Below are 276,557 nucleotides of genomic sequence, written 5' to 3'. Positions count from 1 at the left end.
AAACATGCTATTGATACAAATGTTGAATAAGATGCATTTTGACTGAAAAAAAAACACACATTTTGTTTGATGGATGGAGGCCATTGCTTGATTCAAAATCAGTATTTTCGAAGCTGTCTTACAAAATGATCACAAATTTGGTGCTTGTACCATCAAGAAAGATTCTTAGGGAATATTGACCGAAGTGTGCAAAATATAAACGGAAAGCCCTGACAACTGGGAGTGGCAGAAAGTTGGTGAGATCTGGCAAGTCTATTGTACAACCCTTCCAGAGTTATCAGCAGTTGACAAAATGTAGCTGCAAAACCGCATGCCGAGGGTGGTGCAATGCTATCGCTTCGGCCTCAAGCATACATACCAGATGTGTGCATGCAAATATGAGGACTAAATGACTGATAAATCCACCACACGAATCAAAAGAAAAATAATTTGCTATATTCTTCACATTTTTTATAAAAATGCAGACAGGAAATTGACATCATCCTACATACCAGGAAAAGGGCGATCATATGTCTTTTGCACCAGCCTCTCATATTGGTAATACCGCATCTTCTTTTACTGATGAAATGCAACATACACAGTGCTACAGTAACTGTACAGGTATCTATACTGGATAACAACATTAAAATTAAAAGCATAGCTAAGAGAGTGTTTCGTCATGTAATTCCTACCATATCATCCTAGTTTTCAATAATTACTGTTTGGTAAATGCAGAATTGAAATTTTTGTTCAAACATATATTTTGACGTACAGAGGATCGGAATCGCATTATTCCATTAAAATCTAGCCCAGACACTGTTTAAAACCATTTCAAATGGTGGCCATCTTGAAAAATGGCAGCAATTTTGTTTTTTGACATATGCAATGTACTTTTCTGTGAGAATGGGTCCTGGAGCACATGTGTACCAAATTATGCGCTTGTACCACCAAGTGCAAGTTCGCTTCAGCAATCTGCTGCGCTAAAGAGAAGGTTTCAAATTTCCAGTGACCAAAACCAGTGATCAACAAGCAATTTATTTGGCCATTTAAAATAAAAGTTACAGAGACTCTATAAAATAAGATTCTAATCATTTCATAGATTATATACTCCACATTACCAATCACATCACTCTCGTTCTCTACACCCTGCATTGGCTCCCAGTGTGTCTTAGAATAGATTTTAAAATTTTATTGTTTGTTTTTAAAAGCTTTAAATGGTCTATTTGTTTGAAATTTTAACTTCACTGTGGTCTTCAAATCAGTCGGTTTTAGAAGTCCCAAGGTCAAGGTGTAAACCGTGGGGTGATCAGGCTTTTGCAGTTGCTGCCCTAAGACTCTGGAACAAGTTACCCCCCGATATTCGCACTGTTACAGATATTGCTCTTTTTAGGTCCAAACTCAAGACATATCTGTTCAGGCTGGCTTTTAATACGTAGCAGTGTTGTGACAAATTCAATATTTTGTTTCTTTGTAACCTTTTTGATTTTATTGTGTTCTCTCTTTCCATTGTATGATGTGATTTTACTCATTTTGACGTATAAGTACTTATAAGATGCTTGCTGTTTGTTGTAAAGTGCTATATAAATACATTTTGATTGATTGATTGATTGATTGATTGATTGATTGATTGATTGATTGATTGATTGATTGATTGATTGATTGATTGATTGATTGATTGATTAAAAGTAAACCTGTCTTGAGGTAAGTATTGTGGTGGCCTTTCAAAATGAAGCCACAATATTTTATAATTGACTATTTCCAAATTTCACAAATTAAACTGAACCACGGATGAAAGACACTGAAGATAGAAATATATCAATGAATAGATTCCATGGTTTCCAGTTTGGTCTTCTTAGCTTCTCATTTACCTGAAGTGAGATTTAAAAGGGAATTAGGTCCTACATACAAAATAAAGCTCATAGATGGCCCTCAGACAGACCGTCTGGCTCTTTTATGGGTAAGATTAGTGAGAATGTTGATCTAAATGGATCCTTATCTCCTGTTAATGATGCATATATCTTTAATGCATCATTATTTAAAGTGCAATGGCAACAAAAGCTATGAAAACAGTGCTCTAGGGGAGGCAGTCACCATCAAAGTCATGACTTTTTCTTGTTGTTAACTAGAACATGAACAGCCCTTAAAGCAACAACATTTTCTTAAAGGTCTTTCTGCCAGGTGTGGGTGTGGGTGTAAATCACCAGCTTTATCATGATATGATGTTAGAAAATTTTACACTAAAATCTTGGAATCACTTTCAGTGAATTTGTGGCAAAACGCCCAGGTAATGGCGGAAAGTCCCTGCAGTTAAAAAAGGGGAAATCATTTTTAGTCTATGGGTCTGTCTCACTAAATTACTAAATTGTCACTTGTCTGGTACTGGTGCTCGTCTTCAGTCCACATGCCTTTCAAGAGTTTGATGATTATGGTTTACAGCTAATGAAAATCCAAGATTCAGTTTATGAGAGTATTACGAAACACCAATAAGTCTATTATAAACACAACCATCGGGAAAGACTACAACGTTTGCAGCCTTCCCAGCAGACAGTCAGTGGCGCCATCCACAGGGAGGGCAGGCCACAAGACATCTTTGGTAAAGAAACTGGTTTTCCGCAGAGTGGTATATCTACCAAAAGCTATATCTGAGCACATTAATGGAAAGTTGAGTGGAAAAAAAACAGTGTTAGAAATTGTGCCCGTTCAAGAAAAAAAAAAAACAAGACATGGATTGGAGTTGGAATCAGTGCTTCAAGAACCAGACTATATAGACATATGTAGGACAGAGGGGTGCAAGACATTCCTGATGCTGAGCCACTTCAGCCTGCAACGAGATCAGAAGCATCTTATCCAACCGAACCATATTGTTTGAGGTCCAAGTTTCCACAGTCAGTGAAGATTTGGGATGTTTTCAGGTGGTGATGGTCTACTGTGTTTTATCAAGTCCAAAGTCAGTCCAGCCATGTACCAGGAGACTTTAAAAAGAATACATTGTAATAAGCTGATGCTTTCATGATAAATTATATAAAATACTAGTTTCACTTTTTGAGCAGCAAACAGTTGAAGGACGGATAAATTCTGCATCTGTCATTTCTGTCCACCCAAAACAAAGTGAACCCTTTCTTTCAGGAGAGAGATTATGGATCCGTCTGGAGGGTTTTGATCGTGTGTCCGTCTTGCTGAAACCGGAGGAGCGTGATGTGAAATGCTGACAAAGAGAAGCCAAGTGCCGCGCTGCCTGGATGCACCGTCAGTAGAGCGGCGCTCGGCTCTGGCTGTGGAGACTGGAGGGAGTCTGTTCTGTTCTGCTGCCCTAAAAAGCTGCAATGATCGATTTTCCGCGGTTTTCTCCTGAGCACGTGGTCCAGTAATCAGGGCTCCCTTCCCCACCCGATCGATCCGCATCGATCTGCCAGAGCGAGGTGCATGAAAGTGCGTGCGTGTGTGTGTGTGTGTGTGTGTGTGTGTGTGTGTGTGTGTGTGTGTGTGTGTGTGTGTGTGTGTGTGTGTGAAGGTGAGGGGGGGGGGGGGGTTGCGCGTACGTGGGCGCGCCTTTGTGACAGACAGATGAGAAGAAATTGTTTATCTGTGGAGAAACAAAGGAGGTGAGGCGGGAAAAGAGTGGCAGCCATCCAGCCTGGGAGCTCTCAAACGAGCCACTGGTTATTAAAATGAAGAGGAAAAAAAATATATATATAGGCTATATATATGAAATGTTAACAGGAGATGGAGTTAAGCCTGAGAGGACGAGGATGGATCCCAGGTTTGGGTGCTTGTGAGCTCATGGGGAGCAGAGGAAATGAGGAGAGGGTTAAAGGGGAAAAGAAGTGAGCCTGGCCGCAGTGTGGAGGTGGTGTATGCAAATGATTGATGGCTTTACAGCGGGTTAAGACAACGGCAGAAAACAGATTTGACTGCGAGACAGAGATCAATGTGAATGTGCACATGCATACCGGTGTGTGTGTGTGTGTTTGCTTTTGTTCAAGCGAAGCATAATAAAGAAATATTCCTCCTCAGCAGGAAGCAGCTGTGTGTTTCCCTGTATGTTGGAGCCTCCTGCTTGACTGTTTTCCTCGGGTTGTTTTTTCCTCAATTGTTTTAATTTGCCCCCAGATTGATAGCCCCCCATATTGATTGATCCTCACTTCAGAACCGTTTCATGGAACGTTTATTCAATTGGTTCGGGCCCGGCCGCGCCAGAATTTCCTGCAGGCTCTCCCTAAGTGCTGTCTGAAACCAAACTCAATACTCCCCTAATGTAATGACTGAATTCAAGTGCTAATATAGTGATAATTTAATATGTAATGCCTGTTTGTGAACAAATTGGGCTACGGGCCATTCTACAATGCCAACACCACCCGGGTTCTCCTCTGCGAGCCAATGAGAGCAGCTCAGAGGCCGGTGGCGGGAGCTAACACCGCAGCTATGTTCATAACTAAGCCAAACTCCAGACTTAGCACAACATTGGGGGCTAGTCAGAGCATATTTCAGATAATCAATAGGTTCCATTTCAAATGAGACTCTTTCAGCCTCTGAGCGAGCAGTGGATAGGACCAAAGGGTTGACGGCGGCAGCTCATTAGAGGGACCTCTCTTGAGACAGGAACCAAACAGTTATAGGCTATCTTTAGCTGCCTTGTTACCAAATCAGCTGTGTTGAAGAGACAAGAGGCAGTCTCAAGTGGCTCTTGCTCATGTTGTAATGGTCAAGTGTCAACAATGCCAAAGATTATCAGGCCATAGCCTCTTCAGTCTAGTCACAAGCTCCTACTGATCTACTCATCACTCAGCTTGTGCCTATTAAGCAAACAATACCCCCCCCCCCCCCCCCCCCCCAAAAAAAAGGATAATAAAAACATTGTCCAAACAATGAGGAATTGTGGTAGGAAGTGGAAGGTGATAAGAAATCAACCAGAGACTTTTACTGGTGTCTAAATATGGTTGAAAAGTTGTTGGGGTCAATAAAGTAATATTTTCCACTTGTTTTTTTTGAGGCAGAATAAAGATAAGGTAACCTTGCCTGCAAGATTCACAAACACACGACAATTTCTTGTGCTGCTCCCGCTTCAACCGTTTGTGTCCGAACCAAAAACGGTTTGGGCCAATCACGTTGCAGTATTATGGTTTAAGGCGGGACATACTGGTGCGACGAAAGCAAGATCGGCTGACCCACAGCCGAACCAAAACAAACATAAGCAGCGCAAGAGGACGCACGCGTAGCTGCTACTGTCACGTCTGTTTTGTAAGAATCTACTATTTCTTCTTTGATAGCAGAACAGCAAGAAGCGCCTTTACTAGCCTACCTACTTGTGGTTTCTCATAATGCCTGCTACTTACGCTTTAATTCAATACCGTGATTGGCTAAAACAAACCTTTGGTAGGCGGGCACTAAGTGTCATTTCACCCAATCATCTTGGAGTGTTTTGCTGTTTGTCCCTCCTTTCCCCAAACTGATTTAAGTGGAGCAGTCCCAGATTGATAATGGGCAGAATGGAGAGCTCTAAGGTGTTCCCGACCTTAAACAGCCATAAGACGTTTATTTGCATCCAGTGAGAGGGATGATGATTAAAATTGTCAGGTGTATACTGGGTGACCTTTCATCTTTTAAGTCTGCAACTAACTGGTTACATAAAACCACAATAATGAGTGAGCGGACCCGCTATTCTGGGGACAGTGACAAATAATTTTGCTGGGCCGACCACTGAAACCCCCACCCCAACCAGCCAAGACAGAGTCTTGTGTCTTGGTAAACTTTTGTGTTGCATTATAGAAATGTGTATAAATTATTACATTTAATGTATGAAATTAACAATCTAATAAAGAAGACAAGTGAGTTTCAACATTCTATTTATTTAGTTATATCATAGGCATATTCCATTTTTGTTCTTCATAGTGTGGGTTGTGGTTTTGGCATGCCAGATTGTAAATTGTTCCCATCTAGCCAGCTGATTTGGATGCACCTCTAAGTTAAATCTATCTATCTAATCTATGTATCTATGTACATATCTCTATATCTATCTATCTATCTATCTATCTATCTATCTATCTATCTATCTATCTATCTATCTATCTATCTATCTATCTATGCAGACAGACAGACAGACAGACAGACAGATCAAACACAATGTAATGCTAATAAGAAATTTACAGAAAACATGTTGATATGTAAATATGTTTTTTTTATATTGGCATATGAGAAATTTGTGAAGCTTAGGCCTTGAGGTGAGCTTTTGTGGTCTAAATATTATATGTTAAATTGTTAGGAGATAGGATTGTCTCCAAAACTTGTTTGTTACTATGAGTCAGACTCTTAAAATTTCTTAACACTTCTTGAAATTTGATTCAGTTTTCTTCCAGTTATAGGGAAGTTTTCCTCTCTACTGTCGCTACATGCATGCTCTGTATGAGGGATTGCTGCAAAGCCATGGACAATGCAGACAACTGGCCCTATGTGGCTATATGCTCTTTCAGGAGGAGCGAATGCTGCTTGTCAAAACTTGATGCAATCTGCTGGATTTCCTTATATGAAACCTTTTGACCAATCCATATGATTTGATTGAATTTGACTTTGTAAAGGGCGTTGAGATGACATGTTGTGAATTGGTGCTGTATGAATAAAATTGAATTGAAATTAACTGAACTGATATAGGAAAATTAGCATTTTCTTTTGAAAACAACTTTAGTTGAAAGTTTGCACAGCAAACCTTATGTAACACTAATAACAAGAAGAAGAGAATGAAGAGGAAATGAACAAGAATAAAAAAAAATATTCAAGAAGTATTATCTATCCTATCCTACATTGTTTTGGGCTTTAGGTTGCTGGAAATTATGTTAAAGAAAATTATTCATTCGCTTCACTAATGTGCGGAGCTGTTATTTACATCAGAGTCACTTCTTCAAAATGGTGAATCATGAGTGAGAAACCTTTGGTCAAACAACTGATTTCCTTAAAGTGAATTTTACATTAAAAAAAAAAACTAATTACAAACAGGAAAGAAAAGTAAAAGGATTCTTATTATTTCCCTCTGATCACAAGTCACTGTTAGCAGTTTGTCAAGATCATGAATCACACCACAGACAGAAGATGTATGTATGTATGTGAAGACACTCCTCCCCTTTGGCATGTTTTAAAATGTTGCATGATCAGAAACACACGTGATATGGGCTGCTTCTCCTGAAGATGTCAGTGACAACTGAACAGAAATGAAAGCCAATATGGTGTAATTTACTTGTGTGTAATTTGCATCAGTAAGGTGTGTGTTAGTGTGTGTGTGTGAGTGTGTATGTGTGTGTAGATGGGCCGTGTGTGGCAGACGGTGAACTAACCGCACCGTGCTGCTGCTAGTCGACGCCTGGACGGACGGATGAGATCGGGCTTTGTGTGCGGTGAGACGGGCCCTCTCCCGCCCTGGACGGACTACTGCGGGCGAGAAACAGTTTGGTGTCAATCACTCTCTGTCACACCCCCTCAGATACTGTATTGATCATGTGCATATGGGCCTATTCATTGCCTGGAGTTCAAACGCATCAGTGTGTCTCCTCTCCCCCACCACTATATGAGCCGCGTAAAGAGCGCACAGCAAAGCCGCGGTGGAAGCCACGCCGTCCTTTCATCCCTTAAGCCCCGATAATTGATTGGAATTGGTTTATCTGGAAGCTGTCATTTGTTTCTCTGTGAAAATCTCGTGTTTCCGTGTTTAAACGAGTGATCGGCAGCTTTATGGCACATCTGTTATTGACTTGTAGGCTGTAAACCTTCTGTGGAGATTTGCGCGGCTCTGTTAACGACCCATATCGCCATTTTTAAATGTCACAGCTTAAAAAAAACATGATAATAATAATAATAATAATTTATATATATATATATATATATATATATATATATATATATATATATATATATATATCCATCCATCCATCCATTTTCCAAACCGCTTAATCCCTCATGGGGTTGCGGGGGCTGCTGGTGCCTATCTCCAGCGTTCACTGGGCGAGAGGCGGGGTTCACCCTGGACAGGTCATATATATATATATATATAGATATATATATATATATATATATATATATATATATATATATATATATATATATATATATATATATATATATATATATATATATATATATATATATAAATTTGAGAAAAGGCAAAATAAATAAAAACTATGAAAACAAACTTATTTAAATTTGCTTGAAAATGACCGCAAAACAAGCGATTTCATGTATTGTGAACCATTCAGAAACATTAGGGAGGTAATCTGCAGGAAATAGAGATCGAACTGGTTGAAGATAGGTTAAGAATAAATTTTATTTTTGGTTTCAGAATAATATTTTTCTATTATTCCCTAAAGCAGGTCGAGTTAGTTTTACATTTATTATAATTTTAAACTCTATTTTTTTTTCTTGCAAACGGTCGCCCGCGGTGGACATGTCTTTTTTATGGCGATTATAGATTGGGAAGTATTTGGGATTATTATTAACCCCGGACAAATATGTTCAAAAATCCACTTTTCCATCCAATATGACTAAGCCCTATAAATTTAGCCCAGACATAAACCTTAAAAGCCGGACTTTGGGTCGACTTCGACAACTTTATCAAGCACATATGGATATCAGTCGTTGTCCTTATGTAGACTTTTTTTTTAAGTTATTTACTTTTCAAAACACAATTTGACGTTGTTAAGACAAAAGGAAAATGTCTAATGAAACTTGGCATTCTGGGTAATATTAGGCAGCACTTCCCAAGACGTTCAGATATTTGTAAATGCGGCCTGTTTGAGACCTGATGTACCATAGCAAAGAAACACGTACAATATAAAAGAAAAAAAAATACAATATGATCCCTTTCATAGCTTTGCTATTTTTACTGTCAATTTATTTTTGACTAGACAAAAATGTTATTCACCCTGACAGCATAAGGTCATTAAAACTGTTTGACTTATTTCACACCGGCAATGGGTCTTTTACGCACGAAAATCGTGCGCACAGTGTGCAATATGCAAGCAGCTTTATGTTTCTTCAGCTGTATCTCGTCATATAAATATGTTACATTTTAAAAGTTGCAATTCGAAAGTATATAAAAGGGTTCCCTGTGACGGTTTTTAACACCAAATTGCGGAGGTGGGACAGAGGGAGCTGTCCTCTCTGTCATGTGGACCAAATTAAAAACAACAAAGACTTCCATTGTTTGTCTGAAGTTTAGGAATGATTATCAATTTATCAAAAATTAATTATTTAGATAGATCACATTAAATACACCAGAAAGTCCCTAGCTAAGTACAGTTTTTTGACAGGATAATTAAAAATACAATTAATTATTGCCTTGTAAAGCACATAACCTGATTTTAATAATACGTAAGCCAACATACTGGCACCCTTGAAATTCCTTTATACATATCTGGTTTCTAAATGATCTGATGTTTGTTTTTGTGAGAAAAGTTATCCTAAATGGTTTTTTGTCTTATATTTATTGTTTTTCCAATCCTATACATCTTTTGTTTTTCAAAGCAGTTGACCAGAATTACACCTATGTGTTTCATTTTGAAAATACCTGAATACACATTACAAATATATATATTTTTTACCGCCAGCCAAACGTAACAATTCTGTTAGACCCACTCTCTTTCAAACTGAGGATCAACATATTTCACTCCACTTTGTCAGTAGTGGATATGCAAAATGTCTGTTATAGAGACGGATGTGAGCAGAAGTGAATTAAGGCTGGGAGGCTTGTTTAGTGCCAGAGGAAGAAGAAGAAAGGTAGGGAGGGAGGGAAGGAAGGAAGGAAGGAAGGAAAGAGGGAAAGAATATGAGAGAGCTGAGGAGAGCAGAAGAGAGAAAATCAATACCGATTCAGAGCGAGTCAGATAAGCCTGAACAATGTATAGTGCAGACACACTCTATAACCCAGTCACACACACGCGTGTGCATGTGGAGGAACTCACGCAAACACACAGAGAATGGCGCGCTCAGGAAAATGCGCTCCAGGCCTCCATAAAGATGCATTACAAAGCCCATAAAGCATACCCACCTTTAAAATTAAATGACATCACAACCTTGGATTGCTCAGAGGATTCGCTGACATGAGCAGAAAGCGCTCATTACTAGGTGTCGATAGGTAGCTAGATGTTCTGATGCCCTTTGTCTACTGTAAGATTCTCTTTCGATCTGATCTTCTAGTATTTGGGTAAAAAAAAAAAAAAATCCCCCTTCCTGCACTGAGCTACTTGGAATCCTGCAGCCTGTCTGCAGCTTCATTCAGCAGTGGAAGTCTACACCCTGCTGGCTGCTGTCAAGCTTGTACTATTGATATTTCTCAGTATGTTTGGGTTGTAAACAGCATTTTTTTTTGAAAACCACTTACACAGCCCATGCTGTGATGTTTGGGAAGTGGGACTGGTGTGTGTGGTCCTCGGCTGTTAACCACAGATTTTACTTTGCTTACCAAGAAGATGCTGTTACAGGCGCTCTCTCTCCACCACTCTCATGCCTCTCTCTTTCTTCCTCCACTCTCTCCTGCCTCCGTCTCCCTTATACTTATCAATTATTAAGGCTGGTATTGATCCTTTCACTAGCCTGCCTCTATCTGACTGTTCACACAAAGCCCAAACCTGCCGGCCTTCTCTCAATCAATGGCATCTCCTGGCTCCTGCATGGAGCTTCTTCTTCGTTTTTTACCGCGTCGGTTTTGCTGTTCTCACTTTTGGACTTAAGACGGGTTGAAAGAAGTTTTGTACATTTCAATTTTGGTCCATTCGGATTCCTCTGACAAACACTTGCATCAATATTTCATAGCACAAGTACATTTGATGGGCGATAAAAAGAGAGGGCAAAGATGCCTCTGTACATCGCTTGACTTGAAGAATTCCTCCTGATTGTATGGCCTTAAGGTCAGTTCCCCAAGCTGAACGGCCTGCCTGCCTGTTGCCGGGCTGAACAGAGAAAGATTACTGATATTTTTGTCATGAGCTGTAGAAAGGGTGGGCACTGGGGAGTGGGAGAGAAAGGGGGGTTGGGGTGGGGAAAGGGCCTTATTGATCTCCTATGTGCAAAGCCAGGCAAACACTGAAAGGACAGAGCAACACTATTAATGACACTCAAACCCTCAGCTACAAATATCTATCTATCTATCTATCTATCTATCTATCTATCTATCTATCTATCTATCTATCTATCTATCTATCTATCTATCTATCTATCTATCTATCTATCTATCTATCTATCTATCTATCTATCTATCTATCTATCTATCTATCTATTGTTATTTCAGGGAGTGCTAGTGGATTTTACAGGAAAATAGGGCACGTTGAACCATAAATTTTACACGCCTTGAGGGTTTCCATTTCAAAAAAGCGTCTATATTGTCTGGTTCTACTTGTTTAGGAGTAGTCCATGTTACAGATTCCAACCCCGGTTTCAATCAATATTTCATCAGAACAGTGCGCACAAACAGCTTAAGGTTGCCTAGAAGTATAAATCTGGGGATAGCGTCACGATTGGGCTTGGATTCAGACCGTAGACCTCTTTTTTTGGGTCATTGTAAAACCATTCTAAATGAAAAATTAAATCTTTCCAGTGACCCTGGAAGGCGGTGCAGAGGGACAGCCATTCTTATATTTTTCATTCGAGCATAATGCGTCTATGGATAATTCATATATATATATATATATATATATATATATATATATATATATATATATATATATATATATATATATATATATGTATATGTATTTTATCAGCCTGCTATTTTGAAATACCCCACAGAATCCTTGCCCCTCCCCCAAGCCTCTATATATGTACATTTAGCAGCATAAAATAATCAATAAAACTAAAATCTTGTTATAGCTTTTAGATTTTTATGTGCCAGCTCAAGCTCATCACTGACCCCATCCCACCTGTTTCACAACTTCCTGAATGCGCCCCCTGCTCATACTTTTAGATTCACTCTGTCCACAAAACAGGCTCAGCGATGCACCTTTCCCGGTATGATAAAAAAAAAAATCCTCCATAACGACCTGGAGGGTAATCTACCTGCTCTTTTGATAAACCTAGAGTGTTTACTTCCCCGCTGTTTGAGAAGCAGGAGCGGACCGTGCGGTTATTACGTCTTTCCGCTGTGATACGGGTATCGATCAGTGTGCCACATTTAAAAAGGAGAGTGGGAACTGGCGTATTGATCAGGCAGCCCGAGGTCACCCCGCTTCTGCCGGCGCAACTAGTTGGCCCCTGTAGCCCCACCACCGCCTGGCGGTGAGAAACAGGCGTCATGGGAGTATATTCATTTGGATGTTGCCGTGATTCTCCTGGGATGAGATGTTTCGATTAAAATATATATAAATATATAGATTGAATTTTACTTTACGGCGGCACGTCTAAATGTCAGTGTCCTCAAATCGGTAAGTGAGACGTTAGGTTTAAGTGGAGTCAAAATGCTTGTGTCTGTTTCTACATTGTGTGAATTTCTAGACAGTATTTATTTTCCTGACAGTTCCAGTTTCGTCCCTTCCATTTCATACCAACAAACAAACCACCCATATAGCTACATAAAGCACGGAATATCACTGCACTTTTCGTTATTGGACCTATAACTTTAATGAATCACAGATGAAAGTAGTCATGAAACGTTTTAAATCTCCATATATAGTTGAATTTTACTTCGAAGGATTGTCTGAACACCCCATTTCTTTTAGGTGCTGATCCACCTCTTTAGAAAAATTACAGAATTAATGAGCTCAGACCCAACAACAAGAACAATAGGCTACGCTCTGCTGCTGGAATCATTTAATTTGAGTCATACCCCCTGATTATTATAATAATAATAATTTCCTTACAAACAGTGGTTCGGTATTCGAAGTTACTTTAAATCCCCGGTTGTCAAAAACAAACAACATGGCGAAACACGTGACAACAGCATACTCAGGTGTATTTTGGGAACGCCGTCCCATTGCGTACCTGAAAAGTTACGCACGAAACGACTAAATCACACAAGTACGAAACGGCGAAACCGATACGTTTCACACAGGTTTGGCACGAATCGGACGAATCTACAAAGGCACGAAATAGCAAAAGGCACGTTTCTGTCAGGACCTGTGGCAACAACCTACGCGTGTCTGCTTACAACAACGCTGCGGTGTGGTGCGTCCCTTGATGGAGCTGCTCGGTGTGAAACGTGGATGTTTGTGAAACGATTGTCTCACCGGCCAGCCGCAGAGCAGACATCCGCTGAAACTCGGGCTCCTGCAGCCACTTCCACATCCTCCTGAACGTCTCCCGGCCCGACTTGAGCTTACTCCACGGCTTGGGGTTGCGCAGCAGGTCCGACAGGGTGCCCTGTGAGCGGCTCAAGATCCGCTGGGCAAAAATCGCCTGCGGGATAGAGTAGCGCTTCAGCTCGGCCGTTATCCTTTGAGCCACCTCCTTGGTGTTGATCTCTTCCGCCTGGATGCCCGACGCCGACGCTCCCTGGCCGGTGACGTGGCCGTGCCTCTCCCGATCGGCCATCATCACCGCGCCGTTCGCCTGGGAATGGAGGTGGCTGTGCGGGTGGTGGTGCATGCCGTTGAGGTTGGAGATCAAGCCGTGGCCGTGGCCCCCTAAACTCCTGGCCAGGTGCTCCTGGTCGCTGCGGGACAGCATGGAGGCGTGAGACTCGAACCCGGACACCGGCGAGAGCATCTTGGTTTCGGCGGAGAGGTGCGTGCCGGGGCCGTAGGCGGAGAGCGGCTGCTGGGAGTTGTGCAGAGAACCGAGCCCGCCGGACAGCGGCGACAGCGATCCGTGACCCATGCCGGCCACGGACATCTCTTTGGGGTAGTGACTGTACAGGTTGCCCATGGACGCCAGTCCCCGGTGGTCCTCCCGCATCAGCGTGAAGCTCCCGCTGACGTTCCCGGCGGACAGTCGCTGGTGGGCGGCGGGGTGGTGGTGCGAGTGCGGGTGGTGAAACTTATCCGCCACGGTGGATATCGGAGGTAGATGCTGCAGAGGGGTCAGCGTGGTGTACGTGTTACTAAGGCTCATCCCGGTCTCGCACATGCTGATGGACGAATGGAGGTGTCCCGACAAGGCGGATGGGTCAGTCCGGTAGTCCCCGCCAGAGCCCTCGAGGAGCGAGGCCATGCCGGACACCATGGCCGGTCGCCCACCGGGAGCGTGCGACACCAGGTTGCGGGGAGTCGAGCTTGGGGATGGAGACGGCCGCGCGTGCGAGGAGCTCATGAGGTCTCCCGGTTGGGAATGCGACGAGACGCTGTGCAAGTTGTCCATGGTGAGCTCCATGGCTGAAGAAGCGTATGTTCCCTTCTCCCACCCTCCCACCCTCACCCCTCTGTCTCTCACTCCGGCTGGACTCTCACTGGCGTTCACTCTCTGCCTCCCTTTTCTTAGCCCTCCCGGAGAAATAAAACGATCAATCCGCTTGAACACAAATCCATCGATTAAAATTCGCCGATCGATCCGGAGCTGCGAGGATAGGGCTTCCGTTGTGCACAGGGACGACGGGCTCTGCGCGCATTCGTGTGCTTGGCGGCTCTCCTAGGGCTGGATCGCATCTCCGGTCCGACAGCGCTCGCACCGAGAGCGCATCAGAGGGAAGGGAGCGCGCCTCCGCGGGTTTATAACCTGGCACGGGCACGAGCAGGGATCCCTAACAAACTGCCCCCACAGAGCCGCGAAAAGCTGCGAAACAATCAAATATGCATCTAGGAGTGTTGGAGTAGACAGTACACCTATTTTATGTATCGGTATAATTTTGAAATGACTTTTGCCAATGAGACTTTTTGCACCCGCGCATCACCTACAGACTATATTTTCTGACACTTTGTTGTTGTTGTTGTTGTTGATACATTTTGTTTTCGTTGTGTTTTTTGTTAATGCAGTCTGTTCGAGTTCCTTACAGAAACGCTTTGTTTTCCCACGGACTGTATGGTTTTGCATTTATGCGCTCAGTGATAAACCTGATCGAAGTATTGACTGACAGAGATTAATGACGGGGGCGCAGGCCGCTTAGCGGGGAGGGGAGGAGAGGGAAGAGGAGAGGAGAGGGTGAAGGAGGTCACAAAGTTAGGATCCCCGACGCTACTCTATGGACCAATGGGAGCGCATGCCCGCTGGGTCGGCTTGCGCCAAGGTCACTAATTTTACAGGATTGTATCTCGAGGAAGCATTTAATGTATCTGTAAATTATAGTTTCATATTGTGAAGCAATGAGAGGGAAGAAAATGTCACATGAAACTAAAACACCTCACGGCAACGTGTGGAGTTTGGCTCGAATTCTGAATTTCGGTGCATGCTAATATTACAATAATAAAAACATAAATATATTTCCCTATCAATTCAAAGCCCGACTCATTTAGCTGCGGCCGGCATGCAGATAGAGCCCGTTTAATCTCAATGCTTGGTGTGTGTGTGTGTGTGGGGGGGGGGGGGGGGGGGGGGGGGGGTGATCTCAAACGTGGATGTAAAAAATAAACAAATAAATACTTCAGAGCCATTAAATCTCGTTTATTGCGATTTTTTCCTAATTATTTTTAAAATTGCTTTCACCTGCAATATGACCAGGTAAAGGACGTTGGCATCAAAAACGAACATCTATGTGAGTAAGAAAGAAAGAGACACAAAAATCTGCGTTTTTTTACAGAGGTAAAAATTAATTGAGTTAGTTAAACCGACGGGGGCGCAAAAATAAACTAAACCACCATCAAAAAAACAGGAATGCTAATTCAAAGTCATCGTAATTTATATATTGAAAATAGATTTACTGTAAACACTGCATGCGATATTATTGGCTATAGCCTATGCCGCAAACTCTGTATTTTTACTGTTGTTTTGTTTTTGTTTTTCCAGGCTGTGAAAACACATCGGGTTTAATTTATTCCCGCACACACATTCAGGCTATAACTCCGCTCTTTTCGGGAATGAACTAACTCACAAAAAATTATATATTTAATAATGATTTTTTTTTTATAACTCGCCCTTAACATTACTAATTTATCCAAACCAAAGCTTTCCTATTTAACTTTCATCGAATCACTTTGTTCACTCCAACAGAGAGCAGCTTATTTTCAGCCTAGAAATGACAAGGCTGTCCGAATAAAACATTTGTCTCCGCTTCTCATAAAGCTGGAAGCTGTTTCCCCTCAAAGTTCAGGTATTGATCGGCAGCCTTCGATATATTGATCCTCGATCAGCCCGCCAGTTTCCCAAACACCGAGGCATTTTGTGAGGGATCGTTTCAGCGGCTAGGCTCCGACCTGTATGGATGTTGGACATCAGGAATACGCTGGAAAAATAAATGTCAGCTGCGATGTTATTATGTGCAGAGCGGGAGGCCGGTAAAGGCTCCGCTCCCTCCTGCTCTTAGTAAAGCTGATAATAATGTCTGTAGGCCTTAAATTCTTAGTTCCAAGGTTTTTTTTTAATCTACAAACTCAAGCGCACATAAAAGAAAAGAGAGGGGGTAAAACGACTCATATTTTCACCAGTACACATGTTATCGTTAATGTTTTTGATTATTATTAATTATAATTATTATTATTATCGCCTTTTTTCTGTAATAGAGTTGTGCTGCGCGGTGTTGGTTTAGTTTTAGAGGTTTGTTGCGTCAGACAGCTTCGGCCCTGTATTCTGATCTATGCTGATCTACCGTGAATGTTGAGCCCTACATAAATATACAATAATCCCTTCTTTGTGGAAGTATCTTGCATTTCCATGTGCGTTTTCACGTCTGAAAATCTCACCTTAAAATTGTTGCATTGTAAGCGAGGTTTGCTGTAAATTATATTAACATTATGACGTGCAAGTATTTGCATTTCTTGTTTTTTTCCCCCTTCAGTGTGATGCTTTTAATCATGGGGCTGTAACAGACAAAATATTTGGGCCTCCTTGCTAAAGAAAAAAAAAAAAAAAAAAAAAAAAAAAAAAAAAAAAGGACAAGTGGAATGAAGAGTATGATCATCTTTGACAAAGTGCAAAAGCCTCCAGAGCAGTAAGGAGAAGAGAATGAGCTCTGGAAGTTAAGAACTGCTCAACACAATACAAGACATTCACTCCTTAGATTTCTAAGCTAATAAAAAAGTTAAAATAAGACTGGTTGAAACAAGTTCTTGATTATGTTAACTACTGTAGAAGTAAATGGTTGCCCTTTTGGAAACATTCATTTGGAGCGAAGTAGCAAGCAGCATTACATTATCTCAAATAAAAAGTTAACATCTGCTTCATGTTGTGACAAAAAACTGAAAACTTAGAGCCTATTTTATATATATATATATATATATATATATATATATATATATATATATATATATATATATATATATATATATACATACATATAAATCTTCCTTCTGGAGTTATTGTATCTTCCATAACTATCAATTTAATTCAATTGACTATGACTTATTTGATTGCATTTGATCTTAGCATTTGATCTTAGCTGCATTAATCGTATTTGTAATGCCCTTTGTAGCCTTTAAAACGATAAATAAGTGCAGATTTACACCTACAAATTCTGCATTCAGAATATCAGCCTAAAAAAATATTTTGTCATAAATGTCATTTTTATTTTTTCAAAAGGTTTCAGGTAATCAGCAGATATCTCTGAAAATCTACTAATTTATAATGTTGTTTATATTTAGTTTTTATGTTTATGTATTGTCAAATTATAATGTGGGCAATTACATTTTCACAGTTACATGGGTTTTTGCTGTTAGTGCAGCTCATAAAAATATTTTTTTATTGTATGAGGCCCTCCATATTTTAACATGGTTATTTAGATGTTGTGTGAAACTTCTGGAGAGATTCCTTTTCACTGGAAAAACGTCTAATCAGTTTTCTATAACTAATGATCTTATTTTAATTTATGGTCTGCTTACTTTTGGAAGCCTGCTGCATTTGCATTAGTGGAAGTTCTAGCTACTACTGCCTTTTGATGTGAAGGAGGCTACAACTAAAATGTCTTTGCTGCAAAATGAAACACTAAAAATAATAATATGTCTGACTTATATATCTCTAGGAGGTATATATGAATATAGTATATGAAATGTATGGCTGTTCTGGGTCATGAGTTATTCATTTCTGCTTCTAAATTTTTTCTTTTATGCACCGATATGTTTAAGGAAATTCCTTGTTTGTGTAACAGCTGACTTGACAACATATCTAACTCTTGATTTTTTTTTTTTTAATTAAATTTTAGGGCAATTTAAATCACAGTAGGCAAGTCATTCCCATTACTCATATGTCTTCATCAATGCAAAATGCAGAGAAGTCTAACTTCTCCAGCATCCATATCCTCCCAGGCTCTGGTTGCTAAGTAACAGAAGGGGAGATGTATTGAGACTGAATAGTCAATCAATTTTCCTTTGAGGTGTGTGTGTGTGTGTCCAAGTATTGCACAGGCAACCATGTTGTTTGTGCAGTTTGGTGTTGAGGAGAACACTTGGAGCCTATATACAAAACAAAAATATGGCTAAACGTCATAGATTGCTTCTAGCGTCCTACAGGACTTTTTTTTCTGTTTCATCTTTCACAGTTAAATCTCTTAAAAGGAGGTAAACTTTACATTTTATTTTTAGCATTGCTGTTTGGCAACATGGGCCGCTGACAAAACATCAGTCTAACAGAAGTGAAAATGGAAGATCGTACTATAACTGTCTATCTCTGAAAGCTTCAAAAGAAAATCAATTATTACGAGTAGATGTGGCCTTTAGTAGAACTTTAGTGCTGAAGTTCAGATTGGGACGTTCATAATGCCGTTTAAAAGACTAATTTAAAAGAGTCTAACTTTATGTGTAGTCCTGTCAATAAATTAGGATAACCCACAAAAGCTTGTCACTTTTTCTAATATATTTGGACATTTGAATATTAAATTTAAAAACATTAAAGCACTATAAAAAGCACTATAAAAAAAACAACTGTAAAAAACTTTTATGCATAGTAAAACAATTGTTTTTGGTAAGAATTTCATTATGATACCTCCACAATGGTTCTCACTTGAAATTGTTCAATTGCACACCGGTGTGTCACCTCAGGTGCATATTATTATAAATCACTATTTTGCATTTTAAAGGAGGTTTGCCCTCTCTGACTTGGAGCGAGAGGGAACACCATGATAAGATCGAAAGGTCTGTCTAAGGCTTTCAGAAAGAAGAGTGTGGCTGATGAGTCTGGTAGGAGATTTAAATGGCTCTTAAAAGAATACAAAATAAATCAATGCACTGTTTGAGAAAATACTCAACAAGGGGAAAAACAACTGCCAGAATGCCCAGGTTTGGCCTGTCCAAGCAAGTTCAACTTTAGAGCAGATTGCAAAATAGCTAAAGAAGTCTCCAAAAACCCAAAATGTCAGGCGTAGCCTTTTTAAGGCTGTTGTTGTGAAAGTATGTGCCTTTATAATAAGCAAGAGACTGCACAAGTCTAACTTTCATGGGATCTGTGCAAGAAAAAAAACCTTCGGTCTTGGAGAAAAACACGAAGGCCAGACTGAAGTATGTCAGTGAGGATGTAGATGTGGAATAAAGGCTGGAATAATGTTCTTTGGATAGATGGATAGAGTCTAAATTGAGCTTAGACCTCAGAACAGGGGATATATGGAGTAGACCAAGAATCAAAGAAGACTTTATTGTCGTCATGTGTTACCATGGTGAAAAAGGAAAACAAAAATTAGCAAGTAACATGGCACTCATGCACAGCAGTATTAGTATTTGCAGTTTTTGTTCATCATTTTTGTTTCTATTTTTTTTACATTAGCGCCTGCAAAAGATAAAAAGGTTTGCATCAGAGTTCAAGAGTTCTGATATTAGACTTATAGCGAGTGATATGAGTCCTGTTACATAGATTAGTCCGTCCTTGATGAATCACAAGGACGGAAGTGATGTGAAGTGATTTTGAGGCTTCATTTACAGAAATGTGCAGTTTGATATTCCTGAGAGTAAGAGTGTGCAAATAGGCACAATATGATGGACTTATTAATATATTTAACATATTGGATTGTAACATATGATTGTAACATCTGATGGATATCTATCGCTCTTTGCTGAGAAACCGTGGCAATCACAGTAGATTGATTGTAACATATGATGGACCATCTCAGGAGGGGGCGATTGCCCTAACAGCTCTTAAAAAGAAGCTGTTCTTAAGTTTATTAGTTCTGGATTTAATGCTTCTGAAGCATTTACCTGATGAGTGAGGTGCAAACAGTGCATTGCCTGGGTGGGTGGGATCAGTGTAGATGTGTCTGATCCTTCTTTGGACTTGTTCTGCATAAATTGAGCCCAAATCCTGTACTGTGAACACCTCCCACCTGATGAAGAAGGCCGAACAACAGCTCTTCTTTCTCAGGAAACTGAAACGGATTGGACTTTCTACTTAGCTGCTCATAAACCTTTACAGAGTCACAATTGAAAGCTTCTTGTATTTCAGCGTGGCAGTGTGGTATGGGAGCTGCATGGCACAGGAGAGGAAGGATTTAACACAGGTGGTGAGGTCAGCACAGGGGATCGTGGGATACCATCTACAAGACCTAGACACAGTTTATGCTACAAGAGTCCAGAAAACTGGCAGACAGATTGCCTCAAACCCTACCCACCCAGGCAATGCACTATTTGTCCCACTTCCATTAGGTAAACGATTCAGGAACATTAAATCAAAAAGTAATAGACTTAAAAACAGCTTCTTTCCAAAAGCTGTGAAGGCAATTGTCCCTTGCTGAGAATCACTAAACCACCAGCCCAATTCATAGTCTGTTACAGAGTCTCTGTTAAGTCTACAAACACACTGGTTCCACAGTTTCTTGATTTGATCGAGAATTAGTTACCACTCTTGATTATTGATGTGTTATTTGGGTTGTGGAAATGAATGGTATACTGGCTGTGCAATACAGTTGGCTTTGAATGAACAAATGAAAACAGAAACGTTCCTTTCACTGCCTTATCCATGTCTGTCATGCACAACTCTCCCTAACCAGGGGGAAGAGAGATAGGTGGGATTCATACATTCCATCGATTTCACCCTCAAACAGGAGAAATGGAACATGGAAGCGTGAGGATGGGGGGAGAGAAATGAGAAATAGATAAAGAACTTGCCACCCTGCTAATTTTTCTTCTTTTATCTGCTGCACAGATATAAATCTGGCAATTATAGGCCGCCACAGCACAAGACAAGGATGTGCATTTAATGCTGGGAGGCATTTAAAACGGCTTTGTGTGTTTACCTCCCAGAGTGGCACACTCATCAAAATGGCAATAAGATCCCCAAATGAGGGGCAGAAAGCATCGTTTTCAGTGTAAATGAGTGTGACCACAAAGCAACAGAGGCAAGAGAGACAAACATAGAGCAACAGGAAAGAAAGACCAGGACAGAGGGGAAGGTATGGGGTAAAAGCGGTTCCATAATAAACTTGTACATAAAAGGATAGTTGTGTCCATATTAGTCAGAAGTTGTGCATAAAAAACATTTGTAAACTCATAATATTTTAAATCGCATTCAAAAGATACAACATACAGTTTAAATAGTTACAACTTCAATAACTAATAAATACAAATTTCAAGTTTAAATTTGTGCTTTACTCTTTATGAACACAAACAGCAGCGGCTGCTTGAGAATACGGATTTTTTCTTTGAGAATACGAATTCACAACAGTGGTCTGACGTCACGGTTTCCAAGGCTGGTTAATAGAGCACAGAGAGCGACGATAGGAGCCGCGCATGCGCTCTTCAGACTGACCGTCTCTGAATGCACCGCGGCTGCAGCTTCATTCCAGACAGCGCAGAACTCACAGTGGTAAGTTAAACACTCCCTTTTCTGCTGCTGGTTTTCAAAAGTACGTTTTCAGATCGTTTGAGGCGAGAACATTATACTTTTAAGCTTCCCTACGTGGCCTGTTTACAGAGTTAGTGCGTAATTTTAAAAAATAGAGTGATTTATTTGTTTTGTGTTTATCAGGCTGACGCGTGTTGCTTTATTAACTCAATAATTGCTGGAATAAATTGTAAATGTCTCCAAAGAATGACAGAAGCATATAAAATGGAGCTGGACCATAATTTAATAACAATATATATCAGTCGAAAGACGTGTGGCACAATAAGGGGAAAAAAGGGTCGATAAAAGTTGGTTATAGAGACAGTTTTCCTTCCTTCCTCTTAGCCTATATTAGTTGATGCTACAGTCACTGCTTCCTCTCGACCAATCGTAATCGCGGACCCAGGCACGCCGTCACAAAGCCCCGCCCTCTCAAACCACAACACAGAGCACGGGAATATGTCGCAGCAAGGAGCGGCGGAGGAAATTGTCCCAAAACGGGGTTTTACTTGTTCGCCAGCCTGACTGAAATAAACCACAGTGAACTGTAAAATTTGCAAGGAACCGGTAAAAACAAAGTCTGGTAACGCAACCAACTTGTTTCATCACGTAAGCCGCTCACTACCGCAGCAGCGCGAGCTGTGTCAGCCCCGCGCTGCTGCGCGTCATCTTCTTAGGAATCTTATGGAAGTTCTTCCAAAACAAAGCAGGTATAGCAGCTTCTGGGCTCCGTTCTTTGTGATAAAATGACAAAGCGTCCTGGCGGCGTAAGGACATCACGCATGCAGTAACGTGCTTCATAGTGATGGACATGCTGCTGTTTTCTGCAGCTGAAAAACCTGGCTTCAGACAATTACTCGCCACTCATGATCCGTGATATAAAGTTTTTCTCTAACAGCGCCGGTCACTTTAGTTTATTCTTTGTCAGTATTTAATAACATCACCCAGGTCTCTTAAGTTAAGTCATTTTTCATAAAAAAAAAAAAAAATCAGTTATAATTAAAAATGTTGGTTAAATAAGAATTAAATTTGGATTGAGTGTTTGTGTGTGATATATTAAAAGTAAGTCATTTAGCAATATTATAAGAGCCAGGTTTTAAATCTTTTTGATAATTATCTATCGATCAATATGCATTTTTTTTATCAATATGCTTTTTTTATATATTGTCCAGCCCTAATATAAAATCTATAAATAAATCTATAAATAAATTCTATAAATGTTTTTCCTATCTAAGTGAGTTTCCTCTGAGTGAGGACACGAAGAATCGAGAGAAGAAAGAGGGAAAGAAAACAATAGTAACAATATATGAAAAAATACAGATATTTATTTTAGACAAATGTTTTAACTTTGGAACAGAATGAAGGTGTAACATATTCAACAAATTAACAGTTACTAACGTGGTTTAAAACAAAGAAATAACTTCTATTCACATCTTATACAAATAGACAACACCTACAAACATACAATTAAAAATAGTTGGAATGGAAATTAATTTACTGATTATTTTATGTATTTTTACAGGTAGTGAAAAAAATGAAATGAAGCAGCATGTGTACATGACTAGAACTGATCTACATTAGGTCAGGTGTAGTCATGTTCACTTAAACACGCAGCGAGCTGGAGCAGCTCCCTGTCTTCAGCCGCGGATGGTCATCCTCCTCTGGGTCCACCTCCTCATCCTCCTCTGGATCAACCTCCTCATCTAGCTGGTCACCTGCTGCTATACAAATACTGTGGAGGATGCAGCAGGCGGTGATTACTTTTGGGGCAAACGTCAGGCGGACCTCCAGCGCCCTTAAGAAGATGGAACGCCACCGTGTCTTCAGATCACCAAAGGCGCGCTCAACAATGTTTATCAGCCTTGTCGTGGTGCCTGTTGTAGCGTGCCTCCACTTGACCTGTACCAAATATAAAATTAACTTGTAATTTAGGTAATATGCTGATCTGTCTTAATCTTCTATCCAATTAATATAATCTATGTATCAATTGTGTGTCATTGTTGGCTCTATTTAAGGACAAGAAGGTAAGAGATCTTACTGGCAAGCTGTTTCCCTATAGAATGCACCGCAGGCCAGCCAGCAGAGGGTCACCAGCACCTCTATCTCCTGTGGCCATCCATGGACCTTCTGGATGGGCAGCAGCTGAACGAGCAGGACGATGGTGGCCCTTCTTAGCCTGAGGGCTGGTTTCAGGTCCCCTTCATTAAAAAATATTTGGAGGATCGGCACAGAAGTGTTTATCCTCGCATTTTTTGTTTCTGTTTCTTACTGTAAATAAAAAAAATGCCAAATGTTACCATAATTGTTTTTTCAATTCTCACCTTTTTACACCATAAAACTATATGTGGTTAACATGCAGATTAATATATGTATAGTAGTAAATGTAACAAATGGCTTCCCTTCTCTGGTATTTCTACCATTTCACTGAAAGAATGAACTGAACTAACTGCACATAATTTATAGATTAATCGCTGTAAAGGTGGACAGACAGAAATAACTTTTCCTTAATGAACAATGCTGTGAAGGTTAGACAAAGTAGCTTAACTCTACTCCCTTTACTGTTACTAATATATAAAAATTATGTTTTCATTTTAATGCTTTACAGATAAATAGTCACAATTTCAACGTGATCACATGTTTAATACCTTCCTCAATGTTGTTTTTTTAAAGATAAAAGTAGGCGTCTGTGCCAACCTACCAGTTGGCACAGACGCTCAACGTCGGACTTTTTATTAAAATTACGCACTAACTCTGTAAACAGGCCACATAGGGAAGCTTAAAAGTATAATGTTCTCGCTTCAAACTACCTGAAAACGTACTTTTGAACAACAGCAGCAGAAAAGGGAATGTTTAACTTAACACTGTGAGCTCTGCGCTGTCTGTAATGAATCTGCAGCCGCGGTGCATTCAGAGACGGTCAGTCTGAAGAGCGCATGCGCGGCTCCTATCTTCGCACTCTGTGCTCCGTTAACCAGCCTTGGAAACCGTGACGTCAGACCACTGTTGTGAATTCGTATTCTCAAAGAAAAAATCCGTATTCTCAAGCAGCCGCTGCTGTTTGTGTTCATAAAGAGTAAAGCACAAATTTAAACTTGAAATTTGTATTTATTAGTTATTGAAGTTGTAACTATTTAAACCGTATGTTGTATCTTTTGAATGTGATTTAAATTATTATGAGTTTACAAATGTTTGTTATGCACAACTTCTGACTGATATGGACACAACTATCCTTTTATGTACAAATCTATTTAGAAAGCTCTCTTACCCCATAGGAAGGAGAGAGAACGAGCGCTGGGTTGGTGTTAAGGTGATTAGTCTGGTGGGTTGGCGATAGAGAGAGTTGATCAATAACCTATCGATTGCCCATTGCAAGTGTCAGGGGGGTAGTGAGAAAGAGAGGGAGGGTGAGAGAGAGGATTGGGAGGGAGTCGGTCCTGGCTTGACTTTTAAAAATCCTTTACACCGCAGATGACAAATAACCCATTAGACTGCAGGAGAGCTGAAAAATGTGGAAACCCTGCATGAACACTCACACACCAACACACTGGTATGTATGTATGTACTATATGATAATGATATAGAGATATACATATATATATATAGATAGAGATAGAGAGATAGATAGAGAGACTGGCGATAGAGATAGATAATAGAGACAGAGATACGAGATATATAGAGATATACATAGATACAGTATAGTATATATATATATATACATATATACATATATATATATATATATATATATATATATATATATATAATATATATATATATATATATATATATAATACTCTCCTGAGCTAATTCTTTCTCTGTTTCAACTAATCGCAGCGCCGGCCATTTTTCAGCCGCGGCTATGCAGGAAAGAAAAATCATTCCTGCAAGTAGTGTGGAAGAACTATTGAGCTCAGTGCAGAGAAGTTACTTAGCAGACCATTACTTCAAAGAATTCCTGTAGGCTGAAATATTCACTGGAGCGGGCCTCACTCGATACTTGCCCCAAAAGCTTTCAAAATGTTCTGCGATAAGTATGTTAGAAATAGATGACAAATCTGAGTGCAAAACAGAGTAGAATAACCCTGCTGAGTTGCATTTTTACAATTTCTTTAAATTCAATTTAGAATCTCAGGGCTCAAATCAGCAGCAGTGTCACCAGAGCAGAGTGTAATCATTGTTTGCAAATCCAGTTAAAAGATTAAGAAAAGCTGAAAGACCTTTTCGCAACAACTTTTAAAAAAAAAATTTAACTGGAGCCTGAAAAATTAATAGTTAAGGTAGTCAAATAAAACAGACGTGTGACATTGTCTATTGACATTTTTGTCCATGGGCCCTCAGGAACAACGCAAGGGGTCAAAATATTTAGAGATTTGCACAAGATCAGTGTCAGAAGGTTAATGGTGAAGGGTCACTCATGTCAAAAATAGAACAGACTCCAACAGGATGCCTATGGAGGAATGAATGCTTACTTTCACTGTCACTTCTTAAATACGGAAAGTTGTTCTCTACATCAGGTGGGCTAAAAGTACCCACAATACATACAAAGTTGGATGCAGCTGTGTCTGACAACAGCGATAGCTTCATATCCTTTGAATCTCTTTCTGTCAGGGTTTTAGGACTCAGACCGGAGCACAAGAGCTCTGGAGGTCCATGATGAGTAGAAGACAAATTTTAATAAATAAACAAAGCTTACAGGGAAACAGGATCCAAGACCACGGTGAACATGACCAGTACAGGGTACACAGATGAATGAGGACGGAGGACCTGACAATGAGGGAAACAACAGGGTGATGATTAGGCACAGGTGAAATTATGGGTACAACCAGGCTGAAGGAACGGTGGGGTAATGAAGCTGTAATCAGCTCCTTGTCCATCTCCGATGCATCCAACAATTGTAGAATCATCAGAGTATAAGTCGGACTTGGACTGGACTTCTGAGGTGTACAGAGTGAAAACGAATGCTGAGAGTACAGTCCCCTGTGGTGCTCCTGTGTTGCTGACATTCAGTCTTACAAGCTGTGGTCTGTTTGTCAGATAGTCTCTGATCCAGGTGATTGGTGAGGCCTCCACCTGAGTCTTCTGGAGTTTCTGACAAAGCAAATCGGGCTGAATTTTGTTAAATGCACTAGAGAAATCAAAGAACATGATCCCCACAGTGCTGCCTGCTTTGTCCAGATGACAGTGGGTTTGTAGAAGCAGGTGTTTAATGGTGTCTTCAACCCCAACTCCACAGTAATAAGCAAACTAAAGAGGGTCCTAATAGCTGCTTGTTTGCTTACTCAGGTGGGTCAACAGGAGTCTCTCCAGGACTTTCATGATGTGGGTGTTAAGCTCAGAACCGGAGGACCCAGTATTCGAATAAGACAAACAGTTAAGTTTACAAAACAGTGTATTGAAAACTGAAACGGAGCGGGCGGCGTAAGCACCTATGGCAGGAATCTCTGCGGATAGAGACAACAGGTTAGTGACCACGTTTCTCCGAGGGTGATTGGGTGATCCAGGATGAGGTTGGGTCACAGTTCCAGGTTCGGTTCACGGTCACGCTGACAGGCTGGACTAGGGCAGGCAGGCTCAGAGGTCAGATAACAGATCCGGTCGGTACACAAGCAGGCAGAGATCAGGCAGGCAGTCAGGTCAGGCAGAAGTCAGGTAGACAGGTCAGGCAAACAGGACAGACGGGGACAGGCAGGCTCAGAGGTCGAGAGGCAGGACAGGTCAGGATCAGGTAGTCAGAACAAAAGAACGCTGGAATAAGTCTTACACAATGGCTCGAAATAATCTGGCACTGATGACTGATTTGAAGGCTGGTAATATAGTGACGGATTCAGGTGGATCATGTGAGTGGTAATGAGAACTGGGCGGAGCTAAGCAGGTGTGTGAAATGAGTAATTAGACCAGCATCAGTGCCGAGATCATGACAGGGGGATGTCAGGGCAGCAGGTTTATAGTCATCAGTGATTGAAGGGTGAGTTTTCTTTGGTACCGGAACAAGGCAGGATTTCTCCTATAGCAGTGGAACTTTCTCCTGGGTCAGGCTAAGGTTGAAGAGATGTTGCAGAATCCCACAGAGCTGCTCTGAAGAGACCTTCAAGACTCTGGGGCTGACACCATCTGGACCTGCAGCCTTGGTTTGGTTCAGTCTCTCCAGCTGCCTCTTCACCTGACTTCTACAGACAGGGAAGTGGGAGGAGGAGTCAAATGGAGCAACACCATCTACTGATTTGGTTGAAGGCAAACTTGTGGAAGCAGAAGCAGAATAATTCACGACTGATGTGGAAGATGTAACATCTGAGGTTTGACAGGAAAGCTGTGAGTCAGAGAAGGTTGGTATGTCTGTTTGGCTATAGGCAAAAGAGAAGGAAGCCAACCTTTTTCCTGAACTGAACCTATTTAAGAATGTGTTCAGCTTATTGGCTCTGTCCAGACTTCCATCTATACAATCCTCCTTTTGCTCGAAGTCCATGATCTTCTTCATCCCTGACCACACATCTCTGATAATGTTCATCTACAGTTTATTCTCCACCTTTATCCTCTACCTCTCCCTGCTGTCTCTAATCTTGATCTTGAGCTGCTTCCATATACTCCTCACTAACTCCCTGTCTTGCTCCCTAAAGGCTCTTTTTTTGTTAGACAGTTCCTTTAGTTTACTGGTGATCCTGGGTTTAGTGTTAGGGAAGTATCTCACTATTTTGGTGGGAATGGTGTTGTCCACACAGACGTTTATGTTGTCAGTCATACACTCATCATCGCAAAATAGCTAAAACTCTGACAAATTGGATGGGGATTATGTGAACATTAGTTTTAAACTCTTGCCACAGATTCTGAATTGGGTTTAGGTTTTGACTTTGACTAGGCCATACCAACACATGAAACTGCTTTGATCTAAACCATTCCATTATAGCTTTTGCTGTGTGTATACAGACAACGATAAACCTTACCCAAACCGCTAGTGTTTTGCAGCCTCTAAGTGGTTTTCTTTCATTTAGTTACATCCATTCTTCCCATAATTTTTCACCAGTAGCTACGTTTGCATGGACAAAAGTAATCGGAATAAAGGGCGTAATGTAAATAGGCTAATCAGAATATAGTGATTAGATTAAGCTCAATCAGAACGAAATTGTAATCTGAATGAGAGGGGTGGTTTATGCCGATTGAAAATCCGATCTGCATGCATGTAAATGCTTGTCAGGATCAAGTTATTCTGAATGTGTCAAGCTGACCTGAGTGTGCATGTGCACCCTACGTTAACGTGACGTATTTCTGCTTTGAGTGGCAGAAATATGTCGGAAAGCAAAACTGTCTGTGCTCCCGATATAACCTTACAATTAGAAACATTAACAGAGCTCAAAATTATTATTTATTCAGTAACGTTTCAACTGTGATTGGAACCTGGTGCAGGTCCAGCCTTGGCGCCTGGAAGACAAACTCGTACTCTAGTTGCTGTGTTTGCAATTTTTTTGTTGCTTAGCAAAGATGGAAATACCAAAAGGTAATGTGATTACTGCACATTAAAGTGGTTCTATTCTGAATAAAGTGCATATAAATGCACATCATGATCTGATTAATTGATAGTGTGCCCATATAAAAGGTACAATCTGATTATTTTTTGTTTTTTAATCCGAATATATTTAAATCTTGAAATTTTGTAAACATAACTATTGTCTTTGTTCTTGCTGAATAAAAGCATCCCCGTAGCATGATGCTGCCACCCCCAAATTGCACAGAGGAAAACCTCTCTCTCTCAACATAACTTAACAAATCATACATCTATATCTAATATTCCTTGGTAATCAAGTTTGTGAGCATTTATGAAGTAATGACATGTTTCAAGAGTTTCAGTCAGGTTTCAGAGCAGATCACAGCACTGAAAACAACACTGGTGGGAGTTGCTAATGATAGATTATAGATTTATGTCTGTGCGGGTCCTTTTGAATACAGTTGATCACAATATTCTCTTAGCAAGGCTTGAACATGCTGTAGGAATCAAGGGAACAGCACTAGGCTGATTTAAATCTTATTTGTTCCAGTTGGTTTATGGAAATAAATCTTCAAACTCCAGGGCTACTTGTGGAGTACCGCAGGATTCAATACTTGGGCCAATTCTTTTTTTATATATATATATATATATATATATATATATATATATATATATATATATATATATATATATATATACATGCGTCCAATTAATGATTATCAGACAGCATGGGATTCATTGATAAGCTGATGATGCTGTATTTATCATAAATTCTGATTAATCCAATAGGAGACATCAGCTACAGGCATGTCTTGATGATGGCATCAAAACCTTGTTTAATTAAAGTTTTCTGGTTTGAAATTCAAACAAGACGGAAGCTGTCATCTTTGGACCAGTCTTTGAACAAAAAGACTGTTCTGATTACACCATATGGTCCTAACTGAGCACTGCTCAGTTCCTAAACTTTCTATAAGTAGAATAGGAGGTTAGATCTTTTCGTTATCAGGCTCCTCTCCTGTGGAACCAGGTACCAGTTTTAGTTTGTGAGGCCAACACCCTGTCTATTTTTGATTCTACGTGTCATGCTTTCTGACAGGATCTTCTGTTTTTGGGTTGGCTGACTGTTTGCCACTTTCTGCTCTGCTCTCGTTCCCTCTGCTAATTAGTGTGAGCCACTACACCTGTCTTTCTTTGTTAACTGAATTTTCCCCACCTGTAATCATGCCTATATGTACCTGCCTCACACAGCCGGTTTCTGCCAGATTGTCTTTGCTGTTGTCCAGCATTCATCTGCATCAACTGTTTCGTGACCCTGTGCCTGTTTTTGGATTTTCCTGTCAGGCTTTGCCCTCGCTTGAACATCAGCTTTCTAACTCTGGACGCGACCCTGGACTGTTTTCTCGACCACAATTTCTGCCCTGCCCTCTAGATCTGTCTGTTGGTTTGCTGCCTGCCTTTCCGTGCATGACCCTAGTATTTTTCTTGGACCTGCTCTCTGTCTCCTGCCTGTTCCGCCGTCATCTCCTCCAGAAAAGATCCTGCTGCCAGCCAAGTCTGTTTCCTGCTTTCACTGGACATTGTTCTGCCTGCATCTAGTTCCGTTTATTGTTTTATTTTTTTATAAATACACCTTTTAAGCACAACATCATAGTCTGGCAGAATTATCAGGTTCTCTGAGTTACTGAGGATTACACTAGGCCTAGAGTTCTCCCTTTTTATAAAGCTTATAGCTAGGGTGGCTTAGGTTATCCTTAGCTATCAATGCAGTTATGCTGCTACGGGCTTAGGCTGGTAGTGTAATGCTCAGAAATTCAGAGAACTCGATTTTCTAGCCCGACATGGTATTAGAAGGTATTTAAAAGGGTTATGAACGTATTAACAAAATCTTTCAGATTTTGCAGGCAGGCAAATGTAGCAGTACTGACAACATGAGATGGTAGGTAGAAAGGACCGCGGCTGGAGACAGGTCCGTGAGTCGGGATTTGGGTCATGTACGGTGAAGCAGGTAGAAGACACCTGACAGGTTCGATGGGCGTAGCAAATATTGTGGTCAAGAACCAGTCCAGGTCGTGTCCAAAAAGCCGATGAGACGTCCGACGGTGGCAAGGCAACACAGAAATCCAGGAAGTCCAGAACTTGGCCAAGAACAAGGCAGACAAAAAAAAAAAAAAAAAAAAGTTAGACATCAGAACAAGCAATGGCTTTCAAATAATCTGCCGACAAGATGCAGTGAAGCTGCTGAATATAAAGGCGCAGGAACAGGTGACAAAGGTCTGGCTAATTGTGTTGCTGCAGAGGAGACGGATGACGGGTGCAGCACATAACACTAATTAGGAGAGGCAGTGAGTGAGAAACAGTCAGCTGGCCTGGCAGACTTGTCTACACGGAGATGAATGGTACATTTTCAAAACCGCATTTTTTAAATGTGCGTACATAGGTACGCCAGGCCCATTATTGGTGCTCTGACACTGCCAAAGAAACATGCCATAAGCACCAGGCATGCGCGGAGTACTCATGTGAAGACAACACAGCACCATGGTGGAGGATCAGACACAGGGGACAGGCCGTGTAAAGCAAGTTCATTAAAAGGGAAGAGTCACAGGACGCTGCTAAGAGCCACATAAAAGCCACAACACCGGACAGCGTCAGCTCTTTTATTATTTGTAAGATTGGGGCATGTAAGCTACGACGTCATTGTTTAAGAAAAGGTGTGGCTCACATGTACGCATGGAAAATGAAGCCAGGGAACTGTATCCAGTCTGGGACCTGGTTCGAAAAATTATAATTTTTCACGTCGCATCCACGTGGACGCACAGCCTAAACATTAAAATATCTTTGTGGATACACCTAAACTGATCTCCGTGGGGACGGAGCCTGAGTCATAACAGCAAGAGGACATAATGACCACTTTCCCCTTACTCTGCTACGTTCTCCTACTACTCCCCAATTTTGCATTATTTACTCTCATTTCAGCTTTTTGTCATGGTTCCAGAAATATTTATGTAATGAAGGCTTTGAGGAAAACTGCCTCAGCTGAGCCTGGATGGAGAAGCTGAAGCTTCTGTTAGTAAAATGAACAGAATGATGAAAGCTCTTTTGAAACCGTGCCAGAGAAGATATCTTAGTGGCAATGGTGGAAGTTGAACCAGGAAGAAAAGGGTTATCCAGAGGTGTGCGGAGTCCTGATGTAGGTAGATTTCTGAGAGGTGATCGACAGAGCCATGGGAACTGACCATGAGTGATTTTCCAGGAGGTTATTGTTACAGAGGTCCTCTTGAAAGTAGATCCAAAAAGCTGTGGAGTCCCAACATGGAAACAGCAACGTGAGAGGCACAGAGACACAATGATAAGCCCACAGGTAAGACTTTGAATTATAAAATTACTAATTGAGAAATCGAGAACACTAGCAATTACTTGCAACTTGAAAAAAACCAGGTAGATCATTCATTGGGCAAAGGAAGGGTCACAGCTCCTTTTATCTCCAGCAGACTCATTGTCAGCAGGCGTTCTCTCCAGGGGCCACGCCTTCCAGCACAGATCCTCTACTCATAAAATAACTCACACTTGTACACAACAAACTCATAACGCCAGATCATGACTCTGTCAACTTTATGTGCTCTCTTTTTTTTTTTCTCTCCTCGTAGTCACTGCATCTAGCCTGGTGTTCTGTTTAGCTGTGACACCCTGCTGGAGGTGGGCATCGGCTGAGCTATTTCATGTTCGCCTTCTACAGTCGTTTTCAACAAATTAGAATATGTATTTCTAAGAGCCTTGTTTGTCGGATAAAAGGTAAGTTTTGAAAAAGATAAACTTTAAGATGGTATTGAACACCTTTTATGAAGCCCCGGTTTCTGCATTTTTATTGGTCGGCTGCAATATTCTAATCACAAATGTTGTGTTTTTGTTGTGGAAAATATCAGGAAAAAGAAAGAAAAAAAGCTTTAAAACATCACAATGTGTTTCCCTTTGTGGCTTGGGTTGCTTTCAATAATATTCGATATGATACACTTTTGCCCTGTATTTCATTGTTAAATCCTGTCAACTCGTGCACAAAGCAATTGGCTTATCCTTTACTGCAACTAACTATATGTGCTCTCTTTCATCCTCTCATTCATTCATTCTTACAACCTGGCACAGAGCCTGCCTGCCTGCTTACTTGTGTTTCCCTCTTAGAGAAAGCCACTAAAGAAGCTACCATTGCCATTGCATTTTTACTTTTCTCCCACATAGAAAGTACTCCTGGATCAATGCTTCTGTGATATTTTTTTTTTTGGTGTCTGCTCTGTCTTCTCAAAGCCCCAGTCAGACATAGCAGATGGCTGTTCACTGGATGGCCTGGTTCAGCTGGAGGTTTCATCCTGTTAAAGGGGAGTCTTCCTCTCCACTGTCGCTACATGCATGCTCATCCAGGAGGAGTGAATGCTGCAAGTCAACGACTCAATGCGATCTGCTGGATTTCCTTAGATAGAAAACCTTTTTGGGATAATAAACTGAACTTGACTTCATTGTTTAATAACTACGATCAATAGGAATGTAAGTACTTGACTAGGAATCTCTCTCCCAATGATAAGCGTGGGCAATGAATGGGTGGCTGGATGGATCCTTTTCCTTCAGCCTCACCATTAAGCTCCTGTTGCTGGTCTGTCACATAAAAGTCCAATGAAATATTTTCAAAGTACATTTATGTTTGCAATAGTAACGTGACAATCAGTAGAAAACGTTTGCAGATCTGAATATTTCTGAGAACTATCGTGTTCTGTAAATGTCTCACTAATTCCATTTTTTACACCGTTTCTCTTTGCTGAGGCTCCTGCGTTAGATGGCAGAGCAAGATGGATACCCCCTCCTGTTGCGGCTCAGTTTTCTAAAAGCCATTACCGTTACGGATCGTGCTGACTGCAGGGCTCATTTGGACAAATGGACCGAGTGTTTGATATTTAAGGAAAGGTGTGTAAAAGAATGATGAGTTAAAACTAAACCTTTTTTTATCCCTTCGGTGTGCTTCCATTTCCTCAATTTATTTTTTTCCCATCCTCTTCGACTTCCTGTCTCCTTCTTGTGTCCTTGTGCCACTTTGCTCCATCAGGCAGCCCTTCCCCCACATAGTTTCTCTCAAATTAATGTTGAGATATTGACAAGTGATTGGCTGGGGAGGAATACATCATCAGGAAGATGAGGAGTGGAAGAGGAGTGAGGCTGTGCCAAACTGTTCCAGCTTAAAAGCCAGTTTTTTTTTTACTATATAGCCCCTCAGCTTTCCACTTTATGTTAAATCACTCTCACTGAGTGATCTAAAATATATGTCATTCCTCATTAAAACACAGTATTTGTTTCAGAAAGAATAAGCTAAAGACCAGATCAGTGAGTATATAGACTTGAAGACACAAATGCACCTTTAGAATAAGAAACAGGCACATTAATACCCCAAGCCCCAGTGTTTGCACCACACAATACGCTGTGTAAACTGAATAAAGTGCTGCAAACAATGTGCAAAGGGCCAGTTGGTCAATATGCCAATTAAACAGATGAGGGTACGGAAAGGGCAAATAATAGCCAATCACTGAAGTGCTTTTACTGTCCTCTGGCGAGAGCTGACCCACTGACCCTATCTGAGGGCCCCCAGGCCAAAGGTCACCTCTCGAGAGGTCAGAGGACATATCCACACACTGACCAGGGAGGCGTTGCCATGACAACAGCGCTGACCAAAGAAGGAGGTGGTCAGGTGGAGCCGGGTCACCGCTGCGGCTCTTGCAGCAATGTGACGATACTGAGCTTTCTCCAGGTTGCTCCTCAGTTCGTAGAAGTCTTTTCACACATTCACTCGCCTTTGTAGCAACATTTGTTGCTCTTCCTCTGTTTTTCTGTCTTTAAAGGTAATTTGTCTTCAACTTCTTCCACATCGAAGAGCATACTGGCTCCTTCACCAAGTCACTGTGTCCGATTTAAACCCCATGAGTTCTGCAGTTTCTTTTTACACTCCCGATCTTCTTACCGGAGAATCCTCTTACGTTTTGTTATGTTTCTCGCATCACTATGTTTGAAGACATTCTTTAAAGAGACATTCATCCTCTAGTCGTTTAGTTGTTTAAGGAGATGAGTGATACATTTTCCAAACAAAGAAGACATTCTTGCCAAATGTAAAATCTATGCAGCACATATTTTCCTCCAATTTGTTTTGCTTTTTATTTGTTTATTTATTATTTTATTATATTATTTAGATGTACGTCTAGACAATAAAAATGTAGGTGTAGATATAATATTATAGAATCATTTGTTGTCTTACAATGACTGAGCTTCATCTTGCTTTAGAATAAGAACCAGCCGATTGCAAAGTGGACAGTATCTACGGTCATAAAATGTAATGAAATTTCCCCAGTGCAGTAATGCAAACATGATAAAACTGCATGTTCAAAAAGATCCATGTAATCACATTGCATACAGATTTGAAGGAAACAGTATTTTCAGCTAAATAAAATCCCTTTGTAATGTTGCAGTTAAAGTATTTTACACGTCAAAGTATTCCTCATGCACATTTATACTAACCTTTGAAAAAAAAAAAACTATTTAGTGATATTGAATCATTATTTCAGATTTTCACACAGTTCTCGGTCACTGCTTAGTGTTAATGGTGACATCCTGAATTTGTTAATTTCATTTTCATCTTATGTTATGTTTTTTGTTGTTGTTTTTCCTCAGCTATATGTCTTTCAGCTTGCAGCAACTCTTCCTCAAAATTGCCTTAGCTTTCCTACTTTGGCTGTGAATGTTGCAGGGCTTGTCTTAAACTTGAGGTTAACACACTCTTGCTGGGGCTGTATTTCATTTATTTAATGTGTTACTTGCCTCACTTTATCATACAGAATCTGTCACCTTCTACCATAGAGTTCAGATCATTTTCTGGTCAGCTTTAGCGTAATTATTCCCAAGGTCCTCCAGCTTCCTCCATCTATAACCATGCATGTCAGATTGAACAGTATTTCTATACTCCCCTTAGTTAGGGTCTCATTTGTCCCTGCGTTAGCCCGGTGATGGACTGGCGACCTGTCCAGGGTACACCATGCCTGCTTCCAACACTGAACAGGATAAAGCATGAAGAGTAGATGGATGGATGCTGCAAAATTACACACATCAGTTGAGAGAATCATTTTTACTGCTGGTTAAGCTTTTTTAATGTATTTGGAAGGTGTGTGGACTTAACAGCACAAAATAATATGCCTTTCAGTAAAAAAAAGATTTCTGTTTCAGTTTACATTGCCACTTTTATTATTATTATTTTTTTTAAGTAAAGGAATCAATTCATTTTTCAATCAATTTTTGATCATCATCTGCAGCTTTGCCGTGATTTGTCAATGTTAAATCATTGTTACCCATGCTACCTTGAATATTTTTATTGTATGATTATTAAATTGAATATTTATATTTAATCTATGTTTAGTGATAAAAATGGCAAAAATAATTATGATAGGAAAAACAACAAAATATATATATTTTTCAGCCACAATAAAGAATATCACCTCACACTTTAGTTTTGGACAATCAGTTGTATGGGGTTTTTATTATGCTACAAAAGCAGTTATAATTAATCATAAAGTCACTTTTATTTTCTCCATACGCATTACTCCCCTGGACATGTTATGACATGTCTCTTTTAACCCAGGGGACACTTTTAAACCAAACACGCTGAAGGACTGTGTAGACACCAAAAGCTGGAATATGCTGCACTTCCTACAGCTACAATTGAAAAAGTGTTTCCCCACTGAAAGATTTGCTTCTGTTTTTGCTTTAATGTCATGCTTAATTGCTTCAGATCTTCAAACTAATCTTATTATCAGACAACAATTAACTGGGCAAAAACAAAAATCATTCTCCAAATGATAGTTTCATTTAATAAGGGCACCATTTTTAATGATGAACTATAAAAAATTGTTCGGGGATCTGAAGCATCTCGGAATGACAAACAGAAAGCAAGAGCAAAATATATCTGTAAAGGGGCAAATACTTTTCCATAGTGCTGTAAATATGGACCGAATGGAGGTGATCGTTGCTGCCTCCACAGTATGTGATACGTCTGACCCTCATTGTGTGTAAAGTTGGGCCATCACTGTAAAACCTTTAGCATCATTTCTAACAATCGCATGACTAAATAAGCACAGCAGTTTGGTTGTGCAAACATGCTTTCATGCAACTTAGGAGAATCAGCAAGGTCAGTTGAGTTTTATGTGAAAAAGATTTGGAAAAGGCCGTACTTTATCTCCAGCCGATCAGACTACTGCAGCTCATTAGTTGTTCGTATGAGCCATCAAATCTTACAGTAAGTAAAAATCACATCAAACTCCTTGCTGAGATGAAACATGAGAACGGCTTGCTCTAATTTAGTCTCCTTTCACTGGCTAACAATTAATTTAAGCATTGATTTTAAGATTTTATTGAGGACTTTTTAGGTCCGCTCTGGGTTTACACCAAAGCATGTTGCTGATATCCAAACACAGCATGCCTCAGGCCAAAATCTGTGGTCCTCGTCCTTTTGGCCATACTACAATTTTTGCTGAGAACTGAAGATGATTGAGGGTTTTTTTTTTTGGTAAATGCCCGATTCTCTGGAATGATCTCCATAATTTTATAAGCAGTGTGAGCCTCCAAATTATTGTACAGCAAAAATTTGTTTTAATAATTTAATTAAAACTGTTAAATTTAATTACATTTCATTACCTGTTCTTCTTCTTATTATTATTATTATTATTATTATTATTATTATTATTATTATTATTATTATTATTATTATTATTGCCAGTATCAACAAAGAAGCCCCTAAACCTAAAACCATTTGTGCATTCAGCTAATTAATGATTGTAATCTTTATACTCTGCGGGCTGAACCATCCCATCACAGCCGATAGCGCTAACTGATGTTTATGAACTCTAATGATACTGTTTAAAAATCAAAAGAAATGGTCACAATTTTTGGTCTGTGACTGATATGTGCAAACAAATTATAGTATGAAGTATTCAAGTTAAAAAAATACTACCAAGGAGGTTAACAATAAATAACAATATTTGTATTAATTGTTTTAAATTTAATCCGTGGCCCTTGTCCCTGCGTCTCTGCTCTGCTGCATTGTAAAGGTGACATATCTTCAGACCAGTCTGACACAGCCACACACACACTGTAAACTCGCATGTAGTGAGCAAGAGTGCCACCTGCTGGAAGGAAATCACAGTGCACCTGCTTTAAAACGTAATCAAGTTTAGGATCTGCGCTACTGATTTAATACAAGTGAATTCGTGGTTTTGGAGTTTAAATATACTTTTAATTAATATTCTGTGCGTAGTTTGTGTTGTTTGTTTTAACTATGATGATGATGCTTTTACCATTTATTGTTTTTACCTGTACAGTGTCCTTGAGTGTTTTGAAAGGCACTTGAAATAAAATGTATTTATTATCAATATTGAGGAAAAGAAGAATGATGAAACAGCAATGGTCTCGAGAAGTGGGGTTTAAAAGGTACATGCATGAAGTATAAATAAATTGACACATTTACATATACTTATGTTCTTTTATTATTATTACTTGTTGATTTTGAGTGATTCAGCTATATTTTATTCTGCAGGTTGAGGAGGTGGCTGTACTTGACATCCAAGTTCTACAGCTTCCAAAAGCTGAACATCCAGTTTTAAGCTTCTGTTTTCTTCATTTGAAGTCTGTTATACTGAGAGTTTGGTGAATACGCCAGCCTTTCCCTTGGCTCATCAAGCAAACATCAGCTCTTTACCCAGAACAAATTCTTTATCACGTTGTGTTAACATTCAGAATTAGTGGGCTGGGGGAAGCCAAACGCATTTAGCCGGTCCCATTTTCAATTGTTTTGAAATTTTTCAGCCCAGCATACCCCACAAGAGATGCTTCCATAGAGCTACGTTCCCGCCAGCCAGCTGGAAACATACAGAATCATATCAAGCGTGTCTAAACTCATTTTTGATCCAACTAAAATAACCAGCTAACCAGCCACCTGTTTGTGCATAAAGGTGGTTTTTCATACTTCTTTTTGTTTTGTTTTTGTGTCTTGTTCCTGGTTCTTCTTGTGTTCTCAAACTCTGCTTACAACCTGGTGGCGATCAGCATAACACAACATTTAGAGCTCAGAAACATTGTTTTTACTGTATATTTGAAAATATCAAAACATTTTCCATGCAAACTAAATTCATTGACGCAAAACATTTATGATCGCAGAATTTCACATCTCGTGCAAACAGCTTTACCTGTTTCCATAAGTGTTTACAGGGATAGGCATTGTGTGTCTGTGGTTTTTAAAAGCAGGGATGTGTTTTTATTTATTTATTTATTTTTCAATATTCCTATATGGACCTTTTTGAGCTGAATTTTGTTCTTTTATATATATATGCAATCAATACAAAAAAGTCAATGAATAAAAATAACATTTAAAAGAATAATAACAGAAATGGCTATTCAAATGGTCCTTTTGCAAAAATAAAGGAAATAAATTGTGCATCTAAGGTTTCGTATGCTGGCAGATGGCAAACTAAATTTGAATTGCTTCAATATGTGTTAGATTTTAAGCCATTCACACTAATCCACATACAGCAGCAGAATATGAAGTCCTAATCGGGTGTAACATAGGCAGGGCTAGCCCAAGGTTATATTGGGGCTTCGGCAAAATTTGCTTTGGGGCCCCTCTTTATGCTAAGAACATCACCACTGCTAACAGCATTTTAATACAGATTTGGTGGAGGTTAATTTTTGTGAAGCATTTGTACCAACACTTATTGACTCTCAAAAATTTGCACATCCCTTTCAAAATGGCATGTTTTTGTGACACATAAATGTATAGGACGCATTGATTTTATCCTTATACATCATTTTAAAAGTTGTAACACCATGGTGCATAAGTGAGAAAACCATTAACTTAAATTTAAAAAAGTTTAAAGCCCTTAGGAAAAAAACCAAACCTAAACTAGATTTTTTTCACACAGGTGATATATTCTTAAACCACAGATTGAGACCTTACTAAGAAACCTTAATTATATAATTGTGAAAACAGAAATGGGAGCTTTTTCCTTTCTCATTTTACCATTATAACCAATATTCTGATTAGACAAGGATGAAAAATGTCACACACGCTGCTAAAATCAACAGATTATTTAAAATTAAATTTGGTGATTTGTGAAATAGTTAGTCTAAATCCTAGTTTTCCATTTTTTTACATCCAAGCATTTAGTTTCAAATTCTATATTGTGGTATTTTATCTTTTTTTTAATCGGCACTTGGATTTAAAGTAATATTAACTTATTTTCTGTAACGCACATTTTCATGGTTTTGGCTGTGAAAGGTGCTTCACAAATAAACATTAGTAATTTATTTATTTACCAGAGCATGAAATCATTGCCTTTCACTCCACTGGGTGGAGATGTTCTGTGAACATCAAGCACAAAGTCTTTCCACATTCTCAATTAGATTTAGCTCTGGACTTTGACTGGATCAATCTAAGACATGCTTATCATTTGATCCAAATCACCTCATTATGACTCTGGCTGCAGGTTTAGGGTCACTGCTCTCTGTGAGAATAAAAATGTGCTCCATCTTGAATTTTGATCTCATCTAAACAGAACACCTTCTTCCCCGTGATTTCTGTATCCACTACATGATTAGCCTCTGCTAGCCGTGTGGGGAATTGCTTTTGACATGGGCTTTGCTCTTGTCAGTCTTCCATAAAGACCAGATTTGCAAAATGTGCAACTAATGGTTGCCCTGGGAATTATCCCACCTGAGCTGCGGATAGCTGCGACTCTCCCAGTTGCCGTACACACCAGCATCATGTCTCGCCATTGGATGGGGAATTCAAGGTGATGATGCACACTATGTGTTTTCTGCCCCCTGTGGGTTTTTGTAAGCAGACCGAAAAGCTTCACTTGTGGCCTCGTCTTACGAGAGCACTTTCTTTTACGTGTTGGCAGTTTCTACATGGCTTACTGCAAGCTGCAAACTCAACCTCTCATGGTTTTCTTTCAAATATGGCTTTCTCCTTTCCGCTGCTCCATAGAGCCGAAGTTCCTGGAACTCTGCACCTGCTCCAGAGCTACCATGGCTCTCTTGGCCGCTTCGCTGTTGGCTACTCTCCTTAAGTTAAGGTTAGGTAAACAGCAACGTTTTGGTAGGTTTTCAGGAGTGCTATACTCTACATTTTCAGAAAAAAAACCTATCTGCTCTGCTCCTAGCTTTATGATGCTGTTTGTTCACTAATGTTCTCTAACAAACCTCCGAGGCCTTCACAGACTACCTGCATTTATACTGAGATCAAATTATATACATGTGTAATTTCATTTCAAAAACATTTACATTTTTTCTTTCTTCCAGTCCTTCTTCTCCTTTTTATTCCAGTTCGCAACTATATGGCACTGTGTGTTGCTCCATCACGTAGAATCACAATAGAAGAATTTGAAGTTTGTGGCTGCAATGTGATAAAAACATCTTGATCATATGAGCGAACTGCATCATGAATATATAAACCAACTCAGCTGCAAAAAAATAAAAATAAAAAAAAATGCTCATTGTTTCATACACATTGCTCAGTAAACAAGACATGGCTTCCTATGTTTTGGGCCGTTTGGCTCCCTTTGTTATTGTTTTTGCTGCTTTGTGCACTTTCTCCCAATGTCTTGGGTTTTAATGTCAAAGTTGTCCAAATTGTTTTTCTTTTACTTTGGGAAGAGAAGCTACCATTTTCAAATAAATCATCTGTACTTTTGCTTTATGGGTCTGATGGCTTCATGTATGTTTTGGTTGCGCACTTATTATACCAGGAGGGGGCAGCACATGGGGTGGATTGCTGAAGACTTCAGATTGAACACCTAAAGTGAGCAGACCCATGTTACAGAATGTGATATCAGAATATGTTTTATGTGTCGTGTTCAGCTAAGTAAATTAATGTTGGATATTCAATGCACTCAACAAAAAAAAAAAAAAAAAGATCTGGCTCTGCAGCAGCATCCTACTAACCTGACAACAGCCAGCTGTATGTATCGCTCCGCCTAGCTCCACTCACATACATCTGGGACACTGCCATAGGCATTGCCTTTACTGAAGGCTGGGCCTTATCAAAACTCCTTGCATATGATTGGATAAGCCACTTGTCTGTCATCTTTATCAACGTGCTATTTCAACCACTCACACCGAAGCTAACCCGTGACGCTGATGAGACCGACGGCGGAAAAAAAAAACCTTTTTTTTTATTTTATGTGTTTGCGGCTCTAGTGCAGGGTTTCCCGCAGCGCTATCTTGGCGAGGCGGCCGCGGAAAACGTGTCGTACACCCCCCCCCCGCTCCGCGGAGAAAAAGTCACCCCCCCCCCCCCCCCGCTCGGCGAGTCGGTCTGCCTCGCATAAGCAAATCCATGCGGGAAACACTGCAGTGGCACACCTTTTATTGAAAGTGAGCTGACAGGAAGAGGGGGGAAGACAGGCGGCAAAGCGCCGCGGGTCGGAGTCGATCCCGGGCTGACCGCGTTGAGGACTAATAGGCCTCCCAATATGGTTAGCGCTAACCGCTAACCGCTCCAAAAAAACTTGCCAAATCCGGTCGGGAGAAGGGCGAAAACATGGTTTCCACCAACAAAAGCCTTCAGAGCCGTTCTCTGATGTTCTTTTAATGAAACAATATCAGATAGATTGGACAACACAGAAGAAATAGCAGCATCAATGCTAACGCTTGCTTCCTCGATGCGAGCCGCCATTGTTGTTGGAATCTCACGGTGGCTTCTCCACTACGTCACATCCATGAAACACCCGCCCTGCGTCCTGATTGGCCAGACCAAAAATTTGGTTGGGGAAATCATTTTCAATCAGCCGTGTCCCAGATGTATGTGAGTGGAGCTAGGCGGAGCGATACATACAGCTGGCTGTTGTCAGGTTAGCATCCTACACTGGCTCACCTATAAACGTATAATACAGTCAGAATTTACAAGCTTCATACTGGGAGAGATAATAAAACATCTTTCTTTGGCGTGTCTGTCAACTCCGGACAAAACCTTGAAGCCTTGAGAAATTCAGCGTACACAATGCAGTATATGTTGTGTTGATGGGAGGAGGAGAACTGCAGCAGAAAAATAGCAAAGTCTGCAGTCATTAATATGCAAATATGCAAATGAGAGGGTAATTAAGATTGGGCGTTTGTCAGTGGCTCTTTGATTGCTAATGAATTCCAATCTGCAAGAAAGGGGGGGGGAGGGGAGCAGAAAATGAGGGGAACGAACAGAACGGCATTGTGCTTTCCTCCTTTTTGTGCAAAGATTTAAAAACAGGAGTCAGCGACCAACACAATGGCCTGAACATTATTTTTGGCATCATATTATTATATAAACACCTGCAATGGTTAAACGACGTGGACCACCGAGTGAGTCCGCTGAAAGTCTGCATCAACGCCGGCAAACATTTCAACACGTAAGGGTGGGTGTGCGCTCTCGACAATTAACCACGCATGATATCACCAGGCTTTCAGCGTGGCAGGCTAGAGCCACTGCAGGAAGCCGGTGAGATGTCTGCTCATCAGCAGAGATGTGGCTGACCCCTGTTGTGAGAGATGCTCAGGTACCAAGGCGGCGGGGGGAAGTGTAGTGGTGGCATGTCGAGCGTGATGGTGAAGTGTTTTGTGGGTTGTTGCTTGTTTTGTTTTTCACATTTCTTGGTAGACAGGGACATTGGTCTTGTGGGGTTTTTTTCTTAGGAAAGGGTCCGTCGACACCTGTTCATCTTCGACTTTGTCATATGAGATGTGGGTACAGCTGCTCCTTTCACACCGGTGCTATATGACTTCTTTACAATGCTTCAGCCTGACCTGCAACCATTCTTACCCATTACAACCAAAAACTTTGTTGAGATATAAACATTTTATGTCATTCATACCTGTGAAGGCAAAATGAGACGTTATCTTAATGACCAAAAATCTGAAAAGTTCTGCGTCCCCTTCTACTCAGCAACCTGCACCGTCAAAGCCTCATGGAATTGCTGCGATCACAGCTACATGTCTTATGAGTTGTGTCTCCACAGGGTTTGCACACCTAAACACTGTCCATTCTGTTTTGCAAAAATAATTGGATTCACAGGGAGAATCAGCAGGTCTTGCCAAAGATTCTCAGTTGCATTTAGGTCTGGACTTTGACTTGGCCATTCTGACGAAGTGGCTTGACCTAAATCCTTCCATAACTGGTGTTCTACAGGAGCTCTCCGTGTTTAGCTCCACCCATTCTCTCATCAGCCCTCACCAACTTCCTTGTCCCTACTGAGGAAAGGCATTCTTGCAGTACGATGCTAGCACCACCTTGCTTCTAACCCGGCGAACCAGATTGATAGCGTGCAGCACTCTACGTTCTGCACATTCTCGTGTGTTTGTGAACGCACAAATACTGCGAGAGTTTGCCTTGCAGGCAAGGTTCACGTTGGGAGAGGTCACATTCAAGTACAATGTTTAGTTTTCTGCCGAACATAGCGTTTCGATTGGTGGCCTGTAAAAAAAAAAAAAAAAAATCCAGGTTTGGTTTCATCTGGCCAGAGCACCTTCTTCCACAGGTTTTCTGTTTCGCCTGCCTTCTTTTTGCCACTCTTCCACAAAAGGCCAGATTTGTGGAGTGGATCTCTGCTGCTGAACCAGAGTTACCACGAGGCACTTGCTCATGCAAACTATTTCCTTGCCGGTCCTTTCAGTTCAGGCGGACGGTCATCTCTTGCATGGTTTGCAGTTGCGTCATTCTCTTTGCATTTTCAGATTCCAGCGTCAACGGTGCTCTGTGAGATATTTAACGTATAGGATTTTGTTTCAAGGCAAGGCACGTTTCTCTACATAGCACTTTTCAGTAACAAGGCGATTCAAAATTTCAGAGCCCACCACTGTTTTAAAGATGTAAACCTCTTTACCTCTGACTTGTCTGTTGTGCTTCTTGGTCTTCATGATGCTGTTTGTTCACTGTTGTTCTCCAGCAAACCGCTGAGGCCTTTCACAGAAGAGCTGGATTTATCCTGAGATTAAATCACACTTGGGTAGCATCTGTTAATAAAATGGCTTCTGAAAGCACCTAGTTAGTCGCACCTGATTTGGAAGTATCAGAAGAAATAGATCTGATAAAAAATCCCAGCTTTGAGCTGAACACTGTCAAGCCCAATACAACGAATAGAGGTTTGTGGCCACAATGTAAATAAGTTCAAGGGGTGTAAATCCATCCATCCATTTTCCAACACGCTTATCCCTACTGGGGTAGCGATGGGTGTTGGTGCCGCATCTCCAGAGGCGGGGTACCCCCTGGACAGGTCGCCAGTCCATCGCAGGGCAACACAGAGACAGACAGGACAAACAACCATTCACGCACACACTCACACCTAAGGAGAATTTAGAGAGGCCAATTAACCTAATAGTGTGGGAGGAAACCGGAGTACCCGGAGAGAACCCACGCATGCACAGGGAGAACATGCAACCTCCATGCAGAAAGACCCAGGGTCAGACTCAGGACCTTCTTGCTGCAAGGCAACAGCGCTACCCACTGCGAAGCCTAGGGGTGTAAATGTTTTTGCAAAATGCCGTGTGTTTTTCTTAAATCCTAATGCTGGCTGCCAACATGTCAGTCTTAGGCAGGCAACAAATGCAAGATCAAGCCTTCTTCGGAGGGAAAACGAAGACAAACGACAACACGGTTAAAACCCGGCACATACTTGGGCCTGAACTGAAAGTGGAAACCCTCCACACTAATTGAATCTGTTTGTGGTGGTTTGCTTGAAGCTGATTCCCGTCTCTGCTCTGTTTGCTTTTTGACAGGTCGTGGAGTGTGAAGTGTGTTTGTGCGCTAGAACGAAAACTAGAAGGGGGGGTGGGGGGGGCTGTATATCTTACAGGAAACAGGAAACCAGTAGTCATAACAGGATGCCCCAGGTTTTGATACTGTACCTGATGCGTGGGTGGCTGCATGGGGGTAACCCATTTACAAAGCTTTACAGAGCTGATGAACTGAAGAGGAGAGAGCCCAGGAAAGAGTGGGTGGAGAGGAGGGTGCACGCTTTTTGGGGTTAGGAAAATGGAGTTCCACTCTATATATAGACTTCATCTCTATCTTGCGCTCCGCCGTCGAACCTTGACGTTGCTTCGCCCCAGCCTTGTTGTCCTACTTTCAAAAAGGCAACAAAGCAAGGGATCTTTGATGTTCCGTGGAGCACAGAGATATGATCTCCTCCATGCGAACGTGTGCGCCACCTTTCCCCAGGTGTGCTGTTGGAAGTGTCACGCTGAATCCGTGCCATGAAACTCGTTTTGTCATAATGGGGTTGATGTGCTCGCGCCGACAGAACGCTCCTCACCCTGTTGCTCCACACCCAAGCTGTGCAGTACTCTTGCATCTTTTTTTTGTTCAAGTTGCTCTATGAATCTAAGGGTAGCATTTCACAAAAATTAAGAATGTAAACGATTTAACACAATATATTTGCAGGGCAAATACAGAAAATATATAATTCAGAGGATTAAAAACGAAGGGGGGGATCAGTATGATTGAAGTTTCATCAAAGCCTGATGACGTTGAATGAGATTATAACCAGACCTACACCGTTAATCACATACAGGTGTGGGTGCATTTTTGCAGGGCATATGTGTGCGCGTGCGTGTTTACCGACCACAAAGTGGATGGCTGGCTTTTCTCGTAAAGGGCAGCACAGATGTCACTTAGAACCCCCCCCCCCCCCCCCCCCCCCATTAAAAAAAAAAAAAAAACTGTTGAGGTTTTCTTCAGAACATGTGTTGACATCCTGCAGCCTTTTTTTTTCTCTTCACAAAGGCAAAAATAGATTTCTTGATACACAACAACACCAGCATGGCCGTTTGTGTATAGGTTATGAAGGCTGCGGTGCAATTTTCCACCTTGGCAGGATCTCTTTGGATCCCTTGCAAAAGTTATTGTGGGGCGTTCAGAAAACATGTGAGAACATACAAGACATGGCATGAGATCAGGTACCACAAACACATGCAGTATTGTATAACTGCATTGATTTCCTTTGATTTAATTGTTTCATCTGTCATAAGGCTGCAACAAAAGTCTTGCTTCCACCGGATTTTATTTATGGCTATGAGAGTAAAAGGGGCTGAAATATAAACGTCTCCAAAATGTTAATATTTCACCCGGATAAAAAACCATGTATACTTTTCCTTCGACTTCAAACCAATCCATGTGAGCCGACATTTCACAGGTTATGTTGAAGACTTGCAGGCAGAATAGAAACAGCACTGCATTTTGTTTAGTGAAAATGGCAAAGGTATCCAAAGGTATTTTATTTGGGGCTACCAGAGTATGAGGCACTGTGTACAAATGCAAGCCATTCCTCGCTGGTCTGACACATCAAAACAATGATATTCCAAGTGTGGGGTTGCAAGGTGACAAAATGCGAAAAAAGTTCAAAGGTGTGAATACTTTTGCAAGTCAGTGCATGGCAATTCACATCGAGAATTAGGAACTTTGAAACTAATTTAATTTAACCAGGTGAATGATAAAGAAAACTTTCTGTGGATGTTTTTTTGTGTGTCTTTGCAGCTCAGGCAGTGCAAAAAAACGCTAGAAATCCCTTTTGGCAAATAGATACTGCCCCTGAAGGTGACGCTGGAATATATTTGGACGTCCTGTGCGTCAATCAAAATATCGCGGCATCTAATTGGTCCTTCCCCCGATATTATCGTTCCATCCTGCGGTCGCGTAGTCTGTTGTCCTCATCCGCGAGTTGACGTAGTTCCCCTAAATTCGTGGCTAGACCATTTTGTGCCTCGCTCGCGGCTTTGGAGCCTTGACATTTTACGGTGCGTACGTGAAACGCTACGTATAAACGTAAACTGTCAAAAACGGCCTGATTTAGATGTGTTTTCCTCGCCTCCTTCTTCATTTGAAATCCGACACCCTTGATGTTTCAGCGCCGCGGTCCTCCTGTAGGCTGTGCGGATTGATATTCCATTGGAACCCGACAATGTGGAGGCTGTGAAAAATGTCTACTTGGGAAAAGAAATGATTGCAGTTTCGGCTAAGTGGAAGGAAACTGAGTAACGCAAGCGTTATGGTCCGCGTTGCAGACCCGAGCTCGGCTTCGTAGCGAAGACAAGCAACAGAGGAGCGGTTTATATCGTCTTTCCTGCGCTTCTTTCGAGCCCACAGTCCGGGGGGACCACGGGAGACGGCTTCTATCCCTAACTTTGTTTCTCCTCTCGTCCGATACGTATCACTCCCCGCGGCTGGATGCCACACTGCTGACTCCAGGTAAGACGTGGACGCACTCGCAACAAGCTCATTTATGCGAAGCGGGGGTTGTTTTGCTCCGTTGTTGTCGGCGTAGTAACTTCAGTGTTCAGGGCAGCGCTTTAAGTTGGTGGAGTGCCACACCGCCGGGGGGGAACAGAAGCGGGGTGCTGGGATCTTCCTCCCTGCTTTCGGGCTCCCCCGAGTGATTATTACACAGCATTCTCACCCCAGGATGTGATGGAAAACACTCATTTGTTCACTTCATGTGCTACCAGGTTGTTGTTATTTTTTAAGCGTATTACCAGAGTGAGTTAGCCCAACCCTCCACCCACCCACCCCCGCCTCCCACCCCATCCGGGGGTCTCGGCACTTCTCTGCGGGTTCGATGCTCGGAAGGCTAGCCGCTGGCCTCTTTTATTACACCCGTGTTGTGTTTGCGGCCAGTAATATTCTCCCTTGCGCTCAAATCCAGTTAGTGTACCCGATGCTCAAATTCCCCGTGAAATGAGCGTGAAGCGCGACAACTGGGACACAATATAACTCGGGTTATTTCCCCCCCTCCGACCCCGGAGCCTTCAGCCGTTATAACCGTCGCCCGCAGCTTTTAACGGTTTTTTATTTTTTTTTAAACTTTTAACACTTGGAAACTAACTACAGAAAAGCACATGTTTAACAATAATAACAAGTTTCGTCGTTTCGTCATTTTAAAACGAACTTTCGTGGACTGAGTCTTTGTTGTTCGTCTCGACGTGAGGGGGCAGGCAACAGGTCCGACCTCCCCTCCCCGGTTCCTTTTAAAAAACGTCCCCGACCCAGAGAGGCGAAGAAGACCCAGGAAGGGCTCCTCCGAAGCCGGGGCTTCTGGAGCTATTTCAGCCAGGCAACTTTCCTCCAAATGCGGCTGGACCGAAGCTGGGGGGAGGGAGGGAGGGAGGGAGGGGGGCGCTAACGCAACTTCCATCGCTTAGGAGGGGCTAATCCCCCATTTTGACCTCGGCTCGCTGAGAGATGGTGGAAATTGCTAGATTATGTGATGTCAGCCGACTGTTGTTTGGCTGCTTTAGGCGCGTGCAGCCTCTTTTCAGCCTGGGTTTCATGCCAGTGTTCATTTTGAACATGTCGATGCATATAAAGTAAATCGACTGTCATAATATTTAAGTGACATACTTTAAAAAGGAGGGATATATATATATATATATATATATATATATATATATATATATAATCTGCTTATTAACAATCACAGCGTTGCTTCTTGGTTATCTGCCTCTCTTTAATTTGTTACATACCTTTGGTTCATAACTCCTATGACATGACAAGAGACACGAGTATACACATAAGAACAAGCAATACGGACTGCAAATTTTATCACAATGTTATTATTTCTTTCCTGATGATCAACTTGTCTATAAGATAGAGTGTTAGCCCCACTAAAACATACTCCTTATAAAATAAAACTCATCTATTATCAATAGGCTACTCATAGCGACAGTTTAAATTCAGTATTGCAGCTGTTTGTCTAACCAATACACAATTACTGCGTTAAATATATTTCTTGATCCCCAAAAGCGGCACCTATTGATGTTCTCATCCAACCAGGAGTTAAAAAAAAAAAAAAAGAAGAAGAAAAAAAACCTAACCAACCCAAATCCAAAAGTAACATGTAATAACATGTAATAACAGTGTTATTGGGTGACAGCGGCATCCCTTAGAGTTTAGTTATGATTGTATCATCATATTTCCAATTAGATTTTTAATTGCCTGAACTCTGGTTGATTGTGATTGATTGGTGCGTGTCAGATGTGCGCACACGCAGCACGTAGTCTGCATATTAGAAACGTTTAGAAATACACCTAGTTTTGCACATGAAAAGAAATAGATGCTTTTCTTCCTCCCGTATCATTCCAAAACTGCTTTTTGTACTTAATGTAAACATTAGGTTACATTAACATTGCGCTGATCTGATCAGATCCCAACATGTTTCCCCTTTAGTCAGTAGCTTTTACTGCAAAGATGCATTTAAAAATCAACTTTATTATGAAAAACTGTGACGTACTTTGCCCTTCAAAGCTAGAACTGTCAAAGGATTCCTGGAAACTGATGAAAAGTGTGGCTATGCGTTGATTTAGAGTTGGCAATTTAATCGAGTTTAAATGAATAAGCAAATAAGAAATACAACTGCAGATGTTTTAGATGACATTTTTTATCCCCGATTTACTATTAAAAAATGCTTAGATCCTCTTGGATCAAGGGCTTATTAACTGAACCAGTGGTTCTCATACTGGGGTCGGTTTAGATGTCAAACAAGCACTTCAAAGCCTTGAACTCTGATATTTATTTCTTTTTCTGGGAGGAGAGGAGCTTAATAACCAAGTACACGAATCACAGATCGTTTGATGTGATTTTAAAGACCCAGCATTTGGTGGGGGATAATCCTCTCCCCATTTTAAAAGTCATAATTTTTGTGAAATAAAATGGAAAGGGAGCCAAGAAAACCATAAAATGGACCTTTCTAATACACAGCTGACAAGGACGCAAACTTCAGGACCGTGCAGCTTCATGATTTCCAGAACATACAGCTGATGAAATCTAACCAGCGAAGGATTTGTTCTTAGCTGTTCAGGATATTATTAAAAAAATCCAAAGTTGTGTCGTACAGTAATGTGTGGGAAAGCTATATTTGCTATTCTCTTGTGATTTGACTTAAAAAAGCAAAACGTCCGTGGGCAGGCGACGATCGACTCCGAGCTCTTTCACATCACCACCGTGTTTTCAACTTTGATTTGTCTCCTGCGACACCGCTGCCTGGTTTCATTTATGTTTAATAATCGGTAATCAGCCAGCGTAAAATCAGTCCAGCATTCAGAAGCGAGTGCAGCAGGACTGCCGGCGTTGTTTTGTTGCCTTTTGCCAGCTCTTTAACTATAGATGTTTTTTTTTTTCTTCTCTGCTCACAGGGAACATTTGTGCTGATGCTGGCCGGCCGTAAATCGGCCGTTTGAGAGCCCAGCTTGTTGCGTTAAGGCTCTGTGAATATCGGTGCAAAGAGAGGCTTAGCACAGTTGGGTTTCGCTGTGGAGGAAGCACCCTAAGTCCAGGGGCTGACTAAAACCAAATGCCGTGTGGCCTGTGGCTGAACCAAGGTTTGATGTGGGCTACTTTTAGAACTGGTTTTTCTTTTTTTTTTTTTTCTTGGTCAGAACTCTAACTAAATGGTTAGATGTGAAGGTATGCCACTTTAAAGATGCTTCAGTTTATGGTAAGGGGTGCAGCTGCTGGTTGTTTGATCAATCTAGTATTGTTTGTCATGAAATGAGCAGATAAGCTGGATGATGGTTGTTGGTACAGATTCAGAAATAAGAAAACAAAACCTTTTACTGCTCTTTGAACGTTTGCTATGTTAGGGCTATGGTTTATCATTCAATACACACAGAGTAAGCTTAAAGTACCAGTCAAGCTTTTAACTGATGGTCAGTAAATTCATGCACATTTTTTTTTATATCTTGCCTCAATTAACTTTGCGCAGACGTCAGATCAGTGGGCTCATGCATTGTGCAGACATAGCTTTAGTAATTGAAGCTAAATGTTACTCTAATTGTAACGGTTCTGTTGAATGAAAGGGTCTGCAGGGCAATAGGATCTTTATCTTCTAATTTAGTACATTCATTATTCAATTCTGTTTATTTATATTACACTGATTAACAACACGGCTCGCCTTCAGGAACAAAAAAGCCAATTCAGTCAAATCACAGACAGATTCCAATTGATCCCAGTTATAAAACAATGCAGTCAAGTTGTTAATTGTTGTTATATTAATATTATTATTATTATTAGTTAAAAAGTTTTCCGTCTAAGAAAACCACGCAGATGGCATCTATTAGTTAATTGATGTTATCATCTTCCAAAGTGTGCAGTTTCTTTATTGACGGTTTATTTTTTGCATCTTTTTTTACGGCTTCCTCTTTTGTTGTAGTAGTTGTGATTTTTTTTTGTGTGTCTTCCTCAGTACGGTGTTTGTGTGAGGGTCAGTGAGCATTGCAAAAGTCGCACATAAAAATAGCTGGATGTGCGTCAGCACCATTAATTGGCCTTTACTGACAGTGTAGTTATTTGAGGCTAGGCTCACACGTTTGTTTTTAGCTGAGTTCGAAAGACGCTGCTTTAAATGAACTCAGTGATTTTTGGCAATCCACCCTCAGCGTTTCCAGCCGTGCAGCACAGGGGGGGTTCGCTGCTTTATAGGAAAGAATAATGACGGATAATTGGATTTTATTTGCATGGCTGTTAATTGTATTGTTTTTCTTTGTTGTCCTAATGAAGCATGATTTAATATTCCGTTTGACGACCAAACAACATTTGGTGTTGGATTTTTAAAGAGTTATCAGCATAGCTGATGTTTCGAGGCTGGAGTAGAACATTAATATGCTCTGGAGGAAACGGTGATCCTAACCAAAACCTTTAACGTGATCATAATTGTGTTACTGAAGCAAAATGATGCCCTGTTGTCCGTGCTTGTCCTTGTAGCCTGTTGCTGAGACCGAAAAGGCCCAGTGGACAGCACCAGAGGATGGCCGCAGTGGAAAACGACAAGGAGCTGAGCGACCTGCTGGATTTTAGCGCGGTAAGGCCTTAAGTCTCAATCTTACCTTGATAGTTCATTTTAATTTAATAATAAGCCCTGAGCTGGTGATAAGTGTGAATGAGTGGGATTTATTATCAATTAGGAATTAGAGGATTTAGTAAAGCTGAATTATTTGCTGTTTTGTTTATCAAACTCACGCTTAAACGCTTGGGTTGCCTCATGTTTGCCGCTGTCTGTCGTTAGTGAAAGCGCGTTTGGATTGCCCTCTGATCCACGTTTGCATAAACATCCAGAGAACATTCAAATGCCTCACTGCCTCGCAGTGGTTTTACAAATTTGTCGCCCTCTTTTCAGATGTTTGAACCTCCAGTTTCGAATGGAAAGAACGGGCCGACCACGCTCGCCAGCAGTCAGTTTGGAGGTCCTGGTAAGAGACGATGCACAAAAGAATCTGTCTGTCTGTCTGTCTGTCTGTCTGTCTGTCTGTCTGTCTGTCTGTCTGTCTGTCTGTCTGTCTGTCTGTCTGTCTGTCTGTCTGTCTGTCTGTCTGTCTGTCTGTCTGTCTGTCTGTCTTTCCCTCACCTGCGGCCGGTAGCCCCGTAATGCTTCTGTGACTTTCTATAAATACGTCCATTAGAGCCCGTCTCCAGTCTCACTACCTCATTCTTGTTCTCTAGCTTTCTTTCCAGTTGTAACAGAGTTCCTGTTTCCCTCGTTTATTTTTGTTCTCATAAATTGAGATTTATATAACATTATATATAACGTTAAATAGGTTCACCACATTCATTGAACTCCCTGATACTCGCTGGTCTCACCTTCTCAGCTGTTGCCATTCAATCACAAATAGATAGAGAGTTTTTGCCCCCCTGGAACTCACTTATACCCAGAGCTCTTATCGCTCCATCACATGTATAAATCCAGCCTTTATAATAAGTGTCACAGCACGGATGCCTACAATCAGACGGCTAAAGTCTGATGCTGCCTTGTGCAGACCCCATCCGCTGTTGCCCTACTCTGCCCGACCAACTGGTTGCAGACAAAGAAAAAAAAATCCTCTGCTGGCTTTGTATCGTTGGAGGTGCATTAAATGGTTCAGCTAGCAACAGAGAGAAACACGGCATTCACGGGGAGGATCAAAGACGGCGTGCGCGGTTGCTGGGTGGGGTTATTGGGGGCTCTATTTCGCCTATTCACAAGGAAGCCACTTTGCTTGTTCTTCTGTAAGGATGGGGCACGCGCCTACAAAGGAGGCATGTAGATGTTATCAATCTAACGGCTTCTCGTAAGGCACCTCTGGGCCACAGGAACCTTATCAGAGTTCTTAGAACTATTTGAACAAGTCGCTCCTCATGTCTGCGCCTCATTGTTATTCCTAGAAATTCTTTTCAAGTTTTTTTGTTTGTTTTGGTTTCCACCTTTAGAGTAGGGCCTTTTAAGTGAATGCACCCAGAGTAACAAATTATAATAGCTATAACCCCCCCCAGGAATGGATTCCCCAAGTTCAAAAGTAGATTTAACGATGTGTCGGACTCCAAATTTTACTGCTTGGGCTCATTTTTATTATTAAAGCAAAACTGCATTGTTTCACAGGCTGTGTATCAGTGGTTTATTCACAAGATGTAAAGCGAGTATTACTACTTAGCAGGTTTACTGGAACAGGGTAACGGGTGAGACTCAGTGGAGCTTTGCTGTTTAATAGCACCTAAATGCATCACAGACTTGTTATCAGTGCATCAACCCTCCAGACCACTCAGGTCCTCTGACTCCAGCCTGCTCTGCAGAACCAGAACCAGAACTAAACACGGAGAAGCAGTATTTAGTTCCTATGCTCCACTTATCTGGAATAAACTATAAAAGTACTGATAGCCTGAGTCCTTTAAATCAAGGTTAAAACCCCATTTGTTTAGGATTGCCTTTGACTGTTCTAGTTGAACTGTTTTACTGAAACATCATTAGTTTAGGTTGTTAGTCCAACTGTTTTTAAAATCATTAACATTTGATTTTAGTTTTATTTTTCCTACGTTTTATTCTGTTTTTATATTCCTGTTTTTTAATGTAAAGCACTTTGCGTAGTCCTTGTACTGAAACGTGCTGCACAAATAAATTCGCCTTGCCTAATATCAAGACTAAAAACTGTTATTCCTTATGAGTAATTATGTAGTGAGGCGAGTTTCTTTTATAAAGCACTTCTCAGTAACCAGACGATTCAAAGTGCTGAACAAGAACAGAAAAACATTACAGAGGGAAATGTTCCATAGGAAAAGAAAAACATTACAGCAACAAATGAATAAGCTAAATAAACATACATAAAGCATAAAACCACAGTACCCAACTGTTTCTATTCATAATAACAAATAGGCTAAGTATATCCTTGGGTGTTTCTAATCTACAGTAATTTTGTCCAACGATTCTGAAGCTACAACTAGAACAACTTCTTTTGTTTCACTGGAACAACTTTAATTTACCCTTTTATGTAGCCTGAATGATGCACCACGGCTCCTAATCCATCTGTTGCTGCTCACTGCCTGTCAGCTGGCTGAAAGAACCCCATTACACGTCTCCCTTGCTTATAAGAACCACACAGTACGTTTGGCTGAATGGGAATTTCATGGAATATTTTCGGTCATGGTGTGAAACCTGGAGGGCTGCTCTCCCCCCCCCCCCCCCCCCCCCCCCCCACCACCACCACCACACACACACACACCGCTGTAGTTAGTGTGACTCCATCTGTAGTTTAGAAGCTATAGGCAGCTTGTCTGACTGTAGGGTGGCCACTTAGATGCCTGACTGATTAATCAGCAATAATAATAGGCAACTTGTTTTACTCCAAGTGTGCATTTACAAGGAGCAGGACAGCCAAAAAAAAAAAAAATCCTACCGATGTCCCCTTCTTTTTTTCTTTGTTTGCTTATTCACAGGGTGAAATAATTTCATTGGAAAACCTTTGTCTGTAACCAGAGTGAGAAAGTCATAGTCATAGTTCATGACTAGACCCTTTAAGTAGTAATAATGATTTGTAACATGCCGACAATCTTGTTCTTTTTTTTTTTCCCCCGTGTTTTTTTTTTTTTTTTTTTGAATTAGTTACTAACATATCCCGTTGAAGAGTTTTCTTTTTCTTCATCTTGTTTAAATGTGAAGTATGTAAACGTTTACCGCGTGTCTCCGGTTCAGAGCTTTCCGTCAGGCTGTCAGATCTGTTCAATCCAGCTCTTCTTTCTTCTTTTTCCGCCCTTTCCTGTTTCTAGTCCGCGAGAAACCGAGACTTGTACCGTGTATTTTTAGGGCGGTTGGGGTAAAAACATTACGAAGGGGAGGCCACTATAAATTTGCATGAATAGGTTCCTTGTTTCTAATAGTGTGAAACCGAATCTCAAAAGCTCAGGTGTGAAAGTTGCATGAAGGTCTGAATACCTGCCATGTATCGTTGGTAAAATACTGAGAGTCCTGACTAGTGGTGGAGGACGCGCTAATAGAAGCCTAGCTGCGTGTGTGAAGAGGTCAGTGTGGCACATTGTTTGGGGCTCAGGAAGTCTCCTGTGACTAACAGGTTTAAAAAGCCAGCCCTGTGTCATTGTACATTGTTCAGTATTTCATTAACAGTGTTGACTTTCCTCAAGATTGTATCTGAGATCATGCTTTGTGTCTGGATGAGTCACTTCTCCACGGGAAGGAAGACGTTGTGTAGCCAAACGGCACGCTGGGCTGTAGCTGGCCCCGGGGCAGTGTTCCTGTAAGAACCGAGACCTGTCTGCATGTTTGGTCAATATATCTGCCTGCGTTTCGCTCGTGAAGCTGGTGACTCAGGCTGTCTGTCTGTCTGTTTCCGATAGCTCTGTCTGCGCTGCGTAATTATAGCCCGGCTAACCTTAAAGGGGTGTTGCATGCTGGGAGGCAAAGTGGGGATCTCGGGAGAATGTGTCTGTTAGTCATTCTCTCTTTTTCTACTTCTAGACACCGTAGTCGGTCTGAGTTCATGACTGCTGATAGTTGTTTTATGATTTTTGTCATGTCCTAAAGGCATTGTGAAAACTTGGTATGTTTGAAATCAATTTTGTTGTCGTGCATCATCAGCAGTCAGCAGTAAAATCTACTGGAGCTACTCTAGGAGTCAGTATGTGTTCCTAGAACTGAATGAATGAAGAACTTTAAAAGTGGGAAACATTGGGCTGTAAGGGTATTTATCATCACACATGGGTGGTACCATGCACAGATATGTTGGTTTTATTCTGATATATTCTGAGTTATAAAAAGTAAAACCTAAAAAAGAATTTGAGCTTAAAACAGAAAAAGACACATTCCTGCTACTGCAGGAACAGCCTAATTTTTTCACTACATGCATAGTTAGAATATTATGTTATCTATATTAATATATTTGTGTCTTTTTTTTGCATTTTAGACTCTCATACACAGACAAAACTATAATGAACACTCTATACATTTAGAAGCAGTTTGCATGTGCAGACTATTATGAATCTTAACTTTTCTGCTCTTTATAGAGCAGCATGATTATTAAATGATGATATTAGCTGGTTAATTAGTCGGGCTATCTGCTCTGGTGCCTCTCATAGCTTGCCAGCTGTAGTTTTGATGCCACTCCATTATTTTTCATGCTTTTTTTGGGACTGGAAACATTTCCAAACTGATTCTTGCTCTGTTTTGTGAGCAAGTGAAAAGCGTAGTGTATTTTTTTTTTTTAGGCCAGCTGACAGGCAGTTGGCAGCAGCATGAAACCTGATTTGTTCAAATTAAAGTTTCCATCTCTGAATGGATTCCTGCAAGACTCTCTATCTCTGCTGCCATTCCCGCTGTGGGGCTGTATTATTTTCTCAGCAGCAAAAATAAGGTTTTCATCATCAGCTAATGTTCCTGAAGAAATGTCTTATTGTCTTAGTGTGGGTTAGGGCTGGGCGATAAATCGATTTAATCGATTAATTTGAATTTACAATTCTTTAAGATTTCATTTTTGGAAAATCTGGATTTTATTTTGCCAATACACTCATTGGTTTTCCATGAAGAGAACAGCATGTGATGCTGAATATATGTTTAGGCAAATATATTGTCAAAATATTGTTAAGTGGAAACTTTTTTTTACCATAATACGAGGTACTTTGTTTACTTATTTACTTTTTTTTTTTTTACTTAGTTTGAAGTTCACAAGTGCAGTGAAGCCTGTTCTTAGCTCAGTGTGTAATACCACTAGCAGCAAATGTTTTGTTATATTTTCTTTGTTTATAATGGCACGGCTACCATCTTGTTTTACAAGCATGTTTCACAGCTTGTTTTTAGTTGCACTTTGAATTCAGGTCAACTCCCTGATGAAATGCTTGACATAAAAAGCAAGGTTTTAAAATAATTTTTTAAATTTCTTTTTATGAAACAAAAAGGAGGAAAAAAATCGATTTAATCGGATTTGGTATGATAAAATCAGAGATTTATTTTTTAATCCATATCGCCCAGCCCTAGTGTGGGTTGAAGACGCTGCTATTTTATGTCCACTATTCTGATCTGCAAATACATAATCGACATTGACATCGGTATTGGTATTTTTTTATATATATACTGGTTTATTCAGTAGAACTGGGCCAATATTAATAACAGATTTCCATCTTGTTACCATCTGTATGTGTTTCGCAGGTGGGGGGTAGTTGGCCATGTGGTATTTGTTTGGGCATGTCACAGTGATTGGGATGCAGCACAGGATTGTGGGATGTTTGACTGAAGCAGGGAAGCCATGTATCATGCTACTTTTTTTTTTGGAAATAATTCAAAACCTTGATGCTCATGCATTTAACGACGTGGGGGATTAAAAGCTTGAAGGACAGAAAGCAGGACCAGCTCGGGTTTAACGAGTCTATTGATGCTGCAGCGTGTCGTTTGTCTCAGCTCTGGTTGTGAGGCAATTTATCAGGTGCTTTCAACTTTTTTTCCATTCAGTCAGTCACTCACACAGTTTAATAGTCCTAAATCTAAAATCTTATTTCTATTCTGTTGATTAAAGGTAGGTGCTGATGACAACACGAGAAATGCTCAATGTGTTAAGTGTTCCTTTGCTTGACAGACTGAGCGGTATTTAGACGTAGAGATTGCCTCCTTCATCTCCTATTCTGCTGGTGTCGTGTAGATCACACTCGTCACTGCAATCTAGCTGCTTTTGGCACTACGGAGCCATTATTCTATTCTACCGCTGATCCTGTCAGGATTCAACCAACCCCCCCACACCCACCCTTAGCTTTTTAATTAGACAACAAAACACAAATATGAATATTCATAGGGCTCATCCTCATTAATATGCACAATTATGCAAATCGGAGTGCAATTAAGCTTCTGATTTCCCCCAGAGATGCTGTGTTGCAGTATGAGAGGAGGTTTGAGAGCAGAGAGAGGGGATGGGCAGACATTTCTGCTTCACAGATCTTTAGCGTCCCTTTCTGAAAGCCGCTCCGACCGGCGAGGACACATGCTGGCCGTGTGAGTTTGAGGCGGCGAGCCTGCGTTAAGGCGCAGGTGAGGGCCTGAGTGAGAATAAATGGCTTAGGGATGACTGTTGCCATGGAAAGCTGCAGAGGAGAAGAGGACTGAGGAGGATTGTGGGAGCCTGGAACTGGGTGTTAATTTTTCAAACTTCCTGCAGCTCATATCCAGACTATGTGACAGCACTGTCACCGTCGCTGTGCCGTCTCGCTGCGAGCTTTCAAGTGAAGCTCTTCAGTGGAGGCTACTTTAAAGGGGCCTAGTCACGTATTATGATCACAAAAAAAACAACACAAAATATCTTCAAATAAAACGATATATGCCAAGCGTTCGTCCTGGTGGTGTTTACTTATGTACTTGTTGTTTATTTTGAGCCTGAAAAGAACTTTGCACTGTGGAAAAATACTTATTTTGCTAACAAAGGGAGCCAAAACAAGATGTAAAGCACAGAAATAAAACATAATAAGCCAAGAGTGCGACGATTTAATGATAAAACCAGAGTGAAATTCATAGCCATGGTACGTGGTTAGGCCCCTTTTTAAGGAGCATGGGATACCTTTTATTAAAGCAAGTCAGCACCCTTTCAAGGGACACATTTGTTGCAAAACAAAGACATAAATCCGTGGTTAATATGTTTTTACTCTTTGTCCTCCAGGTATAGATGAGAGGAGAGGGTCCAGTCCATGGGGACCAGGGGAACAGACCAGTCCATCTCTCAACCAGGGAAGGGTACGATTTATTTGAGCCTCACACAGCGAACTCTGCCATAGACTACAGATGTTGTATTATTGCTTATAGTTTGGATGATTTACCGCTTTGTATCTCTTTCACACACAGACTGCAACACGAGAAAGTGCTCTAGATTTAACCTGTTATACATTACCACTGTGGCCACTGATAAATACTGGGTTGGTACCTGGTTTCCTGGGCCTATACCAGTATAATTGATGCGCTTCAGATGTACCGATTGAAAAGATAAGAACCTGTTAGGATATTAGCAAAGTCCATATAGACTTTAAGTTCAATTCAAGTTTATTTGTAAAGCACCAATTCATGAAACATGTCATCTCAAGGCACTTTTCAAAGTCAAATTCAATCAGATTATACAGATTAGGTCAAAATGTTTCCTCTCTAAGGAAACCCAGTAGATTGTATCATGCTTGACAAGTAGCATTCACTCCTCCTGAAAGAGCGTAGAGCCACAGCAGACAGTCGTCTGCATTGTCCATGACTTTGCAGCAATCCCTCATACTGAGCATGCATGAAGCGACAGTGGAGAGGAAAACTCCCCATTAACGGGAAGGAAAACCCTCCAGCAGAACCAGCTCAGTATGAACGGTCATCTGCCTCGACCAACCGGGGGTGAAGTGCAGCAATTATACATTTATGCTCAAAATTAAACTGTATCATTAGAGGATAAGATAATAAAAGATTACTTAAATCAAGTGTCAGTGTTTGCATTTTCATACCCATGAGATAAAATTCAAAAGATGTTATCTGGTTATTTTAATGCCTGTGTGGAAAACCGGGTTGAATCTAGATAATGAGTTAATGAGCTTACCATCCAGTGACTGCAGAGGGACACAAGAGCAATTGTTTAAAGCCAGCCTTGCAATTCTTTGTCCGTTCAGCCTCACCTATATTCTCTAAAAAAATACAGACCGATCAGTCAGCCAGAGATGTGGATCTTATATGTCTGATTGGGTTCAATCCTGAAATATGTTCTTTACATTAATGCAACAAAATTAAGAACTTTCTTAATTTCCAGTCTATAGATGTATCAACTAAGAGCGTTTACTTTGATCTTAGTTTAATAGAAGTCAGATAAACATTAGGGAGGTTTGCTTTAATCCTGAAATGGGGATGCTTTATTTTTTTTCTTCAGTTTCTTTAAACAGTTTTTTTTTTACCTCTCTTATGTGGTCATAGTAAAAAAATATGTCAGTATCAATGATTCAGACCTCAGTGAGAAACTGACTGCCATGTTGGCCAAGAAAAGCCTGACCCATGCAGTAATTAATACTATTCTCATATAAAAATAAAATGTAAAGTGATATAATATGCGTGCTAGGGATGCATTTTATATAAAAAGGGGTTTGAAGCTATTTTAACCCTGGAGTTCTAATTGTTATTTCATTTATGCCCTTTAGGTTTATGAAGAGGGCCTTTACAGTGAGAGAGAAAGCCTGGCCTCTACCCCGGTATTTGGACCAGGGATTGCTGGTAAGAAGGTTTATATTAAAGCGACCTCTTGAAAAAAACAACACATCACCGCTTTTTTTATTTATTTTTTGCAAACAAAAGCAAATCGGGGGCGTTTTTGTCTGTGTCGGACTAAGGGACGGAGGAATGCGTTAGCCGGAGCGCAGACTTTTACATCAATGGCCGGCGTGAGCGAACAGAACAACGAGCGGTTTGTTTTAGAGCGCAGCCATTCACAAGTCCAACACTCGCGCAGCGGTTCAGGGCAGCGCATATTTCAGGATGAAGGGAGTAGGGTAAACGGGGAGGATGCGGAGGAGGGGTTTGTTTGTGTGCTGCAGTTTGTGTGTGTTCGCCGTGGGAGGGGTGGGGGGTGTAAAGGGCACCCATGCACAAACAGGGCTCTCCCTGGGGGATAACAGTGGACCATAGCTCTTCTGCTTTGAACTGTCACTGGAGGGGCAAAGGTTGAGCACAATTACGCCTGACGCATTTTATAATGAGTCTATTTGTTCAATTTTAGCATTAATAAATAGCGTTTGCATACATCCATGTAACAAACAGGATGAAAAAAAGAGAAGTGTGATTTAGTAGATGTATAGAAGCTGCATTTTGACGTATTTCACTTATTTGTCTTCCTTTTCTTCACAGGGAAGGCTGAACGAGGCTCATACTCATCATTTGGGACGCAGGTAAATCATTTTGGAAGGCCAGTAACCTTCTTTTTTAGGAATCGTGTCCCTTCATCGATTAAATCATTGAAAACGAACCGTAATTGACTCCCAGTCATAGCGAAGCGGAAATAAATGTTTGTCCCATCACAGAAATAGTAAGGTATGAACACGCAGCCAAAAAACTACAGGAGAACATATATTACTAGCCTCCTTGTTTAGAAAATAGGAAGTGGTCTGCTCCGTGAGAGGGTGTGTCTCCTGAGAACTATTTTGATGAATTTCAGATCTGTTTGTGAAGAACTTATTAACTTGGGACTTTCCAGCTACGGTTAAATAGAGTGGGGTGGAAATATCCCTTATTGTCCCTCTTTGGGGGGAATTCAGGTGTAGCAGCAGCAATGTCTTTCAATCATGTGAGCGTACCATCGATGCAAATAAAAATGGTGGAGTGGGTCCACTTTAGCTCTGCACACCATCAGTGCAGTGGGGTTGTTTTATTCTAAGGAGCTTTTGCATTACTGCTGCCTCACCGACATGCCTAATTTGCTCCGGCATGAACCCTTATGTACTCTACCAATTAAATCCATGAAAACATCTGAATGTTCGCTACGTGGACGTGTTCTTACTGCTGTTTCCCGCCCTCTGTAAACCGTCTGTAGGCTGGTTTCATGCCAAGTGAGATACCCCTGCCCAGTCCTGATAGCCTCTCCCCTCCCACCGCCAAGTCCACTTCCCAGTTTTATTCATCCTATGAGAGGAGGAGACCCTCACAGGACCTCGCTGGTAAGATTACTTATTTTTTTTTTTTTTCTGCTCTCACGGTGCTAAACAATCATCAGACATCGTTTATCTCCACGGATTTTGTTTTACAAACAATGTCTCCATTCTGATTTATATTTACGTTTTGTGGCGGCCACCACTTCTCTTGTAAGCGTTTTTTTTTAGCGGTTTTTGGCTTCTTATTCCTTCTTAGGAAGAAAAAGTAACATTTCTTCTCAGTACATGAAACTGCTGAACTTTTTTTTTTTCTGATTACTTTTCTGATCGGGTCGTTATGAGGCTGCTCAGAGGCTGGTAGGTTTGAAAGGAAGGAAAGACGTCTAAGTGAAAACCATAACTACATATTGTGTAGTTTGTCTGTAGATCTTTTATTTTTTTTTTTGTTTGTAAGCAGACTGGCAAGGTTTCCCTTTTTGTCTTTTTCCCAGCAGAACCGCAGGCAAAAAAGATCCGTAAGGTGCCTCCTGGCCTTCCCTCTTCAGTAAGTAAAACCTCCTGATCCCCCCACCATCCCTATGCTACGTCTCAGCCTTTAACCTTCATTCCAAGGGACCCAAAGTTTTCTCTATTTTTTTTTTTTTTAAATGCCCATTTCACATTCAGTTCAGCGTCTGAAGGCATCCTCGGGTGCTGGGCGAAATCGTAGGAGCAGTGCAGGTCTTCCAGGCTGTACAGCTGTGCATCTGCAGCAGCAAAGTCAAAAGGCAACAATGGGACAAACCACCTATTTAGCCAGTCGCTCATTTGCAGGATTTATTTATAGGACGTTGTATTTGTGGGCTCTTGGCTGTGTGGCCACATTTCTTCCTCTTTGCCAAGTATACTCATCAAATCACTGAGGAGAATTCAAACTGGAGGGGGTTGATGGTTCCTGCTCCCCCTCTTTTATTTCCCCCTCCCTCCCTGTTTCTCTCTATGGAGACCCTATTTCCTCATGTTTTCCTTTTCTGCTCCCCACCCCACCTCACACAGCCTCGCTCTCTCTCCTCTTGCACAGCCATAAACAACAGCCCTCCCCTTTCTCTCTCCCCCCGCTCCATCCCCCATTCCTCCATCCCAGCTGCCAGCGGAGTTGGCCGCCGTCCAGGATTCGGCAGATGGTTCAGTAATTAGGAGTGCATCTCTCTGTTCCCTCGTCTCCTTTTCCTTCTCTTGTCCTCTTTTCTTTTTTTTCTCTGTTTAATCAAATTACAGAAGAAAACTTTAGTCCACTGATCACAATTTTACAGACATACTTGGCTTCTTGATTTGACAGAGTCTCAGTTGAGAAAGAGGTAGTTACAGAACAGCGGCTCTCTTCCCCCCCCCCCCTCCTTTTCAATATGCAGATTACATTTAATTGGTCAAAACTATGTTAAGAGTGAGTTATAGATCTGCTTAACATGTTAAAATATGAACAAATGTAGCTGTTTGCTTAAAAGGGGCCCTGCTCCTGTACATTTAATACCCTCTGCAATCAAGTCTAAAGAAATGTTTATTTAGATAAGTTTTAAACCAGACAGTAAAGTGTGTATTAGCCAGAGAAGGAACCAGAGAATATTTGCTTCTTTAATATTTTGAATAAAGCGAGACACTAGCTTCAAAAGAAGATGGATTTCTGTCACACAGAGAACTAAACATGTTTTGGAGGCAAACTATTTTATACAAACTCCTTTGAAAAATAGTGAAAACTAACTAGGTTCAATTGAAATCAGAAGTTTATTAAATCATTGTCTTATTGTCTGTTGATTAATCAGATTGAAGTTTTCCTGCTTTGGCCCTGTTAGGATTACCAAAATGATTTATACTTACCTAAATAACGAGACTGAGAATATTATTTTATTACTTTTTTAAAGGCAGAACTCTGATCCATTTGCCTTTTAACAACTGGACAAAGCCCAGATAATGATATATTGGCTTTGTAGGCTTCTGATAGGTTCATTCCCAACATTTGGGTGAAAGCTAGGAGCACCCGTGGCTGTATTTTAATCTAAAGGCCTTGAAAACATGGCTTCCTTCTGTGGCATCAAGGATAAATCTAAAGAAATCAGGAAGAGAGCATTGATCTATTAAAACAATCACAGTCAAGTCTAAACGCCACAGGAATGTCCACCATCATAGCGCTATGTCCCAGAGCTGAGTGGGTTTTGCTCTGACGTTCATGAACCAACCCCAGAAGAACATCTAAAGACCTTGTGAAGATGTTGGCTGAAGCTGGTTAGAGTGTCACTACCCACAGTGAAACACATCCTGCGCCGACTAGTGCTGAAAGGCCATTTTATAACAGAGAAGCCATTACTCCAAAAGCAACATAGAAAAAACTGATTGCAGTTTAAAATACAGCTATGTCCCGTGGTCTGATGAATTTAAAACCTGAAGCGTTTGCCCACAATGGCCATTGGTTCAGGTGGAGGAAAAAGAGGGAAGCTTGCAACCCTGAGAACACCATCACAGCTATGGAGTACATGGGTGGCATCATGGTGTTATGTGGGTGTGCTGCTGCTCGAGGGACTGGTGCACTTTACAAAATAAATGCCGTCATGACAAAAAGAACATTCTGTGGAAATATTGAAGCAAAATCTCAGGACATCAGACGGAGAGTAGAAGCTTGGCCAGTATCAGGTCTTCCAAATAGACATTAACCCAAAGCAGAACGTCATATTAGTTACAAACTGGCTTACTTCCAAGTCAGTGTCGGTGAATTGGCCGTCTCAAGCTCTTGACCTTAGTCCGATAGAATGTATAGGCGGAGCTGAAAATGTGTGCGCGAGCAAGGCTACTTTCAGTTCAGTTTATTTATATAGCAGCAATTCATAGTACTTATACTTTTGTAACCCCCAGTCAGTCGAGGCAGATGACCGTTCACACTGAGCCTGGTTCTGATGGAGGTTTTTCCTTCCTGCTAATGGGTGGTTTTTCTTTCCACTGTCGCTTCATGCTTGCTCAGTATGAGGGATTGCTGCAAAGCCATGGACAATGCAGATGACTCTCCCTGTGGCTCTACGGTTCTCCAGGAGTGAATGCTGCTTGTCGGGACTTTGATGCAATCAACTGGTTTCCTTATATAGGACATTTTTGACCAATCTGTATAATATGACTGATTCTGACTTTGTAAAGTGCCTCGAGATGACATGTTTCATGAATTGGCGCTATATAAATAAAATTGAATTGAATTGAATTATCATCTCAAGGCCTTTTGCAAAGTTCTATCAGATCGCTAAGGTTTAAAGGAAAGCCAGCAGCTTGGATGGAGTCGTTGATTTGCAGCATTCACTCTTCCTGGATGAGCATGTATTGACAGTGGACGGTCGCCTGCATTGATTCGAGTTTTGACGTTCTTGTCAGACCGTCATGATTCCTTCTGAGTTTCGCATTTTTTTCTTTTTTTTTTCTTTCTGTCTGCAGGTTTATCCAACAGCCTCGGGTGAGGATTTTACTAGGGACGCCGCTTGCTTCCCAGCCTCCAAAGCAGGAAATGTCTACTCATCATCGTCCTACGTGCAAGGTCAGTTGAAACAATATTTTCCTCTGGAGTCTCTCCTTGTTCTTTGTGTTTAGATGAACAGTTTAGTCTGGCAAACACAACAATTTCCTGGAATTTTCCTTTTGAAGCGAGTGCAGCTGGGAAGGTCGGTTCTTTGACTGGGTTGTGTCCAGCTGAACTCTGGGTGGTGTAGTTGTGGGCTACTTAAGCCCCTCTGGGGTTCAATAGTGACTCACGGTTGAATAAAGTCATCACGCTAATGTGACATGCCTCAGATGTGGCCTTCAGTGTCTCCTCCTGTGTGTGGTTATCCATTTGCCTTATTTTGTCCCCTGACAGAAGGCCTCCAGCCGCCCTCTGATCCTTGGGGCTCTGCTGTGTCGATTATTCAGCCTGGTTATTCTGCGGTGTTGGGGAACTCCCCCCATCTGGGCCAGCACTCTCCATTCACCGGCATCAACCCTCAAGACAGAATGGTGAGTTCTGCATGTTCTCTTGAGATTTGTTCAAATCTACTTTTGATACTCGGAACTTTTTGTATTATTTTAAATTGTGTGGGATCTGCTCTTTTTAAGAAACGCCACCCCCTTCCCCTCTCCCCCCAAAACTACCCCCTGCACGGCAGTGAGGTGAACGGCGCTCATCCCACCAGCTTCCACGCAGGCTCCAGCAGCTTTGGCGTCCCCAGCCACACCCCCCCTATCGCTGGCACTGAAACTATTATGGGTAAAACATTTGTGAATTGCCAAAATCATTTTGTTTTTGAATAATTTTATATTGGTCCAGTGTCTTGGATTAAGTATTATACACCTTAGACCTTTTTACATTTTATAATATTTCAACCTCAAACTTCCATGTACTTTGTTATGTTTTTATGGAATCAACCAACACAAAGTAGTACGAGACGAGTAAAGACAAGACGTCTGGTGTGCATTTATATGAAGCGCTGCTAGGACTCTACTGGAGAACCTCCTTTCATTACTGTCACAGCTGAGAATGTGGCAGCCTGCTTTTAGCCAGTTCAGCAGAAATCTCTCAGCAACAAGTGGGGGTGGGGCAGCACTGCCTTATCCCTACACTCCAGTCTTTCCGGCTTTTCTCTGGCCTCTCCTCAAAAGGACAGAAAAATGTTGTGCTTTTAAACTCCTGGCATAGAGAAATACTGGTAACTGACCCATGTGTACCACACCGTTCTCATGGTGAAACGTGGTGAAGGCAGAATCATGCTGTGATATGGGGGGGGGGGGGTCCTCTAACAGGGACAGGGGAGCTTAGGGGCTGCAAAGACTGGGGACTTGGACAGAGATGCACCTTCAAGCCGCAACTACCCTAAAACTACCGCCTGAGCCACAAGGAAATAGTTTAAATCAAAGCATGTTCATGCCTTACGATGGCCTAGTCAAAGTCCAGACCCAAATCCAATTATAAACCTGTGGCAGGGCTGGAAGATTTATTTTCACAGATGGTCTCCCTCCTATCTAAGGGAGCGTTGGGCCGTTATGTAGAGAAGACTGGAGAAAAATGTCTGGACGTTCATAACCGAGAAGCCTATCCCAAAGGTTGTTGTACAAAGTATTTTTTTTTTTTAATTTATTTCAGTTTCTTTGAGCAAAAATACAAGTAAGATTTACATTGAAATGTTAAGACATTTTAGTAGTGCTCAAAAGGAGTAGGTAGAAGTTCAGAGAACTTATAAGAACCTACCCCCAATTACAATATTCATGTCATGTAACATATGCAGTCTTTTAATAAATGGCATTACAAATCAAAGCACACTTACATGAATACGGTGTCTTATTTTAAAGCAATTGTACAGAAGAAGATATCTAGCAGTACTTATTGAAAATGTTACAAATTATGACATTTAAATGTTTGGGTTACATGCATATTTTTTAAAGATGACATATTTATACCTGCTTTTAAATTGTCTTAGCGTGGTACTCCTTTTTATTTCTATATCTAAGCCATTCCACAACACAACTCCTTTAATAAATAACTATTTAATAAATAAGTATAAAAAAAAAACAGAACAGAAAGACGTATTCCTTTTCTTCCACTTCCCAATCATGCTCTGCTTTCACACTAGCACATGAAATTCCCAGAGAAAACACTGAGGTCTGTGGTTGTAATAGAACAAAATGTGAAAAGTTCCAGAGGTGTGAATACTTTTAAACTGGAACTGCCCATTAAAAGCTCCTGTTTTTTTTTCTTATCAAGCAAATCGGGGTGCTGTACCAGGAAGCTCGGGTGATGAGATCGGGAAGGCCTTGGCATCTGTAAGTAGTTGTAGACTTTCACATTTATCAGCAACGATCCTATTATTAACACGGTGTGTACCGGTTATGTTTTTTTTTTTTTTCTCTGAGGCAATAGAAACGGAAGTAAAAGCAAAGATATTTATTTTGATTGAAAATGAGAACTTCTGTGTTCAGATTTATCCTTCAGACCCCAACAGTAACGCTTTCCCTCCATCACCGTCTACTCCCTCTGGTTCACCACAGGCTGTATCAGGTGAGTGAGAAACGCGCCTTCCTCCCACTCTGCGGTCTTCTGTCTGCTGGGTATAAAACGGACTGAGAACACCATGAGCCCTAATATTCCTTGTGTGAACGAATTACAGCATATGAGAGATTAAAGCAATCCCAAATGGATCTAATACCACCACCAAATGGAAAATTAGGCTAGAAGCACATAAATAAAGTCTAGATTTAGAAGACTGGTGACGAAAAGCTTTTCTTTAACCGGAGCAATGTTACCTGTGCCGATGAGCTCAGTCACACACTTTTTTTGTTCTGCTAATGGTGAAACACAGAATAAAGATGAGCTTGGTGCACATTAATAAAAACAAAGAATGAGGCTAAAAGCAATTAATAAAAATAAAGACGTATTGAAAGATTCCTTAATGTTACAAATCTCAGTTTTTAAATCAATCAAACCATGATGTTTAAGGCACTACAGGAGTATCTTTCTTTTGATTCCTTGTTTATTTAAAACGACCCCGTTCTCGGCCATAACTTTCACTTTTATAAAGATTTCGTACACACACACACGTACGTACACTCAGCAGCCTGATATAGCTTACGAGAGAGGAAGGGAAAATACAGTGAAAATAAAAACAAGGTGGGGTCACTTCCCTTTTTGTCTCTGCAATCAATCCAAGCATTAACTCCTGACAGACTTTGTGTCTAAAGTCGCGTCTCAAGAGTGGAGGGACGACAGCCTGGTGAGATGATGTGGAGATCATTAAGAAAAAAAGGGTTGTTCCATTTTCTAAAGATTAAAATCCAATCACTGGGTGATAATAGTAATAATCGACACCCTGTTTGAAATAGTTGTAGTTTCCTTGCACAGCTGTTAAAAAGTGTTTGGAGGCCGTTTTTTGGCATCTCGGGGAGTTTGCTGCAGTTCCTGCGTAGATTCAGACACTTTCTGCACGTAATCCTGCAATAAGAGCTTTATGTTTTTTTTCACACCATCTGTACTAAGACCTTTTGTTCCTCCGGTGGCTGCAATCCCCGCTTGGATTGTTTTCAATCTGCACATTTACAAATTTTTGGAAACGGTTTCACCAGATCTGCCTTTTTCGCAAACGCGTTCCTTCGGCGGCGCATTGTTGTTTCAGACAGCCGCCGCCGCAGTCAGTCAAACGGCCTTCTGTTCGCGGCAAAGCGTTTCAGTTTTTGACTTGTTAGACCAAAGCACCCACTGTCAGCTTGGCTTTGTTTCCACGTCAGAAGAATGTTTTCTGGCTTCTGAGAGCAGACGTCTCCAGACTGTAGGTGGGTGTACCGGGGTCCTAGTGCTGTCTGTACGTTCTGAGCTCATGGCCGCCCGCCACCGTGTGGGACTTTAGAGGCCGATTAAGCGCCGCGTCTCATTAGCATCTTTTAGTTTTCATTGCTGCTGCCCTGAACTTCACCTCATTTCTTTGCACCTCCGAGGAGGAGCGCGCACAGCACATCTGGAGACCTCCGTCACTAGGTTTCTGTCCATTTCATCTAATGTAGTTCTCTTTTCTATGCTCACTTTTGGTGTGGTTTGAGATAATAATTACATAAGACCAACAGACGCACTAAAACAAAAAAACTAGACAGCTCTCCTCAAATTGATCAACATAAGCCCGTCTCAGGGTTCCTACGCAGCCGGGAAAAACGTGGAATTGGACTAAAACTGTGCGTTTTTTTTAAAGTGTGGAAACAATACAGAGTGGAAAGATCCTTTTATTTCCACACTTTATTCCTGATCCTGTTTTCTAAACGTAGTCTCCATCCATCCGTTTGTCTACTATCCAGCCTTCTTCTATCCTTCCTTCACTTGTTCCTTCCTCCTTTGTTTCCTTCATTACATTATTTAATTTTTCTTTGGTCCTTCTTCTTTTCTGCCCTTCCTTACTTCTTCCATTACTGCTTCATTTCTTCATTTCCTCCTTCTGTCCTTTGTCCTGCTCTCCCTTCTCTCTTTCTTTCCTTTGCCTTTGGTCCTTCCTTCCCTCTTGTGTCTCCTTTTCATTTCCTTCCTCCTGTTTGTCCTGCATTTCTTCCGTCACTCTTTTCTTCTTTCCTTTCTTTCATCCCTTTATTCCGCCTTTCCTTTCCTTTTTTTTTTTTTTCCTCTTGCATGTTCCATAGCCTGACCACTATAGAAATATCTGCCAAAGATTCATCATGACCTTTGGTATTTGCAGAAAATGGGATAAAAGGACTGAGAACTGTGGAAATGTGAGTCTGGAAAAGTCTGAAATTGTGAATGTGTAGGGACCCTGCATCCTGGTGGGAAAGTAACAGTCTTTCAGGTTCTTAACACAATGTTTCTTCAGCAAATCGCTGCAATGTAGTAGAATTTATAATGGGGGCATTTTTCATCTAGTCAACCCAATCCAAAAATCGGAACATTGCACAAGTTCTCTGATGTGGAGGTGAACTGTAACATCTGATCATTTCCAATAAAGAATCTCTGACTTGTCTTGTAAATGCTTGTAAAGGAGTAAACCTTCGTACCCTCCCTGTTTTTTTGTTTTTCAAGGCTCTGCATCACAGTGGACTCGGTCCTCAGGCCAGGCCACCCCATCTCCGAGCTTTGAGGGTGGAGTTCAGTCCATGGTGAGTCACTTTGTTCAAGGTCAGAAATCAGGGCGATAACATGAAACACGTGTCAGCTTAAGTGTGAGTTGTTTCTTTCTGCTCCCTAGCCGAGTAAATTTGAGGACCGTCTGGATGAAGCCATCAACGTTCTTCAGCGACACGCCAGCGGACAGGGAGGCCCGGGGCTCGCTGAAATGCACAGCCTGTTGTCGGCTGGCTTAGGGATAGCGCCGGGCTTCAACGGTGCAGCCCTGGGACTGGCCAATCGTCTGCAAGAACTGGTGAGATTCAGGAAGAGGCTTGAAAGTGCTTTTACAAAAAGGGTTTCCAAATTCAATAAAATTAATGTCATTCTGCCTTTGAGCCCGCACTAAAAGAAACGACTGTGTTAAAGGTTTCCAGCCACCTGGAGGACTCTGTTGGTCTGCCCTCTAGTGGAGGACTTTTGCATCACGGCCCTGGATCTGTTCATTCAGGCTCTCAGCTGGACGGTTTTACAGGTGGGGTTTTCTGCTCGCGTTACAGTCTTTAGTTATGGCCTGAAATGTCCAGACAGCTTATTTCATGATATATGACAGATATTTGTGTGATATTAAAAAAAAAGACAGCTGCTCAGTCCCTCATTTGTTCCTGTGTGTAGGACTGCATGGAAGCGGGAATCGTTCCGGCGGCGCGGCTATCAAGCGAGAAGAGAGGGAGGACGACGAGAATTGCTCCGTTACAGACAAGTCAGAGGATGACAGAAAAGACCTGAAGGCTCGTCTTCGAGCAAGGTGTCCAAATCCCACCTGCAGCACAATGTTCAAGATTATTTCATGAAGAGTTAGAATATTTGTAGCGGCAGGGTTAGAAGACTCTTCGGGCGTAATGTTAATGCTAACAGAAACTGGAATGTTTTACTTAGTTTCTGTGTTATCTGAAGCGATTTAATTGTTTCTGGTGCTCTTTGCTCAAAAATTAGCAGCAATTTTTTAGGTGGTTTTTATTGCTAGAATGCCTTAAATGTGTAGCACACCTGGATGGTTCATATCTGATCTGGTCACAAGTTTACATGCAGCCATCAGAGGCAAGAATATCATAAAGATTTTGGGCCTTTAATCATTATTGAAACTATTATTTATTTTCTTGGCAGCGCTGGTTGAATGCATCTAATTTGGGACATTTGATGGCGTTTAGGCAAAGTCTAGACATTTTCAATAGGGTTGAGGGTCTTAGAAAAGCCATTCCAGAAGCTTAATGCTACGTAGATTGTATTTTACAATCATTCTCATCTTGGATCACCCAGTTGTGTCCAGTTCTCAACAATCTGACCCAATCTTTCCTCCTTAAATGAAGGACGTTCTACAGTGATTGCAACCAGAAAAACAAACAGTCAAAAACCATTAAAAGCCCAAAATGATGACGTCTGTCTGTATGAGCGGTGGATATAAACGTGTGACCGCAGCCGTAGGTGTTAATTGCCAACTGGAACACTTGTCCAGATGAGCTATACCCATGTTGTTTCCTTTCCTCCTTGTCTGCCACGGACTCATCAGTAGTCTGGATGATGAGGATGACGACGAAGATCTACCAGTGGAGATAAAGGCTGAGCGGGAGAAAGCACGGAGGTTGGCAAACAACGCCCGCGAGCGGCTGCGCGTGCGGGACATCAATGAGGCTTTTAAGGAGCTGGGCCGCATGTGTCAGCTCCACCTCAGCTATGAGAAACCCCAAACCAAATTGATCATACTGCAACAGGCGGTTACAGTTATACTCAACCTGGAGCAGCAAGTTCGAGGTCAGTGGGTGTCCAGAGAGAAAGGAAGCGGAGGGGGAGGGCCTCTTCCCAGATTAAAACTCCCACACAGCTTCACTGCCATAGCCGGCTCCTCTGAGATTGATCCGTCTGGATTGGACGTATCCTAATAATTCCTGTTTAAGCCTTCTGATCATTTTGAAATGACTTCCAGCGTTATAGTCTGGAGTCTGTTCTAAAACGCTCTAAAAGCATGAATGGATTATTAAAAAATAAAGCTGTGTCGGAGTTTTGAGACATGGCCGTTCTCCAGTTCACCCATAAAGGTTTCCATTTTCTCATAACACCAGCGGCTCTGTCTTTCCTGTTGATGCACGCTGCTGCTGCCTCGCTCACAGCTCGCTGTCCGTCTGCCCCACTACTGGGCTTTATTAATCACTGGTTATGCATTCATTAAGTTTCTTTTCTCATACCGTAATTGCTTTTGTTATGGTTGCACGAAAAAACTGGGTGACTTTTTTTTTAATTGTCTATTTTTTGTTGACCAAACCAGACTTTATTTGCCTCAAAGCAGAGCTGTGTGCTGTGAATTAACATTCCTTCATGTTTGTAGTCTTTGTTTTTGCATGCTCCAAACATTAAACGTCGGACTCTTGTTGCTGCCCTTCTTTCTAGTCCGTCTCGTCTCTGCTCTCCCTCCTCTGGTTCTCCTGAGGATCGCCTCTTTTGTGCTTTTAGATAAATACATCGCCTGCTGATGTATTTAACGTTGATGCCCGTCGGCCTGCCTCTCCTCTTAGCTTTGCCTCTGCGCCTCTTTCTGTGTATGGCATTTGGCAGAAGGTGTTGCTTCCTGTCTTTCTCATAACTCCCGTCATGCTTGGAGACAAAATCCACCCCCTGAACTTCCAGTCTGGACCCTAATGACCAAACTTAAAGCTCTGTACCTGTGCGTGGGTACCACTTCATCTTGACTCTGTCTGCGCCTCCAGCCGCTCAAAATTTAATTTGACAAAGCAGAAAGTCAATGTCCCTAGTTGGTTTATGTTTTTTTTAACGAAGGTATTGTATATTTTAGATTAATTAACATACCTTCGCTCATTCTCCTGGAACACAGCATCTCTCCACTGAGATCTTCTTCTTTTTTTTCTCAAGTTTAGAGCATAAAAGTATTTTGACCTCTGCAGAAGATAAATTCATTTCCAGTTTAAAAGCAATAATGTGAACAGGGTGAAACGCTTCATTAAAGATATGAATACAGATTAGTAAGGCATAGTCCAGGAGGGTTGTGATTTTTGGGATTGTTAACCAGCCCCTCCAACCTCCCCCCCCCCCCACTTCTCCTCCTGGCTGTAGCCTTGTCTCTTTGACCGACGAGAACCTGACTGCGGAGGAGAAGGAGCAGAGGGAGCGCGAGCGCCGCCTGGCTAACAATGCTAGGGAGAGGGTGCGCGTTCGCGACATAAACGAAGCCTTCAGAGAGCTGGGCAGGATGTGTCAGGTGCACCTGCAGAGCGACAAGGCCCAGACCAAGCTGGTCATCCTGCAGCAGGCTGTGCAGGTCATCCTGAGCCTGGAGAAGCAGGTGCGAGGTAGGTCAGCCAGCGCAAGCAGCTGCGATCCACTCTGACACCTGGATTCTCTCTCAGTAAAGCTGGACTCTGGGTTCTGTTTGGTGCTACTCTGTTCCCGCTGACTGCTTAGTGCTCGTTTGGCTCTCTCTGTGGCTCTCTGGCAATACGTAAAGACAGGAGAACGGAAGAAAGTCAAAGGAAGTAATCCCCCGCTTTCTGCCAAATGCTTGCATTGCCCACCGCACCTTTCAGCCCCCCGTCTCACTTCCCCTCTCGCAAATAAATCCACTGTTGGTTTAACTGTCTGCTCTGTTCTTTTAATATCTGAGACTTGATGTTTGTTTGTCTGGCTGACCTTCGTTTCTGGTTATCTCTTTAAGAGCGTAATTTAAACCCCAAAGCCGCCTGCCTCAAGAGGAGAGAGGAGGAGAAAGTCTCTGGGCGGGACCACCCCATGCAGCTGGGTGGGGGTCACCCCGCTCTAGGAGGCGATGGGCACAACCCTGTGAGCCATATGTAATTCTCAGGTACGTCTGCTGAAGCTTTACACACTATACCCCCAGTCTTTAAAAGTCTAGAAAATCTGCTTTTATTTTTTTCTTGGTCTGGATAAGTGTGGAAAAAAATTGAGTTTGAACATTTTATTCCCTGTTGTGTTTTCTAGAAGATAATCATTTCATTTACTTTTAAATGACACCCATGATCTTTGATTTTGCCTAAATTCAGCTTGACGATTTAGCCGTTAGTGTTTTCGTTCAGAAACAAAAAGCCAGGGTCCTTTCCCAGTTCTTTTCTGGCCTCCACACCGCTTAAAATCAGGGTTTTAAACTCGACTTGTGCTTTAGTTTCACTATAGAGTATAGTAGGAGTGTTGATCTCATTTAGTTTCTGTTTAAGTCTCTTTCATTAATACTTAATACTAGAAGAAGATTGTATATAGATGCAGGCTCTCCACTGTAAGATCAAACTATATCTAAAGGGTCTAACCTGATTTGAGAAGCCTAGGCTTAATAGAGACTGAATCGCATAAGTTCATATGCCAAGAAGCAACGCAGCCCTTCCCACGGTGTCAGATTAAAAGCTAACTTCAGCACTTGTCCTGATTTGTGGTATATGTCGGTAGTAAAACGTGGGTCAAACGTCCAGACTTATGAAAAGAGCTTAAATTTGAGCCCATCAAATATAGAAATCTGGTATGAGGGAAAAATAAGTCTCAACCCTGTCTGCAGTGGGATTCATGATTCTCTAATAAAATATTAAAAGAATAATCATTTGTTTGATGGTGATGAAGCTGGCTAAACTCATTAGCAGGGCCAGCTCTGTCCTGGGATGCCCTCTGGACCCAGAGCAGGTGGTGAGAGACAGGACTGTAAGAAAAATAACATGATGGACAATGTCTCTCATCACATGCATGGAGCTGTGGCAGAGCTGGAGAGCTCTTCCAGTGACAGACTGCTGCATCCAAGATGCTCTAAGGAACGTTTCCGCAGGTCCTTCCTCCCAGCTGCTGTTAGACTTTCTAATCTCTGCTGCCCACAACAGAATCAACAACTATGTTGATGAATAATGCTGCTGCACTATTCTGCACATTGCCTATCGTAGGATGGCGTCTTATGTAAATAAGCTGAAGTCTTTTCCACTGTTAAAAATTGTTTCCACTGTGCAGTATTTATTCACTTTGGTGTTTACTTTTTTATTTTCTACTCTTAGTGTTTCTATAGTGCTAATTTTAGATATGACTGGTTTGATCTTTTTTCTTCTTTCTCATAGCCAATAATTGAGTTTGCCACTGTCACGCCCCAATTTGCCCATTGCGGGACAATACAGGAATTATTGTCTTATTTGCTCTTGAATATTTAGTGTTTTTCTCCTTTCTCTTCCAGTTCATGTTGATTGTCCAGCCCTACGAACACGTGGCCTTATCGATCATCGTCGTGCATCTCAGTGTGTGAAAATCACGCAAACACGTCATCAGTGACGAAATGGGCGGCCACATTCCTGACGACGAGAACAATTACAAGAAGCACACAGGATGCAGTAAAAAAAAAACTGACTTAATTGACCTTTACATGACAGTACTTGGAACTGAACGCACTGCTTTTGGAGACAGTGGATAATGGACAAAAAATGCTCTTATAATGGTGTTCTTGTTGGACATTGTAAAAAAACAAAAATGCTTCACACGTTGGGAACAAAACCTGTTTGGATCAAATTTCACGTTTGGATCAGTTGCTCTTCTGGGTGAAGTTGAGATTTTTGTTGTTGTAGTTGCAGTGCTTTGCAAAAGTATTCATCCCCATTTTTTCACGTTTAGTTGCCTCCCAACATGAGTTTAACATGGATCGTTTGCCACCATTTCATTTACAGAACATGCTTATTGGGAAGCAATCATAGGACAAAATAATAGAATGTATTATTAAAAAAGACACTGAAATTACAGGTTGGAATAAAACTAAATGGGTAAAAAAGCCAAATGGGAGTGAATACTTTTGCAAGGCCTCTCTGTATTGCCATTCCCATCAGAAAAAAAGAGGTCTTACATTCTTTGCAGGCTGAGAATGATGATTTTATAATTGAACAAAAACCTGTTTAATCCTGCCTTGATCACGCCTCACGTGTAGAGTTCGGTTTGATAAGCCACTATCCTCATGATGGCTGGACTACAGGAAAAAAATAGAGATATTGTGCCATGCAAAAGTATTCACACCCCTTGATCTTTGTCACATTTTGTCACATTGCAGCCACGTTGTGTATTCTGTGGAGATCTTATGTGACGCACTGAAACCAAGAGGTGTTTAATTGTGAGGCTGAAGGATGATATTAATTATTAATTTTTGCAATTTTTTTCTTTGCAAATCAGCTCAATTATGCACTAATTTCCATCGCTGTAGCATAAAATCCAAATACAGTACATTGAAGTCTGTGGTTGTGAAGTGACAAAATTGATAGGGAAACAAGTTCAAGGGATGTAAATCTATTTGTAAGGCACTGTGGGGGGGGGGGGGAGTACTTAATTTTATGTTGCTATTTTGGGCTTTTTCTTAACTTTATTTAAGTGACTGAGAAGGTCACTGGCTGCCCACTCGGGGCCTGAGTTAATGTCATTTACTTGCATCAGAACCGTGAACCCCGGGGGCCAGAATCTCTCCCAAGTCGTGTATCCGTCGTCACTGCCATGCAAGTGGAAAGGAAACGCTTCTAGAGAGAGGCCCTCCATGGAAGCAAACACCCGACTCTGAGCGAAAGTAAAACACAAATGGTGGTGGATTTAGGTTTGATAAGCCTAACAACAGCTCCACCGGACCCGCGTCGGGCAGCTTTCAGGACCCGAGCTTCCTTCGCCACGGCAAAGCCCCGTCCCGCACACGCCCTAAGCTACATGAGCTCTCTGTTACAACATTGAAGTCTTGGAGCCGCTGTGATGTGTTTTGTTGAAAGGGATCATGCGTGTTACCGCTACCTTGAAGACGATCGCCTCTTTTTTTTGGCGATCGCCTGACTTGTTTTGGTTGCTTCGGGTTGAGCGTTAGGTGTTCCCAACCCCATTATTGAACAATTGTGAGGCCTGTTCTAAGGATCTTCCTGTTGTAGAATACATATTATATCTCCGTTTTTGCTTTGTTTTTGTTTGTTTTGTTTTTTTTACGTTGTAACATAGTTGTTTTGTCTGTGTCGTTCGGAATGCTTTTGTCCTCCTTTTGTTTACCTTGTTTTAAGGTAAGACGACTAAGTTTAGATTCCACAAAGTGAGGCGTTTGCTTTGGTGCCAGGTGTTTGGAAATGTTAGCAATGACAGATTATTCCGCTGTAACATCACATGTTGTGATATTGGTCTATTTTTTTTTTTTTTTTTTTTTAAGATACACCTGTTTGAACACACCAAATCTCATTGGCCTGGTGTAATTTGGAGGGAAAAAAATCATTTTTGTATTGATTACGAAACAAATAATTTCTTTCTTTTGCACACATCCCTCCCCTGAACATCCAGCTTTACGATGAGCTTGTTGATTAATTCAATGAAGGGGCAGGGCGGCCTGCAACAAACTGTTTCACGATAATAAACCATTAAATAGATTTTAAGAAGGTGGCCTTAGTCGTTTTGCTGACTTTGGGAGCTTCGACGGTGGTTACTCACCAGTGCCTCGATGTGTTCCTGTGGAGGATGTTACTTTCAAGGTTTTCTAACACGTATCTTACTGCATTAGAGATATATTAAACGTAAACTTCAGTAACATTTGTCACATGAAGAATTCCACTCGACTCCGGTGAGACGTTACCTGGCTAGTTACGTGATCTGCATCTTTTGATGCTGAAAATATTCTGAAATCTCGCCTCTTTCCCGTTCTTCTGTTGGGATTTTTTTTTTGCCTTAGAACTGGCATGTGCGTTGACACGTTTGTACAGCTGTAAGATACGCCCGTGTCAGCTTTACCACTGGGAGCTGACTCTGATAGGGAACAGTATTTGCCATACCGCCAGACATCCTGCCCTGAGGACAAGCCTCGTTTGTTCAAACATTTCCGTGGGGGACAGACTTTGTATAATTTGGAAAAAAAAACTTTTTTTAAAGATTTCCTTTTGTCAGTGAACACTTTCTGCAGTAACCTTCTCTCAAAATGTACAATTGGTATGTTTAACAGACCCTGTCTGTGCTCAGTGAATGATATCCTGCTACAGATTTCTGTCTTCTCATGTTTTGGGGACATTATCTACGTAGGCTATGTCCTCAAAGTGCCTCCAGTTTCATATTTTTTTATATATAAAGTAGATACTGAGAACTGTTGTGTACATAACAGTGATGTAGCAATAAATGTGCCATTTTTAATAACCTGTTCTTTCCGTCATTATTTAAACCTTTGAATTGTATAAACATTGCTCCACTTTTACCCAGAATAACAGAATTTATTTGATTTACATACCCCCCACCCCCCAAATCAGTCTTTCTCTCTGGTTTCTGTTCAGAAGGTTTTTTTTTTTTTTTTTAGTCCTGAAATCCACTCTGACTGTGTTGAGTCTGTAGATGTACTTTTTTTCCCAGTCACACAGGGGCCCTAAAAACTGCTCAGCCCCATAAAAATGGCATTTATTATGTAAATGGTAACACCATTGGTAACGCCAAGTCTTCAAGACATATTTGATATTTATTCAGCAATATTGCAATGGGAAAAACAACACAACTGAATTTTGATTGACCTAAAATTAAGCTGTCCTTGTTTTTGTTTTTTCTCCCTACATGTGCAGGATGATACGAGGAATCGAAAGGATATCATTGTACAGATGTCAGTCACAAGAAGGGAGCACAAGGTTTCACTAGATTATTTATGGACCACAGCACAATGAAGGCATCCAGCAATAATTGGTGGGAAAGGATCATAGCAATGAAATGGCAAAAACTGTGCATTTCGCCTACATTTTCTGAAATACAAGGTGAAACTGGTGAGTGAGGGTAAGCGATATAGCAAGGAGTTGCAGAAATTCCCACTGAGGACTGGTTCTGCATGTGACAACTAGCAATTATTTTCTCTGCATGCCTGGGCTAAGAAACGGTAGGGAGAGCTATATTTTCTTCGTGAACGTGTTACAAAGGACAGGCACGTTTAGTACAAAAACAATGAGCACCATGCATTACCAAAAGAACATAGTGAAACTGTGGTGGCAGTATCATGACCTGGGGTTATTTTTCCACCATGGAACAGGGTTTCCAAGGGCGACAGAAATATTCAACTGTCTACTCCAAATACCAGGCCGTTATGATCAAAACCTTTCAGGTGTTCGTACACCTGAAAGGTGTTCGAACAAGAACGTCATTATTAGTGGCACTGGCTTGTCAATTCGAGAGGAAGGAAGGAATGATTTAAACGCTTACCTGTGTTCATTTATGAGGCAAACTTGCCACTCACAACATGGCGGAAGCACGGAAAGTCCTCTACGGATCAGCAAAAGCGTCTACTTTCCATATTATTATTATTATTAGTAGTAGTAATAATTTTATTATTATTATTATTATTATTATTATTATTATTATTATTATTATTATTATTATTATTATTATTATTATTATTATTATTATTATAAGTACGTACCAGCCAACAACTTTTATTTACTAAATACCCGGAAGTAGTTGCCGTGGGTCGTGACTCGTGTTGGAAGTTCCTCTGAGCATTCGAAGCAGCGCGTCCTGTAGGTGGAAGGGCATCTGTCAGCTAAAAATGATTAGCAAAATAATCGGTCAGAAGTACGTGGCCATCGCCAAGTCGTGGTATGTGTTTTTCTATTCCCTTTGTTGGTAAATTATCAAATATATGTGACCTTGAGAGAGACGAGTCGCGGCTTAGTCGTGTCTGAAATTAGCTGTTAGCCTAGCCGAGGTCAAAGCAGTGTGAGTTCAGCCTCTTGGCTAAAGTCGGGATTTAAACCCTCTGGAACTGCGAAGATGTTTCGTTAAACGGTGTCCGGTATTATTTAACGATTTATTTTTCCTCAAACGGGGGACGACTGTGTGGATCTGTTGCCGTGTAACTCGGTGTAATTTGGAGGTGAACAGCTAGCTAAACTGGCTTTGTTTTCTACATGCTACAGCATCTAGACTGGAAAGGGAAACAGGAGAACCAGTATCTTTAGTATCATATAATGTGCCTGATTTTGACCTATAATTAATTAGACATTAATTAAAATGTTTATTTTATTTTTTTGCCTGTATTTTAACAAGTTGGGTTACTAAAGTCACAATATTCCCGGATTACAGTAAGTGGAGTTTCCTACACAGTCTGGAAAAATGACTGGATTTAAGTATTTTATTTTAGACATATTACTGTGATCCTTGGCACGTTGTCTTCAGGATAAACATTTGAATCTAAAAATAAGTAACCCAGACACAGCTTTTGATTTGAGTGGGTTTTTTCTTTCTGTAAAAAGCAATTCATCCATGTATTCATCTTTACAGTCGGTAGGTTTTATAGGTTCTACCATTAAAACCTGGTCCTGGTAGAACTGTCTGCCATAAATTAATTGTCGGCTCTTGTATTTGCTTCTTTTGTTGAACAGTCTGAAAGCCCCAGAGAGATTGGCTCGTCTCCCCATTAGTGAGAGCGGCAGACTTTTAGGAGAACCTCTGCAGTGGTTACAATGTTTCTAGACTGAGAACTAGGGTTTAGAAACCTCTTAGGTTGTAATCCAAATCTATTTTAGTTTAGTCCAAGAACAACATAGAAATTAACCTACAATAAACAGTTCAATATTCAATGTATTGTTTTCCTTTTCTCTTCTGCTTTACAGCTTATTTTTAAAGGTATATAGCCACGTTATATGCTTTTTTTTTAAAAAAAAAAAAGACCAAAAACCGTTTCATCATGATAAAATAAAGTTATATACGCCATGCCTCCATCCTGGTATTGTTTTGATGGTCCTTTTTTGTGGACAAATATATCCCCAGCACCAGGCCTAATTAGCAGATCTAAACAGACATGGCGCCATCTAGTGACGGTATCGCAGAACTATCATAATACAAGTTTGCTTAATTTATAAATAAATTGTAAATGATGCCGGACCGAGCCCGACCCTCTGCAATGCCTCGCAATAAAGCGGCAGCTCAGCGTGATCGAAGACCAACCGTTATTAACTAAATCCACCAATCAACAGCAACTTTAAGAGACTCATATCAGAACATTTACTCACGTCAATCAACTCCGCGGTCACATCTGAACAATCGACAGGTTTCACGTCTGCTTCAGTGAACACCAACGGTCAGGCTGTATTCCCAGCGACATTCTAGTCTTTTACCTACTTGGAATCCAATTTTTATTTTTATTTTTATTTTTTTGCCTTTTCTCCCCCTGACTGGATCTTGGATGTTTCTTCATTGTTTCGCTGGGAGATGCTAATAGCCGTTAGCCTTTTCCTTGTCTTAACCCCTGCTGCACGTGCGCGGTATGTACTTCCTTTAAAATTTAAATTAACACAAAATCTGAAATGATGTTATTTCATTTTCTAACAAAGTGAGCAAAAACAAAGCATAAAACACCAAAATAACTACTGCGCCAGCAGGACGTGATAATCTTTCATAAAACCTTTGTATGCAATCAGAGTGGGCTACTGACATATAAATATAAAAAAGGTTAAATAATGTGGCTAAGCACCTTTTTTAAAATGAGCTTTTTATTCACATTATTGAATCCAGTGTGTAAGTCTTGTGTATTTTTGCCACTGACACGCCCATGTTTTCACTTTGTGGGACAATTAATGTATTTCTATTCTATGTTGCAACAAAAAGTGTTCCCAAACTTTGCACCAGCTCAGTTTGGCTTTGCTGTTAAAACATTTACCCACAGTGAATCCCAGCAGCTCATAGAATTATCTTTCTAGAAGTCGCGAGGATCTAGAAAAAGCAACAGTTTTGTAGTGACGTAATATTGTCCACGATATTAAATTGTTTACGCTTGTTTTCATTTATTTAGGAACATTTTATTGCCTGTATATTTAAAATTTCATTTTCTAGCTAACAAAGCTTTTTTTTTTTTTTTTTTTTTAATAGAGCTTTTTCTGTATGTAGCGCCCTAAAATACAGACAGGCTCTCGGCCTGCATATGTGTCTCAGACGGGTTTGTCTTTGCTTTGCAGGGTCCCTACCATGGCCATATGGGGAACAACCGGAGGCGTGGCCTTGGTCTACTTCACAGACTGGCGTTTGATTTTGGATTATGTTCCCTACATCAGCGGCAAATTCAAGAAGGATGAGTAGGGGAGCCGTCAGGTCAGTGAACGGTACTGCTCAGAAAGAAAACTCTTGTTTTTCTGCTTGTTGCCAAAGGGATCAAAATAAGTGCCTAGAGCTTTTTAAAAAAAATTATTTTTCATATTTTTTTCAGAAGTGTGTAATGTGATGCAATATTTACTAGGTTGTAATATATCTGGTGCCCATGCACTCAAACTCTGCTTGTCAATAACTTAATTGCTCAGCTGGATACTGTTTTTTGACCGTTTTTGATCACACTTGGTGTAGATCTTAGGCTACGTTAACAGAGAAGGGCTTAATGCTCGACTCCATTCTTCTTTGTTTGTTATTTAGACATTTTTAATATACGTCGCATGCTGTGTTTATGAAGTACATTTTATTTTCCCACACCTCGGTTACGTAAAAGTCTAATGAAACGCGACCTGAGCGTTCAGCCCGAGGTCAATCTGAGAAGACAGCCGTTGCTGATCCGATTCAGGACCACATGTGAAAGAGGCCTGGATTTGAAAAGAAAATGGATTTGTGCACTTTTAGACTGTCACCAGCAGGAAAGTAGGCTCCTGTACAACATTTTCTCCAGCACTGTGAGCCTTACAAGATGCTGAAGCTCAAGGAGAGGGGTGGGGTTATGACGGTGGGAAAGAAAGGGATCGTGGAAAATGTGGAAACCCTATTCCAACGTCATGTTTTCCTGATATTCAGCAGCTCCAGTGAAAATGCATGTGTTTTAGTTTTCCACCCACAATTAAACTACTTGTGAAATATTTTAGAATATCACATCTCTTGCCGGACTTTTTCTGTCCTGCATCCAAATGTGTAAAATTAAAGCACCGTCTGCCTGCTCAGTTGGGATCCAGAAGTAAATCACTTTAAACATTTTAAGTTTAAGCTTCAATCTTGTTAAGCATCTAGAAATATATGCACTAAAAATGTTGTTTTCGGCATCTACAGAATATACAAATATTACGAAAAGCAAAACAAGAAGTTAAACGTTTATGTTTTTTTTTTATACATTCAACTGAATGCATGAAGCATGAATATTTAGTTGTGGTTTGGTGATTAAAGGACTCCTCCATCTACTTCTAATGTTATTGCAAGATGTTTGAATCTTCATTGTCTCTTCTCAGGTCGGTGCCGTTTCTTGTTTGTTCTCCACACCAAGCCATAGACGACAAGCATGAACCACCGCGGCCTGCGATCCCACCGGAGAGCCCATCGCCAGCCCCCCAGTCCACACTGAACTGTTCTCATCTACCTTAAGCGAAATTGTCTAGCGTTTGACGTTTTCACCGTCTCCTGCCAGTGTAAACAAAGAATGGCTGACAGAGAAAGCAAATGATGACAACTCTGCTTCTTCCTCCCTTCCCGCTCAGTCCGAGGATTTTTTTTCTTTTTTTTTTTTTTAATTGTTATTTGGATCAAATTTGATTCTTCATTCTGCTTCAAAGAGAAGAAGTAAAGTATGTGTTTTATCCTGTGTTTGTGTGTGTGTTTTTTTATGAATAATTGTTTAACTACTGAAAACAGGAGCAGCACAGGTTCTTTTTTTTCTCTTTTACATCTTAAATTTGATTCCTGGAGGAATTTGCTTGCAGTATAGACTGCTCACTGCGTCAGATCTTTGATTTGGTGGAATGTGCCTTTCTGAAAAAAGGGTCTGTTTTTATTCTCGATTTAGCCACGAGATGAGAATCAGCTGAGTCGGATGTGAAAGATGATTGCCCGTTATCCTGAGTAAGGTTTTAAAGCTGCTTAAGCGGCTTCTTTTTAAGTTGTATTTTATGACACAATTGTCACAAACCTCACATTTAGGTTACAAATAACTCTCTTTACTTAGTAATTATCCTTATTGTCATTAAAGCAGAACCCAATGAAGTCCTTAGAGAGCCTTGGGCTGAACTATGCTGCATTCTGGGGCTAAGGGTCTGTGGGATTTGAACCCAGAACCGTGCAGGCTCTCCAGGACACTTCTATAAAACAGCTACAACATTGTAAATGAACAACTGTAACACCTACAATTAAATATGAAGTGAGCTGACAGGTATATAAATTAATTTTAAAAATCTGCTTTCAGAGTGATTGAATTCCCCCATAAACAGTTTATTAGTTTATTCAATGTGTGCCATAATTGTTCAGTGATGGGAGTTTGTGGCAAACTAAAACTTCAAATAAAGTTAAAACGGTCTAAAGGTTGCGAATGAAAATAAAACAAAAGCCGCCGCTAGAGGAACAGCGAAGAGAGAAAGTTTTAAAGGCGGGCCGTGTAGCGTCATAATCGGGACTAGTTTACACCTACAAGCGCCGTGGCGCATGAATAACGGATAGCTGTCGCGCGTCCGGCGGAGTGATCTGAAGGCGTCCCGAGAGCAGGACTCGACAGCTAAACCGACTGTAATTTCAGAACAGGTAGATAGCAGACTTTTCCCCCCTCTCTTCTCGGCGCAGAACCAGCGGCCGACACGGCGACACACACCGGGACCATGGAGAGGAAGAGGTGAGGCGTTCAACTGCATGCGAGCTGGCTTGTTCTGACAACGACGAGCGCACAGACACGCGTTCGCGGCGTTAGTTAAACGCTCATTAGCATGTGGACATGTCGGGAGTTTGATTTGTTTCCTCCGCCGCCGTCCTGAACAGACCCAACGTGTTTTGAGCCGGTTGGATTGGCGATGTGTCGAGACTGGAAGCGGCGAGACTCGGCGCGGGTCTCTGGGTCGTCGCTGTTCCACAGGGTGCTAGCTTGATTAGCAAGCTAAGTTTCATTGTTTACACACGCTCGAGTTGCGAGTGCGCAGGGCCCCGTGTTGCGCTTTATTTGGTAACACCCCCCCACCTCCACCACCTCAACCTCCACCACGTTGGGGTGCCTTATGATGACGTGCTCCTTAAAGGGCTACCACACTATTTTTTCCCCCCTTAAAGAAACAAAAATAAATGCTACACAAGGTTATATTAATTACAGTGTGTTTTATATGGGACTTAAAACGTTGTTTTTTTTTCGTATTTAACTAATGGGAATTTTCTTTTAAAGTTGTGTGATTTGTAATTATAGATATGTAAAATTACTTTATTATTATTATTATTATTATTATTATTAGGGACATTAAGAATTAACAAATACAAGATGTGGGTTATAATTCAGATGAACGATATAGACAAAAATATCAATAAAATAGAAATATTGATCGATATCAATAATTATCAACAAATTCAAAACATATATTTTAAGTGCAGCCCTGGCCATTTTATGCTGTTGCTTAGCGACCTATTTTTAAATACAGACCACACAAACATTTAGTTCAAAACTCCAACTTTTTACCAAAACTGCAAGTTTAAAAAAAAAAAAAAAAAAAAGTAAGAAGAACGCGTGCTCACTGAACTCTAGGGGGCGGGGCTTCGTGACGGGGTCTTTCTGGGTCTGCGTTTGTGATTGGTTGGGAGGATGTAATGACTGTAATATTAATCTACATGGCTAGAATGCAAAAGGAAGGAAAACTGTTATTCTATTGAACTTTTTATTGACCCTTTTTTCTGTCATCAATATACGTCTGTCGATCGATATGTTTTTTTATTTTATTATTATCCTTCCTGGTTTAACCAGTTACATCTGGATTGGGCCATGCAAGAAAGAGGAAGGATGTAGCGGGGCCTCATACATCCAACTGCCTAGTTTACTGGTTTACAGTAGGTTTTAATTCTGTCGTCAAACCGTCATTTACTGCCCTCTTTCAGCTTTTCCCCCTCAGGGGGGGGGGTCGCCACATCAAGTCATCTGTCTCCATCTAACCTTAACTTCTGCATCTTCTCATCTCACACGGACTACCTTCAAATCCTTTACCATAAATCTGCTCTTTAGTCTTCCTCTAGGCCTCCTGCCTGACAGCTCCCGCCTCAGCATCCTCCTACTGATGCCCTCGTCTGTACATGTCCAAACCACCTCAGTTTGGCCCCTCTGGCTTTATCCCCTGATGCGTTCAACTCGCTAGGATTAGAGATGCGTTTATTTTTAAACTTGTAATATCACGCCATCTTTTTTCTTTATTGTAATCCACTGCTGTGACAGCTATTAAAGTTGCATAAAAACAACTCTTTCCCACATTAGGAATATGCTTCATTGTTAATGTCTTGTTTTCTTTGATCTGCTTTGATCTGCTTTGATCGTTGATCATCATAATAACTTCGTAGAAAAAGTCAGATTTCTCTCCAGCTCTTTGACTGCATCGAAATGGAAAATTGCCTATTTTTCCCCCCCACTCTGTTTACCTATTAGGCTGCGTGTTTGTTTATGTGGATAAGGTTTGTTTTGAGTTGAGTGAAATCAGATAGATGCTGAGTGAGCACATTTGATGCATTTTTAGGGATAATCTTATACTTCCTTCCATTGTACCCCTCTCCCAAGAGGCCTGCGTCATATTTTTCTTTTATGGCCAGTGTTGATTTTATTTAATTCTTGACTTAAATTAGAAATGGCACAAATTACTTTTAGTCCTCAGAAATAAAACCGGATTCAGGTATAATAAGAATCAGAAGGTCAGATTTCTAAGGAGCCTTGGTAGTGAATCTCTAATCTGCGCAGGCCTTTAGCTCACTGGAGCTAACCTCCATAAATCAGTAAAGGTGGGATACAGATGTGATCGGTTCCATGTCGATCCACATATCGGCGCTAGGGCTGAATGATTTTGGAAAATAATCTAATCGCGATCTTTTTTTCTTAATATTGCGATTTAATGCGATTTAATTTTATTTTTTATTTTTATTTTTTAAATTTTTTCAGTTTAATTTATCATGTGTTTTAAAATATATACAAACAACAAATCAATTTGTTTCCTCACCATGTGAGATTAGTTGCTAAAGACCCAAAGCATGCTAAAACTCAGAGCAGAAATTATAGCTTTCTGCCTAGCTATCATCTATCTATCTATCTATCTATCTATCATCTATCTATCTATCTATCTATCTATCTATCTATCATCGATCCGACGAGCGAGCGATCAGGAGCGAGCGAGCGATCTAGACTAGCTAGCGAGCAGCATCTATCAGCTAGCGATAGATCTATCTCTCTCTCTCTCCTCTCTCCGCTCGGTCTCCTCTCTCCTGGCGGTCTCTCTCTCTCGCTCTCTCTCTCTCTGCTCTCTCTCTCTCCTCTCCGCTCTCTCTATTAGATATATATATAGATATATATATATATATATATATATATATATATATATATATATATATATATATATATATATATATATATATATCAACCAACATTGCAATTTTGACTTTTCTCCGCGTTAACCACAGGTAACAAAAATGGCCTCTAAATAACAATGTTTGTAAACAAGGACTATTTTAAACATGAACTTTTAATGTTTCTATTGATCAGAATATAATTCAAGAGAACAGCTTTTAATTTAATTGGACATCAATCCTTATTGAACATAAAGTGCAAAGTCCAACCAACAAGCAAGTCTATATATTAAACTGATTGACCAGTACTCCATGTTTTGTATGATTGCACAAACTCTAAAACAAGTAATAAAATTAGATTATCTCACTGCTGCAACTGTCTTCCCTTCCATGTGGAGGTAAACCCACTTCAAACATTTTACTGACACCTAATGGATGGGTCAAATTCCCTAATTGTGACATAGCCAAAATTGCTCGGCGCTGGATGTCCACCGAGTACTGCAGCCTCGCGGTGCAAGAAAGACGCAAACGAACAACCGTGAGCAACGACAAAGTTTTGCAACCACGCTTTGCACTTCAGGGGTTCTCTAAGGTGACTTTTGGAAAAATGCCACATCAGCAAAACTAATCCGGCCTACCGAAAACGTTTCGGACGAGCCTCGTGCACGACTTGGAAGATAATGACGACACTTCCTGGTTGTTTGTTTTTGCTTTCCAGTCTACCCGTCAAGCGCATTCTCAACAAGCCCCAGATCTTCCGCAATGACCTTCGCACCGACGCCAACGCCGGCCAGTCACGGGCGGGCCGATCGCTGCAGGCCAAAGTGCAGAGAAGCAGACACAAGCACCTCTACGACGTAAACCATCAGATCAAGGTGAGCTCTCCGAATACATTGCTGTTACTGGCGGGCACCTTTAGGTTTCACGCTTATTTTCTAGCTTCGGGTGTTGTGCAAAAGTTTTAGGCAGGTCTGAAAAAACAAAATCCAGAAAACGAAGCAAAGAGAAATGCAAAGCGGATCAATGCGTGGTGTGGCCACCTCTGGTTTCAGAACGCCGTCGGTTCTGCTAGTTGCACGGGTTTTGAAGGAACTCTTCAGGATAGTTGATCTTCTGTGGATGTAAACATCCTCCAATCTTTCTGTCTCTCCATGTAGTCCTGCAGAGACATCGGATGGTGTTGAGATCCAGGCTCTGTTCGGTCCACTCCATGTTCTTCTTTAAGCTGAAGATAGTTGATTAGTCGTCTTAATGACACGACTATGGTTGGGGTCTCTGTTAAATTGAAGGCGGGGAATCTCAGGCCCCCCTGACTGAGTTGCATGACGTTTTTCAGTCTGTACTCCTCGGCTTTGATGACGCCACTGACCCTGATCAGGTCTCTAACTCCATCTGCAGAAATGCAGGCCCAGACTTGGTAACGTTTGCCACTCGCGTGGCCTGCAGAAACGCATCATTGAGCCGCTTTCTAGCCTTTTCAGTCACAATATACTTTGTGGTAGAGGTCTGCAAGCTGCCATATTCGTGCATAGTTTTACTCCCTTGGCCTTTGGGATGCAAGACTTCCACGACGACTAAGTATCTGGCCAGTAGATACTTGGGCCAGCTTCCCACTGTTTTCCACCACTGGCACTGCTGTACATCTTCCGATTCCTCAAGGAACTGAGCGTAATGGGTTTGGAGCTGCTGCATTAAGTTTCCCTGGCCTACCGCTGCGTCTGCGGTCCTCCGTGTTTCCAGCTTCTCTGTGCTTCAGGAGCTCTAACCACACATCTCCAAATCCCAGGCGTTAAAACTTTTGTCTGGGGTAGACCTTGCTGACGCAGCATTACTACCTTGTCTCGCTGCTTGTTGCCATGGTATTTGACCTGCTTGGCAGCAGAGGTTTGCTCTTCCTTACTCAGGTTTAGAGCTTTATGCAGCTATTTCTGTTTCAGAGTGAAACTGATGGCCATTAGCACCTGTGTGGTGTACCTTTGTTTACACTGGCAAAATCCATAGAGTTGTGCAAATTGGAACTAATAATGATTTAAACTGGTAGTGACACCAAATATCCATTTAATCTGGATCTTTTGTTTTCTTGCTTTTGCATTTTGTAAAATGTATTTTTGTGAACTATTTTTGCCATGCTTAAAATATTGGGTTTGTTGTAATGTTTATAAAACAGCCTGTTTAGATTTGAGTACACTGCACCATAATTATCCCCAGGTTGGTCCTGACAGCACTAACTATAGAGGAGTCATTCTACCAAATATATAGGTGCTTTTTGTCTGTGTTTGTTTTTTTTATCTGTGTTATGAAACGGATGAAAGCTGCTTCCCGTTTTGCCCAATTTCTCTTGTCCTCTCTCCTGCAGGTCAAACCTGACTTGAACACGACACTCCCTGTTCGACAGACTGCCTCCATCTTCAAGCAGCCTGTCACTAAGATAACTAACCATCCCAGCAACAAGGTGAAAACAGACCCTCAGAAAGCGGTGGACCAACCAAAACAAGTAAGTTGGAGGATGGAGGGAAGAAACGTGCCTTTTGATGTTGCTGTGAATAAGGAACATTCTAACAAGCTAACGTCTGCCTCTCCGATCAGCTGTTCTGGGAGAGGAAGTTGAGCGGGCTAAATGCATTCGACATAGCAGAAGAGCTGGTGAAAACTATGGACCTTCCCAAAGGTTTACAGAGTGAGGACCGACATGCCCAGGTGTTCTTCAAAATGTGGATTTAATGTAGCGTGGCCCGAGTCAGCTTCTTTTTTTTTTTTTTTTTTTTTTTTTGTTGTTTTCCCTCCTCAGGTGTCGGCCCTGTGTGTTCCGATAAAACGCTGCTCTCTGCCATCGCCAGCGCCCTGCACACCAGCCCGGCGCCCATCACTGGCCAGCTCACGGCTGCGGTGGAGAAAAACCCCGGCGTCTGGCTGAACACGGCGCAGCCGCTCTGCAAAGCATTTGTAGTGACCGACGATGACATCAGGTACGGCCGGTTAGAGATGAAAACCCTGGCTCCTCAGAAACAACGCGCTTCCTTCATGTGAGCGACTGACTCCTTCAAGGAGGTTGTTGGGAGGATCAGAGGTGGTTCTTGGTACTCTTATTAGTGAAGCTCAAGGTTGTCCAATCACTCTGGAGTCAGATTATGTGGATTTGCATAATTTTACTCATTTAACAAAGGGGTAGCAGCAAAAAGATGTATTCTAACCACTAATACCAGAAAGTACTCTTGAAACTGTTGTCGACAGTGGCAGCTATTTTAAATGCATAGAATAGATTGAAGAGAAATATAGTTTACTGTCCCTCAGAGGGGAGATTCAGGCGTATCAAACAGCTGCTGGGAGGAAGGATCTGTGATAACGCTCCTCTGTGCTCTGAGGGTGCAGCAGTCTGTCCCTGAAGGAGCTCTCTCATGCGTGGAGTGGGAGACGCTGGCACTCCAGGCCGGTTTATGGTCCAGGTGAACAGCCAGGTACAAGAGTCCCCCATCGCAGTGTCAGTGGAATGGGTCTATGCTTTTGGAAGTAGGATTCTTTCTAACAAAGATTAGAAAAACACTGTTTTTTAATTGTTTTAACCTGGGTGAAACCATTTGCTAGTAGATACTTCAGCCTCCAGTTAGGGGAAATAAACTTTAAATAAAGTGTTTCCTTTATTTATAGCCAAACAGTTGACTGGACAACACTTTGAGGAAGTGTTAATATCTTTTAATAGAAGCTTTAACCTTGGGTTCAAATGTGCAGTTAATTGTAAAATACACATTTTTGCAGTTTAAACAAGAACCTGGCCCATCCAAACGTCTTGCAGCAGCAGATCTGTTCACTTTCTGTTTCCAGTCTTTCTGCAGCTTTTTCCCTGTTGGAGCGATCATTTAGATCCAAGAGGGTCGGTTGCTACAGGTTGTGATTAGTTTCTGCTCAGGTTATCAGCTTCAGCCTGGATCCAACTTTTTATTTGTGTTTTCTCATTTTATCCTTAGCTGCAATAACCCCCTGATTACCGGACAGAGCAGTGTTGGGGAACCATTCAGTATCCTGCAGGGAAACAGACCAACGTAGCAGAGTAATGGGGCTTTTATTAAGTAGTTAATAGTTTAACTGATGCCTTCCAGCATGTTTACCACTTCATTGTTATAGGGTCGTTACTAACTGTTTTACATTACTTTAGGGCGTCTGTCTTTAACATGCTTCACCAGTGTTGTGTTTATTCTAAGCCCATGCTCTTTAGCATAGCATCAGGGTTAATTGGGATCCTGTTATCTAAGCAAAATTACCTCTAAAACTGCGCGTTTACCTTGTTAACCAGCGCTGGGGACACACCTAAGGATTTTTTTTTTACCCCCCTCATTCCCAGCTGGTAAAAGTCTCTCTGCAGTAACTGGGGTCAGTGAGCAGAGCGACGTTGGCCTAAAAATGTGTTTTTAGTGAGAAGAGGTGAAGACTGGAATCCAGCAATGAGAGAGAGGAACCGACCCAACCTCAGGAGCAGTCAAACAAACACGTTTGAACTTTTTCAAACCTAATCTGGACGCCGTCTGCCGGTGTGAACTGATCACCGACCCACCTGCAGACGCGTCGCCAACAGGCAGTGAAGAAGATCAGGCGGGACATAAGAGCTACGAGCCGAGTTTTTCTGTTTCTTGGCAGCTTTATTTATAACTATGAATCATTGTCAACAACGGCAAACACCAATTATTAAGATCACATAGTGAATAAACAACAATGTCAGGTGTTTCAGACCAACATGCAGTAAATAATGAAGGCAAAGCATCTTAAGTTTAAATCCCTGCTGTAGGTTACAGTCATTACACCACAACACGTGGAAAGCTGCAGCCAGTCCTGGACCAGCTAACCTTATTTTTATTTTTAAATCTCCGATGCGGCTGGCAGCGACCCGCACAGATGTGGGTTTTTGTAAATAAAGCCGGCTTTGCGGAACCAAAGGAGGTGCGAAGTGGTACTCAGCCGGCTCAGTATTGATCGCTGTGCGTCAAGTTTCAGACATCTGCCATCTTTAAGGGGGAAACATGGCCGCCGCTAACTACAGGGCCTGAAGTCTCTTAATTGGTTCTGTTGGCGCACTTCAGCCCGACCCAAGCAAACCGAGGCGCTTTAAGCGACGCACCGAGCCGTGTCCTGGTTGTCGCCTCAAGTCCGAGGCAGCCCGGTCCTTTCAGAGATCACAGAGAGGTTTAGAAGATGCCTGAGCTTAAAGGGTTTTGTGAAACGGACTATTGATTTCCTCAGAGTAAATGTAGAACACCGTTCCTTAGAAGTCATTCTGATGATGTCTTATTTTGGCCTTCCAAATATTAATATAACAAATAGAGAGTTTGCTCGTTCATACAGCCTCTACAGACACATCAGACCGTGAATCATATTGTCCCTTCGCTCTGTTAGCTCCTGTTTTAGAGAATAGGGTGTGCTTCATTTTCATACCCTGCTTTACAGGTTTTGGACTCTGGGCATATCTGGAGTTTTCCTTTCAAACTGACTTTGTGAGAAGTACAAAACATAATGTGTCACAGCATGTTTATGTAAGTGGTAATGAAGTGCATCTCGGACATTACTTTTTTTTCGTAGTAATTACTTTGAGTTTGGTTCTATTACCTTTGTTCATTTAGAAGTTTTTTTTTTTGTTGTTTTGTTTTTTACTCAGTCTAATTAGCAAAATAGCTCAAGCTCAGGTTGGATACTGAGCTTCTGTGGCCAGGGGCTTCAAGTCTTGTGTTCTGGATTAGATTTAGGTCTGGACTTTGACTGGTCCCTTCCAGCCCACAAACGAGCCCACTCATCCCTTTGTTAGATATTAGATGAGGCCATGTCACATCCTGACGTGCACACATATGGGAAATGGGATGGATGAGCAGAACGGTCGGTAATCCCAGGGGCAGCACGCTCACTTAAGTCTTTGCCACCATACTATTACACAATCTATCAGATGACACCCAAGTGGTGACACATTTTCCACCGATGACATGTGAGGGAGTGGACAGCCCCATGCATGGGTGTGTACCTAGATTCTATAAAATGCTAATGTAATGATCATTTGAGGCTCTGCATTCTTTTGTTTTTCCTGCATCATGACCCACCAAGAGCCTCTGCGCTGATCCATGTGTACCATTTCTCTGGCTAATTTAGATTTAAAAGTGTTAAAAGCAACACCTTTTATAGCTCTGGCTGTAGGGTTAAGCTTGCTGTGCCACCGCCATGTTTCTCTGAGGGGAGGGATGTTTAGAGGCTGTTTCTGCCGTTCATAGCATTTTGAACACATGCCTAAAGGTTAGTCGTCTCGTCTGCCCTGAGCAAGCTTTGAAATGCGTTTGCTGGGTTCTCTACATGATGATAATAATAATAATAATGCATACATGGCTTGTTGCAAACTCCTTGTTGCGACTGTGGCTTGATGGGTTGAGTAGTCGTCTGGCAACCAGAAGGTTGTGGGTTCGATTCCAGCTTCCCCTTGCCACATGTCGATGTGCCCTTGGGCAAGGCACTTAACCCCAAGTTGCCTACCGAGCTGCGTCTCGGTGTATAAATGTGTGAGCGTTAGTGAGAGCGACTGGGTGAATGTGGCTATAGTGTACAGCGCTTTGGGTGGTCAGCATGACCGGAAAAGCGCTATATAAGTTCAGTCCATTTACCATTTTACCATTTATGATTTTTTTTTAACCGTTCTTTAGGCCACACCTCTTTAAGGGCTGTGGTTACCATGAGGTTGTATGCAGTTTCTCTGCTTGAGGTTTCTCAGTTGAATTAATGAGCATAAAGCGGACGGAGCACAATCACTAATTTTATCTCTGTAGACTTTTTCATATTTTTCAAGTCTCCGTGACAGCGCTGAGAGAAAACGACGTGCGTTACTTCGGCGCCACGGTGTGGCACACGCTTAACGCCGTCGTTTGTGTTTGTGCGCGCGTCTCAGGAGGCAGGAGGACCTGGTGCAGAACGTGAGGAGGCGACTGGAAGAGGCCCTGATGGCCGACTCTCTTGCTCATATAGAGGATGTAGCGGCGGACGAAGCGGTGGACAAAGCGGAGCAGAGCAGCGAGCCGCCGGAGAAGGAGGAGGTATAGCCACGGCAGGTAGAAGCACCGCCCCGATTCCCTCCTTTCATCACTGTTTGGTTTACAAACGTATGAGCTGCAGCAGATTCCTGAATGAGTAACGCGTTTCTTTCTCCTCTCTCCTCAGGTTTGCTGATACTACTCCGTATATACATATATATATTAAAAAAACCTCCATCTTTAATTTGTATGCAGGAAAGCAATTGAAATCTGAAAGTTTTCCTAACCTAAACAAAGACTGTCATCTTTATTGTTTTTATATTTTTACACTTGGTAGTTTATTCCTAAAAGGGTGCTTTTTGTTTTGTTTTGTTTTTTACCTCTACTAATGTAAGGCAGCTGTGGATGGTGCTCCTCAATACAATGCAGTGTTACATTTAGTTTCCAGATGTTTAACCTCAGCGTTGAAGTTACAAACCTCACACATGTGAATTTCTGTTGCAATGTTTATGTCGGTTCTGCAGAGGCTGTGTATATTTTTAAACCGTTCTCCCTGATTGTGTTGCTTTATATTTCACCGATGCTGTGGGCAGTTTGTTATACGACGCGTGTCTCCGGAAGAGCTGCAGTATTTTTCTACGAACACAGCACTAAGTGTGGCTGTGGATAAACGGCTGTCTTCAAGTTTCACCATTTTAGTTTTGTCCACAATACTTTGAGTTTACTAAACCCGAGTCCTTGTATTTGCGTCGGCAGATTTCTTCTGTTCTTTAGCCAACGGAGTCGGAGCTTGGAGAGTAACATTAAAGATCTGAAAGTGTCCAACACCAACGCACTGCACTGTACGTCATGATGATATATTTGGTTGTGAAATAAATGCAGCTTCTTTATAACTGATGTGTCTGCTTTACCTGCTGTGGCCTCTGAAAGTATTTATATGCCTTAAACCTTTTTTTTACGTTTTGTCAAGTGTACATCATATTCAATCCACTCCTAAAGGCCAGATTTGTCTAATAGTTATCCTGGTGTAGAAATGATCCCACCTGAGCTGTGGATCTCTGCAGCTCTTCCAAAGTCATCCTGGGCTTCTAGGCTATTTCTCTATTAAATTTCAATACAAAGAGTAATTATTGATCTCCGATTAATTCTTTGCTCAATCAGTTTGGGTAGACGGCCAATGTAGTGTCATGTTTTTCCACTTCAGAAGATAGATTTATTTATTTTGTCTTCAAGAAATTTTTATGTCGTTTTCCCCCCCTAAAATAAAACCCCAAACAGTTTAAGGCATTTTTTTAATTTATTTTTTACTTTAACCATCAGAATGAAAAGTTAAAAATGTGCAGAGATAATTGGTAACTTCAGAACAGTTTCATCTAAAATTGTTCTTTGTCCATACACTAGAGGCGATAACAGGATGCACAGCTTTATCTATCCTCTGGAAGAGAAATAATAATGTGTTGAAATGTTCCCTGACATTAAATGTGGTGTATTTTCCACCACATTATATTGTGCGCTTGACTGATTATAAAACAAGCATCATCAAGACAACAGAAGAGACGCGTTCTCATCTTAAATCCTCTCATGTCTCTTCCTGGACCATCAAACCTGAGGTGACCTACAAAAAAAAAGAAAAGAAGAAACAATTGCAGACACCACAAGCATCAGTGAGACTGTCGGTTCCTTTATGTCAGGTGGTAGAGGAACGCCATCTGCTGCTGGTGCATCCTTTATCGCGATTTCGCTCAGGAGTGATGTAGAAATGGGCCTGGCGTGCTCGGTAACAGCTAAGGTCCCAAAACAAAACACGCATGGTTCGGCAAACCACTTTTGATTCGGTTAAAGGACATTAATGTCAGACCCCTTCTAAATAAATCTAAATATTGGAGACGGGCTGAACGACAAAGCAAATAATCGTGTAATTGATGTAATTTTCTTCATAGAAGCACTTTGAATCGTCTCGTTGCCGAAAAAGAGTTATAGAAATAAACATATTGCCTTATAGAAGGAAATCGTAATGTAATTTCAAAGCGCACATAAGCTTGAAAATAGGTAAGCTGCACATGTGAACATGTAACTCATTGAATTGGTCCCTAAAACGTATTCTTTAAATTAAGATGGTCCCTTCGACATTTATTTATTTTTTATTTTTTTACGAATTAACTGATTTCACCAACCAGCTATATTAAAGCTGTGAAGCAAACAATACCACAGCATCCGAGAGGTTTTATTGGACCACCCCAAACGCCTCATTGGTAGCCATGATGAACACACCCAACCATGACCGTATACTTTTTTTATTTCACTCTATGACATTATTATTATTATTTTTCTTCTGATCCCTCCGCGCCGCAGCCGGACAAAAACAAGCGCAAGCTTCCCCAGCGAGTTAAACCCAAAGCGTCGCAGGTCGGGGAAGAAGAAGCGGCGGCGCGTCGATGCTGCATGTGGCCTCTGAACCCATTGTTGTGTCGCGGCTGACGTCAGTGCCGTGTGTGCGGCAGACGGAGCGGCGTGCGCCTGGCGAGACAAAGGCGGCGGAGCGAGCGGGGTCAGGCGGCAGCAGCAGCAGCAGCAGCGAGCGGAGCAGCAGCAGAGAATCACTGGCTTAGAACTCAAAGGGAACTCCCAGCCTCGGCTTTCAGCCACGCTTCTCTCTCCCCCCGACGAGACGGAGGATGAAGACCCAGCGCCGCTCCTAGGAGTGTGCTTTGGCCTTCCGAGAAGAAGAAGAAGAAGAAAAACATCGGCGCCCCTTTTTTTTTAAAGCTATTTAACGGTTTTTCTCCCCCCCCCCTCCCCCCTCCTCCCTTCTCCAACGCCCCCCTCCATTTAGCCTCGCTAGTTAGCCGCCGCGCTAAGCTCACTGCGCTGCACTGATCGCCTCCTTTCTTGTTGCTCCTCGGCTTTCCCCCTCAACGCGGCGCGGCGAGCGGCCAGAGGACCCCCGGCGGCCAGACGAAGTAAGTTTGCGGTGTTTGCGGGGCTGTTTAATTTAAAGAAACCCCGCCGCGGCTCGTTTCGGTGCCGAACACAAGTTGTTGGCGGCGGCGGAGCGGCGCGGCTAACGCTGCTAGCCGCGGTGCTCCCAAACAAAGGGGTCGACAACGTGACTGCGAGCCGACTGTTTGCAGCTAGCCTGCTAGCTAGCTCCGCCGCTCGGAGCTAAAAACAGCCCCCGCTCCGGCTTTTGGCTCCGGCGTCGTCGCTCCCCGGGCTCACGCCTCGGTGGCCGGGTGGGGGCTCAGGCTCCACGTCCTCCGTTTCAGCCAGGCGGATAAAACACTTTATTATTATTGTTTTTTATTCGCCCGTGTGTCGGGACAAGACAAAACAAGCAGGCTCGCCGGATCATGGGCTCAGTTGTCAGACAAGCTGCCACAACAGACAAAGCCAGGCGCCCAGATCGCTGCTGTTTACACCTGCTCTGCACATCTATTTAAACTCATCATTTTTTTTTAAATCTGTCTCTTTTTGTTGTTGTTGTTGTTTATTTCAGCTGAGGGTGAGATCACTCCTGGGGGGAAAAAAACAACCAAAACAAAAACAAGAAGGCATCCGTGATCTGATGTGAGATCCACGGAGAGACTATGCCTAGCCCTTTATTCCACCCCGAGATTATGGACCACGACGTGGTGATCAGCAGCCAGCACGGCGGCGTGGCTCTGCCCCGGGAGACGGACCAGGAGTCCCGGGACGAGGACCACCAGGAGGTTCTGCGCTTCGCGCTGGACCAGCTGTCACTCATGGCCATGGACAAAGTGGACTGCGGGGGCGGAGGCGGCAACGGGCTGGTGGTGGACACCCTGGACGGGACCCCGGGCCCGGAGAGCTGCAACGGCGTGGGCGGAGGGGGCTACGTGGATCTGCAGATGATGGAGCACCCCGGCGGGTCCCGGGACTCGCCGACGTCCTGCTCCCCGTCGCCGGAGTACTACGGGCCGGGCGGGTACCACATGGCCGCGTCGCACCCCATGCTCCACGGGGAGCAGAGCTCCGTGCTGTGCAGCAGGAAAAGGAGCGTGAACATGACGGAGTGTGTGCCCGTGCCCAGCTCCGAGCACGTCGCCGAGATCGTGGGCAGACAAGGTAAGGAGGGGGGGGGGGGGATCAGCGGCTGCTCTTTGTTTGGGTGGCTGCGTCTGGTGAACTTTAAACTTCCCGAGCATCAGCGCGCCGCTCTCATCGCCCTGTGTGTGTCTGGTGTGTTTTTATTTTATTTTTAATGGCAACATATGTGTGGGGGGAAAACGGCACATCTGGCGGTTTTCCGCCTCCGTTTTCTCCACATTTTAGACAATGCCCTGGCGGAGAGTGGGAGAGCGAGGGTGGCTGCCGAGGAGGACGGAGGGGGAGGGGTGGAAGAGGGTCAGACAAAGCGGCAGATTGTCGGGAGTCTGGACGCGTCTCGCAGCCTGCGCCAAACAAAGAAACCGGAGCGAAGCGTCGCTGCGGCGGAGCGCGGCGCACACGCGGCGGCCGCTCCGACCCCCACGGACGGCGGCGGCGGCGGGACGCGTCCGGGGCTGTCGCGCTTTCGGGGCGCATAGGAGCTAAAAGGAAAACGGGGGCAAAGCAGGCGCACAAACACGGGGCTGGGCGGTGTAATACCGCCCTGCACCCAGCGCTGTCTGCCGACGCCTGCCCATCGCATGCGGACCGACTCCCGCTCCTTTGTTCACAGAAAGCGGCTCTTCGCGGCTTTCACTCCCTCCACCGCGCACCCCCGAAGCAGGGATGGAGGTGCGCTCCGGGCTCGGTGTTTTTCGCCGCAGCCGCGCTAGCGTTACGGCATTGTTCTCTTTGTTTGAAAAAGCCATGCTTTCTGCTTCCCAGGATGACATCACGCTCCTTGCCTCCCATTGGTCGGCGGCGCCTCGCATTTAAAGACACAGAGCGGCGCCTGGGCTGCTGCTGCTGCTGCTGCTGCTGGGCCAGCGTCACACAACATGGCCCAGGCGGGACTGCAGCTACGCAGCCTGGCCCCCTTTACTCGGTTCTAGCCCGGTTTAGTTTGGTCTTCATCAGGCCGGCCAGCTTTAGGATGCAGACGGGCGGCTGAAGTCGCGTTGATGCTGGGGAGGGCTTGTTTGTGTGTAGGAACCGGCCGCAGTGATTTAAGCACCGCCGGGTAGCTACTGGCGTCATAATGGACGGCCGCGCTCCGCTTTTACTCTGGTCGTTTTTATTATGCGTCATTTTAAGCACAGGTTGAGTGGAAATGCATATATTGTTCTGCAAGTTATCGCTAGTAAGCAATCATCTCATTTTTAAGCTGTGTGCTTTTAATACCCTGTATGGAACTCATGATGGGGTCCATAGACCTAATGGCTTGTATTTAAAGCAAAAAAACGCGATAATTGGTCCAATTGCTGCTGAACATGGTACATATTTGTTACTATGTGCTAAACACTTTGTTAAAGTTGGATTATCTGCTACTTGTTTTCATTTTGATATGCAAAACTAACACGTAAAAGCTGAATTTCTACTGAGAAGATATAAAACAGGTGCTTTTCAGTCTGACAGCCCCTCCCCCCCAGCAGCAACACATTTTAAAGGACAACAAAGACAAAAGAAAAATAACAAAAGTAATAAAAACACATTAACTGCTATGAAGAATGCCTAAATTTAAACTATATATATGTATATATCACCCCATTGCTATACTGGGACAAGACAAAGTTCACCGGAGGACGCTCGTTTGGCCGACGGTGTGACAGCCGTGATTTGTGTGCTTTACAGGCAGTGTACAACAACATGTGGGGGAGGGGCGGCGCTGCTTTAAGCTCCCCTCCATACAGACGGGAGTCGTTAATTATTGGCTGTGAGCAAATTTGCCATTTAAGATGCTGAATGCTGCTGCTGTATTAATTTCTTTGTACTGATCATTTTAACCGCCTTCCTTTATTTGGCAAATCAGGAAAAATCCTGTTTTCAACACATCTAGGCCTGTCTTCCTATTGTGTTTATTATTATTATTATTATTATTATTATTATTATTATTATTGTTTTTATTTATTTTGGCTTTAAATGTCACCCTTTTATTGTTTGGATTTGCATCCACATCCCTGCAGATCCAACATCTGAATGTAAACATCTGCAGAATTTGAATAAAGTGGCTGCAAATGTCAGAATGTGACTGAATCACATTTATTGCAGTGACTCTGTTTCAGCTTCTTTTATACAAGAGCACTTCAGTGTGTCTCATCGTTTTAAAAAACATTATCCTTGATTGAGCTCAAAGAGCCTGAAAGCCCCCGTTTCAGCGAGCGCCTCAAGCTTGATTCGTGTGATTCTTTGCATCAGGCTGCTGTGTTTAAGAATCCGTTTGGAGGGGAAAAGTTTGTGCGGCTCTGATCGTTTCTCCTCTCTCCAGGTTGTAAGATCAAGGCCCTGCGTGCTAAGACCAACACCTACATAAAGACCCCCGTCAGAGGGGAGGACCCGGTCTTCATCGTGACGGGCCGCCGGGAGGACGTGGAGATGGCCAAGCGTGAGATCGTGTCTGCGGCCGAGCATTTCTCCATGATCCGGGCGTCTCGCTGCAAAGCTGGAGGGCCGGGGGGAGGAGGCTCTCTGCCCGGCCCTCCTCACCTGCCGGGGCAGACCACCATACAGGTACAGAAACTGTCTGGAGAGCGGGTGGGGGGTGGGGGGGTGTGAGGACGAGGGCTCCCGGGTTGAAGTAACGTCTTTGTGTGTTGCTCCAGGTGAGGGTCCCTTACAGAGTGGTCGGCCTGGTCGTGGGGCCGAAAGGCGCCACCATCAAGCGCATCCAGCAGCAGACTCACACCTACATCGTGACCCCCAGCCGGGAGAAGGACCCCGTCTTCGAGGTGACGGGGATGCCGGAGAACGTGGACCGGGCGAGGGAGGAGATAGAGACCCACATCACCCTCCGGACCGGCACCTTCGTGGACCTGCAGGGAGACAACGACTTCCACACCAACGGCACCGACGTCAGCCTGGAAGGCCTCGGCTCGCTCAGCGGGGGGCTCGGGGCGTCCCTCTGGTCCAGAGCCACGGGCCACCACTCCGCCCCTCCTCCCCCGCCGCCTCCTCCGCCCTCCCCGCCGCCGCCGCCCCTGCCCATGTCCATGCACCACTCCTCCAGCAGGAAGATGTCCTCCTCGGTGGCCTATCACACGCACAACGGCGCCATGAGCTCGGAAGCCTTCAGCGCCAGCAGGAGGCCCAACGAGGGGGGCAGCCCCACCAGCCCCTTCAGCACGGGCTCCAGCAGCGCCGGAGGCGGGTTCACCTTCGGGGGCGACTCCACCCCGGGACTCGCTTCCTCCGACGAACTGGGCTTCGAGTTCAGCGCTTCCAACATCTGGGCGCCTTTTGTGAACGGCGCGGCGGGGAACAAGACGCCCTCCGCCTCCTCCCAGCAGCAGCCTCTGCGCCGCAACAGCAGCGGCCTGAGCGGCGGCGCCATCACCCCGCGCTTGTCTCCCACCCTGCCTCAGGACTTGGTGGTGGGCCCCTTGGATCACCCGCTGGCCCGCCGCGCCCAGAGCGACCCGCTCAGCACGCTCTCCTGGCTGCAGTCGGGCAGCACGGGCGGCGGCTCCTTCTCGGGCGCCTCCAGCTCCAGCTCCGGCGGCTCGTCCACCGGCTACTCCTCCTGCTCGGCCTCCTCCCTGCCCGGCGGCTCGCCCACCGACTCGGAGGGCGGCGGCAGCGGCGTGGGGATCACCTCCGGGATGCTGAGCCGCCTCAAGGCCGGCTCCGGGGTGGCGGCTCTGGTGGCCGTGGGCCCCGGGGTCAACAGGGACTGCTTCGTGTGTTTCGAGAGCGAGGTGACGGCGGCCCTCGTGCCTTGCGGCCACAACCTGTTCTGCATGGAGTGCGCGGGACAAATCTGCCAGTCGGCCGAACCCGAATGCCCCGTCTGCCACACTCCAGCCACACAGTGCATCCGCATCTTCTCCTAATGCCAGGGCCGGCTGGGCGGGGGGGTCTTAGGGGCGGGGCGGGGCGGGGGGGGGCAGACAGGTACCAGCTGTGGTGGAGGACATGGAAGGAGACACACTAACAACCTTCACACAGATGATGGACCATTATTAAATGCATTAATAGAGATGATGATACTTTACGGATGTTGATATATTGCTGATAACTGTCAGATGAATAATACCAGTAATAATAATAATAATAATGACTTATTTTCCAAGGGAAGTTGAATGCAGCTTGTCTGCAGCCGCTCGGGGCTCAGACGGTCTCTCGGTGGTGAACTTATGGAAGGAAACTAGTGTCTTATATCTCTTCAGGCCTTCATTTTGACGTGGAGCGGCCCACCCTGCGGGCCGTCGCCCGTCCGTCTCCACGCGTCTTCATTCTGGCTTCTTGAGATCTCTGCCTGCTTTTCTCTCTCTCTCTCTCTGTCTCACAGCCTTTTTTCCTTTTGACACTTTTGTACTTAACAGATATTTTTCGATAAAACTGTCAACGAGGCCTGCACTTTTCTACTCCTCATTTTAACGCCCTCAAACAACCTTCCTCCTCCTCCTCCTCCCCCGAGGTCTTCTCCGCGCTCTTTCGCTCGCTCATGCTAATTTTCTTTTTCTTTTGTGACACAAAGAGGAAAAGGTTCTTGGAATGTCTTTATTCCTGTTTTTATATAAAGCAAAAAGAGACATTTTCTTTTTTTTTTTTTTTTAGGTGGGCATCTTAGTCAGGCACCTATGGGAAAACACTACACTTCTGGAGGAACCTCTTCAGGGCGGGTCCTCCGCGCCACACAAAATTTAGCCATGCGATAAATAAGCCAAACGAATACCGAGACATGCTCTGTGATTCACTTTGGTGACACGTTTGGGGGGAACCTGGATGAGTCTCGGCCACGTTAGCGGCGTGGCTGCTGATTATTCAGTAATAAGTGAGAAATGTACCCTTTTTTTTTCTTCTGGCGATGCTGACGGCCTGTGATTGTGGTCGGTTTGTACGTTTTGGACTGCCTGACAATCCCTCCGCCACCTCTCTTTTTCTTCTTCTCGTGCGTTTGTGGTAGTGTGAGGCCCAGCGGCGCCAGTGGGCCGCCGCCGCCTCCAGAGGGCGCCATTTTGTCCGTCTGATCATCTCGTGCCTGTTACGCTTAGATCTGCTCGTTTTTTTTAAGTGTTTTTGTTTCTTACTAGTTAATGACTCGTCTGTGTAGTGTGTGGGTAGGACATGTTTTTTGAACTCTAGGATGAGACAGGGCTTCGACGTCACATGAGAATGTTTGGTCCAATACGGTTAAGGAGAGAAGACTAACAAGGGGCTTGAAAATTAAGTTTTCACGCACTGTAATTCCCCTTCTTTTTTCTTTCTTTTTTTTTATTAACAGCTTTTGCTGTTTTCGTTTCGGTCTTCCACTCCTCCCTCGCAGCAAAGCTGTACGGCACTCTCTCAGATGACACTGTTGTACCTATAGATGGATTCAACGTCACTCCACTTCCTTCTCCCTGGAACGGCTGGCCTCCCTTTAGGCGGGGAGACGAGACGTGGCGATTTTTAAAATGGGAGCAAATGGATCTTCTGGGGTGTGTGGTGCGATAAAAGCAAAATGGACAATATGATGGGCATTGATTGGCAAGGCTGAATAGAAAAGTAATAGGACTAGAGGCTGTGACCATAGCTGGTGGATAAAAAGCCTAAGGGCCACGGATTGAAGCGTCCTATCTGGACTGATGGACAGAATGACGCCTTGGGCGAGTTTGTCTTTCTGCCATCCAATAACCAATAATGCAGGAAATTCTCTAAATTTCTAACGCAGAATAAAACGCAGCGCAAGTGAAATGGTCTCCCTACTCTCAGCACCATGCATGGGGAGCAACTGGGACCCCACACGGCCTTTCCTTATGCCGCCCTGGGCATCTGCCCTATTGGCCGAACTTACACCCCAGCCGATGTTTGTTTTCATATATATATATATATATATATATATATATATATATATATATATATATATATATATATATATAAAATGAAAACAAATATAGAGCCCTTCACTTCTTTAGATCAAGCGTCTCATGAATGTAAAACGTCCTCTAGGACCAACAGCGGCTAAAAGAGACCCAAAACCAGGGAAATTGAATGGTGGCGTTGTGGATCCTCCGAAGACAAGCTTGCTGACCCCCCCTCAGCGGGGGCCACCAATTGGTCCTTGCTGTCTGGTTTTTATTGCACCCAACACCCCCAGCAGACGGATTGACCCGCCCATTGGCATCGAAGCGCTCAGTTTCTCCCCCCAGAAAGGGCCAAGCCCCCCCGGATGTGTTAAATCCATCTATCCAGCGCTGTACTCTCGGCAAAATGTAGTGCACTATATAGTTAGTAGTGTGAGATGTGTCCTGTGTTTCATAGTATTACTCCAATAAGGTAGGCGTGTCCGGTTTTGTGTTTGTGTTGTTTTTTTCCCCCCCCTCTCGAGGGGAGGAGAAAAAAAAAAGTTCAACGAGTTTGCAGTAACTGCCTCTTAAAGTGTTAAAAACGCTGCATTTCGGGCGGCTGACTGAATCTGCCCCCCCCCCCCCCCCCCCACCCTTTCTCTTTTTAGATTATTTTTTTTTCCTCTCATAGAATGAGACAAGCCATGACAACTGAACTAAAACAAACATTCTCAAGGGCTTCCTCTGACTGCACAGACACATAATCACACATGTTCAGGCTCTCACCGTATAGGAAGAATCGACGTATCCTTTATGGCAGCTAGTAGCTAGGTCATCCAGGGCTTCCAGACACTTCTTGTGTTCCAATCCCAGCAGCTGCAGAATGTTGTTTTTTTTTCTGTTTCGCTGTTTCGTGTTGAATTGTTTAGTTTAGTTTAGTTTTTTTTTTTTCGGTCGTCCTCTGCACGTTCATCTCATCCGGGTCCTGTTGGTGAGCAAAAGACCGATCAGGACAGGTCGCAGGGGTTTTTACTGACATACAACCAACGGTGATGTGTTGCTTTTTTTTTTTTTTTTTTTTTTTAAACTCAAGTTATACTTTTGGTGCTCTGGTTAGTCTCAACGTGATTGCGGTTGCGACCGTTGAGTTTGGGGCCGCTTTCTGGAAAAGGTTCGCGTTCGCATATATCTATATACACATATATATATATATTTTTTGTTCTTGTAGGAGAAAATGCAACCCGGGAGCTGGAACTTGCTAAGTCTTTGCAAAGGACTCGTCCACGGTGCTTTTGGTGCAACTCCCTACTGAGTCTCAGAGGGGGACAGGGCAGCGAGGGGCCGCCATTAACTTCTCAGAACAACACCCACCCCCACCCCTCAATACCCCGGCTGCACCATAGACCTGACCCCCACCCCCCTCCTTGAAAGAAAGGAAAAAAAAAAACAACCACCTTGTGTTTAAGCGGGCAACGAGCCCCCGTTCCCTCCCCTTCCTGTCGGATCTGTTGCTGCGTTCTGCGTCCTCAAACTGGGAGCAGATGCGGGGGCCGTCTGAACGAGCACATCTGTGACGGTCTGTCGAGGCCCTTTTTCTTTAAGCTGTCCAGGCGGACGTGTTAAAAGAATAAATTTGTTGTATTCTGCCGGACGGGTTTTCATAGTAAATCGTAGAGGTTCTCCTGGCCAACGAGCAAATGTTTTAGGGTTGATGTACAGTGATTTTTTTTATTTTATTTTAAACGTTAAGAAGGTACAATTTTCCCCCCTCCCCAGATTGACTTTTTTTTAATGTTGAACTAATTGTATCCCCCTCCCCTATTTCCTTCCTTAAGGTTTGAAAACAGGGTTTCCTGAGGCATGCTAGTCAGTGACCTCGGACCTCTTTTGTGATTAGAGGGGGGGGGGCGCTAAGGGAGCAGCGCCAGCGGAGGGGGTAACAGGCTCCCCCTCAAGCCTCCCCGCTCTCTCTCCTATTTTTATTTTTTTTTTGCTTTAATTCTCTTTGTATGCAGAACCAAAATGTTAAAAGCCGTCGGCGAACTAGGTTTTATGTGTAAATACCCTGGATACAATCAACAGGATCTTGTTTTTCAAAAGCAAAAAGGACTTAATTGAAGATAAGTGTAGTTTCTAAAGAACATGTATCATTATTTGTAAGTTAACCATCTGCATGTCTTCAAAGCCACCCGGCATTAGCTAATAATTTTTAAGATGAAAAACAAAAAAAAGTTTTTACATGTTTTATTTTTTACGACTTTATTTGCTTACCTAAATATCCCAGACAATAATGTGACCCTTTTTTTTTTTTTTTTTACTTCAAAATTTTATTTTTTATTTTCCACTTTTTCTTGTGTTCCTTATTTTCCTGTGTACTACATATAGGCAATTTATAACAAAATGAGAAAAATTATTGAAGAAATTTTAAAATTGAAATATATTTTATTTGAAAGTTTATGGACCTTTTAACCGTGAGCCGGAGAAATTGTATAATCGTATAATTTGAGCTGACTTGACGGTTATGAGAAATGTATCAAGAGTTTTATTTTTTATGCTTCTTTAATAAAGTCTTGTTTTTTGGTTTCATTTTTTTACTGTAAAAATACCAGCTTGTGTCTCTTGTTTTTATTCTGGGGTGGGGTGGGGGGGTTATTAGGGATGAGCGCAGCTGCAGCCACATGGTGGCAGCAAGCGGCCAGCTGCAGCCGGATCAGAGCCTGCATGATGGAGGGGAGTCTGCAGAAGCAATAGATACGGTGCACCTTCATTATGGCTTATCAGTGGAAAGGTAATTTAACTCAGTGTTTCAATTTCATGTGGAACTGCTGTTAAATGGATAATTCATAGTGACGTTTCAAGCGTTTTACTACCTGTTAATTTGGAAGATTGAGGCTTACAGCTAACGAGAAGCCAAAATTCAGTCAAAAATCAAATTACACGGGATCAAAAATGTCATCCTGAAACGTTTTAAGGGCTTTGACAATGCCTTGGTTTCCAGAACCCCAGCGGGTTTGTGCAACCGCAGCGTTTTTTAAAGTATGTCTGACAGCTTTGGACATCTAATAGTTGAAAGGGGGGAAAAGTGAAATGGCTCAAGCTTACTCAGACTGAATAGATAGTGTCTGCTCTAATCGAGAAGTAACGTTTTGGTCTAAAACTATTTTATTTTCGTCTTAATTTCTCCTGCTGGAAGGTGAACCTCCGCCCTCGTCTCAAGTCTTTTGCGGCCTCCAACAGATTTTCATGGATGGCTCTAGAATTAGCTTAATCCTTATTTCAATTAACTCTGATCTCCTGCACTGTGCTGAAGAAAGGCCTCCCCGCGACATGATACTGCCACCACCATGTTTCACCATGAGCGTGTGCTTTATGCGGTGTTAGTCTTTTATTAACAACGTCTGGTATGAAGGACACATTTAATTTTGATCTCATCTTTTGTGTATTTGGGTCTCTCACCTGGGCTTTCAACTTGGACTTGCTGTGATAGCCGTTCCGTTTTAAGAACATGAATTGTTCTCTGTTCACCTCTGTGGGGGTGGATTTTATTTAGAGGCATCAAGTCAAAGGGGGCAGAATACAAATGTGCACCCCGCCCACTTTTCAGACTTGTTGAGTCTCCTTCCAGACAGACGCTCAGCAGGTCCTTTTTTCTGACCACAGGGAAGTATTTCTTCATTCCATTTCATCCTACCTTCTTTTTCCCCGTTAAAAGCTGCGACTTGTGATCCAGAAAGAAGTCACAGATACCAGGCAAGAGGTACTCCTGACTTTCTCCCAGTCTGCTTAAACAGATGTTTACCTGGTAAACAGAACATTTAATATACATTCCTCTAATTATTTGCATTATAGTCATTACATCATTTTGGAAAACTAAAGTTGGTAAATAATAAAATGAAAGCTGTTCTCAAAGAGACATGTCGGTTGTGACACAAAAACATCCTTTTAATAGGAAGCAGATCACAATCAGGCTGCATTCCAGCTCCGCTTCGTCCTCATTTCGACAACAATAACGATAAGAAACAAATTACAAACATCCTCAGTAGAAAATAATTCTCTCATGCGATTTTCGGAGTTCACACTACATTCAAATTGAAAACATGATTTTTGATAAAAAGAAAAAAAAAACACACGGATGGCTTGTTACACGGCTCTGGAAAGTAAGAACAAGACAAAAATAAATAAATAAAGCAAAACCAAGAAAGGTCAAATAACATCAAAGAGACGCGTGCTGGCACAATTAAAGTTTCCCATCATGCAAGTTTAGTTGGATTTATTCACAGGGTGGGCTTCGTTGGTCTCCACACAGTTGTGTCGCCGTGCATGCATGCGTGTGTGTCATCTCACATGTGCCCATTTTTGTGCTTGAGCAGAGATCGGTGTGCAGGTGTGTGTTGTCAGCGCTTGTGTGTGGTGGTGGTGGTCTGCATGTCAGCCCAGGAGCCCAGCTGTCGGTATTTTCTTCAGCTCCAGGCTGAAAAATGACATTTTTCGCTTGTGCCCCTGGGATCACAATCGACGCATGACAACGGTGCAACCTGCTGAAGGTACGCTCCAGCCATTTATCGCTGCGCTTAGGTTACATTTTCTGATGCGTAAACTGGGAAAAACAATGAAAATGATTCAAGCTGATGCAGCAGAGCGGAGATACCTTTTTTTTTTTTTTTTTTTATTTACTGGAAATGCAACGAGATTAGCAATTTAGTTTGGTTAATGTTAGAAATTGTGGAGAACAAGGTAAAAAAAAAAAGGCATCAATTCACATTTTTTAGGTGAGGTTCTGATAAAATGTAAGGAGTTACAGGAGTAAATATCCCTCCTAGCTCTTTCACTTATTATCACGTAGAACTGGAGGCTGAAGGTAACAGTTAGTCCAAGCGGAAGACTGTGGGGACTTCTACCTTATTAAAACGACTACAATCTGAAAACCTGACGGCAATATGAATCCTGATTAAAAACCTTCCCAACTATCATCATAGTTGGAGTGGCAGGTTGTTTACTCAGAAAGCGGTGAATAATGAAGGCGGTGCGTCACCAATGATCTACCTGAGTGAAACATATACTTAGAGAAAAACACATAAAATGTAAAGCCATGTAAAAATCAACAAAACTGCATTTAACATGAACATCATGTTTTAGCTTTTTAAACTTTTATCCACCTTGTTCAGTTGGTATTGCTGTAGGATTGTGTTTGCAACGTCCAGTAGGATAGCAGAAGCTGCAGTGAAGCAGTTTAAGTAGCAATTTGAATGTATTGAGATTGATATTTTTGTTTTGTTACCAGTTTTTATTTTAGCTGAACTTCTAATCATTTATCTAATCAAACAAGGACTGTTGCAATCAGACAAAGCCTAACCAAAGGCTCAATCCGAACACCCAGGGGTGTGATTACTTAGCTCCCCGGCGATGCTGCAGTCTGTTTATGGCTCCATCTGAATACCCTTATAGAGAAAGGACTCTTTAGCCAAAGCGGGAGTGCATCAGCGGTCGCCGTAATAAGTGCTCTCCGAATAGTGCAGTCAGTAAGGAAGGAGGTAGGATAAGTAGCCTGTATGCTTCCTCACGCGGCTAGTTTTGCCTAGGAACCCCGTGACGTCCCTTACCGACACTAACAACCTTTTAGGTATCCCACAATTCTTTGTGTGACATGACGCATCAGCAGAGCCCCCTCCCGGAAAATGTCCAGATATTGCGCACTCTGTAGCTCATTTTCAGAAGGCTGTAGGCCCGGGTTTGCTCACATCGTCTGCGTGCGTTTCCGTCACGTAATGACGTCGGAGTGGAAGGCTGTCCGAATTCAGGACAGCAGTCCACACTGCAAAAATGGAACTTAAAATAAGTAAAATATTCTTAAAAATTAGTGTATTTGTCCTTGATTTGAGCAGGTAAATAGGATGATTTGCCAGTGAAATAAGATTTTTGCACTAAAAAGAACAGCTCATCTCCATCGTCTTATTTCAAGTGCAGGATGTCTAATTATCGTATTTTAGGGGTCAAAATACCGATTCCGTTGGCAGATAATCTTATTCACCTGCTCAAATCAAGGACAAATACACTCACTTTAAATACATTTTACTTATTTTTAGATCCGTTTTTGCAGTCCAAAGCTCCTTTCCTCCCCACGATAGAGTTCTTACTGTTGACCTCACAAAAGGTCAAGGAAAAGGAGCTAGTAGCTATTATTGAGGGTATTCGGATGGAGCCTATCTTTAAAAGGTGCACCTGTAGCTAGGATTAAGCTATCCAATCTGAAGTGAACACGTTGATGTTGTGAAAGACTGTCTTTAAGGACACTGGTCTGACAGACAAAATTCACCCAAAGCATCATGGGTAAATAAGGCTGATATCAGACCGTTTCTTTGACTGGCAACGCGTCACACATTCAGCTCTCAGTACATGGTTCACACGGGAAGATCACTGCCGCCGCACTTTCCCTCACCTGCATTCCCCGTGTAAATAACCACCCAATCACAACGTAAAGTCGGCTTAGAGGCTCATTGAATATTGTTTGTTAAAGCCAACATTGTGTTATTTCAAGACCGTAGAAGTATGCTTTGGTCTGGGCCTCTCTTGGATTAGCCGTTAGCTTTAGCCTCTGTAACCAAATAATCTGGATTTCTACAATCTTCTAACCGAACCTCACTCCAACAGTTCCCGAAGACACATCCCTTAGGGACGTTTAAGTCACTTCACACGACAATACGAAGCTTTTTCCTCGTATCAGGAAGTTTTCTGGCGTGTACAAATCAGAGTTCTCCTCTAAGTGTGGGCAAAGATTCCCAGCTGAAAACCGAGCCGAGTGTTCAGATTTTTAGGACTCAAGTAAAATCGGTTGGCTTAAATGAAAGGCATGATTCGGTGTCTTTAAGTGAGTCGTGGTTTCAGATTTCCCAATCCTTTTGATCGGAAAGTGAGAGAGAGAGAGAGAGAGAGAAGGCTCTGCTGAGGGTAAGTGACATTCAGAGGATTTATTTTTGGTAGATTTTAGCGAGATGAAGTGAAGACAGCGTGTAATAGGCCAACGTGTGGGTGGCTGTAGTCACTGTCACTGACATTTACAGATACAAAGAGACCACAAGGCGAGCTGGATTATGGCTGTGTCTGCTTTTTTTTGTTGTTGTTGCAAGAAACGGTAACTGGTTTATCCACCGTTATGACTTAAAATAATACTTGAACTTTATAAATGCTTGGCGGTGACTTTAATGGCTTCATTCTTTAAAAAAACAAAAAAACAAATAAGAGCTCTATTTCTACGAGATTCACTACTACCGAAGAAAAATAAGCAGAACGCTAATTCTAGACCGTAGGCGACCCTGTCAACAAAAACACAGCTCCACACTTCCAACGGGAATGGGAATTTATGAGTCCATAAAGAAAATATCTCAGTGATTTACAAAAAAAAAGACGTGATCATAAGTTTCCCATTCCTCGGATCTGGACGGTGCCGTTCGGTGCTCCTGCGTTTTTTTTCTAATATTGACTGACAGCGCGTACAGATTGGGTCGTGGAGGTATTGCTCACAATCTAAGAGCCCGTTGGGTCAGGAGCGACAATCTGCCCGGCGGGGCAGACACAGCGACGCTATCGCACACATGCATGTACGCGTGGGACAGAAGACGCAGCAGTGCTGACACAGGGGGTTTTTCTCTGGGGGTTCCATGGATGCATAAACTACTATTGCCTTTGTGGACGGAGGTTCATACGCAGCGCCGCTTAGGAAACTGGTGCGCTGAATGTCTGCAGTGTAGCTGCGCCTTTCTGCAGCGGGGTACAGCGCCTTGCAAAAATGATTTATACCTCTTGAGAATGTTTTTTCGTTCCGACACTGCGTCCTCAAACTATTTTACCGGGATTTTAGCCGACAGACCGACACAGCTGTGGGCAAAATTGTGAAAGCGGGTGGAAAAATATAATTCTCAGTTACTAAAAATGAGTGCACAAATGTACGCGTACACATAGCCCCCCTTTACTCTAGTTCCTCCACATCGAAGCCAGTGCAGCCAAATGTTTGCAGAAGCCGCCCGACTCGTAGGTAGAATCCACCTGTCTGTCTTTCACTCTCTGTCTGATTCCAGCTGTTCTGTGAAGGCCTCAGAGGTTTGCTAGAGAACAGCGGTGCGCAGGAGCACCGTTCAACCCATCATCTAAAAATGAAAAGATTAATAAGGCACAACTGCAGACCTACACAGCCATGGTCGACCACCTGAACTAAAGCTAGAGGAGCTCCGCAGCTCAGGTGGCAGAATCTGATACCTTGACCGCTCCGAGAAGGAACGCCCGTGTGCGGTTTATCTCCAGTAATTTAGGGGACGTAGCAAACATGTGGAGGAAGGCGCTGTGGTCAGGTGGAACCAAAGCTGAACCCTTGGGTCTGTGTGCAAAACGTCACCCTGAACACTTCCCTCGTGAAATACAGTAGTGGCAGCATGGTGCTGAGGGGGAGGTTTTCCTAAGCATGGAGAGGAAAACTGGTCAGAGATGAATGGACGATGGATGAAGCTAAATATAGGGCAGCTCTTTGCAAAAGGCAAAGGTTCGCCTTCCAGCAGGACGACACAAGGGAACGTGTTTGACGTGGACCAGATAAAGCCCAAGGCCTAAATCTAATTCAGAAGCTGTTAAAAGACTCGAGAGCCAATGTTCAAAGTAGCTCTCTGTAATCAATATGTTGTATGTTGTGTTGTTATAGCACAGTACGCTATATGCAGAACGGGAAGCACTGCAGATGTCAGCTAATTACTAAGTTCAGGCTCTCCGTACCTGTGATACAGCGGGTGACGCTTGTTTAGTACGGCATGAGGCATTAAGATCATTAAGAAACTACAACTAACATCCGTTTTTCAGCACATCCTTGTCATCCAGATGGAAATAATGAGTCCGATTTTTTTTCCGGTGGCTGGATAGACGACTTATTATCTGTGGTCTACCATTTCTATGACCCCAAAGCAGAAAGACGTGAAAACCTCTTCGCAACGTTTATTTATTGCAAGTCGTCTTGTTATTGCGACAATCCTCAGTAGTATCCCGAGTTTCCTAACGCGTGCTGCCCTGTTCTAGACAGGCGACGCTGGTAGACTCGTGCTATGAAGACTTGCCGTTAGCCACTGATGAACACAAACGCAGGCCGCCCTTTCTAGAAGTGTGTTGGTAAAAAACCTTTGAAAACTCGTGTCCATTTCCTTCCACTTCACAACTATGCACTGCGTTGTGTTGGTCTATCTATGAAGTCAAACTCTTTTAAAACACATCGAACACTGCGGACGTAAGTTAAAAACATCTTGAAAAGTTCAAGAACTATAAATAGTTTTTGCAAGGCACTGCAGCTGAGAGGAAGCTTGTCTTCAGTTTGCCGAAAGAAGCACTGGCAGTATGTTTTAGTGAAAGTGACAACCCAGTCCACAGATCTTATAGCCCTTTTTTTTTGGTGGTGGTGGGGGGGTAATGTGCAGCCAGGGGGTGTGTTGGGGTATTGCTCCGTTTAATGTGATGCACATTCAGGTCACAACCTCCGCTTCACCCTAATGCATCACAACTGTGGCTTTCTCTGTCGGCGTGTCGTCTCTGCGATGATGAGCAGTGGATGACACCTTGGTGTCTCAGGATTATACGCACCATGCTCCAAACAGATATCCTGTCAGGGGACGGGAGGTGGGGGGGGGGGGGATCACAGTGTTTCTGGGGTCAACATGCAGGACGTTAATACATTACAGCAAAGACTAGGAACATGTCGCCCCTCGACACCGATTTACGTTCTCTTTTTTTTTGTGTGGAGTTTTTTGGGCAGAAAAAGTGCCTCATACACCGCATCACGCGATAGGAAGACTGCGTAGAGCAAATGGGGGGATGGGGGGGGGGGGGGGGCGAAGAACGAGATCAGACACACAAGCAAACAGACGGGCAGAGAGATGATGACGAGGACTGCTCTCCTGAAGATGCAGAGAAGCAAAAGTGCAAAGTGGTCAAACTATTCGAATAGTTTTTGTTGTCGGTTTGCGGTGCTTTTCATCACAACTAAATTGTACAGCGTATAAAAGGTGTGATGTCGCAGAAAGAGTGTTGGGGGATTAATTAACGGTGAACTTTGAGTAGTGCAGATGCAGAAATATTCAAAATTAAATAAAATCTTATATATATATATATATATATATATATATATATATATATATATATATATATATATATATATATATATATATATATATATATATATATATATATATATATAAATAAACTCACTCCCCCGTGTTTGCATTGATAACATTACCATGTAGATGTTGCATAATGTATGCAGATATATGTACAATACAGCAGGTTCCCATGTGTGCTTGTATATCGCACGTGGTTTTCTATGTGGCCGCGGGTGTTATGTGTGCGTAACACGATGCCTCGTCGGGTACGATTCATTTTTTTTTTTTTTGTGCACACGTGTTCTCCGTTCGCCCTCCTCCCCATCAGCTGCGGCCCTCCTCTGCCGAGCGCTGGTCGGACTTGAGCTTGACGAACTCTTTGGCCACGTCGTCGTTGTTGCGCTGGGAGAGGATGCGCAGCACCGTCAGGCCCGTCTCGTCCATGTGGACCCGCCGTCCCAGCGGCAGCCAGCAGGTGACGCTGCCCTTGTTCGCCATGTCCTTCACCTGCAGCACGGCCATCCCCACGGTGCGGTCCTCCCTGGCGAAGCAGTAGTCCTTCACGCACACCTGCAGCTCGTAGCTCTCCGGACCCACTTCGGTACCAAGCGAGCTGAAACGCAGGAAACGCGTTGACGTTTTTCAGTCGCCGATCATCTCGTTTATAGCCAAAGCGAGAGGATGGTAAACCCGGTGGGTACTCACTACTGAAAGCTCTCGTTGAACTTTGGCGACCAGCTGTTGTTCTTGGACTTGGTGGCAAATTTCCTCTTTTTGTCACTGAGGTGAGGCCCAATGATGTAGACTTCCACAAAAGGCCTGAAGCCTTGTGCTTTCCATTTCAGGTCATTAGCAGCCACCACTGGAGGGGAGAGAGAGGTGAGCAAAAGGAAGGAGAAGCAGCAGGACTCACACGACTCCACAGTGCAGCCTCTAACCTTTAATACTGATCTTGTGCTCTCCGTTCGGCTGGGGCAGGATGTCCACGTTCATGACCACCTCACCAACCGCGTCCACTCCCGATGCTGCAAAGGAACACTCAGTTATGAGTGAGATGCTCTTTTTAAACAGAAGGGTAAAATGGTTCACATTTTCACATTTTACGACCACAAACTGCAGTGCATTTTACTAGGATTTTTTTTGACAGACCAAAAAGGGAATTTTACAACAGAGAATCTAAAAAGTGTGGCAAGTTATGATATTCAGCCCTAGTCTCCATAGCCACCCTTCACTGCAATCACAGCTGAAGTCTTTTGAGTAAGTCTCTACCATCTTTGGACACCTACAGACTGAAATCTTTGCCTATCCCCCTTTTCAAAGCAGCTCAAGCGCCGTCAGATTTGACGGAGAGCGTCTGTGAGGAACATTTTACAAGCCTTGCTGCAGATTCTCAGTTGGATCTGTTCATTCTAACACACAGACAAGCTGTGATTTAAATCATTCTTTTGCAGCTCTAGCTGTATGTTGAAGGTTGTTGTCCAGCTAGAAGCTGAGCTACCACTCCATCCCAAGCCATTTGAAGCCAATAAAAGGCTTTCTTCGAAGATTGCCCTGCATTTAAGTCATTTAACTCTTCCCATCACTTCTGATCAGCTTCTCTGTCCCTTCTGAAGAAACTCATTCCCACAGCACGATGCTGCCACCACCATGTCTCATCATGTGGATGGTGTGGTCAGGCTGATGTGCAGTGTGTGTTTACCGCCACATATGTTTTTTTTTTTTTTTTGCATGTATGCTAAAAGGCTCAATTTTGTTCTCATCTGACCACAAGTCTGCTGCGTCCCTGACTTGGCTTGTCTCAAATGGGGAATTTAATGGTGTCCTCTTGCCGTTATTCTAGGCCAGATTTCTGTAGTGCTCAACTAACGAATGTTCTGTCAACAGATTCTCCCACCTGAGCTGTGAGTCTCCGCAGATCCTCCAGAGCTACCATGTGCCTTTTCCCATCGGCTGCTCCTCTATTATTGTTCTCCCTTGAGATGTCAGTTTGAGGGGATGATCATACATTGACAATAAGCGAGATGCAGATTTCAGTTTGCCCGGTGCATTATGGGTAAGTTCAACACCCATGGCGGAAAGTCATAAAAATGGCGGAAAGTAATGAAGCGAATTATGATTCTCTGTCAAATGACACGTCTGTCCTCTGCAGAGACACTGTCTCTGTTTTAAACTGGGACACTAAAGTTAAGCTTAGCTAGGCGCTTAAAGCACTAGTCTAGCTCGAGGTGCACTGGGAGCGAAAATCAGAGAGTGACTATGAGGTGAGGGAGAGACAAGTATTTTCTTCAGTGAGGGGTGAGGGGGCTGGAAGGTTCACCGCGGCGGTCCCGTGACCCAAAGCACCTCTGAAGCTCCGCACAGGTAGACGGTGTCAAGATGCTCCAGGGCAAGGAATATATGTGCTGACAGCACGCACCATCAGACCATGATAAAATGCTTTTGTACAGCACATCTTACTGAGATGATAAAGAGGAATATGTCATTGTAGCTTTTTAAGCAGTATGATGTCTGACTGTAAACCTCATATTTCTGTAATTTGCTAAAACCCAACTGCCCTGAATAAAGTGTTGTTTTGGCCACATTAACGTGGGTGAAGTGATATGACGACGTATGGTGCCTCTAATTTAGACATGCAGCGTCTATATTCATTCAAGCATCTATATTCATCAACATTTCTGTTATTCCTGGACGCATTTGAATTATTTAAAAAGTGACCAGGGGCAAAACAATATTTCTGTTTCCATGTTCTCTCTCACTCCTCTCTTCTCTGTCGGCTAGTGCCGACAGGGCAGCCGCCCTGAGCCTCACAGCTCCCTCGGTTTCAAGATTAGACGGCCTATAAAGATGAAAACTAGACTAAATAAATGTGTACAAAAAAAAACAATTTTATGTCCGTCTGGATCTTTCTTTTCTCTCGGGAAACTGTGAAGACTGAAGGAAGGTTTACAACCGCATTTCTTCTTTCCGTCTTTGGGTGAACTTGGTGGAGACAAAACTACAGTGATGGCGGGGCTTGTCTGGTAGAAAAATGTTCAAACTTGTACAACTTACGCAAACGCAAATACTTATTATCATCATGTGATCAGTTGTCTGTGAGACGTCCAATGCTTTTGGAAGCATCTTATATCCTAACTCAGCTTAACACATCTCCCTGACTTGTACCTTGGTCGCCAGGACGCTATTTTTTCACTAATGTTCTCTGACGTTACAACCAGGTGGAGGTATAAATACATTTGCACAAGGAAGTGAAAACATATAACTATTAATATGCCAAATACATGCATTTAGCTCCATAACTGCTTTAACAGGGGGCACCATGTTTGCTTCTTCACAGTTTGATCAGGGAGAGGAGCGTGAAAACTAGTTTGGCTCAAACTTTACCTTTCTCTGGTGGGGTGTCTTCATTTGCAGTATACCTGATTCCTTTCCCCCCATGGACTGAGGGTCGAGAGAAAAAAAGATAAGATTATAAGGTGGCACAGTAGGGAAAGGATCAGCAAACACTGAAAAAGTTGCTAATAAAGTAGAAAACAGGAGTAGAATTGGCTCATTGATTCATTATTCAAACAGGTTTTGATTTCAGAGAAGACATTACTAAGTATTTATCAGTTGTGGGAACGACGATCGGTAAACATTTAGTCAGACACAGCAATTAAAAAAGTAGCCGGCAGGATTGTGCAGAATAAATCGTTGTTGTTTTTTTCACAATACTGTAAACACAATCCATTTTACTGCCATAAAGGCATTAACAAAGCAACAGAGCTCTTTGAAAGCAGCTCAAAGTATTGTTGTGTGCAGCCGATCGTCTCTTCTCTGCCAAAATGTGTGTGTGTGTGTGTGTGTGTGTGTGTGTTGCTGCTCTCTGAAGTCGTACCCTGGGCATGCTGGGAGAGGATGAACTTCCTGATGAGCTTGTCAGTGGCCTGCGTGTACAAGGACAGGGCGTAGCGCAGAGACTGCAAATCGGGACTCTTCTCTAAGAACGTCTTCTTCAGGCCGACGCCGCCCGCATGGAAATATTGCTGTTTAACAGATATGACACACAGATTACTGTACGGCACGCCGTGAGCTGCTAGCATATATGAACTATAGCACTAAGGAATGCGCTTTGTAGTGTGCAGCATGCGTCCAGCACGCCTGATGCAGGAACTAAAGACCCATAAAAAGAACAATACGACCTGGGAAAGGCTGTTCCAGCAGTGTGAAAAAACAAATTTACCTGAAATATTAGAACTGTGAAACCACTTTTAATAGCTTTAAATACCTGAATCTTGTACTAATATAGGGCCAATTTTAGAATCCTAAAGTTAGTCTGCTTTATCCGGCCCAAAACCAGTTCTGATGTGTGTTTGGGATGATTGTCCTGTTTGATTAGCCAACTGTCTGTAAGTTGCAGCCATCTAGCTGCTGATTTGAGGTGAAATTCTCAATCACCACGCTAAACACCACGCTAAACAATGTCAAGGTAAAAAAAATCCTTGCCTTTACTCCTCCTTGTCATACGAATGGCCGTTGTGGCAAAAGATTTCAGTCTTCGCTTCACCTGACAATAAAATAAGTCTTCCAAAAGCATTTTGTCTGTGTAGACATCGGCAAATTTCAGTCGAGCTTAAAGGCGTCAAATTTGGGCATCGTTTCTTGCTCAGGTACTTGAGACGCCTCCAGATCAATTCCTTTCTTCTTGACAATTTACGGCCCCATTTTCACCGTCCTTCTTCCGCCATTTGTTCCCTGCCAGCTTCCACTTCATCGGCAGGTGGTTAAAGCGTCATTTTGGCCCCCGCCATCTTCTAATCCTGTCGTTTTCTGTCATTTCACATCTTACTTTTTTTTGGGACGTTTCCTTACCTGCCTTGACAACCAGTAGTTTAAAAAAAAAAAAAAATGTTTTTTTTTTTTTTTTTTTTTTACAGTTGTTATAAGATTGTTGTTTAAATCTAGACTTGGGACTAAAATCAAACTAAAATCTCAATTAATAATCTGATGGCCTAGTGGTAAGAGAGCAGGGTGCTTGCATCCTGGAGAGGCTGCAAGGTTCTGGGTTCAAATCCCACAGACTGCCACTCTGGGTCACTGAGAAAGACCCCAAGTCCCAGAATGCTCCCTGGGTACCACACAGTGGCAGTCCCCTGCTCCCTGAAGGATGGGTTAAATGCAGAGGATGATTTTCTTTGGATTTTATGTTGCAAAAACAAATAAAGATAAATATATATGTCATTGCACCCTTCTGCAAAAGGCTGCATTCTCTTTTACAAGTAAAGATGGGGCTTCCCAGCTAGGTGACTGCCATGGTTGTGGTGTTTTTTTTGCCCGGCTGGAGGCAGCATGATGAGACACAGAAGGAAGCCTTTCGCAGCTGCTAGTTCTTGACATCAGTTTGCCGTCTATGAGCTGTCAGATGTAATTATTTTTCTGCACTCAGTAATTTTGGACGTATTAATATGCAAATCAACTCTGCTTCCCCCGTTGCTGAGAAGATAGCTGTGTTGCTGAGATGAGACAGACATAATGCCTGTAGAAAGAGGCAAAAGGCAGCAGAGGAAAACCCAGAGCGTACTTTGCAAATCAGAGAGCTTTGACACACAGAAAAGGGGGTTTGTGTTAAGGGGATTTGCTGTGCAGAGGGGAAAATATACTCAGTTCTAAAAATCAATGCTCAGCAAGTGTCACAGAGAAAATGAGACTCTGTGGGACCCTTGTGTTTTGTGGAGAGGAGGATCCATCAAAGGAGTCACAGATCTGACATGCAGTGAGAGCTGAGCCCGCAGTTCCTGAGCACAGAGACAAACGCGCAGGCGACACACGTTAAAGACCTCAGAATGAAATACCGTAATTATCCCTTTCCACTTACAATACTTGTATCTAAAGGAAGCCAGATAAGGGAAGTTTTGTAGATCACCATGGCTGATGTTTATTAAAATATATATATCAGGTCCTGTAGACCACAAGTGTTTGGTTTGTGTAAATTAGAGAAGATATACGTTGTTAACACACAAGCCTTTTTGAGACAATATGGTGGGACTGTTATGTTAAAAAGGTTTTAACACTCGAAATTAACCTTCTACTCATTAGCCATGAAGATTTCGGCCCACCCAACAAGAGAAACGTAGTGGTTTCATTAATTATTTTAAGAAAACAAGGGAAACTTAAATGCAAATTTGTTGATTCTCCAAGAGGAAAATACTAAGGCTGAGGATTGACAGCTTGTATCAGTCATTTTATACTTTCTAGAATACAAAATCCAACAAGTGATGTTAAATGTTAAAATCTTTTCACTGGTGAAAGCTTTGGAATCCAATAAAAAAAAAAGAAAAACAAAGACTGGGTGAGCTGACACTGTCTTTGGTGTTTTTGTATTAAAGGAACAGAGACACACCACAAAATCCGCTGGTTCCCAGAATCTGTCATTTCTCCGTTGGAAAATGAAATATTGGATATTTTTTCAATCGCTAGCGCAAATACTATCAGGTCGCGCTAATAGCTCTTCAGCCTGGAAATGGTTACGTTGGAATGAAGACCTAGTGCTATTTTCATTTCAGTAAGGTAAATATAAAAGCTGTAAAAGGTTATTTAAAAAAAAAAAAAAAACTATTTTATATATAGGCATGTCAGTTGGCATGTTTTTCAGTCTTGATTGTTTTGTACCAACTCTGTCCTGAACCAAAAAGCACTTGTCTGCCCGAGAACTTCAATTCATACCTTAATGATTGTTCCTTATATTATTGAAAAACAAACTTCAGCATTTAACTAGAAGTCTGAACATATTACAACAAAGTTGATCTGTTGTAGCTTGAGAGTCTAAGCTATCAGCGCTAACCATGCTAATGGCTAATATAAGATGCCAAAAACTGTTGAAAACTTAAATGCTACAATCATTTTGTCTTTGCTTCAGAAGAAGGCGCAGCAAAAAGGTTTATACCTTAATAGTATCAAGTGCCAGCTCTATGACTGCACACTGTTTGGGAGTCAGGGCTTTGGCCTCCTCTCGGCCCATGTGCTCCTGCAAGACAAAAAATGCACAGGAGTCAGTCTGTGCTCCCACTATATATAAAGTACTTTACTGGCCTTTCTGCCATCTGCATGGGTCACCTTGAGCTTGGAGAGCTGTCCCAAGTCCTTAGCAGCATTGAAGATCATCTGGGTTCCCTAAAGAAAGATAGTCAAACATCAGTGACAACAGAAAGAGGATAAGAGTCCTGGCAGATTTTAAGGGATTTGCAGGATTTGTAAAGTGAGAAGAGCTATAAATGCATGATAAGCTGGTTGGAGTGAAATACCCTGCGAACAAACACAGTAAATGACCACTTTGGGTGAAGTTTGCAAGTAGAGGGAGGACTGAGGTTCAAGTTGCGAACAGCTATCTGTGTTACAATGGCAGGATGTGCAGCCATTTAAATCAAATTTTGATGCACTCTATTCTAAGAGGAACAAATATGACAGATGATAGAGTGTTCATGTTATAGGCGGTGCGCCTTCATGCTTTAAGAGACTATTCACACTTACAATGACCTAAGAGACAGAAGAATAGGAGCAATAGGGGGAGCTGGCAGCATAGACGGGTTACTGTACAGCCGTGGCTGAATAAACTAAAATAGACTGCCGAGTTTAAGAGGCACAGAGCATGGAGAGGGAGGAGATAACAGGAGAGTGTGTGTGCGTTTCTTATATACCGTCTGGTCCGTAAGCGTTGGAAGCACAATCGTTTTTTCCATTGTGTTCATCACCAGTTTCCACAGTTCCTTCAGCACTCTCTTCAGGACGGTCTTCTCACAGATCTTTGCAAACAGCGACAAGCTACAACGCAACAACACACAATCTGTCAACCCACTTGAGCCACACACGTCTGAGATCTGTACTTCTATTTCCAGCACATATCCGAGGAAAAAAGGCCGGGAAGCTGTTTGATGTATAAATAAAAAGATAAAGCAATGACTGGAAAAACCATTCACCTGCTACAATAATAAGACGTTACATAATGAAGCCGAAGCAACAGATTACACAGAAAAATGAAGCGAGATCTTTGTAGACAAAGGCTGACAACCAACAATGAATGGATTGAACTTTGTGCCTGGAGGAAGCACAGCATAAAAAAAACAGACAGCACTCTGTTGAGAAAAATCACTGCATGAACTCAGCAACACCTCCTAAAAACAGCCAGCAAAGAATAATTTAGCTTTTACAATGAAAAACCTTTCACAGCAAGTGACAGACTCCATCCTGTACACTTTTGTCACCTTCATTTATTTGTCAAACATGGGGTCCATTTTTTCTACCCAACTTGCTCTGCTAAATATGTTTATAGCAAGGTTCTCTGCTTGGAGCAGTCTGGTTTACACTTTTTTGTTCATGCTATAACATATTGTACATTCAAACATTTTCAATGTATGCAGATGACACTATAATTTTTGAACAGGGGCCAAAATGTTTACATTGTTTTGTTCTATATTAAAATTAAACCATATGGCAGCTGTTTTTTTTTTTTTGGCAAAGATTGTCCAAAGTGTGGCACAAGGACAATTTGCCACCCTGGAAATTATGTTGTGTGATCCCCAAATTTACAAATGGTATAAATGTGGCCCGCTAGCATAGGCAGTTAATGCAGATGGACACTTTACGTAATTGCATAGCACATTTTTACTAAGAGGTGTAAATCTTCTTTAAAACAGAAAATTTTAGGAGCAATACAAAGTTTTTTTTTCTGTTATTAGCCCTGTTTTTGGTTGCTTCAATTTTAATTTAATTAAAAACAGACTTTGACACACCCATTTATTAAACTGGCAAAATGCAGCAAGCATTTTTTTTATTTTTTTTTAAAGAGAGACCAATAAAATCAGAAAATTTCATTACTTTTTCTTTTAGAAGTCAAACGTGTGAGATGCTTTTTCTAATGGTTACACAACCACTTTTTACATTAATCAGACTAATATATTGTATATTTCAGTTACTGCTGAGTGGATGAAAAAATAGACACCATATAATTATAATGGGTTTCATAGATAATTAAAGGTTTTATAGCCTGTAAGTACTTCCGACTTTGTGAATTTGGTTTGGGCACCATCGTTTTTGGATGTGACCATAATACTTTACAAATAGATCAAATCATATAACAAAAAAAACCAAAAACATTATTTCCTAAAATCGTTGTAACTTTCAGGGAAACATAATTTATTGAGTCCCTAATATTTTTATAGCTTTAAATGTGCCTGTGTTGAATCTAAGATTTTAAATGGGCTTGATTAGTCTAATTAAGCACTTTGAATCGTCTTCTTACTGAAAGTGCTTTATAAATAAACTTGCCTTGCCTTAAGTTGCATTGGGACAATTGTCAACAGCTGAGCGACAACATTTGGACAAGCTGTGGCATCGGTTGTCAATCCTGGAGCAGATAATCACCAAATTTAGTGTTCTCCACATAAAATCCCTAAAGACCATCTAAAATGATAACTCAAGTAACCTCAAAGTAGGACCACTTATAACCTCTGTGTAATTATTTAACCTTTTATTTCTATATGCTGCTTCCCACATTTTTGTTAGCATTATTATTGTTCATTTATGCACACTGTCCTGTCACTAGAAAAAAGCTTAAATAGTTTTTAAAAGAACACCTGATACCTAAACCAGTAGTAAATATTATTTTGCTATTTCTGAAATGTGCTGCAGGCCATGAAAACTAGATGAGAAATAATTTTGTCACAATATTATTCAATAACATATATTGTTTTAAAGCTATTTTACATTTATTGTCAGGTTTTATAGCATTTTCCTGGCTTTACAGTACATCACATAACTTGACTTCCACCCTGATAAGTAACATCCATCCTCACTTACTTGCTGTCCAGGAAATCCATGATCGGTTGCAGGACGTTGTCAGCCTCCTGAACCACGCTGCCATTTGCTGGGACTGTCTGACCTTTGACCTGGGCTAGGATGTCCCCCATCTGCCTCACGTTATCCTCAATCTGGGGTTGGAAGCTATGACGAGAACCCACAAGGAACAAGGTGAGCACAGACGATGAAATCTTCTGCAGAAAAGTTTTTTTTTCCTCCAGTTTTATGTAGAATCAAGCAGAAACACCCACCTGACAGCGAAGATGTGGCTGAGGTCGTCCATGACGCTGTTCAGTTTGTTCTGGAGCTCCTTCAGGAAATCACTTGCCTCCACGTTGAGCTGGAACAAAGACAGCTATGTTCAGCGGGGGTGTCCTTTAGAAGAGACTGTATACACAGTGTGCTGCTTGAACTTAAGATTTTGTCACCTTACTACCAGAAACTCAATAGTATCTTTTAGGATTTGGTATAATAAACCAACACAAAGTAGTAGATGATTGTGAAGTGGAAATTCACGGTAGCTCTGATTGCTGCCCTGCTGGAAGGTGAACCTCCACCCTACGCTTTTGTTGCCTTACTGGTCCCATTAACTCTGATCAGATTTCCAAGCCCTGCTGAAGAGGAAATTCCCACAACAAGATGCAGCCAACATCACGGGGGGATGGTGTGGTAGGGGTAATGTGCATCAATAGTTGTTGTTGTGGCTTTAATGTAGGGCAAAAAGTTCAAAGCAGACAACCTTCTTCCACATGTTTGCAGTGTCTCCTGCGTGGCTAGTTGCACATTGCAAAAGGAGGTTTGTTTTGGCCTTCTTTCAACAGCTTTCTTCTCACCACCACTGTATTAAGGACAGATTTGTGCAGTTTACAGCTAATAGCTGTCCCACCAGCAGATTCTCACACCTGAGCTTTGGATCCCTGCAGCTCCTCCAGAGTTACCACGGGGGCTTCTTCTCAGATTAATGTTCTTTTGTTCAGCCTGTTAGTTTAGCTGGATGGCCATGCCTTGGTATGTTTGCAGTTGTGCAACATCTCTTTCAATTTTAGATGATTGATTGAACAGAGCTCTGAGATGTTTAAAGCTTGCAATATTGTTTTGTAACCTAAAATTTTCTCCATAACTTTCCCCCTGGCCTGTCCGCTCGGGTCCTTGGTCTTCATGATGCTGTTTGTTCAGTCTAAGTTTTTCTTATCAACCTGAGGTTTTCAGAGAACAGCTGAATTTATACTGAGATTAAACAACTACTGAAGGCAATTGTTTGAACTGTATATTATTTAGGGGTTTCAGAGTAAAGGGGAGATAACTATTTGCAAACAACCTGAAAACATGTATTATTATCCTCCCACTCCCCAGCAACGTATTACTTTTTGTTGGGTTATTATTGTGCTGGATGATAATTCAATATCAATATCAATATCAATATCAATATATATATATATATATATATATATATATATATATATATATATATATATATATATATATATATATATATATATATATATATATATATATATATATATATATATATATATATATATATATATATATATATATATATATATATCGATCGATAGACGTGTGGTGCGATAGAAAAAAAAAGGGTAAAAAAAATTTCAAAAGAAGTTTTCCTTCCTTTTGCATTCTAGCCTATTGTGTAGGTTAATACTACAGTCATTACATCCTTCCAGCCAATCACAAACCCAGACACAGGAACGCTCCGTCCCCTTCAAAGAGTTCAGAGAGCACATGTTCTTTTCTTTCTTTAACACTTACAGTTTTGGTAAAAAATTGGTTGAATAGATTGAATAGAGTTTGAATTCAATCCTCTTTATTTAAAAAAAATAGGTCATTAAGCAACAGCATAATATGTACAGGACTGCACTTAAAATACATTCTCTGAATTTTTTGATAATTATCGACATGGATCAATGTGATTTCTACTTTATTGATATGCTTTTTTTATATATATATCGCCCAGCCGTAGTCTATTACATGTAATCCCAACAAAATCTGGTTAAAATGTGGGAAAGTTTACCAGGAAGGAATACTACTGCAAGACTCTGCAGATGCAAAACTTACATCTTTTCCTCCCATGGCCTCAAACATCTTCTCCAGCTGAACCCGGAGCTGCTGGATGTTATTGATGATGATACATGGCTTAAAGGAGGGAAAAAGGAAAATCATTTCACACGTGCATAAAAGCAAACACCTCTCTATAACTTCCCTTTCATAGTTTCCCTTTCCTATTTCTACATCTGCTCCTAGCTTTGCACTGCAATCAATCACGTTGAGGTCCCTTTAGCTTTTGCTTAACTGCTTCTTTGGCAAAAACACATTGTGGCTTGGGGCAGGAGAAGCTGTAGTTTTCTGTAATCACTGCTTCTCTGGGGGGTTCTGGTCTCTAGTGGACTGTAGCTTACTTTCCCCTCTAAGCCTATACCACTTTGAGCTAATTACACACCAGCCCTAATTCACTCCACTAAGTCTCAGCTCTTGAACTGAAGAGCGGTTTAATGTGCCCAAATAAATTAAACTGACAACAAACACTGTATAGATCTTAAAAATATACTTTAGATAACATAAACTTCCTGCAGTCACTTCATCTAGTCAACATGTGAATGTGTATGCCCTTCATAGGTTTAAATGTTGCAAATACTTACCACTTTCTCTTTTTTGACGTGATTTGGAAAGTCCTTTGCTATTATATCAGCATAGGAAAGCAGGACATTGCCAATAGTCTAAAAGAAACGAACAGTATGAAAAATATAAAATTATATTAGGTTGAAAACTAAGGTGAAGATATTCAGATGGAGCAGAGCGAGTCGAAAGTCACCTTGGCAAATCTCTTCATGTAGTTGCCAACAATCTGAGGGTCGGGACACTCCAGCTTGCGAATGATTTCAAAGCTCTGATTGAGCTGAGAGAACACGTCCACCACGGAGCAGGAGAACAAAGCGTGCTCCGACGTGACCTGGAACTGGAGATCAAGAGGGGCAGGGGGGTGGTGGACCGGAGGGAAAACTTCAAGGAGATGCTTTATGGTCCTGATGCTATCAACACTAACATCTGAGTTTCCTAACAGTGAAAGTGAGAGGTTTCAATCCCCACGAGGGGCTCCATCCACTGCAGAAACAATGAAACTACCCCCCCACACCGCTCGGCTGCCTGCGACTGGAATCAAACCACTTGTGGGTTGGTTTCTCCGAAAGCGTCTGGATCAGAGGGATGGGGGGGGTAATCAAAGGGTTATGATCAGGAAAAGTGGCCTCATTAGCAGCCCAGCCATTAGCCCAGAGCTGAATAGCGTTACGGTATGCGGCCCGAGCCCAGGGACCACCGTCTCGCTGACGCAAAGAAAGCAGAAGCTGCCTCGGGCGACAGTAATTGGACCCAAAGGATCCATGACATATGATACGGGAGACTCTTCAGCTGCTTTGTATCGACCTTCTTGCTGTGTGGCTACGTAGGTGTGAGACGGCAAGTGTGAGCCATCGCATCGTCCGTGTGTGTTTACGCTAACTCGCACTGGAGCATCTGCTCTGTTCCACAGTGAAGTGTTTTCCACAAGCCTTGGCTATCGAGTCATCATCGATTGCCTCGAGGCCTCCAATCTGCTGCTCACAGCTTGGATGGTGCCGAGTCACAAAACTGAATTAGCATAAAAGAAAAGCGTGAATATTCTCTCTTTTTTTTTTTTTTGGGTGGGTGGGTGTGCTTCACCTTGGAGAGCACATCCAGGTTGCTGCCTCAGCAAAAATGCTTTTTGAGTTATTTATATTTTAGCTGCCTGTTCTATTAAATGTGCGTTATAGTCATCTACAGGATTGTCTTGGCCATAGGTTTTAAGCAGCCTAACATTTAGCGATTTTTTTTCATTAGCAAACTTACCCCATCTTTCTTGTCCCTCTCCAGCGCTCCATGGAGGAAATCTCTGGAAACTTCCTCGTTTTCGTCCAACCACATGACGACGAATGGCTCGAACCAGCTGCACAGCAAAGATCGAACAGGCGCAAGATGAATCTTCCCGTCAGGGTGGTAAATCGCACGGGAGAGGCGCTCAGAAACGTAGAAAACACTCACGCTGGATATTCGGGTACGTGCTTCTGGAAAGTGGGCAGCTCCTTGCAGTATTCGTTATACAGCCACTTTACCTTGAAGTGCAAATTCATGTAGTCTGCACTTTTACACAGGCGGTGCTTCTCATGCTCTAAATATCACACAGACGGACAGGATGAGGAGACGGCCACACTCTGCTCTGACTCTAACATTAATACGCTGGCTGCTAAAAGTATTTACACCCCAATAACCTTTTCACAAATCTCAGTCTATTTTATTTGGGATTTTATGTGATAAAAAACATAAAGTAGTGCATAATTGTGAAATGGAAGAAAGTAAGAAAACATGTTTTTTTTTTTACAAATACAAATGAAATCGTATGATGTTCTTTAATTTTTAGGCACCTTTAGTCTGATCTGCTGATTATAAAATTATAATAAATAAATATTTTAAAAATATAATTTTCCTTTCACCAATTATACACTTCTTTCTGTTGGTATAAATCCTAATGAGATACACTGAAGATGGCGGTTGTGAAAAATCCTAAAAAAACTTCAACAGGGAACATTTTTGAAAGTCACTGTATAATTTACAAATTAAAAAACAACAAAGACTCATATACTATTCTCTGATATTAACAACTTACCTTCCATGGCGTATTTCATATCTTGTGCAAACATGTTCCACATGACTTCAGCGCTAATTTTGCCCACGTTGAGTTCTTGTGGAAACCTATGAGAGATTCAGGCAGCTGTTTCTATATTCATTTAGAAATGCAGTCACTGAGCAAGAGGCTCATTGATCTCCATCAGATCTTTTTTATCTCCATTCCCTCAGAAACCACAAACCTCTAAAATCTCTTGAGAAATAAGGAAATCTTAATTGTTTCTCAAAACAAAGTCCATGGGTTACTTTAAATTAATAATCACAAATATTATATCAAAGGTCTTTCTTTACTAGCTTCCATTTTAAAAGGCTTTTTTCTCAATAAATCCAACAAAGCTGCTATGTACTAATACATCTGGACTCCAGTGAACACCGGAATGAAAGCACACTCACTGATTAAGGCAAGGAGTGTATGAGTTTTTATCTTCCTCTATTATGGACACAATCAGTGTGATGAGCTTTGACCAGAAGTCCAGATTCTTGATGCTGGGACCCTGCTCATCTGGGGGGACGGCTTTCGCCTGGAAACACAAAGAGGTTGCGGGTTTACATCTGAACAGGGACGTGTAATGCCACAATGAGGGAAGAATAGAAACAGAGGTGTGCGGGGACACGGACCGGGCAGCACGTACATGCTTCGTATGCAATGAACTCACCGGGTCCGACTGATATTCCCTGTTGTACAGATCATGGCAGTTGTTGAAGATGTACTCGTAGGTGGAGTTGAGACAGGCTTTTACGCAGTCCTTCACCACCTGACTCGCCCTGGGTGGACTCTGCAGCTCCTGGACCTGAACGCAAATAGGAAGAACCATATGGTGGACTCAAAAACGCCACAAAGTATCCGTCAGACCTGCAGCGCTTCCTCACAGGACATTCAATGAACGGTTCATAAACAGCTAATAGGCACGGAGAGACGGTTTCAGGTTTACAACTTCAGTTCGAGTTGGGTAAAGAAATACTCATTCAGAATGTGCCTCGGGGGTAATTTCCAAAGAACATTAGGTCTGCCACATTTAATCTGAAGCTAGCTTCTGTAAAAGGAGTAAAAACACTTTCAGGTGTGCGCGCTCACCTTCATCCTGAAAAACGTGATGCTCGTCAGCAGGTCAACCGTAGACTTGAGGTCTTGAAGTCTTTCAGGACTGCTGGCGGGGAAATTATTCTTACAGCGAAGACAAACAAGAAGAGGCGTCAGAAACTGCGGCATCAGCAAAATGATCACACCACTTTCATCACCGTCTAAAAGCACGCGCGTGTACCTAAAAATAGCGCATGCAGATGCGGCCAGCAAGAGACAGAAAATCAACTGCCCTCGCGAGGCTGCTTAAAGCAGCGTGTAAATTAGAATCAGCGGTAAGTACCCGATACATGGACAGGTCGATCCTCAGGGAGTTGTGCAGCTGATCCAGCAGTTTGACAAACCTCTCTTTCTGCAGAGAAATAAAAACAGAACAGAGTCGCACAGTTTTAAAAACCCTGCACAGCTGCGACCAGCTGGCTGCACAGAGCCAGGATTGGGTTTGTTGGGCCTCATAAAGTTGCAAATCATACAAACTATTTGGATTTAATGTTTTAGGTCACTTAAAATGTCCAGATTTAGAGCGGGTCTCAAGATACTGTATGCAACATGTTTTATCTGACTTAGTTAGGCCGTTATGGTCAATTTGTTCATGTGAATCCCATTAAGCATCTGTTCTTGTTCATCAGTGGAGATGGAAAAAAATTTAAAATAAAACTGATGATCTCATTTTCAGAAGGATTTGAAATCATCCTCGACTAGCCACAGTTTTAAATGCCAAGTAGGAACCCGTGTTTTATTAAATGAAATTATAACGTGTTTGATAAACAGTAATGTGAAAAGAACCACAGCAATGAGTAAGGTTGGCAATCTTTAGGCATCTCAATTATGACTCAACAGGCGACAATATGATTATAAACTGATTACATCTCCACGTCCTTTATTTAAAATTTCAATTTGCTCATTTTGCTTGCACTAATTCATTAATTGATTTTTTTTCTATTTATTTCATTGTATTCTGGGAGTTTGCAAATACTGTATTCTGTTTTAATTTATGTACATTTTTTTGCTGGACGACAGGAAAAATAGCCGCAGCCATTCTGCAGCTAATGAGGATATGTATTAATAAATTAAACTAAACTAAACTGAGAATAAAACATCTTTAACATTTTTAGTTCAACAACAAATTAAACAAATTCATAGATACTGTATAATAATCTGTGTTCATCATAAACTTTGTGTTCGATGTGATGTGAGCCTCAGAGGAATCACGCTTACTTGTTTCTTAAGAGTTTTCAAAAGCACCACAATCTTCTGGAGAGTAGCTTTTTGCAGTTATCACATGCCTCCTCAGGCAGCGTATTGTTTTTTTTTTTCCTGGAACTTACTCCAAAGTTCGATGCGGCGAATCTGTCTGAGGCAGAAACATTGTTGGAGGACTGGGTGGTGTGGGCGTAGTATGCGTTGATGTTGGCGAGCAGGGTGCTCATCACAGCTGGCACTCCTGGGCACATGTACTTAGATGACAAGCAGGCAAAATGGCTGTTGGGGGAAAAAATGATGAAACAACAGTTTAATCTACTTTTTCTCCGTTCTATCCCCACATTTGTTAGGTTTCTCATATCGTTAATAAGCGTTAGGTACTGACGTCATGGCCTGGTAGATGGACTCGACTCCATATCTCATGGCGAACTCATCCACGATCTCCTGTGCCGTTTCATCAAAGTACACCTTCCAGGCATCGTCACCTTTGGCGTCAGGGATCTTTACTACACCTCCGTTTTGGTCCTCAGTGGTGTACTGGAACAGGTGCTAGACAAAGACAAATAAACAAGTGAATAGATTTTAATGTCTCAAGATATTCTTTTTACTATCAATAGCAAAAGTAGCTGTTGTATTAGTAAAACGAAGTACTGAAAAAAATGAAGGCACACTACTAGTTTGCTGCTGGTAATAAGAAAGCCTAAGAGTGTCTGAACTCTTGTGCAGTATGACTACTTCTGTAAAGTGTCCTAACTGGCTAACCTCATTAATTAAGAAAACGAGTTACTTTTGCAAGTGTAAATAAATATTCAAACCGATAGAAGTGATCAGAAAACTATGTCTCCAGTGACACTGACCTCATGTAGACAGGTGTACTGGACATGGTAAGGGGCTACAGTCTCTTCGCCTTTGATCTCCACACTTATGTGCATCCGGATGGCCCCCGACACGGCAGACTTATCTGTCCTCTTGTCTGTTACATAAACGTGAGAAGCACAAAAGCTCGTTAGTTGGGTGAAATCTGCTGGATCTACAACAGACACGCTCCCCGGTTATCTCTTTCTTCAGTTCTTATCTCTAATTGACTTTACTGCTTCTCTCATCCATTTCTGATATCTCTCCCGGTGTTGTTGCACAAAACTCACCCAGGTTGTACCAGACATCCATCTCCCCACTCAGAGTGCGCACTTCGATGATGGTCTGACCCAGGAAGTCGTCGCTCTCGCGTTTGAACCTCTGCTTCACACGGGACTTGATGTCGTCATCCTCGTCCCAGACGCGGACCTTGATGCGGTCAGAAGAGTTGTGGCACTCACTGGACGAGGCAGACGCAGCACAAAGCAAGAGAAATTAGGAATCTTATATTAAACATAGCAAAAAAAAAAAAAAACACTTTGTTACACGTCATTTGAAATGAACATAAAATGATATGCCTCCGAAACTGTCAAGGTTTGATGCTGTACTCACAAGTGAAAGCTCTCTTCCCAGACTGGGTTCAGGTTACCATAAATGGTTTTGGTCCTTTTCTTTGTCTTTCCAACTTGGACAGTTACGTACGGGTCACTGGAGCCTGTTTTGTCTTTAGCCTGAAGACCCTGGGCACAAACCACTGAGGAAGAGACCACAGAGCGATCGCTAAAGACCCTGACAGAACAGGACACATCCTGCTATAAAACAATGTTCACGTGATGCTTATAAATGTTGGTAGATTATTATTCCCCTGGAGTTCCACATCTGCCTTAACACAATACGGAAACAGGAGTTTCAAAAATGTCACAAAGAAAGATCTGAGCCAGGAGGAATGGAGGCATGCATGTGTATTCAGTCCCCTACGCTTTGATACCCACCAAAAGAAAAGTCACAGTACAAGTAGGAGCTGGAGCCCAAAGGGTTATTAAGGATGATTCAAATTACGCAACACATACGGGTCTCACTTTTCTCACTCGTCCTGTATCCAACGTATAAAGGCAATTAACACGAGGCCGATATGCAACCTGGCACCAATCCCAAAGGTGGGGGCCATTTTCAAGTCCATTTCCTACAAAGATGGGCCTCATAAATAAACGTTGGCTGAGCAGGGCTGACGAGAAAATGGATGGAGCTAAATACAAGGCTTTCCTGGAAGAACACATTTAAGAGGCAGCAGAACACCTGCAACTGTCCTCTTCCACCTGGACAAAGATTTACTTATTATTTGTAACAATAACCATCTTTAGTTGTTATTGCAACTTTGCGTTCCAAGGAGATTTGTCCTCTGCGTTTAACCCATCGCTTAGGGAGCAGTGGGACATTTTGTGGCTAAGAGTGGCAGGATGTAGGATTGCATCCCTCTCCAGCACGTAAATATCCTGCTTTAACCGCTGGGCAACCATTCCTCATACATGTGTTAAGGTCCATGATTCATAAGGTTCATAAAGTACCACCTTAGGAAATAATAAGCTCTGTAAGTACCACCATAGTGAAACTAAGAAAACATTACAATAGAACTTGTCCCTTTTCAATTTCTTATTTGGGGGGGTGGGGGTGGGGTCTGAGGGGGTTGTTGTAATAACTAAGACGTTAATACTTGAAGTTCAGAGATGGTCCTGCTGCAGAGATATGCCTCAAAAGACTTGCTGCTCTACTTGCTGTAGAGATGGTTCTCCGAAGGATTGACTAGCGGGGTCTGAACACATAAGCATGCCGCAATCTTATCTCTTGCAACATTTTTAAACCATCTATTTCTTTCTACCTTATTATTATAAACTTCTTAATGTTGTGAAATCCCAATACACGCAACATTTGTGCTTTTATTGTGACGTGTGAAAAAATTCAATGCGTACGAACATCTGATATTTTCGTTATCAGACGAGTCCAGGACAAACCTGTGATGCTAATCTTCGCCGACCACTTGGAGGTGCCGTCCAGCACGCTCTGCTTGATCTGTTTCATGTGCGTGCTGTGTGTGGTCTTGTCTAATCCGAACACTTCCTGGATTAGCTCGAAGATCTCTGGCTTATTCCTCTCTCTGATCTTCATGCGGTCCTTTAGGACCATGATGATGTTCTGCGTCCGGTCCTCCGCGCCGTGCTTGGAGCTCTTTTCTGCGGCTCCTAACGTGACAGAGAATTACAACGCAGGAGAAAAGGTTGCCGTTGGGAATGTTTCTTAAACAGAAGCTTATTAAACATTTGAATGCAATAAATCTAAAAAGCCCACCAAAGCTCTAAAGCTCCACGTCGTAATATCATCAGATCGAATTTCAAAGTCTTTGGCAGCTTTTGGCTGCTTACCAAACCCAAACCATCATATCATCTCACTTAACCCCTGAATCTGATTATGGAGTGGCTGTAAACAATGGTACAATTTAGGCAACAGATCTTAAAACAAGCTCTTTGGGCACGGGAGATAAACTCATTATGCATACCATAGATGTTAAAATGCAAAGCCTGTGGGGAGATGAGAGAGGAAAAAAAAGAGGCTAGGTTGTGACAGTGCATTACTCAGCAGATAAATTGGAAAGGAAGAGGGTGGAGAAGGTGCGAGTGGATAAAGGACAAGAATAATGGGATGTCAATCTGGCACCGGGATAAAGAGTTTGGGTGGAGGACAAGGTGGATGCTCAAAATTAAAAGTTGCATACACTTGTGTGCACGTGTGCAAACATCTGTGTGATCTCACTCTGCAGGCAGTCGGCGTTAAGCAGGTCCTGGCACTTTTCGTGGCATTTAACGCCACACTCGGAGCAGCGCATGCCCTGCCGCGCGATGCCCCACAGCAGTCCCTCGCACTCGTAGCAGTAAGTGGGGGTGGTGGCAGTCCACACTTCAAAGTTATGTGGAGTGGTGGAGGAGATGGGGTAAATCAGGGCCTGCAGGGTCTTTTTATACACATGGCTCTTCTGCAAGCGCAACGGTGGGGGGGAAAAAAGACACGTTTTATTCCTGCAGTGGTAATAATATGCTGGGAAAATGCTGAGAACTAATGTAAGCCACCGTGAGGAGAGACCACCCACCAGCTCTTCGTTGCCAAGAGTGGTTGAAGCCATGGCGGAGGTGATCCCGGCTTTACGTGAGTTCTGCACCAGAGACTGAAGGCAAGAGGACAAAGAAACCACAACAAGGGTAAACATGTTCATGTGTCAATATCAGCAGAAGCTCTGTTTTATTGGCTGTTATAAAATGGTCCTCATATACTTACCATAGCCTAAATAGGCCAGGCCATGATGAAACACAGGAGGAAAAATGAAAAGAGAAAATAATTTAAAAAAACTTCCATGACAGGTATAAATAGTATAGTATCAGTATAAGTACATTTACAAAACCTTCCTTTATATTTCCTACACCAGTGTGCCATCTAAGTTCTACATCATCCCAGTATACATTTACACCAGCAGAGTCTCCAACATCACCAAGCGAGAGACGCCACCAAACAAACAGCATACTGATAATCAGAGAGTAATTCATTTAGGCCAGAATTATCAACTTGTCTAAACATGACTAAAACTACTGAACTTTTCTTGGAGCACCTTAAAATCTACTGATAAAACACCATGACCCCATAATTACTATGAACAGCTCCTGAGAAGGAATTAGCAAAGAAAGAGTTGTCCTTTTTCACTAATTCCTTTAATTCCTTTCTTTTACATAAGAATAATAGGGGAATAAAACATAACAAGAGTTCCTCAATGGGCTATTGGCCACTGAAAAACCAACAAAGCTTACTCTTAGTGCTTCAGTTTTTGGCAATTAAGGAAAATGTTGCATGTGCTGAAAACCTCTCATCGCTTTTAAAACACCAATCACGACACGGAGGCATGGTGGCAGCAGCATTATGATGTGGGGCACGGTTAATCCTTTTACAAGGCCTGGGATGTCGTTTAGAGATAGAATATCAAATACTGAATGCAGAAAGCTTCTTAAAGAAAACCTGTTTACTTTCTGCAGAGAATTAGCACACAGACAGGAGGTACAACTTTCAGCGCAGGGACAAGTCTGACCAAACTACCAAAGACGTACCCCTCTCTGAAAGTGGAGACGTGATGAAAATGCTTAAAGATCGGTGAAACCCATCAAGCTTTGAGGAACTGGAGGTGTTTTTTTTAAACAAGGCATTTTCACACATTATAAACCATCGGATTTATGGATGCTGGAGAAGGGAGGGTTTGGCAAAGTAGTCACTCTGTGATGATTGATAGTACTGCTTGCACATTTTTGTCTTTTTCTTTTTGACATTGGAAAACAAGTTCACCTCTTTAACATGGCAGGAATGCTGGTGTATTTTCTGGGTTAATGAACTGAGACATGACTATTAAAGGTCTATGTTAACGCTAGGCTGCCGAGCCAAGGAAAAATATGGATGTTTTTGAAACATAGTTGATGCAGAAACTTTAAATATAAAGAGGGAGTGAATACTATCTGTTTCAAGATTAAAATCCCTCCAAATGGAGACTATAGTAGTTTGTGTGTTTGCATTTGTGTTTCTCACCAGATCTCTGACGAGAGGAATTGCTTTTCTCTTGCGAAGGTCAGGCATGCTGTCAATACTGTAGAGTGCACCTCCCATTCTGAATAGGACAATTTCACATCAATATATATTTATTAACATAATAACTTTTTCTAGCTGGTCAAAAAAAAAAAAAAAAGAAAAACAATTAAATGTGAAATAGTGTTTGATGCTGATGAGCTAACATATCTATTTTTTTTAATCACTGGGTCTAATGCTATGCAACATGAGGACTTCTCAAGGACCTAACTGGAAAATTTAATTACCACACTCTCCTCCCACCAAATACTAATCATGGCTCTCCAGACTCCCTAATATGATTGCTTTTCTCTCTTTTATGTGGCTTACTTGTCAATTCATTAGAAGGCATTGGCAGTTTTCACTAGTTCTGCCTTACCATTACTTCGCCTTTATATAAAACATTCTGAAAATATAAGGATGAAATATGTATTGTGTTTATCTGTGGGTTCATTAATCTGTACTTAAAATTGAAATACGTAAAAATTGAAATACCTAAAAAAAAATTAAATACCGAAAAAAAAATGTAAATACCGAAAAAAAATTTAGGTTCAGCTTAAAATAAAATGGTGAACCTAAAATCTGTGGATACTCAAAGATAAAAGATGCAATTTAAATACGCATCAGCGTAAAACTTCCCTTAATTTTTTTAAATATAGAATAATTTTTCTTTTATTGTAGAAAACAGAATAAAACATACATTCCAAAAACGTACTTTTTCTGTATTCAATTTAAATTTTTTTTCATACATGTTCAGAGTCCAAATAAGGAAATATGATAATATCAAATCTTTTTCAAGACTGCATGGGAACCCTGTGTGTACAAAGTTTTACCTGGGAGACAGGAAATGCTTAGGAAGTACTTACCCTCCTTTACCAAACCACAACGAGCTGGAGGTCTCTCCTCGTGCCTACGCAAAACAAAAAGAACAATGTTAAACATTGAAATAATGTTTTGTCATGTTTGTCCCTGCAGCTTTTTCTTAGCCCTCATACTGTATGAATGCAGCTAGACGAGATCAATCACATCACATCTCCTCCAACCTCTCCAGGATGGTGAACACCTCCCACCTGGTGAAGAAGGCCCAACAACGGCTCTTCTTCCTCAGAAAACTGAAACGGAGCGGACTTTCTGCTTAGCTGTTAAACTTTTTTAGACCTACACTAGAAACCATTTTATGTCTCAGCGTAACAGGGTGACATGGGAGCTGCTCAGGAGAGGAAGGATTTAGCACGGGTGGTGAGGACAGCACAGGGGATTGTGGGATGCCGTCTACAAGATCTGGACACGGTTTAAAGCCCAGACGCATTGCCACCCGGGCAATCCGCTGTTTCTCCCACTTCCATCAGGTAAACACTTCAGAAACATTGAATCAAAAACTGTTAAACTCAAAACCAGCATCTTTCCAAAAGCTGTGAGGGCTATCGCCCTCCTGCTGAGAAGTCTGTGGTTTGTGTCTGTCTCATCAAAAATCTGAGTATGGTGACATATAGTGCTAATAATGAGTCTTTATTCTTGAGCTTAGATTCTTACATAAAGCATTTCATGCTCTTAACAATAATTCTTTTTATGTTACCGTCATAGAAGAAAAAACAGGGCATGGTCAGCAAACACTTAGACGGCTTCACAGTTCTGGGGTCTCTCATTTATAAAGCTTGCGTACGAATGTTTGGTGCGTACGCCTCTTTCCACGCAAAAGTTGGGACCAAAAAAAAACAAAAAACTTGACGGGAAAATATTTGGTCCTCACGGCATCTTTATCATTGCGGGGGGAGCCTCTCATTCCTCCTGGCCTCGCTCCCTTCTCTGCATGATCTTAATGCACAGCCTCAGAGGACTACGGCTGTCTTCAGACATTTAAATCAACATACAAGTTTAATTTTTAACATGTTGTTTGAATGTGGACAACATCTGTGCTTTCAACTCTGTTTAACACATTTAATAAACACATCTCTGTGAAATTTTTCCAAAGTGTCTTTGCTTTTTCTCCATGGTTGCCACGTCACCATGAGGGGGGAAAAAACGATCAGCTGACCCATTTTTAATCCACATCAACATTCATGAGGTGCTTTGCATGGAGCATTTATGGTTGAATCTGGGCTTGTAGAGAACAGAACCTGAGGTGGAACGCAAACATACAGCTGTGATCTATAAAGGGAAATTGCGTGCTGGTTTGCGTGCGTATGGTTTTATAAACTGAATATTTTTTGCCGTATGCCGTTTCCTTTTCCTTGGCATATATACACTTCTAGCACGGATTCCCTGTAAAGTTTTATAAATGAGAGCCCTGGTCTTGTTTCATCTAATCGTCAAATGTGACGATAAGATGAAGATGTGGATTTCTGTATTTTCACATCAGAGACAGTTTTTTCCCTCAGACATCAATCTGATGAACATTTAACAGTCAGAGTACCCAGATCACTACCATGTTGCACCAATCCAACTATGTCTTCCTGTTTTTTTTAAATAAATATATTGATATTCACACTATAAATTGTACTTAAATGTTTTTATTGAGAGTAGAGTGGAAGCAAAGTCAATTTCTTTGTTGATTGAAGTAACCTGGCAACTAAAACTGATTCTGATTTATCATGTGTTAGTTCTTGAGACCTGCTGTGATATGTTTTATTTCTTAAGTGTTTTTATTTTCCCCTAGGTGTGGTTGTTCTTTGTGTTTTTATTAAGTTTCTATAAAGCGTTTTGTACTTTTGACCTGAGGAATGTGCTACACAAATAAACTGTAGTTACCTACTGATGCTCCCCAAACATCAGGGTAAAAGAAAGCTGCAGTTTATAATCTATATGTCTAATCTTGTTTATTTTTCTCAAAAGTGCATCACATCAAGATATGGTGAACATGAATAAACGAAATGAAAGTGTCTGAAATGTCTGCTTATAGAACAAAAGACCGATTCGCAAACATTCAGGCTGCACCTACCTGTCAGCATGCTCCAATGATGGCCGAGCAAAGTGCATGTGAGTGTCGCTATGGCAATGACATGAAACTGGAAAGAAAACAAAGTGGGTCGGCACAAATAAACCAAAAAAAACAACAAAAAAACCCCGAAATAAAGAAAAGGGAAAGGAAGCCAAATGTACATAGAACGCAAAGAAACAAACATGAACAAAACATTGAAGCAAGTGATTAATTATTTGCACAACTGAATTCAAAATGCAATGATTCAACCAAATATGCAAGTGAAAACCAAACAAGCAAAAACTGAATGGTGCTCAACTAAATCAAGCTGTTTGGTGCTGCAGCAGCTCGACGGTGCCTCGCCCAAACTGAAATAAAAGCTCGCCTTTTGACAAGGATGAATATTTTAGGAAAGCTGAAAGCGATTAATTATAGAAGACGCATGGCATCATGTCTGTTTCCTGGTGAACTGCAAAGTTCTGGATCAAAATAGACTTCAGGAAGTTGCTGTATGTACCCAGTCTGCGCATCAATAATGCAAAGCGCATATATATTTCACTCAGTAGACACTTTTAGAGTCTCTTGAACTGGTGTAGATTTAAATTTATGTGTGGAACTGAATTAAACCAAGAAAGGTGGGCCCTGACGTGGAAGATTTGATCCAATGGTGCTGCACAGACCATAGCAGGAACTTATTTATGGCACTTACTTCTCGTAGCTGGTCTAAGACCTTGTTGTAGAGCCTTAGCCAGTTTTCTTTGGCTCTGACGGCTGGATCGACCGGCTCTTTTGGCTCCTCTGGTGCTGGAGGACTAAAAGAAGGATATTTCATATTTAATTATAAAAACAGCAAAATTGCGCCTCAGCGTGGCACTCCAGCTGCAGTGAGACAGACGAGGGGGCCCCTGCAAACAACAGTGAATGGAGCACAGCTACAGGAACAGAGCTCTGACCCATTCTCAGACTATTCACACTTTTTTCTGTGAAATGATGGAACTGTGGCCAAAAGTTGGTGTTTTATCGCATGTCCAGTCACTAAAGTGTGTTCCTTATAGCGTGCACATTGTAAGCATGTTTAGAAAATACATTTGCATGACATGGGTGGATAATGACACTGAAGTGGAATCCAATTCCCATCCAGCACTAAATAAAATAGTTACTTCACAGTTTGCTAAGGAGCACAGACTACCTTTGATCTTCTCTGTCTAAAAGTCAGAAAGATCAAATCTGAGTAAAATTATTCTACCATGAACATGATATCCTTTCAAACACATTATGAGATTTACAAAGCCTTCATCATATACTGCTCAAAAAATACAAGGGATCACTTGGAGTTACATTGCAGTAAGTGTTCCCTTTATTTTTTTAAGCAGTATATTTGTGAAACCCGCCAAAAAAGAGCTATTTCACTGTGTGTTTGTTTTTTGAAACCCAGCTTTGGGAAGGGGAGCAAGGTTGAAGGGTTGCTCTGGGCTCGGCTCGTACAAGAGCTACCAGTGTGGATGGAGAGATATTACTGGCAATGTGGTGAACAGGTGGGGCTGTTAATCCCCTTCTGTTTTGGACTCAGGCGTTATTGGGCCTGCCCTCATCTGTACACCCATGCATAACCTCCTCTTCTATGACTATGTGATATATCTGTGGTTTTCTTGCATTAGAAAAAACATGTGATTAGGTTTTTCGTTAATTAGGGCATTTAGATGGTAAATGATTTTATTTTCTGAGTAAAATATTTTCTCTATTAATAGGGTTTTTTACACTCCAACCTTAACTAGATACACACATCAAAACTGCTGAAGTAATCAAAAACTACTTAAAATGTCAAAGTTAGAAAAAACACTGGCCTTTACCAAATTTTCCAGATTATTTTTTCTCAAAAGAGCAAGATGGAGATAGTAGCCGGTAAACAGTTTCGATCCTCTAATCAGTCAGCAATGACGTCTGAGCTCTAGAAGGCAACAGGATTTCTCTACCAACAAAGAACATGAACGCTCGTTTAGTTGTAAAGTCAACTAATGTATCATAATATGTGGCTGAAAGTACTTTCCGATTGCAGAATGTGATAATTGGTATATGGAACTGAACTTCTGAACATGATTAATATATATAGAGAATATTAGTTGTGCTGCGGTGATTGATAGGCCTCTAAAATCCCATTCTGCCCCAAACAGTCTTGGACGGTCTCTGATAAAATGCTCTGAATTTAATTAGGTTTGGAAAAAGTTAGTGTTACTGGTTACTGTGTTTAGTTCATCCATTTCTCCTTTCCTTGTAACATGTCCTACCTCTCAGGGGGGACCTCGTTGTGCTCCTCAGCTGCCAGTGGTCTGCTGTCTTCATAGTGCTCCTCTTTCGTCTCCGCAGGAAGCTTCTCCTCGTCTTTAGCAGGGGGCGTGCTGACCTCCATCTCCTCCATCATCTCATTTTCTATCCACTCTTCTTCTTCAATTTGAGGCGCCTTGTCCTCCAGACCGGCTGGCTGTGCGGCGGAGGGATCGTCGGCGTGTGATTGGGGCGACGCGGTGGGTGGGGGCTGCTGGGACGGGGGGCCCGTGGCAGTGGAGGGCGGCTGGGACGCCGAATTAGCCGAGGTGGCCGGGTGTGAAGGAGGGACAGAGCTTACGGCAGCGGGCTGGTGCTGCTGGGGAACGGCTGAGGCCGGTGGGTGAGGCTGGGCCGGCTGGGCAGCGGGGACCGACGACAGGAACGAAGACGCCAGGCCCGTAACTGCAGCCGTCAGAGGTTTGGCCATTGAGAAGAAGGATGTGGCAGACGGCGCCGCTTGAGGTTGAGGTTGTGTTTGGGGCTGCGGTTGTTTGGGGGGCTGGGCTGCTTGGTGACCCGCGGGGGGCTGCGCTGCAGGAGGTTGAGGCTGACCGGATGCTTGGTTGGGGGTTTTACCCGGAGGTTGTTGGTGTATGGAGGACTGTTTCTCCAGAGGAGGCCTGGAGCTGGGTATGTCAAGCGTCGGCGGCGCGGTGGACGTCGGAGTGGGAGTGAACGGCGGCTCAAGGTCCTCACTGAGGGTCCCATCTAGATTGTACAAGTCCTCGTCGTCGTACATGATCTCCTCGTCCTCGTATAGGCCTTCCTCCTCTCCCTCATACAGCTCTCCGTCATCCCCCTCGTACAGTGCAACCTCTTCTCCTCCATCTTTGCTGTAGCCGCCCTCGTCGCTGTAGGCCCCCTGGGTCTCATCAGGGTCCCAGTCTGGAGAGCCTTTACTGTAGCTGACAGAGGAGTGGCAGGAGTGGTATGAGTCATTCTCGTCGTACGGGTCCCTCTCTCCGTACTCGCCTCCGTAGTCTTCCTCACTCAGCTGACTGCTGCATCGACTGAGCTCGGCAGAAGATGCATAGCTGCCAGTGGGACTGGGGTGAATAAAAAAAAAAGATGGATGAGATCAAGGAAAAGTTAAAAAGCAGCAACATGAAGGAAACCATCAGCCTGTGCTCCTGTGAACAGCCCCTCTAAACATCCTTTATGCACGCCTCAGACTAGCAGCGAGAACTGTCGATAGCTAATCAATGCAAAACACAGGAAATACAAGAGCACCAGACAAGCAGCGAGAAACGGAGCAGAGCCGAAATGTGAGATGCTGGTAGACGGCTGACAAAGGAGAAAGAAGCAAACATCAAGAAATGAAACCAACAAGAAAAGAAAAACAAGATTTGTTCATCTTTGATGAATGGGGGTTATTAAAAAAACCGAACAAAGGCACACAGAGAGAAAAGAGGATGATGGATAAGATAAGAAGAGAGTGGGCAGCCAAAACAGGGGGAAGAAAGGTAGAGAGGGAGGGTGTGCAGAGCTGAGTGGAAGAGATGGAGAGGAGGAGGAGGAGAGAGAGAGAGAAGGGATGCCCCTGTCCAATACACTCACACAAGCAGCTAATCTTATGTGCCGTATTGACCGTTAGACTGCCAGATGAATTATTCATAGAGCAAGAGGTTGATGCATATTTTCATTCCCTGTCTGAGGGAAAACACATCAATAAATGCTGAGAAATCACACAGGACCGAAAATAACTAAGAGGAAAACAGCACCGGTCTGAGAGTCTAATGAAAGGTTGACATATGAACAGCATAACAAGATTTGATGGAATAAATCAATGCATCTGTTTCTCGGACCCAGGTTGAATTTATGTCAGCTCAACACACAGGTGGAAACTGTAAAATTAGTTTTTGTCTGAATTGTGTTCAACTGCTTTAGGTCCGTTTAAATGATTTTTCGTTAATATTTTCATTGCTTTTCCTTACATGGATATTCAAAGATTACAATCATAGGTATATTGAGCCAGCCCCACTTTTAAGGGTGAATGTCACCAAAAAAAATATAACCTAAAAAAACTTTAAATCCTCAAAGTGTGAGACACAAATAAATCTCAATGAGCCTTTCAATTCTATTTAAATTTTTAAAAAAAAAAAACGTTCAGAAACAAAAAGAGCCTTTGTAGCCGCACACCTCTAAAAGGAAAACATCATTACCCATAAAAGGATGAAGTCATGACCGTGGTTTTTACTTTTTATGTGTCTTCTGTCAGTACAAAATGTCTTAAATAACTGCTTGCGTTATTAAATTAGGCATTTATACCTGTGTGATTATTCCTCCCAGCATTTGAGTGAAGTGACTTTTTAGGTTTAAAAAAAAAAAACGTGACAAAGCTCCCATTTTCAGTGATGTGGAATGTGGATAATGTTTTGACGGCTACATTACTGTTAAACACAGACATACGGCGATCATGAGCATTTACATTACATAAATAACATTTACGTAATGTTATTCATTACGTAAATGAATAACATGATTCATTTACGTAATTTCTTTCTTTAAAATCAACCTTTTAGCTACATATTTGGTCAGGATGGCAAAGAGTCTCCTCACAAGCTGCTGCTCAGAGTGGAACATTTTCTGCAAAACTTTGCATTCTAAATTATTAAGACCTACAGCTTTAGTCTTTTGGGATTTGAAGGTTTTTTTTTCCCCCTTCCTTACAGGGGAAGAGAAGTGTAAAATTTAAAGTACATATGAATAAATAAGTAAGATGGTCTTTTGGGGAGGTAGAAACCTGATAGTCCTTTGATGTTGGTAGTCGAGATCTTGGTTGGTCCCGGAGCGTGGATACGAGAGGCTTCTGGAGCTGCGGTGCTGGTGGCTGATGGGATACTGGTGGACGGAGGCATTGGGTTGGGACGTGCTGTAGTAGGGAGGCGGAATGCTGTTACTGGTTTCACTGCGATAGTCGCTGTCCCTGTCATCAACAGCGCTGTCTTGATCTTCATCTGCAACAGAAAAAGACGGCAGATGAGAAAATGAGACGGAAAATGAGAATGACAGCTGGAACAAAAAAAAAAAAAAGGGTTGATCACAGCCAAACCAATCGTTCAGAACTACAGGAGGGCAAAAATAATTCTCATTGGATGGCAGGCTTTCACTTTTGATCCCTAATATACATCTTTAGTGTTTCCGCACATTTTCATGAAAAAAATTCCAGACCATTCGAGACTCAACTTTCCAGGGTTGCTGGTCCTTTATGGTAATTTTCAAATATAAAATAATAAATGTAATGGTAATGCAATGTAATGTCCCCGTACTGGTAATTGAGAGAGCGTTCACGCATAAAAGACAAAAGATGTACCCAATTCTGATGTGCTCACTAAAGAGATGCTTTATTTTTCTGTGGTGTTCATAGATCAATAATTACCATCCCAGAGACAAGTGCTGATACACTTGTACAGTGTGAAGCAGTCAAAAGCCCAACAAGCTATTTATTAATCATTTATGATAATCCATCATCATCTTCAGCACTCTGAAAGCTGAATGACGTCCGTCGCTATTGCACCACTAAGCACTCGGAAAACTATTTCAAGGCATCAAACTAAGTTTTAGATATCTTTCCTGTTCCTACATGTCTCAGTCTCTCTCTGCCTCCTTGTCTCTGTCTGAGGAACTTTATCTGCTCACTATCTATCATTACCCCCTGCTCTCTCTTTCTTCCTCTGAGTTGACAGAAATGAATAGCTGCAGCTGTGTGGGTGAGTCTGACAGGCACTTATATAACACCATCCACTGATCATAACAAGGGGGAAAGTGACAGAGAAGAACAGGTTTTTTAGCAGAAAGAAGAAAAGTTTTCTGTTTAGACTGTGGCATATGTTTTTCCATCTTTCTCAATGTTATAGGGGTCTCCTGCACTAATGGATGTGAATAAATCACATTCATTTGTCCACAGACTTTACTTTGTGTCATAGGATATTCATTTTACTAAGAAAAACTGTTAAGTGTGTTAAATATGATATTTAAATACTGCAACAAGCAAGACTTTGTTGACAACGACGTTTCTTGTCTTGCTTTTTCACGTCATTGCACTCAAAATTTATATTTATTCCACCTTTAATAAAATAAAATGAACATTGATGAACATTGAAGAATAAATAGCATTTTCTACAACCAAAAATTACCAAAGTTTGGAAAAAATGTGTATTGCTGTGGCAAATTAGGAATTACAGCTTGTTTTAAAGGGTGTTTCCAGGTGAACCATTAAGGATGTAGCAGGACGTCTCTGTTGACTACTGCCCATTAACAAAATCTGTACCTAACACGCATTATTTAATCAACCTATTACTGAAATGTTGGTGGAAACTGACAAAGCAGTTCAAGCCAGTCCTTTTTTTGCAACTTTTTGCACCCACTGTTGGCTTCTAGTTTTACATCAGATAGCAATTATCCACTCTTCAGAGGCAGCAAGGTCATAAAAGTGGTTTTACTTTTTAGTCAGTGAGAATGCTATACAGCATTCTCACTTATTGTTTTCCTGTTTTTCTTTACTATTATTATTCCGTCAGCGTCCAACTACTCCCGCATACTTCAACCAATTACAACAATTTTGGTGTCAAAATGTTCGGCTCGTTCCCGGCATGCCTGCTATGACTCATGGTTATACTAACTTTTACACTTTTTAAAATATTTCACTTTTTGTGCGATTTTTCTGGCTGCTCCCATTGAAATCAATGCAAATTGCTTCAAATTCCTTCAAATTCTTCACATTCTTCCTATACTTCCAATTCTTCTAATTACTGTGAATGCAGTAGGCATTCACAGTTCTTGAGATCCTCTTCCGCCTTTTTACTGTTTAAAGTTTGATTCGCTTCTCCTCCTACAGTTTTTCTCCGATTTCAACCATTCAACTTTTAAACTATTCAGCTTCTTCTGGAATCGATGGCTATATCTTTTTGTACTTATATCTTTTCAACTTTTTAAAATATTCAGCTTTTTCTGCACATTTTCAGCTTTTTTTTTCTCCCATAGGAAATGAATGTAATTCGCTAAAATTCCGCTCATTTCAGCTGCTTTTTGACAGCTTACTGCTTCAGCCTACTTTCAGCTAGAAACGCCATTCAACTTTTAAAATGTAGTGATATCTTTCAGCTATTATGGTCTATTTCAGCTTTTTCATATCTTTTACCATTTTCATATAGAACCTCCTTAAAATAATTTTGGCTTTTCAAGAAATTCAGCAAATAACATGCGTTGCTATGGTCGTCAAGGAGGCAGTTATAGAGTGCGCACTCTAGAAATTCAACTAATTCTTCTTCTCCGAACAACTTCTTCTCACTCGCTCAATTTTCAACCTACCCACATAAATTATACATCAAAACGTAGGAATTTTTGTCTGGATTCAGGAAATGTAACCCTCATTGGTGTAGCATTTATAGATTTTTCGCAAATCACCTCAGGGCGACACAAACCCGAAACCTCCCCCATTCATTTCCTATGGAGCGCTTTTGAAAAATGACGTCTGAAAATCCAAAACATCACACGTTTTCGCATCGTCGCTACTCCTAAACCGTTTGATGTACAGGCATGAGACTTTCACACATGAATGTCCCAACCCTTCTGGCACTCACAAAAAAGGATTTTTGTGGATAACTGTTACGGTTTTTCCACAGGAACAATTTGTTCGGGAGTAGCGAATGTGCAAAATCCTGAAAATGCTTTAGAGCTGCATTTTTCCACATGATCCACTTTTTTACATCGTCGCTGTGCCTACACCGATTTTTGTACAAACATAAAAATGAGCAACATAGTCCTCAAAAGCCTGCTCATACTCACAGTGAAAGAATTATTTTGATATCTCTTATACTTTTTCAGCTAGAGCAATTTGTTCGGGACCGCGTTTAGAGGATTTTTGAAATTCCTTAAAAATTCCCTTTAGATCATAATTTTTTACGCCTTTATTAAAATATTTCCTTCAAAAACCGATAGGGGAAGTCTTCTTCCCCTATCCGTTAAGAAATAAACACAGAAAAAATTTCGTCTCTACCATTTAGGGATCAGGAGATATGAAGCGTTGTTCGGGGCAAAGTTCTCCATTATAATCCAATGGGACATATTGTGAGCAAAGTCTCTGCACTTCGGTAGACTGGCCGCTGCAGGTGTGTGAGTGAGTTTCCATGACGACGGAACTCTGAGGGCCAGAGGGACAAGCTCCATTAGGATACAATGGCAACTTTTGACACCCGCTGCAGCGGCTGTGATTAATGTAGGAATCTGAAATTCGCACAGTCACTTCCTCTTAACATTTTAAAATTTTCAAGTGACTTTCAGCCATGTGTCAGTTTTCTGTCCAATTTTGGATTTCACATGCTTTCCTATTGGGCCTTTGCTTCCAACAGGACCTGGCATGATGCCCAGACACGACCCAATTGGCCAATACAGCACCACCCACCTGTGGGAAATGGCGCTACTAACCATTTTGGTCAAATGTTGAGTTCTGGGCCCAGATGTGGTGAGGCTGAGTTGCTAAAGGAGGCCAATCTGACCCATGAACTTTGGTCATGTTTGGTGACATTAAGTATTGGCACCCCTATTTGAGGCACTTCCCAGTACAGGATTTGGACCAAACTGACAGAGTACAATCACCCGGTGATTCTGAGCACAACCATGTTAGCGGCTAACGGTTAGCATGTTGCTAATTGGAAGTAGCTCTAGGAAGCTCGGACAAACTTCTGCTTTACAGAGTCTGTACCTCCTTTATACAGAATGCTCCACAATAAGTTTGGGCCTCGTCACGTAAAGCATCTCCAAGTTAGGAGGTGTCAAACATCCAATGCTTTTCAATGGGGGCGAAACCCCTTATACGCCCTAGAAATGCAGGCCCACATATGGCTACAGTACATTCAAGTTTGAAATTCTACTTCTGCTTTGTTAAACGATTCAGTGTTTAGAATGAGTTAGGAAATGTTTGGTGCCTTTCCCTCAGTTTTTTCTTCTTCTAATCATTCAGCTATTGTTCTTTCATGTTCAAATTCTTCAACTCTTTCAAATTCTTCAACTTTTTCAACTTCTTCAACTTTTTCAACTTCTTCAATGCTTTTCAGCTATTTTTTCTCTTCTTCAAAGATCTTCTGCATCTTTTGCTTAATCATTCAGCTATCTGCATTCACAGTGCATTTTCGCAGGAAATGCAAATTTTTCTAGTTGTTCTTAATCTTCAATTTTTTCACGTTTCACCTTTTTCAAATTTTTCAAATTTCTTCAAAATTCTTCAAATTCTTCACATTTTTCAAATTCCTTCAAGTTTTTTTCAAATTCTTCAAATTTCTTCAAATTTTCAAATCCCTTAAATTTTTCTAATTTCTTCAAATTTTGTCAAAATTTTCAAAATCCTTTAAATTTATTGAAAATTTTAAATTTTTTTTAATTTTTCAAATTTTTCTAATTCCTTAAGCTTTTTTCAAATTCTTCAAATCTGATTTCAATGTTTTCTGCATCTTCTGCTCAATCATTCTGCAGATTAGCATTCTCACTCACTGTTGCGCAGGAACAGCTTTTTCTAGTTATCTATTCAGTTAACAGAAAACTTCAGGCTATGATGGGGTGTTCCTCAAAACTTTAAGAGCAACATCTGATCATATTGGAACGGTCTTTCTAAACCAATAAGAGATGCAACACATGGCAAAAGACAGTGAATCATATTCACTTTGAAATGAAAAGGATGGGTTCAAGAATGTAGTTATTTGCTCTGGTTGTAATTTACTTAACAAATACTGTAACAAACACAGAAAGTATAATTCTCCATCTGCCCAGACCAGAGTGTAGTGCACTTACTTTGCTGATCTCCCCACAGACTCCAGTTACCTGCAGACAAACAGAAGAGTCTTGGTATTGATCATGGCCTGCACTGACGCTCAAACTCATATATGCATTCCCACCATCACTGCGTCAATGTTCTCCAAGGCAGGCAGTGAATGGAAAGAGTCTCTCCACTGCCTCCGACAGCTGGCTCAGCAAACTCCACAGACGGGACCAGCAGTAGACAAACGTAGGCACTTTTACAGAACTTGACTCCCGACATTTGATAGCACTATTGATCCCTTCTCGTACAGCGAACCAGGCCTGTTTCCCTCTAACACACAACAACCCATGTGTGGCCAAACACATGAAGCCGAGTTAAAGAAATCTAATTACACCTAAATGGATAATTCTCAGTCTTGCACAATCAGCCGCAGGTCACTTACAGCACTGGGTTCCCGGTACGCGGAGAGGGCGTTCCTGCTCCTCCTGGTAGGAGTACTGTGTTTAAAAGAAGCAAAGTAGATCAAAAAAGTTATTTAAAAATGGAGTTTGCTGGTAATTACAAGAAAAACTACTTTATGTAAGGTTACATATACAGTGCTTTGCAAAAGAATACAATTCTCTACATTGGATTTTTTTCTAAACTGATTTTGTCCTAAATAAAAATCTGAAAGGTTGAGCATTCATTCGTACCCTCCCCACCCCCTTTTCTGTGATACCCCCAAATAAAGTGCTACCGATTGCTTTAAAAAGTTAAAAACAAAAAGTTAACTAGGAAGTATCGACACTTTCTTCAAAGCACTGTGGGAGGTGGAGAAAATGTTACTGGGTTTTAGCAAGTATGATGCAGACCTGCTTTCTAATTGCTCATTTTAGCTTGTGCCTACACTGCAAGATTATGGTGGGGTGTCAAAACAGCTTACATCTTGGTCCCTCATGGCATTGAGCTGCTCCAGTTTTTTGGCCCAGTAGCGTGCCTCGTCCTCAGGGATATCTGAAAACAATCAAAAGGTTCATCCAACTCAAAGCCTTAAAATAAGGCCACACAAAGCCACCTGCCAGATGACACTAAGACATGGTGAAGAAAACACTATTAGTAATTGTATTCTGACCTGGTTCCGATGGTCCTTTTTTTTTTAAACGCCACAGAAATGCAGCTCCAGATGCTTTGGCTTGACCTCAAAGCGCTATATTTAAAACTGGCCCTTTTTACTTACAGCCTCGGAGCCAAATTGCTATAAATAGACAGGGTCCACATATTGAGAAGTCAGGTGTACATTATTGATGAGAGGAAGAGGAAACAGGATGGAAAGGACACCTAATCAATGCTAAGAGGAACACAGCTGGATCCCCAGCAAGGCAAGGACACAAACACTTCTCCTGGTAGAAACTATAAAACCAGAAAGTGGGTCAGGGTAATTAATCAGGCAGCTTTTGGGTGCTCGTTAGTCACTGATCAGTAGAAAAACGTACTGACAAGCATAATAAATTTGTTCCAAACCCAAACCGACAGGAGCAAGTATTTCCTGTGGTTCCGCATTGCAGTAGACTACGTTGTCCCTATCGGTAGTTTGTACTAAGTACTAAGCAGAGATAGAGAGTAAATACTTACCTTTACTCAGATACATTTCATAGGGTAACTTAAAAGAACTACTTATAGGAGTAGTTTTACTGAACCATACTTTTTACTTTTACTTTTATTAATTTTTTTAATGCTACTCTTACTTGACTCCAATTTCTGGCTACTTTACACACGTCTAGTAATTTCAGTGACTTAAGAACAAGGGTGTTTTAACCAGAAAGGCTCCACACACACATAAATAATTTATGTTAAAGTTAGACTTCCTGTTGGTACACAAAGCACTTTTGTAGCTCTAATATTATTTTCTATCTGTTGAGCTCGCTGTGCCATTTGGATGTCAAATTAATATTTATACAGTAACCTACATACTGTCAATGGTCAGTCATACAGTTTTGATATATACAGATTACCTACGAAAACTACTGATTTCAAAAGCTTTATGTTTTGTTTTTTTGTACTTCTATTTGATTAAATGTATGTTACAGAGTTGCTACTCTCACTTGGGAGCCGGTTTTGGCCACACTAGCCACCTCTGGTCCTCTCGGTAGTCTCACCTAGTGGCAGTTCAAAGCGTGTATCAAGCAGCACCAGGTGCAGAGTGGGGTCTTTGGTTCCACAGATCTCGCTGTCCGCCATGATGACTTGAGAGTCCAGCGTCAGCCACTCCCCCGGACCTTCCTGTGTACACGCAGACGATGCGAAAAAGGACAGCACAAACCGTCACTGCCAATCCAAATAGAGTGGGTGAAGAGAGCTCTCCTGCAACGCAGTAGGGGTGAGTTATGGCCAACCTCATTTGACTGCCGGATGCTGTGGAGGGGAATCCACACGGTGCCGACCATGGTGTCCCAGATTAACCCCTTGTTCCACACCTCCACGGTCAGGCCGAGGTCCAGGCGGTTGATTTCACTGCAAGAGACAAACACAAGCAGAAAATTCTAAGATTTCAAGAAAACTAAAGCAACTTCAATTTCTCTTGTCTATAAGTTTTAATAGTTTAAAAGACTGGCAGGAGAAAAACATCCAATATTTCCCTCAGAAATAAAAGAAATCTTTGGAAGGTTAGAAGCTTTTTTGGTTCTTCTGTATATCTATCTAACAACTTTAGCTCTTTTTAGTTGAAATAAAAGTTGTACATAAAGAACACCCTTAACAGTGGAAGTAATATTAACTTGTTTTAGGATGATTATTCCGTGTTAGCTTCCCCAGATGTTATAATACCCTTCCACTCCCAATTATCCATAACACCCAACAAAATACACTGAAGCGTGTGGTTCTAATTACATACTTCCATATCATCATTATTATTACCATCTAATGTAGAACAGATTACTGGATCAATGTGTGCTTCTGTGCTTTTTTGTCTGTCTTGTTGTGTCTCTGCTCTGTCTTCTCTCACCCCCAGTCGGTCGAGGCAGATGATCGTTCATACTGAGCTCGGTTCTGCCGGAGGTTTTCCTTCCCGTTAATGGGGAGTTTTTCTTCCCACTGTCGCTTCATGCTTGCTCAGAATGAGAGATTGCTGCAAAGCCATGTACAATGCAGACGACTCTCCCTGTAGCTTTACGCTTCTCCAGGAGTGAATGCTGCTTGTTGGGACTTTGATGCAATCAACTGGTTTCACTTATATAGGAAATTTTTTGACCAATCTGTATAATCTGACCCAATCTGTATAACATGATTGAACTTGACTTTGTAAAGTGCCTTGAGATGACATGTTTCATGAATTGGCGCTATATAAATAAAATTGAATTGAATTGAATTGAATCATTTTTGTACTTTTTTTTTAAAAGATCAGAATCAGAATCATAAATACTTTAATAATCCCAGAGGGAAATTACAGTTTTAGGCACTTCTTCCATTTCAAAACTATCCTAGCTCACACGGCAACCAGAACTGCTTGTAGGTTGTACTGTGACTAATATACAGGCCGATACGTTAGGAGCAGGCCTACAACAATCTAATATAAAGCCTATATTAGACAGCAGAAGGAAGGATGGAAAGTGATGCAGCGAGTGATGAATAAGGGGAGGGAAGGAGAAGGTGATTGTATCGCCTGCCTGCAGGGACAAAGAGGAAACTTTAATTAAGGAATAGAGGGAGTAGACTTCCCATATCACTGTTCCTCCTGTTTTTTTCTTCTTTAAGAGAAGTGCCCGTTTGATTTAAGGCAGTGACCGAGGAGGCCGAGTCAGTTTGAGGGAGAGCACGAGTCCCTTCCTGTAGCCCAAAGATTACATAACACGGCTCCACTGATGCAACCCCAGTACAATGCCGCACGCCTCCAAACATCATCCAGATGCAGAGGACTCCGCAGTAATCCTGCCTGCTGCAGCCCACATCCCGCTAAATGATTCTCACCCCTCGCCGCCCATATGCCGCTACACTGACAACACTGAATCATCCTGCAAGCCACATATCTGGCGTTGCGTAATAGTAGCACCTGCAACGAGATACCATTCAATATCTGTGGGAATCTAAGCTGAAATAAAAAGATCAGAAGAAGAAGAAACTGCAAAATATGTAGTGTAGAGAAGAAAGCTGCAGAGAGGGAGGGAGGGGTGGGGGGGTGGGATGATGGGGTTGGTACAGAATGGGGAGAGAAAGAGGTGAGGCTGAGATGAAGATGAACGGGCTGTGTGCAGGGGAAGTGACAGAGGAGAGGAAAGAAGGGGAGGAAGGGAGCCAAGGCTGAGAAGGAGGATGGGAGAGAGAGAGGCAGCAGCACCGGGGGAGAGCAGATGAAAAAGAGCAGGAGATAGCTGACGGAGAGGAAGAGCTGCGAAGGAACAATACGGGGATAAAGTGGCACTTAGGACGAAGAAGTGGAAGGAAAGAGCGAGGAAAGCTGATGGAAATCAAGCAGTTGAGCAGCGGTGTGGAGAAAAAGTGGATGATGGGCGAATGAGCGGAGGCTGACGAGGAAGGTGTGCGAGGGCGAAGATGGAGAAGGACTCACAACATGAAGTCCTGCTCCCAGCAGGGCAGGTTGCCCCTGACAGCGATGGTTGTGCTCTTCACATTTTGCACCTTGAGAGTCACATAAGTGTTGAACTTTTCTGCAAGGAGACAAAGATGAAAGAGAGGAATGATAAAAAAAACCCAGATGGAGAAATCTGTAATTTTACAATGGGGTAAACATTCTGCTAACAGACGCAAGGGCTAACTGTTTGCTAACATGAAACGCACACATAACACGGACGGCTCCCTCATTCACCTCCTCCTATTATTTCCATGTACCTAGGTCTTACCTTGGGCTCCATCCAGCTTGGCTTTCTTCACTGTGGGAACACAGAGAGAGAGAGGGAACATGGTGACACACAGGAACACCATCTGTTTTTATGCTTACGTGTCTTCTGTTTTTACACCCAGAGGACAAACCAAGGAGATCTGCAACATACTAAAAACAGCAGTCATGTGGGACATGGAAGCAAAAGCGTCTCCATTAAAGTAAATAAATAAGGCTGATGGTGGCCAAATGGTATGTTTATTTAAACCCCTATAACCTTTTCACTATTATCACATTACAACTTTGTGGTGTTTCACTGGACTTTTTGTGACAGACCAACAGCAGATAGTCCTCGATTGTCCAGTTGAGTGAAGGGGTTTTCAAAATGTTCTTTACAAATAAAAACCAGAAAACTGTTGTAATGCCTTTGTATTTATTGTCCTCTTTAGTTCTGATACCCCTAAATAAAATCCTCTGCTGCCAGATAATACAGCTGGTTGTAATAAAATATTGAAATAAAATCTGGTATTCATGGAAGAGTGACAAAAAGGAAGTCATTGTTTGGGGAAAAGAACAAGATTAAAGGCCCTAACCCTGACACCAAACACGTGAAGGAAGGCGCTCTGGTCAGATGGGAGCAAAACCTTTGTGTGTCAAACGCCATTTGCAGTCATATTCAATAAATTAGAACCTGGGTTACAATGAGGCTCATTTGCCAGAATAAAAGTAGAAAATAACAACCTTTAAGCAAGTAATAAACATACTTTTCTTTAAGGCCCCTATTACTGTATCAAAAATGCATTTTTTAATCTTTTTGATGTTATAAATGTGGTGTTTTCATTATATGTAAGCCAAAAAAAAAATCATCGCTATTAATATAAATAAGGGCTTTAAAGCGTCAGTCAGTGAGTGATTTATCTATGTTTTAATAATGTGTTTACCTTAGCTAATTGGGTCACCTGAAACATGTTGACTTCTTGATAATATTCTAGGTTATTGAATAGGACTGTATATGAGGTAGAATGCAACGCATCGCCTAAAACACGGCGGTGGCAGCATCATGCTGTGGGCACGCTTTTCTTCAACAGGGTTAGAAATGCTGAACCATATGGGGGGGGGGGGTGTTAGGTGGTGAAAAGTGAAGAAGTTACAGGGGTATCAATACTTTTAGGACCCCTTTGTGAAAGTTGTCATATTATTGTACAACTGCTACCATCAAACCTCACACAACAGATAAGAAAACTTGCAGACGTAAAGAGAACAAAAACGAGTTTTGGCTTTAACTGCATTGTGAGATCTCTTTTAAAACCTTGTATTTTTAACAATAGCGAAGCATATTACTGAAAACGATAACTGCTAGCTGCATACATGATTTAGTTTGTGCAAGATGACTTATGAGGAAAGAACAAAAGACCACATATTCCTCCCTCCTCTCTGCTTTACTGTAATGGTTCGTTCCAGTGCTCTAAACTCCCTCTGTGTACTTTGGCATCTTGTCCAAATCATGCATGGGTGACTATTGTGTTTTACAGCTCAAACAGCCCATTCTAATATTGGGAAAAAAAACTGAACTGACAAATATATTTTCATGAAGGTGCATTTGGCCCATACTAAGCAGCTCATATTTGACACGAAACTTCCGAAACGGGCTTATTTTTCCATCATCGCAAAGAGGCACAGGTCACCAAGAATACTCGGTATTACGTAAGAGTGGGCGAGGAATGCAAACGTTCAGTTATGCTAATTCTGACTGAAAGTACGACGCCTCTTTGGCCCTGATGTTTCTACCACTGAGCATGACACGTTAAAAACACGGATCTGAACGTGCATCTTACTGTACAGAAACAACATGCAGCACTTATCTCGTATGAACCATTCCTCTTTAGAGGTTTGTCATTCCGTATTTATTCCACACATTTGGTGCAAGACGTGAATTGTTTGGGATTTATGTAGGAGTTTCTCTGCTTTCCTCGCATTCCCGTTTAGGTTAGCGAGTATCTGCCCGTGGGTTTTTCTGTGTGCATTGTAAGCCCAGGCTCCCTCTCCGCAGCGCTCTTTTTTTACCAGCTGTGACGTAACTGGCACATGCATTTTTAATGCTCCACTACCCACTACTCTCAACCACGACGTACACGCCAGGAGGTCCACAGACACGCATGCACCCACTGCGGATGGGATGTGTGCGTGCATCGCATGCGCGTGTTTACAGGATGGCAAATAAAAGTTGTCTGCGGCGTGTAACAACACCTAAACCGTTCTAAGCTCTGGAAATGGAGCACAAATCGTAGCTTCACTTCCAGTTCTCTTACGCTCCCAAGTCCTGCATCATGACCAGTCGCCATAGTAACAAAATGTAAAGCGTAAAGCACAATTGCCCTGAGTCAGCGAGACCCTTTCTCGTTTCCCCAAGCCTCTTTTCTTTCTTCTTTTTTTTATGTAACATGTGCAAACCCAACACTGCATGGCTCCTGCCAGGCAGTCTCATCATGGAGTCGGCTGCTAAATGCTGTGGCTGGCTATTTTCTGTGCAGCGGCAGCAAGGATGGAATGAAGCAGTCGCTGCTTTCACTCAGGCTCAGCACCCCGAGAGAAGCTCTCCATGTTCTCCCCGAACAAGACGTCCAGACAGAGGAACAGCAAGGAGTGTGTGGTAAAATTAGTCAGACCCCTTGAACTTATTTTTACATCTCAGCAGCAAACGCCGAACCTAACTGGATGATTTGGGGATTTTATGTGACAGCGGTGCATAATTATGAAGTTTAAGGACAATGATGCATGGTTTTTAAAATTCATGTAAATAATACCATGAGAACGATAGCAAGTCTCTGTATTCAGTCCCCTTAACTCTGAAACCCCTTAAATAAATTCCAGGGCAACTCATTTTGCTTTCAGTAGCTCCCTAATTAGCAAACAGAGTCAACCTGAGTACGGTTTGATCTGATTGTAAATGTCCTGTTAGCTTATAAAACAATATCCGACAGACGCTGTTCCAGCCTTCGTCCAAAAATGGAAAGGTTGTGGTACGACTGCAGACCTGCCAAGACACCAAGCAGAGTATTAACCATAGAGGCGGCCCAGAGACCAGTGGTTACTCTGGAGGAGCTGCAGAGACCCACGGATCAGATGGGAGAATCTCAGTCATGCACTCCCCCAATCTGGCTTATATGGAAGGGTGGCAAAAAGAAAAACATCGTTAAAGGAATGCCATCAGGGGCTTGGAGTCAGCCTTGGAGGCGACACAGCAAACTCTTGGGTGTTCTGGTCAGATGAGTCCAAAAAAATTAACCTTTTTCCTCAGCAGAGACAGGAAAGTCGATCAGAGTTGATAGGAAGATGGATGAAGGGCAGTGCTGAAGGAAAACCTGCTAGAGGCTACAGAAGAGTTGAAGGCTGGCCTTCCAGAAGTACAATCTGCTCAAACGTCCTAGTCAAAGTTCAGACCCACGTCCAACCGGGAATCTGTGTGAAAACCACTGCACACTTTTCAGATCTTAGCTAGTGAAGAAAAACAGAAAATCATGCACCCTTCTCCTTTCCCTTCACATTTATGCACTACTTTATGTTGGCCTAAAATCCCCAATGAAACACGGTGAGGTTTGGGGATGCAATGTTAAAAGATATTAAAATGTTTAATATGAATATTTTTGCAAGCAACAGTATATTTCCGTCAAAAACGGAAACATACATGAAATATGTCAACAGAAAGTCCAAAAGTAGTCAATAAAAGTAGCTGAAGTCCATTCAGGACTCGCATATTATCAGCGGGTTCCTAAGCTAAAACCAAGAACTGTAATAGCGTGTCAAGAGAATAAACAAAATGTGGGTTACAGGTGAGAATCCTGGAGTCAAAAAAAAAAAAAGAAGAAGAAGAAATCAAAGCTACAAATTTGTTTTTTTAGATTAAGTGATACTGCCACTGACCTGAAACACCGGCAGTAAAAATCCTGCGTTAGCTTCATTCACAAATGACCTCCAAGACAGCAGAGACTGACTTATGGGGACTGACCGGACACTGCCAAGAAAACGGGGGAATGGAGCAGACCCTTCAGCCTGAGCTGTCAGGGGAGGACAGACGAGAAAAAGGGGGCGAGCTGACTTCAGCTGTTTCATGACACGAGGGAGAGGGATGCCTCCGTTCAGACAGACGGAACCTCGTTCTGAGGGATCACGTTCACACGAGAGAGAAGCCGCTGACTGAGACGTCAGGCTTTGCGTGACTTGAGGCGGGACTTCAAAGTGGGGAGAGGTTGCCAAAAAAGTGTTTGAGATTTAACGTGCGCCTGCGTCTGAAATCTGCTTGGCTGGCAGATGTGCCAGCGCTGTGCCTGATCGGGAGGCACGACGTGCCGTGGAGGCCAGAAATAGCTCGAGTCAGGTGAGCATGAATGATGTGAAGCGGAGCAGGAAGAAGGGCCCTCTGCCAAGCGCCGTAGTCTGCAGCAGCCGGGGCTTTATGAATGAATGACTCTCGGGGTCTTAATGACATCTGGGAGTGACTCAGAGCAGGGACAGTCAGTGGGTGGAACCTGGCGGGACAGAGCGGGGGTGGAGCGGCGTCTATTAAACGGCCGGATGTACAAGCGCATGACCAGCAGGCGGCTATAAAATTCTTATTGATTATTTAATACAGATTGTTTCTGTAATGATCATTAAAGGGTTTGAAGGATCGATAGCGCTCACAAGCAAAAATGGTAACCGTTTTGGGATTTTATGCACCGGACGAAGCGTAATGTGTAAATAAGAGCTGCGTGCGAGACAGAAAAAAGCGATTGAGAGGAACCACAGTCATCCGAGGCACTATTATTAGATACAAGTCCATTTCTTCCAGCCTTTCTTAGCTCGCTACTGGAAAGTAAGGAAGCGGATTTCGTTTGCCCGAGGTCAAACTCATTCTTGTTGCCTGTAATGGCTTTTTTTTTTTTTTTTTTTTTTTTAAGTACCTGCGCCATATCCATTATTTCCACCTGATCTTTCATTTTTAGGACAAGTCATGATAAAAAGGTGGGTTGTGAAAAATGTAAAAAAAAAATAATAAAAAAAAAATTCCCATCTTAACAATCCTAAACTGCACAGAGAGCTTTTCAACTGCCTACAATGACCCAAGACCTGTTTACAGCCTTACAACAGAGATGGAAAAATGGTAGCATCTTTATTTATTTTTTTACTGAAGATGCTGTTCTGATAAATAATCAACTAATGAAAACGTTTCTGTTGCTTCTCTTTGGATTGGCTCAGCTGAAAAGAGGCATTTCCTGACCAGACAAAAGACTTAGTTGGTGTCACTGAGGTAAAGCCAGGTGTTAAAAAAAACGCTACAATTTTCAGCATTACAACATTACGCTACTGCTTAAAGTCCCTTTTGTTTTTGGGTGACAAGAGTTTTTTTCCACCCCCCATAGATGCACGGAACATAGATTATCACAGCTGGTCCCTTTCCCCACTGCTGATCAGCTGGATGAAATAAATATACTACAGAACTTACCCATTGTCTATGAGGGGAACATCAGCACAATATTTGCATCACGTTTTCAAACGTTAACAAAGCATTTGTTGATGCCCTCGTGGAACCGACCTTGGAGAAACAGCTCGAAATGTAAAATTAGCAAAAATATGTAATAATAGGACGGATAACTAACTCTTATCACAATTATATTTTTCATGATGTCAATTAAAATATTATAATTACCCATCCTTACCTCCCAGTGTCCTATCTCATTTAAATGTAAGTATAATATTCTGAGTAACAGTTTATTCTGCATTTTTTGCTCACCTCAATGAATATTAATAAACATTATTACAACTATTTTTCATTTTTTTTCAGTTTTCAAATAACGGTAATTTGATAATTGTACAGATTTAGGTCGTAAATGCATGTGGAATTACGCCAACCGTTATCAGTAACTTATAACTTGAATTGCAATATATTTACAAGTCAGGATTATTTTTTTTTAGGGGTATTTAACTTAAAATGTTTCTCTTGTAGTCACTATATCCTGACTCTGCTGAAAGTGAGTCCAGCTGCCGCTTGTCCATATGCGATTTACCTACACAGCAAACACAGATCTGAGCAGTCGTTGCTGATTCAGCTCCTGATCTGTACAAGAAAGTCCTCAGAACGGCTGTGGGAGAGAATATCCCAATTTTAGATCTCTCTCCGCCCTTTATCTGTCCTAAACGTGGACCCCCGTCACGCTCACCTCGCCAGCAGAGGCTTATTCATCCCACTAGCAAGAGGCAACAGTGTCAGCATCATCAAGTGCATTTTGGGAGTGCGGTGGGAGGGGGTGACGCAAGGCTTTCTAGGGGAAGACGCGGAGCTTTTGGAAGGGGTGGGGCGGGGTGGGGTGGGGGGACTGGCGGGGGGGATCCACAGACGCGCACCTCCTGCTGCCAGTAAAGCAGAGCGGCACGGGGGAGCGGTGCGCGGTGCGCTAGCGGCAAGGGAGCGGTGCGGCAGGGGCTTTTCCTCGTCCTCCTTCTCCTCCTGCCCACGCATGAATGAGTGGATGGTACGCGCGCGCGCGCGCGCGCACACACACAGACACACACACACGCGGCAGCCGCAACAGTACTAACAGCCCCGGAAAAGAAACAGCCGCCGGTCATGATACTACTAGCTGATAATTTTGCTATTCCAAAAAGAAAAAAAAACATATATATATATATTTTAATTTTTGGACATGACTCTAAATTGAAAAGGGCATCATTCCGTGAAATGTTGAGAGCCTGCTGTTAAAAGTCTCCCGTCATTAAAAAGGCGTTCGGCTCTGCCGTGTTTTCTAAATGACTACTCAGCAGAAAGCCTCTCGGGCTCGGACAGCACTTTTTCCAGGCAGCTGACAGCCCGCAGGCTCCGCCAGGAACAACTGGTGCAGTTAAACCGTGAGCAGGTAACACTTCAGTAACATCACACACACGCGCGCGCGTCCGCGGTCCTTTTCTGTCGTTTCCTTACCTCCCACACACAGCAGGGACATCTCTGAAAGCGTCCCCGGCTGTCCTCTACTTAGTGCTCCGAGGTTTGTTTGGTCAGTCCTTTTTTTTAAGAGTCTTGGCCACAGGAAAAAACTCAAACCCGACAGAAACCTTTACCCTGAATGGTAACAGCGGTAATAAATTGGCACCATCTCAGAGAGGCTCGTCTGTCCTTCTGCGGGACTGTTGCTCTTTTAAAGACGGGGTAGGACACGAGAGTGGATTCCTCGCCCCCCCTCTGCTTCCTCCTCTGCATTGCCTCAGCTCTCCGCCGCTGCTCCTCCTGCGCGCACAGCCATCTTGTTTCAGCAGCATCCACCGGGCTCCGGCGCGAGGACAACTCCCCCGTGCCTCACCGCCCTGACGTCACGGTTGATGAGGAGCAGGCAGAGACGAGGAGGGGTTGGGGAGGGGTGGTCGGTCCTCCAGAGGCCTGCGGGGATGTACGGAGGACGGGATGGGACTGTATAACAGCATCTTGAAGAGGGCAATGCACTGTAAAACCTGACTCTTAAAAATGTACAAGCAACCGGGCAAAAAGTCAAGAGTCAGTGTTGATAAAGTTCACCATTACCAAGAACTAGTTCCAAGTTGAGTTCATGCTGGTGAAAACCGAACTAATTTACATTGCTGTGAAAAAGTATTAGCCCCCTAAGAAATCTTAGATTTTGATTATTTGTGAGTGTTGTGTCTCTTAAACCAGGCAAGACAAGTTTATTTGTAAAGCACATTTCAGTGACGAGACAATTCAAACATGAACATAGCAAAGAAAGAAAAGAAAACACAAAAGCTGCTACAATTCCACATTACAGTGGAATTGTAGCAGCTGGTCAACATAGAAGACAAGTTGGACTATAAACTTCAACATTAACATTTAATGGCAACTCTAAACAAATAGGGTTTTAATCTTGATTTAAAGGAACTCAGGCTTTCCGCACTTTTACAGTTTTCCGGGAGTAAGCGGAGCATAGGAACTAAATGCTGCTTCTCCGTGTTTGGTTCTGGTTCTGGTTCTGCAGAGAAGACTGGAGCCAGACGACCTTAGTGGTTTGGAGGGTTGATACACTGATAACAAGTCTGTGATGTATTTAGGTGCTAAGCCATTCAGGGATTTATAGACTAACAGAAGTATTTTAAAGTCTATTCTCTGAGATACAGGGAGTCAGTGGAAGGACTTTAGAACTGGGGTGATGTGCTCTACTTTCCTAGTCTTAGTGAGGACGCGGGCAGCAGCGTTCTGGATCAGCTGCTGCTGTTTGATCCACTTTTTAGGCAGACCTGTGAAAACACCGTTGCAGTAATAAATTTGACTAAAAATAAATGCATGGATTAGTTTTTCCAGATCATGCTGAGACATTAGTCCTTTAATCATGGAAATCTTCCTAAAGTTGATTGAAGGGCAACCTCAATTGACCTTGGAAATGTTTGGACCCTTGGTGATGATCAAGTCTAAAACATGTCCCTGTTTGTGTGTTTGCTGTTTAACATGTTGAGTCAAACCAAAATGTCACTTTCGTTTCCGTCGTTGTTGTTCACTGTTGGGAATAATGGTCAGAGTTGTGTCAATCCCATATTCTGCATTTACCTCCACGTTCACCTCATGTCGGTGGATTTTCATCTCCATAATATACATCTGTAATTTATATATGTTACATATATAAATTACATTATCTATCTATCTATCTATCTATCTATCTATCTATCTATCTATCTATCTATCTATCTATCTATCTATCTATCTATCTATCTATCTATCTATCTATCTATCTATCTATCTATCTATCTATCTAGCAGTGGCGGCTGGCCCATAGGGGGCGCTCGGGCGCTGCCCTCCCTAGATGTGGAGGGGAAAAGTCAAAATATATATAGATTTTAAAAGTATTATTAATGTCAGTTTTTACTTAATAGGACGTGGCTACATGTAATAAGAATTATTAAAACACTTCTACTGATTGACTCTATCATTTAACAGTGCATTTCCACCAACAGACGTATCATATCTCTTCTTCTACACTTTTGGGGCTGTGACCACCATAGACATATATAAAGATCTTATATTATGTCTATGGTGACCCATGGCTGTGACTCAAGGAGCCCTACAAGTGTAGCGAAATAACCAATCGTATACTGTTGCTAGGGAAGATTTATAAATATTTGGCCAATCAGCATTGCCAAAATGAATGGGTTTGGGGCTCCTGGAGTAGTAGCCCTAGCTGCACAGTGATAGGTGCACTTCACGCATGACGTCACAAGCTACATCCGTGCTACATCCGGGTAACGGTGGTCGGCAAAACAGTACTGTTTTCGCTTACCAGCGTGACAAAACGGGTGAATTAGAGCGTACTTTTAGTTTATTTTTGGAATATAAACAATGCCTACGACTTGTTGTGCTGCCGGTTGCACACAAAGGCATTCCAAATCGTCGGATGTACGTTTCTGTCGTTTACCGAAGAAAGAAGAAAGAAATGGATAATTTCAATGAAAAGGATGCAGGATGCCAATCGACTGGGGCAGCCATCATATCATGACAGGATTTGCAGTCTACACTTCATCTCCGGTAAATACAACTTAATTTTGCACTAGTCATTGTTCTACTTAAATCATTATATAAATCAAAAATTAGGATACATATTTAAGTCAAGACGTAAACGTTTGTTTCGTAATAATATACGTACATGTACAATGTATGCAAACCCTCTGGCATGAGTCTGTGAAAAGGATTAATATGACAAAAACACCAAAATAATCCTTTGTGAACAATGTTTTTTTTATTAATTAAATGCTTATTGTGGAATCGTGGTAATTTTCCGACTTTTAATTTAAATGCATGTACTGGGTTAGGCAGGGAAATCTATTGGCCAGCCCCACCGATATTCTTTTTCACCAGCCGCCACCTTAGCCCAGACTGCTTTGATAGCTACCTTGTTGCCTTTCTCTTTCTTCACTCAACTTTCTATGAATGCTTGGATACAACCCTGTGAAGAACCAGCTTCTTTTGCAACAACCTTTTGTGGCTTACCCTTTTTGTGGAGGGTATTAAATAATGTCTACTGGACAGCTGTGCAGTCAGCAGTCTTCACCATGATTGTGTATCCTACCGATCCAGACTGAGACAATGTACAGTGGGGCAAAAAGTATTCAGTCAGGCAACATGGGCTTTATTCTCTATGGGGTTGAGGTCTCGAGACTGGCTAGGCCACTCCAGGACCTTGCAAGACTTTTTACGGTGCCACAACCTGAGCATTGTGTTTGGGATCATTGTCATGCTGGAGGACCCAGCCATATTCCATCTTCAATGCTCTCACTGACAGAAGGAGGCCTTGGCTTAAAATCTCACAACACACACACCCCTTCGTTCTTCCCTTAACACGGATCAATCGTTCTTGTCCCCTTTGCAGAAAAACAGCCCCGAATCATGTTTGCTTCACAACAGGTATTGTGTTCTTGGAATGCAACTCAGCATTCTTCTCCCAAACACAATCAATTGAGTCTGTGCCAAAACGTTCTATTTTGGTTTCATCTGACCACATGATATTCTCCCAATCTTCTGGATCATCCGTATGCTCTCTGGCAAACTTCAGACAGACCTGGACCTCTACTGGCTTAAGCAGGGGACACGCCTGGCACTGCAGCAGGATTTGAGTCCCTCTTGGCATAGGGTGTTACTCATGGTAGCCTTTGGTCCCAGCTCTCTGCAGGTCATTCATCAGGTTTCTCTCTGTAGTTTTTTTGCTCACCGTTCTCATGATCGTTTTGATCCAGGATGAGATTTTGCGTGGGGCCCCATATCGAGGGAGATTATCAATCTTTCTGTATGTCTTCCATTTTCTTCCAATTGCTCACACAGTTGATTTACTCACACCAACCTGCTTGTCTATTGTAGATTCACTCTTCCCAGCCTGGGGCAGGTCTACAAGAGCTGGAGCTGTTCAGGTCCGTGAACAGCTCTTTGGTCTTCGGCCGTGGTTGAATTTGGAGAGGGACTGTTTGATGATGTGTGGACAGGTTTCTTTTATACAGATAGAGTTCAAACAGGAGTCATCGATACAGGTAATGAGTTGAGTACAGATGAGTTACAGGTCTGTGAGGGCCAGACATGTTGCTTGTTTGTGGGTGACCAAATCCACCATAATTTACAAATGAATTCTTTAAAAATCCTAAAATGTGATTTCCTGGATGTTCTTTTCTCATTTTGTCTATCATAGATGAAGTGTACCTATGATGAAAATTACTTATTAGGGTGTGATGCCATGAGTTTCCAATATTTAGAATTTTCACAAACACTTAATTTTCTGTTTTCATTATCTGTAATCCCTAATCATCAAAGTCACAAAAAAAAAAATAACGATCTGAAATATTTCACACTATATGTAAGAAAATCTAGACAAGAGTTTCACTTTCATTTTTTAGGTGCCGTCCTGATTCAACACACCTGAATCAAAATAAATTATTTCTTATGGGACCTCTGTGGAGCTTGATGAGATGCTGAGGACTGAATTCTCCTCCCCTTCGGCTGTTTGGAGCATCTAAAACATGTAGGACAGCTCTTGATGGCACTTGAACCATTTTGGAAAGAAGAATGAGGAGATCTTTCCCATGTATACACTGTATGTGCAAAGCTCTTACAAACATGGGTAAAAGGTGTTGAAGCCGTCTGCTTCCCCGGGTTCGTTAATTCGTTGTGCAGGACTTTAAAATAATAACTCAGCCATGGACGCAGAATTTCAGTTTCACCTTTTGCAAAAGGGAGAGATGGTACACCTGCCGATTCCGGGCAACAACTCTGTCTCTCTCCCGCTCAGGTTGGTTTTTATTAAAGTTAGAACATAGATTATACAAAGTCACACAATGAATGACGCACACATCCTATCGCTATCTTACTCCCTAATAACTATCTTCCCTCATTATTTTTTCCAGCTGCATGTGAACCGGAGTTTCTGTTCTTTTCCACTGCCTCGGACTGGCCTTGAAAGTTCTCCTGATACTCATACACAGAACCTATTCACATTCTCTTCTTCTGATAAACAGACAAGCCTCAAAGCAAATATATTGCACATTAAAAGCATGTTATACCTTCATAAATGTGTACTAAAAAATTAATCAAAGTTAATACATTCCACAAAGGCAATGGTGAAGGTAGTTCCTGCAAATAATTATTTATTTAAAATAAATTAAAAACTGCACATCAATTAATTTTCACTTTAATTTTCTGCTCTACCTTGTGTTCATCTATTGCATAAAATCCCTCGTTAACATTTGTAGCTTTAATGTGACAAAATGTTTAAAAGTTTGGAATGTTGAGACACTGTTTACCAGTTGCTTTTTATGATAGGGCTTTATCTCAGATTAAGAGGCAAACTTAAAAATACATATAAATTAACTTAAAATAACTTCGTTCTGGAAAAAATGGGACCTCTAAAATAGCTACTGTCACAGACTCAAGTTGATGTGTTGTGTGGTACAGCTGGCTTGCTGTCACATAAAAAGGAGAAAAGCAGTCGTTTGTTTTGGCAATGTTACCAGATCTGTTTTCACTGTGCGCTTGTGTTAGCATTGGTAAACTAAGATGAGTTCCCTGTTGATTTAGCAAGGAATTGGTTCCCAAAAAATAATAGCCAGCCTGTCAAAAGCTCCCCAAGTATGGAAAGCATATTTATAATGTAAAATAATGTATCAGATAAAGGTGGGGTGAACAAATATAACGAACAAGGAAAGTGGCGGTGTTTCATGGCTGTGTTTTATTATGAGTGCTCCAGCAATCAATAAGCTGGAGTTTCAATTATAGGTGACTAATTGTTCCAAGAGTTTGATGCTTTCCCTCATAAGAAAGCAAAACTATGCAATAGTGTCTGTGTTTTTCCATAATTCTTAACACATTAGGAACAAACTGGATATCTCAACGAGTCATAGCCTATCTTTGTTGTAAATAGACATATATTGATGGAAAAAAGTGATATTTGAATATGAGGAAGAAAACCAACACAAACACACCCTTATCAAGTCATATTTACATGTTCATTTATGTCCTTCAGATTTTCCTTGATAATCACAACTTTGTTCATTTAAATACTGACCAGGAAACAGTCTCGTACAAGGACCCCTCCCACCCCCATCCCCCCACCCTCTCCTGTGCACGTTTACTGAGTGGGCAACTGCAAATGCTCCTGTGCATGTTTCCTGCCTTGCTGTGTTTGCATAAATTCGTCGATACGCGAACAACTCCTTAGGCAGCAAAGATGTTTTACCAGGTATTTGGACTAGTTGCAGGTGAGCAAAAATAGTTATGGTTCTAATTCAAATATTTTAATGTCTACATGTTACACAGAAAATAAATGCTGATATTTTCAAAAGCAAGTAAGAGAATATTCATCAGCACAAAGGAGGCAATATTTCACATAATCGGCTTATCTGAACTGTAGCCAGAAAATAGAAGATGGTTTCGAGCAGTTCACTTTAACTGGTTGACTTTTTAGACCAAGCATTTGTACGTTTGTGTGTGGGTGTATATATATATATATATATATATATATATATATACATACATACATACATACATATTTATACATAGGAGTGTACAGAATTGTATATTGTATATAGCTGTATAACTGTATCTAACTGATTCTACTTACCTACTTTGACACCTTCTTCTGACTTTTGACTATTGAGCCGATGGGACAAGTGAATTTCTCCACTGTGAGATCAATAAAGCTTATCTTATCTTATATATATATATATATATATGTATATATATATATATATATATATATACATATATATATATATATATATATATATATATATATATATATATATATATATATATACACACCAATACACCAGATACACCAATCTGATACACCAAAAGCATAGTCAACATACTGTATGTCCTGTATTTAGCAGGGACTTTTTTACTGTCTATTTCTTTTATGTTTTCAAAACTGTGATAGAGGTTGATGCCTCACTTTTTTTTGTCCATGTAACCAAACGTTTTTCTTTCTCTCCACTACAGCTTCTTTTTTCCTGTGCTTATCTTCAGCTGCTGCAGGTCAGCCCACTTCTCCAACGTTTGTAGCTCTGATTTGTGTAATACTTGAGTTTGAAATGATTGCTTTACTTTCTACAGAACACATCAGATTGGCAGGCTCAGACTGGTTTTGCTCTGGAAGAGTGGAAATATACCACAACGGTGTCTGGGGAACAGTCTGTGATGATTACTTTGACAACAATGATGCTCAGGTGGTCTGCAAACAGTTAGGTTGTGGTCAACCATTAACTGTTCATGCATCCGCCTACTTTGGTGAAGGCACAGGAGAAATCTGGCTGGATGATGTGAGCTGTTCAGGAAATGAAGCTTCTCTTTCTCAGTGTTCACACAGTGGATTTGGGTCAAACAACTGTGAGCATAGTGAGGATGTGGGTGTCACTTGTTTGTGTAAGTGTGTTTGGAAATCTAATGTTTCAGGTATTACATTGCTTTCTTTCACAGAAATGAAGGACTGACAAGGATTTTGGTTGAAATTGGGCCAATCCTGTGAAAATGAAAGATATGAGTTTAGCTGTACTAACAATAGCAGCGGATGCAGTGTTCTCTCTGGTTATGCTGATTCAGTCATTTAGGGAGCTGATATAGCTGGTTCCATTTTGATGTTAATGCCACTCACATACACACCGTTGTTAAGTTGCAAGGACAGCAAATTCTTCTTTTTTGTCTTTCTCTTATGTAACGGAAGTTCATCAAATCAGTCCATATCAGTCATGCAGTGGAGATGTTCAAATTTACCATGATTGGGCCTGGAGACATGTCAACTATAATGGCTTTGACATGAATGCTGCAAATGTGGCCTGCAGACAGATGGGCTGTGGTCCAGCAACATCGATCAGTCAATATTACTATGACTACAACGTCCTGGATGATGTGAGCTGTTCAGGAAGTGAAGTTTCTCTAAAGGAATGTCAGCACAGCAATCCTTGGACATACCACTATGGACATCGGGTTTATGTTGCTTGTTCAGGTATAGCAACGTTTTTTTTGTTTTACTTTTTTATATTCTGTGATTAATTTCATCATGGTTATTATGTATGTTCAGTTGTAAGCAAATATACATATACTGTACAAAAAGACACACACGCTTGTCTTTTTCCTCACTGTCATTAAAATTAGACTAAACATTTCCTGTTTTAGGTCAATCAGAATTAACAAAATTATTTATTATTTACATTCGTAAAGTTAGTATGTTAGTGATGTGACATAATAGATAATCAAAAGAAATCAGGCAACATATCAAGAAGAGGACTGCTGACCTCCACTGGTCTGGTTCCTCCTTGGGTTCAGTTTTCTTAGAATGCCACTGTCATCATGACCTTCATTTTTTAAAAAGTTATTTCTTGTGATCTGGTGAAACTTAATTTTAAATATTTATGGCTATATTGACCTCTATTGTGTTTGGAGAAAAAATGGGGAAACATGCAAAGGTGAGAACATCATCCCAATTATGAAGTATGGTAGTGGCAAGTTAAAACTTGAGTGAAAATGTGTTTTCAAGATGGACAATGGCACTAGGTACACCGCCTATATAGTTGCAAAGAGGCATAAGGACAGAAAGGCCACAGTTTTGTAGAGCCAATCACAACACTGACCTCAGTCCCACAGAAAATTTGTGGGCAGAGCTGAAATGATCTTTCAGGAAGAATGGGTCAAAATTCTTGCAAACTATTGTTAGAAGCTTGTTAGCGGTGCCCCAAACAATTGACCCAAGTAGTTCAGTTAAATAGGCAATTCTACCAAGAGCAATACATTTTTTTTTATAAATGTATGAATTGTATGAATCAAGAAAGTTTCTTCTAGAACTTAGTAAATAGAAAAAAAATTTTGTAACCTTGACCCGCCTAAATTAGGGAACATTGTGTGAAATTATGTCAGATTAGCTGTTTGTAAACATCTAGTTTCTTCTGTATATCTTTTGTTTGTTCTTGAGAATGCATGTACACCTAATGGTTAATGATTACTATCTGGGTCTAATATCATCACTTTTAGCTGACTCTCTGCTCCACTGTAAACTATTTTATACTTTGCCCACCATCTGATCTACCTAACAGGTAATCCAGTCCGATTAATTGGGCCATCTCGGTGTGCTGGTCGTGTTGAAATCTACTATGGTGGATGGCAAACTGTATGTGATGACGGCTGGGACTTGAATGATGCTCAGGTGGTCTGCAGACAGCTGGGCTGTGGTACAGCACTGGCTGCCACTCATTCAGCCTACTTTGGAAAAGGGCCAGATAAAATCTTGCTTGATGATGTGGGCTGTACGGGGAGTGAAACATATCTGACTGATTGTTCGCACAGAGGATATTGGGTACAAAACTGCACTCATAATCAGGATGCTGGTGTGATCTGTTCAGGTAAGAAAATGGTTATTGCTGTTTTGTAGTTTTAAGTCAAAATTAATATATTACTATATGTACATATGTATATATGTGTGTGTGTGTGTGTGTGTGTGAACATAGCCCCCACAAGCCCTTCCATCTCTTTTTTTTCTTCTACCCCCCCCCCAAAGTTCCTATTCTGGCATCTCAAGAGAAGGCCAAAAGTGACCCAGACAATGATCAAAACAAAGGAGGACTATTTTGAAAAAGCTAAAATAGACGATATTTTTTGACTCATTTCACTATATATATATATATATATATATATATATATATATATATATATATATATATATATATATATATATATATATATATATATATATATATATATGAATCATGAATATTTGTTTAGTAATAAGCCAGTGTCATTACTTTTATCTAGTCCCTTTTGGTGTTTGTTAAACATTTTCCTACCATAACCATTTTCTCTACAGATTTTGTAGATGCAATGTCCAGTAGAAGCTTGTATCCAGTTATTACTCAACCAATCACTGGCACTAGTGCAATTTTAATTGATATTTTTGCTAATTAAACTGGAAAGGCTGTCTGCAGTGAATTATTTATTATTTACCTATATTCAAAGTACATCACAGTAAAATGAATTAAACCAAGAACATTGACCAAGTAAAGTATTTTAGAATCAGATCAGAAGAAACAATGAAATTCTGTAATGATCTGTTAAAGGGAAACTGGAGTGAAGTTATATGTGAAGGATGTGAATGTGGCTAATGAAACACTTTTCCAACTATATAAAATGTTATAGAATAAAAATTGCCCGATATTAGAGTGTCGCAATAATAAAATTGTCCCTGTAAAACCCTGGATGACCAAGGGACTGTTAAAATCTTGTAAGAAGAAATATTAAGTTATAGAGAGATTTCCAACTAAATCTATAGAAATTAAATACAAGATATATAAAAACAAATGAACAACGTTAATATGACAAGCTAACAAAGATTACTACACTTTAAAGTTAAGAGAGAATAGTTGTGATGAAAATTTTGTGTGAAAATTTTGAATAGTATTGATATCATGCAAATATTTGGGCTTGCACATTGAAGTGGGAGTTTTCCCACAAACACAGAGGCCTTCCTCCAATGCTAATGTTTTAATGTTTTAATGTTTTAAGTACACTTTGCTATTGTGCCAGAACAAGAGACTTTGAAAACAAACAGAAGAAATAAAAAGAGATGTTACATAACAAACATTAGTTTTGCCTGTAAAAGTGACCAAGGAGATGTGAACAGATAAACAGATGTTTGATACAATCCTTTTTTTAAAATCGTAATAAACATTTTCTAGTAAACATCTGTTCCATTCAGAAAGAGTTCAGTTTCTTCACATTTTGGAGGGGGTATGACAAAAAGCAACCAAAAAAGCCAACTAAACAAAACAGATGTTTTAACCATAACCAGATTAAAGCAGTTTTTATTGCATTTTCAGTCTTTTTGAATTACTTTGAGTAGGATTTCCCTAAGGTTGGTTCATTTGCATCATTTAGGTAAAGCCATAGTTTTCAGACATGTTTTCCATGGACGTTAAGTTTCAGTCAGATGCCTTTGTATCATAATCAGTGTTAGCCTTTTAATCATGCCTTGCTCTGTTCATAGCTGGCCTGATCAGATTAACTGGACCAAATAGATGTTCTGGACGAGTTGAAATCTACAACAATGGATCTTGGGGAACTGTCTGCAATAACAGCTGGAACATAAACGAGGCTAGAGTGGTCTGTAGACAGCTGGGTTGCGGCACATCACTGAGTATCCATCACTTTGGAGAGGGATTTGGACAAATCAATGAAGTGACCTGCACAGGGAGCGAAAGGCATCTGTCTGAGTGTTCACACAGTGGATTTGGAGCTCAGCACTGTAATCATAGTCAGGATGCTGGTGTCATCTGTTCTGGTAAGAACCCATTTTTAGTAAAAACATTTATGTTTCCTAATAGCTAAACAAATAAATCTCCCAATGGGAACTGGAAAAAGCTTTAGAGCAGGGGTGTCAAGCTCCAGTCCTCGAGGGCCGGTGTCCTGAAACTTTTAGAGGTTTCCCTGGTCCCACACAGCTGAATCAAATGGCACAATTAGGTCCTCAGTATCCAGTCAGATTCTTCAGAGTCCAGCTAATTACCTGATTATTTGACTCAGGCGTGTCGGACCAGGGACACATCTAAAAGTTGCAGGACACCAGCCCTTTAGGACTGGACTTTGACACCTGTGCTTTAGAGGCTTAAAGGCCAGAAGTACATAGTTCCTGTCTGTGACATTCACAATAATTTAGGAATTCAAATGTTGTTTTGCAACAGAAAAACCTGTCGCCTATTTGATTGTACTGCTCCATGATTCTTGGAATGATTTGTAAACACATACACCGTATGTTAAAGAATTTGAAAAAGATTTAAAGTAACGTTATTTGGCCAAGGTGACACTGTGTGACCGCCTCACTATGTATCAATATTTTTAACAGGTCCCATACAGCCCAGCATCAGCCTGAATCCTCAAGGTCAAATCATCTTGGGTCAGAATGTCAACATAACTTGCTCTCTGCCTGGCGTACAAGTAGAAGGGATGTTTATCTTCAAGAAGAGCACAGGCACATTCAACCAGACTGTGAACTCAAGCAGCAGCTCTGCGACTATCAATATCCCTCATGCCACTTTTAATGATCAGGGAGAGTACAAGTGTCAGTTTCAAATCATGCTTCCCAATGAAAACTTCACCACCCTCTTTAGTGACCCTGTTCAGCTAACAGGTATGTTTTCACCTGTTTACTTTTGAAATTACAAATTAATGTGGCAATGTGATGGCCAAACCCATGGCCACACCTTAAAAGTCTGTACCACACATACACTTTTCATTTACCAATCAGTATATGAACATTTTAGTTTGCAATAAAACTTTATTCTTAGTTTAAGTACCTGTGTTCTATTTGTAAGCGCGCACATTTAGTTCACTTTTGTACTTAGTCAATTTTCCATACCTTTTTTGTGTTTTTGTTACTAATCTTTATTTCTTACCTTCCATGGTGCCTGGGAGTTTTGCCAGACAAAAGATGGCTGCCAGGGCTGAGAACAACTAAATACCGGGGAGGGTAAATTGGACTGTTCCACCTGCTTTTGCTGGAAGGGGGGATTTGTATTTTTCTTTCTTTGTTTTGTATTTCACTTAGGGTTTGTATTTAGAGGTTGTGTGTTTTTCATTGTTCTTAGATTAGTTTAGTGTCAAACTTAACTGTACTGCTTTGTTTTGTCATTTGTGAATGTTTGTTTGGTTTTAATTACCCCTATTGTGTTAATTGGTCTGATCAGCCAGAGTGTATATATACCCTTGTGTGTCATTTGTTTGTAGGTCAGTTATGTTTGGTTGTGCAGTCAGTCAGTTAGGGCACAGTTTGCTTCAGTTAAAGTTTGTTTTCTTTTTTTTTGACCTCTTTTATGACTCCAGAACCCACCATTTTTGTACTTTTGGCTTTTGGGTTAAAAATAAAAACCCCAACTTTTGAATAATTTCCTGTGACTCCTCATGCGTTTTTACCTCGGTCCATCACACGTGGTGTCAGGAGTGGGATCCTTCAGCTGAGGAGGCAGGTTTCTTTTTTTTTTCTCCCCTTCAATTTTTGGAGTATTCCCCCACCAAACAAAAATCTTATGAGCCATGCAGAATAGTGTTCGATCAAGGAAAGGAAACAAACCAGAAACCAAAGATCGTTTGCAACAATTCGAGAGAGAGGAGGTGATGGAGGAAGGACCTTTAGTCATGGATGACGCTGAGGGTGAAGATTCAAGACAACCAACTCTGCAGGACATTGCTGGAATTCTTCAGACCTTCATGGCACAGCAGGAGGTTCGGGCTGAACAGCAGAAAGAGGAATCCATACAGCAAGAAAAGCGTTTTAAAGGTTTACAACACCAATTTCGGCTTCTACAACTGGAAGTTCAAGCCAGAACAACCCCAGCCCCTGAGCCCACATCAACTGATGCAGAGCCTGTTGGAAGTCATAATGGTTCTGGGATTCAAGTAGCATCTTCACCTGGGGACTCTGGCTCAACCTCCAGTGTAACAGGTCAGTCTGCGTATGTTCCTCACCCTAAGTTGGAAAAATTAACCGTTGAAGATGACATTGAGCATTTTCTAACAACGTTTGAGAGAATTGCAGCTGCCTATCGCTGGCCAAAGACTGACTGGATCTTTCAACTCATTCCTCTTCTCACTGGTAAGGCTCGAAGTGCCTATGTGAATATGGATGTGGATGATTCACTGGAGTATGACAAGGTAAAAGTGGCCATTTTGGAAAAATTTGATATAAATCCTGAAGCCTACAGGCAAAGATTCCGCTGCCTGGATGTTTTTGATGAAAGTCCTAAAGAATTGTATGCAAGACTAAAAGAGCTGTATGAGAAATGGATTCAGCCTAAAGATAAAACTGTAAAAGAAATTGGTGAAATGATTATTTTGGAACAATTTCTAAGAATGCTGTGTCCTGAGCTCCAGGTCTGGATCAAGGAGCACAATCCAAAGTCTGCTGGAGAAGCTGCCATACTGGCGGATGTATTTGTAGCTGCCCGGAGTAGGTTCCAGCCATGGAGCAACAGTGCATGCAAGGCAACTAGAGACTTGCGTCGGTCACAGCCCTCTCAGCACCAGCAGAGGTCAGCAACAAGTGTGGGTAAGCCCTTTTTGAGAGAAAATCAGTCTTCAAACTCATTCAAGCTGGGTAAAAGGCCACCTGTGTGTTACCTCTGTGGACAAGAAGGTCACACCAAGCCTGTGTGTCCGAAGAATCAAAGCAAGTTATCTCAGACATGTTTTGTGCCTCACCAGAATGGGGATATTAAACCTGAGAGGACACATTCAAATAAACTCACCATGGTGAAGATTCATGAACAGGAAGTGGATGCTTTAATAGATACTGGCAGCACACAGACTCTGGTGCACCGGAAATATGTACCAACTGACGTTACATTCCCTTCTGAAACAATATCTGTTTGCTGTGTACATGGAGATGAAAGATCATACCCCACTGCGGACCTGTTTATTGAGGTGCAGGGGTCTCCCTATTTGTTAAAGGTTGGGGTAGCTGATAACCTGCCCTACCCTGTGGTTCTCGGGGAGGATCTGCCAGTTCTCTATGATTTATTAAGGGAAGTGCAGAGCTGTAATATGGTTGTGACAAGGGCTCAAGCTAAGAATCAAGATGAACATTTTGCAACACTTAGTGCTTTACCCTTCTTTGGGGTTGAGTTAGAGACAGGACCTGGAAAGTCTCGGAAGTCACGCAGGCAAAGAAGGGGTGAAAAGTTTCAACATGCAGTCAGAAAGGCCTCAGTTGAGGTTGCTCCAGATATGCCTTTGGGATTTCAAATACCCATGAATATTAGACAAATGCAGCAGGATGATCCAACTCTGTCTGCTGTACTTTTGGGGGCTAAGGATAAGAAATCAGTTGCCACATCTGACACAAATAAAGAGCAGTACATTCTGCAAGATGGCATTTTATACCGCCAACATGGCCAGGTTAAGCAGTTGGTGGTCCCTGAAGAGGCTCGTGAAACAGTGCTTACTTTGGGACACTCTATCCCCTGGGCTGGCCACCTGGGGAAGCACAAGACCACTGCTCGCATTAAGCGATATTTTTTCTGGCCTGGTTTAAGCTCAGATGTTGCTTGGTTTTGCAGAAGTTGCCCTCTGTGTCAGAAGACTTCAACTAGAATGCCAATTAAAGCACCACTGCACCCTCTCCCAATTATTGGCACACCGTTTAAACGTCTTGGCATGGATATAGTTGGTCCTGTGGAGAAGAGCAAAGCTGGAAATCGCTTTATGCTGGTCATTACAGATTATGCTACAAGATATCCCGAAGTCTTTCCATTAAAGACTGTCAAAGCAAGATCTGTGGCTTCTTCATTGATTCAACTTTTCTCAAGGGTTGGATTCCCACATGAGATTTTGACTGATCAGGGCACTAGCTTTATGTCAACACTGTTGAAACAGGTCTATAAGTTGTTGGGCATCAGGAGCATACGGACGACCCCATATCACCCCCAGACCGATGGGCTGACGGAGCGCTTCAACCAAACTATGAAACAAATGCTCCGTAAGTTTATTAATGATACAGGGTCTGATTGGGACCAGTGGCTGCCATACCTACTTTTTGCCTACAGGGAAGTTCCTCAAGCTTCCACTGGATTCTCACCATTTGAGCTCCTTTATGGCCATGAGGTGAGGGGGCCTCTGACCCTGCTGAGGGACTCTTGGGAAGCAGATCAAGGTAAAGAAGAAGTTAATATTATTTCATATGTTGTCCAAATGAGGGATAAATTGCAGCAGATGAGTGAACTGGCTCAGAGTCATATGGCAGCTGCGCAGCAACACCAAAAAGCTTGGTTTGACAAGAGAGCTCGCCACAGGAGTTTTGTTCCTGGCCAGAAGGTTTTGGTAATGTTGCCAACTTCTGACAGTAAGTTGCTTGCAAAGTGGCAAGGGCCTTTTGAAGTTCTAAGGAAACTTGGACCCACTACCTACAAAGTCTCCACACCAGGTCTCCAGCGAGGGAGTAGAGTGCTTCATGTCAACCTTCTTAAGGAGTGGGTTCCATCCACTGGAAATAAACCAGAGGTGTTGCTAATTCACAGTGTGAGTGAAGAAGAGGAAGTTGATGATTACTTGCCTACAGTAACATCCTCTGTCCTGAACTTAAGCCATCTCACCAAGGAGCATGTGTCTCAGGTAACACCTCTGATTAATTCAAACATATTTCAAGAGTTCCCAGGTCGCACCACACTAGTGGAGCACAACATTGTTTTGAAACCTGATGCTGCGGCAAAGCGTATGAGTTACAGGATACCAGAACGCTTCCAGGTGGAGCTAAAGAAGGAGATGGACTTAATGCTGTCCCTTGGAATCATCCAACCTTCAACAAGTGAGTGGTGCAACCCTGTTGTGTTGGTTCCGAAGAAGGATGGCACAATACGATTTTGCATCGACTTCAGGTACCTCAACTCCATTTCGAAGTTCGACTCTTATCCAATGCCACGTATAGATGATCTCATTGAGCACCTTGGGAAAGCGAGGTATTTAACAACTATTGACCTCTCTAAAGGTTACTGGCAGGTGCCCCTTACTAAGCACTCACAAGAGTTGACAGCATTTCGTACCCCTTGGGGATTGTTTGAGTTCACTGTTCTGCCTTTTGGCCTACATGGGGCTCCAGCAACATTTCAAAGACTAATGGATCAGGTACTCGGTGGTTTGTCGCAATTCGCATGTGCATACCTGGATGATATTGTCATTTTCAGTAGGACTTGGGAAGAGCATCTGGAGCATCTAGAGAAGGTCCTGGCTCAACTGCGCTCTGCAGGTCTTACCATCAATCCAGCAAAATGTGCTCTTGCAAAGACTGAAATACAGTATCTGGGATTCACCATTGGAGGTGGGAAAATCAAACCACAGGTTGACAAGATTAATGCCATCAGTTCCTGTCCTCTTCCACAAACAAGGAAGCAGCTCAGATCTTTTCTGGGGATGGCAGCATTCTATCACAGATTTATTCCGAACTTCTCAGCCAGAGCAGCTCTCCTCACGGACAGGACTGGTTCGAGATGTCCCAATAAAATCCAATGGACAGCAGAAGCCATAGGAGCTTTCCAGGATATTCGCCAATCTCTGAGTAAGAACCCAGTCTTGCATTCTCCAGATTTTAATAAGGACTTCACGTTGCAGACTGATGCTTCTGAAAGGGGTCTTGGGGCAGTGCTTCTGCAGGGACCACCAGAGGACCGACATCCTGTTGCCTACATCAGCCGGAAGTTGTTGCCAAGGGAGACACGCTACGCAACGGTAGAGAAGGAAGCCTTGGCCATAAAATGGGCGCTTGACTCTTTCAAATATTACCTGCTTGGAAGAGAGTTCATCCTTCAAACTGACCACAAAGCCCTGCAGTGGCTAGAAAAAATGAAGGATACCAACGGGAGAATCACCAGATGGTACCTTGCCATGCAGCCATACCGGTTCGAGGTACAATTCATCCCGGGAAAAGAGAACACTACAGCTGATTACCTCTCTCGCTCCGGTGGTGGCGACCAAGAAGTGGGGGAGTGTGTGATGGCCAAACCCATGGCCACACCTTAAAAGTCTGTACCACACATACACTTTTCATTTACCAATCAGTATATGAACATTTTAGTTTGCAATAAAACTTTATTCTTAGTTTAAGTACCTGTGTTCTATTTGTAAGCGCGCACATTTAGTTCACTTTTGTACTTAGTCAATTTTCCATACCTTTTTTGTGTTTTTGTTACTAATCTTTATTTCTTACCTTCCATGGTGCCTGGGAGTTTTGCCAGACAAAAGATGGCTGCCAGGGCTGAGAACAACTAAATACCGGGGAGGGTAAATTGGACTGTTCCACCTGCTTTTGCTGGAAGGGGGGATTTGTATTTTTCTTTCTTTGTTTTGTATTTCACTTAGGGTTTGTATTTAGAGGTTGTGTGTTTTTCATTGTTCTTAGATTAGTTTAGTGTCAAACTTAACTGTACTGCTTTGTTTTGTCATTTGTGAATGTTTGTTTGGTTTTAATTACCCCTATTGTGTTAATTGGTCTGATCAGCCAGAGTGTATATATACCCTTGTGTGTCATTTGTTTGTAGGTCAGTTATGTTTGGTTGTGCAGTCAGTCAGTTAGGGCACAGTTTGCTTCAGTTAAAGTTTGTTTTCTTTTTTTTTGACCTCTTTTATGACTCCAGAACCCACCATTTTTGTACTTTTGGCTTTTGGGTTAAAAATAAAAACCCCAACTTTTGAATAATTTCCTGTGACTCCTCATGCGTTTTTACCTCGGTCCATCACAGGCAAGAAAAATGAAAAGAGAAAACAAAAACAAAAAAAACATCTGCCTTATCTTTCAGTGAACTTTCCAAGACCCAGCATCAATATTGATCCCACTGGTGTGATTAGCGCTGACCAAAATGTTAGCATCATTTGTTCAGTCACTGATCAGCAAGGAGGAGGATCCTTTCTCTTCAGCAAGTATCCAGGAACCTTCAGTCAGACGGTGAACTCAAGCACCAGCTCTGCTAATTTCTATATCCCTCAAATTACCTTTGAGGATGAGGGATGGTACCGGTGTCTGTTTAAAGTGAGGTTTTCTAATGAGGACTTCAGCACCAGCTTCAGTGACTATGTCTCGCTGTATATAAAAGGTGGTTTTTAACATATATTTAGCACGTTTATTGAATTTATCAAAGGGTTTAAATTATTATGACAGGTGACCAAGCACTGCGGTATTTTTTTAGGTGTTCTACCGAAGCCCAACATCACGGTGCAGCCTGCTGGTCTGGTTTCCTGGGGTCAAACCGCCAGCATCACTTGTTTAATTACGAATGGATTGAAAGGATCATTCAACTTCACAAAGACCCCGGGTCCTTTCAGTCTGAATGTAATCTCAAGTACAAACACGGCTACTTTCCAAATCCCGCAAGTCCGCTTGGGAAATGAGGGATTGTATCAGTGTCGGTTTCAAAGAACAATTTTAAATGAAGATTTCCATACCGACTTTAGTGACCCTGTCTGGCTAGCTGGTAATTATTTTTCTTTAGCTTCTGCCATTTGATTGAACTTATAAAAATACATAACATTTGTCTTGCTTTTCAGTGAACCTTTCAACGCCCACCATCACCTTGGATCCTGCCGGCGTAGCGATGTGGGGTCAGAATGTCATCCTCACGTGTTCAGTCTCTGAGGGGCGAGCAGGAGGATCATTCCTCTTTAGGAGAACGGCGGGTCTTTTCAGCCAGACTGTAAGCTCAAGCGGAAACTCTGCTACCTTCCTCATCTCCCAAGTTGGCTTGAGAGATGAGGGATTGTACCAGTGTCAGTTTCAAAGGAGAGTTTCCGATCAAGACTTCAACACCAGCTTAAGTGACACAGTCCAACTATCTGGTAATCTTATTTTCACTTACATTTGCCAGTTCATATGAGAGCTCTAAAACTTTAGCGATTCTTTCCATCAGTCTGAATTATAATGGAGGGCTTTGGAGCTTTAAGCCTAAGCTCAAGCTTCTTTCCTGTGTGATTTTTCAGTGGTTCTTCCAAAGCCCAACATCACCTTGGATCCTACTGGTGTGGCTGTTATCGGTCAGACTGTCAGCATCTCTTGCTCGGTCTCTGAGGGCCAAGTAGGAGGATTATTTATATTCAAGAAGGTCCCTGGTTCCACCACCCATGTTGTAAACTCAAGCAGCAGCTCAGTTGCATTCCAAATCCCTCAAGTCAGCGTGGTGGATGAGGGATCGTATCAGTGTCAGCATCAAAGAAGGGTTTTCAATCAATACTTGAGCACGAATTTGAGTGATTCTATCCTGCTAACTGGTAATTTCTTCCTTTTAAATTTGCAGATTGTTCATATATAGAAAATAAATACTATTTGTGTCATTTTTTTCAGTGAACTACCCAAAGCCCAACATCACCATTGAGCCCAGAAGTGTGGTTATGTGGGGTGAGGATGTCAACATTACTTGTTGGTTCACTGTGGACATAGGAGGAGGATCATACATCTTCACAAAGTCCTCAGGTCCTTTCAACCAAACTGTGCACTCAAGCAGTAACTCAGCTACTTTGCATATTCAACAAGTCAGCTTTGAGGATGAGGGAGTGTACCAGTGCAAATTTCAAAGTACAACTTCTAGCACCGACTTTAGCGATCAAGCCCATCTGAATCTGACTGGTAATTATTCTTCATTTAGCTTAAACAGTTAATTCAAAGTGTCCTTTATAAATAACATTTCACATTGTTTTTCAGTGATCCTTCCAAAGCCAAGCATCATCATGGATCCTGCAGGTGCAGTTGGCTTTGGCCAGCTTGTCGCTATCACTTGTTCTATCTCGACTCAATATTTAGGCGGATCATTCACCCTGGAGAAGACCTCGGCATCATTCTATAAGACCCAACTATCAAGTACCAACTCCTCTACTTTCAGATTTCTTGAAGCCAATTCTAGTCATGTGGGAGATTACAGGTGTTATTATAATAAAACTCTGGATCATCAAACCTTTATCTCCCCTCTAAGTGACACTGTCACAATTTCTGTTATTGGTGGCTAAAGTGCCTGTTGGATTAGCAATCCACCTGACTCTTCCTTGATCTCATTACATTTACTGTTTACTCTGGTTGTTTCTATTTCATCGATAGCTATCCTATTCTATTCTAATCTAATCAATTTAGTATGTGACTGATGCATAAATTGTCACTCTATGTAATCAAATAACTGTTTGTGCTGCTGCAAATTAAGAGCAGACATGGCGGATGCTAAATAAATCCTGCAAGTAAATGAAAATGTAATAGCTGTGTTTTGCAAAATTGACGAGATGTAAAAAATCATAAAATGTATGAAAGGTTTAGGTAACCATTCTGTTAGATGGATGAAACCTGGTCCTCCATTGTCTCTACACTGAACAAGCTGTTGGAGTTACTTACAGATTCTCCAAACGGAGATCAGGAAGTATGCTGACACTGCATAGGTACTCCACTCAACCCAAAAACACCACCCAACACAAAGATGAACTATCCCTTTAACTGCTACACGTGGATTGGGGTTGAATTTCAAGCTGCAGAACAGCACTACTGGAGGTCTGTGGAGACTACTACTCCACATTATTAAGCTTTAAGCTATTTTTCGTTATTGTACAAAATAATCCCTAAACCCATTTTTTTTTTTGCAACCATGGTAGATAACAGTTGCAAACTAATAAATAAATAATAGAGTGAGTTCCAAAAGTCTCCAGAGTAAATTGGGTTTCTCATGACTTTGTCCAAGCAATTCTGAAGTCTTTATGTATTATTATATTGTATTTTATCAGATCTTCTACTGGATGAAAGGTGATTGTTTCCTTTATTAGATTTTGAGCATGTGTTTATTTCTGCCTTTATACTGCGATTAACCATTGTTCCCCATAAGTATATATTTAATTTTGTTATTGCATGGTTGTGAATTTTAATAAACAATGTAGCCTGGTTGCTTAAAATGTTGTAGACTTTGATACTGATTCTTAACAAGTTTGAAGTGGCAAACATTATGTAACCTTCCTTTCATTAACAACTTGTCAATAACCAGGAGCTGTTTGCAGAAATGGATGAGCATAAATGTACAGTGCACTGCAAAAACAAGTGTACTTGTCTTAATGGCATGGCCCAACACAATGTAGTTCATAACACAATCAATACTTTGTAGAATCATCTGCTCCTGTGATTAAGGATTATAATTAGATTTATATTACGCAAGACCTTTGGGTCATGTCTCTACATCAGCTTCGCACACATAGAGACTGAAATCTATGTCCATTCTGATTTACAAAAAGGATCAAGCTCAGTCCGATTGGACAGAGAGCACCTGGAAACATTTATTTTCAATTCTTAGCACATAGTTTCAATGGAACTTAGACTTTGACTGGAACATTCTAAGCCACGAGTATGAATTGATGAAAACCTTTCCACTGTAGATGTGACTGGGTGTTTGGGGTTGTTGTACTGCTGCATGGCGAACCTAACAGTGGCATCTCTGGCATGATAATTTAAGTGGGGCACATAAACTCAACACCTATTAGCAGCAACACATTTTTCTGTGATGTACACAACCTGACTTTGATCAATCCTAAATGAAATTGATAAATTAGCATAAACAAACACACTAGTAAATCAATTTTATATAAGCTAAATGTAATTTAATGTATACATAAAATTACAAATAAAGGCTCACTATTAATGTATATTTATTGAACAGAAAAGATTACCATCGATCCTTCAATGAGCTAGCAAGGACAACTATCTCTAGATTGTTGCACACTCTCCGGCAGAACGTAAATGTAACGTGTGCAATTCCAGTATTTTGAATAGACGATCTGAGTTCGGGACCCAGATGATTTGTGCCCCTCAGCTGTCTACTGAGGGTGTTGGGCATGCACACTGCGATTTCACATGTCCATTATTTAAACAAACGTTGGTGGGCCGGCCTCAGTATTAAGGCACCCCAAGAAGATTTAGCCTACTGCTAAATCTTCATCTTCAATCTAGCCTACAGCTTGTCAGTTGTCTGGCAGACTTAGATATATAGACACAAATGTTTATAACAGAATTTTATTGGTAAGGTAACCACTGATTATTGCAAACATGGAGCTCCACAGCGATATCTAGTGGGCCCCACTGGCCCCAAGTGCAGAGCCGCCACAGGAACCTACACCCCAGTCTCAAGTCTTTCACAACCTCCCAATAGACAGCATTGCTCTCCATCTCTCTTACCATCCTGCTGCCACCATATTTCACTGTGGCTATGGTGTGTGCAGAGTGATTTGTGGTGTCACATTTCTGCCACACATAGCTTTTTGCATGGAGGTTGAAAAGTTCAGTTTTGGCCTCATCAGACCAGAGCACCTTCTTCCACATGTTTGCTGTGTCCTGTAAATGGTTTGTGACAACTTTTAAATGGGGTGTCCTATGGCTTTCTTTGAACAAAGGCTTTCTCCTACCTGCTCGGCCTTGAGGGCAAAACTTGGCCTTTAAACAAATTCTCCCACACAAGCTGTGGATCTTTTTCGTTCTTCCAGAGGTAGCATGGAGAACCTGACTGCTTCGAAGGTGAAGGCAGCATCGGGATTTTTTAGTTGGGTAACATTAAAGGAGGCTGAATACACATGCACGCCACAATTTTTAGATTTTTATTTGAGAAAAAGCGCTTGATGTGAAAAAAAAACATACACTTTATTCTTTAACTGGGTAACATTCCCTAGATGCTGTAAATACAGCAGTCTTGGGTAAAAACACTTCTAACTCTTAATTCTTTTGACCTGACATTAGTTTGATTGATAAAATCATTAATCATTATTTGTGGGATGTCTGGGACCTGTTGCCACAATGACCTGAGCTAAGATAGGTGGAAGACAATGGTTAAATTCATCATTTAACACAGCTTGTTCCTTTATTTAGGTTTTTTATTTCAGTAAGCATTTTAACTTATTAAGGAAACTAATTGCAGTCACAAAAGAAAAGAAAAAGAAAAATTAGACAGCTTATCTCATAATTGTGAGATAAGATGTCATAATTATGAGATCAGGATCTCATATGAGAAAAGGACAGTCATTGCTGACCTACACTACATGAAACGTGAACAATGAGTGTGCTATCGGATTTAATATGTTTTTCTTTTCTTTTAGGTATGCAACACTGGGAAATATTGAGTTTCCTCAATGTGGATGGAATTAATATCAGTTTATCAACATTGTGCAGGTCCCTTAAGGTCCTTAGGATTGTTAAGTCAAAAAGCCCACTCTGACTTGCAGGAAGTCGTGCCGTTCCTGTAGGAGGAATTAAACCAGCATGTGATGCTTCATGGCTATAAATTTATGCATCTGAAATGCATCCAAGCTTATGGAAATGTATTGCATTCACCAAAGAAAAACCATTAGAGGAGATCATGATCTCCTAACTATGAGATCTCTACTCTCAGATCTCATAATAGGTGTCTATTTTTTTCTTAGGTGAATGCAACGCACTTCTGTACTTTATGAATCTCATAGACAATTATTAGAGCAAAAATTACAAATTTTTCAGTCTTAGTATGCATTAATACATACTTGGGAAATAATAAATATATACTTAATTTATAAAAATGTGTATATGGAAATATTTTCCTAAGAAAACCTTTTCCAATGTTTGTTTTCTCATGGTGTTATCTGACTCCATCACCTGCCACACAACCAATAGTTGTTCCTGCATGCTGGCTCTAAAAATATTATTAGATCATTCAAATGAAATGAAAACTTCTATTCATTCAAAGCCCAGTATATATTTACATGATCAGATGCTCATTTGATATTCTTGCATTTGTGAACAAAGAGCATCTGTCAGGTACATGGTTCTGTGCAGCAGAGGTGTGTTGTTATTCTCACCTTCTTCCTGCAAAGTGTGACTGGTGGACACCAGCCCTGGGTGTTTTCCATCTAAACCAATTAGGAGGAACACTAACTAACAGAATACTTCAGAGCATTAGCTCACCTGAGCTTTATTTAGGTTCCTGACCAGACCCTTGGTCCAAGTAGGTTCCTTGTTCCAAGAGTTTCCCTGACTAATTCCTGCTTTCTCTCTTCATCCGATCAAACCTTGTTCAAGCCCTATCAAGTTTTTCTTCAGTCATCATCACCCAGACGCAGGAAGTTCAGAACCCCTTGAGCATTCCTGGTACTCCAGTAAGCCGTTACTTCCCCTGGCTTCCTCAAGACACCATCTAGCCTGTCCACCCTCCACCATGGAACATCCATCAGCTCTAGAACCGCACCTCTACTCGCCATCATTAACTGCAGCCAGACTCTACCTCTGGTCCATCATTCATTATTCTCCTAAGTCACCCTCTGCCACACCATCTGACCAGCGTGTCTGTTGGTGCTCATCTCTTCTCTCTCCCACTTCCACAGTCCATGACCAGCGCCTTCCCAGGATGGATGTGGAGCCAGCCAGATCCATCTCCACTACCCTCTTTTTCCCTTCTACTAATAAACTTTTGAAACCATATACTGTCTGTGTTTATTGCTTCTGGGCCATCATGGACGGTAAGAATGTAACAGCATCACAATGGGCAACAAGAACACCAAGAGTTAGGGGATAAAGTTGTGGAAAAGCTTAAAGCAGGGTTGGATTATAAAATAATAGCCTTAACCTTCAAGTGATCCAGCAATCATCTGACAATGGAAAAAGTATGGCACAACTTAAAATCTACCAAGACATGGGCGTACACATAAAATAAAGGGGAAAGTGAGAGCCATAGTAACTTCTGGTGGAGCTGTAGCAGTCTAAAGCTCCTAATTTTTAATTGTATATAGCGCCAATTAACAACACATGCCCTTCTCAAGGCATTTTACAATGTCAAATTTAATCAAATCATACAGATTGGTCAAAAAGCTTCCCATCTAAGGAAACTGAGTAAGTTGCATCAAGTTGACAAGCAGAATTCACTCCTCCTGAAAGAGCGTAGAGCCACAGTCGACAGTCGTCTGCATTGTCCATGGCTTTGCAGCAATCCCTCATACTACGCATGCATGAAGCGACAGTGGAGAGGAAAACTCCCCTTTAACGAGAAGGAAAACCTCCAGCAGAACCAGGCTCAGTATGAACGGTCATCTTCCTCGACCCACTGGGGGCTACAGAAGACAGAGCAGAGACACAGAAGCACACATTGATCCAGAAATCCTTTTTGTGTTATATGGTAATGGTGAATGATCTGTCTTCCCTGGATGAAGTCACAGCTAACAGAACGCCAGACCAGGTGTACCTACTGTCATGGTTTAAGTTTTGTCTGGCTTCTTTGTTATTTTGTAGTTCACTCAGCTCTCCCTCGCTCAGCTTTAGTCACACCTCTGGACACTAATTAGTCTTCATTCCCGTCACCTGTCAGACTGCAATTACCCCTGATCTGTTGCCACCTGTGTTCACCTCTTTATAAGACTCACCTCATTCTGTTCTCGTCGCCGGTCCATAGTGTTCACTCCCGCTCCGTCTCTGCCAGAATCCTTGTCAGCTCAGTTTTTTGTTCCAGTCAGCCAGAAGACTTACTTCAGCTTTGTTTTTTGTTCCAGTCAGCCAATAGACTTTCCTTCAGCTTTGTTTTTGTTCCAGTCACTGCCTAGATCCAGCTCAGCTCTGTTCCCACTCAAGTTCTCAACTCCTGTTCACGACTCCCGGGTTCCGTTCTGCTCTCAAGTTCCAACTTCTGTTCTCAACACCTGGTGAGCTGTTCCGGTCTCAAGTCCTCGGCTCAGATGTTCTGGTTTCAAGTCCTCGGCTCAGATGTTCTGGTCTCAAGTCCTCGGCTCTGATGTTCCGGTCTCAAGTCCTCGGCTCTGATGTTCCGGTCTCAAGTCCTCGGCTCTGATGTTCCGGTCTCAAGTCCTCGGCTCTGATGTTCCGGGTTTCAAGTCCTCGGCTCTGATGTTCTGGTCTCAAGTCCTCGGCTCTGATGTTCTGGTCTCAAGTCCTCGGCTCTGATGTTCTGGGTTTCAAGTCCTCGGCTCTGATGTTCTGGTCTCAAGTCCTCGGCTCAGATGCTCCGTCCTGGTCTCTAGTCTTCGGCTCCAGAGTGCCTCCCGGTCAGTCTCTCTACACGCCTCCTGCCGGCCAGCTTCTGCACCCTACACCTCCGTCTGTTGAAAGACTCTGGGTTCCATCTTCCTCCATCTTCCATACTATTCAATAAACTCAATCCTAAGAACTAGCTCTGTGTGTGCGTGCTGTGTCCAGGTTCATCCTAGAAAAATATCTTGACACCTACTATGAAGAGAAAAATGACAGAGAGCAAAAAGTTAAAAGCTGAAATTACAACAAACAATGCAAATTGGAGAACAGTAGAACTCAGCAGAGTGAGAAAAATTGGCCCTGATGTCCTCCAGCAACCTAAGCCTATAGCAGCACAACTATAGAGATAGCTCAGGGTAACCCAAGCCACTCTAACTATAAGCTTTGTCAAAAGGGAAAGTTTTAAGCCTAGTCTTAGAAAAACCTTTAGCAACTAAGGAAGAAACACATTAATAATTGCTTAGTAATATGAAAACATTCTTTGACATGTGGAGACTAATCTCTATTAAATGGAAAACACATATATTTGGTTATATTTACTTGTTTGTACATCTATTTTTAAGCTATTTAAAACCTTGTTTACTTCATTAACAACAACCACTGTCAGACTCACTGATGTTGGACCATAGATAATATGGAAAATCGCAGTTTGGTTTTGCTAAATTGGGAACAGGTAAATTATATATTCAAAACACTAAATATGTGTACTCCCTTGTTGCATGTGTATAAAATCTTCAGCAAGTTAACAGTCTGCACAGTGAACCAAAATGTTGGATCATCTACTTATACTGGTTTCAGGTGAGAGAAACTTAGCAATGGTTATTACGTACATAGTTCACATTAATTTGTAGTTTATATAGCCCAGAATGCTTACTTAAAATGGAACTAAAGCGAAAATTCAGACTGAAGAAACTCTATTGCCTACCTCCATCAATCAGAGACTCGTCTGCCTCCGACGCAAGCCAATCAGCTTTGAACTGCTCCTCCTAGAAGCCAATCAGCATCCTGGGTTCATCTTAAAAAGAACTCCACATCCTCGTCTCTGCCTTCTCCTCAGCGAGCAAGCGGTGGCTGTGCTGTGTCTGGTTTGGACTCTGATGACTGGATTCAACCCACCTCCATCCCCTTCTCCACCATCGGAGCAAGCTCCGCCTGGCTTTCCTACGGTCCTCCTTCAACCTCGTCCCTACCAGAGTGTAATTAATCCCAGACTCTTACAGATTTCCCAGTCACTCCTTAAAACGGTCCGGCAGAAGACCGCCATGCTGAGCCTGGTTCTGCCAGAGGTTTCTTCCCAAAGGGGAGTTTTTCCTCTCCACAGTCGCTTCATGCTTGCTCATCATGGACAGTTCATGCAAACCTGTGTTTATCAAGTTGGACATCTAGCTTAAACAGATCATCATATGGACTGAACAAACTTTATTTATCTCCACTCCACCACCAGTTTCAGGCCTGGGGGGAAACATCCCTATTCTCATACGCCTGCTTAAGCATATTGAAGTATAATTCAGCGTGAATTTTTTCTGCCGAGGTCTGAGCGCCAAACTCTTAAAATATTGTATCAATAAAATTCTTCTAATTGCCTTTTCTTTCTGTGTGAGTTTTTCAGATTGAAATTACATGGCAACATTTTAGTCCACAAATTAATGCAAAATTTTTTTTAAAGCTTTGGACTGTTTCTTTACTATGATAGAAATGCAAGAATCAACTCCCGAGTGGAAAAAAATGGAGAAGATATGTTTAACAAAATAGATTCTATTGTAGTTAATAGCAAGTTCATCAAGGGAACTTTTATTTAAAATGTAACAACTTTCATAGTTGGGGTGGAGGTTTAATGAAGAGGTATTCAACGATTATGGGAAGGCAGGTCTAAAAACAGGAACACTTCTTATTAGTTTAAATGTATTCTAATGGCAGGAAACAGCATGAGAGCAAAAAATATTTTTTTGTCAAAGAGAGTAAGTCTGTCTGAAAGATGAAGCTCAAGGTTCAGTGACTTTTGAGGTATGCTAGTGCAGGATAAATGTTTGTGATGTGAAATGTACCTGGTTTATGCAGTTGAACAGCTGTTAATGAAAAAGTTTTGGCTTCATTAGCATTCAGGCCCATAAGCTATACAGTACATTACTGTAATAGAAATACTGGCATACACGTTTGTCATGGAGTATATGTGGCCACATACTGATGCATATGTCTTTCATCTACCTTTAGGGTTCGGTCAAGTGAGTTTTCTTTTCAATCAATCACAGCTATTTTTTGGTATTTAAAGCAGCTAGTTGCACTTTAAATGTGTGTACGTGCCAGCCAGGTCCTGCTGCAAAATGAAATCAGAATTTCCATGCTCTAAAATTTGCTGGTAGACAGTTGCACACTTTTTCTACTTTCCATTGATAAATGAGACCTTATACATCAATATTATTTTTGCCATAATTTTCTCTTGCTCTCCTTATGAAAAAAATCAATGGCTGTCTTCTCACAAACTGGCAAGTCAACAGATGTTTAAATTATTGTGTGGTCATGATTTAACACTATTGTACAATCAAAATAGATATTTTGTTCTTATGTAAATATTCCAGTTGTCTGAGAAACTCGATTTTAGGTTTAATATATGTAAGTAATAAGCATCAATACACTGGAAATTCTCTGCTCTCCGTGTAATGAATGAGTTTCACTTTTTGAGTTTAATCACTGAAACAAATAAAGGATTCGATGAGATCTTAACTTTTTTTAAATCCTCCATTTATTTATTTATTGCACTACAATTACAAATCTGTAAAGTTAAAAGAAAAAAGTCCAACAAATACTATAAGTTACAAGGGTTTAACATTTTGGATAGTTTAAGATACACCGAAAGGTCATCAGGTGCTCTAACAACACCCACAAACATAATTTTCAAGCTTTTGTTTGTGACGCAGTGGCTTATTTTTCAAATGATCTAAAGCTATTCTGTAACAAATGTTAATGCTTTATAACTTTTTACTCAATAAAGCCAATATTATTTCCTCTCCTACAGTCATTCTCTTATGCTCATCTTCAACTGTTGCAGGTCAGTCTCCCTTCCTTTGACTTTTTAATGTCTTTTTTGTGCTTATTCTATGTTTACTATATGTGTTTTAAACAAGTGTTTTTTGTGTGTGTCTGCTGTTGTTTAGATAACTTGGTCAGATTGGCTGGTTCAGATGGATACTGTTCTGGAAGAGTTGAAATATACCACAATGGTGTCTGGGGAACAGTCTGTGATGATTGTTGGAGCTACCAAGATTCTAGTGTGGTATGCAGAGAGGTAGGCTGTGGTCCACCAACAACAACAGCCGCCTTCCTTGGTGAAGGTACTGGACCAAACTGGCTCGATAATGTGGACTGTTCAGGAAGTGAAGCTTCCCTTTCTGAGTGTTCACACAATGGATTTGGATCACATGACTGTGAACACGTTGAGGATGTTGGCGTCACTTGTAGATGTGAGTGTGTACAGTATGAGCTTTTCTTATATTTCAATAGTGTATTAGGCTAGTTTCACTGAGTCATTACACCATATGCTTCTTTGCAATGCTAGAACTGATATGAACAGAAGCAAAGGAGCACATATCAAAAGATAGTTATATTCCATTTCATTGCTCTTTCGCTCAGTAAACTCAAAAGAATGGGGATTATGTTCTGAAACTACAAATTAGTATTTTGTCAAGTGGTTGAGTGAGCGCATGTTTTCCAATTTTTTTTTTCCTTGTTTTGTCTGAAATACTTACAACTTTTTTCACTATTAAAGATGAAAAGATGCTCGGATATACTTGTGGTGGATCTATTCAGCTTTTCTTCAATGGTGTCTGGAGATTTATCAGTAATACTGGATTTGATTCAAATGCTGCAAATGTGGCTCATTTAAATGGCAACATTTAACATAATCCATGAGCTGTTGGGATTTGTTTAAATTCTGGGAATTATCTTATCTACCTAACAGGTTATCCAGTCCGATTAATTGGGCCATCTCGGTGTGCTGGGAGAGTCGAAGTCTACTATAGTAATGGATGACAAACTGTATGTGATGACGGCTGGGACTTGAATGATGCTCAGGTGGTCTGCAGACAGCTGGGCTGTGGTACAGCACTGGCTGCCACTCATTCAGCCTGCTTTGGAAAAGGGACAGATAAAATCGTGTTTGATGATGTGGGCTGTACGGGGAGTGAAACACATCTGATTCAGTGTTCAAAAAGAGGATATTTGAGTCATGACTGCACTCATAATCAAGATGGTGGTGTGATCTGTTCAGGTGAGAAAATGTTTATCACTGTTCAGTTCAGCTTTAGTGCAAAATCAACAATGTGTGTTTTCTGTCAGAGGTAAGCTGCTCAAAGATAAATGATGTGATGCAGGTATACTTTACATTTAGTGTAATGTATAAGTAACACATCCATCCATCTGTTCGTCCATCAGCCTACAGATCCACAGTGATTTAATGAATATCATTATTTTGTAAGAGTGTGGTTCAAGGTTTATTTTGGGTTAACATTTAAAGGTAGGATGCCTCTCTGAGCATCTGTAATGTTTTGCATTAATCAGAGCAGTCAAACTTTTTTACAGTAGCACGCCACACACTATCAGGTAGGAGGGTGCACTTATGCCGATGCCCGAGCCCCGGAGGGGAGAATTTTGAAAAATAGTCTCCCTGATGTATTTTGGGAGCTTTCAAGACAGGTGATTATTTAAAAGATAGAGTCAGAGTACATGTTTTAAATTGAATTAAAAAAAGAAGTGAATGATCAATTCTTCAAAAACAACCGTTGTTTTTTTTATTATTATTCTTAAAACATTATTTTTTTCACATGATGTTATCATCATGTTTTAACAAGGTAAGGTAATCTCCATTTGCATAAAATTTGTTTAATTTGAATTATTAGCACCACATAAAACAGATCAGATTAGGTGAGGTCTAGTCATCTTATCATTATTATTCACAGTTCCGTTCTTAAAACGATTGTAACATTTCTTCACGAACCAAGTCAAAATTTTATGATAAAAATTCAGAGTCTGGGACTTTCAAAAACCTCAATACATGCAGTGAGAGAATTGTTACACCTTATTCAAGGAATACCTCCTAAAAATCCAAGATCGTTACACCACAAAATTGATTTTTGGTAATTTTTTTAAGTTTTCCAGGTTTCTTTCACACTTTTGGAAATAGGCCCCGCCCACTTGTTTAAATCATTACCATATGTAATACTTTAGTTAAGGGCTATGACTGGAAGGGGATGAAGAAGGTTTTGTAAAAATCCGATCAGCCATTCTTGCGTAGTAGATTTCTTGACATCACAGCGCCCCCTAGTGATGGACGATCCTCAAACGCAGGTCACATGTGCAAAATCTTATTTGGACTATGTGTTATGAAGGACATGTCAAAATCTGTTATGGTTTTAGAATAATCAGCAATTACATTTAGAGCTAGCTAGCTAACAATCACTTATTTTAGCATTACTTTTCGAAAAAGTCAAAATTCAAAAATCAGCCGCGTTAACTTTTTTTATTTGTCCATTACATGGTTATATATGGAGTTTTGCGCGGATTGCACAAAATATGTAGGAGGAGTTTAACTAGAAGGTTTAAGCTTTGTAGCCATGTAGCGCGAAAACTAGCTGGGAAACCAAGGGTGTGCCAATTCCCTTTATTTTGCAGAATCATCCAATAAACAAAGATACATCAAGTTTTTGAGTGTAGGACCAGTAGTTTGGTGGTTACAGGCGTAAACGCATTGTCCTTTATTATAGCGCCCCCTAGTTGTTGAGGGGTCTGAATTTCTGGGTTTGAGTAGGGGCGCACGTTCTGAACTTAGATACCTGATCCAATTGATTTGTTACAAATCCGCGTGGGCTGCACAACGCGTTTTAATCTGTAACTAGAACTGCAAGCAGTTATTAACGGGTTCCAAGCCCACGCACCGCCCCCTTTGAGCATGTTCCTGGACTTCAGCATTCAACACCCTCATCCCACAGCATCTGGTGGAAAAACTGGAACATCTGGGCTTCAGCACACCCCTTCACCACTTCCTCACCTCCTGAGCACTGTCGGTCCGGGTCTGACAGACCACCTCTGATGTCATCACCCTCAGCACGGGCTCCCCTCAGGGCTGCATCCGGAGCCTCTTGCTGTTTACTCTGCTGAGACACGACTGCACCCCCAGGTTCACCCCCAATCACATCATGAAGTTCGCAGATGACACAAACTCATCAACAGCTCAGCTGTGGAGGTGGTTAGCAGCACCAAGTTCCTGGGGGTGCACATCACGGTCAACCTCACCTGGTCTGTGAACACTATATCACTGGTGAAGAGGGCGCAGAAGCGCTTGTACTTCCTGTGGAGGATGAGGAGAGCCCACCTGTCCCCGCACATTCTCACAACCCTCTACAGAAGTACCATAGAGAGCATTCTGACCAGCTGTCTCTCTGTGTGGTGTGGAGGCGGCAGCACCTCCGACTGGTGGAAAACAACGGTTGTCAAGCTTCTGAAGTTTGCGCACGACACCACTCTCATGGGATTTATCTCTGATGGTGACGAGATCGCCTACAGGTGGGAGGGTGACCATCTGGTGACCTGGGTCAGGGAGAACAACTTAGAGCTCAGCGCTGTAAAAATAGTGGAGATGGTTGTGGACTTCAGGAAGAACTCAGCCCCAGCTACCCCAACACCCTCTGTGACTATATATAGTATATTTCAGTCGTCAGTCAAGTCAAATTATGTTGCGAGTTCAGTTGTTTTTTTATTTTCTTTGTTCAGTGGTTCGTATTGTTACCACTGGCAAGTTCACGTCAGTAAGAAGAATGGAGTTTGTCAATGGAGGTTCAGTTCTGCTTGGGGCACAGGCTCGCCATGTCCTTTCAGAGAGAATCCATGGAATCTGATCCAGTAGTCTGATCCAGCTTTTTGATCAGCAACAACAAAAAAACCTAGCCTGCACACGATAATATTATTATTGCATTCAGCTAAATAAACTCACTTTATCAATTTTTACAGCATTGTTTTTTCTTCATTCCTCACATTAACATTGCAATGTTTTACATGCACTTTAATTTTTTTTTCCCAACTCAAAACACCGGAATCATCTTTAACCCATGTAAAAAAAATAAAAAATAAAATCCTTTTTAATTAGGGCTTGGAACCCTAATAATAAATAATTTAAAAACAGACAAAAAACAATAGGGTTCTCTGCTCACAGAGCAGACGAATGGCATAGCCGTTCGCCTGCGCTGCGGGCTATATATATATATATATATATATATATATATATATATATATATATATATATATATATATATATATATAGATATATTGACATAATGTCTGGTGTTTAAATTAGTTTATTGATTTACAAAATTAGGTGTGACAGAAGCAAAAAAAAGAAAAAATCTTTAAGAGGGCAAGTGCTTTTTCACAGAAATGTAAGTTCTGGACAAACTAGTTCATTCATTTATCAAAATAAATGAACTAGTTCACAACATTATGCACCAATTGGCATACTTCTCCATGTGGAGAGGTGCCAGTTGAGGTGGTGTGGACATCTGGACGCCTCCCTGGTGAGGTGTTCTGGGATCGTCCCACCGGGAGGAGGCCCGGAGGAAGACCCAGGACACGCTGGAGGGACTATGTTTCTCGGCTGGCCTTGGGGTTACCCTGGAGGAGCTGGGCCAATTGGCTGGCGAGAGGGAAGTCTGGGCCTCCCTACCAAGGCTGCTTCTCCCGCGACCCGACCCCAGATAAGCGGAAGATGATGGATGGATGGCAAACTGTTTGTGGGAGTCTATAGCGTTTGCAAGGTGGTTCAGCAACTATTAGTATTCTTTCTCAATAAATTTTATCAATTAATCTTAAATAATGTCCGGATTCATTTTAATCACCTCTGCCGACAAATTTGTCCCTGCCATAAATTAAATGGTAAATGAACAGAATTTCTGTTGGGCTTTTCTAATCATACTGCCCACTGGAAGGAGTTCACAGTATAGCCACATTCACCCAATTACACTCACTAAGACACACACATAGGTAGGCAACTTGGAGTTAAGTGCCTTGATTGGGGGAAGATCAACATGTGATAGGTGTTAATGTCACCGAGATCGAGTCCTGGATTCATGCAGAGGAATTGATAAGATATTGACATCCCATAGATCCCCAGGCCTAAAGACAGAAGCCTGTGTCAGCTGCTGCTGAAAAAATTACCATCTCCCCAGACTGAAGGCCTTAGAATAAAGAGCTATGTTGAGATTAAAGCTTTCCTTTTCTTCATTTGCAAAATTAAATCAGCTAAATTATCAAGAAATCAATCAGAATTAAGTCTAATAATTGTTGTCATGATTAAGAATATGCAACGATTGACATGTATTTGTTATAATAATGCACAAATAACCGAGTTATAAGCAATGCTGTAAACGGCAGTGGCTTTCACGAGTCTGGAGAAAGGAGCAAGTGTTCCATAAACAAAGATAATGATGCTGGGAGAGAGCAGTCTGAAGTAAGAGGTGGATAACTGAAGAGTCTGAATAATGTTGAAGATGAATGCAATAAGTTGTATGATTTATTAGATGAGACATTTATAGTTAAAATGAAGCGTGCAGCTAACCCAAACAATAACACCCAAACAACCTGAACGATCAGAGTGACCCTTTGTCACTGCCAGGTGGACAGAGGAATGTCTTATGATGGATCTGACCATCTACTTAAAAGCAATCAGCATCTTTCAGAGCAGAAAGCTGCTTCAATAACCCCTTTTTGTTTTAGTTATGAAGCAATTTTCCATAATAGGCAAGAATGCTGTTTAAAAAACATATAAAATGAGGAAAGGACTGCAGTGTTGTCCAAAAACTGAAGAAGTTTCAATAATATATCAACCTGTGGGGCGACGGTGGCACAGAGGTTAGGGGGTTCGTCTTGCAATTGGTTGCCGGTTCGATCCCCTGCTCTGACTGTCTCTGTCGTTGTGTCCTTGGGCAAGACACTTCACGTGTCTATGGGCAAGACACTTCACCCACATCGCCTGCTGGCGGTGGTCAGAGGGCCCGGTGGCGCCGGTGCATGACAGCCTCGCCTCTGTCAGCCTGCCCCAGGGCAGCTGTAGCTACTAACATAGCTCACCACCGTCAGGGTGTGAATGGGTGAATGACTAAGTGTAAAGCGCTTTGAAGGTTGTCAAGACTAGTTAAAAGCGCTATAGAAGTACAAGCCATTTACCATTAATAGGATAGGAGAAATTGAACGTTATTCCAGATAAGTTCCTGACTAAGTCTATGGGAAGGTAAACTATGGCCAAGATTGACAAAGACGAGGATTAAAATTGGTTATACAGGGATGTCTGGTCCATCAGAGGAGGTGAACACTGGCTGGGATGACAAAGCTGTTAATCAAGACAGGCAGGAAAGCCAAATATGACAATGCAGTGATAACTAACTAATCAGCAAACAACAAATGGATAGTAGGATGGACAAGAGGCTGTCCTAGCTGTTAGAGAAGAGACTAAAAAGGGGAGTTTCATAAAGAGTCAAATTTGTTTCCTTGGGGCAGACATCAGAGTCAACAACGGAGCAGCAGAAGGAGCCAGGAGAGGGCTAGAAGGAGCCATGGGACGTTAGAAGATGACGCCCCCAGAGAGGATCAACCCTTGGTCTGTGAAGCTGTGGTTCCAGATTGGATTACCTCTCTTTGGAAACGTTGGGATAATAATTGCAACAACTCAAGACAAAGACCTGGTCAGCAGAGAAAGCCTGACTGTTCCAAAGTTTATTGTTTCACCTGCCTTCGATCGTCTGAGAGCTTAGAGATTGCTACAAGCTCAGACTGACCTGAGGCGTCAGACCTTTTACCTGGACAGCTGATAATCTGAAGGAGCCTAACTGAGCCCTTGCTATCTTATCAGTGTCCTCTACACTGGAGAGTTAGCAAACTCCTGATCATCTACACCAGGGACATCAGGACAATGATCGGCTGAAGAAATCATTACTCTGGCTGTCAGAGCATGGCCAGAGGAGAACAAAAGCCAGTATCAGGACCAAAATCAACCCATCTCATCTCCCGGTGAGGTTGAGCGGAAGATAGCAGGGTAAAAACGACTGTTCTGCTCCGAGACATTATCTAGCACATAGCAGCGGGGACAACTTTCAGCAGAGAGACAGTGGAGAAAAAGGAGAGAAAGAAAGGGGGAGGGCGGGATGGTCCTCCATAAGAAACCATTCTGTTCTGCCCAAGTTTTCCACTCCTGGTAAAATGCTGAGAAAACCTCGGAGGTTTAGGCTGTGAGCAGCTAGACGAATATTTCTTGACACCAGCTTAAACAGATTGCTTCAGATTTCTGTACCTGATAGTCTTAGGGGCCCCTGATCCATTGGTTTGAGTTAACTTCTCATAGTTAGGAAGTCAGAGGAGCTTAACTCTGCCATAACAACACACTGGGAAGCTGGATTGGACCCACAACCTTCCAATTACAAGACCACTACTCTACACACTTAGCCACAGTCGCCCCAAGTCAAAGAAAATATCTCTGTTGTTCACCTGTATGATACGTGGATAAAATGTAGGGCCGACAGACTGCATTTAATTAGCTGCAGCTTTAAACCTCTGTTCATCTCTGTTATACCTTCAAAGTTCACTTGATTTCTCCAGGCTTCCACCCATTAATAGAAACGAGATTCAGGAACAACTCAGCACTCTCTGCAGTAAAGGTTTTCGTGGCAAGGACATCGGCCAACAGTTTCTAGGAAGGGGGAAAGGTATAACGTTAACAAAAAGGTTTAAACACTCTGATGTGTGTATAAGAACCTGAACTATTTCAGTACGCAAACAATAGACATGTCAGTCACTTCCCGATAGTTTCTTCCTCCTGGCTGTCGATTTGATGAGCACCACTCATGAGTGCACTCATATTAACATGTTTGGGCCTTAATTAAACCAAACCTATTTTGTGTCTGGTTACTGGCATTAGCTAAGTGGTTTATTTCCTTGTAACTTGTTAAAACTTGTGTCTGTTTTAATGTTTGTATAAATATGATTGGACACTAAACTTATCTGATTTTAGAGTACCAAGAACAAATGTATTCACTAATATGCTGATAATGGAGTATTCTAAGTGGTCATTTGAGTGAAATGGGTTGATTTATGAAAAAAAAGTAAGATTTTAAGTTTAAATCTCTATTTCAAGAAAAGCAATGTGGTGTTTTGATAGAACTTCATATTTTGGTAAAATCGATAAATAGATCAATAAAATTATGGAGAAAAGGAAATCTAAATGCAGAAGCAGAAAGTACGTATGAGATAACGATCAAAAGACCACTCAAAAGAATAAAATCAAGAAAAACTAAACATGTTATTGACATAGCAGCTAAAGAAGATTTGGAAGAATGCTGAAGAACTAAATGAGTTCAGATGAAATAAAATACAAAAGACGATCACAGGATCTGCACTCAGCCTTTAACTCAAGCTGAGCACATTGTTTTATCTTTTAGTATTTTTAGTATTTTTCAGTATATTTACTTTTATTATTTGTTGTTATTCTTATTTCATGTTGTGTATTTGTCATTTTATGCATTTATATTGTTTGTTGTGTGTAGAACTTTAGACAGAGGTATCTGTATTAAACGTGCTATAAGAATAAAGTTCACACTGACAGAACAAAAAAAAGTGCCTCAGACCGTTGTGTGTTCACATTCGTCTGACTAGGCAACAGTCAGTCTCTTAAAAATAAAAACTAGAAATTAGGTTTGTGAAATGGCTAAAGAAGACAGAAATAGAACTTAAACAAACCCAATCAAAAGCTTCAAATCAGGAAATTAAAGAACAAACTACTGACTAATGAGGAATGTTTTTTACAATGCTAAACTAGTCTTTGTCACTGAAATCATTTAATATTGTGCTAGAAAGAAATCCTCTATTCCCAAAATGTTATATTAAAAATCTGGCAGAAATCTAGTTGAACATGGTGTGGAGGATAGCTTTGGCCTCAGATTGGAGCAATTTAACACAACTGAACTCATGAACATAAGATACATTTTTCAAGTTTTTGTCTTTTTTCTCAATAACTCAACCAATACTTTGTCAGACTGATAGAAAAAAATGCTAAATTAACAGGTAAAACATGCATTTACAGTGCAGAATAAAGTGACCAAAAAGTAATTTACGCCATTCAAACATTTTCTTTTCAATGATTAAAAAAAAGTTAGGCACGTGGTCACTTTTAATTTCATTAGCCGCTATATTTTTTTTACCCAGTGCACATTTTCCTAAATCTCCTTGAGTTTCTGACACGTAAATCTTTTTCTTCTGTCACCCAAACTACACGTGAAAACTTGTAACCTGGTTGCAGTTTTAAAAATCTTTGAACCATGTTCATGAATCACGAAGTTGTGCTTGACATTTAGTTTCTTTGCAGAGAGAGCGCAATGGGTTCATTGGAGTTTTTCTGCTTGGGTTTGCATGCTCTCTCTGTGCATGTGTGGATTCTCTCCAGGTAAAGCACGGTTGTTTTATTTACTGTTTACGCTAACATTGCCTTTAGATATGAGTCCACGCATGCATGCATATTTGTCCTGTATGTCGTTATGATGGACCGGCAATTTGTACCTCTGACGTTTGCATCCGTGTTGCCGAAAAGAGAGTTACTCACTTCATACAACGGGTGTGTTACAGAGCAATATGACCTATCATGGAGCCATGCAATTCTAGCTCAGTCTGTCAATGGATAGATGGACAACGATGGTGCAAGTGGAAGTAAATGGCCTTTCCTCAGACGATATCAAAATACAAGATGCTGTGTCATGCAGATACTTCCTGAAAACAACTCAAACATTAAACACATGTTAATGAAGATTGAAAACCATCATTATTTTATCAATAAATAATGTAGGCCCACTGTGTTAAATGTGGAAAACCTCAATGAAATTATTAAACTCCAATAGTTAAACTCATAGTATATATGATGTGGAAAAACTTCGTGTTTCCACATCATATGTACTATGAGTACATTTCGTGCGAAATGTTTACGTGTTGATGTCCATTTATTTTTTGTATTTAGATTTAACTGTACATACACACTACAAATTAACCCTGTTTTAATGATTAACAAAAACAATATAAAAACAAAAATTAGTTGCTGTGGAAACATTTAGGACACTGTGAGTTTATTGTAATCGATACAATTAGTAGTATTACCGCAGTGACACGTATCCCTGATGTTGTGCAGCCGTACTGAAATGATTTTTGGTAATTGTCATGTTTCATGTTGTTATGTTTCTCAGACAGTTTCTGAAATTATGATGGATTTTCTGGTGGTTAACAGGCCAGGTCCTGCTACAGCAAAGTATCCTCAAACCATGGCACTTCCAGCTCCATGCTTCAAGTTGATATGAAGATGTTTTACTGGAACGCTGGTTTATGTCAGATGTGTTATGGGGTCCAAATAATTCAACTTTGGACACGTCTGAAAACCCAGTCTTTGTCTATGCACTCTCTTGCCAGCTATGATCAACAGAAACAGCAGAAAACCCATTTCTTTCTGCCTTTCTTCAGTTTTATTGCTTATTTGTATAATGCTACTTGCAACTTCCTGTTTTGTTAACATTTATATTACACATCCAAATGTCTAAATATATTAGAAAAACACAAGCTTTCAATATATATTGCACATGATTGTAATATTGACTAGACGTAACTTCAAAAACAATGTAATTGGGTTAAACCTAAATCCTTTCTATATAGAAGAAAGAGTAAATTAATCACCGTTTGCTCTAATTTTAGTTTGGGGTTGTGACGTGTTTCCATAGAATCTGTGGTGGTTCTGGACCAAATTTACCAGGGGTGCCAAGGTGGTTCCAACTTTTTTTCATGGGGGCACAGAGCAAAAGAAAGAAAAAAAATATGGCAATATTTCATCATTTAATATATTAAGTTAGCCAAGGAGCCCCTTGCAGCACTTGAACTGCAGTTTGCAGATCTAGCAGATGAAAACTGTGATCCCACCTTAATACGGCCGTAGGTAAAAGTGCAACATACTTATTTTTAAATCATTGATAAAGTAAAGCTGTAAATGTAAAAAAAAAAATAACTGCATGAGGGACCAACTAGTGACGATTTCTGTGCCAGCGCTTATTATCGCAAGGAATTTATTTAGTATTATGTTTTCAGTACAGTTGCCATAGCAGGGTCCAGGACCAGTTCTACAGGGGCACTGGCCCCTCTTGGCCCCTGTCTAGAGCCGCCCATGCATGGATTTATACAGACTAGACTAGGGACGCTTCAGTGGATTTGTCAGTCCAAATAGGATACCACCTAGTGGTCAATAAATGTAAGTGCACCACACATTTAACAAAAACGCAGGCGGTGTCAAAGTTGCCACAACTACCTGGACAAGATCTTGTAGATTATCCAGCAGTAGAACGTCCTCGTTTGAGAAGAATAAAACAAATCACGTTGCATTTAAGATTTTTTTTTAGCTTTGTGATCAGAAAGTCAGTTCCTATAAATACCTGAGTAATATAATTGATCACTCCCTCACTCTTAAACCACATGCGCTGCAACTATTGAAAAGGTTGCGACTATTTTTTAGCATAATAAACAGTGCTTTGCTGTTAATGTGAAAAGCGACTTGTCGCTGCTACCTTCTTGTCTTTGATGGATTATGGTGACCTTTTGTATATGTGTGCTTCCACCCCACCCAGTGTCTTCACAAGACTGACACAGTTTATCATTCTTTCCTATAGATTTATAATGAACTGCCACACTTTGACCCATCATTGTGAGTTATATTCTCGGGTTGGATGGCCTTCTTTGATTACCAACACAGACCCCATCAATGGTACAGTTTTATAGCAATTCTAAGTCTTTTTTACAATCTATTTGTGTGAAATTATATTTATTTGCCAGGTATCTCTCTTGAAATAGAGATTGTTGATCTCATTGGTGACTGTCATGGTTAAATAAATGTTTAATGAAACAAATAATTAGCTTTACATGTTTTACTACCAATTGCAACAGAGTAATTAAGATATTAACTGGAAAACTGTATTGTGAAGGCCACATGACGCGTGCAGCTGAACCGTGATTTATGAACTGTTATGAACTGCTGTTGAATATTTATTTCTTATTTGAATGAGACTTATTTTAATTGGTGGCTAAAGGTCAGACTCAGAATCAGAAATACTTTAATAATCCCTGAGGAAAATTATTTTTGTTACACGCTCCAGATATACTATATACAGGACTGTCCCAGAAAATTAGAATATTGTGATAAAGTTCTTTATTTTCTGTAATGCAATTAAAAAACATGAAATGTCATACATTCTGGATTCATTACAAATCAACTGAAATATCGCAAGCCTTTTATTGTTTTAATATCGCTGATTATGGCTTGCAGCTTAAGAAACCCAAATATCCTATCTCAAAATATTAGAATATCGTGAAAAAGTATACTAGTAGGCTATTCAACTAATTACTTGAATCGTCTAATTAACTCGAAACACTGCAGGGTTTCCTGAGCCTTGAAAAACACTCAGCTTGGTTCAGTAAACTAAATCACAAGTATGGTAGTGGTTAAGAGACGACATAAGATTCTCACAGTAACTGGTGTACTGACCATGGCATTACTGTCCTTGATTGGCCTGCCAATTCCCCTGACCTGAACCCATAGAGAATTTGTGGGGTATTGTGAAGAAGAAGCTGAAAGACACCTGACCCAACAATGCAAATGAGCTAAAGGCCGCTATTGAAGCATCCTGGGCATCCATAACACCTCAGCAATGCCACAGGCTGATTGCCTCCATGCCACGCCGCATTGATGCAGTAATCTGTGCAAAAGGATTCCCAACCAAGTACTGAGTGCATTAATGGACATTTTCAAATGTTTGATTTTGTTTTGCTGTTATATATTTTTTTTACTTGGTCTGAGGAAATATTCTAATATTTTGAGATAGGATTTTTGAGTTTTCTTCAGCTGTACGCCATAATCAGCGATATTGAAACAATAAAAGGCTTGCGATATTTCAGTTGATTTGTAATGAATCCATGTTTTTTAATTGCATTACAGAAAATAAAGAACTTTATCACAATATTCTAATTTTCTGAGACAGTCCTGTATGTATGTATGTATGTATATATATATATATATATATATGTCAAATGTCAATAATTTTGAGTCAGAATTAAAGATGTAGTATGATGCAGCTGATCCTTCTATCCAAAGAGACTAATTAAGATCTTTGATAAATAAGCAAAAAAAGAGAGATACATTAATATGTCCTCAGAACTAAAACGATGTATGATACAAATGTTTATAAATTATCCATAAATGTCGAACTGAATGCGCGTTGTGAAATAGAGACCATCTTGCAGTACTGGTGACAAACGCCAGGGGGAATAAAAGGCCACCATGCGCGTGTGGACCACTGGAATTACAGAAAGCGATGAAGTTTGTTGTTTACGCCTACAGCAGGTTGAAGATGGCCGCTGGAGACAACAGCGGCAGGCCTCCTTGCCTTAGTTTCTCCGGCCCGGGTCCACTGGGGAACAGCCAGCCCAGCAACAGCGTCTTCTCCATGCCAGCCTCCAACGGCGGAGCGGTGGGTGCAGCCGGGGGAGCGCAGGGGACGGCGAGGCGACCCAACCCGCAGCTGGGGCCTGGCGCGGCAGACGGCGGCGGCGTTTCGAGCGGAGCTCCGCCGACTGCGCAGAACCCTCTGCAGCCGCCCGCTGCGGCAGGCGCTGCCTCTGCGGCGGCCGGAGCCATGGCCTCCCCGGCGTCCAACATGGTGGGCAGCGCGGCGTCGAACGCCTCCCCGGCGGCCGCGCCGAGCGCCACCCCGGCCGCGGCGTCCGTGCTGGTGTACAGAGAGCCGGTGTACAACTGGCAGGCGACGAAGAGCACCGTGAAGGAGAGGTTCGCGTTCCTCTTCAACAACGAGGTGCTCAGCGACGTGCACTTCTTGGTCGGCAAAGGGATGGGTGTCCAGAGGATACCGGCGCACAGGTAAGCGGGGTTGCTTTTCGGCGGACCCCCGCAGACTTTTGGTGGCCGAGCTGAGCCCTGCTGTCCTTTCTGTGGCTGCCAGGTTTGTCCTGGCGGTGGGCAGCGCGGTGTTTGACGCGATGTTCAACGGCGGCATGGCGACCACCTCCACGGAGATCGAGCTTCCCGACGTGGAGCCGGCAGCCTTTCTGGCCCTTCTGAAGTAAGGGGAGGAGGGGGGCTGGCACCGCGGCTCCCTTAGCAAATCCAGGTCTGCGACCATTGACGGCCGCTGTGCTTTGCGCGATCTGTTTCAGGTTCCTGTATTCCGACGAGGTCCAGATCGGGCCTGAGACCGTGATGACCACCCTGTACACGGCCAAGAAGTACGCGGTCCCGGCCCTGGAGGCTCACTGCGTGGAGTTCCTGAAGAAGAACCTCCGGGCAGACAATGCCTTCATGCTGCTCACACAGGTCAGCGCGTCCTGCTCCACGGGACATTTGTTGGACTCCTTAGTTTGACTGTGGGGTTAAAAAAACTCCTGGAACCAAAACATTTGCATGATGCTTCTTTACTGTCAGTTTTCCTTTTCTCCAGAGAAATACAGCTGCGAAAGAAAAGTGTTTAACTTGCTGAGCATTCTATACAACACATTTTGAAAGATTAGTTTATTTATTTTTTGATAGCAATTTAAGCTATTATTTTACAACTTGATGGAAACGTTTTAAAAACTGTCATGAAGAGTTCTTGCACTGTTGGAGAAGCAAGAGATTTTGATTTAAGGGTTTTCCAGGTTTGGAGGGTTTGGGATGAGAAGATGGAATCTGAAAAACTGTTTGTATTTCCAGACTTTATTCCCCGGTAACTTCACTCCACCCGTTTGTCCATCAGTCCGGCTCCTGATCCGTCCATCTATCCCTCTGTTCATCCCTTCGCACATCTAACTATCCACCCGTTTATCACCGATCCTAAATGACAATTTTCTGGCAAACTTCTGCTTTGACACGTCTGATCGGTTAAAGTTGACCGAGAACCCCAAGACTTGAAATATCAGGACTTTGGACACAAACGATTATTGACACCACGACTTATAAAGTGCATTTGTCAAAATAAGTGGCAAAGTTGAAACATACAAACAGGCCAGCCGATAAAACGGAGAACTTGTAGGTCTCATCAAAGTTTCGGCAACACTGTTAAAGGGGAGTAAATACTGGGAAAGCCGATCTTTATGTTCTCCTCAGACGCTGTCAGCTGTTGAATGAAAGTCCTGTGCCGAATGTGTTCATTGCTTAGAAAAATAAGAGCAAACTCAGCTTCCTACAGGATTATTAGCTGCCTTTATTGTGTTTTTAAAAGAATTTGATGATAAGCTTCCATTAAAGCTAGGCTATCTTTTTTTTTTTTCTTAGGCACGTTTGTTCGATGAGCCGCAGCTTGCCAGCCTGTGCTTGGAGAACATTGACAAGAACACGGGGGACGCTCTTGCAGCTGAAGGGTTCACAGACATAGATCTGGGTAAAGAGAGCCGTTAAAAGTCGTCCTCATCGCCTCACGTTGTGTTATTACAATCTGATTAAAAAACTGTTTGTTTATGTTCATCCCCCCTTTAGATACTTTGGTGGCGGTGCTGGAGAGGGACACCTTGGGGGTGAGAGAGGTGCGTTTGTTTGGAGCTGCCGTTCGCTGGGCAGAGGCTGAAGCCCGCAGGCAGCAGTTGCAGCCCACCCCCGAGAACATGCGTAAAGTCCTGGGGAAAGCTCTCACGCTCATCCGCTTCCCTCTCATGACCATCGAGGAGTTTGCAGCAGGTTATAAAGAGCACTAATAAGACTCATTGTTGCATCTGCTTTATTTCAAAAAACACACTTTGAAAGACTCACTTTTTGGTCTGCGTCTTGTCCTTCAGGTCCTGCCCAGTCTAATATTCTTACCGACAGGGAGGTGGTGAGTCTCTTCCTGCACTTTACAGTGAACCCTAAGCCTCGTGTAGATTTCATCGACCGCCCTCGCTGCTGTCTCCGCGGGAAGGAGTGCAGCATCACCCGGTTTGGTCAGGTGGAGAGCCGCTGGGGCTACAGTGGGACGAGCGACCGCATACGGTGGGTAGAGATCAGGGCCACATAGTGTTGGCACTCATTGCTTAATAAAGGAGTTGAGTTGTAAAGAGCTTGTGTATGATGGAGATTGTGTAATGTAGTGTCTGTGTGACACTTTAAAGATTCATATCTACATACCCCCCAAAGATGGAAGTTCAAATGCTCATCGCTTAGTGACAACGTTTTACTGATTAAACCAACGATGTTGAAGATGTTCAACATAGAAATTATTCAGTAATTTTCATGCATGCATCATCAGTGTTTGTGTAAAAAAAATGCTCGATTGTAATCGTCTGCCTCACTTTCTTTTCCAGCTTCTCGGTTAACAGGAGGATTTTTGTGGTTGGATTTGGACTTTATGGCTCCATACACGGACCTACAGACTACCAAGTCAATATACAGGTACTGGTCCTGATAGACTGCATCTCGCAAACATTTTCATGCCCCGTGAATTTTCTTCATTTTGCTGCGTCAGAACCACAAACCTCAGTATATTTAATCCAAACATGGTGGCGCATAATTTTGAGATGGGAGAAAAAATAATCCTAGGATAAAATCAAATACAAATCTGACAAGTGGCATGTGTTTGCACTCAACCCCTAAATAAAATCCAGTAAAACAGATCGCCTTCCGAACTCACGCAAATTATAAACAGAGTCCACCTGTGTGTAATTTAGTCTCAGGATAAATTGAACCTCTCTGTGAAGGCCTCAGCATTTTGTAAGAGAATATTGGTGAACAATCGGCCCCATAAAGACCAAAGATAACATTAGACATGGAGTCATGGGGAAGCTTAAAGCAGGTTATGGTTATTAAACAATTGTATGTGCTTTGAACATCTCATAGAGCACTGTTTGAATCATACATAAACAGCCAAGAGATCCATAGTAACTCTGGAGAGGCTGCAGACATGCACAGATCAGGATGTAGGTATCAGCTGCTCGCTCAACAAATTTGGCCTTTGTGGTTGAATGGCAAGATAAAAGAAAAATATGAGGTCCTTCAAGCGGTTCAGCATAATGCTGCACCTTATTTACCTCAAAACTGGAACATCGGGGATAACATTGTCTACCAATCTTTACGTTCCTGTTTCCCTCTGGTCAAACAGTATGAGGAGAAAAAAACCTGGACCCTCGCACAATATCCATTTTTTTTTTAAACCTACAAATATAGCCAACCTGAGTCTCAGAATTTGTTTTAAAGTAATGTTTTATTGTAAAATATATTTTTTTTATTTTTAAGGCATGCTGAACTGTTCAACTGAACATGAAACATTTAAACAAAAGGTGATTCCTCATTGCTCGTTTAGCCATTGTAAAAACAATAGCAATAACGCTGTTCCACGCTGTGCTTTGTGCATATAAACACACTGAAGAGTAGTCTGTGCACGACTGAATAAATGTTACATAAATAATAGAGAACTGCTTAAAACAATGTATGAAGTTTTACTCAGTGTTGCTGCACGCAGTAGCCACCACGAATGGGGAAGTCTGTTATGGTCCTGTTGCACCGCCTTTCCGACTAGTAATTCTGACTTTAGGGGCCGTTCCAATTGAAATTTCCAGCTCGGAGGTTGGAAATGCCGACTTCGGAGGTCAAACGGATGGCAGCGTAGCCCCGTAGTTCATCATCCTCTGCTCATGTAGGGGCCTGTTCTGTTCCAGTCTCCGAGAGTGCGTGAAAAGCAAAGCCTGCTACATCCGTGGTTGCTCCGTCTAGCTCCGCTCTGAAGTTTGTTGGAGCCCGAGGAGAGCATGCGTGATCGTCGTCATTACAAGCAGAATGCAAATCTATTTAGTGAGGACCACATTTCAAATGAATAGTTGAAATGACAAAGCGGCTTCTTTATTTGGTGCAACAGTGGTTTGCATCTGATGTTTAAATAAAGCAGTTTTATTGTGGATTTGAAAAAAACGAATTTAATTTGCGGTTAAACGGTCTCTGATTACACATTTAACTTGGGCTATCCGGAGGTTGTTGACGTTCTTTTTCCTGTTTGCTATGATTCCAATTGTGGAGCTTGACCCAGCCGTAGCCGTAAAGGAAAGGACAGGAACGGAAACAGAAAATCAGAGTTGTTCCGTAACTTGACGGTGACATTCGAAGTAGTCACGGCCGTTAACCGTTCTCATTAATTTAGATAACAACATAGTCACTGCGTCGGTCGGACGTGAACCGCACGGGGCAAAGCACGTCTTTATACCTGCATGCAACATACACTGTGCGACAGAAATAATTCACTAATACTAAACCTAAAGCAAGCGCTACAATAGACTGGCTTAGCTCAAAGCATATCCTTGTTTGAATGACCTAGTCAAAGTCCAGGACGTAAATTGACTGAAAGGTAGCTGTTCACAGATGCTCTCCATCCTGGCTGAGCTTGGCGTGCAAAAATGTCCATCTGTAGATAGCCAACGCTGCTAGATATACATCTTTTCAAATTTGAGTTGAAAAACGAGCATAGATTTTCTAACATTTATGCACTCTATTGTTGGTCTATCACATAAAATGCGACAAATGACGTAGAACAGAATATGAAAAGGTAAACGGAAAACAAATACTTTAATGGGACGCCTGTGTTTTTGCGTAGTTTCTGTAGTTTTATGGCTTCTCGGCTGTGTGTGTGTGTGCCTGTTTGCAGATACTCCACACGGACAGCAACACGGTGCTGGGGCAGAACGACACGGGCTTCAGCTGCGACGGGTCGGCCAACACCTTCAGAGTCATGTTCAAAGAGCCGGTGGAGATCCTCCCCAACGTCAACTACACTGCCTGCGCCACGCTGAAGGTCGGCAACAAGAGGGAGATGATTAATACAGGAGAGACGTGTGGAAGTGTGTACTTACCCCGTTCTGTGTGTCTTTGTGTCCCCCGACAGGGTCCAGACTCGCATTACGGGACCAAGGGAATGCGAAAGGTGACGCACGAGTCGTCCTCCACCGGCACAAAGACCTGCTTCACCTTCTGCTACGCAGCGGGCAACAACAACGGCACTTCAGTAGAAGACGGACAGATCCCAGAGGTCATCTTCTACACATAGTCACCTCAGACGTCCCCCGGCGATCTTCCATCAAATGTGACAACCCGGCACCAGCGCAAGGCCACACCTCAGCAGTCATACTGGGGACTAATCTGTCAGACTTCAAACTGCTTCCCCCCCCCCCCCCCCCCCTCCCCCCACTCACGGTGTGAGACTGTTAGCTGCATGGGAGGACATCTAGCTGGAAGTCGATGCGGGTTGTTACACGAGGCGGAGCCTGTCACTTGACGTGCCGTCAACTCCCTTAGTGCTGTAGTTTTCCGAGCTCGCTGAAACCGGCCCCAGAAAGGAGGCAGGGAGGAGTCTCTCAGATTATTCACAGTATCGTCGTCACTGCTTCGGGTTGACAGCATAAAGCTTGACACAGGTTTTGTTTTTTTTTCTCTCTTAAGATGTAGGATTCTCCTCCTGTCGCTCCACTGCTTTAGTGCAAAGGAGACTCAACTGTATGAATGTACAGTTTATCAGATTTGCCAAGACGAAAATCCTTGTAGCGTTTTTTTTTTTTGTTCAGAGTTAATTCTGCATCGACTGTAACTTCGACACACGGATGGACCTCAGAGGCTTCATGAAATCTTGTCAAATTTGAACCAAACTTCATAATAATGTTACGAGTATGACTAAGGTGAGCATTTTTTTCTGTTTTTTACTTAACAGTACAATCTGTGATATCTCGTGTCTTTGCTTGGTAGTTGCCTATACCCGGTATACATTGCACTTCTCGGCCTTGCCTTCCTTCATTTCGTTGCTCTATGGATGCACACTAACTCTTCAGATTTTTTTTTTTTAAGCTTTATTTTAAAAGTTGTGGGTGGAAGAGATGTTTTTTTTCTCTTGGTGCTGATGTTGATGGGTTGTATATTAAAGTGGCATTTATTAACATTATATGTAACTTGAAAAAGTGGCGATTAAAATGTGAGAAAATGGTGTACAGTCTTATTTATTTTATTTAACAGTTTATTGAAATGGGAAAACCGCAGCGTACAGATTAGGACTGCGTTAAGGGAACACTTGTTTCTCAGTTGACATCCTTTTCGGTTACACTTTATTTGAAGGGGTGTACATAAGACTGACATTACACTGTCATAAACATGACATAACACCTGTTATGAACATAAATGACTCTTTATGAATGTTTAGGACTGTTGTCATTGTCATTTGGTAAATTATGACAATATTAAAGCAAAGTTGACATTGTTTAAAATGTCTTTGTTATGACAACTTGACATTAACAGAGACAAGGTTAAATTTAGGGTTTGATTTGGGATTAGGTAAAATTAAGGGCTTGTCATAACAAAGACATTCATGAAGAGTCATTTATGTTCATAACAGGTGTTATGTCATGTTTATGACAGTGTAATGTCAGTCTTAGGTACACCCCTTCAAATAAAGTGTTACATACTTTTCTTTAGTATTTGGTAGAATTGCCTTATAAACTTCATGGCTTGGGTCAGATGTTTTGTGCATTTTTCCACAATCTTCTTGCCGTAGTTTGCTGGAGCTTTGCATATCTCTCTTTCCTCCTGACAGAACTGGAGCAACGGAGGCGACTTTTTCTTGGCTGCCTCGCAGAAACGCTTATTTTTTAGCTTTGTCAGCAACAGGACTTTTGTGTTTAAAAAAAAAAAAAGAAAAGAAAGAAAAAAATATATATAGTTATCCTGAATCAGGTAAAATAATTTTAAAAAGTTAAATCTGATTTAAAGAGATAAATATTATCGTTATTATTTTTTTTTTTTTTTTACAGTGCATACATTTATCTGATTTCGACTTCAGGTAGGGTGTTATGGTTAAATGTGGAGACTTGGTGAAAATTGTCCGCAGTCCATTGTTGAGCTTTGGAGATAGAAATAATGTTATTGGTTGGTTACCTCCTTGGCTACCATCCTTTCCACTGTGTGTGTGTAAAACTGGTTTCTTATCCAACTTGATTGTCAAGTTTCCTCTTGCTTTAAGCTGGATGTATTGCCCTGACAGCGAATATGAGCACATTTAAGATGATAACTAGTTTCTTGAAAAGAATATGTTCTCTCGTCTTTCCCATTTTGAAGAGTGGCTGGGAGAAACTGGAATCTTTTACATCATGTTAAAAGTTGAGGGAAAGTTTCGTGGATTATAAACAAAAGATTTCTATACATTCTGATTGACCATAAAAAAACAATATAATAAAAAATGCTTGATATATTCATAAGAATTGCAAGGTGTGGCAATAATTGTGCCTTGAAAGATTTGGTCATTTCCTTTGTTTTGTTTTCTTTCCCTACTAAATAAATACGAGCTTATTTTTCAGTGCAGGATTATCCTACTGCAATAAGAGACTGAGTTCTTTTACAGGTTCTGTATGCAACAAAACGGTTGTTTTCACAGAGCCAGTTTTAAAGCTTACAAAGGTTCTTGTTTTAAGAAGCAAGACAATGAGGGAGGGGTGGCGTGCTGAACTACAAACCTTGTCACCAGTGGGCGAGTGGATTTATCACCTGATGTGCACACACCCACGGTACCTGTAAAGCTGCGTGAGTGCGCAGGTCTGTGGGTTCTCAGTCACCGAAGAACCAGGAAACTGATGACTAATGTGGTAGAGATGACCTCACATCGACTTTGGTTTAATACAAATCCATGAAAAAAAATGCTTGCTCCCATAAACGTTTTTTTTGTCTGAATTCATCAAATAAATGTTAATGCTAGACAAAGATGACCTGAGGAAAATTTTTTCTTTTTTTTAATGACGACTTAATTTATTAAGAAACAAAAGGGCATTGGCAACCTTTCCAGGGTTTACCTCTCCTCTCGCCCAATGACTGCTGGAGACAGGCGCCCACCCCGATGCAATCCCCAAAGGATGATTCAGTTTAGGCAATCAGTTGAACAGTGGAAGAGAAAAAAAAACTATTGAGACCAATCTGGCCCCATAAGAAAAGTTATTGCACCCTAAGCCAATTGTGCTACCCTTGAGGACGACCACTTCTATCGAGTATTTGCAATAACTTTCAGTCCTTTGTATTGCTGCGGATTAATTGGACCATTAATTTCCAGTTCTAGCCATTAAGGTGAATCTTCTGTTTCCTGAAGAAGCAACTTGGCCTTGGACCATCACACTATACCCCTACTGTGTTTGAATGTTGCCATTTTTAAGGAAATGTTTGTTTTAGGGACAGATTTAAAGGGACAGCCACCTTTCTGTTGTGTCACTGGTACTGCATATTTCATGAAATGATCATGCATCATTAAGATGTTTTTTTTTTTCTTTTGTCAAATGTGAAACTGTCTTTGCTCAGCAGTGGTTTTGGCCCTGGAACACTTGAACGGACACAGCCTTTGTCCTGTCCATTTTCACAGCTGAAATTATGAACAGTGACCTGAAAGGAGGCAAGAGACGCCTGAAATGCTCCAGATGTTATCTGAGGTTCTTTTGTTGTCTCCTGGACGAGTTGTTGGTGCATTGTTGGAGTCATTTTGGGATAAATAGGGTTAAAGATATCTTGGAAACTAAAGATGTCTTGGTTTACAAGTGCAGTTAAATGTAGTCCAGTGGTATTGTGGTTGTGCTGCATTTCATTCATTCAGCAATTAAGTTCCCAACACTGCAGAGTTATGGTATTTAAAAGATCTGATGTACTGTTAAGTTTTCCTATAACATCTTTATTTTACATGTAATACAATTTATCTATTAATGGCTTCACAGAATTTCTTTGCAAACAACCCACTGAAGCCTTTAAAGGGGTTTGAGCCAAGGTTAGTCAGGGAAATGAGAAGCTGGGTGTAATCCTGCCTGATTGATGAGAGCCTGAAATCCAGAGAGCAAGTAGCTTTGTATTATAACCAGGATTGAATTAGAATGAAACAGAACTTTCATGAATTTATTTGATTATATATCTAAACTGGATCGGTTTATCTTGAGATAACAGTTGTTGTGAATAGCCACTATACAAATAATTAAACTGAAAGCTGGCATTTCCTGTCAGACATCAGGGGGAAACATTCTTCTCTACAGCTTCTCTGGGAATGGATATAAACGCCTGTGAAAAAAAAAGGATTTCAAGCAGTTTTCCATTTCCTTTACGTCACATAAATCAGAATATGTAGGAGTCATTAAATCCAAGGCCTCGTAGAAGTCTGATGAAGTCTGATGATAACGTACTAAACCTTAATCAGTTGAATAATAGGATCACTCTAACCTGGCAGGTCAGATTGATCATGTGTAACAAGCTACGTTCTGCACATTTGCGAGCACAAATACCGTGGGAATTCTGCTTGCAGGCAAGGTTAGGATTACTCAGCGTTTATTCATTACTTAAGACAACTTTTATTTTTATCAGTATAAGTGGGTCAAATTAAAATGACCTGCGTTTCAGCTTCTCACTGCATGCTGCAGACGTATTACGGAGCCCCTTGCTGTGACCGTCACTGTCAAGGGTGGAAAACACGAAAACTCTAACTTGGTGAGACCCAACAAAATAATGTGCATGGCCTATAATACCGTAATCTGAGCCATTCACAGAAAAAATAGGCCAGGATTTAAAACAAACATTTGTGGCAAACATTTCTCAGGGCGCTGCAAAAATAAAATCCCAAACCGTACAGCAACAACAAAAGTTGGGATTTGAGTTTAATTGGGAATACTTTTCAAAAAGACTTTGGTCCGGCCTCAAATCACATCTTATCTATCTCATATTGTGGTAACTGGCATCGTATTATATAATAACCTCTATTTCTCACTAGCTGGGAGAGAACAGAATCTCAGGAGTCACATTGATATCATGATTGTATTTCTTTTATTTCATTACATCCACTGAACAAAGCCTCTGTTCAGTCAGTTTTTTTTACTTCTGTAACACTTTTATGTGGTTTCTGTGGTTTACATCTGGCCATGATCCATTTCTAAGCATTATTGCAGCAGTATCACAGTGCACTGTACAGGCCCACCCTAGCAGATACGTGTGTGTGTGGGGGGGGGGGGGGAGGAGATCGGGGAGGTGAAGTAAAGGAACAGAAGAAATGAGGAATAACTGCTGTGATCGAATTGTTTTCTAATACCCTCACCCTAGGCACTTGGTGTACGGTAGCTGTGAAATGACATAAAAACAGCATCACTGCTCCCACTACCTTACAGCTAAAGCTTTGATTCTGCTCTGGGCTCCAAGTCAAAAACAAACAAACGGCGTGATGAATCTTTAAGCCTGTGCAACGGTATTTAAAGTGCCCATGGGGTGGGGTTTTGTCTTGATTTGGTATTTTATAAATCCAGAACTTGTGGGGTGGGGAGTGCGGGGAGGAGGCGGAGGGAGGGGTTACAATTTGTCCAAGTAGTTGTCAAGGGCCGGGATGCCCTCTTTCAGACCTTTGCGTTTCCTAATTTCACCGACGACTTGGAAGGGTTTGCTGGTTGGGTCGCTGGGGTCCCCCTGGAGGATCTGCCAGTGGTCAAACACACACTGAGGGAAGGCCTGGCCTCCAGTGTTGCTGCGCAGGTCAGCCGTGAAACCTGGACACGGTAAAATACAGGGGAGAGCCTCGTTTTAACAAGAAAAAGTGCTTTTATGTCTCCTACAAGAAGCTGTAATTGCGCATCCGTTCACTGACTGATAGTAGATGTGTTTCTGTGCGTTGCAAAAACATTCATACCCCCAGTTCTTTTTCCCTTTTTTGTTTTATTTGGTGTTTATGGGCTTGACTAACTAATGTGTTATTGTAAAATGGAAGGAAAAAGACATTTGGTTTTAAAAGTCGTACGAATATAAGTATGGAATCTGAAACCTGCATTTGTATTTAGTCCCCTTGAGTCAATACGATGTGGAAAAAATTGTCTTTTTTTAACCAGACTTGCACAAGTAGAGAGTGAATTGGTTTTCCCGTTCCCTGCTAAATAGCTCAAGCTGAGTCAGTCTGGATTGAGAGCGCGTGTTAACATAAATCTTTAAGTCTCACCCAGATCTTCCATTGGATATGTATCTCTGGGCTTTGACTGGGCCATTCTAACACATGAAAATGCATTAATCTAAATCACCATTCTGCAGCTCTGGCCGTATGTTTAGGATCGCCGTCCTGTTTAAAGCAAATCTCTTCCCCAGGCTCGTGTCTTTTACAGACTCTAATCTGTTTGCTTTGAGGATAATTCCAAATTTACCCCCATCTATCATCTCTGAACCACTTCCCTTGCCTTGCCAAAGAAAAGCATGATGCTGCCACCACCGTGTTTTCACAGCAGGGTTGGTAGGTTCAGGCAGCGGTGGAGTGTGGAGTTAGTTTCTCTGCATTCAGGCCAAATAGTTGAGATTTGGTCTAATCAGACCAGGACACCTAAATAGCTTGTGGCAAACTGTAAACAGGACTTCTTGGTGCCATCTCTGAATAAATGGCAAACGCTTTCTAACTCTCACCCTACTTGTTTCACTTTCAGATGGTTCATATTTTTCAACCTTGCTGTAATCTTCTCCACAGTTGCTTGCTGTCTTCCTTGGTCTTCATGGAGCTCTTTTTTATTTTTACTGTTATTTTCTAACAAACCCTTCCCAAAAAGACCACATTTTTACAGAGATTAAGTGACACCCAGAGTCACTGACCTATGGGGGCAATTGATTGTACTTTAATTTATTTAGGGGTTTCAGAACAAAAGGGGGTGAACAAAAATGGCATGGCATTTTTGGGTTTTTTCGTCCACCTTTTGTGATAATTTGTGTTGCTTTATGACAATACCAATAAAATACACTGAATTTTTAGTTTGCAATGTGACAAAATGTGAAATAGGGTGAGGAGTTCAAGGGTTATACATACCCTAAGGCGAAGTAAATGTGAGCTTTAGAAGACCTTCAAAGGAAACCTGACACAGGATTTGATGGAAGCAACTTACCGAAGGATTCATTGACCGGCAGGTAGGCTTTCACCACGAACATGGGAGTTCCCATAACTTGGGATTCCTCAAAGACGTGTCCGCGCTTCCTGTTCAACACGCCATAGATCCCACCAACCACCTGTTCTGGGCACTGCATGGAGAGGAGGCACAGAAACAAGCGTACAGTAGTGGGTTTCTGACGTTAAACGTGCAAAAATGCACAACCCTGCAAGCCAGTCTAAAAATAAATCCGGGTGGGATCCAGTCTTTAAAATCACGGGATGCTGTCTTGTACAGCATATCCTATTTTGGAGGACTAAGAAAAATGGAAAACAGGACGTTTCAGATCCCCGACTGAAAGGTCCTTGACCCTCTGACAAATGTTATGTAACAGAAACCTAACATCCTGCCTAACATTAAAGTAGGTTCTCAAAGCTTCTTTGATAAAAGCTTTTTGGAGGGGATGTGACTCGAGACGCCATACCTGTATCTCCACGAGGTAAACCGGCTCCATGAGGCGAGGCTGAGCTGTGAGCTGGCAGGCGTACAGGACCCTGCGAGCGGTGGGGATAATCTGCCCTCCGCCGCGGTGGATGGCATCTGCGTGTAGCGTGACGTCATGGATGTCAAACCTGATTGCGCGCATGTTTTCTTCACACAGCGCGCCCTGCAGCGGTGAGTACCGGGAAACTGATTACACACAGCCGAGCTTTAACCGAGCACGTGCGGTAAAACGGCGGCGGTAAACGACTGGTCCACGCACCTCTTTGGTCGCCCACTGGAAACCGGCCACCACGCTGTCCTTGATCTCGTTGAGGTACTGGACTCCCTTCGTCACGTCTATCAGCAGATTGGGGCCGCTCCCGTCGGGACCGAAACACCAGATCTTCCTGGCCTCCGACACCTCCCACTCGTATTTTTCGGCGAGGTAACGGGCGCGAGCCTTGAGCTCCTGCCGAGCGCTGACGTCCCCTTTCTCGATGTCCTCGGCCAGGCCATCTGGGAACGGGCGGGATTTCATGAAGAGTCGGTTGTGCTTGTTGGGGGACTTGGACAGACACATCTGATCGGATTCCTCCGTCACCGTCTCTCTGTAAGACACCACCGGGTCGGATTTCTGAGAAGAAAAAAAACAAAAAAGTAGTTATGCTAGTTTGAATGCAAACAGTGATTTGTGGAAACTTCTCCAATCATAAAGTTGGTGTAAGTAATCATTTGGTACTTGAATGAAACATGGCATTTTAAACAACATGTCACGTATATCCCTTGAAGATGGGCCATCGTTTAACTATCATCTAGCGTCCCTACTCTGACCTCCTATGCAGAGAAACATCTCCTCCGTTCACCTTGATTGGAATGCAGGCATGGTCCTCCTCCAGGTCTTTGAGGCAGATCTCCAGGTGCAGCTCCCCCGCTCCGGCGACGATGTGCTCTCCGGACTCCTCGATGATGCACTGCACCATCGGGTCCGACTTGGCCAGGCGCTTCAGGCCCTCGACCAGTTTGGGCAAGTCGGCCGGGTTCTTAGCCTCCACGGCGACCCGAACGACGGGGCTCACGCTAAACTTCATCACCCTCATGTTGTGGGCCTGCATGGAAGAGTAACTCGAGTGTTTTTGTGCCGATACAACAGGAAACGGATATTTAATGTGACGCGCAGGGTTGGATGCAACTTCCTGTTGCTCACGAAGGAAGGAAATGAATACGTTACCTGTTCAAAGGTGGTAATAGTCCCAGTCTTGATCAAGTACTGGTCAACTCCGACTAAACCCACGATGTTGCCACATGGGACATCTTCAATAGGCTCCACATACCGACCCATCATCAGAATAGTCCTGCACACAGGTGAAGGTAATAGAACCAACCATTTATTTAACTTTTAAACACGCCTTGTAAACATATTCATACCTTACAAGGTTTTTTTTATTTTTTTGCATTTTGCTGTGGTAGCAATTTGTTATAAAACGTCTGTTGAGTAAAAGGAAAATCATAGCAGATTTTATAGATATTTTACAATCAAAAACCTAAATAAATGCTTTCACAGCTCTTACAGCTGAAGGTCTTTTGGGGAACGTCTCTGCAAGCTTTTTATACCCAGTGACTGGATTTCTTTTTGCCCGTTCTTCTTTCTAAAATCGCTCAGATTGGATACAGAGCACCTGTAAACTGTAGAGCGTAAGTTTGACTGGACCATTGTATGTCAAGAAGAATACGCTTGGATAAACTATTACAATACAGCTCTGACCGCATGTCTTGGCTGGTTGTCTCTATTTAAGAAACACAAGATTCTTTCAGGGGTCAAGGTAGACGAATGCAAGCGGATACCATATCTAGTCACTTTTTTTTATTTATATATATATAAAAAAATATATTTCTTCCATTCTAGATTATCGCTACATTGCATTGTTGGATTGAAATTTAACCCAATATAATAAATCAAAACTTGTGGTTGGAACAGAACAAAATGTGAAAAGGTTCAAGGGCTATGAATTAGGGCTGGACGATATAGTAAAAGAAAACATGTTGATAAAATAGAAATCATATTGGATCGATATCGATAATTATCAACGAATTCAAAACATATATTTTAAGTGCAGCCCTGGCCATTTTATGCTGTTGCTTAGCGACCTACTTTTAGATACAAAACACACAAACACTGAATTCAAACTCAACCCTTTATTCAACCAACTTTTTACCAAAACTGCAAGTTTTTAAAAAAGAAAAAAAGGACGTTAGCTCTGAACTCTCTGAAGGGGGCGGGGCTTAGTTCCTGGGTTTGCGTTTGTGATTGGTTGGGAGGATGTAATGACTGTAATATTAACCTACACGGCTAGAACGCAAAAGGAAAGAAAACTGTTATTCTATTGAACTTTTTGTTTATCCTTTTTTTTTCTGTCATCGATATATACGTCTGTCAATGGATATATATTGTTATTGAATTATCGTCCAGCCCTACTGTGAACTGTTTTTTATTTTATATTTTTGCAAGAACAGTCTCACCTCTGGATAGGTTTGATGTACAGGTCTTCCTTTTTTCCGGGCGTAAAGTTTGGCCCCATGATGCGCACCTTCAGGCCTGTCGACACGCAGCCAGAAAACACGCGTCCAAAGGCGTAGAAACGGCCCTTGTCGCTCGTCGGTACCATCTTGGAAATGTACATCATCAGAGGAGCCTTGGAGTCACAGTTCTTGATACCTGAGAAGGGAGTTGAGACATTAGCTGAAGTAAACACGCGCTTAATTGTTGAACCACGATGAGACATTTAAATTGCTCCTAATTGAACAACGTCAGCGTCTGACCCATGGCGGCCTCGTCGTCTCCCGGGCCTTCGTAGAGCAGCTCACAGCGGTACCTCTGCGCAGTGACAGGAGAGGGCAGGTGGATGGTGATCATCTGGAGCAAGGCTTCTCCAGCGGGTAGCCAGCGGCGCATCACAGCCTTCAGCAGAGGCTTCCCCTCCTTATCCTTGTCCTCAGTGTCCAATTTGACATCCAGCTTTTCAATTAGCTTGGCTGTTTCTTCCTTCCTGAAATTCATGATGGCGTCAAACACCTGGGAGAGAATTGAAAAAGGGGCTAAACAGTGAACTTTGTCCAATTAAGTGAGTGCAATGCACTTTTTTCAATGTGCTGCTCCGTTTAACATGCAGAACTAAAGGGGTTGTAAATCCCTCTTAAGGACCCCTGATGGGATTCATTTTCACCTTAAAAATGGGATCCAAAACAAGCTGGCAAAAGGTTCTGGGATATTTCTGTCCGTCAGGGCCAGAGGCTGTCTTACTGAATTTGCCGGCACTTGGGTCGAAGTATCTAGAAACAACAAAGAGATTAGTGCAAAATATAATATTTAAATGAGCCGCTCTAGTTAGAGAGTCTACTAACATTGATATATTCTTCACTGCCAAACGGAACATCTGATTATACTTTTCGGGCAATATGTTTTTTTTCTTCTTCATGTAGCAGCAAAATCGTAGGGCGCCGTGCGTAGTTCACTTCTTCTAACCTCTGGAAGATCCAGTGAGACCAGGAACTTGCTTTAAAAGCCAGGATTTTCCAATATCTGATGTCATTTAATTTACATTGAAAGAACATGAAATGACTTAAGCAGCAGCAGTCAAAGTATTTGTTTTCTCTCTCCGCAGCTATTTAACTATGTGTCTTTCTAGGAAGAAGCCGTTGACTGAGCTGTTGATGACATTAACTCTTTGTTTTTCCTTCTCCTGAAAGTATTCCTGACCCAGTTGTGCTTCCTGGTAAGGACCGAATCCCTGTAGTTACCTGGCTGGGTGATTCTTTGTTTAGCTGTGTCTCTTTCCTTAAAGGAGCTATTGACAGAGCTTCAGTCTCAAGGATTGCTGTAAAGTCAACAGCTCGATGCAATCTACTGGGCTTTACAAAATATATATATTTTTTTATATATACACAACTTATAGAATATCTTATTTTGGGAAGACTGAAAGTGACAGATCACTTTGTGGCAACTACAAAGTGTCTGAGAGCCAATCTGCATTTAAACTGTCAAACAAAATGAGTCAAAAGAACCATATCTCAGTTTCCTCAATGATTGGATCAGATTACATCCTTACGCGAATTCCTGTGGATTTATCCTGGATTTACACATAAAAAGATCAATTTGCCCAGTTGTTGAGCATTTTTCTTTATTCTTTACCTTTTGTTAACACTTTTGCCACACAAAGTGACACAGCAGGGAAAATGTAGATAGCTGATTTGTAACCATGGCTTATTTAAAATATTACATTAATATCTGGCACCTCGGGCAGCCTAACCAGCGCTGTCATTAGGGCGACATGGAATGCAAGTGTGAGTTTATTTTTTACCTGTCTCCCCATAGCTTCTTCATCATATCCTCCACTTTTTTACACCTCTCTGTTGGTCCTAGCTGAGCGACTCCTTTCGCTGCGAATTTAGCAACGTACATCTCAGCGAACTGCTTCAACGTGAAAGCCCAGCCGTGGAGGCCGGAGCCGAATCCAACCGTTCCGATAACAGGGTCGATCTGAGGAAAAGGAAGTTTTTCACCGTGAACATTCATCGCAGCTGTTTAATCGCAGACGTGCGTTTTTTTTTTGTGGCTGCTTAGACTTCACCATGATGTTCCCCATGGGCCCGTTTTCGTCCTCTCCGTAGGTGGAGATGATGACATTGACGTTCTCCACGATGCGCTGAAACGTCTGGTAGAGCTCGTCTGGCTCCAGCTGCAGCTCCAGCAGGGCCCGGTCCATCTTGTTCATCATCAGAACCGGCTTGATGCGTTCAGCGATGGCCTGCCGCAGCACGGTCTCGGTCTGGACGCACACACCTGTCCGGGGAATGCGACAAGGTGAACGTCGGCCCGCGGCCCGAGTACCTGAGAACCGGCACGGCTCGTGCGATTACCTGAGACACAGTCCACCACCACCAGGGCGCCATCAGTGACTCTGAGGGCGGCGGTCACCTCGGAGGAGAAATCCACGTGACCCGGGGAGTCAATCAGGTTGATGAGGAAGCCTTGTCCGTCTTTACTCTGCTTGATGAACGCCAGGTCATTCTCTTCGAGCTCATAGTACAAGGAGATGGCCCTGGATGGCAGAGAGAGAAAACAATAAGGGTCATGCTCATGGTACATTTAGATTTGACACTTCACTTTAGCTAAACTGTGCAAGGACTCCACTAAAAACCAACGCTATTCAACAACTCAGTTAAAATCCAGCCAGCGGTATACAAGAAACGGACATAAGATGGATTACACACTGGCTAAGGTAGGAAACATTGCTGTGATCGAAAGGTGGTGGTGGGGGGATTATTTGATCTCATATTGATTTTATTTATTTGTCAATTCACAAAGAAGTGATCAGTCTTCCAAGATAGTAGTTTGATTTCTATTTAAAAAAAGACAGAGAATCAACAAAATCCAGAAACAGTTAAATTAAAGTTATGAAATTGGTTTGCATGTCAGCGAGGTAAATAAGTATTTGATCCTCTTCCACAGGCTGGTCAAGAGCCAAAGGGGAGCCAAGACTAATTGGATAAAATCAAAGTTAGCACAAACTATGTAAAAAATTATTTAAGAAGAAACTGTATTTTCTAAAGACAGCACGCAGTTTTATTCAGGCTGCTACTTTTTAAATGGTGGGTGACACTTCAGCACGTAACAAGGAGCTAAATGTGAGCATCATAGTTGCTCTGTTTAATTCTTTTGGGATTTCATCTTGACTATAACGGCGCATTGGAATTGAAAATATTGGCAACTGTAAGTATATCTCAGCCTTAAGGTTGCCATTCTCCAGTGAAGAAGTTTCTAAACCTTTTCTAACAGGAAATAGTTCTCCCACACTGGAAGGCCTTTTTGCAGACAGTAGCTCTTTTTTGAGCTTGTTGCGTTTTCCAACACAAACGCACAGAAAAAAACAGAGATTAATGTACTTGAACAACTCCTCTTTGTGTCAGTTGGTGCTAATTAGCATTACATCCCATGTACTTGTATTACCTTGCAAAACATTTTTTAATAGATTTTCTTCAGATTATGACTAAAAGCAGCTTTTGCACCATGGTTGCAGAAGACTGTTGTTTACAGGTATTAATTCAGATGCTGAAGACATGTCTTTTGCATAAAATGCTTAAGAATGTAGAAAAGCACAGAGTTACAATGACTTCTTTCAGGCATGCAGCTTAACATTGCCTTGGCTTCAGTAGTAGACCAAACAAACTGACCAATCGCCGCAACGACGACAGAAATAAAAGTTGGATAGAATCAATTATAGATCTTAACACTGGTATCGGTACGTCGAAGTTTTACGAACCTAGAGAACAGAAATTGGCCACAAAGCTCTGATTGATGCATCTCGATTTCTGAGCTCCGTCATGAAAGCGTCTTAGTGGCTCTGTCACTTGCTGATGACACATGGTGCAGTGTGAACCAATAAATGCAAAAAGTAACAAACACCTGTGGAGCAGTAATTATGGGACGCACTTTTATAACTACAACAGCTGGTGTAGTGGTTACCTAAAGAGGGGCTGATGCAACACAGAGGCAAACATGACGCTCTGCCAAGTGTTCATAAACCTGCTGCTATTGGATTTGGACTAACCTTTTTAAAGAGATTTTACATATTTTATTATAACATACGGGCATTTTTGTTTGGTCTTCTGAGAAATAAAAATTTTAATTGATTCATTTATGGTTTACACTTTGAGCAGTGTTCCAGTTTCCAGGGGAAATAGATCCTAATTATTCTTTTTCCTGTTGTTCTATGTTTTTTACAGGCTCTTGTATTAGTTATTGTAAATTTACTCCACATAAATAAACATAACTGGCTGAATAGTTCCTGAATTCTCTGTTTTTTTTTTTTTATTTCTTCACATGAGACGTTTTATACATTATTCAGGAGGTACAGTTAATTAATGTCAGGTAATAATAATCAGCAAGTCGAATACCAAAAAATAAGTTTTCTCCTCCGTCAAGTCATCAAATGCATCAAAACAAAGAACTCCACTATTTTCGGTCTATAAACATAGCAGCCAAAAGCATGAACTTTGATATTCGTGCTTGAGTTTAGTAAAATCCAATAAAGCTTAAAGGGGACATTTCATGCTTTTCGGTTCTTCCTTTTCACATTCAGATCATTCAGTTTGTGTCTATATAAAGTGGAACTGCAATGCTTTGGTCTGCATTCCCTGTTAATTTACCCCCATCTTTCCCCTTTTTGCCCCTGATCTGAGGTACGTCTCGTTTTGGTGCTGTCTCTTTAAATCCTAAAGACCCTCCAGGTCCCAGAGCATCCACTCCACCCTGTTCAGTCATTTTTGTAGTCAAAGACATTCTTCAGCTTGGACTACAAAGCACAAAATAATATTGACGAATTCGCAAAATTGGTAACAAAATCAGTAACAAAAAAAAAATGCAATAGAAAACCGAATGTCTTGAAAAATATGACCTAAAAAAGAATATAAAGATATCTATGCAGCATCTTTAGAGACTAAATGAAACTTTTCCGTACACCCAGAGATTCCAACTACACAACAAAATGTATTTAAGGGCTAAAAAAGTGGATTTTGCATCATATGTCCCCTTTAGGAAAAGATACAAGACAGCAATTCCTTCATTTTCTGATGGATTTAAAACCTCCACCTCCAATCAAAGAATCTGCAGCACATTTTTCTGTCTTTTTTGTGTCCTTAGAAGAAAAAAGTTAAAATCTGTATGAACTGGTCAGACCTCAAAGAAAACCTGAACTCAGTATCGGCCAGGATGAGTGCATCCCTAATTAATGATGTTTAAGTAACATAATATTTAGTTATGAATATTTGGCTGTCATTTTCACTCTTCAGTGGAATCATCCATGTCTCCAGGGCCCCATTCCCACATACGTAGATTTAATGGTGATGCAGCGCTCCTGCTCGTCTTTGCGTGTGTCCGTGAAGCGGGTCTCCCCGGCCCGGGACGAGGCTATGATCCCAGCCTTGGACACCAGCGAGTCAGTCAGCGTGGACTTCCCGTGATCCACGTGGGCGATCACGGACATGTTCCTGATGTTGGACTTTTTGTCCATGATGGCCCGGATCTGATCCACTGTGAAGTTCACCTGTGGGGAGTGGGTTACATGTCAAACGTTGCATTCATTTACGCACAACCAGCACCAGAGGTTCACTTTATTCATCGTATGCTTCTATTTATGTCATGTAGTCAGCGTGCACAGCCGCTCCGGGCAGAGTTATAAAAAGAAAGACATGTCTGAAACTGAACCTCGGAGGAAAGAAGTGGTCGGGGTTGGGAGGGTGCAGATTGTGCCTTATGGCTGAAGCAACAAATCAGGAATTACTGAGTCACCATACACATGCCGCAGCTCAATGGGCCGAGTTGGACCTCTTTCAAGACTCTCTGTTTTAAAGCTTACTACTGCCTTATAGATGTTCCCATAGAGATGAAGTCAGTAAAAATGCGCATGCCCCTATTGGACCAAGAAAAACTATGAAATGCAATATGATAATATAATCCTACAAAAGACAGACTGTTCTAACTACAGCAAATGATCATGTACTGCATGATAATAAAATTAATAATCTCTAAGGAACGTAAAAAGCCTTAGTTTAATATAAAACATTCCTAACATCTTATGGTCTGGGTAGGTTACAGGAAAAAAAGGATAATAATATTAAAATTACAAAAGAAAACCGTCATCATTAATTTTAAATTAACAAGCCTTGACTGGTTTATCTTACAGTTTTTGGTGATTCAAGGCAACAAATGCTAATAAAATTAATGAAAAAAAATTATATATGATTGTCACTATGAATCTTAAGAAGCCTTACTTGGATATAAATATTTATTAACTGGTTCACCTCTTACTTTAGGAGGATTATATGCAAATAATAATAATAATAATATTAATAATACAAATTCTGAAAACTATAAAATAATCTCTATTGATCTCTAAGGGAAGCCTTAATTTATAATTAAACATTTCTTAACCTGTTAATGTTAAAGCTTGGGAGGATTACAGGGGAAAATACTGAAATAATATAAAATAATCATCTATATAGACCTCTGTAAGAATCCTTATATGTATATGCAATGTTCCTTGAATAGGTTTACTTAGAATAAAGTCTGTACAAATAACGAGGACACCTGACCCAGATCTAGGCCACAAATGACTCCCGATGGGATATCCTGTTAAAAAAAAACACCATAACAACCCTAAATGACCACAGAAACTCCTGATCAGAGACTTAAAACGCAGGGGGGCTCTCTGTAAATGACGTATACGCAATTTAATATTTGAAGGCTCTTGAATTTAACAGAGTGACGCAATCTCCTTTTAAAGCAGCGCAACTTCATAATCCAGTAAAGCTGTCATTCCCAGACGTGTCGGATCGGTGCGTTTTTCCCCGTGTCCACCGCCCGCTTACAGCGTTTCTGCGGTCATGCGTGATATTAAAGGCTTTGCTGTGAACGTCACAGTGGAGAGGCTGAGCAGGGCCGTGCAGTAAAGGCCACAGCCCTGCGTTATCAGCCGGCTGCTGCGCATGTTACGGCCGCCCGCAGCCGGGGGCCCTTATCTGGTCACACAACACCGCCGAGCGCCGGCATCCATTTCACGCACCTGACGGGCTCCATCCAGGGCGGCTCATTGCGTTGTCACCGCTAGAACCACGCATGAAGGTTATTCCGTGGAGCGGCTCGCCAGACGGGCGTCCGCGTCAAAACAATTACGCAGGAGAGAAGCCCGTTATGCACTCACCATGTTGGAGTGTGGTCGTGGATCCTCGTATGTGACGGGTTATTATTATTTTTTTTTCTCGCAGTAGACACTGCCTCTGAGGACAGGCAGTCCCGGTGGCGTGAGAGAAGAGACCGGGCTGCTGCTGCGGCTGTCGTTTTTCAAGTGCAGGTGAGAGAGCGCAGCGGCAGGGGGCGCTGGTGCTCAGAGGGCGGATCGGGTTTCTGTGTGTCCCGTTCACTGAGTTTGGGAGTTCTCACTGACAGGCTATCTGTTTTACTATGTTTAGAATTAAAATCGTCGACGTTTTTCCACCTCTTTTTCCAAAACAGATAAATTAATTAAATAAAAATAAATCTGGTGGTTTGCGTCCTTTGACGTGGAGTGTAGGTTGTCTGCCTCTATGCAAAGCAAATCTGCAAGTTCAGTTTTGGTCTGGACACCTGAACAGCTTCTATATGTTTGGTTTCACCACTGCAAACGAGACATGCTATGGTTTTCTTTGAAGATCGGCTGTCTTATTGACACTCTTCAATAAAGGCCAGACAGTCCTGCAGCTATGTAGATTGAGTCATAGCTGAACTGTGGATTATTGCTATCTATCTATCTATCTATCTATCTATCTATCTATCTATCTATCTATCTATCTATCTATCTATCTATCTATCTATCTATCTATCTATCTATCTATCTATCTATCTATCTATCTATCTATCTATCTATCTATCTATCTATCTATCTATCTATCTATCTATCTATCTATCTATCTATCTATCTATCTATCTATCTATCTATCTATCTATCTATCTATCTATCTATCTATCTATCTATCTATCCTAGTGTTGGGCACCTTTGCTTCACAGCGTGGAAATGTGGGTACTACATTTATTTTTGAGGATATTGCACTTATCCTCAGTGCAGAGAGTCTGATGGTCCACGAATAAAAACTGTTCCTCTGTGTGTTAGTGTTGCACTTCAGGGACCTAAACCTGTTTCCAGAAAGCAGACGGTTGAACATGTGATGTTCAGGGTGAAAACTGTCCCCAGTGACCTTCTGAGCTCTGCTGCAGCAGCAGGAGCTCGCCATGTCCTCCACCCGGGGCAGACGGCAGCCTATGATCTTTTCTGCAAATCTGGTAACCCCGCTCATCAGCACTGACTCTATGGTAGGCCGGTACAAGGACACCAGACGGTTCACCTTCAGATGGTTGCTCCTTAATATACGCAGGAAATGTAGTCTCTGCTGGGCCCTTTTTTTTTTAAAGTGCTAATGTGTTAAGAGGCTGGGTAAGGTCCTCAGAGTTGTGTGTCCCCTCTCCACCTGTGCTCCATTGATGGTTATTGGAGCGTAATCCCCCCTCTGGCTTCTTAAATCAACGACTACCTCTTTGGACGTGGAGGTTTCAGCTCCAGGTGAATCTACTCTGACAGAGTAAAGGGAGCTGAACATAGCTTTCAGATTTTTTTTTTTTTATAAAAGATTTTGGAAACCATGTAACCTTTTATTCATCCTTGGAATAATGTAACTCTTGGATGTTCTGTCATATAAACCCCAAGAAATACATTAAAGGTTGTGGTTGTAACATGAGTCATGACAAAGCATTTAAACGTTATCCATCTATGAACACTTTAAACCCTGCATTGTTTCCAGAGGGCTTACTTTCAGCTCTGTGCATTGGTAACATTTTTAATCAAATTCTGTATTACTGCATAAAAAAACAATTTATAGAAAATACCCAAAACTACCGCATTAAGTGGAAGTTTGCCAAACCTAAAGTCCTTTAGATTTGCAAATGATGGAGAATTACAGTGGATAACTGGGAATGATTTTTGTGGTATGCTATATTTTAGGGCTTTTCAAGACTTTTTTGCCATCTTTCAGGAAAAAGAGGCTCGTAGACTATTTTTCATGAAGGGGTATGGCTGGTTTGAGATTTTGTTTTGGAGACCTTTATAAATCTCTTATTACGACTCATAAGACGCTACAATCATCTCTCCGAAGGTCTCAGACAGCCTTTTCGAGCTCACCGTGGTGTTAATGCTCACCTCAGCTATTCGGAGCGCACCAAGACAAAGTATTTGAGTTTTAAAAGGTGCAAACTTCCTTAAAAAATGCTGAGTAATTATCTTCTAATCAAGTGCTCCCGATGAGATGATTTTGGGTGGGTGTATGTATGTATGTATGTATGTATGTATGTATGTATGTATGTATGTATGTATGTATGTATGTATGTATGTATGTATGTGTGTGTGTATGTATGTATGTATGTATGTATGTATGGATGTATGTATGTATGTATGTATGTATGGATGGATGGATGGATGGATGGATGGATGGATGGATGGATGGATGGATGGATGGATGGATGGATGGAACATAGTGCATACTAAAGATAAAATGGGTCTCACTCAGAGTACATGACCCAAAAGAAATCTAATTGTTGTTGAGGTGAAGTCAACAAAAATTTAAATCATTACAGACCAATTTCCTCTAAAACACGGGTGGTAATTATCGGTATAAAAACCATTAGAAACGTTCTAGTAGAAATAATGCACCGGAGAACATGGATAGAGTAAAATGCACGAGGTGAAATACATGAACACAAGCTCCTGTGTCACTGTGGTCACTTGTCACTAACTTATATTTTATTCAGTGGTTATTCCTTATTTATTTACAGCCTTTGAAGGAGCCTGATTATATTATAAATGAAGCAGATTTATCCATGAGCAGGAACACAACGAAGCATGAAAGAGGTCGCATGTTAGTGATGATTATGAACACCATGATGTCAAGATGAAGTGCTTTTACAGTCATCGTGTCGCACATGTATTTAAAAGTGCCTTTTAATCACATATGTATTTAGAAGTGGCTTTTAATTGCTTATTTTTGCTTTTCTAATACGACGAAATGCTGCACGTATCTGGTTCTAATGTCCAAACAAGGCTGGGGATTTATTGAGTGCTTCAAGGATTCACTGATGAGGGCTGAAAGTTTTCTGTTCCCTGCTGTTTAATATTGCACCGTGAAGCAGCTTTAGTATGCTGTAAGAGTTTTCCACCAGCTGAGGGCAGAGCAGAACAAAACATCTCGGGGGAGGCTGCCAAATAGAAAATGGGACACAAAAAGATCATTAATCGGAGTGGAAAGGATTTGTTATCGCATGTGTGTTTTTCAGTAAAAAGTTTTGGACTTTTTATCCATTTATTTAACCTCATCGGTTTCAAAGAGAATTAAAGAAGAATAACAATAAAAGACATCTGGTCTTTGTGGTTTGACATAAAACGTCTGAGCTGCTTGTTTTATCACCAAAATCATTTTTCAAAACTTTTTAAGACACAGTGTGTTCATAAAGTGTTCATACTGGAGGAATGTTTCAACATTTTGTCACAGTATAACCACACAACTCGCTTGAGTTTTGGAGTTTACACAACGGACTGGGAGAAGAATTGGAAGGAGAAGAAAAAAGCTTTGTTGAAATGCATTTCCAATAAGAATCGGAAAACTGTGGGCTGCATTTTTATTCAGCCCCATTTACTCCGACAAATAATAAACATTTTCAAATACAGACAAGGTCAATCAGACGGGACGGAGAGCGCCTACGGACGTTGTTTTAACGTTGTGCAACAGATTCTCATCTGGATTCAGGTTTGGACTTTGACTGGACCCTTCAAACACACGCCTATGCTTTGGTCCAAACAGTTTTAGCTCTGGCTGGATGTTCAGGGTCCTTGTCCTGCTGGAGGGTCCACCTCTGCCACAAGCTAGAGCCGATTGCCGCCTCCAACAAGGTTTCCTCTCCAGATTTTGCCCTTAAATATCTTTTTAATCTCATTGATCTGACCAGACTTGTGACCAGAATGTCCATGTCTATAGATTCTGTCGGTTTAGGTGGACAGCCTTGTCTTGGTAGGGTTGCCGTTGTGATATTCTCTTTTCATTTTCATTTTGTGATGTCCACAGCTTTGGGTATATATATTGGATAACTGTGACCTGTCTGCTGTGATACCTGGTCTTCATGGTGCTGTTTATTCACAAACCTCAGAGGTCTTCACAAAATAGCTTTATTTAAGATGAGATTCAAATAAACATACATGGACCTACTGACTGTTAAAGGCATTTTAATGTACTTGATTTTATCCTGGGTATCAGGGTAAAGGGGACTTAAAGCATATAGTATGTATATATCTTGATACTTACCAACTAGTATGTATTAGTCTAAATTTATAGTTGTAACGTTAAAAATAAAAAACTGGACAAAGCTTACGGGGTGGGAATACATTTGCAAACCACCACATCAATAGGAAACGGTTATTGCTTGTGGTTTCATTTGATTTTACGGGGGGAAAAAACACACAGAACCAGAAAAAAATCCTGTACCTGCACCTCTTTTATTTCAAAATGTAGTGTGAAATATATTAAGTTTCTGTTTGGAGCAAATAACCAAGCAATCTCCGGTCATTCCGACCAGTGCAGCTGGGGATTTTGTTTCACTCTGCTGCAATATCTCCGCACACTGGATCACGCCTTCCATTTGTGCAGCTGACTTACTTCCAGAGTGATAGATGAAGCCCACGCCTTGTGTTTGCAGGTGGATGCATTCATTCATTCAAGATGATGAACACAGACCAATCATTATGAGATGGAGTGCCAGGACTGCGAGAAAGCACTGCAAATATTGCTATTTTATGCACAGCTGGTGGGCCTTATAAAATGACTGCCATCCTGCTGCTTTAAGTGCAAACAAACATTCAAATGAGCTCCAAAATGAGAAAAAAAACTGCAACCATCACGCGACATGAAAAGGTTTTAAGAATGCAAAAAAAATAAATAAATAAATAAATAAAAATAGTCTGCTCTTAAACTAAACAGAAAAGGCATGAAATAGTGCATGTGAGCTGGAACATAAAAAGGGTTTAGAGTTTCCAAGTGAGCACATGGGAAATAATAACATACATTAGTACAATTTTATTCAAATATTAGTTTCAACGGATGACAGGTCATTTTAAGAATAAATTAATAAAAGCAGTTTGTTGTGATTACTGATTCAATCTTTTTAAAATCTCAGTCTTAAAGCAATAATTATATCTACAGTGCTTATTATTTATAAGCCTTGAAGCTTTTTACATTTCATCACAAAACACTAACAAAGTTCATTGTACTTTAACAGGATTTTATATGATGCACCAACACAAAGCACTGCTTAAGAAATTCATCTCCACAGCCTAATGTTGCCCTCGCCATGATTCAAATAAGGATTGTGTGTACAGAGTTCATTTTTCTTCACGCATAGCATTTTGCTATTATTTCAGACATTTTAATTTGGGTCTTTTCTGTCTTCCTATGACTTTGGTCCAGTAGTGGCTTTGTTCTTGCCCGTGCTCCATATGGGCCAGATTTGTGGACTACACAACATGTAGTTGTCTCGTCATTAAATGGTAAATGGCTTGTACTTATACAGGTTTATATAGTCTGACGACCCTCTGTAAACCCCATTCACACCCTGACGGTGGTGAGCTATGTAAGTAAGCACAGCTGCCCTGGGGCAGCCTGACAGAGGCAGAGGCTGCCATACATGGACTGAGACGGTCAGAGCGGGGGATCGAACCGGCAACCTACCAATTGCAGGATGAATTCCCTAACTCCTGCGCTTGTGATGCTCTTGTCATTCGAGCATCACAAACCTGTAGTGGATCCATGCAACTCCCCCAGAGTTACCACAGGCCTCTTGACTACTTTTCTAATCAATGGTCTTGCAGCTGCCCTTCCCTTTTTTTAAAGATGGATTGAGCAGTGCTTTGTGGGACAGTTGTTGTTTTTAACCGGACCGTGCTTTTTTAGCTAGTTTTATAACTTTGTCTGTCACTTGCTTGATGTGTTCCTTGGTCTTCATGTTTGTTTGAGAGATTGAGATAAAATTACACACATGGGGACTCTATTTAGCACAATTTAAAGTTAGTCAACTTCTGCAGGTAACTAGTTAGACTAGATTTTATTTATCAAAGTAAAGGAGGCTAACTATGAAGCCAAACCACAAATTTTAGATTTTTATTTCTAAAGAACCTCACAATTATGCACAAATTTGTGTTCCTCCATCAAATAAAATAGACTTAGACAACTTTATTTGTCATTTTGTATGTACAGAGTGCATACAGAATGAAATTTTGTTGCATACAGCTTGTAAATTACAGTACAAAGTGCAGCAGTGATTAAAAAGTGAACAATTAAAATGTAAACCATGCAGGAGAATGTATGTGCAGAAATGATGATGCAAAAAGGCATTTGTGCAAAAATGCATTTAGAAACTAAAAGTTCGGCACCATTTGTAATGCTAGATAGATATGCAGTTATGCAAATGTGCAAATGTGACGCAGAGTCCAGTTTATAGTTCAGCAAATCAACAGTCTGATGGCAACGGGAAAAAGCTTTTGCAGAATCTGGTGGACCTGCAGCAGATGCTGTGGAACCTCTTCCCAGAAGGCAGCAGGGAAAACAGTCTATGGTGGGGGTGTGAGGGGTCCCTGATGATGTTACGGGCTCGGGACACGCAGCGCTGGGATGAAATGTTCTTAATGGAGGGAAGAGGAGCCCCGATGATCCATTCTGCTGTCCTCACCACTCTCCTCACGTTGTTCCAGTCGGAGGCACCGCAGCCTCCACACGACACAGAGAGACAGCTGGTCAGAATGCTCTCTATGGTGCTTCTGTAGAAGGTCATGAGGATGGGTGGGGGCAGGTGGGCTCTCCTCATCCTCCGCAGGAAGTACAAGCGCTTCTGTACCCTCTTCACCAGTGACGTGGTGTTCACAGACCAGGTGAGGTTGTCCGTGATGTGCACCCCCAGGAACTTGGTGAAGCTGACCACCTCCACAACTGAGCTGTTGATGAGCAGTGAATCGTGGTGAGGCCGGTTCTTCCTGAAGTCGACAATGATCTCCTTCGTCTTCTCCACGATCAGGATCAGGGTGTTGTCTCTGCACCAGCCCACCAACTGCTCCACCTCTGCTGTGTAGTCCCGGTCGTTGTCGTCTCTGATCAGACCCACCACCGTTGTGTCATCAGCAAACTTCACAATGTGATTGGTGGTGAACCTGGGGATGCAGTCGTGTGTCATCAGGGTGAACAGCTGGGGGCTCAGGACGCAGCCCTGAGAGGAGCCCGTGCTGAGGGTGATGACATCAGAGGTGTTCTGTCCGACCCGGACCGACTGAGGTCTGGTGAGGAAGTCTAGCAGCCAGTTGCGAAGAGGTGTGCTGAAGCCCAGATGTTCCAGTTTTCCCACCAGATGCTGGTAGGAAAACTAAAAAATGTGAACACTTTTGCAAGGCCAGCTTCTATGTTGCTCGTATGACAACAATACAGTGATACAGCCACCCTGTAAGCAAAAAGCATCAAGCTTAGGTGTAATTACAATATTTTAATGTATCTGGATATATCCACAAAGGAGCCACCTCTTTTGCAAGTGACTTTTAGTATTTGTCACACTCTTTTACGCAAGGCAGAATAGGGGTAAATCAGAATTCAAGGTATTTCTCTGTCCACTCTGGGTCGGTGCTTTGAAATGCATTCGTTTTGAACCCTTTTCTTGCCACAACTAAATAAATAAAAATCTGTGGAGTCATCTGAAATGTTTTGGTACACTTGCTCTTCATGGAGTTTTTGATTTAGCTGAAAAGCAAAAGATGTGGTGGAGTAAGAACTACATGGATAGTCAAGAAACAGCTTGGGGGGGGGGGGTGCAGAGATCAGAAACCCATCTGGTCTTTGAGCTGCTGTGGCAGAAATGTCAGAGAACTTTAGCTTTTCTAAAGCTCAAAATCCAAAAGGGGTGATATTTCTTGCTGTTGCTCTGCTAATGACGATAGTTGTGGCTTCATGGGGCGAATAAACTTCCAGTCACCATCTGGCAACCGATATGGCTTTCCAGAATTTGGCTAGGGTCTAAGCAGGAACGCCCCCTTGCCTTGGATCTTCTGCATGCTTTTAAGGATTCCAGGGTCACTTTTCTTCTAAGTGCTGTCTGTCTTCCTACGGAAAAAAACTGGGCTGAGCTTGTCGGAAACATCACAGAAGGCAAATGATATTATCAGAAATACATCATATAATAATCATTTTGCTCAGCTGTCTTGATGAAATCTTGAATTGACTAACTTCAACCATCTTGCAGCCACACTACTAGCAAAATACTCTCTCTTAACTGTTAAAAAGTTTTGTGCACAACGTTGCATTTTTTGAGGCCAAAAACGTCGTCTACCTTTTTTAATAATAAATAATTGAACTTTATTGATTTCACAATGGAGAAATTCACTTCTGCATCTTAACCTTATCCCCTTGGGGAGCAATTAGGGATTAAGGGTCTTGCTCAGGGACCCAGAATGGCAGCTTGTGGGAGTTGAACACAGAACCTCTGGAAACAAAGCTCTGTGCTCTAACCACTAGGCCACCACTCCCACCTTCCATCTTACTTTTTCAGCAAGATGGAAGAAATTCTGACATATCCATTTGTTTACATTGTCACACACAGACTCAGTGATTATAGTCGACTACTGTTAAATGGTGAAACATAAATATTACATTTTGTGTCATCAGCATATTGAAAAACATTTTGTAGGTGTCCGCAATCTGAGCTGGGGTTCATATAGATGTTCAATACAAGGGGCTTAAGACAGGAGCCACCTCACATTTGATCTCTGTTCACTTAATTTTATAATTTCCAAATAACACCAACTATTCCCAGACTTCAAAAAACTATCTGAACCAGTTTAAAACACAGCAAGACAATCATGTCTACTTTTCCAATCTGGCATTCAGGGTGTTATGATCAAACATAGCAAATGTAGTATTGAGCAGTAAAACCATTACTGTTGTGATGCAAGTCATCAATGTCTCAGTGTCAGTGCTATGGGGAGATTAAATGCCTGACTAAAAAAACATTGAAATTAATTTATTTTTAAATTGACTAAATGTGTTAAAAATGTACTCAGTTTAAAAAATACATAAACTGCCCTATGCAATATTTGAGATGTGACACCACAAAAACGTAACATTTTTATAAACAATTTTACCATCATGAACAGTTACTTTCAAAGATACATAATTTAATTTTTTTTTAATCTGGAGTCTGGAGGCTCAAACAATGTTTTTATTGATAACCTCAGAGAATTATAAACACCTCTCGCTTTTTAACTGCTGAATATACAGCACATGTGAAGACTTTCTTTATTAATGCCGTTATGGACCTGGAGTTCAACCTGCCTTCAGCTTGTCTGCACTCAATTCAGTAATGCACTGCATTCAGTTGGTCTGCCACAAAATCCCAATGAAAGTCTGTTTTTGTAATGTGTCAAAATATGAAGAGGTTTGCTGAAGAATACACACTGTTGAAAATTGATTGTTAGGTTTGATCAGAACAGAATTTGCAGGTAGTTGTAAAATCCAACATATTTTCATTCTATGTTTTATATTACCGAAGTAATACCAAAGTATACCAAAGCACTACCATAGATGAAACAAATAAACATGAAGTGTAAACTGCACACCTTATATGCTTTGCACTATGTATGTCCGCTGCCTCTTCAATTCACGTGAATGTTCTCCTTTTATTAAATGCCCAATCACTGGTGTTGCTGTGGGCATTGGATGCATTAGTCTGTGTTGAGGAGGAGACATCCCAAGTCTGAAAGGCTGCATTAACGGTTAGGCAGCTTTGTAAAGATTCAAGGTTGCAAGACACGTGCCGTGACAGTGCTCTATTTCTTTATTAAGTGGCGTTTCAGGCTTGTGCACAGAAGCAAACAGGATTATATGGAAAGAGATTCTGCTGTTCCAAATCTTCCACTATACATCGTTGTCCTTGGTCAGGTTTCTGCAAGGATGGGGCAGCTGACATTGCTTGCAACACAGGATGAGAATTAACTTGTTTATGTCTTATTTCCATGATTTATGACTGGATGAGATGCGAAACTTGGATTTGATAAATTATAATTTCATGAAGTCTAAATTTGGGATTGGATCGGCTAATAGGTGCATAAAAGATGCGGTCATCTTTAAGGAGCACATTTTTGTTGCTGTTGCATAAAACACTGGGGTGTCCTGACAGGTGTGGAAGCACTAGACATCCATCATTGTAATCACTCCAGATAGCTTTATATTCTCTCAAAAGCTCTCAAAAGACGTTGTGTGAGTGTTTCTGGACTTGCTACGCACAGCGGCTTTTAAAAGTGTACTGGGTTTACCAGCCCAGCCAGATGATCCAGACTAACACTTAGAAAAAATTGTCTGGGTGCAATTTTGGCTGATGTAAAGACTTTTGAAGAGGATACAAACAAATCTTTTTTTTTTTTTTTTTAACCAGGCAAACCTTTGTGATCCTTTTGTGTGTTGGCTCATTTCAGTTCATTCGTTTCATTAACAGAATTCACCAAGTCAAATATATAGATAGACAAACATTATAGATTGATTACATGCAGGCCAATGTTTTCCTTAATTTCTCTCATTTATGATGATTTTTTGATTGCATCCAATGAAAACACAACATTTTTGATTAAAATACTCTGTCATTACATTTTAGAGAACTTGTTTTGTTAAATAATGTATGTTTAGCTTATTGTTGAATAGAGAGGTTTCTGAGAGGTTACACAGGACTGGAAGGATGTCATCGTACAAATCGGTCAGACAGAAGTGGGAAAAATCCTCAGTATCATATAAGTACCATTGTAAAGTAAAGACAGTCACCAATAATTTAAGAACGCTGGGACAACTGTGACTAGACTGTTTTTTTGTTTTGTTTTGTTTTTTCAAAATAGATAAGACAGAAACGGGTCAGGGAAGGCTGCAAAGAGGCTGACAGCAACGCTGAAGAAGCAGCAGAAATTTCTGCCAGGCACTGGCTGTGTTATAAATGTGACACAAATCTGTTTCTCTCTGTCAGGACCAAGGTGAAGAGCTGTGAAGCAGAAGCTCCATCTTTCAACGAGAATCTCCAGGCTTTGCAAACATGTTTTGGGAGATCTTTTGTGCGTATTGGTGGAGCTTTGAGCCACAGTCCCAGAGGATAAATCTGACACAAACAGCGTTACACATTACAAATGTGTAACGCTGAGAAGGGGGGGGTTTATTTTCCAGAATCAAAGTGAGACCAGGCACGTACCAAAATTAATGAAAGAGTATCTTAACGAGAGGTAAATCAAAGTTTTGGAATGACTTAGCCAGTGCTTGATTCAACTGAGCTTCAACCTGAAGAGGGTTGGGAACAGGAAGTGTCTTCACAATCCGATCGATCTTTTGAACTACAAAGCAGAGAGAGCAGATATTGTCAGGTGAAGATGTGGGATGCAGATAGAAGGAAATGTATTAAAGAATGTGCCAACAAACAGTTTACAGTCTCAATAATTCATTCAACTCTCATTTTCTTTTTTTCCCTCTAACAGTTGTTGGGAATAAATTAAAATTCAGTTTCATTGTACAGAACAAATATCCAATTTTATGTGGGCAAAGTGCTGGAATGACTCGTAGCTGGCTCACATCACAATTACCTTGCATTTAGCAAAGGGTTGTAGACTTCTGAGAGCAGCTGTAAGATCTGGTTAGTGAAATAATTTTATCAGGACCTCTTTGCAAATTTTCCCTTTTGGAAAGTCAGACTGACAGAAACTGTTAATTAAGAGATAATTCCCGTGTTTCCTACGCGAGAGCCACCTGAATACAGCCTGTTCATTGTGTCTTGTCTCAAAAGATGCTTCATGTTTTTTCTTTTATTGACCCAAAGCCTGAATGATTCATCTTGACCATGTTTATGACACACACCCTCTTGTACATAATAAAGTATAATGAAGTCATGATATCACATCCATTAATGCGGTAATTATAGGTACCAAGCTGCAATGCTGGCCAGCTATCAAGAGACATGTTTGATATGATCTAGTTAGATCACATCTGCCTGTACTTTGAATCTCTCTAATCTCCGGTTGGAACAACAATAAAGATAACAAAGTGCCTCTACACTGCTATGAGACTTATTGCAGCACAGATAATAGGCTCTCGGGTCATAAATGAATCGAAAGGCAACAAATACACTAAAGATGTCGGAGTGCTTTAAATGCTGGAGTTCTCATATCGGATTCATGCGCCGACCTCGCTCTGTGCGTGACTTCTTTCATGAAAGAGCAATGAATCTTTCACAACTGCTACAGAATAAATCTCTGAAGCTCTCTCCGCGGCTCCGAAAGTATTAATCTCAAAACCCTTTAGGCCGTAATATGAGCCTCCAGAATGCTAGATAGCCTTGGGATTGTGTTTTTCTACTCTGCAAAGTCAACATAAGACAAAATAATGTAATTCTATCCTAAATGTTCACACCCAACAAATCTGTTTCAGAGGACTTGATTCCTTTTTCCTTAAACTTAGTGTTGTCTTTTGTGATGTTAACAAAGAACAGCTGAATCCTTTTTTTTTTCAGTGTAGAGGACTGCTTTTCAGACTCTTAGCAGCAATCCGTGCCAAACCTGAGGTTTGTGCATGAATCTGAAATAAAGGTTGAATAAAGTTTCAAGATTGTTTGTTTTTTGCTGTGCATTTTCATCTGGGCCTATTTTAGTCCCTTTATGATTTAGCGAGGATAAGGCAGGGTATTTCATACGGGGGGACTTGGTTTTAAATCCCACCTGGGAAGGGCAAGTTGTACTGACTCACTGTAAGGGAGCAGCTTAAAGGACGCATCATCCTCTCTGGGCCCGTTTTGAAAAGTGACTGTGTCCAAACAAAAGGAATTCAGAGAAACAGACAATCTTGTTTTTGTCCTCTTTGTGATATAGAAATAGCAGAGTAGTTGTGTGATGAGAAAAGAAAATTACTTTGGTACAGAACTTGTTTCTTCAGGGGCAATCACGCCTAGAAGTTTAGACGCGTATTGTGTGTAATATAGTTTTTCGGAGAATTTCAGAACAAACAAGGAACGGCGTGGTTCAGCCCTGAGATCTCCCCCCCCACCCCCCTCTGATAATAATGAGATATCGCTTTGCAAGTCTGCATGTTCTTTTTGTGCTTCTCCTCGAAGAACACATTATGTAATATCTGTTGACTTGTGCACGCTTAGAAGAAGCACAACACAGAGGCTCCTTAATCACGGCAGTAAAGATAAGAGATAGGGTGGCACTGAATGTGCATGCAATAGAATAGCTAAAATAATAATGATAAGTAAAAAGTGGCTCATTGATGGACACAAAAACAATGTATAAAACAATCACTGATCTGAATATTTTGATTTATTTTTGCTTTCTTTTCCCAGTTAAATGTTTCCGATCACTAGCCTAATTTTAATATTGAAAAAGAAGAAATTCAGAAAACAACAACAACAAAAACTTAAAATAAAGTGAGGACTTTATTTCTTAGGGAAAAAGCTGTGAAAACCAACCTTGTTCCGTATGAGTCGCCTAAACTCGATAACTGGTTGTGCTACTTTTGGCAGGAACGTGGCATCTGTGATAGCTAGCAGTAAGTCGTTTACATTAAATACAGGGAGCTGATGAATGCACAGATGTATAGTTGGTAGCACTGTTACCTTGCATGCAGAAGGTCCTTGGTTCAATTCACGCATTGCAAGTTTTTTTTTAACAAGCTTGGACAAACAGTTTAAGAGTGACTTAACTGGATTTAAGTCCAGACTGACAACCAGGCCATTCTTAAATCTTCATTTTGTTTTGTTTTTAGGTTTATTCAAAGATTAATTGCTGGAGTGCTTCAGGTTAATTTTTCTGCCCCAAATCCCATTTGAGTTTGAGATTATTGATGGCAGCAAAACATGGTTCAGTATTTTCCTCTTGGGAGCATAATTTGTAGTTCCACGATCAATTACAGCAAGCCATCAAGGCCAAGAAGCAGGGCGTCCCCAGACCATCGTACTGCCACATCCATGTTGGATTGCCAGTACGATGTTCTTCCTATGAAATGCTGGCTCTTTACACCAGACGGTGCCACTTTTGTCTCGGCGGTCTGCAATCTAAGCAGACTGCCGAGACAATAGATTAATTCGTTTCATGAACGCTCGCAGTATTTGTGCGTTCACAAACACATGAGAATCCATCTTGCACCGCTCCGGCTTCAACCGTTTGCGTCCGAACCAAAAACGGTTCAGGCCAATCACGTTGCAGTATTGAGGTTTAAGGCGGGACATACAGCTGTGATGAAAGCAAGAGCGGCTGAGCCCACAGTAGACCCAAAACAATCATGGAGGACGCACGGGTAGATGCTGCTTTCGCATCTGTTTTGTAAGGATCTACTAATTCTTCTTTGATAATAGAACAGCAAGAAGCGCCTTGACTAGCTTACCTTCTTGTGGTTTCTCATAACGCCTGCTGCTTGCCTTTGAATTTGATACCGTTATTGGCTAACACCAACCTTTGGTAGGCGGGTACTAGGTGTCACTTCGCCCAATCAGCTCAGAGAGTTCTGCTGTCTGTCCCTCCTTTCCCCAAACTGATTCAAATGGAGCAGTCCCAGATTGATAATGCGCAGAACGGAGAGCTCTACTCATTATCAATCTGGCCGGCCAGGTTATCTGCAGTTCTGCCTCTGTTGAGTTAACTCTTCAAAAAACATTTATAAGTCGTCATAGATCACCAATTAGTGGCTGATGCATTCAATCTATGGCACTGACTCGCTGCTCTAACCCCCTTAAATAATGATGTCCCTACGAATAAGTGCATTATTAACTATTAATCATTCATACGGGCGTCTCACTGTAAAGTGTCCCCCCCCAACGAAAAAAAAGAAGCGTTTGGTTTTTGAAACAAAGTGTGTGCTTAAGAAGAAGTGTACACTGCTCTCACAATATAGTGACACGCTCTATTGTCAAACTCACAGCATTTTCTTCTGGGCTGTGAGCACTACTCTGACTCCGTTCCCAAAACACGGTTGTTGTCTCGCAATTTGACAGCCCCTATTGTAAAAAAGTATCCCCGTGGAACAACGTTAAATCAGCTTCAGATACTTTGTTCTGTCTCAAAAAAAAAAAAAATCTACCACACTGCGGTCCCTGTTATGAATTTCAGGACCTGAAATACATTTTAAAGTTTAACCGTGCTACTTTTTGTTCCCGGTCTCAGGTTAAAAACAGCTTCCTGTATCCTTTTTTTTTTTGACAGATTCCCAGTAATGACGAGAGATTTCAGTAATTGCAGCGCAATCCACCACCTCCCTTGATGCCTTGGCATCGATGAAACATTCCTGGGAGTGAACGCTGTCCAGGTGAGAAATGAATGTGAAAGCAGCGAGCAAACACTTTCTGTCATATCACACCGGCATCAAAGGTCACTCTGAACCACCTCCGACTAACTTTATCTAATTAATCCATCTGAGAGGCTTCCCTCTGAGCCAATAGGCCCTCCCAGCTGTCAGCTAAACACTGGATTGGACGTTGATAAGCGGTGCTGTTCCGCGACGCAGCATTTCAACTTTGTCCCCTTTAAAGAGTCTCCGTCAGCTCTCCTACACACGCTGCGGCCACAGAGGAGCGTATTGATCTGATTGTTGCGCTTTCTCCCTCCTCCGCCGGATAGTTTCATTGAAATTTCATCAGCTGCTTTGCTGGCAGGATAATGACGCTGACAGCGGACATGGTAAGACTGCTGCTTTGTGTGGAGGGAACTGATTCAGGAGGACTGGTTGGTTAGAGAAACGCTTGGGAGAAGGCTAAAGCTGATCTGACATTTAATCTCATTTAATCAGGCAAATGAAGTGTGAGACCAAGTGATGGCCTTATTGAAAAGATTGTTTTCTTTTTTTTTTTTTTCTTGTTAAAGAAAATCAAAAAGTAGAAAAGAAAAGCACCCAATTTTCTTTTGGTAACAGAGTATTCCCTTTGTTTAAATCACTTCTGGTTTCAGGAGCACGGAGGACTGGGCACCTTTAACCTTCTCGGGAGCACAGAGGAATCAGCTGGCTGCTACAGTAACCATCCGTGGACACCTAATGATGTGTGTTCCTTCAATGGTTTGCCGCAAATAGACTCGCTCTGGGGAGAATATAATCAAAACCTCATATTCATTTAATCTCATGATGAGAATCTGCACCCGGACTGTGAAGCGCATTGTGGGCAGAGGTCAGGCCTGATTGAGCATAATATTATTTGCGTGGGTTCTCGTTTAACCCTTTCCCTCTGCGTTCTGCTGCTTGCGTGCCAGTTTTGTTCTCACAGGCGACATCCGCTCATTGTGGCCATGGATGTCATATTGTTTTTGGGGCTTTTATTGATTTATTGAAGCTTCCAGAGCAGATGGATTGTCAAACTTACAGTTTCAATCATTTGAAAAAAACAAAACAAAACAAAACAAACAAACTAAAATTCGATGCACAAATTTCCATCTGGCCTGGACTTTGTCCAATTCACAAACCAACAAAGCTATAGATATGGGCTCAAATAGATACATATCCCCCCCTCTGCCAATATTTGGCTGATTTTTTTTTTATTTTTAGAAACCACAGACTTTTTGCAGCCGTCAACAAGCTTCTGGTGTAAATCTGCCAGGATGTTTATTCAATCCTCTTGTCTAAAAACTAGCCCAGTTTACTACAACTGGTTGGACTCCTGCCACAAGCTCGGCTTTTAAGCTTGCTCCTGATTTATCCTTCGAGTTGGCTGTGAATTTAAGCTGATTCATTTTTTGAAGACATTTTAGGCACTCCCTTTGCTTTATTCCATCCACTTTGAGCAATGCAACAGTATCGCTGGCTGCTAAACAGCCCACTGCATGCCGCAGCCACCACCATGCCTGGCAGCTGGTTCAGTGTTCCTGGAAATGACTTTGATTCTTCTAAACATACATCACTGTGACCATATAGCTCAATCTTGGTCTCCTCTGAAGCCTTTGGCTTCGATACGGACAGTGAGACTGGAGAGCCAGTAGGTTTCAGGCAGGTTCGAGCCTTGGTGTTGTTCTTGAACATCCTAACCAACATTACTTATCTGATCGGGACCGTTTAGGTCAGACAGCTGAAGCTTGGACACAGTTGGGCAATTTGACAGGTCAGTGATCCCAAAAATATGTACATATGTATATACTGTATATATATATATATATATATATATATATATATATATATATATATATATATATATACACACACATTAAACATTTCTGAAGCTTTCCCATAACTGCTGACCTCAACCCTGTTGACAATGTATAGATTATTCTTAAAAACCTGGTTTTGGACAGGAAACAAGCTGACTTAAATCACTGTTGCGACATCTAAAGGCTAAAAATAAGTTTGTTGATCGGCAAGTGTGTGGCTTTGCAACAAGATGCTAAGGAACAGTAAAGCAAACCTCAGAGGAGGCCAGTTATGCTCAAAATTATTCAAATAATCAAAATTATTTTGCATTCAACCAAAAAGTTGGTTTGTGATAGGAAATGACACAGGGATCTCCCAGGAGATAAAAAGGCAACATAGAGGTTTAGAGAAAACAAAAATCAAACTTTTTATGTCGTGTTTTCATGGCATGGCGAATAATATTTTCACCCTTCTTATCAATCAGAGGAAAAGCCTTTATTGGCATCACATCGATGAAATGTTTTTTTTTTTTTATATATAATTGCTATAAAATTCGGGAATCAGTCTGAACCCCGAAAATCCACGATTACCTCAGATTTATGCGCTCAATTTGGTTTTTCAAATAAGAAAAGACACATGTTATAATATCTTCTTTTTAGCGGAAAAAGAGCGATTTAAATGCATGGTGAAAAGTTCCAGATTCATTTGACTTTCATACCCATAATGAGGGCATTAAACCATCTAATCAGAACTCTGTTTTCCTGTCGGTCTTTGTGTACAAGACTAAGATCATTTGATTGAATTGCTCCGTTCAACGATGACGGTGTCATAGGCTGATGTGCACTGATGCTCCTCCTCCCCAGACTCCGAGCCCTCAGAGCAGTGGTGCTGATGACTTCTTAGACGCTCTGCTCCACGACCCGTCCTCTGTGCCAGCTTCCCCCCTGTGGTCACCCTGCATCACTGACAAGGGTGTTAACGAGGACCCCCTGGCAGAGCTCGCAGAAAGCCCCCATCCAATCTCCTGCACAGCGTTCTCTGCCTTTGACATACAGGTTTTCCCACAGCCTCCCGATCTGGAGAACCCGACCGCGGCAGCAGAGAAGCTGCCCGACGTGTCCATTGATTTAGGTAAGGCTGCAGAAGTGGTTAGCATTGTGTCAGATTACACTGTACCAAAGAAAGTGAAAACTTGGACGTGCAGCATGCAGAACCAAGAATCATGTAAAAGGATCATTATTCTGCATTGCTTATATTGTTTTCCTATAATCCCGGGCCCACTCTTCCTCTCTTACAGTCCTGCAGCTCACTGAGGTTTGCAGGACATCGTTAATCCGCAGCTCTTTCACGGTCCTACCACGGCATTTTCGTCACGCTGGGGTCTCTGCGTTTTCAGTCAGTCAGCTGTAGATTTGCTGATGTGCATAAATGTATGAATATTTGACAGTTGTGCCTGTGGTCTGCATAATTATCCTTTGGTCTGACCCAGTTTGAGCCAAACCTCAGCTGTTACACAGATGGCCTCACTTTTAACTTCCAAACATCGGGGTCCACGGAGAGATATGTGGTTGACTAAGTGACTGCAAGGTGACTTTCACCCCCAGGGTGGAGCATCGGTATGCCGTGCGCGGGCTCGCTTGGCGCTGTGGGCGTTATGGCAAAACGTTTCGATTACAGCAATGTCAGTCCAAAGGACATTGTTCCAGACGAGAGAAGATGCTTTCCCCGGAAAGGTCTTCTTGTCACCCTGCCTCTTTGCAACTATTCTGCTACCGGCTACAGGACGGAGCAGAAGGAGGAGAGATGAACTGTGATGCGGGTCGTTGCTCCAGCCTTCCAAAACCAGAAAGTAAAACTCAATTCACCAGTCTGCCTATGTTCCAGCTCTCACATGTGGTCAGGAGACGTCGATCATGAGCAAAAAAAAAAAAAAAACAAGATCCTGTGGTCCTCCATAGGGTTGCTGGAGTAGAGCTAGTGCTGCTCCTCACCGAGAGGAATCAGTCGAGATTCCCAATGATGATTTTCTAGTGACATTCCACTGTGAGGAGGTCCCAGGGTAGTCTCAGGACATGCTGAAGGGACTATACGCACCCCGTCAGGGCTGGAGACCTCTTTGTGTTGCCCCAGAAGGATCTGGATAGAGTCGTTGTGGAGTGGGATGTCTGGATTTCCCTCCTGGATCTTCTGCCCCTGCGGCCTGATCTGAGATGAACAGAACACAGTGGGTGGACGGGCATTTTCCTGGTGGTATTAGAAATGAAAGAGCATGTGAAAATATTTGACCATGCATCTACCTGATCATGCCTAACTTAATTCATTTGATGCTTGTAAGAAAGTTGCTCCGTATTAACAGAAAAGGACGTTTTTTTTTAGTTTAGGATAAGAGGAAGTGGAGATGAGGTGCGACCAAAAGGAACATATTCACTCACAGATTAAATATTTATTCAAAGTATGATTTTAGAAATACATGTATTTGTTTAGTTTTTCTCACTTGAACTGATTTTAAGAACAAGATGAATTTATATATTTTTCACACTAAAGTCTAATAGTTCTGTCGGGTCCTCCGAAATCCTTTTTGTAACCCTTAGATCCTGAGGGTTTGTCGTCTTTGTGGACCGGTTTGATAGTTTTACCATTCTGAAGATATTCTCTAGTAAAATATAACGTGATACTGTGGCTGAAACATGAAAATAAATCAGAATTAAACAGGATATCCTCAATCGAAAGCTTTCTTTCAAAGCGGGTAGCGTTGTGTCAGCAGCGGGAGTAAAACCCCAGGAACAAATTGGAACCTCGTCACTGATGAAGATAATTTACCGACCCCGCTGTCTGAGTTTCTGCTCCTGTTGCGTGAAAGCAGCGGCTTTTGAACCGTGACAAACTCAAACTGTGACGAACCATGTTAACTCAGTGTTTCATCTATCGGATACCTTCCTCTTTCTCACCTCATCAGCTCTTTTTTTTATGTCTCATCTGCCTGCGGCGCCCCCTTATCTTCCCCGCCATGCCCTCCCTCTCCCCTGCATCAGTTCTGCTCCTGAAAAAGGATGCGACCAAAATATAATTACATCTCAGAGTTTGTTAGGTGGAAATTAGATCATAGGAGCACGACTTCTATCGTTCTATCGGTTCATTTTGTTTGTAGGTAGACTTATCTTCAAACTGGCCTTGTAGATAAAGCAGCTTCAGATTCATGTCCTGACTCGGTTGCTGCTGTAGCAACAAGAGAGATATCCTTTCCCCCCATCCTCCGGGCTCACATTTGGAAAGCACACCTTTTTTTTTTCTCTCTCTTCTTCGGAGGAAATGCTTCTACACGGTCTAAAAATCACTTGACCAGTCAACAGCAGCTGCAGGCATTTCATTTGCTCTCTCTTGTTACTCTTATCCTTAAAATCTTCACCAGCCCGAAAGCTTGAGGTAGATGTAGTACCTTATTAATGCACACAGCAACCAACTATGAATAAATGACTTGCTGGGGTTTTGATACACGACGGTAAACAGATCCATTTCGTTTTTTATTTTCTATTTTTTCCTCCTGCTGTTGACAAAAAGTAGAGAAAATCCTCGTGCATCACTGCATGTTTCTCCCTCTAATGCCGTGTGAGCTGCTTTTTGTTTGAACTCAAGTCAATTTTGGGAGTCACTTTCATCCGGTTTCTTGTTTTGTTCCAATTTTCTGTGTCGTTGTGCAGGGTGGGAGTCTGAGGGCTGCCACAAAGAGTTTGGCATTACATACTACCTTTCCAACAGCCAAGCCCCGCTGCTGCAACCCAGCTGTGCGCTCACGGTGAAGGACTTGCTTTTATCCAACCTGGGACAGAACGTAAGAAGAGCTCAGCATCCTGTATTTTGTTAAAGGCCGTTCATCTGGATTTTCACAACCGTTTCGTTTCTGTTGTGTTTGACCTCACGATAGTCGTTTTCATTTCCATGTAAGAGATTAACAAATCTGATTTAATTTGTCATAATTTTAACGTGTTTTTATTTAGGTGTTGACTGTATCTAAGTGCCATTTTCAATTTGCTGTCTTTTTGGTCCTTGTGAATCAGAATTTAAAGCTCATTCAGCGTGAGCTTGTGAAACATATATGGGAGATTGTCCAGTGAGGAGGAGGAGGAAGTCAGTAAAAATGTTGTCTGTGAGCAGTAGCTTGGAGACCTAACAAACAGGCACCTCACTGAGAAATAAAAAAAAATAAAACTCTGGGACAACAGAGTAACTTTAATCAACCACTAGTTTGTTTTCTCATAGTAGTATTGTTTTGCTCTAAATTGTGGCTTCCAGCTTTTGCTATACATGTCGTGGTTGGAAGGGAACTTAAACTTATAGCTACTGATAAACAATTTGCCCCAGGTGCTAAATAAAGCAAGTTTGTGCTGCAGCTAAGTATTGTGGGTAAACAAGTGGGGGTACATTTTCAAGAGAACGTTGATCATCCAGTATTTAGTACTGACAGAGAACACTGGGGAAGTAAACAACACATTTTCCTACCAGTGCCCCGTTTCAGAAATCTGGCTTAGTGTATATTCAGAGTAATTTCACGGGTAAATTCCTGCATATCCGGCTTTTCTGTTTCAGAAAACTCAGAAGCGTTCACCTTCAGTCAAATCATGACAACAACTTACTTTGTGAAACAACCCTACTCGCGGGCACAGTAGTTAGGGCTAACCCTGAGTTTTTCCTATTTCTAAGCTGAGATCTGCACAAGGACGTGTCGTGAAAGGCGGGTCCTTTTCTGGAGGAGCCTTTACGCTGGAGTGTAATACTCAACATAAAACTGTCAGGAGAGGCTGATCAGACCCCGATTAAATGTCTTAATGTGTGGCTGAACATACAGAAACTGGTAAAGGGACGGTGGCAGTACGCATGAAGCAAGACGAGACGTTCTGGCAGGGAAGAGTCGGCTGAGGCCGGTAGCCTATATGTAGACCAGGGAACAGGTGAGCAGAGCTGTCACTAATTAATTGCAACAGGTGGAGCTGATCAGGTGGCAGGGAGACAGCAGAGCTGATTGGATAATGACTAGTGGCTCAAAAATGTGGAGCATGGAGTAAAATAGTCAATCTAAAAGATCAAAAATGAAACAAAAATCCTAGATCGTGACAGAATGAAAGCAATAATTTATTCTATATCAAATTTTAAGACTTCCAGCTCAAATTTTTTATATATTTTGATAATACGGTGTATAATTTACAAATTATACACCTTCAAGAAAATGTGTGTCAACTCATTTTTAGAAGGATGGGTGAAGCCAAATTTTGGCAAAAAGATGAATGAACATATCAGTTTTTTCAATAACTCACACCATCCCATAATGAATTGCATATGTTGAATATAGCCAATTAATGTTTTACTTGATTAAGATTAAACATAAGAATAACTTATAACTTAAACATACCTGATTAAACTATATTTTCATACTTCATACTTGCTGCCACATCCTTTTTATGCCTGCCTGGTTGCTCCTATAGACACGCAATCAATGCGATACCCCCTCCCCTTTGGGTGTTGAATGAATAAATTATGGTTCAAAATTCTCCATATGCCTGCATTAAAGATTTCTAATTCCACTCGCCGAAAATGCACACTTCTTATTTCCTGCCGTTGGCATGGTGAATCACATTATCTGCGTTCGATTGATGAGGGCTTCTTTCATGCTTGTGCTTAACTCAGGGTTGATTGGACGCTTAGTTTAGTTACCTGATTGATTTACCTGTTCTGAAACCGAAAACGCTGCGTATGACAGCATGAGGTAGAACTGCTCAAAATAGCTGCTCTCTACTCAGGGTAGACCGGGCATTCTTTCTGAAACGGGGTCCTGGAAACATTATGCTCACAAACGACACCTGTAATCATCACAATAGTCTGGCTGCTGACTCCTCTGGAGTTATTGGTCTTAGCCGTGGCCTGAACTTTGTTGTATCCTCGTCCTTTGGATTTAGGTTGTTCCTTTATAAGAACCAAGATTCAAATTGTTTCATAATCCTCTGGATTGTTTTTGGTGAGTGAGGAGAAATCTGTCATTTCAACCTTTTACCAACTCACCAACATTTCCTGCATTCAAGATCTTTGGGGAAAGTAAGAGTGCTCACTCTATTGTTTTCTGTGTTGCCAATGATCCGACCACACCACCACATATTCTCATTGAGAGGATATTTCAAGTTAGTTTTTTTTCGTGGAAAAACGGTCATTCTTTGTTGTTGACAACCTACAGTATCATCATCCATATATGATAATGTCCATTGGTGGTTTGTTAACAGGGGCCACTAGGGCCCATTAAAATTGCAGGAAAAAAATGTAGATACGGTCAACATAAAGTGCAAAATGTAAGAATTAATTATCACATCTGCTCTCTCATAAAAGGTGTTTCTGCATTACCATTGCATCTTGGGTTTAATTGGGTTATTTTTTTTGTGTTGGCCTCCTAATTTTAATGTTTTGACGCTGAGGGGTGCCGGACAGGTGATTATGTATTTATGTATTTAACACTTTTGGCTTCCGTGCAGCTTCATGCTGCTCTCTGATTGGTTACTTAAAGATTCTCCTTGGGAATTTTGGGCTCTCGCAAACAGCACCTTTTGTGTCTTTATACTCACGCCTGCACAGCTTAGATGCGCAGGCGTGAAGGTCACTCAGACATATGACTGCAAATGGAAGAGTCACAATGACAATAGATGAGAAAATGGTGCATTGAAAGCGGAAGAAAGTTTGGTCATTTAATTCCAAAATAATAATTTCACAACGCTGATTTATAAATCCAGCAGCAGGCAGGTTTCTTACTCTAAAATATGATATTTGCCCGTTTGTGATTTTCAATCAGTATTAATGAAATACTGTAAACAAATACGATTAGAACTTCTTGTCTTATTTGCAACGGCAGACCTCCTGGTGGCAGCCTGCTCTCTCTCAGACAAGCAGCACACCCCTACAGGAAAATAATCCAATGAACTAGTATTCCACTTTAATTTCCCTCTTCTACCTGGAATTGTGTTTGACAGGTGCAGCGAATCTCTCAGCGTTCCTTGCAGGAGCTTGTGCTTAATGAGGATGAGAAGAAACTTTTAGCTAAAGAGGGTGTAAATTTGCCCTGCAAACTGCCCCTGTCAAAGGTAAATGAGCCAGTTCCAGATGTAGGGCAGTTCCTCCACACACATACACACCCCTTGCCAATCCGATTCACACCTTTTGAAAATCTAAATCCGGAGGCCCTGTTACACAACCTTTGCCAACTTCCCTACCCACTTTTGTCTCACTCACCTTTCTCCTCTTCATATTTTTTTTTCTCTCGCCCTTGTTCTTACATCCGTTTCATCTTCGTGACAAGTTTGAGGAGAGGATTTTGAAGAAGATCCGGCGGAAAATCCGCAACAAGCGCTCGGCTCAAGAAAGTCGGAAGAAGAAGAGGGAATATGTTGACAGCCTGGAAGGGAGGTAAGAAATCATCTGCGCTCAGCACCCTCGCCCAGTGTGACATTATTTGTCGGTAGCTTGACTTAGAAGGTTACAATTTATACCTGCAGTCATTTGTAGCATCTCCTGAACCATACTGTAATGACATCTTTTCATTTATTCAACTAACTTTAACAAAGTTTTAAAGAGCCATTGACTCAGTTTTCATCACTAATCATCAGATATCTGTTGGTTTGTTTGGAGTAGAAACACAAGATGATTAATGGCGATTGCTCTCACAGAGGGCTAAACAAACACATGCTGAAAGAGCCAAAAAATATATATGAATATGTTAAAATCCAGAACGTTTAGTTTTTACAGATCATTATACAGGGCCTTGCCAGAGTTTCCGCTCCTCTTGAATTATTTAACATTTTGTCACTTTTCAACCCCAAACCTTGATGAGTATATAGTATAATAATAAAAACCCAAACAATACAGCATGAATTTGTACCCGGCCTCCTCAGGCAATACTTTACTGTATACTGCAACTCTTAGAGGAATTAGTACTTTTGTAAAGCACTGAAATATACACTATTGGACTATTTTAAAAAGGTATTTCAGAGACTGAACACATCTACAGCACCACATACCTAAATTGCCTTAGTTGAGGTGCAGTTTTTATGATTCATCAACACGAAAACGTGAGCAAAAAATAACATCCCTGCCAGAGCTGCAAAGCCAAAACAGCTGCAGATGGAAAGGAACTAATAGGCCACGGCCAGTCTCACATTTGCCAAAGCAAAACACCTTCATCATCCTCAAGACAAGAAATTGTTCTCTGGACAAACGTGGAGGAGGTGATGTGGTAGTCTGGGTCTACATTGTTGTCTTAGTATGACCTGTCGCAGTTGATGAAACCATGAATTTCTAGCAGAAAAACCAGGAAGGAGAATGTCTGGCCATGTGTTTCTGAGCTTAAGCTCAAGCATACCTGGGTTCTGCAAGCAGGGCAATGATTCAAAGCCACACCATCTTTCATGATCTACAGTCACTTTAGTTTGTGTGTGTGCAATCAGAACTGCCCGGTTTTCTAATTTTCGTTTCATACATAAAATAAGGAATTTGTAATTTGGTGGAGAGACCTTTTTCTTTGACATAAAACAGAAAACAAAACTGTTAAAACGACACAATTATGTGGACAATTTCCACTTACAAAGGATATGAGAACTGTAGACTAATGTGGACGAGACGTCTCAGTGATCATGAAAAGATGCATCGTTTTTTTAATCATTTCTGACATAGTTGTTAGAATTCCTGGGAGCATCTGTCTCATCATTATCCCAAAGACATACTCCCTCTATTATCTGTGACAGCATTATCGATTCAGTGGGGAAGATTTGTGCCAGGCCTTATCGGGAACTGTCGTGTTACAGAATGATAAGAACTGTGGGAAATGTGGATCTCCAGGACCTCATTCACTTTAGGCCGTAGTCATGGGCAACATTTAATGCCGCACAATGCCACCGCTGATCAGTGGGCTGAGAACGGATGACCTATTAAATAACCCATTTATGTAGCAAAATCAACACAGAGATCCACTTACAGCGAAAGTATTCACACATTAGATCCGTTTTGTACGGTGGACCTGAGGTGCAAAGCACCACAACATTAACAAAAACACTCAAGGCCACCGCAGTTTTGCCCTTTGTCATGAGCTTCAGTGTATTTTAAATGGATTTTATTTGACAAGACCAACACAGAGTAGCACATAATTCAATCTGAAAAACTCACAGAGAAAGAAATGGCAATTAGAAGGATTTTATTGATACAATATTTTAAGTCTTTGGCGCTCAGACCTCGGCAGGAACATTAATGCTGAATTATACTTTAATATGCATAAGTAGATGTATGAGAACAGGTATGTTCCCCCAGGTCTGAAACTGGTGGTGGAGTGGAGATAGAAGAAGTTTGTTCAGTCCATATGATCTGTTTAAGATAGATGTCCAACTTGATAAACACAGGTTGCATGAACTGTCCATGATGAGCAAGCTTTAAGCGACTGTGGAGAGGAAAAACTCCCCTTTGGGAAGAAACCTCTGGCAGAACCGGGCCCAACATGGTGGTCTTCTGCCGGACCAATAACGGGGTGATAGGGAGTGCTGAAGACTGAAGGGAGAAAACACTCTGATGGGTTGAGGATGGAGGAACATCATGGAAGCTAAATGAACTCAGCTACGATGGTGGAGAAGGGGTTGGGGGTGGGTTGAATCGGACATCTGATTCGAAATCCAACATGCAATCCGTTTGCGCTTGCTGGTTAGCAGGCTGAGACGTGGATTTGAAGTTGCTTTTAAGATGAGCGTGGGATGCTGATTGGCTTCATGGAGGTGCGGTTCGTAGCTGATTGGCTCACATCAGAGGCGTATCGGACTCTGATTGAATGGAGGCAGGCGATGAGTTTCTTCGATTGAACTTGCGCCTTCAGCTTCATTTGTCAAGAGAAAGAATCATTATAGTAGATAGATTTTAGCATATTAGAATCTGTAAAATGTGGCAAACATGCACTGAGAAGCATTCACCCCCACTGTGGCATTTTACCTATTTTGTTATATACCAACTTGAAATTTAAATTTTGCTAAATTTTATTTCATGTGATGGACCTGCACAAAAGAATCTAATTTAGTGAAGTGAATGAGAAAAATATATAACAAAAAGAATAAAAAAAATAAAAACAAAAAACTGGCATGTGCATGAGCTATGAAGTCCCTAAAAGTTTCTGGTGCAACCAAGTACCTTCAAAGTCCCACAATTATTAAATGAAGACCACATGTGTGCAATCTATGGCTACATTTACACTGCAGGGATATACGACCCAAATCCGATCTTTTTGCCCATATGTGACCCGTATCCATCTTTTCATGGCAGTGTGAATAGCCCAATTCCGATCTTTTCACCCCCCCAAAAAAATCAGATTTTGCCACTTCCATATGTGGTAATTTGGATACATATTGGATATTTTTCACATTTCATGGGTCTTTCCCGTCCCTCTCCTTGAAATGAGTGCATTTGTCCTTGACTTGAGTAGGTTAATAAGATGATCTGCCAATGGAATGATATATATTCACTTGAAATAAGATAACGGTGATGGATTGTTGCTATTTTAAGTGCAAAAGTTTTATTCCATTGGTAGATAATCTTATTTACATTCTCAAACCAAGAGCAAATACACTAATTTCAAGAAACCTTTAATTACTTCATTTAACTTTTACTTACTTTATTAGTTGTTAAGAAGTACAAGTGAGAGGTTATGCCAAATATCTGTTGCTAAAGCAACACTTGAGTGGGTTAAGGGACAACATTTAAGTGTGTTGGAATAGCCTGGTCAAAGTCCAGACCTCAATCCATGTGAGAATCTGTGGTTAGACTTTAAGATCACTTTTCACTAGTGAAGACCATCCAAACGCTCCGTCTTATTGCTCTGGAGGAGCTGCACAGATCTTTACAGCTCAGGTGAGAGTTTCTCAACAGGAGAACTATTGTTATGGCTTTGAAAGAAATTCCCAAGTCCGACTTGCTACAAACCATGAAGGGGACAAAACACACATGTGAAAGGAAGTGCAGATGTCAGCCTAGATGTAAAATGATGTGTGCAGTGGAATATCGATACTGCACATTACTGTGGGGACACCAGCTTTACAGTAAAACGTGGTTGCAGCATCATTCTGTGAGGAAGGTTTTGTTCAGCAGGGACAGAAGAGCTGGTTAGAGTCGAATAGATGGATCCTTTATTGTCCTGCAGTGTGGAAATTCAGTTTGACCAGCAGCAAAAAGCTGATTTACAACATAAGAAGAAAAAAAAAACCTACTGTACAGGTATTAAAACCAGCATACTCAGGAAATTAAAGAAGTGTGCAACTGAGTTAATCTGACGCCGCCAGATGGATTTGCTCGGCATATCCATCTGGAAACCTTCCGTTGAAATAATTTTGGGAAGGGGCGAAAATACTGGTTAGCTGATTGGCCTATGTTGGTGATAGACAAGCCAAATAAACCAATCAGATCATATGACGTACTCGTCAACATGCTTCGTCGTTGCTCGTAACAGAGCGACGACGAAAACACAACCACAAGCCAAGCTACTCTTGCTGCTGCAGGTAAAGGCTCGTTAGCTCAGCAAAGAAATACTCTGTAATTCCGATAAAACTTGCTCGATAGCCACGCTAACGCAAGTTTCATCGGCTGAAGCCGCCATGTTCTTTAGACTGAACTGTCGCTTCCCGTTGCGTCACACCTCAACCCGCCTCAAAGCCAACGCTGATTGGATGTTCGTTTGGTGAACGGCTCCAAATTTTCTTTAACGGAAAGTAGACAGACTGAACTGCAAGTGAAACCTTGAAAGCTTGCGAGATCAGGATGGTCTCACGAGGCCACAACTGAGTAGGATCATTTTAAGAAATGGGCAAATCGTTTATGTATCTTTATGCCTGAAAACGCCAGCAGATAAGCAGACAGAGATGATGAAGACTTATTGAGTTTGCTGGAAATAGTTATGGTCATAAAGTCTTACAGCTGCTGAGAGGAAGGGTCTGCGATAACGCCCCTTTGAGCACCCAGAATGCAGCGGTCTGTCACCAAAGGAGCTCTCCAGCTCTGCAACAACTCCATGCATGGGGTCTGAAACATTGTCTAATAGTAATGTTATTTTTGCCATGGGTCAAGGGGGCATCCTAGGAAACTCCTGGGCTTCCTTTCAGATGTAGATAAACTGCTGCTCCAACAAAATACCTCAGTCTCCTCAGCAGGTAGCGTCTCCTCTGACCCTTCCTGTTGTATTGTGACTCCAGTTCAGTTGATTGTTCAGGTGAACACCCAGGTACTTATAAGAGTCCACTATCTCCATGACAGTTTCCTGGATGTTCACGGTGTTGGGTCTGTGTAGTATTTACAGGCTTCTCCAGGTGGGCTATAGCTAGGGAGATGATGGCCCCATCCACCGCGAAGCTAGACAGGTCAGCAAACTGCTGTGGACTCAACGGAGGCCTCACCAGGTTGAGGACCAACCTCTGGCGGGCCTTCATCAGATGCTAGGTCTGTGCTACCGGCCTGTAGCCGCTGATGTCTTTGCGGTGTGTGGTCTTAGGTGCAGGAGGTCTTCCACAGCTTCAGGCTTATGATGAACATGTACCTCATGATGCCGCACAGCTGATGGGTGCCACTGATGCAGGAGGGGTTTGCAGCAGCAGAGACTGGGCAGGCAGGGGGTTGAGTGTCTGATCAAACCTGGGAGGGAGGATGAGCTGTATGCCTCCTTGGTGTTGGCATAGGACAACTCCGGCGTTTCATTGTATCTGGTGGGGCAGGTAACCCACTGGGTGAAGGTGGAGATCAGAAAAAGGTTCAGTTCAATGCCGTTGTTACAGAGAGTGTCTTTTCGATAGTTAGATATTCAGAGTGGCACCTTCGACCATTCACCAACACATCCAGACCCCCTCATCTCTTTTTGCCGCTCCCCTTGGTCTTGTCCGCCACATCTCCAAGCTGCTCTTCTGGTAGCATCTCAGTGGTTGGATTGAGGGGGTGGGTGGGTGGGGGGGGTAATCCACTTTGTTGGGAAGTACTCTCTCATTGCCCATGAAGATGGTTTGGAGTTGATAGAAGGTGGAGGTTCACCTTACAGCAGAGGGACCGGCTAAATAAATTGTTTGTGTTTGTAGCAGAGGAAAATTGAAAAACGTTAAAGATGTATGCCTACTTTTGCAAGGCAATGTAAGGTAATTCGGCCCACCTTGACGGTCCAGCACATGGTTAGTGATGTTGCGGCGTGTTGGTAAACCACGGGATCAGGGTCAGATGTACAGCAATGTGATATCAAGAAGCACACCAAAGCATCTGGGCTAATCTGTATGGCAGCGGAAGAGAGGCTCGAGCAAAACCTAACAATGATGCAGTGTGACTCATCAGAAGGGTAGAAGCTTTGCCGAGATTAAGCTCAATTTAGGCATTCTCCTCCCTCTCTGTCTCCAGGCTGCGGAGAGCCGGCGAGAGCCTCACCGTACGAGCTGCCAGCCAGTGAATTCGTCAGCAGGCATAATGCCTGCCTCCCACATGTTGGCACTTTCACCTTATCACCCCCCTACACCCCCCACCCCCTCAAAAAAAAAAAAAAAGCAGAACATGCAGCTACGTCTTCAGTGTGCATTGTTTTACCGCTCATTACCATTACGTTCACTTTAATGATTCTTCTCTGGCTGTTCTTCAGATCGATTGCTGTTTACCAATCTGCAAACCCTTTCTATCAGATAAAAAAAAAATCAGGGAGTTTGTTGTTTAAACGCAACTAATAATGCACTAATAATTTTTTCTTATCATGAATCCATGCGCGGTTTTGCACAGTTCCCTTGTTTCCCTGTGTTTAATGTAATAACCAATTCGACTCAAAGTGAGGCCTCAAAACAACTTGTTAAATCTTTATTAGTGTTTCTCAGTCCTTTTGAAAATCTGCAACGCAGCTTTAACAGCGTGCTATTAACATCTCATTCAGGCACGAGCTCTGCTGACTCTTATTAACAAAAGCTTCATGATGGGCTGAGATTGTCAGAGCTGTTGAGCAGGGTCTTGTGGGTAAATTACACCAGCTTCATACAGAGCGTAATTTGCCGGGCATCATTATCTGCCGGGGTCATGGGGGTGGAGGTGCGGGGGTTGATGGGCGGGGGGATATGGAAAAAACACACATGGAGGGAGCATGCTTCGATTTAATGGACAGGATGAAGTGGATGGCAACAGTCAGCAGGCGGATATTGGCGGCTCGGGGAAGCAAATCTTAACAAAGCGCTGCTAGCTGCCCCACTTTTTGTTTTTCATCCACTGTAGATTTGCATTCTCATTCTTATGCAATGTTCCCCGGTTTGTTGCTGTAGGATGGCGGCGTGCAGTGCCCAAAACCTCGAGCTTCAGAGGAAAATCCAGACGCTGGAAGAGACTAACAAGTGAGTTGTTACATAAACGCGCAAACGCTCCAGCCGATGCTGACTTAATGTTTATTTCTTTTCATTTCAGTTTAAAAAATAAATAAATAAAATATATTATTTTGCTAGAATATGTTTTTTCTTATTTCTTTTTGGATCAGCTTCAAATTTGAAAAAAAAATTAAATAAATTCAGATCATCAAACCAGAGAAAGCTCGCCCTACAGGGAGGCACTCGGTCTTTAGGCGGCACAGGCCAATGGAAACAGACAAAAACAATATATTTGCATGCTTACAGGTCGCTTTATTAGGTACATCTGGCCAATTCTCTGTTAACACAGATTGCGAATCAGCCAATCTCCTGGTAGTGACACTATGGATCTGGTGAAGACGAGCTGCTGAAGTTCAAACCCAGCATAAGAACAGGAGTGAAAGCAGATTTACGTGACTTTGAACTTGCTGTGGTTGTTGGTACCAAATGGGCCGGAGGGAATATTTCAGAAGCGGCTGATTTGCTGGAGCTTTCAGGCTCATGCGGCTCTTGGGTTTACCGAGAATTGTCCGAATTTGGTGTAAATAATAAAAAATGTGAATCCACCTTACATTTTATCGAAGGTTCAGACTAGTGAAGGCAGTATGATGGTGTGGCCGATATTTTCTTACCACAATTCTGGCCCCTCAGAACAAAAGAGCATGGCTTATACACTAAAACCAAGCCAAGCATTGTTGCTGACCCTGTCATCCCTCTCTGACCACATCATCTGATGGCTCCGTCCAGCAGCATACGGCACCATGTCACAAAGCTCAGCTCATCTCAAACGGCTCTAATCAGCATGACAGGGAGTTTACTGGTGGTCCTCACATTCACCAGATCTGAGTCCACTAGCGCACCTTTAGGATGGGGTGGAAACAGAAGATTCACATCATGGATGTGCAGCAGACAAACCTGCAGCAGCTGTGTCATCCTATCATGTAAATGCGGACCAAAACCTCTGAGGAAGGTTTCTGACCCAATGCTGAACCTACGCCCTGAAGAATGAAGGCAGTTCTAAAGTACTTTAGAGTCCAGTTTTCCAGTACCTAATGAAGTGGCAGGAGAAAGTAGATTTGATATTCTGCAGCCCAGCCGCAGTTGTTTTGTTGTTCTGTTGGAGGAGATCGATAGATGTGGAAACATACAGAGACTAGATCCTTGTTAAAAAAAAACTGTTAAAAAAACAAGTCTTGTTCATTTGAACTTGATTATTTTTCTAAATAAAGACAACAAAAAAATGCTCCGGGGATGCACCTTTGTTTATTTATGGTCTCATATAATCTTTTTATTTGCCGATTAATGACTGCCCTGGTCTGCTTTTTATGACAAAGCAGGTAATTCTTCCTGCCGCTCATGCCACCCTGTTGTGAACGAGGTTAGTCAGTGTTTTTGGTTGATCTATATTCATGTAGCCTCAGGCTGTCCCTCTGGGGGTGCTGACAGTCCGGGTGAGATTGTTTTTCAGTGCATTGTGCCTCCCTGGATATGAAACGTCTTTGATACAATTATATAATTCAACAGAACTTTTTAAAGCTGTACTTCATCCGCAGTCTAGCTGCGTTACTTCCCAGAACCGAAGCAAGAAACGGTGCTGGAAGAAGCCAATAAGACACGCACAAACACACACTCCCCCTGCCCGTTGTGTGCAGCTCCGCTTCTTTTTGCTTCCATTGCCAAAGATCACAGATGCTGAGAAAGTGATGCCCGTGTTTCATCTGTGGGCCCGTATGTGAAACTTTCACACAATCTCTTTCATCTCTCCGCCTCTCTTTCTCTTCGCAGTGCTCTGCTGGAGCAGCTAAGCCGGCTACAGGCTCTCTTGCCTAATAGCTGCTGCAAAACAACAAACAGAGGAACCTGCATCCTGGTGAGATGTAACACTAAAACGCCTCAATTTGCACCACTGAGGAGATTGTTCAGATGCGCCACATCCTGTGCAGCAGCTCAGAGCAGAAGCAGACGCACTGGAAACACACTGGAGTGGCAAAAACAGGCATCATCTCAACATTGCTGCCATTTCCTAATACGTTTCCCTTGAAGATCTAAAAGGAGCGTGTTTAAATATTTGAACAGCACTTAGGCTCATGTTTTTGGCCAGGACTTTATGTGGGTCATGGCTGACGAGTGCCTTTTTTTTTTTGTCTTTGTGCATTTGCTCATTTCCATTCCTGTCTGTGTTCATGTGCAGGTTTTGCTCCTCTCCTTCTCTCTGCTCATTTCCTCAAACATTCAGCCAAACCCTTACAGCCAACGCAGCTACGCAGAATACACAGAGACCACAGGTCTGTTGACACACACCCTGGCTTTTTGTCCAGCAAGCACACTTGCACAGAGCACAAACTCACTCATCTCCTCCGCGTCTCTGCCCATCAGTGTCGTCGCGCTCCCTGCAGTCGACGGACGAGGCGGGGAATGCCCGTCCTCTGCCACCCCCGCTTCCCTCCTCCTCCTGGGGCTTTGAGGACCTGCGAGGCCTGAAGGAGAGGCTCTGGGCCCAGACGGACCTCCCCACGGTACGCCTCGGGTCTCCTCACCGACAGGAACACAGAAACAGAGATGATTACGGATCTTGGCGGAGCAGAAACATGTAGCAACAGGACTTGCTTGCAAGTGCATTGCTACAGCGAGCACCGTAATTATTTTTCAGCATCTGAAAAAAAAAAAAATCATAAATGACTGGTATGATCTTGTGGTGCTTCAGCGCACAAAGAGGATGTTCGGACCCGGGATTTAGAGCTCGGCCACACTAGAGGGAAATAAAAGCAACAAGACCTCAAGGTCCTTGTTCACGTAAACATGTATGAGCTGGAGATTAACACAAAATGTAGATCCATATCATTTATTTTATGCACTTTAAACATGTTTGTTAAATGTGTCAGGAATGACTTTAACTCTCTCTCGAAGGGTTAATTGAAATTATGATAAAACACAGATGATGAGCTATTTAAAATAAAATTTTGCTAACATACATTTGCTTTTGCAAATTCTTTGTTTCCACTGTGGAAGGAATGTTAAAAACCAATAATAAGAGCAAATGGATGTTGAAAATTATGAGATTACAGAGACTGATCTTCTAATTTGGTTGCCATGGAAATTAAAGATTAGCGGACTCAGAGTCTGACATTCTTGGAGTGGACAGAACGACTGTTTAGGGGAAAATGTGTCAGCAAGGACACGTCTGCATTACAGCATGATCTTCTCCACTAATGTGATGAACAGAACGCTGATATTATACTGTTACACACCCCTGAATGGGTGGACACATGCTTCCTATTTAATGTCTGTGATGGAGAACAAACGGGGTTCTCAGGTACCGGCTGCGTTGTGTTGTTATGAGAATCCAGTACTGAAGCTGTAAACATCCCTCTGCCTTTTAGATTAAATATGGTAAAATATAGTTATGGTTTGAAGAGTCTTGTTATTACTACAGAAGTCTACGACAGAAACACCACATTACCAGATAAAAGAACCAGGGGAGACCGTTTAACACGCACAATAACCTGAACAAAATAATTAGCGCTTTATCTGGATGATGCTTTTGCCTGTTGTACCAGGTGTCTGCACTGCAATTAGACAAACATGAGATCAGTTTCAATACATTTCAGATCAGTTTGTGCTCTTGTTGCTGAGTGAGAATGTCAGACAGTGCATAAAGGGCCTTGGAACAATATCCATACCCCCTTAACTTTTTTCCTTTGTATCACATTCAAACCATAAACTTCAGTGATTTTAACTGGATTTTAAGAGACAAACCAACACAACTGGTTGATAACTATGAAGGAAACTGACACATGGTTGTCATTAAAAATAGGCAAAGTGTGGTTTAGCATTTATATTCAGCCTCCCTGAGTCAATCCTTTGTTCAATAATAAAAAAATAAACATTCCACCTTCCCGCATTTAGAGACAAATATTCTTATCCTCTATTGGATTTGGTTCTGGATTTTGACTGGGTCATTGAAACAAATGAAAATGCTTAAGTCTAACACAGTCCCCAGTAGCTCTGGTTTTATTTTTAGGGTTGTTGTCCTGCTGGAAGGGGAGACTCCCAGTCTCCACTCTTTTTGCTGCCTCCAGCAGGTTTTCTTCCTGTATTCAGCTACATCCATCTTGTCCAGTCTGACCAGCCTCCCTGTCCTAGCTGCAGAAAAGCATCCCCACAGTATGACGCTGTCACCACCATGTTTCACTGTAGAGATGGTGCTTCCATGGTGATGTGGACAGTTACTTTTATAGAAAACATAGTGTTTTTGTTTTAATCTTATCTGACCTTATCTGTCTATATTGTCTCCATGGAAGCTGAAAGTGTGAAGATTTTTAAATGACTTTGCTCTTGCCTCTTCTGTAATTGCCAAAGTAGTTGTGTTGTCAACAGATTCCCCCGCCTGAGCTGTGGACTTTTAACTGTTCCGCCATAGTTTGGTGCTGCACTGTTTACCGCTCTTCTTTCTTTTCCTTCAGCCTTAGGTGGTTGTCTAAGTCCTGGTAGGTCTGGAGTTTGTGCCGTACTTTTTCTGTTTCCAGATAAGAAACTGAGAAGTGCTCTGCTCATCCTTCTCCCGGGCCTGTCTGGCGGATTCCTCTGCCCCTTTTAGGCTGTTCTCCAGCAAACCTCAGAGGCCTTCCTATAACGGCTAGGATTTATACCACGATGAAATTGAAAATAGTTGGACTCCTGATAAGAGTGCAGTAAAGTTAACTTGTTTCCCCCACTATTTACTTGCTCCACTAGCTTCCGATCACTGCAATAACTGAACCATTTTAGCTGGAAATGCTCCTCCCTGCCTAAAACCTCCACATGTTCCTCAGATTCCACTAACTCAGACTGAATCGTCTTCCCCAGAGTGAAACTACAAACCATGGGAGGACGTGCTTCCAGACACTTTGAGGGTGTCAGAACCAGACAGTTTAAATTGTGATTTTAAAACCTTCCTTTTTAACAGAAACTAAGTCTTTTAATTTAAGATGTAAATGTAATTGTTTCTTGTTATATGCAACTGTTTTGCATTGATATGTTGGGGGGGGGGCACTCTGGACAGGTCGATGTTCCATCGCAGGGAAGCGCTTTGACATTCTCCCTAAAAACGTGCAAAAAAAGTGCATAATGAATAAATAAAACTATTATTACTTTCAATTTAATAAAATTTTATTTATATAGTGCCAATTCATGTCATCTCAAGGCACTTTCCAGAGTCAAATTCAATCAGATTATACAGATTATTACTGTTATAATTAGTAGTGATGTGATAAATTCTGAAGGCAGTGGATTTTATTTAGTTGTGTCAGAGTTAGGGTGCGAGCACTTACACAGCACTCATTTTATTTTGTAGGATTGTTTGAACTACCTTTGCTTCCACAGCATAATAATGCACTACTCGTGTCGTCAGATTACATAAATCCTCCCGAAAATATATCCTTTTACGTTTGTTTGAGGACTACCTTCGCCGCATGCGGCAACATTCAGGCAGAGAAAGACAGAAAAGATAGTGTTGACTTGCAGCCTTAGTATTGGACAACAATTTAAAAAGAGATGTTATGAAGACTGCAAAGATCCACCTGGACACCGTTTGCGTCTCTGAGCTCGTATCCGAAGAACTTGCAGCAGGTTCTGCTACCAAACGCAGCTGTCAGCGAAGCTTCAGCTCTCAGCTCTCCAAGTTATTATCTCGAGTGGCCTCTCTGTGTCCGTGTGCGTGCTACACAACAAGGGCAGGATTTTGGAGATGTGTTTTGCAGCATCTGCTCACTGTGGTGAGACTTAAACTTCAGCACCCACATGGTCCCTGTTGGATATTGTTTCTGTTGGTATGAACAGACATGCACGTGTTTTTTTTTTTTTTACACAGCTGATTCTGGTGTTTTTGTTACATCCGTATGACGGAAACAAATACTCGTACTCGTGCTCCCGGGACCTCAGCACGTCTAAAGTGTTTCTGCCATCAGGCAACAGTGAGTGCTGTGGCTCAAGGCGAGAGCTGTCAAAGTGCGCTTAACAATTTAAGAAAAGAGAGATTTCAGCAAATCTAAAACAACACAAGAAGTGCGCTGGGAAGTCCACACTGGCCTGGTAGTTGGAGATTAATTATTGAACCACCCCCCAACTTTAAACATTGTCTGGCTGTGTATAATAGAGAGTTCAGAACTATTGGGCACCATTTCAGATTTGAGCTACAGGCAGACAAACAGGCTAGGGGCGAAGAAAGAGTATTCATCTTCAGTATTTATTTATTTTATTTTATTTCTTTTTTTGCTTGATTAGCAGTTAGCCAGTATTATCAAAATGAACACAATAAAGGCTGTCAATGTGGAATAAACCTACATAATATGTTAATTTTACTTTTTGAAAAGATAAAAAAATGTAAATGTCTTTGAAAACATTTAGTTAGATGTACTTTTGTCTTCTGCTTTCTGTTTAACAGACAAATCTGATATTTTTGATAAGGTCAGATTAGCCGCTAGCAAAGTGTTAAACCCTGAAATTGGCTTAACCTGCGAACAATAAATCCTGGACCATTTACATAAGAAAACAATCTTTAAGAAAATGTTCAAAGTCAAAGCTGAAAAGCTTGTAGAGGTCATTTTGAGACCAGAAGCATATCTAAAAGAAAAGTCTCTTTCAAAAGTTACATTTTTCTTATGAAGGTACAAATTGGTGTTTAACAATGTAAGAAAAACATTGGATTGAAATGAAATATTCTGATTTCTCTTTACTCTTCTGAAAGTGTGTCCACATTGTTCAGCGTATTTCGACATGAAGCTGCATAATGTATTAAGGAAAGGATTAAATGAGCATGTTTAAGAAGTTTTTCTCCAGGTTTGCATTCGACTTTGTGATAAGTTTTTGTGAGAATGTGCTCAACCAAGCAAGGAGGCTGAAGAACTCACTGGCTGTTAAGATCTTTGCGAGACAGCTACTTGCAGTCTGTTCTGCACAAAGAAAAGCCAAGAATCTGTCTGAATAGCGGCCTGCGAGCTGGAAAGAGCTGCCGCTTGTTTGCAGAAGAGCTGTGGTTCAACTCAAAGCCCCCACAAGCACAAACACAAAGAAAAATGTGTCTTGCTTTTTTATTTTCCTTCATTTAGAGCGACGCCATAATAAGGTGAGAGAGGGGAGCGCAGTTAGAGATTTTTCTCCGTCTCCACTATTTAATTGCCTGTAAGTCTGACGAAAATGAGAGCTGACACCTTTAAGCACCTTGAAGAGCTTCTGCAGAATGTAAATCAACCGCTCCACAGGAGGAGACTGCATGTGCATCTCCAACACGCGCAGTGCTTGGTAAACATTCAAGGAAAGCAAGATGCATATTTTTACTAGAAATGTGTCCAGTGTGTTTAGGAGAGCATTTTACATTAGTGAAAACTTAATGGTTTAAAAAACTCTAATGTGTGTTAGAGATTGGTATGACTATACAGACTAATTCTTAGATAATGACTGAATTTAATAGTTAATGTTGTGAATATGTCTGAGCTCTCTCTTAATCAGGGAAGCAGCCGGGATGCACATGGTGGCTCTGCTGCAGAGATTCACAAGCTCAGGCAGGAACATCTACTGACAGCATAATTGTGCACTCCACAAATGTGGCGTTTGTGAAAAAGTGGAACGACAAGAGTAATTGTTTAAAGCCTAGAAAAATCTGTGTCAGCTTGCCACGAGCCATGGAAGCGACTCCACAAACACGGGGAAGAAGGTGGTTGAACTTTTTCCTGTGTGGAGAACGGAATTTGAGGCAGCCATCCTCAGAGTAAAACATGGTGGTGGCAGCATCATGCTGTGGGACGCTTCTCTTCAGCGGCGCCAGGAAAGCTGGGCCACACTGACGTGAAGATCCAATCGGGGAGGACAAAGCATAACCAGAGCAACAATGTTTTAGTTTGAGGCACATTCCTGAGTTGGACTGGTCCAGTCTATTGTGTAAAAGTTTCAGTCTTTTGTCGTGCAAAACCGGTGTTGACTCAGGAGAGCTTAATACAAATGCACATAACCCGTTTCAGGCGTTTTTATTTGGACAAAAAACAGTTAAGATTTGCCTTCCGTCTCTCAACTGTTTGTTGTGAGGTGGAGCTACTACGTGTCCATCACATAAAATCCCGTCAAAAGACATTAAACTTTGCAGATCTAATATGACAGAATTTGTGGAAACAGTTCGAGGAATCTGAACTGAAATCTGAAGTCTCATTAAAACCAGGACAGGGCATCAATACCCATCCATCCACTTTCCAACACGCTTATCCCTATTGGAGTCGCAAGGGGTGCTGGTGCCTATCTCCAGCGTTCACTGGGCGAGAGGCGGGGTACACCCTGGACAGGTCGCCAGTCCATCGCAGGGCAACACAGAGACAGACAGGACAAACAACCATTAATGCACACACTCAGACCTAAGGAGAATTTAGAGAGGCCAATTAACCTAACAGGTTAATTGGCCATGTCATGTTTTTGGACTGTGGGAGGAAGCCCACGCATGTACAGGGAGAACATGCAAACTCCATGCAAAAAGGCCCAGGGCAAGCGTAGGACTCAAACCCACGACCTTCTTGTGCTACCCACTGCATCGATACAATGAAATATATCCGACTTTTGTTTGAACTGACATGACGCTGTTAAAGAAAGCCGCTTGGCACAGCCTAGAGGACATTATTGTTTGAAAACATGTATATAACTTCCCTTCCACGTTTATAATAATGCAGCAATTCCACTGTCTCATAAAATCCAAATACAACACACTGGTTGTAAAGCGTAAAACTAAAAACTATGGAATTTGTGGTCAAGAATCGCGGATAAAATAATTCAAAATTGTCTGTTTTTGTTTTGTTTTGTGTGTGTGTGTGCGGAAATAAAACATAAAAAAATATGACAGTGGGATAATAAAGCTTCTCTTCCTGCCCTGTGAAGATAATTATAGTTAATAATAGTTTGCGACGAGTGAGCTGTGCGCACCCACAGCGCGCCGTCCAGCGGCGGAATGAGAGCCCGGGTATAAAAGCATCCAGTCCGGCTTTGCGCAACATTCTCGGGATGAAGAGGCTGAGGCATCGCGTCAGAATAGATTGATGCACGTTACCCTTTTCCGTTTCTTTAAAATAAATACATATTTAAATGCATTAAGTTTCCATTTGGAGCATCGATAACATGTGAAGGGAGACGCGCGGCGCAGTTCGGGGTTTTTACGCCAAACGCAGGAGGAAGATGGGGATTTTTATCTCCACACCTGTGCGCCCTCAGTGCGGAGGATAGCCTGGCACAGCGGGAAAAAGCTACTAATCTTTCTCTTAAAGTGAGCCGATATTTCTCCGCGCAAAGATGCAAAGCAACAGCAGCTCCCCCGGACCCCCCACTGGGCTGAGTGCGTGCGGGGGGCAGGAGGAGGAAATATCTGAGCTTGTCAGCCCTACAGGGGTAGGCTCCAACCTGCCGCTTTTTAACCTTTCACTCAACTGCTGGCTTCACATCCTCTCCAAGGAGTCGTCCTTGGACCTGCACGGAGACAGCGCCAACCTGCCGGTAGGTCGTTTGTCAGTCAAAACGGATGAAAAAGGCAGCAGTTGCGCGCAGATCATCTCGGTATTTGCAGGAATAAAGTTTTTTTTTAAGGGTGCGGTTTAAGTGCTGAAACGACTCTTCTCTGCGTCTGACAGGTGCGCGTCGTCATTGCCCTGGTCTACCTGGTGGTGTGCGTCCTGGGGCTGGTGGGGAACCTCCTGGCTCTCTTCCTTCTCCACTCCCGCCGCCGGGGCCACCACCACTCCGCCATCGACTGCTTCGTGATGAGCCTGACCATCACAGACCTCCAGTTCGTCCTCACCTTGCCCTTCTGGGCCGTGGACACGGTGATGGACTTCCGCTGGCCCTTCGGTCGGGTCATGTGTAAGATCGTGAGCTCGGTCACCACCATGAACATGTATGCGAGTGTTTTCTTCCTCACGGCGATGAGTGTGACCCGGTACCACTCCCTGGTTACCTCCCTGAAGATGAGCAGCCCCAGGATCGCCATGGCGCGGGCCAAGTGGGTCAGCTCGGCCATCTGGGTGGTGTCTTTGGTGGCCACGCTGCCCCACGCCTTCTACTCCACCACCGTTCAGGTTGGTGCCATTGCTGCTCAAATGGGGATGCACCGATCAGAGATTCTGGGGCCGATTTCGGATACCGATTTTTAACAGATTTCGATTTCTTTTTTTAGAAATAGAAATACTTGTATATTTCTTAAACTCTCAGTATAGCCCTACAGGTAAGCTGTGTTAGCGCTAAAAAATATTTATAGTAAACTAAAACAAGTTCTCAAAAAATCAGGCCAAGATTATGAAGCGGTTTCAGGAACAGTGAACATTTACAATTATAACAAAACCCTGCAGGCTATGGCACAGAAGATAGCCATCCAGGAAGACCTAAAGAATCACAGCACATCTCTTTTATTTCTTCAAGAGATAATAGTGAAGCGACTCTTTGTTGTTGTTTTTTTTTTTTTTTTTTTTTGCGCACCTGTAGAATAATATATTGCAATAAATGCAATATATTACCAACTTGATCTGCAAGGCAAATAAATAAAAAACAGTTGTCTCTATTTAAGGGCCCAATGCAAACATTTATTGTGCATTAACTACATGTTTTTTCAAATAGGGCACATCAGGTGAGGTACATTTATTAGATTTTCCGTCCAGATAAATTCATTTGAACAGTCTAGGAACCAACACTAAATAATCTATATCAATTTAGCAAAAACTAAAGGTTTAGACTACCTTTGATTGTCATGAATATTTTTTTATTTTAAATAACTATCAAAAGAAATTCAGTCAGCTATCAAATCCAGACTAAAATAACAATCACTAATAAAAATGACAAAATGACAGAGAAGTTGACGCAAGAGATGTTGAATAGAGAGAACCTAAAGCAAGGTTAGGTGGACAAATTGTTTTTTACTAAATAATTTAAGCCAGCCCTTTTGACTCAGGTTTTTAAGTCGAAACTGTATATCCTGTTTAACAGTGCATGTACCTATCAATTTATTAGGGTTTGCAAATGCAGAAGAAACTTGGGTATGGGTAGCTAGGGCAACAAAACTGTCTGGTCTTTGGAGGGAAATGCATCCTCATTGAGTGATTTTTTTAATTTATTCTTTACATTTATACGTATGAGGTTGTTAAATCATTCAAATTGACACTTATTTATACTAGATCCAGGGGAGACGTCACACTGTGTGTATAATAGAGCTTTCTGTGTTACACAGCCCTGCAGTCAAACAGGATTTCAGTATTATTGCAAAACAAAAATAAAATGATTACAATGCTGACTTTATAAATTATCTTTACAATGGTTAGCAGTTCTAACTGTGTGTATTTCCTGTATTTTCAGATGTTTTTTACTCTAACTGTGACATTTCCAAATAACTGCCTAAAGTTTCTAATCCATCATGTTTACTGACAGATAAATGATAAACAGAACAACTTTGCTTTCATACATTCAGCTACCTTTTATCAGGAGAAGTCTAGCTCCCTGATGTGGCAGCCTGGATGAACAGTCATCATGCTTCAGTAGAGATTACAATTTCCTTTCCAGAAGCTTTTGGCAGCTCTCGTGCTTCCTCTGACTTCATTTCTCCTCACCCTTCTGACACTAAAAGGTTGAGACTTCTTCTCTAAGGAAGAACTTCCCACCTGAGAAGTCTTGTTGTAGTGTATTGACTAATTAGTCAGTTCAAGATTAGATTTTTAGCCACTGGTGGATTTCCTAATGCATTTCTATTTAACCTTTAGTCCTGGCTTGCCGTCTACTTCTGTGACCATCTTCTCGTTGTGTTGTGTTTTCAGGTGTCTGCAGATGATGAGCTCTGCTTAGTTCGGTTTTCCGACTCCGACTCAGGTCACTGGGATCCCCAGATGTTGCTTGGGCTCTACCAAACACAGAAGGTCCTTCTGGGGTTTGTAGTTCCCCTAATTATCATTTCTGTGTGCTACCTCCTCTTGCTGAGGTTCATTCTGAGCAGGCGCATTGTGGGCAGCACGGTTGGTGGTGGCACTGGGAATTCAGAGCAGGAGAGAGGACGCCACCGCAACCGCTCCAAAGTTACTCGTTCTGTCACCATTGTAGTCCTGTCCTTTTTCATCTGCTGGCTGCCGAACCAGGCTCTCACCTTGTGGGGGGTGCTCATCAAGTTCGACATGGTGCCCTTCAGCAAAGCCTTCTACAACGCCCAGGCTTACGCCTTTCCGCTGACTGTGTGTCTTGCCCATGCCAACAGCTGTCTCAACCCGGTGCTCTACTGCCTGATCCGGAGAGAGTACAGGGCCGGACTGAAGGAGCTCCTTCTGAGAGTTTCTCATAACGCCCGGAACGTTCTTTCTCTGGCTCTGAGAGGAAGAAGAGTGGAGGAAGAACCTCCCAGTACGGTGGTGACACACAAGGACATTAATATTTGATATATTCTGTCACTGAGAATTTTGGGAAAACAATGATTAGCTTTTATTTTTAAATAAAGAAGATCCGAAAAACGAACAAAACCTAATATGTTAATGACCTTTAGAGATTGACAAAGTGTATTTTTTAACCACTGGAGACAGCCAGGCTTCATCGTTTTACCCCGTCCTCATCCCTTCCTCTTGCTTGTTAGGTTGGTGGACACGTACCTGATCAGACGTATTTGGTTCTCTGATGGAGGATTTAATCTAGAGGGGTGAATTAGGTTTTGTGGCCTTCAGGGGCACTACATCTGGAAATTACAGGTCTAGCACCCCATAGTGGCTAAAGGTTAGATGGTGCTGCTTTAAGTTAATTCATTTCAACTAAATGTAAGCAACGGGAGTGAGAAACGTTCTAGTCTCTATTACGAGAGAGTTAATATTTATTTAAAGGTAGAGTGGACAATTTATTTTCAGAAATGTAGATAAGAAACGCCCAAGTCCCTTTTTGAACAAATGCACATGCATAAGACCATCCAACTTGCTCTTCCACTGCTGCGGGCGATTGCGTGACAAAATCTCCCAAATACCCTTTGATCTTATTTCTGTCTTCCAAGGCCTTCCTCTTCTTCTCATAAACTTGTACGACAGTTTGCTTCTTGCGACTCTCAGCTATTTTCAAAGAATGTGAGAGCAGGGAGCTACAATGATCGGCTTACACTGAAGCTAACTGGATACATAAACACTAGAAGTGCGCATGCGAAGCCAGCAAGCGGGAAACTAACAATGGGCGTGCACACACACCGGCGTTATGTGAGCAATGATTGGCATGTGGGACAACCAATAGATAAGGTGATCCCCCGGGAGCACAAAGCTGAAAAAGATTATCCACTATACCTTTAAGGCTAACTGCGATCACCAACAGAAATTCCATTATCAATATTTCCACAGCTTTTTTTCTTTTTACAAGCCTATAATGACTGATAACAAATCATGCTTGGATACAAAGCAGCATTTCGCCGACACACAAACTGACAGGAGAATAAACGGTTAACAGTTGTCACCACTATTAATGTCGGAGGCAGCCACAATGTTTTTTTTTTTTTAATTAATGGCAATGTTTCTCCAACTTTCTATGTTAGTAAATAAATTGTAGGTAGTGTAAAAGTTGACACTTGTACTTAAAAGGGACATATCAAGCAAATTGCACTTTATTAGCCCTTAAATACATTTTGTTGTGTAGTTGGAGACTAGGAATGCAAAAAAGTTTTAGTTTGTCCAGGAGCTGCACAGATATCTTTATATTCTATTTGGGTCATATTTTTCAAGCTGTTCAGTTTTTCCCTGTTCTCTGAAGTGAACAGGCCTGTTCTGAGGACCCGTGGAGCTAAATTAACCAAGAATTCAGACCAAAGCATTGCAGCTCCAGTTTATATAGACCACAACTGACTGATTTAAATGTGAAAAGGAAGAACATAAAAGCATGATATGTCCCCTTTGAAGGACCATTGAAGGATTGTAGATATTCAGTGAGAGACTTGGATGTTTGCTAACATCCTTGAAGTGCAGGCTCTGCAATGTGTGAGTTATGAATGTAGCATTACCAAAATCACTTTTGAGTCACTGTCAGGGACAGAATTTAACAAAAATCGAACTGGTGTTTCTATAAAAAAAAAAAAAAAACTTGCTAATATTTTGTGATGAATGTGATGCTTTACTTTTCAGAAAGTGTTTTTTTTTTTTGTCATTCCCCACCCTGATCCACTTCCAGTCCGGTGTAATGATCTATGTTAGTACTGTGGGTGTATCCCGCTCACATTCCACATGCTGCAGTATTTTGTTTCTAGAAAGTGAAAGATATTTCTAACCAACTAGCGGTTCTGCTGGACAGTGGCAACAAGCTATTAGCTAGGTTAGCTACTCCAATTATATAATTTTTTTCACCTAACGGGCACACAGCTCTATCAGTTTTTAAATCGGACGTGTCACACCTCCTATAAACTCACTTCTTGCTGCGACAGGACAGTTTGCTGAAATTTTAGGCTAAAGCTAACATGTTTACCCTTCGTCTCGATTATGCTAATTAATAAAGTAGCTAGTGGCATAGTTCAGTGCCTATCCAGATATTTATGTGTGGACAAAACTTACTGAGAAAATTATTTTTCTGCTTCAAAACGTAAAGTTTTTTCTTTCAATATCAAAAAATACTGATCAGGGTATGGGCTGCTTTTCTTTCAGATCTTTAGAAATCTTGCTTCTCGCTCCATCTGATAATGTTTATTTTACAGAACAGCTCCCTGAAGGGCTAGACAAAAGCTGAAAATATTGACTTTGTGTGTTTTAACACGACTTGTTCATAATCTGGTTTGTGACATTTACCGGGGTGGTTCCTAGTTAATTCTGGATGACATTTGCAGAAAAGGTTGTGCAGCTTCAAAAACATAATGCTTCACTTTGAACATCATAAAATCAACTGAGCAGTGTTTCACCTGCTTTCTACAGAGCTCTCAAAAAACTGGGGATGTCGGAGCACAGTGCACTGATCAGAAGACAGACAGGAAGCTGCAGCAGCCAAATCAGTCTCACTTTGATTTTAAAGGGGGAAAACACTTTCGATTTTTAGGGAAAGTCCCGATTTCTACCGTAATCAGAAGACATTGCACAGTCTGTAATACAGTTTTGCAAGTCCTGCACACAAAAAAAAAAAAAAAAACATAATCATAGAACCCATTAATCCCATTCAGCTGAATGAGCAGCCAAATAAGCAATAACTTAGAAACCACTTGGTTACAGCCTCCTGAATATTACGTTAAATACATAAAGTAATTCTTTCAAAAAAAGGCCATGAGACTGGACTCTGTGTCAGCACTCAAAAAAGGAAAATGTCTATTTTCTATCATAATCTAAAATCTAACTTTACCTTTCAAAAATAAAAAAATAAAAACAAACAATATTCAAATCCTATAAGGCCAACTGAGAGACATTTCTTTAGTGCATTTTTAGCAGATATCATTTCACCCCACACTGGATGTGGGTCTTGTTGGCCTGTTGTGATGATATTCTGAGCAGATGTTTGTTGGATTAGGTGTTCACTCTTGTAAAAAAAAAATTAAAAAATAAATAAAAATAAAATCCTGCAAATCTGCTGAAACTCCCGTATGAGGACAATCAGCAGGAATGATCTGCCCTGGGTCTAACCGTTTTAGCCTGAAGTCACACAGACAGCTAACTTGTCTTTTCGTTCTGGTGTGTTCAAGCAAAATATGATGTGATACACCGGTTGTTTGACTCGGAGAGGGATTCAATGTCCATTGCATCGCTTTAGGATTGTTGTTAAATAGTTGAATTCTTGTGGCCCATTCTGCCACTCCATGTGCAGTGAAACAGCTGTTACTCACACAATCATTGTCAACTTTGTTGTGTCAAGGTTAATCGTTCTGTGAGTCACGTATGTCCCGTGACATTAAATAAAACGAAAGGACAAGAGATTTAACTGACTTTCTGCAAAGTTAATCTCCCATGCACCCAGAACACCATCTCCGCGACACGGTAAATGGGTCACTTGCACAAAAGCCGCTCCACATTTTGCCCTTTTGCAACCTTTAAAATTTCAACACGGATAACCTTCTTCCAGCCACCTGCGGATGGGAGCAGTTCCTGACGTGGCGCACGCTCCGTGACAGCTCCTCCATTGTGTGCCAGTCTGGTGCTGATTACCTCCCCAGTACAAGTCACAGATTTCCCTCACTATACTCTCTGGTGTTGCTAGACGAAGAGCGGGTCTCCAAGGAAACCTTAATAATTAATTTAAAATACAAGACGTTGCAAAGTGAATGTTGAAGTACAAATTAGTTCAAATACGGTTCTTTCGGACACAGTGCGTAACAATGAAGTGATGCATTAAGTGGATGTCAAGCAGGTTGTAAGTGACACAGTGATTTAATTGCTTCACTCATACGTTAGT

General features: G+C 41.7%; 11 protein-coding genes and 1 long non-coding RNA gene across 25 annotated transcripts in view; 9 read left to right on the top strand and 3 right to left on the bottom strand.

Moving 5' to 3' along the window:
• The window catches only part of onecut3b (one cut homeobox 3b), a 21,869-nt gene extending 7,191 nt beyond the window's left edge, over positions 1-14,678 (bottom strand). Inside the window, exons 1-3 of the mRNA XM_036137765.1 lie at positions 13,176-14,678; positions 7,205-7,395; positions 4,991-4,995 (exon numbers count right to left, since the gene is read on the bottom strand). Of these exons, the coding sequence (XP_035993658.1) occupies positions 4,991-4,995; positions 7,205-7,395; positions 13,176-14,256 (1,277 nt within the window). The 5' untranslated portion in view covers positions 14,257-14,678. The remainder of the gene's footprint in view (positions 1-4,990; positions 4,996-7,204; positions 7,396-13,175) is intronic.
• Positions 14,679-48,010: 33,332 nt separating this feature from the next.
• Positions 48,011-79,902, top strand: tcf3a (transcription factor 3a). Of its 11 annotated transcripts, none has more exons than XM_012874646.3 (21): positions 48,012-48,527; positions 53,034-53,130; positions 53,446-53,518; positions 60,221-60,294; positions 61,716-61,788; positions 62,419-62,459; positions 63,101-63,224; positions 63,650-63,702; positions 66,606-66,705; positions 67,024-67,160; positions 67,260-67,410; positions 68,902-68,960; positions 69,186-69,195; positions 71,707-71,783; positions 71,873-72,046; positions 72,160-72,265; positions 72,406-72,538; positions 73,301-73,372; positions 74,857-75,092; positions 75,455-75,601; positions 76,958-79,902. In XM_012874646.3, the coding sequence occupies exons 2-20, from the start codon at positions 53,077-53,079 to the stop codon at positions 75,592-75,594; spliced, it is 1,887 nt and encodes a 628-aa protein (XP_012730100.2). In that variant the 5' UTR covers positions 48,012-48,527; positions 53,034-53,076; the 3' UTR covers positions 75,595-75,601; positions 76,958-79,902. The 11 variants fall into 11 exon arrangements, with proteins under 11 accessions (XP_035993956.1, XP_012730100.2, XP_012730098.2 ...); XM_012874644.3 differs by having other exon boundaries at positions 69,117-69,195; positions 73,304-73,372; XM_012874642.3 differs by having other exon boundaries at positions 69,117-69,195.
• Positions 79,903-81,191: 1,289 nt separating this feature from the next.
• On the top strand, positions 81,192-85,284 carry LOC105934547 (cytochrome b-c1 complex subunit 10). 2 transcript variants are annotated; one of them, XM_012874594.3, is made up of 3 exons: positions 81,192-81,333; positions 83,691-83,823; positions 84,933-85,284. In XM_012874594.3, exons 1-2 carry the CDS (start codon positions 81,284-81,286, stop codon positions 83,809-83,811), a joined length of 171 nt encoding a protein of 56 aa, XP_012730048.1. In that variant the 5' UTR covers positions 81,192-81,283; the 3' UTR covers positions 83,812-83,823; positions 84,933-85,284. The 2 variants fall into 2 exon arrangements, with proteins under 2 accessions (XP_012730048.1, XP_021178321.1); XM_021322646.2 differs by having other exon boundaries at positions 83,691-83,834.
• Positions 85,285-86,123: 839 nt separating this feature from the next.
• On the top strand, positions 86,124-96,862 carry mbd3a (methyl-CpG binding domain protein 3a). Its single transcript, XM_036138062.1, has 7 exons — positions 86,124-86,299; positions 89,699-89,855; positions 91,337-91,474; positions 91,567-91,657; positions 91,769-91,946; positions 95,888-96,047; positions 96,157-96,862. The coding sequence occupies exons 1-6, from the start codon at positions 86,286-86,288 to the stop codon at positions 96,036-96,038; spliced, it is 729 nt and encodes a 242-aa protein (XP_035993955.1). The 5' UTR covers positions 86,124-86,285; the 3' UTR covers positions 96,039-96,047; positions 96,157-96,862.
• Positions 96,863-98,303: 1,441 nt separating this feature from the next.
• LOC105934582 (RNA-binding protein MEX3B) lies at positions 98,304-108,447 on the top strand. The gene is made up of 4 exons (XM_012874655.3): positions 98,304-98,929; positions 99,466-100,055; positions 102,343-102,584; positions 102,677-108,447. The coding sequence occupies exons 2-4, from the start codon at positions 99,557-99,559 to the stop codon at positions 103,901-103,903; spliced, it is 1,968 nt and encodes a 655-aa protein (XP_012730109.2). The 5' UTR covers positions 98,304-98,929; positions 99,466-99,556; the 3' UTR covers positions 103,904-108,447.
• Positions 108,448-116,254: 7,807 nt separating this feature from the next.
• On the bottom strand, positions 116,255-163,444 carry LOC105934556 (protein unc-13 homolog A). Of its 2 annotated transcripts, XM_036138060.1 has the most exons (42): positions 163,065-163,444; positions 156,132-156,161; positions 155,840-155,939; positions 153,672-153,789; positions 153,435-153,558; positions 152,222-152,292; positions 151,742-151,796; positions 151,332-151,361; positions 146,290-146,503; positions 143,507-144,592; positions 141,931-142,033; positions 139,171-139,214; positions 138,269-138,347; positions 136,982-136,987; positions 136,797-136,871; positions 136,463-136,682; positions 135,667-135,894; positions 134,270-134,411; positions 133,948-134,117; positions 133,660-133,775; positions 133,188-133,351; positions 132,928-133,081; positions 131,883-131,951; positions 131,594-131,683; positions 131,175-131,309; positions 130,912-131,039; positions 130,499-130,584; positions 129,877-130,003; positions 129,685-129,781; positions 128,630-128,773; positions 128,457-128,534; positions 127,876-127,953; positions 126,045-126,133; positions 125,794-125,937; positions 123,636-123,759; positions 123,055-123,111; positions 122,885-122,965; positions 119,840-119,987; positions 119,347-119,403; positions 116,904-116,990; positions 116,671-116,827; positions 116,255-116,578 (listed from the first exon to the last, which is right to left on the bottom strand). In XM_036138060.1, the coding sequence occupies exons 1-42, from the start codon at positions 163,084-163,086 to the stop codon at positions 116,290-116,292; spliced, it is 5,616 nt and encodes a 1,871-aa protein (XP_035993953.1). In that variant the 5' UTR covers positions 163,087-163,444; the 3' UTR covers positions 116,255-116,289. The 2 variants fall into 2 exon arrangements, with proteins under 2 accessions (XP_035993953.1, XP_035993954.1); XM_036138061.1 differs by lacking the exons at positions 141,931-142,033; positions 143,507-144,592; positions 146,290-146,503; ... (6 more) ...; positions 156,132-156,161; positions 163,065-163,444 and adding an exon at positions 141,243-141,276.
• A 6,515-nt stretch (positions 163,445-169,959) lies between these two features.
• Positions 169,960-193,780, top strand: LOC118563429. The gene is made up of 4 exons (XR_004931214.1): positions 169,960-170,129; positions 170,208-170,516; positions 170,815-171,096; positions 193,577-193,780. It is a non-coding gene; the product is annotated as an uncharacterized LOC118563429 (long non-coding RNA).
• On the top strand, positions 172,272-183,885 carry LOC105934557 (CD276 antigen). Its single transcript, XM_036138059.1, has 9 exons — positions 172,272-172,486; positions 174,124-174,417; positions 174,979-175,263; positions 181,415-181,708; positions 181,802-182,086; positions 182,160-182,447; positions 182,589-182,876; positions 182,950-183,231; positions 183,307-183,885. The coding sequence occupies exons 3-9, from the start codon at positions 175,080-175,082 to the stop codon at positions 183,606-183,608; spliced, it is 1,923 nt and encodes a 640-aa protein (XP_035993952.1). The 5' UTR covers positions 172,272-172,486; positions 174,124-174,417; positions 174,979-175,079; the 3' UTR covers positions 183,609-183,885.
• Positions 193,781-206,039: 12,259 nt separating the features above from the next.
• On the top strand, positions 206,040-212,647 carry LOC105934593 (BTB/POZ domain-containing protein 2). Its single transcript, XM_012874678.3, has 9 exons — positions 206,040-206,602; positions 206,685-206,804; positions 206,899-207,055; positions 207,992-208,097; positions 208,193-208,390; positions 208,489-208,681; positions 208,993-209,080; positions 211,320-211,466; positions 211,557-212,647. Exons 1-9 carry the CDS (start codon positions 206,040-206,042, stop codon positions 211,716-211,718), a joined length of 1,734 nt encoding a protein of 577 aa, XP_012730132.2. The 3' UTR covers positions 211,719-212,647.
• Positions 212,648-216,775: 4,128 nt separating this feature from the next.
• On the bottom strand, positions 216,776-228,889 carry LOC105934584 (elongation factor 2). The gene is made up of 14 exons (XM_012874657.3): positions 228,786-228,889; positions 226,915-227,129; positions 223,945-224,126; positions 223,656-223,867; positions 223,386-223,564; positions 222,252-222,357; positions 221,848-222,100; positions 221,548-221,743; positions 220,259-220,382; positions 219,894-220,136; positions 219,311-219,664; positions 219,032-219,214; positions 218,566-218,698; positions 216,776-217,200 (listed from the first exon to the last, which is right to left on the bottom strand). The coding sequence occupies exons 1-14, from the start codon at positions 228,786-228,788 to the stop codon at positions 217,007-217,009; spliced, it is 2,577 nt and encodes an 858-aa protein (XP_012730111.2). The 5' UTR covers positions 228,789-228,889; the 3' UTR covers positions 216,776-217,006.
• Positions 228,848-262,874, top strand: LOC105934549 (cyclic AMP-responsive element-binding protein 3-like protein 3-A). Of its 2 annotated transcripts, XM_012874596.3 has the most exons (11): positions 228,848-228,935; positions 243,903-244,376; positions 244,644-244,733; positions 246,672-246,939; positions 249,507-249,637; positions 252,813-252,923; positions 253,139-253,245; positions 260,127-260,195; positions 261,990-262,074; positions 262,396-262,489; positions 262,581-262,874. In XM_012874596.3, the coding sequence occupies exons 2-11, from the start codon at positions 244,356-244,358 to the stop codon at positions 262,796-262,798; spliced, it is 1,194 nt and encodes a 397-aa protein (XP_012730050.2). In that variant the 5' UTR covers positions 228,848-228,935; positions 243,903-244,355; the 3' UTR covers positions 262,799-262,874. The 2 variants fall into 2 exon arrangements, with proteins under 2 accessions (XP_012730050.2, XP_012730051.2); XM_012874597.3 differs by lacking the exon at positions 252,813-252,923.
• A 6,329-nt stretch (positions 262,875-269,203) lies between these two features.
• Positions 269,204-274,873, top strand: LOC118563428 (relaxin-3 receptor 1-like). Its single transcript, XM_036138058.1, has 3 exons — positions 269,204-269,705; positions 269,840-270,283; positions 272,006-274,873. Exons 1-3 carry the CDS (start codon positions 269,505-269,507, stop codon positions 272,612-272,614), a joined length of 1,254 nt encoding a protein of 417 aa, XP_035993951.1. The 5' UTR covers positions 269,204-269,504; the 3' UTR covers positions 272,615-274,873.
• The last annotated feature ends 1,684 nt before the right edge of the window (positions 274,874-276,557 follow it).

Source organism: Fundulus heteroclitus, chromosome 6 (assembly GCF_011125445.2).
Source record: "Fundulus heteroclitus isolate FHET01 chromosome 6, MU-UCD_Fhet_4.1, whole genome shotgun sequence".
NCBI classification, from domain to species: Eukaryota; Metazoa; Chordata; class Actinopteri; order Cyprinodontiformes; family Fundulidae; genus Fundulus; species Fundulus heteroclitus.
Note: the sequence above shows the minus strand (reverse complement) of the source record. Positions and strands in the feature narration are given on the sequence as shown.

Coding starts and splice junctions, on each gene's coding strand:
- LOC105934549 (XM_012874596.3), top strand. CDS start 244,356: ATGACGCTGACAGCGGACATG. Junction 249,638..252,812: donor TATCCAACCTGGGACAGAAC/GTAAGAAGAGCT, acceptor TGTGTTTGACAG/GTGCAGCGAATCTCTCAGCG. Junction 252,924..253,138: donor GCAAACTGCCCCTGTCAAAG/GTAAATGAGCCA, acceptor CTTCGTGACAAG/TTTGAGGAGAGGATTTTGAA.
- LOC105934557 (XM_036138059.1), top strand. CDS start 175,080: ATGTTTATCTTCAAGAAGAGCACAGGCACATTCAACCAGACTGTGAAC. Junction 182,087..182,159: donor TGACCCTGTCTGGCTAGCTG/GTAATTATTTTT, acceptor CTTGCTTTTCAG/TGAACCTTTCAACGCCCACC. Junction 183,232..183,306: donor AGCCCATCTGAATCTGACTG/GTAATTATTCTT, acceptor ATTGTTTTTCAG/TGATCCTTCCAAAGCCAAGC.
- mbd3a (XM_036138062.1), top strand. Junction 89,856..91,336: donor ACGTAAACCATCAGATCAAG/GTGAGCTCTCCG, acceptor TCTCTCCTGCAG/GTCAAACCTGACTTGAACAC. Junction 91,475..91,566: donor CGGTGGACCAACCAAAACAA/GTAAGTTGGAGG, acceptor CTCTCCGATCAG/CTGTTCTGGGAGAGGAAGTT.
- LOC105934584 (XM_012874657.3), bottom strand. Junction 224,127..226,914: donor TGCATCACCATTAAATCTAC/GTATGTGGGAAT, acceptor TCTGCCATCCAG/GGCCATCTCCTTGTACTATG. Junction 223,868..223,944: donor GGTGGTGGACTGTGTCTCAG/GTAATCGCACGA, acceptor TTCCCCGGACAG/GTGTGTGCGTCCAGACCGAG.
- LOC118563428 (XM_036138058.1), top strand. CDS start 269,505: ATGCAAAGCAACAGCAGCTCCCCCGGACCCCCCACTGGGCTGAGTGCG. Junction 269,706..269,839: donor GAGACAGCGCCAACCTGCCG/GTAGGTCGTTTG, acceptor TGCGTCTGACAG/GTGCGCGTCGTCATTGCCCT. Junction 270,284..272,005: donor TCTACTCCACCACCGTTCAG/GTTGGTGCCATT, acceptor TTGTGTTTTCAG/GTGTCTGCAGATGATGAGCT.
- LOC105934556 (XM_036138060.1), bottom strand. CDS start 163,086: ATGTCCCTGCTGTGTGTGGGAG. Junction 152,293..153,434: donor ACGCTTTGAACTGCCACTAG/GTGAGACTACCG, acceptor GATTGTTTTCAG/ATATCCCTGAGGACGAGGCA. Junction 136,683..136,796: donor CTCTTGGCAACGAAGAGCTG/GTGGGTGGTCTC, acceptor TTGCGCTTGCAG/AAGAGCCATGTGTATAAAAA.
- LOC105934593 (XM_012874678.3), top strand. CDS start 206,040: ATGAAGTTTGTTGTTTACGCCTACAGCAGGTTGAAGATGGCCGCTGGA. Junction 207,056..207,991: donor CCTTCATGCTGCTCACACAG/GTCAGCGCGTCC, acceptor TTTTTTTCTTAG/GCACGTTTGTTCGATGAGCC. Junction 209,081..211,319: donor ACTACCAAGTCAATATACAG/GTACTGGTCCTG, acceptor GCCTGTTTGCAG/ATACTCCACACGGACAGCAA.
- tcf3a (XM_012874642.3), top strand. CDS start 53,077: ATGGCCGCAGTGGAAAACGACAAGGAGCTGAGCGACCTGCTGGATTTT. Junction 60,295..61,715: donor CATCTCTCAACCAGGGAAGG/GTACGATTTATT, acceptor TATGCCCTTTAG/GTTTATGAAGAGGGCCTTTA. Junction 69,196..71,706: donor TTCACCACAGGCTGTATCAG/GTGAGTGAGAAA, acceptor TTGTTTTTCAAG/GCTCTGCATCACAGTGGACT.
- LOC105934582 (XM_012874655.3), top strand. CDS start 99,557: ATGCCTAGCCCTTTATTCCACCCCGAGATTATGGACCACGACGTGGTG. Junction 100,056..102,342: donor CGAGATCGTGGGCAGACAAG/GTAAGGAGGGGG, acceptor TCCTCTCTCCAG/GTTGTAAGATCAAGGCCCTG. Junction 102,585..102,676: donor CGGGGCAGACCACCATACAG/GTACAGAAACTG, acceptor GTGTTGCTCCAG/GTGAGGGTCCCTTACAGAGT.
- LOC105934547 (XM_012874594.3), top strand. CDS start 81,284: ATGATTAGCAAAATAATCGGTCAGAAGTACGTGGCCATCGCCAAGTCG. Junction 81,334..83,690: donor GTGGCCATCGCCAAGTCGTG/GTATGTGTTTTT, acceptor TTTGCTTTGCAG/GGTCCCTACCATGGCCATAT.